Source organism: Capricornis sumatraensis, chromosome 3, assembly GCF_032405125.1.
Source record: "Capricornis sumatraensis isolate serow.1 chromosome 3, serow.2, whole genome shotgun sequence".
Lineage (NCBI taxonomy): Eukaryota > Metazoa > Chordata > Mammalia > Artiodactyla > Bovidae > Capricornis > Capricornis sumatraensis.
This window is the reverse complement of record NC_091071.1, coordinates 28330933-28552942: the sequence shown is the minus strand read 5'-3', so window position 1 is coordinate 28552942 and position 222010 is coordinate 28330933. Positions and strand designations below refer to the sequence as shown.

The following is a 222010-nucleotide window of genomic DNA, read 5'->3' as shown; positions in this document are numbered from 1 at the left end:
AAACAGGAGAGGCAGGGTGCTCCCTGTTTATCACCTGCAGGAGGAACAGGCATGGCAGAGTGAGGGCCACCCTCTCAGAGCAGGCTCAGGTGTCTCAAAATGAGGTGTCTATTTAAAATAAAATACTCAGACCCTTTAATGTAAGAGTTCCATTTCTGCAAATCTCAAGGAATAATAAAAAGGGGGGAGAGGGTAAAGATTGACAAGCATCCTCGTTAACATTAGTAATTGGTAAGAATAGGAAATACTGCCCATGTCAGAAAGCTAGCAGTCTATAAAACAGTATCTAATAATACATGGAAATGAAGTTTTCACAGCTTTTTTTAAAGACACAAAAATGGAAAAAAGCTTGTAAAAGTCATACAGTACAGAGTCTCAATTACATTTTTTTTTTTTAATCGAGTGAGGTTTTTAAACATTTATTGATTCGGCCACACCATGAAACACAGCGGATCTTAATTCCCTGATCAGGCATTGAAGCTACGGCCCCTGCAGTGAAAGCACAGAGTCCTAACCACTGGACCACCAGGGAATTGCCTCAATTACACTTTTAAAGCATTGCTGACAAGACTGATAGGCAGCACACCAAAATGCTAAGTGTGGTTATATTGGACTGTGAGAATTGGAGTGGGTTTTTTTCTTTCTGTATTTCTCTTATTTTCTTTTTTTGCTGTTTAGGTACTATTACACTTTGGTAATCAGGAAATAAATTTTAACTGTTAAAAGTGGAGTGGGATATGGAAAGAAGACTTAAGCTAAAAACTACTAGACTTGAACTTCACAAGTTTGGGCAGTGTGTGGTAGGCTTCTTCATTGCCCAGAATCTGCACACACGGTATGTGTTTGTTCTGACTACCTGTGATCAGGAACAGGTTAGAAGATAAGGCCTAGCCCTTTTTCACAAAGGCTGAATGTCAAAAATGGTATCAAACCCAATACAGTCAGAAGCACAGTTGTGGTTTTATTAAACAGGCATGGGACTTTTGACATTAATCAAACTGGAAACCAAACTGGCTCTAGCCCAAGTTCTGGGACAGGAGAGAAAGCAAACACAAGGGTTGCCGCTTCGACACTTGGCCTCAGCTCCCTTCTGCAAAGAACTGAATGAGGCTGTTGATGAGCAAAAAGGAGTTTTATTTCCTCGTGCAAAAACATTTCAAGTCAGGCTAGTCAGTCACATTCAGGTGAATAGTTCCCACACAAGAAATTGGGATAGAAGAGGTACTTAATGTTGTACTCTGTTCGGGCTAAGCAGTAAGCAAACTCCTGGTCACACTTGCATATGAGTTCTTGGCATTTGTCCTCCGTTGGTTCTGGAAGAAGTGGAGAAACTGAAGTTAGAACAGGGATTTGCAGACCTGAAGATAAACACAAGGGAAGCTAATAAAGCTGGAAACAGGAAGGGTCATAAACTGCATCCGGGAACACTGACAGTTCACCGCAGTGATCCCCCTCATCAGGACAACTCCCAAGGAAGGTGATATTCAGCCCATTTTACAGAAAACAAAGTTGAAGTCACCAGGGTAATATTTTCAGAGGAAAAGTCCAAAGTCCGTACACCCTTTTATAAAGCTGCTCTTCTGTATCAGTATTACACTATTGCACTTGAGGATCCAGTTAGACAAGCAGTAGGTGCCTGGGAACCATCCAGGCTTTTTTTTTTTTTTTTTTGGAGCCCTGCTCTGTGTGAACTTTCTGAGCGAAGTCCTCATTTAAAAGGGGGCACTATCCACTGTGTGGGTTTATTATGAAGTCTGGGTGAGAAAGCATATATAAAGTGCCAGGCAGGGGCTTGGCCCTAGGCATGCACACCATCAATGTTGGTTCCACCTGCACTTCCCTACCTTTTCTCTCCAAGTCTCTTTCAGATGCTCCTTCAAGAAAACAGCTTGTTCCCACAGCCAACATAACAGTGGTGAAAAGCTGAACGACTTCCCACTGAAATCTGGAACAAGACAAGGATGCCCATTCTCACCATTCCTATTCAGCATAGTAGTGGAAGTCCTAGCCATAGCAATCAGATAAGGAAAAGAAATAAAGGGAATCCAAATTGGAAGAGAAAAGGTAAAATTGTCATTATATGCAGATGACATGATACCATATAAAAAAACAGCTTGTTTTAGGTAACAATTGTACATTCCATCTCTCCCTTCCTCTTGGGCCTACGTTATACAGAGATGCAAAGGCTGCCACCCAAAGATAAATCTCCTACCTTGGGAATTTTGCTGCTACAGAAGCAATCCTTTGGGTTGGAAAGATTTTGTGATCTCCAAGTTGTATCCATTAATCTAGAAGCTATAACAGCTCTGGATACGTGGCCTGCCTTTGACTGTGAGTTTTTAATTATTCACAAAATAATTGTGGTGGAGGTGGGTGGGGGTGGGGCAGGGGCCACCCACTATTAAATCCTTCCAAATTTCTTCCAGAGGCACAGCAAAGCATGAGCTTGGAGATAGCCAGCTCAGCCATGGATATAGTTCCTTTGGACACATCACTTCATCCTTCCCAGGCTGCTTCCACAGGGTCCACATGAGGATACTAAAAGTACCTACTTCTAAGGGCTGTTGGGAGAATGCAAAGAGATGGAAGTCAGTAAAATGTAGGGCAAACAGCAGGTGCTTATGAGCTGTAGCTGACCTCCTTAAACTGCCAGCTAATCTTAAAAATCTCTTAAAATGTACAGGTTCCTTAGAGATCCTAGCAAGATGAAGCATGAGAGTCAGAAAATTCAGCTTCTGTCTCAGGGCAACACTCAGAGTGCTTGGCAGCACCTGGCGTGATGAACAGGGGCAGGCTTGGGAGATGTCAAGCAGGAGGCAGGGGGCCTGAGACCCTCTGACCCTGTAATGAGCTGAGTTGATTAAAGGTGTTTATCAGCATGACTGCACACGGGGTTTCCCAAACTCAGGCCCATGGCAGCTTCAAGATGATAGCTTTATGTGTGCTAGTCTCTCAGTCTTGTCTGACCCTTTTGTGACCCCATGGACTGTAGCCCACCAGGCTCCTCTATCCATGAGATTTTCCATGCAAGAATCCTGGAGTGAGTTGCCATTTCCTTCTCCAGGGGATCTTCCCAACCCAAGGTAATAATATTCATGTCTCTTGCATCGCAGGCAGATTCTTTACCACTGAGCCACCAGGGATATCTTTAAATCCCCTTTATTTTTAATAGTAAGTCAATTATTAAATAAATTATTATTTAATTATATTAAATAGTATTAAATTGCATTAAATAAATCGTCACTGCCATAAATGGAAAACCAAAATCTTATACCACAAATATATAAAACTGATTAAAAAAAGCCAGTGAAGATAAAGTTCTAATATCAAAGTCTAGTTAAATGCTGTTACCCACCTGAAGGCTATGAGCCCCCAGAATGGAGTGTCTTAGTTTTAAAAAAGGGAGATTAGCAAGTGGAAGAGAGGTTCACCCTCTCTAGCAGTCAGACCATCATGCAATCGATACTTCCTCCTTGCCTAACTGGAAGAATTAACAAAGGACTGAAAGGGAAAATCCTTCTCACCTAAATTCATTTATTAAGCTTCTCACACTCTGGGAAACTATTGAGAGAGAAGGCAAAACACAAACACCTCCAACTCCAAAAGCCTGTGTTTAAACACTCTGCCTTGGGGATTCACTGGCGGTCCAGGGGTTAGGACTCCAAACTTTCACTGCCATGGGCGTAGATTGGATCCCTGGTCAGGAGACTAATGTCCCAAGCCATGCTGCAAGGCCAAAAAAACAAAACGAAATTTTAAAAACAGAGCAAAAGATCGCCTTGGTTATAATTCAGTAAATGGTAACAGAAAAAGTGGAGAGGACGGAAGCCTGAGTTAACTGTGCAGTTATGTGAAGGGCTGGCTCTGTGGTCCCCATCTCACCCAGTCCTCCCAGGGCAGAGCCACTGGCACTGGAGGCATGCAGGGCCCTCTGAGGCTCCTGGGCAAAAGGCCTTTGTGTCCCTCACTTCTTTGATTATAGGAAACAGCCTTTCTTCAGCCTCCATGAGTTCTCCATGAGTTCCTCCAACTCCTTTCCTGAGTTCCAATAGGCAGAGTCAGTTCAGTTCAGTTCAGTCGCTCAGTCGTGTCCGACTCTTTGCGACCCCATGAATCGCAGCACCCCAGGCCTCCCTGTCCATCACCATCTCCCGGAGTTCACTCAGACTCACGTCCCTCGAGTCGGTGATGCCATCCAGCCATCTCATCCTCTGTCGTCCCCTTCTCCTCCTGCCCCCAATCCCTCCCAGCATCAGAGTCTTTTCCAATGAGTCAGCTCTTCGCATGAGGTGGCCAAAGTGCTGGAGTTAGCTTTAGCATCATTCCTTCCAAGGAACACCCAGGACTGATCTCCTTTAGAATGGATTGGTTGGATCTCCTTGCAGTCCAAGGGACTCTCAAGAGTCTTCTCCAACACCACAGTTCAAAAGCATCAATTCTTCAGCGCTCAGCTTTCTTCACAGTCGTCATTCTAGGAATCAGCGAACTAAAATGGACTGGAATGGGCGAATTTAACTCAGATGAACATTATATCTATTACTGCGGGCAGGAATTCTTTAGAAGAAATGGAATAGCCATCATGGTCAACAAAAGAGTCCAAAATGCAGTACCTGGAGGCAGAGTCAAGCAGTTGTTAACTAGGGAAGGGAGAGGATAGGAGACCAAGGGGAAACAGTCAAGAGCAGCTCTGGGGCAAGGTCCTGTTTTCCTATTAACAGGTCTACACAAGAATGTCTTTGGGATATTTTGCAGATACTGAAAGGCTTCCAGGTGGGAGGAGTTACCAGTAGTATGCTGCCCATAAGCGCATAGACCTCAGGCTAATTGGACTTGAAGGTTGATGATGTTGATTCCCACTTACCTCACCACCAACCCACCAGAACGTCCTCAAGCTGATCACTCCCTCTTTGGACAATTACTATAAAACTTCTCACTATCTTCCCAAGTGGGTTTTGAGGGCATAAGCCTGCTCTGTCCCCCACTTGGCCTGACAAAGCAAAAAACCTATCCTTTTCTACTTTGCCCAAAATTCTGCCTCCAAGGTTTGATTCAGCACTGGTGTACAGAGAAGCTGAGCTTTCGGCATCAGCACCCCAACCTTACAGAAGAAAAATCCAGAGAAGGGGTATAGGGACTGATCCCCACTTCAGCTCTGCCTGATCCCAGCCCTCCTGGCTTGTCTGCCAGAAGGGAACAGACTGTCAACTCAGGGGACTCATCTGCCCTTATAAATCCAAGTTTTAAGACAGGATTTTAAAACCAATCAATAAATCTGTCTGCACCAGGTCTTAGTTGCAACATGTGGAATCTAGTTTTCTGACAAGGAATCGAACTCTCGAAGGCGGGAGGAGAAGAGGACGACAGAGGATGAGATGGTTGGATGGCATCTGCTTGGCAGAGACCAGGGATGTTACTAAACATCTGCAATGCCCAGGATGGCTCCCACACCAGAGATCCAGCCTCCAGTGTCCATAGTGTCAAGATGGAGACACTCTGCCGCAGGTGATTGTCAGACTTTAAAAGAATGAGGCTGGGGCTTCTCCAGTGGCTCAGTGGTAAAGACTCCATCTGCCAATGCAGGAAACATGGGTTTGATCCCTGGTCGGAGAAGATCCCACAAGCCATGCAGCAATTAAGCCCGTGAGCCATAACTATTGAGCCCGAGCTCTAGCGCCCGAGAGCCACGGCTACTGAGCCCACGCACCCTAGAGCCCATGGTCCGCAATAAAAGAAGGCACAGCACTGAGAAGCCTGCACACCGCAACTAGAGAAAGCCCATACACGGCCAAAAATAAGTAAATAAAATAAATATATATTTAAGAATGAGGCCAATCTAGACGTTCCAAGATGTCCAAGACACAATATTAAGTGGAAAAAAAAACAAAAAACGTGATGTATATAATGTGATCCGATTTTTGTTCTTTTTTTAAAGAAAATTATTTTATGTATTTCTGGCTGTGCTGGGTCTTTGTTGCTGTGAGTGGATTTTGGTTGTGACAAGCAGGGGCCACTCTCGAGTTGCAGTGGGCAGGCTTCTGAGTGCGGTGCCTTCTGTTGCGACTCTCGGGCTCCAGAGCACAGGCTTGATAGTTGTGGCACCTGGGTTTAGCTGCTCCAGGGCATATGGGATCTTCCCGGACCAGGGATCGAACCTGCATCCTCTGCATTGCAGGCAGATTCTTAACCACTGGACCACCAGGGAAGTCCTGATATTTGTTCTTGTTTGTCTGTTTACACATGCATAAATCTGGAGAACAACATGCCAAGCAACAGAAGCTAGTTAACGCTGGTGGATGGAGCCTAACTTCTTACATCACAATGATTCAGGGATGTTTTGATTTTCCACAACAAACGTGGAATAGGTTTGAATCCGAAAAGGCGTGTGCATGGATGGACAGACAGATGGATGGACAGATGGACAGATAGATAAAACTAATATGTAAAAATTGGTAAATGAACCAGCTAGTACCAGAGCCAGCACTGTTACCGGTAAAATTTCCACGGGCCATACCCTTGGAACATGACCTGGTGGGCTAGGGACTTCTAAGGAAAGAGCCATTGAAGCTCCAAGGTTGCACTGTTCCCGCAGAGTTGGCCAAAGGACAGCTGTCTAAAGACAGGGGGACTGACACAAACACTCCAGCCATTTCCCCTTCCCTCCCCATCCATGGGAGTCCCCTGGCTCCACCTTCCGCTACCTCCACTGATGTCATCTGTCCAAGGCACTTCTCACCCAGATCCCTGCAACAGCCTCACAGGGGGGCCTAGCTGCCACCCTTGTTCCCTCCAGCTATATTCCTTGCAGCAACCAGAGTGGAAGGTTCCCTGGAGAAGGCAATGGCTACCCATTCCAATATTCTTATCTGGAGAATTCCATGGACAGAGGAGCCTGGCAGGCTGTAGTCCATGAGGTCGCAAAGAGTCGGACATGACTGAGCAGCTGACACTTTCATTTTTCACTTTCATGCATAATACTTCATTGATGTCTTTTCCAACAAGCACTTATAAAAGCAATTGGCATGAACACTATTTCCTGCTCCCTTTTTCGACCACAGAGCCTTGCTCCTCTGTTTTGCCCATCAGGGAGCCTGACACAGAATAGATTCTCAATAATGGTTGTTGGGAGAATATAGAGAAAACATATATCATTTCCAATTCTTGTACAAACCCAGCACCAGAGTTTTGTTACTCCCATTTTACAGAAAAGGAGAGGGATTCAGTAACTTGTCCAAGGCCACAGATCTGGGAAAGAGTATACCAGGATTTCAGCCCAGCATCTCCTGACCCAGTGTCTGTCCCTCCGCTATGCTCCTCATGTCTCCCTGAGTAAGAAAATCCTTTGAAAAACAAGGCTTGGTCTCACTATTCTATGGCCTCAGAAGCCCAACAGATTCATGTTATTCAAGAATAATAAAAAACTGAAAAGGAAACCTAGCTCCCAAGGGTTAAGTTTAAAATAAAGGCCTGCCGGTAAATATTATTATATGCTTAATATTTTTAAAAAATATATTTGCCAAGCCCATAAATGGAAAATGGGCCACACCTGTAATTAAGCAAACAGCTAAGTTCAGAATATCTCCAAACAGAATAAGAGAATATTTTTAGCCAAAAAATGCATAATAGATATTTTGGTTCTCTTCATTCAGTTCAGGGAAAGCAGTTCTGTAAATAGGCACAGCCCCACTAGCTGACACACTAATAAGTATTTCACAAATATCATTTTTATATGGTTGTGTGTGTGTGTGTGTGTGTGTGTGTGTGTGCTCAAGCACTCAGTTGTGTCCGACTCTTTGTGACTTCATGGACTATAGCCCACCAGGCTCCTCTGTCCATGGGATTCTCCAGGCAAGAATACTGGAGTGGATTGCCATTCCCTTCTCCAGGGGATCTTCCCCACCGAGCGATCAATCCCACATCTCTTGCATCTCCTGCATCGGCAGGCGGGTTCTTTACCATTTGTGCCACCTGGGAAGCCCTTTCACATGGTTAGGGGCAGCAGAACATGCAGGTTGAAGGGAGAAGGGAAAGATCTTTAACATATTTTCCACTCAAGGTCCACTTCTCTCCACTCACAATGGAAGGGGGCAGTGTGCGGACAGAGAATATGCCCAGAAGTGGGCTTATCATCACCAGGTTAAGCAAGTCACTTCTTTCCCTGGGCTTCAGTTCCCTGCAGCTCTAAGTGAGATGGTTGGATGAGATGATGTCTGGGACATTTTCAGTCCTCGATTGACTGAATCAAGGACTCCGTATTAATGTCTCCATATTAATTCAGCTTTTCTCTGTGCCAACTCTTAACGTAGACTAAGAAGACACGGCTAAGAGTCTGTGCGTATCTAAGAATATCTTTCTATGTAACCTTTAGTATAGCCTCCTTGCCTCTAGAGCAGACCAAGTCTGCAGAAGCTGGAGTTTCAGTGAAGAATCACACCACACCCTCAGTTCTCTCAGGTGGAGGCAGTGGGGATCAGAGAGAAGTTCAGATAAGAACGAGGGATGGAGGAGAGAGGAGGGAAGAAAGTAGCAGCCTCCATCCAATCTGGATATCACATTATAAACCCTTTTTTTTCATCTTTGCAACATCCATCTTCCAGGTAAGAAAACAGGCTCAGAGATGACACCAATCTAAGGGCCAAGTGATTTTCAACAAAAGTACCAAGACAATTTAATGGGGACAAAAGAGTCTCTTCAACAAATGGTGCTGGAACAACTGAATATCCATATGCCAAAGAATAAATGTGGACTCCTACCACTTACCATAGACAAAAACCAACTCAAAACAGATCAATGACCTAAAGTTAAGAGTTCAGTGAAAAAATATATATAACTGAGTCACGTCACTGTTCAGCAGAAATTAACACAACATTGTAAATCAATACTACTTCAAGAAAATTTAAAAAAATAAAAGAGTTCAAACTATAACACTGTTTGAAGAATATAGGGGTAATCTTCATGACCTTGGATCTGGTGACAAATTCTTAGATAGGATACCAGAAATGCAATCAACAGAAGACAAAATTGGGACTTCCCTAGTGGTGCAGTGGTTAAGAATCTGCCTTCCAAAGCAGGGAGGTGAGCGTGATCCCTGACTGGAGGACTAAGATCCTACATGCTGCAGAGCAACTAAGCCTGCACACCCCAATTAGAGAGACCACGCACTCTGGAGCCCTAACACCACGACGGCTGAGCCTGGGCATTCTGGAGCCCACACACCCCAACTGGAGAAGCCCATGTGCCATAACGGAGACCAGTGCAGCCCCAAAATAAAAAAGACAGAAGTGATAAATCAGGCTTTAGCAAAATTAAACCTTTTGTAAACCAAAGACATTATCAAGAAAAAAAGGCAACAGAATGGTCAGAAATCTTTTGCAAATCACATATATGATAGAGTCCGGTATCCAGAACAAGAAACTCTCACAATTCAACAATAGGACAAACTACTCAATGAGCAGAAGACTTGAATAGATATTTCTCCAAAGAAGATGGAAAAATGACCAACCAGCACATGAAAATATGTTCAACATCATTAGTCATGAGAAAAAGGCAAATCAAAATCACAATGAGATACACTAATTATCTCCACTAAATAATAAATAAAAAAGAAAAATAGCAAATGTTGGCAAGGCTGTGGAGAAATACCCTATACATTGCTAATGAGAAATGTAAAACAGTGCAGCTCCTATAGCAAAAAATTGGTGTGAAAGTGTTAGTCACTCACTCATGTCTGAATCTTTGTGACCCTATGGACGCACCAGGCTCCTCTGTCCATGGAATTCTCCAGGCAAGAATATTGGAGTAGGTAGCCACTCTTTTCTCCAGTGGATCTTCCTGACCAAAGGATCAAACCCAGATCTCCTGCATTGCAGGCAGATTCTTTACCATCTGAGCCACCAGGGAAGGGTTCCTCAAAAAGTAAAATGGAATTACTAGACAATGCAACAATTCCACTCCTATGTATATACCCCCAAAGAAATCAAGACATGTATTCAAACAAATATTTGTTCACAAATGTTCACAGCAGCACTATTCCCAGTAGTTAGAAGGTGGAAATACAACAGGAAGAAAAGGAGCAGGGCACAACTTGTGGAAGAATGACACAGCCCAAGAACACACCATAAACCGATTAGAATCAAATGGGACCCAGATGGCAGACAAGACTAGACCTTAACCCTCAATCAGCAAGTGAAATGACACACCCAGAGGTACCACGAGAGTTCCAAGGCACTGTCAAAAGACCAAGGAGTGGACACTGGACCAAATCCTGGAAATCTCCACCTCTTCCCAAAAATAGCTGGAATAATCCTCCCACTCATTAGCATGTGAAATTACCCAGCCTATAAAAACCAACCACACCACATTTCGCGGCCACACTCACCCTCTGTGATGGCATACACTCTGTCTGTGGAGTGTGCTTCTCTCTGAATCTGAATAAATCCACTGCTCACCTATCACTTTGTCTCTCACTGAGTTCTTTCTGCAATGAGATATCAAGAACCTGAGCTTCATTAGGTCCTGAAACCAGGTACCATGGGTTTTGGCTGGGTTTGAGTTCCAGCCATGTGAGCTCAGTTGGTAAAGAATTCACCTGCAATGCAGGAGATCCTGGTTTGATTCCTGGGTCGGGAAGATCCCCCGGAGAAGGGATAAGGCTACTCACTCCAGTATTCTTGGGCTTCCGTTGTGGCTCAGCTGGTAAAGAATCCACCTGCAATGTGGGAGACCTGGGTTTGATCCCTGGGTTGGGAAGATCCCTTGGAGAAGGGAATGGCTATTCTGGCCTGGAGAATTCCATGGCCTGTCCATGGGGTTGCAAAGAGTTGGACACAACTGAGCAACTTTCACTTCACTTCACTTCATGTGGGTTCAAGTCCCAAACTGGGTTTTGGCTGGGTTCAAGTCCCAGTCTGAGGTAAACAGTTTCAGAAACAATACAATGTCCTACAATGAATGAATGGATACGCAAAATGTAGTATATACATACCTACTGGCAAGTCACTTCAGTCGTGTCCAACTCTGTGTAACCCCATAGAAGGCAGCCCACCAGGCTCCCCTGTCCCTGGGATTCTCCAGGCAAGAGCACTGGAGTGGGTTGCCATTTCCTTCTCCAATGCATGAAAGTGAAAAGTGAAAGTGAAGTCACTCAGTCGTGTCCGACTCTTAGCGACCCCATGGACTGTAGCCTTCCAGGCTCCTCTGTCTATAGGATTTTCCAGGCAAGAGTACTGGAGTGGGGTGCCATTGCCTTCTCTGATACATACCTACAATGGAATATTATTCAGTCATAAAAAGGAATGAAGTTCAGACACATGCTACAACATGAATGAACCTTGAAAACATGAGGCTAAGTGAAAGAAGTCAGACACAAAAGGCTTATTATATGACATCATTTATAGGAAATATCTAGAATAGGTAAATCCATAGAGATCGAAAGCAAATTGGTGGTTGCCAGATGCTGGAAAGAGGAGGAATAGAAACTGAGCACTTGATAGGTGTGTGATTTTGGGGGGATGTTGATGAAAATGTTTTGCGAACCCCTGGTGGTCCAATGGTTAACAATCTGCCTGCCAATTGCAGGGGACACATTACTGGTCCAGGAAGATGCCACATGTCATGGAGCAACAAAGCCCGAGTCAAACAGCTACTGAGCCCACATGGCCTAGAGCCCTGCTTCACAACAAGAAAACCCACTGCAAGGAGAAGCCTGTTCACCACAGCTGGAGAGTAGCCCCCACTTGCTGTAACTAGAGAAAGCGCGCACACGTCAGAGAAGACCCCGCACACGTCAGAGAAGACCCCGCACATCCAAAAATAAAAATAAAATGTTTTGGAAATAGAGGTTATGGTTGGAGGACATTGTGAATGCATTACATATCACTGAAAGGTACACTTTAAAATGGTTAATTTTATGTTATGCTCAGTTAAGAGTAAAAAGAAAAAAAAAGAGTTATGGAGCCTGTTGTCTGTGTGTTTCATTTCAGCTTCTCAGATAACTTGGAATCTCACTGCCCAAATCCCAGCCTTATCTACACAGTGCCTGTACAATTATTCACATCCTGTTTCTTCCCTTGATTCGGCTTTTTAAATTTATGTGAACAGAAACTGTAAATGGAAAACACCATCCATCAGAAGATAATCCTAAAAACAAATACTTCATTCCTTTTCTTACTGGTTTCTTTTGAAAACCAGTAAGATTGCCCTGAGGGACAAAATATTTTAAACCACAAGTTTATTTTTCTTTCAGCTTTATAGGTAGCTAGTCATGTAAAATGTACAGTTGTATCAGGTTATGTTACAATTATCCTCATTAAATACATGCTGCTTGTGGTTAAAGAGAAGTAATAGATAAACAGATAGATGATAGATGGATAGATATGAAGGATTATTTAAAGCCTGAATTAAATTTAAGAATAGAACAGTTTTTGAATAACGTTATAAGCCAGAAATCTACTCTCTCTGTTCAAAAGGATCAGGGAGGGTCCCACAGATGTTTTAGCTAGATTAAAACTGACTTTCTCCTGATTTCACAAAATTAGAAGGATTAAAAGAAAACTGAGAGAGAAATCACTTTCTCTTGGGGGCATTCAGGGTTACTCAGAACTGTGTTCATGTCCTTCCCTAAATCCTGGGCTCCATGAAACTGTGCCTGGTCTTGCTCATCGGAGGTTCTGTGTTGGGTCATTTCTTCAACAGACCATTAACGACACCTATTAGGCATGAAATGCCATGACACTGTCACTTCACCCTCACCACAGGCCAGCTGGATTTCCACTCCCAGTTTACCAGTGAGCAAACTGAGGCCCCAGGAAATCAGGGCTTAGTGACATAACAGAATCTGAATCACAGACCAAGCTGTCAGCTACAGGCCGGGGTCTGCAAACTCAGACATCCCCTGGGGCCGGCAGTGCTAACACAAAGGGGATTCTTTAGACGCAGGCATACTCTTCATTCTGCTAAATAAATGGGCTCGCTCACCACTCTCATTTCTCTCAAATCATTCAGCCTTTGGACCTCCCTTCTGTTTTCCTAGGTTTGACAGAAAAATTCCTTTTTCTTAACAAAATCAACAGCACAGGAGAAATGAACTATGGTAATTGACCCTTGGCCTCAATGTTGGAGAGACAATAGGGCATGGTGGAGACTGGGGCAGATGGGAGAATGGCCCCACCTACAGTGGGAAGCCCCTCTATGTTCCAGCCAATGGCTGTTGCTGGGTGTTATGTTGGGAACTCACCACACTTGACAGTCTGATTGACACAATTCCAGGAGTAGGGCTGCAACTTGGGACTGCAGCCGGAGTTCTCGGCATGTGTATAGCAGCAGTCGTGTGCATGACAGCACCTGTGGGTAGCAGACGGACAGACCAAGCGGTAAGTAAGGGCAAGGGTGGTCCCTTGGCCATCCTCCTGTGCCATAACTTCAGGAGAATGAGGACCCACAGGGGAGAGCATCTTCTGGTCCAGGCTTTGTCCCTGAGAATCCCCGTCCTGGGAATTAATTCCACTGACCCCAGTGTGTCTTGCCCTACCTCTGTCTCTCCGCCATGCTCAAGTCTGGCCCTTGCCTGCCTCAGTCTCTGAGCCTCTGAGCTCCAGCCATGCTGGTCTCTTCCAGCCATACCCTCCCTGCCTCCTGACTTTGCCCCTAATCTGCCTCTGCCTGGGAGAAATTCCTGCCCACTCTTCCTGCCAAGCACCAGCCTCCAACCCCAGGATGGGGGAAGCAGACAAATCTGCAGCTGCAGTGGGCATGGCAAGAAACACTAGGATGCAGGTGACAGGATTCTGGGAGCCAGAGGGGATGCCAGGTCCAGCTAGGCTTCAGAGAAGACTTCCAAGAGGGGTGATGCCTGGGGGAGCTACGTCTGGAAAGATGTGCAGGAACCAGCCAACCAGAGTGTGGGAGGAAGGGCAGGGCCCACGGCAGGAGCCTTGGAGGCACGAGGCTGGATAGAGACCTGTCAGTGACAACTATATCCTCCAAGACCTGGAAGAGACAGTCAACATTTTGCCCCCTAACCACTCTGGGAATGGATGAGTGGCTGTGGGACCCGGTCTGTAAAATAGGGATCCCCATCGGACAGCCATGGCTGTGGTGGCAAATGAGAGGTCGTGGAAGGTCTAAGCCCACAGTCTGGCACAGAACAGGTCCTTCTCACCCAGCAGCAGAAGGCAGTGATCAGGGGCGTGAATCCAGCCAGGCCGCCTGGGCTCAAATCCCAGTCCCCACCCCTCACTCTGTATGTGGCTCTAGACAAGTTGATCTCTCTGGGCCTCAGTTTCCTTATCTCTGAAATGGGGCTGTTGTGAGAACTCAAAGGGGCTCTCAGGACAGTTTTGGTGCATAATAAGTCTGGGTCATTTCATACAGTGATGTATGATTTTTTTTCAGCTAAAGTAATCACCCTGCCAGACTGGGGGCCAGCTGGCACCAAGGTCTGGCCTCATGGGCATGTTGCCCAGGAGACCCTTTGCCTGCAAGGAGCACCATTTGCTGGGGGCTTCGTATCTAAACCCAACCTCAGTTTGGGTATTTCCTCATAAGCCTTAACCACCCCAGGGGGTGGGGACCTTAAGCCCCCAGCATGCACTCACCAGTCTATGGCATCCTGGGGCTGGCCATGGCCCCCCAGACCACAAAAGCAGCCATATTTCACGTAGACCAAGGCAGGGCGAGGGCCAACACAGTCAATAGTCCCGGCCAGTCCTATGAGCCCACGTCGGTGCACATGTGACCTCTGGGGAGCTGGGGGTGGAGGAGGGAGACAAAAGTTAGAGGCTGCAGGTGGGGGCTGTCCTGGCCTGGGGACAGGCACTAGCCTGAAAAGTGTCTGGATGACTTCTTGTTGTTCAGTCCCTCAGTCGTGTCCGACTCTTTGCAACCGCGTGGACTGCAGCACACCAGGCTTCCCTGTCCTTCACTGTCTCCTGGAGCTCTTTCAAACTCATGTTCATTGAGTCAATGATGCTATCCAAACATCTCATCCTCTGGATGACTATCTCAGGGTTGAGTCCTGCTTCTCCTTCTTCCTAGCTGTGTGACCTTGGACCACTCAATCTCTCTGTGCCTTGGTTTCCTCATCTTAAAAGAGAGGAATAAGGGGACCTCACTCCCCAGAATGGAATGAGATCATGCATGTAAATTACCAGCACACAGTGAGCTCTAACTACTATTATCAATATCTTCAAGGCAACCGTGAAGGAAAAACCAGGTCACAGAGCCACGGCATCTGAAAAAAAATCATACCTCTAGGCCCTTGCACTGGCTGGTCCCTCTTCCTGGAATGCCCTCGTTCTCAATCCTTTGCCCATGTCAACTTCAGACACAGTCGGATTGTGGGTTATGTGTCTAATGTCTGTCTAGTTGCCTGTCCTGGGCACTGGACATCAGAGATGAACCAAACAGGTTCCCTGCCATCCTCTACAGGGACCTCCCCCACCCCCTCACCACTGCCTTCCAGATTCTTTGCATCACCTCTTATTTTCACTGCCAGGGCACAGCTTCCTGCCACACAGGGAGGCCCTGTGACCCCATCCCAGCCATTTCTCTGGATCCTCATGTTGCTGTGGTCCATAGCAAAACACAGTTGGTGCAACTGGAACCCCTGCATCTCACATGGGAGAAAGAGGAGGCTCAGATGGGAAGCATGACCCCTACAGTCATGGGGCTGGGGAGGGGGGCCCTTCTGACTCCCAATCCAGTGGTTCCTCCTCACCCAATAGCAGCAGGAGAGGGAGGCCTGGGGTGACAGAGGTAAGGGGCATCGAGGAGTCCATTGCTCGTGGTCAGGGGTGGTCAAACCCACTGCGACTGGGCATCAGAGAATCCCAGAGCCACTCCTCCTTCTGGTGAGGTCCAAGAGTCCACTCTGGTGTTTGGTCAGAAATCACAATCAGGGACTTCCCTGGAGGTCTAGTGGTTAAGACACTGTGCTTCCACTGCAGGGGCAGGGGTTCAGTCACTGGTCAGGGAACTAAGATCTCACATGCTGCACACAGTCAACACGTAGAAAACACACACACACAATCAGCCACAGCGCTGAGAAGCTATCACTTGAACTTCACCTGGCACCAGGCACCGTGTTCCCCAATCCACAGGCAACATCTGTTGTCAATCTCTTTGTCTTATGGGCTGCTAGTCTCCCATTTAGAAGAAGGCAATGGCACCCACTCCAGTACTCTTGCTTGGAAAATCCCATGGACCGAGGAGCCTGGTAGGCTGCGGTCCATGGGGTCGCTAAGAGTCAGACACGACTGAGCGACTTCACTTTCACGCATTGGCGAAGGAAATGGCAACCCACTCCAGTGTTCTTGCCTGGAGAATCCTGGGGACGGGGGAGACTGGTGGGTTGCCGTCTATGGGGTTGCACAGGGTCGGACACGACTGAAGTGACTTAGCAGTAGCAGTAGCAGTCTCCCATTTACAGGTGGAGAGATTGAGGCTAGGAGAGGCAAAAGGACCCATCCTAGGTCCCAGAGTGGGTGAACTGCTGAACAGAAACTTGTTCCCATGTTGGCCTGACCCCTGGGAGCCCACTCTCCACCCACGGCTCCAGGACTGAGAATCCAGAGATTTGCGGATTCCCTTTCACATTTGTAAAATCTAAAGCAAGATTTTATCATGCTGACTCTTCTTTGAAGAATCCAGGCCAAAATTCAAATTCAATGTTTGTTGTTGTTGGGTTGTTGTTGTTGGTGTTGTTGTTTGGTTTTGTTTGGCCGCAAGGCGCAGCATGTGGGATCTTAGTTCCCTGACCAGGAAATGAACCAGATCCACTGCAGTGGAAACTCAGAGTCTTTCTTATCACTGGGAAGCCAGGGAGTCCCCTCAATCTTCTTTTTTCTCAGTGGAAAAAGGAGCATATTCATCTAGGGGATTAGAGATAAACTAAATAGAAACAAAATGTAACAATGAGTCTAGAGTTAAAAGCTTTGCCCTCCTCTCTGGATGACCAGCCCTCACCCTCACAGGACTTGCCCAGGTGCCCATATCTCTGCCTGAAACCTCCCCAGGCTCCCAACCCCCTCCAGGTAAAGCTCAGGGTCCCCACTGAGCCAGAGGCCCTGCAAAAGCCCACCCTCTCCCCGCTCTGGTGCCCTCTCTCAACATGGACCCCACATGGACCCCACTCATCATTTCCTATTCCTCCAATTAAACTTCCCGTCACACTGTCACATACACCCGTGTAACAGATGCCCTGACCCCATTCTCACTTAGCTCACTCATCACCTCCTTCTAGAATCTGCCTCCCTGCCACGTGACCACAGGGGCCCTCGTCACCCTGTGCTACTCTCTGCTCACGGCAATGACCCTCCAGTCTGGACAGACCTCTGCCCTAGGAGCCCCACATCCCCTGGCATGAGTGGGCTTTCAGAAAAGGTCCCTTGACCCCTGGATCCACCAAGCCCCATGGAACACTTCCAGTCTAAGCACATCTGGGGACTTCCCGGTGGTCCAGAGGTTATGATTTTGTGCTCTCACTGCAGGGGGCATGGTCTGATTCCCTGGCTGGGGACTTAAGAATCTGCCAGAAACAAATAAAAACTTAAAAAAAATAACAAGCACATCTGAAAAGACCCCCGTTCCAAACCCATACCCCAAAGCTGTCCCCAGAGGTCCCCCTACCCTGACTCAACCCCAGCTCTGGCGTCTCAGGGTCCAGGGCTCAGCCTTAGGGAGAACCCGAGCATGGGTGGATGCCCAGCGCTGGGTTTGTAAGCAAGGCAAACACTCCCTCTATGCCAACTTAGGTGGGGCAGGTCATTCTGGGGGCTGTTTGCTCTGTCTGCCCACAACAGCCTCTACTGGGAGTGCCAAGGCTGCCCAGGCTTCCTATGGGCCTGAAGGTGTGCATATGTGTGTGTGCATGTGTGTGCTCATGTGATTCTGTGTGTGTGTGTGTGCTCATATGGGGCTGTCTCAGTATCCCTGAGTGCGTGTGTGTGTTCCCCTCTGCGTGTCTTTGCCTGTGTCTGTGTGTGAGCCTGAGGAGGACATGGCAACCCACTCCACTATTGTTGCCTGGAGAATCCCATGGACAGAAGAGCCTGGCAGGCTACGGTCCTTGGAGTCACAAAGAGTCAGACACGACTGAAGTGACTGAGCATGCAGCATGTGTGTGAGGCCATCCGTGAGCCCAACACCTGTGTGCCCAGATGTTGCTGGTGGTGTTCTATGCCTGTGTGTCTCCGAGCTTCTGATGACCACATATTTCCCTGTGGTATCCATGTAAATGGGAGGTTGCCGAGGGGACCTCTCCAAGGGTCATGTCCAGGAGTGGTGAGAAGGAGACATCACCTTCTTCTCTGGCTCCAGGTAGGGTTTGGCCCCTTCTCCCCCTGTTCCTTCCAACCTCTGGTGTCTCCCTGGTGGTCCCACTGCAGACCCCAGGGACAGGCGGAGAGAAGGGTGGGTTCACAGGATCCCAAGTCAGGTGATGAGGAGATCTGATCACTGGAGAGGGTGACAGAGGGGATGTTTGGGGAGGACACAGAGCCCCCCTGGAGAAGGTTTCAGGGTCCCTGGAAGGGGTAAATGAGGCAGGGGCTTTTGGGGAAGTGGTGGAGGTGGGGAGGGGGCGACACACAGGACGTCCAGGAAGCCGGAAGCAATGTGCAGGTGGGCTCCACAAAGGAGAGCCGGGGACTGTAGGGCTCCTGGGTCCCCTGGAAGGGCTGGGGAGTTGGGGTTCTTGCGGATGGGTAGGGAGGCAGGGTTCCAGGAATCCCGGGGAGGACTGAAGGAGTCCCAGGAAGCCCTGGGTCCTCGGATGGGGGCTCGTCCCTTCACTCACCTGCTCTGAGCCCGGGTCCAGATCCCTGGAGCAGCAGCAGAAACAGCCCTACCATCGGGCACAAAGGCAGCGGAGCCATCGGACCCGTCGGCGGGAGGCAAGTGTGGAGCGGTGCGGCGGGCCAGTGCAGTCACCCGGCCGGGGCCGAACCCCCTCCCCACGCCCCGCCCGGCCCCGCCCGGCGCCGCCCCCGGCCTCCCTCTCGGGAGCGCCCGGGCGGAGCCGCAGGAGCCGCAGGGGCCGCAGGGGCCGCAGGGGCCGGGGGAGGCGCCGGCCCGCCGTCGCGACCTCTGCGTCTTGGTCATGGGATGGGCGCCCGGCTCCAGGGAGAATCCGGCCCGGGCTTAGCGGAGAATTACGGAGGAAAGGCGTTTAGCGCGCGTCGGGTCGCGGAGTCCCTAGGTGCTCGGCTGCTGTTATCATTACCTGCGAGCCCCTCCCCTCCCGGAGCTCACCTGGGCGTCCGACGGGAGGAGACGTAGGGGAAGGGGAGAGACTGGAAGGATCTTAAAAACTTTAGATGTCCCGAAAGCTTGGCCTCCCTGCCCTTGTCCCTTGTTCCTGCAATCCACTACCCACCGCCAGTCGGAAACGGAGAGGAGCCGAGACTTGCTCAAGGTTACAGTGTAGCTTCACGTAAAAAAAGAGAAAACAAAAAAGACCAAGGAACAGCGGTGGGAACGGGGAGCCAGGCTGCAGCTGCGTCTCAGCAAGCCCCCCACCCCCGCTCCCTCCCGTCCTCAGGCTCTTCATCTGGCGGAGGGCATCAAGTCCTCCAAGGGGCCTCGCGAGGCCGAAAGAGGTACACAGTAGGTGCTCCGTGTCCAAAATAGATGGCACACATCTGTTCCCCTTTGTTCCCGGTGATAGCCCTACCCGATTAGTCATGACTGATTCGGAGGGCGGAACCCCTCCCCAAGCCCTCCGAAAAATAGTGGCAACTAAGGTGACCTCGCGTCTCACCTGCTAAGTGTACTAAGGACGTCGGGTGCACGATTTTACTTCAGACCCCCGATGTTCTCATTTTCACAAGAAGAAAGTGAAGCTCAGAGAAGCTAAGAACCGTGAACTTGGGGAGCCCAGGCTCACATTTATTTCTACACGGTGCCAAACCCCTGTCTGCCTCCTTCGAGGAAAACCCGAGCCTCCGGGCATCCACCTGCCATACTCTGAGGTCACTCTCCCCTTGCTTTGAGGAGTGAGCTTCTCAAAGCAAAACCAAAGTCTCTCCTCTTGAACACCAACAGGTATCCAGTTAAGCCTTGTCCAAACAGATTATGGGTTTCAGACTCTCCAAAACATGGGATAAAAAACATTTTCTTTCTTCTGAAGGTCTTCATGGGCAATGGGGAATGAAAATATCCCACATAAATTTAGGGAAAAAGACTTCTGCTTTCAAGGAGGTTCGCAATCAATATGCATGGAGGAAAACTCATTTACCCTGTTAAAAGTGTTAGTCGCTCAGTCGTGTTCAACTCTTTCCTATCATATGGACTGTAGCTCGACAGGCTCCTCTGTCCATGGGACTTCCCAAGCATGAGTACTGGAGTGGGTTGCCATTTCCTCCTCCAGGGATCTTTTGGACCCAGGAATGGAACCTGGGTCTCCTGCATTGCAGGCAGGTTCTTTACCATCTATGCTAGGTCCGTTATAATTAAGAAATTAGGGAATCTGCTTTCAATATTGGAACTTTTGCACCTCAGACTCTACTGCTTTAACTGGTTATCCTCAATATCTGCAAAGCTCATTTTGCAAAACAATTTGTTTACAATTATGTTAAATAACTGGAGTATCGAGACCATCACCAAACACGTAAGTGAGTGTACATCGCTCAGTCTAGTCTGACTCTCTGGAGTAGGTAGCCTTTCCCTTCTCCATGGGATCTTCCCAACCCAGGGATCGAACCCAAGTCTTTACCAGCTGAGCTACAAGGGAAGCCCCATCAGCAAATATACTAAAGACCTACTCTCTCCGTAATTAACATATTTAAAGTAACGTAAATTAAAAGACACTTGCTCCTTGGAAGAAAAGCTATGACCAACTTAGACAGCATACTAAAAACTAAAGACATTACTTTGCCAGCAAAGATCCATCTAGTCAAAACTACGGTTTTTCCAGTGGTCATTTATGGGTGTGAGAGTTGGGCTATAAAGAAAGCTGAGCACCGAAGAAATGATGCTTTTGAACTGTGGTGTTGGAGGAGACTCTTGAGAGTCCCTCGGATTGCAAGGAGATCCAACCAGTCCATCCTAAAGGAAATCAGTCCTGAATATTCATTGGAAGGACTGATGCTGAAGCTGAAACTCCAATACTTTGGCCACCTCATTAGAAGAACTGACTCACTAGAAAAGAACCTAATACTGGGAAATATTGAAGGAAGGAGGAGAAGCCATCACCAACTTGACCAGAATTTGAGTAAGCTCCAGGAGTTGGTGATGGACAGGAAAGCCTGGTGTGCTGCCGTCCATGGGGTTGCAAAGAGTCAGACTCAACTGAGCACCTGAACTGAACTGAAATTACAAGTCTGGTCCAGAGGTGCCTCCACTGAACGTGCTGAGTGAGAGGGAATTTGCCACAACGTGAACGGAGCCACATCATCTCATTTCCTAAGGGTGAGTTAAGCACATTAATTAACAGTGATCTAGAGTTGGCCTCAGGCTTCCCTGGTGGCTCACTGCTAAGCAGGAGACAAGGTTCGATCCCTGGGTCAGGAAGATCCCCTGGAGAAGGAAAGGGCAACCCACTCCAGTATTCTTGCCTGGGAAATCCCATGGACAGAGGAGCCTGGTGGGCTACAGTCCATGGTGTTGCAAAGAGTTGGTCACGATTTAGCAACTAAACAACAGAGTTGGTCTCAGTCTAATCTTCAGGTTTCATCCTCATCTATTGACAAAAAATTGCTGCAAATGTTTGGTGAATAAAATGATTTCTTTAGGTGATGTAAGTGAGTGCTCTTCTATGATTAGAAGATAAAATAGGGGGTATAGCTCAGGGGAAGAGAATTTGACTGCAGAAGATAAAATAACTTTATACATACAGGGGAGTGTGAGTCTGTGTACATGCTCCAACTCGTGAAACCACAAATAACAGACCAGTGAATCCTGATACAGATGAGTACATCCTTTGACCCAGAAACCCATTTCTAGGAATAACACTAAGAAAATAAATTTCTCAGACAAGATTTATACACAAAATGGATCCTTAACAACAAAAATCTAGAAACAGCATAAATATACAACAATTAAAACATTATAAGATTTTCATACATATTCATTCTAATAGAGAGTGTTTTGAAGAATATTTGATGGCCATTTAAAAATACTTTAAAAAGCAGGCATTGGCAGTGTGATCCTATCTTTATCATTACAGATCACACAACAGACAGAGAGCCATATATAAACATGTGTGTGTGCTAACTCGCTCCAGTCGTGTCGGACTCTGTGCAACCCCACGGGCTGTAGCCCACCAAATGGGATTTCCCAGGCGAGAATACTGGAGTGGGTTGCCACTATCCTCTAGGGGATCTTCCCGATTCAGGGAGTGAAACTGTGTCTCCTGCGGCTCCTGCATTGCAGGCCGATTCTTTACTGCTGAGCCTCCGGGGAAGCCCAATACATAAATATATCTGTAGCAGAGACATGACTTTGCCAACTAAGGTCCGTCTAGTCAAGGCTATGGTTTTTCCTGTGGTCATGTATGGATGTGAGAGTTGGACTGTGAAGAAGGCTGAGCACCGAAGAATTGATGCTTTTGTGCTGTGGTGTTGGAGAAGACTCTTGAGAGTCCCTTGGACTGCAAGGAGATCCAACCAATCCATTCTGAAGGAGATCAACCCTGGGATTTCTTTGGAAGGAATGATGCTAAAGCTGAAACTCCAGTACTTTGGCCACCTCATGCGAAGAGTTGACTCATTGGAAAAGACTTTGATGCTGGGAGGGATTGGGGACAGGAGGAGAAGGGGACGACAGAGGATGAGATGGCTGGATGGCATCACAGACTCGATGGACGTGAGAATGAGTGAACTCCAGGAGATGGTGATGGACAGGGAGGCCTGGCGTGCTGCAATTCATGGGGTCGCAGAGTCGGACATGACTGAGCGACTGAACTGAACCGAAAATCTTCCAGTTGGTGGTGGCTTGTTAGTTCTGTATTCTTTAGCAAGATCTCCTGTTGTAAAATAACTTATGCAAATGATTACTATGGTGCCTGGCTATGGTGGGCAGTCAGTCAGTGTGTTTCGCCTAACAACTCCCCCTGAGAGACTTCATACTCAAGATACGTTTTGGGGATTGGGGTGGAGGTCTCTTTCTTCTGTGACTTCTTGCTGCTGTGCGCGGGCATAGTCCTGCCTAGCAGAGCAGAAGTCTCTCTCTACCTAATTTAAATCTAGATATGAAAGAAAGAAAAGAAGGTGAAAGTCACTTTGTCATGTCCAACTCTTTGCAACCAGAATTCTCTAGACCAGAATACTGGAGTGGGTAGCCTTTCCCTTCTCCAGGGGACCTTCCCATCCCAGGGATCGAACCCAGGTCTCCCATGTTGCAGACAGATTCTTTACCAATTGAGCTGGGTCTGAAACCAGCATTCACCCTTCTAATAACAGCCATTTAGTGTGAAACCCTGAAACAAACAGGGGCCAAATAGGGCCCCGGGAAGGAAGGCACAATTTGGGGTGAAGGCTGCAAAGTGTGTGACTTTCTTCTGATTGGTTGGTGCGAGGCAACAGGGCAGTGCTCCAGGAATCTTGCGCTCAGCCTGAAGTTACCATCCTCCACCTGGGTGGGGCTCCAGTTCTGCCAAAGAACTCAAAGATATTGTTATGCATATTCCTTGAGTAGGAAACAGGACCCTACCCTAAGGCTGTACCACCATTTGTCTGTTCAGTTCAGTTCAGTTCAGTCCCACTCTTTCCGACCCCATGGACTGCAGCACGCCATGCCTCCCTGTCCATCATCAACTCCCAGAGTTTGCTCAAACTCACTTGACTGTTCCTCTTCTGATTTTGTATCCCACCCCTTCCCTGATCAGCAACTATTTGAATCTGCCCTTTGGAACTCCGGGAATGTCAAAAAGGCTGAATGAAGTGTGTATCCTACAAACAAGAAATAGAAGACACAAAAAAAAAAAAAAGAAATAGAAGACACAGAAAGACCCCAAAACCCCATAGACTCCTGCTCACTTTAATTCAGGGAACTGGGCAACTGTGGCTCCAGTAACTTCCTGTTGAAATGGGGCATAGTGCTGCCTCGGTTTGAAGAACAGACACTGAACTGAAAGTATTTCTGAGTACCAACTCCTGGACCTGAGTCTTCTATGATTAAAACCTCAATCCCTTGGTCTGTCATTTGGGGGCAACAGGCCCAAGCAGAAGTAGTTGGAAGTGACAACTGGAATCTTAATAGACAAAATAAATCTCAATTATTTTCAGAAGAATAGGCCTGAAACCCACTCTGGACCTGGCACTTTGGGGAGACATATAGTCAAGTAGCCAGTTGTCTGGCTTTATAAAAAGTAAGATTGCAGTTACTTGCTGCCGGCAGACACTGTTTTGAGAATGTCTGGTGGCGTCCAAGTCTGACACAAGTCACAAAACTCAAGTTCTTAGCAATGCAAGGACTAGTCTGAAATTACACCTACATGTGTCACCTGGTTATTTCCTTGGATGTCTGAACCATAGCTACTCATAGGCAGGGATGAGTAGGTACAAACTTGTTATTGTTCAGCAACCCAGTCATGTCTGACTCTTTGTAACCCTGTGGACTGCAGTATGCTAGGCCTCCCTATGCTTCACCATCTCCCAAAGTTTGCCCAAGTTCATGTTCATTGCATCAGCGATGCCATCCAAACATCTCATCCTCTGATGCCTTCTTCTCCTTCTGCCCTCAGTCTTTCCCAGCATCAGGGATTTTTCTGATGAGTCACCTGTTCACATCAGATAACCAAAATACTGGATCAGTTCAGTTCAGTCACTCAGTCATGTCCAACTCTTTGCGACCCCATGAATCGCAGCACGCCAGGCCTCCCTGTCCATCACCAACTCCCGGAGTTCACTCAGACTCACGTCCATCGAGTCTGTTATGCCATCCAGCCATCTCATCCTCGGTCATCCCCTTCTCCTCCTGCCCCTAATCCCTCCCAGCATCACAGTCTTTTCCAACGAGTCAACAGTTCGCATGAGGTGGCCAAAGTACTGGAGTTTCAGCTTTAGCATCATTCCTTCCAAAGAAATCCCAGGGCTGATCTCCTTCAGAATGGATTGGTTGGATCTCCTTGCAGTCCAAGGGACTCTCAAGAGTCTTCTCCAACACCACAGTTCAAAAGCATCAATTCTTCAGCGCTCAGCCATCTTCACAGTCCAACTCTCACATCCATACATGACCACAGGAAAAACCATAGCATTGACTAGACGGACTTTTGTTGGCAAAGTAATGTCTCTGCTTTTGAATATGCTATCTAGGTTGGTCATAACTTTTCTTCCAAGGAGTAAACGTCTTTTAATTTCATGGCTGCAATCACCATCTGCAGTGATTTTGGAGACCCCCAAAATAAAGTCTGACACTGTTTCCACTGTTTCCCCATCTATTTCCCATGAAGTGATGGGACCGGATGCCATGGTCTTTGTTTTCTGAATGTTGAGCTGTAAGCCAACTTTTCACTTTCCTCTTTCACTTTCGTCAAGAGGTTCTTTAGTTCCTCTTCACTTTCTGCCATAAGTGTGGTGTCATCTGCATATCTGAGGTTATTGATGTTTCTCCTGGCAATGTTGATTCCAGCTTGTGTTTCTTCCAGCCCAGAGTTTCTCATGATGTACTCTGCATAGAAGTTAAATAAGCAGGGTGACAATATACAGCCTTGATGTACTCCTTTTCCTATCTGGAACCAGTCTGTTGTTCCATGTCCAGTTCTAACTTGCTTCCTGACCTGCATACAGATTTCTCAAGAGGCAGGTCAGGTGGTCTGGTATTCCCATCTCTTTCAGAATTTTCCACAGTTTCTTGTGATCCACACAGTCAAAGGCTTTGACATAGTCAAGAAAGCAGAAATAGATGTTTTTCTGGAACTCTCTTGCTTTTTCCATGATCCAGCGCATGTTGGCAATTTGATCTCTGGTTCCTCTGCCTTTTCTAAAACCAGCTTGAACATCAGGAAGTTCACGGTTCACGTATTGCTGAAGCCTGGCTTGGAGAATTTTGAGCATTACTTTACTAGCATGTGAGATGAGTGTAATTTTGTGGTAGTTTGAGCATTCTTTGGCATTGCCTTTGGGATTGGAATGAAAACTGACCTTTTCCAGTCCTGTGGCCACTGCTGAGTTTTCCAAATTTGCTGGCATCTTGAGTGCAACACTTTCATAGCATCATCTTTCAGGATTTGAAATAGCTCAACTGGAATGCCATCACCTCCACTAGCTTTGTTCATAGTGATGCTTTCTAAGGCCCACTTGACTTCACATTCCAGGATGTCTGGCTCTAGATGAGTGATCACACCATCGTGATTATCTGGGTTGTGAAGATCTTTTTTGTACAGTTCTTCCATGTATTCTTGCCACCTCTTCTTAATATCTTCTGCTTCTGGTAGGTCCATACCATTTCTGTCCTTTATCGAGCCCATCCTTGCATGAAATTCTCCCTTGGTATCTCTAATTTTCTTGAAGAGATCTCTAGTCTTTCTCATTCTGTTCTTTTCCTCTATTTCTTTGCATTGATCACTGAAGAAGGCTTTCTTATCTCTCCTTGCTATTCTTTGGAACTCTGCATTCAGATGCTTGTATCTTTCCTTTTCTCCTTTGCTTTTGCCTCTCTTCTTTTCACAGCTATTTGTAAGGCCTCCCCAGACAGCCATTTTGCTTTTTTGCATTTCTTTTCCATGGGGATGGTCTTGATCCCTGTCTCCTGTACAGTGTCACAAACCTCATTCCATAGTTCATCAGGCACTCTATCTATCAGATCTAGGCCCTTAAATCTATTTCTCACTTCCACTGTATAATCATAAGGGATTTGATTTAGGTCATACCTGAATGGTCTAGCGGTTTTCCCTACTTTCTTCAATTTGAGTCTGAATTTGGCAATAAGGAGTTCATGATCTGAGCCACAGTCAGCTCCTGGTCTTGTTTTTGTTGACTGTATAGAGCTTCTCCATCTTTGGCTGCAAAGAATATAATCAATCTGATTTCAGTGTTGACCATCTGGTGATGTCCATGTGTAGAGTCTTCTCTTGTGTTGTGGGAAGAGGGTGTCTGCTATGACCAGTGCATTTTCTTGGCAAAACTCTATTAGTCTTTGCCCTGCTTCGTTCTGCATTCCAAGGCCAAATTTGCCTGTTACTCCAGGTGTTTCTTGACTTCCTACTTTTGCATTCCAGTCCCCTATAATGAAAAGGACATCTTTTTTGGGTGTTAGTTCTAAAAGGTCTTGTAGGTCTTCATAGAACCGTTCAACTTCAGCTTCTTCAGCATTACTGGTTGGGGCATAGACTTGGATAACTGTGATATTGAATGGTTTGCCTTGGAGATGAACAGAGATCATTCTGTCGTTTTTCAGATTGCATCCATGTACTGCATTTCGGACTCTTTTGTTGACCGTAATGGTTACTCCATTTCTTCTGAGGGCTTCCTGCCCGCAGTAGTAGATATAAGCGTCATCCGAGTTAAATTCACCCATTCCAGTCCATTTTAGTTCGCTGATTCCTAGTCGACGTTCACTCTTGCCATCTCTTGTTTGACCACTTCCTATTTGCCTTGATTCATGGACCTGACGTTCCAGGTTCCTATGCAATATTGCTCTTTACAGCATCGGACCTTGCTTCTATCACTAGTCACATCCACAGCTGGGTATGTTTTTTTGCTTTGGCTTCATCCCTTCATTCTTTCTAGAGTTATTTCTCCACTGATCTCCAGTAGCGTGTTGGGCACCTACGGACCTGGGGAGTTCCTCTTTCAGTATCCTATCATTTTGCCTTTTCATACTGTTCATGGGGTTCTCAAGGCAAGAATACTGAAGTGGTTTGCCATTCCCTTCTCCAGTGGACCACATTCTGTCAGACCTCTCCACCGTGACCTGCCCGTCTTGGGTTGCCCCGTGGGCATCATGGCTTAGTTTCACTGAGTTAGACAAGGCTGTGGTCCTAGTGTGATTAGATTGACTAGTTTTCTGTGAGTATGGTTTCAGTGTGTCTGCCCTCTGATGCCCTCTTGCAACACCTACCATCTTACTTGGGTTTCTCTTACCTTGGGCGTGGGGTATCTCTTCACGGCTGCTCCAGCAAAGCACAGCTACTGCTCCTTACCTTGGACAAACGGTATCTCCTCACTGCCTCCCTTCCTGACCTTCAATGTGGGATAGCTCCTCTAGGCCCTCCTGCGCCCGTGCAGCCACCACTCCTTGGACGTGGGGTTGCTTCTCCTGGCCGCCACCCCTGGCCTCAGGCACGGGTTAGCTCCTCTCGGCCGTTCCTGCACCGTTGCAGCCTGGCATTCTCAGCCGCTGCCTCTGACCTCGGACGTGGGGTAACACCTCTTGGCTGCCACCCTTCGGGCATGGGGTCCTCCCAGCTTCTGCCCCTGACCTTGGACGTGGGGTAACACCTCTTGGCCGCCACCCTTCGGGCATGGGGTCCTCCCAGGTTCTGCCCCTGACCTCAGACGTGGGGTAGCTCCTCTCAGCCGCGCTTAGTGTGCCGGTCACAGCCGCCCGCGCTTAGTGCAAACTACTATATGTAAAATAGATAAACAAGATCCTACTGTAGCTCATAGGGAACTATATTCACTATCTTTTATCTTACTACAATATCAATTATCTTGTAGTGAGCTTAATTGGAAAAAATCTGAAAATTATATATATATTGATTGTATATATTTATCTGAATCACTTTGCTATACCTCAGAAACTAATGCAACACTGTAGATCAACTATACTTCAATTTTTAACAAAGAAATATTAACTTGGTATGATGATATGTCATAAGTAGTGAAACTGAGTAAATGAGATAAGAGCTTCTAAGATGAACTCTTTAGTAATGATGTTTTAGATGTGTGTGTATTTAAAAAAACTGGGGGGCGGGGGGCACATCTCAGGGCTTGTGAGATCTTAGTTCTTAGATTGAACCTTCACCCCCTGCAGTGAAAGTACAGAATCTTAACCACTGGATCATCAGAGAAGTCCTCCTGTTCTTTCTTTTTTTTCAGATGGGTTAGGGAGTCTTTTTCACTTTCTATATTTACTTGTTTTGGGCTGTGCAGGTCTCCATTGCTAGTCAGGCTTTTCTCTAGTTACAGTGAGTAGGGGCTACTCTTTGTTGTGGGGTGTGGCCTTCTCTTTGTGGGGGCTCCACTTGCTGGGGACCACACGCTCAAGGCACGTGGACCTCAGTAGCTGTGGCTCCCAGGCTCTAGAGCGCGGGCTCATTTGTGAGTTGCGGTGCACGGGCTTTGTTGCTCTGAAGCACGTGGGATCTTCCCAGACCAGGGATCGAACCTGTGTCTCCTCCAGTGGAAGTACAGACTCTTAACCACTAGACCATCAGGGATGTTCTTTTTGAAAACAAAGTTGTCCAGGTTTTATTCACCACCCACTCCTCTCTCTTCTCCCTGCCCACTGCTGTGCCCCCTTCAGCATTCCCAGTCAGGGGTGGCCTTCTCTGGTCTCCTCAGCTGTACTCTCCTGGGAATCTAGAGGTCAGAGGGGAGACCTGGCACCCAGTGGTAGGTCTCCCCTGGAGCCCAGCCGATCCAGCCAAGCCAGCCCTTCCTTCAGCAGGTGTTCCAGTACTTGCCTCGCTCGCTCCATCTCCCATTTAAGACTGGCTTTGAAAGAGGGTTCAGCGGTAAAGAATTCTCCTGCCAGTGCAGGAGACAGGGGTTCAATTCCTGGTCTGGGAAGATCCCACATGCTGTGGAGCAACTAAGGCCCTGGGCACCACAACTACTGAGTCTGGGGGCTGCAACAAGAGAAGCCACTACTGAGAAGCCCACGCACCACTCTGCGACTGGAGCATGGCTCCTGCAGCAACAAAGACCAGCATCCCCAAAACAAATCGATAGTTTAAAAATAAAAGACTGATGTCACTGACAGCCGCAGAGCCATTTTCCCTGCCACCTGCAGCACCACAGCATGGTCCATGTTTAGCTCAGTGGGACAGACCACAGGAAACAAGTGCCGCCCCCAGGGGTGCCGCCCCCAGGGATGACACCAAGGCCGGCGCCGAGTGCCTTCAGCGTCCTGATGGCTCCAATTAGGTTGTCTTGGCTGACAGCCTGGGCGAATGTGACCTTTCCTTTTAACACCTGTTGACGTCATGTAGTCCCTCCAGAGTTATCAGGTCTCCATTTCATTGCTTCAGGGCCAGGCACACATGGATGATCTAGACGCCCAGCTTGTAATAGATGTCTCCCACACCTAGCATCTCAGACCAAAATCCTTTCCCAGAGGCCAGAGAATCCACCCCAATAGTAGCACACATGTCCTGGAAATCCATCTGGGACTCAGGATTCTTCCAGATCCCCTGCTTGGGCTTGCTGACATACTCTTTCAGGTTGGTCTTGTACATGTCCAACTGCTTGGACATCCGTCTCAGCCAAGACAGTCCCTCACTCCCTATACTTGGCTGTGCAAGCTTCTTCTTGGGGATGACATCAGTTCCCACCCCGCAGCAGTGCATCCCTGCCCTGCACCATAGCCACCCCGCTGCCAGAAAACTGGATCCACCACTGCTCTGAAATTATTTCCTGTTATATATTGAATGGATAAACACCAAAGTCCTAGTGTGTAGCTCAGGGAACTATACTCAATATCCTGCCATAAATCATAATGGAAATAAAAAGAAATATATACGTAACACACACACACAATGGAGTCAGTTTTCTATACAGCAGAAATTAATACAACATTGTAAGTTAAGTATGTTGTTGTTTTTAGTTGCTCAGTCACATCTGACTTATGCAATCCCATGGATTGTAGCCCAGCAGGCTCCTCTGTCCATGAGATTCCCAGGCAAGAATCCTGGAGTGAGTTGCCATTTCCTTCCCCAGGGGATCTCTGACCCAGGGATGGAAACCAGGTCTCCTGTGTTACCGGTGTCTCCTGTATTGGAGGTGGATTCTTCACCGATTGAATCAACTGCTGTTCAGTTCGCTAAGTCATTGAGATCCTCATGGACTGCAGCATGCCAAGCTTCACTGTCCTTCACTATCTCCTGGAGTTTGTTCAAATTCAAGTCCATTGGGTCAGTGATGCCATCCAACCATCTCATCCTCTTCTCTGCCTTCAATCCTTCCCAGCATCAGGGTCTTTTCCAGTGAGTTGGCTCTTTGAATCACGTGGCCAAAGTATTGGAGCTGCAGCTTCAGCATCAGTCCTTCCAATGAATATTCAGGGTTAATTTCAGATTGACTGGTTTGATCTCCTTGTAGTCCAGGGGACTCTCAAGAGTCTTCTCCAGCACTAGAGTTTGAAAGTATAAACTCTTTGGTGCTCAGCCTTCTTTATGGTCCTGCTCTCACGTTTGTACATGACTACTGGAAAAACCATAGCTTTGATTATACAGACCTTTGTTGACAAAGTTAAGTCTCCGCTTTTTAATACACTATCTAGGTTTGTCATAGCTTTTCTTCCAAGGAGCAAGTATCTTTTAATTTCATGGAATTTGGAGCCCCCAAAATAAAATCTGTCATTGTTTCCATTTTTCCCCCATCTGTTTGCCATGAAATGATGGGACTGGATGCCATGTTCTTAGTTTTTTAAATGTTGAGTTTTTAGCAAGCTTTTTCACTCTCCTCTTTCATTCTCATCAAGAGGTAGTTTAATACCTCTTTGTTTTCTGCCACTAGGGTGATATTATCTGCATATCTGAGGTTGTTGATATTTCTCCTGGTAAACTTGATTCCATCTTGTGTTTCATCCAGCCCAGCATTTCACATGATGTACTCAGCATATAAGTTAAATAAGCAGGGTGACAAAATACAGCCTTGACATACTCCTTTCCCAGATTTCAACCAGTCTGTTGTTTCAAGTTCGGTTTTAACTGTTGCTCCTTGACCTGCATACAGGTTTCTCAGGAAGCAGGTCAGGTGGTCTGGTATTCCCATCTCTTTAAGAATTCTTCAGAGTTTTTTGTGATCCACACAGTCAAAGGCTTTAGTGTAATCAATGAAGCAGAAGTAGATGTTTTCCTGGAATCCTCTTGCATTTTCTATAATCCAATGGATATTGGCAATTTGATTTCTGGTTCCTCTGCCTTTTCTAAGTCCAGCTTGAACGTCTGGAAGTTCTTGGTTCATGTGCTGCTGAAGCCTAGCTTAAAGGATATTGAGCATTACCTTGCTCACATCTGAAATGAGTGCAATTGTACAGTAGTTTGAACATTCTTTGGCATTGGCCTTCTTTGAGACTGGAACGAAAACTGACCTTTTCCAATCCTGTGACCATTGCTGAGTTTTCCAAATTTGCTGGCATATTGAGTGCAGCACTTTAACAGTATCATCTTTTAGGATTTGAAATAGCTCAGCTGGAATTCTATCACCTCCACTAGCTTTGCTCATAGTGATGCTTCCTAAGGCCCACTTGACTTCACGCTCCAGGATGTCTGGCTCTAGGTGAGTGACCACACCATACTGGTTATCCAGGTCATTAAGACCTTTTTTGTACAGTTTTTCTGTGTATTCCTGCCACCCCTTCTTAATTTCTTCTGCTTCTGTTAGGTCTTTGCTGTTTCTGTCTCTATTTTGCCCATCTTTGCATGAAATGTTCCCTTGATATCTCTAATTCTCTTGAGATCTCTAATCTTTCCTGCTCCATTGTTTTCCTCTATTTCTTTGCATTGTTCACTTAAGAAGGTTTATCTCTCCTTGCTATTCTTTGGAATTCAGTCGAGTATATCTTCCCTTTTGTCCTTTGCCTTTAGCTTCTCTTCTTTTCTCAGCTATTTTTAAGGCCTCCTCAAACAACCATTTTGCCTTTTCTCATTTCTTTTTCTTTGGGATGGTTTTGGTCACCGCCTCATGTACAAGGTCATGAACCTTCATCCATAGTTCTTCAGGCAGTCTGTCTATCAGATCAATTTGTCACTTCCCTTGAATCTATTTGTCACTTCCACCGTATAATCATAAGGGATTTCATTTAGGTCATACATCAATGGCCTAGTGGTTTTCCCTATTTTCTTCAATTTAAGTCTGAATTTGGCTATAGAAGAGCTCATGATCTAAGCCACAGTCAGCTCCTGGTCTTGTTTTTGCTGACTGTATAGAGCTTCTCCACCTTTGGCTACAAAGAATATAATCAATCTGATTTCAGTATTGACCATCTGGTGATGTCCATGTATAGAATTTTCTCTTGTGTTATTGTAAAAGGGTGTTTGCTGCAACTAGTATGTTTTCTTGGCAAAACTCTATTAGCCTTGCCCTGCTTCATTTTGTACTCCAAGGTAAAACTTGCCTGTTACTCCAAGTATCTCTTGACTTCCTACTTTTGCATTCCAATCTCCTAAGAATGAAATGACATTTTTTTTTTTTTGGCATTAGTTCTAGAAGGTCTTGTAGGTCTTCATCAGTTCAATTCAGTTCAGTTGCTCAGTCGTGTCAAACTCTTTGCAACCCCATGAATCACAGCACGCCAGGTCTCCCTGTCCATCACCATCTCCTGGAGTTCACTCAGACTCATATCTATCGAGTCAGTGATGCCATCTAGCTATCTCATCCTCTGTCGTCCCCTTCTCCTCCTGCCCCCAATCCCTCCCAGCATCACGGTCTTTTCCAATGAGTCAACTCTTCGCATGAGGTGGCCAAAATATTGGAGTTTCAGCTTCAGCATCAGTCCTTCCAATGAACACCCAGGATTGATCGCCTTTAGGATGGACTGGTTGGATCTCCTTGCAATCCAAGGGACTCTCAAGAGTCTTTACCAACACCATAGTTCAAAAGCATCAATTCTTCAGCACTCAGCTTTCTTCATAGTCCAACTCTCACATCCATACATGACCACTGGAAAAACCATAGCCTTGACTAGATGGAACTTAGTTGGCAAAGTAATGTCTCTGCTTTTGAATATGCTATCTAGGTTGGTCATAACTTTTCTTCCAAGGAGTAAGCGTCTTTTAATTTCATGGCTGAAATCACCATCTGCAGTGATTTTGGAGACCCCCAAAATAAAGTCTGACACTGTTTCCACTGTTTCCCCATCTATTTGCTGTGAAGTGTTGGGACCAGATACCATGATCTTTGTTTTCTGAATGTTGAGCTTTAAGCCAACTTTTCACTCTTCTCTTTCATTTTCATCAAGAGGCTTTTTAGTTCCTCTTTACTTTCTGACATAAGGGTGGTGTCATCTGCGTATCTAAGGTTACTGATATTTCTTCCAGCAATCTTGATTCCAGCTTGTGTTTCTTCCAGCCCAGCGTTTCTCATGATGTACTCTGCATAGAAGTTAAATAAGCAGGGTGACAATATACAGCCTTGACGTACTCCTTTTCCTATTTGGAACCAGTCTGTTGTTCCATGTCCAGTTCTAACTGTTGCTTCCTAACCTGCATATAGGTTTCTCAAGAGGCAGATCAGATGGTCTGGTATTCCTGTCTCTTTCAGAATTTTCCACAGTTTCTTGTGATCCACACAGTCAAAGGCTTTGGCATAGTCAATAAAGCAGAAATAGATGTTTTTCTGAAACTCTCTTGCTTTTTTGATGATCCAGCGGATGTTGGCAATTTGATCTCTGGTTCTTCATAGAACTGTTCAAATTCAGCTTTTTCAGCATTAGTGGTTGGGGCATAAACTTGGATTTCTGTGATACTGAATGGTTTTTCTTAGAAACAAGCAGAGACCATTCTGTCATTTTTGAGACTGCACCAAAGTACTGCATTTTGGACTCTTTTGTTGACTATGAGGGTTACTCTATTTCTTCTAAGGGATTCTTGCCCACAGTAGTTTATATAATGGTCATCTGAATTTAATTTGCCCATTCCCATCATTTTAGTTCACTGATTGCTAAAATGTTGATGTTCATTCTTGCCATCACCTATTTGACTGTATCCGATTTACCTTGATTCATGGACCTGATATTCTAAGTTCCTATGCAACATTGTTTTTTAAGGCACCAGACTTTACTTTCACAACCAGACACATCCACAACTGGGTGTCATTTCCACTTTGGCTCCGTCTCTTCATTCTTTCTGGAATTATTTTTCCACTCTTCCCCAATAGCCTATTGGGCACCTTCCAGCCTGGGGAGTTCATCTTTCAGTGTCACATATTTTTGCCCTTTCATATTGTTCATGGGGTTCTCAAAGCAAAAATACTGAAGTGGTTTGCCAGTGCCTTCTCTAGTGGACATTATGTTGGAACTCTCCACCATGACCCATCCATCCTGGGTGGCCCTGCACAGTATGACTCATGCTTTCACTGAGTTACACAAGGCTATGATCCATGAGATCATTTTGGTTAGTTTTCTGTGATTGTGCGTTTTGTTCTGAAGGCCATGAGACTGAAGTTCTTGCTTCTCTTGTCTGCCCTCTGATGGATGAAGATAATAAGATGCTTGTGCCAGCTTCCTGATGGAAGGGACTGGCTATTGGGAAAACTGGGTCTTGCTCTGGTGGGCAGGGCCATCCTCAGTAAAACTTTAATCCAATTTTCTGTTGATGGGTGAGGCTGTGCTCCCTCCCTGTTAGTTGTTTGGTCTGAGGTGACCTAGTCCTGGAGCCTGCACTCTCTATGGCAACCTCCTCCAAGAGGACATATGCCAACATGCCACACCTCCCAAGACTGCTGCTGGTAATGCCCCTGATCCCTCGGCAGGCCACTGTTGAGCCTCACATCCATAGGAAGCCCCCCTGTACTTGCAGGCAGGTCTGGTTCAGTCTCCTGTGGGGTCACTGCTCCTTTCCCCTGGTCCTGGTGTGCACAAGGTTTTGTTTGTGCTCTCCAAGTGCCTCTGTCTCCCCCAGTCCTCTGGAATTTCTGAAATCAAACCCTGCTGACTCAACTATAAATCAATAATTTTTTTAAGTATATGAAAAAGATTGTAGGTATATGTGTAACTGAATCTCATTGTTATACGGAAGAAATCAACACAACATAATAAATCAGTTTTATTTCAATAACATAAATTTTAAGATAAGCATTTCAAATATTGAGGAGAAAAGCAAACTTTTTTCCTAATATTAAGTTCTCTAAAAAGTGACTCAGGCTTCTCAGGTGGCTCAGTGGTAAAGCATCCACCTGCCAACAGAAGACGTGAGTTCAATCCCTGGATCAGGAAGATCCCCTGGAGAAGGAAATGGCAACCTACTCCAGTATGCTTGCCTGGGAAATCCCATGAACAGAGGAGCCTGGCAGGCTACAATCCATGGGGTCCTAAAGAGCTGGACATTACTGACTGACTAAACAACAACAGTGACTCACAAGGACCTTTGTTTTAAAAGTAATACAGAAAATGTTAAAGTCTCATTAAAACAAACTGATTTCCAACCCCTCCAAAGAAATAGTTTCTCCAGATTTTGTAAGTGGAAACTTTAGACTTAAGTCTCTCTCTTTAAGTGTTAGTTGCTCAGTAGTTTCTGATCTTTGCAACCCCATATATAGCCCACCGGGCTCCTCTGTCCATGGAACTCTCCAGGCAAGAATACTGGAGTAGGTAGACATTCCCTTCTCCTGGGCACCTTTGCATCCAGGGATTGAACCCAAGTCTCCCGCACTGCAGAAGGATTCTTTACCATCTGAGCCACTTTAGAGTTTTGTTAAATTAAGGTAATGATGGAAAAGTCATTGACTATCCAGATCATTTCAAATAAGATATAAAATACTGAAGCATTCATTGCTGAACAAGCATAAGTTTACCTACTTTGTCTTCTTATGAAGAAAAAACTAAAGATGTTGGGTTTATTAGACACATACCTTATACCATATTAAGAAAAAAATTATGCTATGAGAAAATGTACTTTTCAGAAGGTTATAGAATATATATGTTCATAAGTTTTCCAGTCAGGACATGTTGGTATGACAAACAGTTCACAATTGCTTACTCCTTTTTTTTAAATTGAAGTATACTGATTTACTTAAAAAAAATTTAATGCTTACTTCTTAATTTTCACTAGAAAATAAAAATTTTATGACTTGAGAATTCTAATTAATATATGTAATTAAAACTAAAAATTACTAAAAGACATCTTTGAATGCAAGGAAAGAGAAAGCATAAGGAACAGAAATGCATTTTAGTAAGGAAAAAAAAGTAATTTGGCCCTAAAGCTGGTTACTTCTAAATGGGAAAGAAAATAAGGGACAAATTAATAAGAATATAGAAAGTTATAATATACAAAAGGTTAAAAAGAATCTTTAGAAAGGAATTCTATGTGTGGTCGGGACTGTCCATGATTAGAATGAATTTAATCATTTAAACAAATTTTAATATTAAAGGCAGGATGGTGAAAAACCTGAACTTCTTTTCTCTATTAGGAGAACCAAGTTTTTTTTTTTAATATCAAGTTATTTTGATAACAGATTGTAAGCTTTTTAAAAAATCTTTTAAATACTTTAACTTTCTGTCTTTGCTTTGAAATCTTTTATTGTCACTTTTATTAAGTGAATAACTATTGTCTCACTTCCTTCATGGCTCAGACAGTAAAACAATTGCCTACAATGCAGGAGACCTGGGTTTGATCCCTGGGTTGGGAAAATCCCCTGGAGGAGGGCATAGGAAGCCACTCCAGTATTCTTGTCACAAAGAATTGGCAAAGGGACTGAGAACCCCCAGGGAATTTGACAATGAAGGCCAGTGGGACTTGATTAAAGAACTTCCACAGCATTGGGGAAACAGACTCTTGGAGGGCACAAACAAAACCTTGTGTGCACCAAGACATAGGAGAAAGGAGCAGTGACCCCACAAGAGACTGAGCCAGACTTGACTGTGAGTGTCTAGGAGTCTCCGGTGGGGGTGTGGGTCAACAGTGGCCTGCCATGGGGTCAGGGGACTGACTACAACAGCCCTGGGGGCTGCAGCATGCTGGCATAAACCCTTCTGAAGGAAGTCACCGTTACTCCTACCATAGTTTGGCCTCAGGCAAAACTGCAGGGAGGGAAACACAGCACCCCACCCCCATCAACAGAAAATTGGATTAAAGATTTACCGAGCATGGCCTTGCTTACCAGAGCAAGACCCAGTTTTCCCCACAGCCAATCCCTCCCATCAAGAAGCTTGTCCAAGCCTCTTATCCTCATCCATGAGAGGGCAGAAAGAATGAAAACCACAGTCCCAGGAAACTAACCAGACTGATCATGTGCATCACAGCCTGGTCTAACTCAATGAAACTATGAGCCGTGCTGTGCAGGGCCACCCAAGACGGATGGGTCATGGTGGAGAGTGCTGACCAAACATGGTCCACTGGAGAAGGGAATGGCAAACCAGCATGAGAACCCCGTGAACAATATGAGCAGGCAAAAAGATATAAAACTGAAAGACAAACTCCCCAGGTCAGTAGGTGCCCAATATGCTACTGGAGAAGAGTGTAGAAATAGCTCCAGAAAGAATGAAGAGGCTGAGTTAAAGCGGAAAAAAATGCCCAGCTGTGGATGTGTCTGGTTGTGAAAGTAAAGTCTGATGCTGTAAAGAATATTGCATAGGAATCTAGAATAACAGGTCCATGAATCAAGGTAAATTGGATGTGGTCCAACAGGAGATGGCAAGAGTGAACATCAACATTTTAGGAATCCATGAACTGAAATGGATGAGAATGGGTGAATTTTACTCAGACAACCATTATATCTACTACTGTGGGCAAGAATCCCTTAGAAGAAACGGAGTAGCCCTCATAGTTAAAAAAAAGAGCCCCAAATGCAGTACTTGGGGGCAATCTCAAAAACAACAGAATGATTTCTGTTCGTTTCCAAGGCAAACCATTCAACATGGCAATAATCCAAGTCTATGCCCCAACCACTAATGCTGAAGAAGCTGAAGTTGAATGGTTCTGTGAAGACCTACTAAACCTTCTAGAAATAACAGAGCCCCCTCCCCCACCAAAAAAAGATGTCCTTTTCATCATAGGGGAATGGAATGTAAGAGTAGAAAGTCAGGAGAAAATTTTGGCCTTGCAGTTCAAAATGAAGCAGGGCAAAGGCTAACAGAGTTTTGCCGAGAGAACACACTGGTCATAGCAAACACCCTCTTCCAACCACACAAGAGACAACTCTACACATGGACGTCACCAGATGGTCAATACCAAAATCAGATTGATTATATTCTTTGCAGCCAAAGATGGAAAAGCTCTATATAGTCAGCAAAAACATGATGTGGAGCTCACTGTGGCTCAGATCATGAACTCCTTATGAGGAACTCCAAATTCAGGCATAAATTGAAGAAAATAGGGGAAACCACTAGGCCACTGAAGTATGACCTAAATCAAATCCCTTACAATTATACAGTCTAGGTGACGAGTAGATTCAAGGGATTAGACCTGATAGACAGAGAGTCTGAAGAACTATGGATGGAGGTTCGTAATGTTGTAGAGGAGGCAGTGATCAAAATCATCCCAAAGAAAAAGAAATGTAAAAAGGCAAAATGATTGTCTGAGGAGGTCTTACAAATAGCTAAGAAAAGAAGAGAAGCGAAAGGCAAAGAAGAAAAGGAAAGATGTACCTATCTGAATGCAGTGTTCCAAAGAATAACAAGGACAGATAAGGAAACCTTCCTAAGTGAACAATGCAAAGAAATAGAGGAAAACAACAGAATGGGAAAGACTAGAGAGCTCTTCAAGAAAATTAGAGACACCAAGGGAACATTTCATGCAAAGATGGGCACAATAAAGGACAGAGATGATATGGACCTAACAGAAGCAGAAGATATTAAAAAGAGGTGGCAAGAATATACAGAAGAACTATACAAAAAAAGATCTTCATGATCCAGATAACTATGATGGTATGATCACTCATCTAGAGCTAGACATCGTGGAGTGTGAAATCAAATGGGCCCTAAGAAGCATCACTATGAAGAAAGCTAGAGAACATGATGGAATTCCAGCTGAGCTATTTCAAATCCTAAAAAGTGATGCTGTTAAGGTGCTCCACTCAGTATACCAGCAAATTTGGAAAATTCAGCAGTGGTCACAGGACTGGAAAAGGTCAATTTTCATTCCAATCCCAAAGAAAGACAATGCCAAAGAACGTTCAAACAATCACACTCATTTCACATACTAGCAAAGTAATGCTCAAAATACTCCAAGCTAGGCTTCAAAAGTACATGAACCAAGAACTCCCAGATGTTCAAGCTGGATTTAGAAAAGGCAGAGGAACCAGAGAGCAAATTATGAAGATCTGTTTGATCCTAGAAAAATTAAGAGAATTCCAGAAAAACATTTATTTCTGCTTCACTGACTAATCTAAAACCTTTGACTGTGTGGATCATAACAAATTGTGGAAAATTCTTTGAGATGGGAATACCAGACCGCCTTACCTGCCTCCTGAGAAATCTGTATGCAGGTCAAGAAGCAACAGTTAGAACTGGATATGGAACAATGGACTGTTTCCAAATTGGGAAAGGAGTATGTCAAGGCTGGATATTGTCACCCTGCTTGGTTAATGTATATGCAGAGTACATCATGAGAAATGCTGGCCTAGATGAAGCACAAGCTGGACTCAAGATTACTGGTAGAAATGTCAACAACCTTAGATATGCAGATGACACCACCCTCATGGTAGAAAGCAAAGAGGAACTAAAGAACCTCTTGATGAAAGTGAAAGAGGAGAGTGAAAAAGCTGGCTTAAAATTCAGCATTCAAAAACTGAAGATCATGGCATCCAGTCCCAATCACTTCATGGCAAAGAGCTAGGGAAACAATGGAGACAGTAACAAACTTTATTTTCTTGGGCTCCAAAATCACTGCAGATGGTGACTGCAGCCATGAAATTAAAAGATGCTTGCTCCTTGGGAGAAAAGCTATGATAAACCTAGACTGTATATTGAAAAGCAGAGACATTACTTTGTCAACAAAGGTCTGTAGAGTCAAAGGTATGGTTTTTCCAGTAGTCATGTATGGATATGAGAGTTGGACCATAAAGAAGGCTGAGCACTGAAGAATTGATGCCTTTGAACAGCGGTGTTGGAGAAGACTCTTGAGAGTCCCTTCGACTGCAGGGAGATCTAACCAGTCAATCCTAAAGGAAATCAACCCTGAATATTCATTGGAAGGACTGATGCTGAAGCTGAAGCTCTAATACTTTTTGGCCACGTGCTGAGAGGAGCCTACTCATTAGAAAAGATCCTGACACTGGGAAAGATTGAAGGTGGGAGGAGAAGCAGATGACAGAGGATGAGATGGTCGGATGGCATCACCAACCCAATGGACATGAGTTTGAACAAACTCCAGGAGATGGTGAAGGACAGGGAGGCTTGGTGTGCTGCAGTCCATGGTGTTGCAAAGAGTTGAACAGACTGAGCAACTGAACAACAACAAAGCTATTGTCTCACAGTGACCTACGATCCTTTTTGACCAAATGTTTTGAAACTTTTAATATTTTTGACAAATTTCCCAAGAGTTAAAATCTTTTGTTTTTTAATTTATTTTTATTTGGAGAATAACTGCTTGACAATGTTGTGTTGGTTTCTGCCACACAACAATGTGGATCAGCTATAAGTATACATATAACCCCTCCCTCTTAAAACTCCCTCCCCGCATCCCACCTCTTTAGGTTGTCACAGAGCGCCAGGCTGAGCTCCCTGTGTTATGCAGCAACTTCCCATTTTACAGGCTTACTTAGTAGCTCAAATGGTAAAGAATCTGCCTAATGTCTATGTGTCAATGCCACTCTCTCAATTTGTTCCACCCTCTCCTTCCCACACCAACAGTCAAATTTACCTGTAGTTCTTTTGACCTCTAGCTAGCTTTGAGATGCTTCAAAATGTCCCTGTGGTATCCCAGAGACAAAGATTAAGCTGATTAGGATGATTAAGTATGTTAAGTTACACGGGAAACATTGTCAAGTGGTTGGAGATAAACCTTACTGTGTGGGTAAATGGGATTAATATAGATGATCTATAAATTTATATAACATTTCTAAGACTTGAATATGTCTTGGTAGAATTTTTTCAGTCACAATTCTTTTATTATCTTTAAATGTTGTATGTCACCACAGTAACCAAGTTTATTTGCCAATTGCATTGTAATCAGGTGTATAACCATGGCTTTTAAAGTCTTATTATTTATAGATAGTTATTGCTGTACTCTGATGCTTTTGCAGAAAAGTAGTTCATCTCCAAGAAGATTCATAAAAAGGAGTTTTTCATATGTATACAGTTTACTGAAAACTTTCAGGTCATATTGCTGAACTGGGTAAGAAATTAAAAGAACTTTAATGGAAACCCTAAGGGATTAAATGGTTAACAGAAGATCATAACAAGGATTAGTCATGTGGGGCTGAGGGCACTGATGAATGTGGTTATAGTTTTTATGGTTTTTGTCTTCAATATTACTGATTTAATGTGTGTTTTCTATTAGGAAAGCTTTCTCAAGTTAATCATGGCTCATAGTAACAGGGTAATCTATACCTTTGTAAGAGCCATTGAAACATTTCTCTTTTTTCTCTATCAGATTCTTCCAGAATTTTGAAACTCTTACCGAGTATTCTTATGTTATGGAAATATAGTTATTTTTGTATGTTCAATAAGATTGTGTTCTCCTTATAACAGTATGGAATTGTGAACATTGGTCATATTACCATGGCTTTGACTGGAATGGCATATTTGAGAATATGCATAGAATCAAAGGAGTTGGTCAGTACGGTAGAGAATTTGTCTGCAATGCAGGAGACCCTGGTTTGATCCCTAGGTGGGGAAGATCCCCTGGAGAAGGGGATGGCAACCCACTTCAGTTTTCTTGCCTGGAGAATCCCGTGGACAGAGGAGCCTGGCCAGTCACAGTCCATGGGATTGCAAAGAGTCAGACACAGCAACTGAGCGACTAAACGGTACTAGTGTAGAGTTCAGTATAACCAGACAGGACTTCCCTGTTGATCCAGTGGTTAAGTCTCCATGCTCCCAACGTAGGGGGCCTAGATTCAATTCCTGATCAGGGAACTAAATCCCACATACTTCAGCTAAGAGTTCACTTGCAGCAACTAAAGCTCTCACATGCCGCAACGAAGACTGAAGATCCTGCCTGCTGCAAATAAGATCCGGCACAGCCAAATAAATATGCAAATATCATAGCAAATATGACCAGGCAGTTTTACAGAGCTAATGTGGATTTTATGACACCATAAAGTTCTTGGAAAAACAACCCAGTACCCTGCTTAATGGATTCCCAGCAGTCTTACCAGGTAAATACAGACGGCCACCACCTAGTAGATGCAGGAATCTCAGGATACTTTCTTTGGGACTTGGAAAAGAGAGGAATTCACTCAAATCCATAGATATCACAGGTGGAGTCTGATGGTAAGACCTTGGCATGGCTTTCCTAGCCTTGAGAAGCCTTTTTAAAAAAATTGAAGTATAGTTGATTTACAATGTTCTGTTAATTTCAGGCATAGAGCAAAATGATTCAGTTATACACATTTTTTTTCAGATTCTTTTCTCTTATAGGTCATTAAAAAATACTGAGTAAAATTCCCTGTGCTATACAGTAGGTTTTTGGTGGTTATCTATTTTATATATAAGTAGTGTGCTTATGTTAATTCCAACCTCCTAATTTGTCTCTCCCCCTACCCATTCCCCTTTCATAACCATAAGTTTGTTTACTTATGTCTATGGGTTTATTTCTGTTTTGTATAGAAGTTTATTTGTATAATTTTTTAGGTTCCATATATAAGCAATATCATATGATATTTCTGTTTGGTTTATTGCACTTAGCATGATAATCCCTAGGTTGATCCATGTTGCTACAAATGGCTTTATTTCATTCTTTTTGTGGCTGACTAGTAGTCATGTATGGATGTGAGAGTTGGACTGTGAAGAAGGCTGAGCGCTGAAGAATTGATCCTTTTGAACCGTGGTGTTGGAGAAGACTCTTGAGAGTTCCTTGGACTGCAAGGAGATCCAACCAGTCCATTCTGAAGATCAGCCCTGGGATTTCTTTGGAAGGACTGATGCTAAAGCTGAAACTCCAGTACTTTGGCCACCTCATGCGAAGAGTTGACTCATGGAAAAGACTTTGATGTTGGGAGGGATTGGGGGCAGGAGGAGAAGGGGGCGACAGAGGATGAGATGGCTGGATGGCTTCACTGACTCGATGGACGTGAATCTGAGTGAACTCTGGGAGTTGGTGATGGACAGGGAGGCCTGGCATGCTGCAATTCATGGGGTCGCAAAGAGTCGGACGCAAGTGAGCGACTGAACTGAACTGAACTGAATATTCCACTGGATAAATCTACCAAAGTTCAATACAATATGAAATTCCTTATAAAAAGATCCAGCAGAGCTCACTTGAAAGAGCCTATGTGATATTTTTATGCATATGTAAGTAATCAGGCCAAGTTAACTGAAACCAGATTTAGGCTGCAAACAAATTAGTCTTTTGGGTTTTTTTGATACACCATACCACTTGTGGGATCTCAGTTCCCCAACCAGGGATTGAACCCGAGCCTTGGCAGTGAAAGCCACCAGGAAATCCCCCAAAATAGTCTTCATTTAGCTATATTTGTAGAAATGGGGGTAATTTTAGACAGAAAAAGATTATGTTTCAGAGGAAATTAAATTCTAATTTTGTCAGTTGACTCAACTTCCCAGATAGCTATTTGCTGTTATGTTACATTATTGTATAGTTAAACTGAATTATTAAAAGGACTCTCCAGGTTTGTTTCTGAAGCTTATCACAGCAATTTTTCTTTGGATGAGGATCAGATGCCTCATGACCTTTAGCCAGGAGATTGTGCAAACCGGAAAAGCATCAGTTAAAGGGCTGCCTCCAACTTAGATAAAAGGACCCTCTGCAGCTTTTCCTAACCAGCTCATGCACAGTGAAACTGAAAGGAGTTGACTCTTGAATTCATATTTCCCAATTAATAAGGGCCTCTGCATTGAAGACCTGTATAGAAAGACCTGCGGACCCCAAACGACACCCACACCAGGATGAGAAGACAACAGCAGTGATGGGCAACTGACCCAAGAATCCAGACCAGGCAAAACCCATCCTATAATTCAGTTGAACTGTTTACCAAATGTTTGTCTCCCTATCAATATTTAAAGTTATTAGGTTACTTCTGACCAAACTGCTGCCCTCAGCATTCAACACAGAAAGAAAATTCTCGGGTGAAGTTTTCACAGAGTGTAACTACCGGCGTGTATCACTGCTTGTTTTAAGTCTACTGCTAAAAGAACAGGCACAATGTTTGTGTGACAGTTTGGTTTAATTGATAAAATGTATAGTCTGTAAATGGAGGAGGAAATGGCAACCCACTCCAGTATTCTTGCCTGAAAGATCCTATGGATAGAGGAGCCTGGCGGGGTGCAGCTCTTGGGGTAGCAAAGAGTCAGACACAACTGAGCAAGCTCACACAGACGCATAGGCTATAAAATGTTTCCAGATCAGCGTGCCTCTGAGTTTGTTCACTATGTCTGATTATTTTTTCCCTCAAGGTAGATATCTAGGCAAATATATATATAGCATCATGTCCCTCACTAGCACTGGGGGACATGATGGCAGCAACCACCCTGGCATCAGGGGACAGCAATTTTGACCTATCAAAATATTTGCAAACAAAAATCGAAATAAGATTTGTAAATTAGGTCATTATATCAATTTTAATTTCCTGCTTTCAGTAACAAAACTATGGTTAAGTAAGACATTGACAGAGGAAGCTGTGTGACATAAGGTGTACAAGAAATTCTCCATACTCTTTGACGGTTTTGAAACTTATTCCTCCTAAAATCATCTTCCCTTTACTGAGTTTATGATTAATCTCTCAGTCCAAAACGTTATTCCCTTTCTTGTCTCCTCTGACCTCAATCCTGTGCTAACTGAACACTAATCAACTAGAGTCAGGTAACTAATATTGCTGTTGTCGATAACAACATTAACGTACTAAAATTGCCCTCATAGATATCATTATCAACATTGTTTCTCCAGGGTAAGATGAGCTTGCAGACCCAAGAACCACAAAATACTTGGTCAGAGACTCAAAAGCCAGAAACAGCTTGACTCTCGAAACTATGATTAAGAAAAACATCACAAAATGGTGATTAATCTCAACTTCTATTGTTCTTCACCTTTTACAACCCCCAACTCAAAGATTAATTGGAGTGAATCTGATGTCTATCTCCTACTCCCTTGCTTGCTGTGCTGTGAAGTGCATAGGCGCTCAGTCGCGTCCAACTCTCTGCAACCCCAGACTGCAGCACACCAGGTTTCTCTGTCCCTGGGGATTCTCCAGGCAGGAATGCTGGAGTGCATTGCCATGCCCTCCTCCAGGGGATCTTCCCAATCCTGGGACTGAACCCAGGTCTCCAGCATTGCAGGCAGATTCTTTATCATCTGAGCCACCAGGGAAGCCCACTCCCTTGCTTGGTACCCTGCAATGAATGCTATAGTTTCCTTCACAGGGACCTGGTGTTCGTAACTGGCTTTGCTGTGTGACTGGAAAGTGGACATAAGTTTGGTTCAATAAAAAGATAAACCAAAGTGTGTGTTAGTTGCTCAGTCATGCCCGACTCTTTGTGAACCCATGGACTGCAGCCCACTAGGCTCCTCTGTCCATGAGATTTTACAGGCAAGGATACTGGAGTGGGTCACCATTTCCTTCTCCAGGGGATCTTCCCAACCCAGGGATCAAACCCGGGTCTCTTGCACCACAGGCAGATTTTTTACCGACTGAGCTACAAGGGAAGCTAATAAAAATAGTTACCTAGGTTACCTGCAGGAGACTATGAGAATGTATTGAGGAAGGAGTAGATGATATACTTCTCTTAATGTATTTTTTTACAAGTTTTGATTGTGGATTCAAGTACAATTTTACATAATTTAGAAATAAAATTAAATCAAAAGAACAATATCCATAAAAAGATATTTTTAAAGCTGAAACAAATGACTGTCTGTATAAGTAGTTGGTAAATAACCACAAAGAGAGGAAGAGACTTTAAAACACGGTATTTTGGTTTTACATCCTAAAGACAAACACCTACACCAAGAAATCCTAAATTGTTCAAAGGGCTTTTGGTAACAATAATGGTTCAGTTCAGTTCAGTTCAATTCAGTCACTCAGTCATGTTCGACTCTTTGTGACCCTATGGACTGCAGTCTGCCAGACTTCCCTGTCCATCACCAACTCACAAAGTTTACCCAAACTCATGTCCATCACATTGGTGTTGCCATCCAACCATCTCATCGTCTGTTGTCCCCTTCTCCTCCTGCCCTCAATCTTTCCCAGAATCAAGGTCTTTCCCAAGAATTTGGTTCTTTGCATCAGACTGCCAAAATTTTGGAGCATCAGGTTCAGCATCAGTCCTTCCAATGAATATTCAGGACTGATTTCCTTCAGGATTGACTGGTTGGATCTCCTTGCAGTCCAAGGGACTCTCAAGAATCTTCTCCAACACCACAGTTCAAAAGCATCAATTCTTCAGCCCTCAGCTTTCTTTAAAGTCCAACTGTCACATCCATTCATGACTACTGGAAAAACCATAGCTTTGACTAGATGGACCTTTGTTGGTAAAGTAGTGTCTCTGCTTTTTAATATGCTGATAATGGTATAAAGTTTTTAAATAAAATGAATACAGCAAACTAGGAATAGAGGAAATTTCCTCATCTTGATAAAGAAGATCTACAAAAAGTATACAACTAACATCAAACTGAATGATGAGAAACTAGAACCCCCCTGCTAAGATCAAGAGCAAGGCAAAGATGTCACCTCTCATTACTTTTTTAAAAACATACAGGATATCCTAGCTAATTGCTTTGATTAAATGTTTGCATCCCCTCCCAACCCCTCAAATTCATATGTTGAAATCCAACCCGCAATGTTAAGGCTATGGTTTTTCCAGTGGTCATATATGGATGTGAGAGTTGGACTATAAAGATAGCTGAGTGCAGAAGAATTGATGCTTTTGAACTGTGGTGTTGGAGAAGACTCTTGAGAGTTCCTTGGACTGCAAGGAGATCCAACCAGTCCATTCTGAAGGAGATCGGCCCTGGGATTTCTTTAGAAGGACTGATGCTGAAGCTGAAACTCCAATACTTTGGCCACCTGATGCGAAGAGCTGACATTTGAAAAGACCCTGATGCTAGGAAAGATTGAGGGCAGGAGGAGAAGGGGACGACAGTGGATGAGATGGCTGGATGGCATCACCAACTCAATGGACATGAGTTTGAGTAAACTCTGGGAGTTGGTGATGGACAGGGAGGCCTGGCGTGCTGCTATTCATGGGGTCGCAAAGAGTCAGACGCGACTGAGCCACTGAACTGAACTGAACTGAACCTGCAATGTGATAGTATTTGGAGGTGGAGACTTCGGGGGTGAATCCGTCATGAAGGTAGAGCCCTCATCGATGGGATCAGTACCTCTCTAAAAGAGACCATGCAGAGCTCCCTCATCCAGTTCCTCCATTTAAGGACATGACAAGAAGACAGCTGTCTTTGAATCAGGAAGTGGGCCTCGCCAGTTACCAAACCTGCTGTCACCTTGGTCTTAAACTTCCCAGCCTCCGGGACTGTGAGAAATATATTTCTGTTGTATATAAGCCACTCAGTCTACGTTAATTTGTTTTAGCAACCTAAATGGACTAAGACACTAGTAAATAAAATGAGAAAAGGAAATAAAAGGTCTTTGTATACAGATGACATGGTTGTCTATGTAGAAAATCTTTAAACAAGTAAGGAATTATAGCAAGATTGTAGGATCCAAGATTAACTCACAAAAGTTAAAAATTTTCCTGAATACTAGTGATACACAAGTAGACTTTGAAATTGAAAACAATACCATTTACATTAGTACTCCAGAAATTACTTAGTATAAATTTTACAGAATATGTACAGGATCTATGTGATGAAAATTACAAACCTGATGGAACAAAATCCAAGAACTATATGAATGGAGAGATATTCCATGTTCATGCTTAGGAAGACTCACTATTGCCACATTGTTGTTCTTCCCAGTTTTATCCATAAATTCAATGAAGTCTCAGTCAAAACCCCAGCAAGTTGTTTTGTGGATATCAACAAAGTGGTTCTAAAGTTTCTGTGCAGAGGCAAAAGACCCAGAATAGCCGACATGATTTTGAAGAAGAACAAAGTCAGAGAACTGATCCTACCCAACTTCAAGACTTTTGAGTGAAAGCTGTTCAGTCGTGTCTGACTCTTTGTGACCCCATGGACCCATGGAATTCTCCAGGCCAGAATACTGGAATGGGTAGCCTTTCCCTTCTCCAGGGGATTGTCCCAACTCAGGGATCAAGCCCAGATCTCCTGCATTGCAGGCATATTCAAGACTTTAAAAGCTACAATAATCGAAATACTGTGGTGCTGGCAAAGAATACACAAATAGGTCAATAGAAAAAAACCAGAAACCCCAGAAATAGACCAATTAAAAAAATTATAGTCAACTGATCTTTGACAGAAGAGTGAAGTCAATACAGTGGAACAGTCTTTTCAACAAGTGATGCTGGAACAGCTGGACATACATGAGCAAAAAAAAAATCAGATACAGACTTTACATTGATCACAAAAATTAACTGAAATGAATCAGAGGCCTAAATGCAAAATTTAACACTATAAAACCCTAGTAGGTAACACAGAAAATCTAGATGACCTTGGGTATGGTGATGAATTTTTAGATGTAACATGATCCAAGAATTAAATAAATAATAAACTGGACTTAATTAAAACTGAAAACTTTTGCTGTGTGACAGTCTCAGGAGAATGAGAAAATAAGACAGAGTGGGAGAAAGTATTTGCAAAGGCACATCCAATAAAGGACTACTATCCAAAATTTTGGCCCTCCAGGTGACATGGTGGTAAAGAATCCGCCTGCCCATGCAGGAGATGTGGGTTCAATCCTTGGGTGGAGAAGATTCCCTGAAGTAGGAAGTGGCAACCCACTTGCCTGGAAAATTCCGAGGATAGAGGAGCCTGGTTTGCTATAGTCCCTGGGGTATCAAAGAGTTGAACACAACTGAGCAACAGCACACACCTATCCAAAATTTACGAAGAACTCTTATAACTCAACAATGAGAAAACAAGCAACCTAATTAAAAAATGACCCCAGAAGCATAACAAACACTTCACCAGAAAAGATAAACAGATGGTGAAAAAGCATGTGAAAAGATGCACTACATTACATGTCATCAGAAAAATGCAAATAAATACAACAATGCAATACCATTACACACCTATTAGAATGGCCACAAATCTAGAATATTGACAACACCAAATGCTGGTAAGGATATCCCCCAACAGGAATTCTTATACATTGCTAGAAGGAATGCAAAATGGTACTGTCTCTTTGGAAGACAGTTCAGCAATTTCTTACAAAATTAAACATGCTCTTACAGTAAGATCCAGCAATTAAACTCCTTGGAATTTACATAAAGAAGCTGAAAGCTTCCGTGCACACAAGAATTTGCATGTGGTGTTTTGCTGTAATTGCCAAAATTTGTTCTTTAGTTGCTAAGTCATGTCCTACTCTTTGTAGCCCCATGTATCAGAGCTTCAGCTTCAGCATCAGTCCTTCCAGTGAATATTTGGGGTTGATTTCCTTTAGGATTAACTGGTTTGATCTCCTTGCAGTCCAAGAGACTCTCAAGAGCCTTCTCCTGCACCACAATACGAAAGCATCCACTCTTTGGGGCTGAGCCTTCTTTATGATCCAACTCTCACATCCTTACATGACTACTGGAAAATTCATAGCCTTGAATATATGGACCTTTGTCAGCAAAGTGATGTCTCTGCTTTTTAATACACCATCTATTTTTATCATAGCTTTTCTTCCAAGGAGCAAGTGTCTTAATTTCATAACTGTAGTCACCATCTACAGTGATTTTGGAGCCTAAGAAATTAAAACCTGTCACTGTTTCCACTTTTTCCTCTTCTACTTGCCATGAAGTGATGGGACTGGATGCCATGTAGCTTTTCGAACATTGAGTTTTAAGCCAGTTTTTCACTCTCCTTTTTCACCCTCATCAAGAAGCTCTTTAGTTCCTCTTTGCTTTCTGCCATTAGAGTGGTATCATCTGCATATCTGAGGTTGTTGATATTTCTCCCAGCAATCTTGATTCCAGCTTGTGATTCATCCAGCCCAGCTAAAACTTGGAGGCAACCAAATATCTTTCAGTAGGTTAACTGATAAACTGTGGAACATCCAGACAATGGACTATTACTCAGTGCTATCTTTGGAAGGAATGATGCTAAAGCTGAAACTCCAGTACTTTGGCCACCTCATGAGAAGAGTTGACTCATTGGAAAAGACTCTGATGCTGGGAGGGACTGGGGGCAGGAGGAGAAGGGGACAACAGAGGATGAGATGGCTGGATGGCATCACTGACTCGATGGATGTGAGTCTGAGCGAACTCTGGGAGTTGGTGATGGACAGGGAGGCCTGACGTACTTCGATTCATGGGGTCACAAAGAGTCGGACATGACTGAGAGACTGAACTGAACTGAACTGAAAGTGAAACAAGCTATCAAGCCAGGGAAAAAACATGGAGAAACCATAAATAAGTGCTTACTACTAAGTGAAAGGTGCTTCCCAGGTGGCTTAGTGGTAAAGAGTCGCTTCGTCAAGCAGGAGACGTGGGTTTGGTTCCTGGGTCAGGAAAATTCCCTGGAGAAGGAAACAGCAACCCACTTCAGTATTCTTGCCTGGGAAATCCCATGGATAGAGGAGCTGGGCAGACTACAGTGCATGGGATTGCAAAGAGTTGCACACAATTTAGCAACTAAACAGGGCTTCCCTTCTGTATCTGCCTGCAATACAGAAGACCTGGCTTCAATCCCTGGGTTGGGAAGATCCCCTGGAGAAGGGAATGGCAATCCACTCCAGAATTCTTGCCTGAAAAATTCCATGGACAGAGGAACCTAGCGGGCTACAGTCTATGGGATCACAGAGTCAGACAAGACTGAGTGACTAAGACTCTCACTTTCACTTTCACAGTGACTAAAGAGCAGCAGCACTAAGTGAAAGAAGCCGATCTAAGACGGTTACATACCAAATGATTCCAGCTATATGGCATTCTGGAAAAGGCAAAACTGTGGAAACAACAAAATGATCCTTGATTGCAAGGGCGTGATTTCAAGGGTGGGGGAGGGGGCAGAATGAACAGGCAGAGCACAGGGGATTTTTAGGACAGTGAAAATCCTCTATACAATAAATTAAAGCAGAGTCATTTAGATCTTCAAATTTAGTCAGAGGCATATTCAACAATAGGGAGTTAGATTATTATGTAGCCATCCCTATTTGCCCTGCCCTCCTCCAGAGGATCTTTCCAACCCAGGGATCCAACCCGTGTCTCTTATGTCTCCTGCATTGGCAGGTGGGTTCTTAGCCACTGGCGCCACCTGGGAAACTCAACTAAATCCTAAGTCATCAAAATTATATGGGGAAAAAAATGTAATGATTGAAGAAAAGATTCAAATATGTTCTTGGGGCAAGAAACTAGGTTATAAAACACTAAGTGCAGTGATACAGCCCACATTTGTGATATGTCTATGGGGAATTGAGAAAAAGCTACAAAGGTTATGTACAAATTTTGACATTTTCTCCATTGATTGTTATTCTCTGTGTTTTTTCATAATTTTCTAATTTTTCTACAAAGAATAAGTATTACTTTACTAATTAGAAAAAATGTTGTAAGAAAGAAGATAATTCTGTTTTCAAGATCATTATCTTGTTTCTTAGACTAAAGGTTACAGAAGTCTTTTCTAAATACGTTTTTATGTATTTATTTGTGGCTGCACTGGGTCTCCATTCCTGCACCGGGCTTGCTCTAGTTGCAGTGGAAGGGGGCTCCTCTCTAGTTGAGGTGCTGGAGCTTCTCATTGCGGTGGCTTCTCTTGCTGTAGAACGTGGGCTCTAGGGCTTAGTTGCTCCACCGCATGTGGGATCTTCCAGGACCAGGGATCGAACCTGTGTCCCCTGCACTGGCAGGTGGATTCTTCATCACTGGACCACGAAGGAAGTCCTAAATGTGTTTTTAAAATGCCAGGAGACAAGCACCATCCCTCCCACCTGCAAACCATGCCCAGTCGCCTTCTCCCACCTCCCAGCACCATTCCCCACAGAAGTTCTCCAGTGAAAGATGGAGCCTAATCAAAATAGGCATCAGGGGGATACTATCCCCCTATTTCTCTACAGATTTTTGGAATAGGCAATACCTTGGTTTTTCTTTTTAATATTTATTTTAATGCAGTAGAGTTGACTTACAATATTGTGCTAATTTGTTATACAGCAAAGTAATTCTTTTTCCTTCTTTGGGCCACACTTCATAGCATGCAGGATATTAGTTCCCTGAGCAGGGGTTGAACCCTCACCCCCAGGATTGGAAGTATGGAGTCTTAGTCACTGAACTACCAGGAAAGTCCTACTGTACATTTATTTTAATTTTCTTTCCCATCATGGTTTATCACAGGATATTGAATATAATTCCCGTGCTATACAGTAAGACTTTGTTTGCTTGCTTTTTTTTTAAAATCAACTGCAAATATCCTTTTGCATTTGGTTTTACCATCGCTGAAATGGAGATAATTCTTCTCAATAACTCAAAGTGTTCTGAGTTATTCAGAATTCAAGGCTACAAGTAAATAATGTCACTCATGATACTATTCTGCGAATCATAGACATTGTGAACATTTTGGTGTAATTTCCACATTGTGTTTTCAGTGTATGGAATGTTTTCCTTTTGTTTTTTTCTTTCAACTTAGTCATCTTTTTCCATTTTATTTGTGAAATTTTACTTATAAAATTTCATTCTAAAAGAACCCATTCCTCTTGCTTTTACAGGTCTAAAATTAAAAGCAATGTGGGCAAGATTTTTAAAACAGAATTGCCAGATTTAGGAAATAAAGATACAGTGTGTTTTGTTGCTTAGTCACTAAGTGGTATCTGAGTCTGTTGCAGCCCCATGGACTGTAGCCCACCAGGCTCCTCGGTCCTTGGGATTTCATGCCCAGTTAAATATGAATCTCAGATAAGCAAAAAACAATTTTTTAGTATGTCTTAGACAAGTGACGAGCGGTGGCTGCGGGGCACGGGAGCGATGAGCGGCAGAGAGGAGATACCTCACATCCAAGGTATGGAGCAGCCGTGAAGAGATACCCCACGTCCAAGGTAAGAGAAACCCAAGTAAGACGGTAGGCGCTGAGAAAGGGCATCAGAGGGCAGACAGACTGAAACCACAATCACAGACACCTAGCCAATCTGATCACATGGACCACAGCCTTGTCTAACTCAGTGAAACCAGGCCATGCCATGTGGGGCCACCTAAGACGGATGGGTCATGGTAGAGAGGTCTGACAGAATGTGGTCCACTGGAGAAGGGAATGGCAAACCACTTCAGTATTCTTGCCTTGAGAACCCCATGAACAGTATGAAAGGCAAAAAGATAGGATACTGAAAGAGGATCTCCCCAGGTCAGTAGGTGCCCAATATGCTACTGGAGATCAGTGGAGAAATAACTCCAGAAAGAATGAAAGGATGGAGCCAAAGTAAAAACAACACCCAGTTTTGGACGGGACTGGTGATAGATGCAAGATTCAATGCTGTAAAGAGCAATATTGCATAGGAACCTGGAATGTTAGGCCCATGAATCAAGGCAAATTGGAAGTCGTAAAACAGGAGATGGCAAGAGTGTACGTCGACATTCTAGGAATCAGCAAACTAAAATGGACTGGAATGGGTGAATTTAACTCAGATGACGCTTATATCTACTACTGTGGGCAGGAATCCCTTAGAAGAAATGGAGTAGCCATCATGGTCAACAAAAGAGTCCGAAATGCAGTACTTGAGGACAATCACAAAAACGACAGAATGATCTCTGTTCGTTTCCAAGGCAAACCATTCAATATCACAGTTATCCAAGTCTATGCCCCAACCAGTAACACTGAAAAAGCTGAAGTTGAACGGTTCTATGAAGACCCACATGACCTTTTAGAACTAACACCCAAAAAAGATGTCCTTTTCATTATAGGGGACTGGAATGCAAAAGTAGGAAGTCAACAGGAGTAACAGGCAAATTTGGCCTTGTAGTACAGAATGAAGCAGGGCAAAGGCTAATAGAGTTTTGCCAAGAGAACGCACTGGTCATAGCAAACACCCTCTTCCAACAACACAAGAGAAGACTCTACACATGGTCATCACCAGATGGTCAACACCACAATCAGACTAATTATATTCTTTGCAGCCAAAAATGAAGAAGCTCTATACAGTCAACAAAAACAAGACTGGGAGCTGACTGTGGCTGGGAACGTGAACTCCTTATTGCCAAATTCAGACTTAAACTGAAGAAAGTGGGAAAAACCACTAAACCATTCAGATATGACCTAAATCAAATCCCTTATTATTATACAGTGTAAGTGAGAAATAGATTTAAGGGACTAGATCTGATAGACAGAGTGCCTGATGAATTATGGACAGAGGTTTGTGACATTGTACAAGAGACAGGGATCAAGACCATCCCCATGGAAAAGAAATGCAAAAAAGCAAAATGGCTGTCTGAGGAGGCCTTACAAATAGCTGAGAAAAGAAGAGAAGTGAAAAGCAAAGGAGAAAAGGAAAGATATACCCATTTGAATGCAGAATTCCAAACAATAGCAAGGAGAGATAAGAAACCCTTTCTCAGTGATCAATGCAAAGAAATAGAGGAAAACAATAGAATGGGGAAAACTAGAGATCTCTTCAAGAAAATTAGAGATACCAAGGGAACATTTCATGCAAAGATGGGCTCAATAAAGGACAGAAATTGTATGGAACTGACAGAAGCAGAAGATATTAAGAAGAGGTGGTAAGAATACACAGAACTGTAAGAAAAAGATCTTCACAACCCAGTTAATCACGATGGTGTGATCACTCATCTAGAGCCAGACATTCTGGAATGTGAAGTCCAATGGTCCTTAGGAAGCATCACTACAAACAAAGCTAGTGGTGGTGATGGAATCCCAGTTGAGCTATTTCATATCCTAAAAGATGATGCTGTGAAAGTGCTGCACTCAAGATGCCAGCAAATTTGGAAAACTCAGCAGTGGCCACAGGACTGGAAAAGGTCAGTTTTCATTCCAATCCCAAAGAAAGGCAATGCCAAAGAATGCTCAAACTACCGCACAATTGCACTCATCTCACATGCTAGTAAATGCTCAAAATTCTCCAAGCCAGGCTTCAGCAAGCTCGTTTTAGGAAAGGCAGAGGAACCAGAGATCAAATTGCCAACATCCACTGGATCATGGAAAAAGCAAGAGAGTTCCAGAAAAACATCTATTTCTGCTTTATTGACTATGCCAAAGCCTTTGACTGTGTGGATCACAAGAAACTGTGGAAAATTCTGAAAGAGACAGGAATACCAGACCACCTGACTTGCCTCTTGAGAAATCTGTATGCAGGTCAGGAAGCAACAGTTAGAACTGGACATGGAACAACAGACTGGTTCCAAATAGGAAAAGGAGTACGTCAAGGCTGTATATTGTCACCCTGCTTATTTAACTTCTATGCAGAGTACATCATGAGAAACGCTGGGCTGGCTGAAGCACAAGCTGGAATCAAGATTGCCAGGAGATATATCAATAACCTCAGATATGCAGATGACACCACCCTTATGGCAGAAAGTGAAGAGGAACTAAAGAACCTCTTGATGAAAGTGAAAGTGGAGAGTGAAAAGTTGGCTTAAAGCTCAACATTCAGAAAACTAAGATCATGGCATCCAGCCCCATCACTTCATGGCAAATAGATGGGGAAGCAGTGGAAACAGTGTCAGACTTTATTTTGGGGGCTCCAAAATCACTGCAGATGTGACTGCAGCCATGAAATTAAAAGACGCTTACTCCTTGGAGGGAAAGTTATGACCAACGTGGATAGCATATTGAAAAGCAGAGACATTACTTTGCCAACAAAGGTCCATCTAGTCAAGGCTATGGTTTTTCCAATAGTCATGTATGGATATGAGAGTTGGACTATAAAGAAAGCTGAGTGCAGAAAAATTGATGCTTTTGAACTGTAGTGTTGGAGAAGACTCTTGCGAGTCCCTTGGACTGCAAGGAGATCCAACCAGTCCATCCTAAAGAAGATCAGTCCTGAGTGTTCATTGGAAGGACTAATGTTGAAGCTGAAACTCCAATTGTTTGGCCACATGATGCAAAGAGCTGACATTTGAAAAGACCCTGATGCTGGGAAAGATTGAGGGCAGAAGGAGAAGGGGATGACAGAGGATGAAATGGTTGGATGTTATCACCGACCTGGTGAACATGAGTTTGGGTAGGCTCCTGGAGTTGGTGATGGACACGGAGGCCTGGTGTGCTGCGGTTCATGGAGTTCCAAAGAGTTGGACACAACTGAGCAACTGAACTGAACTGACTGAGGCAATATTCAGATAAAAGTGTTTATCTGAAATTCATATTTAACTCAGTGTCCTATATCTAACCTGGCAGCCCTAGATTTAAAGCATTACAATACTCGGTGGTTCTCAAATTTCAGAGTGCATTAAATCTGCTTATTAAAACACTGATTGCTGGGCTCTACCCTCCTGCCTCAGCAAGTCTAGGTAGAGCTTGACAATTTACATTTCTAACAAGTTCCCAGGTAACGCTGTTGCTGCTGGTTGAGAACCAATGCCCTAGCTTAGATGTAGCCTTCATCTGGGCATCCCTGATGGTGCTAGTGGTAAAGAACCCGCCTGCCAATGCAGGAGACACTAGAGAAGCAGGTTTGATCCCTGGGTTGGGAAGATCCCCTGGAGGGCATGGCAGCCCACTCAGTATTCTTGCTTAGAGAATTTCATGGACAGAGGAGCCTGGCAGGATACTGTCCATAGGGTTGCAAAGAGTTGGACACAACTGGAGTTGCTTAGCATGCACGCAGCCTTCATTTAGGAGTAACATTTGTGTCAAATAGCATCAGGTGAAGCCAAATGAGATATTTATGGTTTCTAACTCCAAGAGAAGGTCATATAAAATCAATGTATTAATATTATTTTCTGATTATGTTCAAGTTACATCAGTTTTTTTTTAATGTATTCTTTTTTCAAAAATACTTGTATTTATTTATTTTTGGCTGCATTGGGTCTTTGTTGCTGAGCATGCCTTTTCTAGTTAGAGTGAACCAGGGCTATTCTTTGTTGTGATGCACAGGCTTCCCGTCGTAGTGGCTTCTCTTGTATCAGAGCACAGGCCCTAGCCACACAAGCTTGGTAGTTGCACTGAGGGGGCTCAGCAGTTGTGGCACACAGTCTTAGTTGCTCTGCATCATGTGGAATCCTCCCGGACCAAGGATCAAACCTGTGTCCCCTGCATTAGCAGGAAGATTTTTAACCACTAGACTACCAGTGAAGTCCAAAAAATGTACTCATTTTTAATTGGAGGATAATTGCTTTACAATATTGTGTTGGTCTCCATCACATATCACCATAAATCAGCCATAGGTATACATATGTCCCCTCCCTCTGGAACCTCCCTCCCACCTTCTCTAATGAGCTGGATGAACCTAAAGCCTGTTATACAGAGTGAAATAAGTCAGAAGGAGAAAAAGAAGGATCATATATTAGTGCATATATATGGAATCTAGAAAGATGGTACTGCTGAAACTATTTGCAGGGCAGCAATGGAGACATAGACACTGCAGTAGTTTTTGACCTGGGGTGAGCTTTAAGACAACCGGAGTGCTTTTAATTTCTCCAAATGCAGGATGTTATTCTCATTCAGGTGGTTTGGGGCAGGGCAGGGGTATCTGCTTTTTTAAAAGCCCCTCAGATAGTTGCTTCTTCTGGGCAACAAGGTTGAGAACCACTGCCCTATAGCCACAAGCATTACTCACAGTCCCTGTTATTGTGAACCTTCACTCCTTAAAGAACATCAATGAAACCACAGGCTTAATTGGGAGAGGGAAAAATAGTCCCATAATCTAAGTTGTAAAAGTGCTTCTCTCCAGAAATCCATGTTGTTGTAATTAATGGCAACCCATCCCCAGGATTTGAAAAGGCGAGAGGTGAAGCAAAGGTGAATGTTTCTTCTCTGAAGAAATAGGTTGTCTTGAAGGTTAAAGGAGGTCTTGTCTGTTTCTTAAATTTCTTCTAATTTTTTGTCTATAAGCTGTTAATACTTTTTATAGTTCAGTTCAGTTCAGTTCAGTCGCTCAGTCGTGTCCGACTCTGCGACCCCATGAATCGCAGCACGCCAGGCCTCCCTGTCCATCACCAACTCCCGGAGTTCACTCAGACTCACGTGCATCGAGTCAGTGATGCCATCCAGCCATCTCATCCTCTCTCATCCCCTTCTCCTTCTGCCCCCAATCCCTCCCAGCATCAGAGTCTTTTCCAATGAGTCAACTCTTCGCATGAGGGGGCCAAAGTACTGGAGTTTCAGCTTTAGCATCATTCCTCCCAAAGAAATCCCAGGGCTGATCTCCTTCAGAATGGACTGGTTGGATCTCCTTGCAGTCCAAGGGACTCTCAAGAGTCTTCTCCAACACCACAGCTCAAAAGCATCATTTCTTTGGCGCTCAGCCTTCTTCACAGTCCAACTCTCACATCCATACATGACCACAGGAAAAACCATAGCCTTGACTAGACGGAACTTTGTTGGCAAAATAATGTCTCTGCTTTTCAACATGCTATCTAGGTTGGTCATAACTTTTCTTCCAAGGAGTAAGCATCTTTTAGTTTCATGGCTGCATTCACCATCTGCAGTGATTTTGGAGCCCAGAAAAATAAAGTCTGACACTGTTTCCACTGTTTCTCCATCTATTTGCCATGAAGTGATGGGACCAGATGCCATGATCTTCGTTTTCTGAATGTTGAGCTTTAAGTCAACTTTTTCACTCTCCTCTTTCACTTTCATCAAGAGGCTTTTTAGTTCCTCTTCACTTTCTGCCATAAGGGGTGTCATCTGCATATCTGAGGTTACTGATATTTCTCCCGGCAATCTTGATTCCAGCTTGTGTTTCTTCCAGCCCAGAGTTTCTCATGATGTACTCTGCATAGAAGTTAAATAAGCAGGGTGACAATATATAGAGCCTTGATGTACTCCTTTTCCTATTTGGAACAAGTCTGTTGTTCCATGTCCAGTTCTAACTGTTGCTTCCTGACCTGCATACAGATTTCTCAGGAGGCAGGTCAGGTGGTCTGGTATTCCCGTCTCTTTCAGAATTTTCCACAGTTTATTGTGATCCACACAGTCAAAGGCTTTGGCATAGTCAATCAAGCAGAAATAGATGTTTTTCTGGAACTCTCTTGCTTTTTCCATGATCCAGTGGATGTTGGCAATTTGATCTCTGGTTCCTCTGCCTTTTCTAAAACGAGCTTGAACATCTGGAAGTTCACAGTTCATGTGCTATTGAAGCCTGGCTTAGAGAATTTTAAGCATTACTTTACTAGCGTGTGAGATGAGTGCAATTGTGCAGTAGTTTGAGCATTTTTTGGCATTGCCTTTCTTTGGGATTGGAATGAAAACTGACCTTTTCCAATCCTGTGGGCACTGCTGAGTTTTCCAAATTTGCTGGCATATTGAGTGTAGCACTTTCACAACATCATCTTCCAGGATTCAGTGAAATCAAAATTTCATATAAAATGCTTTGATGTCATGTAGACATTTGTTTGTTTTTACTTTTCTCTTGAAATTAAGATTTCCTTTTTGTGAACTTGAAATTCCTTCTGCTTAGACTTCTAGTTGCCAAGGGGGAGGAGGGTCCAGGAGAGTAGAATTGGGAGTTTGAGATTAGCACATGATAAACAGAATACTTAGAAGAACTATACAAAAAAAGATCTTAATGACCTAGGTAAGCACAATGGTGTGATCACTCACCTACAGACAGACATCCTGGAGTCCAAAGTCAAGTGGGCCTTAGGAAGCATCCCTATGAACAAAGCTAGTGGAGGTGATGGAATTCCAGCTGAGCTACTTCAAGTCCTAGAAGATGATGCTGTAAAAGTGCTGCACTCAGTATACCAGCAAATTTGGAAAACTCAGCAGTGGCCACAGGACTGGAAAAGGTCAGTTTTCATTCTAATTCCAAAGAAAAGCCATGCCAAAGAATGTTCAAACTACTGCACGACTGTACTCATCTCACATGCTAGCAAAGTAATGCTCACAATTCTCCAAGCCAGGCTTCCACAATACATGATCCAAGAACTTCCAGATGTTCAAAGTAGATTTAGAAAGGACAGAAGAACCAGAGAACAAATACCCAACATCTTTCGGATCATTGAAAAAGCAAGAGAGTTCCAGAAAAACATCTACTTATGCTTTATTGACTATGCCAGAGCCTTTGACTGTGTGGATCACAACAAGCTATGGAAAACTCTTCAAGAGATGGGAATACCAGACCACCCGACCTGCCTCCTGAGAAATCTGTATGCAGGTCAGGAAGCAACAGTTAGAACTGGACATGGAACAACAGACTTGTTCCAAATAGGAAAAGGAGTACATCAAGGCTGTATATTGTTACCCTGCTTATTTAACTTCTATGCAGAGTACATCATGAGAAATGCTGGGCTGGCTGAAGCACAAGCTGGAATCAAGATTGCTAGGAAAAATATTAATAACCTCAGATATGCAGATGACACCACCCTTATGCCAGAAAGCAAAGAGGAAAAGAAGAGCCTCTTGATGAAAGTGAAAGAGGAAAGTGAAAAACCTTGCTTAAAACTCAACATTAAAAAAACAAAGATCATGGCATGCAGTCCCATCACTTCATGGCAAACATATGGGGAAACAATGGAAACAGTGAGAGACTTCATTTTGGGGGGCTCCAAAATCACTGCAGATGGTGACTGCAGCGATGAAATTAAAAGATGCTTTCTCCTTGGAAGAAAAGCTATGACCAACCTAGACAGCATATTAAAAAGCAGAGACATTGCTGACAATGGTCCGTCTAGTCAAAGCTATGGTTTTTCCAGTAATCATGTATGGATGTGAGAGTTGGATCATAAAGAAAGCTGAGCAACAAAGAATTTTGGTTTGTGGTGTTGGAGAAGACTCTTGAGAGTCCCTTGGACTGCAAGGAGATCCAGCCAGTCAATCCTGAAGGAAATCAGTCCTGCATATTCATTGGAAGGACTGATGCTGTAGCTGAAGCTCCAATACTTTGGCCACCTGATGCAAAGAACTGACTCATTAGAAAAGACGCTGATGCTGGAAAAGATTGAAGTCAGGGGACGACAGAGGATGAGATGGTTGGATGGCATCACTGACTTGGTGGACATGAGTTTGAGCAAGCTCCAGGAGTTGGTGATGGACAAGGAAGCCTGGTGTGCTGCAGTCTATGGGGTAGCAGGGAGTCAGACACGATTGAGCGATTGGACTGAACTGAGGACTAGCCCAGAATTACACTGAGAAACTCCTCTGGAGAAGCAGGGTTTTCAGCACAGTATTATATCTCTGGAACAAAGAACATTTAACAAGTTAGGGATACATTTCTTCAGGGTCAGAAAAGAATATTCCAGCAAGTACCCAGCAAGGCAACATGAACTTGGCACCTGGGAAGGCAGACTTACTTATCATCAGAGGGGGACCAGCACTGACATACCAGGAAGAGAGGCATTTATTCTCTCTTTTTAATATGGACATTCTGTACTTTTGGTCCATGTGTCCTGTTCTCTAATGATTAAAGTGGATGTACAATTACACCTGTTAGGCCACAAACAGGCTATTTTAATAAGCATAAAATTCAGGTTAAAAAAAAAAATTCAGGTTAACTCATGTATAAGCCAGAATCACTTCCCTATATCCTGATATGTGAAAATTTCTTTTATCAGTAACTCAAGAGAAACAGCTAACATTTGTAGAACACTTGTGATGTTCTGGGTAATACAAACACTCCATGATTACGATTGTTGTCTTCCCCCCTCTATAGATGGAGACACATAAGCAGAGAGATTAAGCAACTTGCTTGAGGTCAGAGAGTAAGAAAGTGGCAGAGGCAGGATTTGAACCCAGGAAGTACAGCTCCAGCACTCAAGCTCTTCATCACTGTCTTCCCATAGAGATCTGCCCAATGCCAAAGATCTTTCACTACAAACTCGGTTGTCCACCTGAATTATAAAATCTTTCATAGCTTCCTCAATTTGGACTAGAGGAAACTGTTGGTCTACCAGATAGGAAAGCTTGCTTTGCATTCTTTTAAGATGCTTGGTATACAAGTACAATCTGATAAAACAGCACATACTCAGTGGAAAGTATTTGGAGTACTCAAACTCAGTTTTTGGCAAAGATGTGTTCCAAGGGGCATGAGTTCTGCATGATTTTAAAAGGTCTTTGGTGGGATGTGGTTCAACATCCAGGTGACCCGGGGGAATACTGGGTTTAATGAGCGACAGTATTCATTGACAAATCTCCCAGAGGACTCTTGTGCATGATGAAACTCCAGGAGTATCTAGCATTTCGCAAACCCATTTGATAAAGAAAATTTCTGTTTGTGAAGCATCTCTCTGGGGATGAGTGTTCCCTGGAACTCCATCAAAAAAAAAAACCAAAAAACTGCAGTGCTGACATTATTAACTGAGTTAGAGGGAACTGAGAGCTTTCTTATTAAGTATAACAGATTAACCAGCTCTAAAAGGTCACAGAGTCCCTCTGACTTGTGCAGGTCTTTCTGCCCTCCCATGCCCAGCTTCTCAATCTTTTTCATTGTTTCCAGCTGACAACTGTACATGGAACTTAAATGAGTGATAGCTTTCTTCATCTAATCATTAGATTTCAACTCTGGTAGCCAAAAATAATTTTCTTCTCTTTCCTGTAGTAGCTGTTCTTTTGTTTCAGAATCATTCTGCTAAAGAAGTATTTGAGGACTTTCTTGGTGGTCCATTGGTTAAGACTCCACCCTTCCAATGCAGGAGGTGTAGGTTCAATCCCTAGTTGGGGAACTAAGATCCCACAAGTACTGTGCATCCCAGGACATGTGGCCCCACAAAAGGAAGAAGTATTTGAGTATTGATATTTGAGAAATATCAATAATCTCATATATGCAGATGACACCACCCTTATGGCAGAAAGCAAAGAGGAACTGAAGAGCCTCTTAACGAAAGTGAAGGAGGCGAGTGAAAAAGCTGGCTTAAAACTCAACATTCAGAAAATGAAGATCATGGCATGAGGTACCATCACTAAATGGCAAATAGATGGGGAAACAGTGGAAACAGTGGAAACAGTAAGAGACTTCATTTCGGGGGGGCTCCAAAATTACTGCAGATGGTGACTGCAGCCATGAAATTAAAAGACGCTTGCTCCTTGGAAGAAAAGCTATGACCAACCTAGACAGCATATTAAAAAGCAGAGACATTGCTTTGCCAACAAAGGCCTGTCTAGTCAAAGCAGTGGTTTTTCCAGTAGTTATGTATGAATGTGAGAGTTATACCATAAAGAAAGCTGAACGCCAAAGAATTGATGCTTTCAAATTGTGGTGCTGGAGGAGATTCTTTGAGAGTCCCCTGGACTGCAAGGAGATCCAACCAGTCAATCCTAAAGGAAATCAGTCCTGAATATTCATTGGAAGGACTGATGCTGTAACTGAAGCTCCAATACTTTGGCCACCTGATGTGAAGAACTGACTCACTGGAAAAGATAGTGATGCTGGGAAAGACTGAAGGCAGGAGGAAAAGGGGACGACAGAGGATGAGATGGTTGGATGGCATCACTGACTCAGTGGACATGAGTTTGAGCAAGCTCCAGGAGTTGGTGATGGACAAGGAAGCCTGCTGTGCTACAGTCCATGGGGTGATGGGGAGTCAGACATGACTGAGCGACTGAACTGAACTGACTAATTTGAGTCACTACGATGTTTATAGGCACTAAAGTTGCAAGAAATAGGCAAGTTCTCTGTTGTCTTGGATGACAGCCAGAAGACCTTCATAGACACCAAGAGATTTAGTAGAGAAGAACCAGCATGGCCCCTTGCCTTGCAGAAGTCATGGGGGTTAAACAACCAGCCAGGGTGCCACCAATTTCTGGACTTGACTCTTTTCTCATTGCTCTCTGAATATTCCTTCAGGGTTATTTCATTTATTCCACAGCATCCACTACTTCCTGGTTGGGGGATGTTTCCCACACCCAGTTATATCTATGTCAGGCTGGAGGTGTTTCCCCTAGACCTGTCTACCTAGATCTTGCCCAAGCAAGAAAATGTAGATACTGTAAGCCTAGTTACTCAAGCCAGCTGATCCCAATTCTATACCCCTCACCCCCCAAATTCCCCCCACACCATCAAGGCTTATTCACTTGTTATCAACACTCCTCTTCACTGAGGTCTTTATATCTCTTTTCTAGACTCCTTGATATTAGCCCCCTCAAATCCATCCTTCTTATGACAAATGTATTAATTCCCAAATGTTAAATGTAAATGTTATTTGCTATCTCTTGGCTGTTGGAGACCCAAGAACATTCTTGGTTTGATATTTCACTAGAAGGGCTCACAGGGTTCAGAATAGCTGTTATACTCATGGTTATGGTTTATTATTGTTAAAGGATACAATCAGCAGAGGAAAAGTTATATAAGGCAGAGTCTAGGACATTCTAGGCCCAAGCTTCCAACTGTCCTCTTCCAGTGGAGTAGCTTTGACAGCACTTAACTCTGCCAGCAGTTCACAAAATGTGTGAAGTACTGTCAACTAAGGAAGCTCACCCATGTCCTGGCGTCCGGGGTTCTTACTGGGGGTCAGTTATGTAGGCAAATGGGCACAGTCTCCAGCCCTTCCCACCAAGTTCAGACTGATGTAGTGTAGCCCAGAGCCCCTAAGCATACAAAACTAGGCACTCACCATAAATCGTATTACTAGCATCCACTGTATGGTGTGGTCCAAAGCCCAGGTATACAAAATACTCTTAGCAGATGGCCTATGCCAAGATCATAGGTTATCTCCAAAGAGTGATCAAGACCAGTCCTGAAGAACTTTGGAATATATATAGTTTGGAGAGCCCAGGCCCACTGAGTTAACAAGTTACTGTACATTTCTTTAAGAGTCATGAGGATTTGTTCCACTCTCGGGATCAAACCTCCGTTGGTGAATTTGTTGTAAAATTCCATATTATGCGGGCTCTGCCTACCTCTTCAGCTTCTTCCTTTCTGGCCTCTCCCCTCTTTATAGAACCCAGCTTCTACTGTGGCCATGCTAAGTTACTTACTCCTCATGTAAAATCCTGCATCAATCCAATCTTCTTTGATGTTTACTACTATTCTGTCTAGCTAGACTATTTCTCCCACTTCTGCCTAGCATATGCCAGCTGTGTCTTGGGATTAAGTTCAATATGTTGCTAGGACCCATTCCTGTTTATTCCCTGTCATCTCTCCATCCATTCTAACCTTGGCACCTGTGTCTGCCTCTACAGTCTCACCAATAAAGCTTTATTGGACAGATTTAATTAAGTAACTGTTGTCTTCTACCAGATTTAGCTGACTGAAGGTAGGGCTTGATGTAGCTGACATGTTTGCATCTTAGTATCCAGGTGTTTTGCAAACTTTGAAGCCCTGTCCTCAGATCTCAAATCTGATGTGCCTCCCACAATTCTAGCCTGCTTTATGAAGTTCTTCTAAACTTCATTACTTTTTAAAATTTTATTTTTGGCTGTGCTGGGTCTAAATCACTTCGTGCAGATTTTCTCTAGTTGCGGCGAGCAAGGGCTTCCCTTGCTGTGGAGCGTGAGCTCTAAGGCACAGGGGGCTTCAGTAGTTGCAACAAGAAGTCTCAACAGTTGCAGCTCTATGGCTCTAGAGCACAGACTCTGGGTGCATGGACTTAGTTGGCCCGGAGCATGTAAAATCTTCCCAGACCAGGGATCAAATGTGTGTCCCCTGCATTGGCAGGTGGATTCTTAACCACTAGACCACCAGGGAAGCCCTGGCCAGAACTTTAAAAGCATCATTGAAAGCATCTGTTAAAAAACACTGTTAAAAATATGTAAAGGGCATCTGCACATTTCTTGGATAAGCATAATGATTTTGTGGAACTTGATGAAATAAGCTTCTCATTGGGTTGGAAGCTCATTGTTGCTTGCATGTACTTCAGCTTTAGAATAAGTTTACCTGTAAGTTGTCACATGAGGCTTCCAACTACTTCCCTGGCACCTGTGACTCAGTGAAGACTCTGACTTGTTCAGAAAATGGTAGATGAGGACAGACCTCACCTATCCACTCAGCTGGCTACAAATTTTGGCTCTATTTTCAGGAGACAGGCCTGAAAAGACTAAATAGACATTAGCTATTATGCCAGGCACTCTTCTAGGCCTGCTAATTTAATGCTTTCAAATGTCAAATGAGGTTGTTACTAGTGAAGAAACTGAGCTTAGAGAGGTAGCTTGTCCAGTGGGATGGGTTTTCTCTGTGTTGTCAAATCCCCATGGCCTGGTGTGTACTGACAGTCTCAAGGAGCCGTTTTCTTGCACTGAAGTTACTAAATACCAAAGCCATCTTGGCTGCCTATCTAATTGTTTAACAGCCAATACCTGCTAACATTGAGCCCTTAGGACATGTCTGTATTTAGAGAAAGTTCAAACCAAGAGAGTCCTACTGTATAGCACAGGAACCATATTCAATATCTTTTAGTGGGAAAAAATCTGAAAATGATAGAGTGTGTGTGTGTGTGTGCGTTAGTGTGCATGTGCTCAGTCATTTCAGTTGTGTCTGACTCTTTGTGACCCCAGGGACTGTGGCCCACCAGGCTTCTCTGTCCATGGGATTCTCCAGGCAAGAATATTGGAATGGGTTGCCATGCCCTCCTGCAGGGGATCTTCCTGACCCAGGGGTCGAACCCGTGTCTCCTGCATTGTAGGTGAATTCTTTACTGACTGAGCCACCAGGGAAGCCCCACATATATATGTATACATAATAAAGAATATAGAAATAAGAATGAAGAAAAAAATATATATATGTCTGAATCATTTTTCTGTACACCCAAAACTGAAACAGCATTGTAAATTGACTACACTTCAATAAAAGTTAAATATAAATAATTTTTAATAAAACATAAAGCTCAGAGTGGCAAATCCTATAGACATTTCACCCACGTAAAGTAATTACAGATCACTATCCAAATACACAATTGAGGCTCAAAATGTTGGTTCTTCGGTTCATATGGATTTTACTTTCTGTTGACCATATATTTGTTTTCTTAAAGTAAAAACAACCTTTTATATAAGTTCACCAAGATTTATTCAATACAGTAAGTCCCCTACATACAAACCTTCAGCTTGCAAACTTTCAAAGATGCAAATGTGTGTCTGGTTCTAGCAAGGAGCCGGAACCTGTGCCATCACCCTCAGGCATGGGTGAAACTGCAGCTTGCCCCTCCCTCTTCTACTGCTGATGACCCTCCAGCTCTATCGTCTCCCACCTCCTCCCTCTCCTCCAGTCTGTAACTCTTCTCGCCCGGTCACTCATGCCAGTCCTTGTATGCCAGCTGCTGCAGTGTGCTGAGTACTGTACTGTAAGATTAAAAATGTTTTCCTTTTTGTTTCTTAGGTTTTTATATATTATTTATATGAAAAGTATTATAAATCTATTACCGTACACTACTATGTAGCTGGTCGTGTGAGTTGGGTACCCAGGCTAACTCTGTTGGACTTATGAACAATTGGACTTATGAACCCCCTCAGAATGGAACTTGTTCGTATGTAGGGGACTTACTGTAACAGACTGCTTCCTGGGGTTGTTTAAAGCCATACAAGCTGGGCATTCTCTTCTCTTGAGCATCTTTCATGGAAGATATTCAAGATGATCCTAGAACATTATCCTCTTGATTGATACCCAAAAACTGGATATGGTAGAACTCGAGTCTGAGCAGTCACGCTCCTTATGCAGTGTGAACTGCATATTGAAAGCAACGTCCTTTCAAAATGAGGAATTCTTCAGTCAACCTTTCAGTGGTAATTCTGGTCATTCTTCCTTTCCTCGTTCTGCCACCACCAAAAAATGTGCTGCAGCTGGCATCCCATGAGCTCCTATTTTAAACACCTTGTTACAAGAGATGCAGCTTAGAAGGCAGTTCTCGATGCTGTTCTTTGAATTCATCCTCCACTTTATATTAGGATATATGCTGTTATCGGTTGGAATGGCTTTGTCAGCTGAAGACTGGATAAGTTTCACCCTTGGGCTGCTGCTTCTCTGGGTTCTGATTCTCAACATGTGAATATCACAGCGCAGCAATGAAGAAAGTGAGTGACAGGCAAGTGGAACATCATGGCATCCACCTGCAGAAGGAACCTCCACCTTCATCTGGGCTGCAAGAGTGAGAATGAGCCCACTATCCACTTCTGTGAGCAGAGTCAGGCCTCAAAAGGATCTCCATTTTATTTATTCTTTTTAAACCTGAAATAAATTTTAGTTTTTAAGATACAGCCACAAACATCTTCCTTCTTATTCTGTTCATTTGTCTTTTCAGAAAATCTTTTCTTAGACACTGTTTGGGGCAGAGGGAAACGTTCTTTACCCTAATAATTCAAAGTTCTCTCCAAATATTAGTGATATAATAAATAATCAACGGAAGAGTTGGGTTGAGGGAGACACTCTTCTGAGCCAGGTCACGAAACCTGTTGTAAATCCTACAATCACTGTTCTCCAGAACAAGGCATTTATAGGGCATCCTATTCCCATTTAATGTCAACTGAGTCATCAGTTAGAAGTTAAAGATGACCCAGTTTTAATAGTCTTGGATGCTTACAGAACACAAGTTAGGCGGGTTCCAGAGAACACAAACAAAACCAGCACCATAATCCCTGTCCACTGAACAGAAGCTTCTTGGGTAGGATAAGTATGTCTTTAGTGCATTCTCAGGATTCTGATATTGAATAATAACAAAACACATGGACTGAAGTCTAAGCTCTTTGCCTCTTTCTCCCACCAGGATATGTCTTCTTCTCTTGCAGCCCCTCCCTATGAAAATGGAAAACAACTGAGCCAGTTTTTTGTTGTTGTTTTTTTAACATTTACTTCTTTGGCTGCATCGGGTCTCAGTTGCAGCACGTGGGATCCTTCACTGCAGGGCACAGACTCTCTAGTTGTAGAGCTCAGGCTCCAGAGCACCGAGGCTTCATTGTTGTGGCATGTGGGCTTAGTTGCTCCAAGGCCTGTGGGATCTTAGTTCCCAGATTAGGGATCGAACCCGTGTCACCTGCACTGCAAAGCAGATTCTTAACCACTGGACCACTAGGGAAGTCCCCCAGCCAGAGAGACATGTTTCAATTCCTCTGCATCAGCGGTTCTCCACTGGGACAGTTTTGTTTCCCAGGAAACACTTGGCAATGACTGGAGTCACTTTCGGTTGTCACAACATGGAGAGGAAGGTGTTACTGGCCTCTCCCTGTGAGTAGGGGCCAGAGGTGCCTGCAAAATGTCCTCCCATATACAAGACAGCCCTCCCGCAGCAAAGAATCATCCAGGGTAGTATTAGTCTGCTCAGGCTGCCGTAACAAAACATCACAGACTGAGGAGTTTAACAACAGAAAATTTCTCTGTTTTGGAGGCTAGACTCCTCATAGAGAGATGCCGGTGGCTTTGGTTTCTGGTGAGGACTTGCTTCCTGGCTTGTAGGTGGCCATCTTATTGCTATGTCCTCAAAGGGGCTCCTCTCTGTTCAGGTGTTCGGAGAAATCTTTGGTGTCCCTTCCCCTTTTATAAGGACCTCAGTCCTATGGACTTAAGGTGTTATCCTATAACCTCACTTAATCTTGATTACCTCCTTACAGACCCTCTCTCTAAACAAAGTCACACTGGGGCTTGAACACATGAATTTTGGCAGCACACAATGTAGTCCACATGTGCTTAGTCACTTCAGCTGTGTCCGACTCTTTGTGACCCTATTGACTGTAGCCCGCCAGGCTCCTCTGTCCATGGGATTCTCCAGGCAAGAATCCTGGAGTAGGTTGCCATTCCCTTCTCCAGGGATCTTCCCTACCCAGAGATTGAACTCGAGTCTCCTGTGCCTCTCTGCAGGAGACTGCACCTTGCAGGTGGATTCTTTACCTCTGAGCCACCGGGGCAAGAAGCAAGTGTCAGCAGTGCCGTGAATAAAGCAAGGATGCACAAAAGAAGAAATGACCCAAATATTCCTAAGTGGATGGGTGAATAAACAAAATGTAGCATATCTAGACAATGGGATATTATTAGCCTTAAAAAGGAAAGAAATTCTGACACATGCTGCAAAATGGAAGGATCTTGAACAACACGGATGCTAACTTAAAAAAGCCAGAGACAATAAGACAAATATTGCATGATTCCTCTTAGGTGAAAGGCACCTAGAATAGTCAAAGTCACAGAGACAGAAAGTAGAACAGAGATTACCAGGTGCTGGGGGAAAGGGATGATGAAGACTTACTAGTTAATAGATACTGACTTTTAATTTGGGAAATTAAGTTCTGGAGGTGAATGGTGGTGATGGTTGCATAGCTGTGAGAACATATGCCACTGAATTATAGGCTTAAAAGTAGTTAAAATGGGATAGGTGATGTCAGGATCACAGTGACACAGACATCCCTTGTTTTTATCCCTTTTCCTAACCAATAACAAAAATCTGGCATCCATCCATGGACAAACGTACCATTGAGGGAGCAGTGGGATCCATAGCCAACAGATGCAGGAGAAGTCTTGCCCACCTGTGCTCAGGTAATAGGCAGACAGACCTTGCTCCCAGCTATACACCCTGCAGTGGCCCATGAACTGGCTCCAGCCTCTCTCTGCTGTGGTCTGGGAGTCCCTAGAATCAACTGTGGGTGAGAGAGCCTTTGTGGAAGTCCAGCTTTCCAGAGGAAAAGATCTAGGACATGAAAGGAGCAAAGAGGGACTTCTTTGCTCCTCTGGTGGTCCAGTCATTAAGAATCCTCCTTGCAATGGAGGGAACACAAGTTTCCATTGCAAGAATCCTCCTTGCAATGGAGGGAACACGGGTCAAGGAACTAAGATCCCGGCAGAGCAACTAGACCCATGTGCCACAACTATGGAGCCCACATGGCACAGCTAGAGTCTGTGTGCCACAGAGAAAGATCTGGCAGGCTGCAACAGAGATCCCGCACGCTGCAACAAAGATCCTGCATGCTGCTACTAAGACTCAACACAGCCAAATAAATATTTTTTAAAAAGAAAAAAAGAGCAAAGAAATACAAGTCGGACACAAAGGAGAGGGTAAGAGGAACCACTTCACTTTCCCCACATCACTCCGCCCCCAAGGCAGCCCAGCTCAAGTAAAAGAGAGGTTTTCTCAGTGGTGATTTCTCCTGCAAGGAAAGGGAGAGCATGGGACTGAGTGCCCAGCCTTCCCAGTTGTGCAGGATGTAGGGGAAGGGGTTCATTCCTCTCTCACCTCACCCACAGTTACTGTATCCTGAGCTCCAGGACGGGAAGATGGGAAGAAGCTGGGTGAGTGGAGATAGGATTCCGAGGGCTTTAAAGGGATGCAGATCCTACTAACTGCATCGGGACTCCATCAGGAAGCCTGCCCATGTGCTGCTGCGAAAGCCTCACTTGCCAACTGACCCACAGGTGCCCTCAGTGCTCCAGGTGCCTCGCCCACGCCACTCCACTCCTCTGCGGCCAGGCCCCCGTGTGTGCTCCTGACAGCAGCGGTGAGAGCAAACTGCGGTGGACAGCTAGTAAGAGCACTCAGGAAGCCAGCCTCAATCTGTGGGCCGGGGACAGACGGCAAGCTTGGCGGTGCTAAAGCTAAAGCCCCATCTTTGGGAAAACAAAAGAGAAACTGTCAGAACTTTGCAGGATCGAGAAGACATAGAAGCTTAAGAATTCTGCCACAAGAGGGAGCAAGCAGCACAGAGTAGGTGTACCCCTATAAGGTCTGAGAGCCTCAGAATCGGTAGCAGAGCCAACAGAAGGCAGTAAAAACTGGAGAAGATGACCGCTACTTTATGTGTGAAATGAACAAAGCAAAACTCCAAGGAACAGAAAAGATCAAGGTAACATCACACCACCAAATGATCACAAGAAACTTCCAATAACCAAATCCAGAGACACGGAGATCTTCAATTCACCCAATAAAGAATTCAAGTAGCTGTTTTAGGAAACTTAGTGAGTAACGAAAGAGAGACCAACACCTCTCAACTAAAAGGTGTTATCATGTAAAAGAAATCTATTATTTCTGAAATTTAAATCCAGGAAGTATCATGTTAGCTACTGGAAAGTTAATAAGCAGTTGCTCATTTTTCTTCTGGTTGATGAACGCCTTCCCAGCCAATAAAGGAATCAACAAGTTCATTAAGTTATTGACTTACTAAAGAAAAAAAATACTAATCTGGGGTGTGAAAATGGCTTTCTCTGAGAAACTATATTGTTACAATTACCTAATCCCTACCTCCTATCAAGGACCCAGCACACCATTGATTTTTAACAATCCACTTCTAAAAGGCTTTGATCTGTGCTCCTGTATAAGAACTACTTTTGACTATCAGGAAGTAAAGCAAACATTTCTTCCATAAAAAAAAAAAAAAACTTAAAAAAATTATTTCCTCAAAAATATCCCGTGGTTTGTAACTTCTCTGGTAGTTCAGTGGTTATGACTTGGTGCTTTCACTGTCAGGGTCTGGGTTCAATCCTTAGTCGGGAAGCTAAGATCCCATAAGCCCCTGGATGCAGCCTGGGGTCGGGTGGGGGTGGGGGAAGATGTTAATGAGTTGATATGTTGAAAAATTGTAAAATGTGGTAATTTTCCATTTAAAACAAGATACACTAAAAAGTGTATTTCAATAGTATTATTGATGTTTGTCATCTATTTCTGCTTTATTGACTATGCCAAAGACTTTGACTGTGTGGATCACAATAAACTGTGGAAAATTCTGAAAGAGATGGGAATACCAGACCACCTAACCTGCCTCTTGAGAAACCTGTATGCAGGTCAGGAAGCAACAGTTAGAACTGGACATGGAACAACAGACTGGTTCCAAATAGGAAAAGGAGTACGTCAAGACTGTATAAGAAACACAAGCTGGAATCAAGATTGCTGGGAGAAATATCAATAACCTCAGATATGCAGATAACACCACCCTTATGGCAGAAAGTGAAGAGGAGCTAAAAAGCCTCTTGATGAAAGTGAAAGAGGAAAGCGAAAAAGTTGGCTTAAAGCTCAACATCCAGAAAACTAAGATCATGGCATCCGGTCCCATCACTTCATGGGAAATAGATGGGGAAACAGTGGAAACAGTGTCACACTTCATTTTTGGGGGCTCCAAAACCACTGCAGATGGTGACTGCAGCCATGAAACTAAAAGACGCTTACTACTTGGAAGGAAAGTTATCACCAACCTAGATAGTATACTCAAAAGCAGAGACATTACTTTGCTGACTAAGGTCCGTCTAGTCAAGGCTATGGTTTTTCCTGTGGTCATGTATGGATGTGAGAGTTGGACTGTGAAGAAGGCTGAGAGCCAAAGAATTGATGCTTTTGAACTGTGGTGTTGGAGAAGACTCTTGAGAGTCCCTTGGACTGCAAAGAGATCCAACCAGTCCATTCTGAAGGAGATCAACCCTGGGATTTCTTTGGAAGGACTGATGCTAAAGCTGAAACTCCAGTACTCTGGCCACCTCATGAGAAGAGCTGACTCACTGGAAAAGACTCTGATGCTGGGAGGGATTGGGGGCAGGAGGAGAAGGGGACGACAGAGGATGAGATAGCTGGATGGCATCACGGACTCGATGGACGTGAGTGTGAGTGAACTCCGGGAGATGGTGATGAACAGGGAGGCCTGGCATGCTGCGATTCATGGGGTCGCAGAGTCGGAGACGACTGAGCGACTGAACTGAACTGAACTGATTGATGCTTGTTTCCATTAAGACCACGAATGTAAAATTGTAACAAATTCTGGTTTTGTTACAAATACTCTACAATAAACTCAAAACAATGTAAATTAAATACACCAATTTTTCAAATTTTTTCAACTCATTTAACACTATAAGGAAAATTAAAATTCCCTTGGTCCACTGGTTAAGACCATGCTTCAGCTGCAGGGGGCAGGGGTTCCATTCTTGGTAAAGGAGCTAAGATCCCACATGCCTCACAGAATGGCCAAAAAAAACACCCCACCGAACTAAAACTGAAAACAAAACTAAAAAAAAAAAAATTGGAAGGAAAATTAAAACAGAAGAAACTGAAAAGACGGGGGAGGGGCGGGGGAATTCACCCCTAGGTCTGCTCTCTAGGCAAGCAAGTAATCGCCCAGTCACTAGGAGGCAAATAGCTAAGATCTGAATTAAATATCTATCAACAGACCCTTCACCAAAACCAGGGAAAGCCTTTACCTCTGAAAGTGGTAGCACCTGACACCAACCTGCCTTCCTAGCTGAGAAAATGGAAGTTACTGACAAGAGTCCTTGCCCTTTGCTCTCCTTCAGGATTTCGCCCCCGTTCTGGAAGGCGGGGGCTCGAAGGAAAGAATGTAGATACGTCTTCCTACGGCGGGGACACCGAGCACGTGAGGTGAACTCTCGGCTCTGCGAAGGTCCCAGGCGGCACACGCACACGCGACTGGAGCACGCGGAGGAAACCGCGCGCGAAGGCGGCCGGGTGCGGGGCGGGGCGATGGGGTACACCGCCTTGGGACAGAGCGCCTTGGGGCAGACTGCGCATGCTCCCGGCCCTGGGTGACGCCTTTTTTTTTTTTCCCCTCTCTCTGCGCAGGTGGGCGGTGCCCGAGCTTTCCGAACTCTCGTCCCGCCTCCTTCTTGGCGCGCCCCCAACGCGTCGCCGTGGCGACCCAGCGGCCCGTGCCGGCCTGTGGCGACGCCGCTTGCCTGGTAGCTTCTGCGGACCCGGCGGCTGCGGCGGCGGCGGCGACAGTCGGAGCTCATGGAGGTTTCGGTTAACCACGCCGCCAAGATCGAGAAGCGGTCGTGCCTGGGCCGCTGCAAGCATTTCTTTTGGCTGGGCGTCACCTTCGACACGGTGGGCGCAGCCATGGTGTTCACCGGGGTCTTCACCCGTGTGCTCTACTATGACATGTTCCTCTACCTGGGTGCCAGCATCATCTTCTTCAGCCTCCTCTGGTGGACTTTCTGGTACAGCGGTAACATCGAACTGTCTCCTGAAGAGGCCTTGAACAGCCCCTACCGCCTGCCCTCCGCCTACACGCTGGAAGTCCTGAGCCAGACCATCAGCAACCGCTTCACTTTCACCATAGGCAGCGTTTCCAACACCTTTATGCGGATACGGCGGCGGCGGCGGCGGCGACAACGCCAGAGGTTCCTGGAAGGGCGGACATCTCTGGATATGACCGTCACGGGCCAGGTCGAAAGCCAGCTAGACCAAGACAAAGACCGGGCGGAAGGGGTCGCGGAGAAGGGCGAGGCTCAGGACTTTGGCAGCAAGGATCTCCCCAAACCCGACGCTGTCAAAATTGTAAAGGAAGCTGGCTCCCAGGTGCCCGATGCTGGTGACCTGGGCCGTGAGGCTAGTCTCCCAAAGTTCGCTAAGGGACCATCGACCAATCTGGTGCAGCCATTCACGCCATCTCCTCTGGACCAGCCTCCAACTCCAGTCATCCTGACTTCTAAGAGCCTGCCCGTAGGCTCCTTGGCCTCTATGAGCCAAAGTGCCCCTATTCTGACTTCGAAGAGCCAGCCTGTAATAGCCTTGGCCTCTACGAGCCAGCCCCTTGCAGTGAATCTTGTCTCTGTGAGCCAGTTTGCAGCCCCTTTGCCCTCTACTAGCCAGCCTCCACCTCTCCTGACTTCTAAAAGCCAGTCTGAAGTTTCCTTGGCTGTAGTTTCCTCTACAAGCCAGCCCCCTGCAGTCACTCTTGCTTCTACAAGACAGCCTGCTGTCCCCCTGACTTCTACTACTCAGCCTCGGGTGCTCTTTGCCTCTAAGAGCCTGCCTGTTGTCTCCTTGTCTTTTACAAGCCAGCCTCTGACCATCCTTACCTCTGAGGGCGACCCCCTGATGCCTGTGACCTCTCAGAGCCCGCTTCCAGTGCCTGTGGCCTCTGAGGGCCACCCCCTGGTACCTGTGGCCTCTCAGAGCCACCCCCTGGTGCCTGTGACCTCTCAAGGCCAGCTCCCAGTGCCTGTGGCCTCTGAGGGCCACCTCCTGGTACCTGTGGCTGCTAAGGGCCAGCCCCTGTTGCCCAGAACCTCTCAGAGCCACCCCCTGGAGCCTAGGATCTCTCAGAGCTACCCCCTGGTGCTTAGGGCCTCTCAGAGCCAGCTTCCGGTGCTTGTGGCCTCTGAGGGCCACCCCCTTGTACCTGTGGCCTCTGAGGGCCACCCCCTGGTGCCTAGGACCTCTCAGAGCCACCCTCTGGTGCCTAGGACCTCTCAGAGCCACACTCTGGTGCCTGTGGCCTCTCAAAGCCAGCTCCCAGTGCCTGTGGCCTCTGAGGGCCACCCCCTGGTGCCTCTGGCCTCTCAGCATCAGCTTCAGAATCTTTTGGAGGTCTGTCAAACTGGACCACCATCTCTTCAGGCCTCCCAGGCCCAGAGTCTGGCCACCATCTCTCTGCTCCAGGTTCTGCCCACCGAGTCTTTGCAGACCCAGCCTGTGGACCTGCAGGTGGCCCAGGCTATTCTGGACCTTCAGGCCACGTATCACACCCAGCAGGCCTCCCAGAGCAGCTCTTTAGTCCAGGAAATTAGACCAAGCCAGCCTCCATCTGCCCAGGAGTTTCACACAGAGCCAGTTGCTCTTGAGACCCCGCCACCAGCGGACCAGGAGCTAAGTCAGAACCGTCCTGACGCTGCGGCCCTGCCTCCTCAGTCTCCAGCTCCAGCTGCTCAAGCCCAGCAATCAGTGCCCTCCAGGAGGACCCCTACCCTGGTCCGAGAGAAGAAGAGTCACTCCATCTAGGACAGAAGCAGACCCCAGCCCTCTGAGTGGCCCTCAGGCCTCTGCCAAGTAAGTGATTTAGGAGGAATACCTGCAGTATTCCTTAATCGTTTCCAGGTCCGTGTTCTGGTGGTTTTCTCAACCGCCTCTGTTCAGACACGTAAAGTTACTGGAGGTGAAGTGACCTGTTCTTTCAGTGATTCGATTATTTGAGCTTAGGTAGGTTTTTGAAACCTAGTGCTCTGAGTGGATGAGTTGTTGTTAAGGCTATATGGCTCTACCAGCCTGAGAGTGTTAATTACCTTCACTCAGGAGTTCTAAGGCTTCAAGGGGTGTGAAGGTGGCGAGATTCTACAATGTTTCTGAAATAAGATGAGTTTAGTGGTACAAAACACAGCACAAATAGCAGTGAGCCTTCCGGTGGGAAAGGTCTTTTCAGTTCTTTTTCAATCTTTTTAATTATATGAAGGAGAATGTCCTTAGTCTGGGGTTACCGATCTCTAACACCTCTCTAATGCTTTGGTAGGCAACACCTCCACCCAGCTAGGACTTAATACCATTCATATTAACAATTATTTTAGTGGATAACTTCTATCTAGGCCCAGTATTATTATTAGTTTCTCTGTTTACGATAGTGATGGTAGCTTTTTGAAATCCATTTACTTATGTAAAATTATTTTACATGCATCAGCATTAAGATTAAAATTAATCGTGGCCTGAAACTTGGAAAGATTCTGAGATTTGGAAAACATTTTGTTATTTGTATTAAATCATATACGCTTATGTACCATAGTACACATGTGGTTATGTGTACTAAATCACAAGACCCTTTATACTGACCTATGAGATGAATGTTATGGTTAAGACAGCTGAGGAGGAGGTTCATTTAACTCCCAACCAACCCCTTGTCAATTAGAACAATAGAAGAGATCATGTGAAGGTCAAAATTGGTGACCCTTAAAACACTGCTTCTCAGTGGTTTAAGTGCTGAGTGTCAGTACACTGGTCTTTCTCTCTGACCCCGTTTGATAAGTTCCTTGGGGGGCAAGGAGGAAGAGTATGGAGCAGAGCAATACTTTGAGATTATGTTAATGCTCCTTGTTTACATGCTACCAACACATTCAAGAAGGTGTTCATCCTTATTTCATATTGACTGGTTTCATCTCTGACATGAAGTACAACTATTAGGTGGAAGTCAAACCCTTAATTTCCTTACAGTTTTCTCCAATTCACCTTTAAGAGAATGTGTAACAGTTTCTAGGTATACACACACATATATATATATTCTATAGATAATCATGGGGGCAAAGCATTTTAGCTCTTGATTTTTGTACAATTTGGACTTGTGGATTCTAAAATGAAATACATTCAGTGATTTAGGTTTCTTTTTTTTAAAGAGCAAAACAGTAACAAATTGTAATAATTCCACAAGTTAAGGATTTAGTGTTATTGAAAAAGATCATTTCCCTGTTAATTCATATGATTGAAATAATTCTCCATATAATTCTTGAAGGAGCGTTTACTAAGTGCCAAGAATAATGGTGACCACAAATAAACACAAAGGTTGCAGACCTTGCCATCAGAAAGCTTAGAGACGGTGTTCTCTAAAGAGAAGAACACTTTAGACAAGGAAGAAGGAGGAGTAGCCTGGTGTCTATGCCTTATTTTTGACAGGAACTGCCATGCAGTGCCTTTCAAATGATTAATTCATTGGCCTGGCATTTGTTGAATTTCCATCAAGTGCCAGGCATTCCATTAGGTGTTAGAGATTCAGAGATAAGGTGCCCCTGTTCTCCAAGCACTCACTGTTTATCAAGGAAGGCAGATCTAGGAATAATTAACACAGTGAAGATCCCCTGGAGGAGGAAACAGCAACCCACTCAGTATTCTTGCCCGGAAAACCCCTTGGACCTCTGAACTGGCAGGCTACAGTCCATGGGGTCGCAAAGAGTCAGACATGACTGAGTGATTGGGCACACACACATACACACAACAAGTGCTTGTAACACAAGTCTACTCGGTCTTCCAGAATACAGGTGTGGGCTGGGTGAGAGATTTTTGATCTAAAGCCTGTGCGTAGCAACGAAGACCCAGAGGTATCCATTGGATGAAGAAGATGGAAAGAACATTCCATGCATGGGGGAAAATCAGCAGAAAGGCTCAGAGGTTTAACAGTCTGTGACCTGCTGGGGACACACTTGGGAAAGGATAATCTGAGGCTGTAGTCAAGAGTGCTTGGGGACTTTCGTTCCTGGTGGTCAGTTGTCAAGGTTAGTAGGCAGTAACTGAGCCAAGAGGCTGCAGAATCTGCTGGTTCTTTGTCAGATTACCCAGAGGACCGTGAGTACTGCTTCACACAGGCAGTCTGAGCATAAGGTTCCAGGGAAACAAAAGCTGTTTCAGGAAGGTAATGTTATTCCAGTGCATCTGAAAGGTGGGATAGCTGATGCCCTCCTGTATAGGGCCACCATGATTCTTAGAGCTGATGGAATGGCATATGCCATATATCAACTGACTATGACTTCATTTCCCAAGAAGCTGGATTGACTTCAGTTTATCCTCCCAACAGTCACTTGGCTCAACTCTGTTCAGCTCACCGTGAACCAGTAATCTGATAAATAATTGAGTTTTTTGGGGGGATCAATATTTATTGATTTGTACTAACTGCCACCAATAAAGCGGTCTTTACCATGAAAAAAAAGAGTGCCTGCGACTCCAAAATTGGGGGGTGAGAAATCTTTGCGGGCCGCCTTTTTTTAAAATTGCTTATTTTTGGTTGTTCTGGGTCTTTGTTGCCCTGCAGGGCTTTCTCTAGTTGCGACAAGCAGGAGCTACCCTTCACTGCAGTGCACAGGCTTCTCATTGCGGTGGCTTGTCTTGTGGCAGAGCACAGGCTGTAGGCGCAAGAGCTTTGGTTGCCCGTGGCTTGTGGGATCTTCCCGCACCAGGGATTGAACCAGTTTCTTCTGCATTGCCAGGTGGATTCTTATCCACCGAACCACCAGGAAGCCCCCTTGCTGGCTTTTTAAGAAGGGTAATTGCGTTCATGATTCTACCTGTGTGCTCTGTTATAAAGTAATGGCAGTAGGCCAATGATTAGTGAATAATTGCTGAATTCTCTCCTGGTTAGTTCGAAGCTGAAAACAGCCCTCTTTGATGTTAGCAACAGTTTCTAACTAGAGTGTAGGCTCCATGGGTATTCATCCTGGAAGACAGTGTTAGGTGTTTATTTACTTGGGCATAACATTTTACTTTGGCTACAAAGATTGTTGCCAGGCCCTTTCTAGCTTCTTGGACAGTACTACCATAGAAATGAGTATCATTTCCCCAAGGAAAGGAAAGCTTAGGCAATAAAAGCTTATATATATAAAATTTATTTACTTATTTTTGTGTGTATTTATATTTTGGCTGTGCTGGGTCTTCGCTGCGGTGTGCAGACTTTTTCTAGCTGCAACAAGCGGGGGTTACTCTCTAGTTGTGCATGGGCTTCTTATTGCAGTGGCTTCTCTTGTTGCAGAGCACAGGCTCTTGGGTGTGGGGGCTTCAGCAATTGTGGCTCACAGGCTTAGTTGCTCCATGTCATGTGGAATCTTCCTGGTCCGGGCATCGAACCTATGTCCCTTGCATTGGCAGGTGGATTCTTATCCACTGTACCACCAGGGAAGTCCCAAGAAAAGCTTTTTATTAAAAGAGATAGCTTGTGCACAAAGGAAAAAGTGGCAAAGAAAAAAACACACAACTACAAAACAAAACTTTCAGCTCCCGGAGTAGAAAGGGTGAGTTGCTTTTATGACAAAAGGGAGGGTTTGTCTGATGGAGCACTGAAGACTTCCAGAAATCATCAACCTTCTTTGATTATTTATCAGCAGGTGGCTCCGTGATGACTATCAGGAATAGGGAGTGCTTCTGTGAGGGGGAAGAAATGCATGAGAATTTTCTGTAAGAAAGCACAGGAACAGATAAGGTTACAATTTATAGTTGAGCTTCTAGTCTTGTGGCAACTAGCTATACTCTTTAGTGTAACAGAGATAAAGTTAATCTTTCATTCCCCCACCCCCACCCCCCGGCCAGGTTTTTTGTCTCTGGGCCCAAGACCCCTGGGGCCTTTGTTCTTAGCTCACAAGGCCTGTTTTTCTCAAGGCCCTTCCCGGTCCTTTTCCAAAATGGCTATGCTCTTGTCTTCCTGTCCCACGATACCATCAGGGAGAATGACACTGTTTTGATACATTTCTCTGTATTGACAGTAGGATGAGTGCTTATCTAATATGGAGCTGAGACTTCCCTGGTGGGCCAGTGGTTAAAGCTCCATGCTTACAATGCAGGGGACCCAGGTTTGATCCCTGGTCAGGGAACTGAGGTCCCAAAAGCCATGCGGTGAAAAATAAATAAAATAAAATGGAGGCTGGCAATTTTTTTTTCTATGAAAGCCCAGATGATAAATATTATAGGCTCGGTGGGTCAAAAGGGAAAATCTGGGCTATTACGTGGCTGCTTATATAACAAGAGAGTAACTGCTCCCGCCCACCCCCACCCCCACCCCCATTCCCACTCACTGGGGGGTGGGTTGCACAGCTGCTTTGACTCCAGTTGCCTCAGCTGGAATCATCCACCTGACCAAGAGCAGCTTCTCAGTTTATATGGCTCATTGCCTCTTTTTTTCTTCTTTAAAAAAAAACAAACCCACAACATTTATTTGGCTGCACTGGATCTCTAGTTGTGGCATGTGAGGTCTAGTTTCCTGACCAGGGATTGATTCTGGGCCCCCTGCTTGAGAACGTGGAGTCTTAGCCTCTCAACACCCAGGGAAGTCCCAGATTCACTACCTCTTAAATATAGTAGTAGCCACTTCTCCACTAGACCATGAGGATCTCATTCACCATTGTTTTATTTATCTTTGTGTTCCCATTTTGTATAATTTGGAATCAACACACACACACAGGGTATTTGTTAATAATAGTAGCTAGCATTTGTTGGGTGTTATCATACATTACCCACTGTACCGAGTAACTTACAGGCTTTATCTCATTTGTCACAATAGAGACAGGCACCACTCTTATCTCTACTTTAAGGAAAGGAGATCTGTTTTTGGAAGGTTATGTAATTCTTTCAATGTCATATAAATTGAGAAGCTGGAATTGATATATAATTAATGTATAATTTGTTATAAGGTGTATACTATACACTTTCCCTGCAAGCAATTGTTATTAATGAGCCTCTTTCTTAACCCTGTTAGTCATAACGAGCTGTAATACCCCGGATCAGTCTGTGGCTTAGTTCTCCGTTTAAAGCTCTACTTCCAGAGAAAATGAAAATCAACAACTCTTTAATTTTTTTGTTCCACTCGCATCTCAAAATTGCTTTTTTATTTTCAGAACCCACCAGTATTCCTTTAGATTTCAACACCAAGTTTATAAAAGCACAAATACTTACCTTAACCTCATTTTGCAAACCTTCACGTGGAGTCCTGACCTATCTCAGACCAGCAAACGTAACCAGACTGCCTCTGCCAAGCATATGTTTCAGGGTTGGGGAGAATATTCCAGCCTCAGATAATAAAGACATTATCAGAATTTTAACCCATAATAAACTGTGCCAGTGAACAGTTTGTTGAACAGCCAAATGAACTTTGGTTTAAAATAAGTTGGTTTTTAAAATAGATTTCTCTTGTGAAAGCATTCCAGCATTCTAAGTGGAAAATAACGTCACACACTTTGGGTAAAGATATAAATACAAATCCCACAGAAATGGACATTGGAAAATGTGGCTTCTATTTTAAGGATACCATGTGGCCTCATCAAGCTATCAGAAAGATTAGTACAATCAACATATTACAATTTATATTTTCATTTTTTTAAATAGCAGGAGTTTCCCTTTTTCCCAAGGATTTAAAATTGCTGATTTGATTGCATATATTAATGATAACTTCCAGATGTTCAAGCTGGTTTTAGAAAAGGCGGAGGAACCAGAGATCAAGTTGGCAACATCCGTTGGATCATGGAAAAAGCAAGAGAGTTCCAGAAAAACATCTATTTCGGCTTTATTTATGCCAAAGCCTTTGACTGTGTGGATCACAATAAACTGTGGAAAATTCTGAAAGAGATGGGAATACCAGACCACCTGACCTGCCTCTTGAGAAACCTGTGTGCAGGTCAGGAAGCAACAGTTAGAACTGGACATGGAACAACAGACTGGTTCCAAATAGGAAAAGGAGTACATCAAGGCTGTATATTGTCACCCTGCTTATTTAACTTATATGCAGAGTTCATCATGAGAAACTCTGGGCTGGAAAAAGCACAAGCTGGAATCAAGATTGCAGGGAGAAATATCAATAACCTCAGATATGCAGATCACACCACCCTTATGGCAGAAAGTGAAGAGGAGCTAAAGTGCCTGTTGATGAAAGAGGAGAGTGAAAAAGTTGGCTTAAAGCTCAACATTCAGAAAACTAAGATCATGGCATCCAGCCCCATCACTTCATGGCAAATAGATGGGGAAACAGTGGAAACAGTGGCTGACTTTATTCTTGGGGGCTCCAAAATCACTGCAGATGGTGATTGCAGCCATGAAATTAAAAGACGCTTACTCCTTGGAGGGAAAGTTATGACCAACCTAGACAGCATATTAAAAAGCAGAGACATCACTTTGCCAACAAAGGGCCATCTAGTCAAGGCTATGGTTTTTCCAGTGGTCATGTATGGATGTGAGAGTTGGACTATAAAGAAAACTGAGCACTGAAAAATTGATGCCTTTGAACTGTGGTATTGGAGAAGACTCTTAAGAGTCCCTGGGACTGCAAGGAGATCCAACCAGTTCATCCTAAAGGAGATCAGTCCTGGGTTTTCACTGAAAGGACTGACGTTGAAGCCGAAACTTTGCCCACCTGATGTGAAGAGCTGACTCATTTGAAAAGACCCTGATGATGGGAAAGACTGAGGGCAGGAGGAGAAGGGGACGACAGGATGAGATGGTTGGATGGCATCACCGACTCAATGGACATGGGTTTGGGTGGATCCCGGGAGTTGGTGATAGACAGGGAGGCCTGGCATGCTGCGGTTCATGGGGTCACAAAGAGTCGGACACAACTGAGCGACTGAACTGAACTGATTAATGATAATCAAAGTTCATGTGGGACTGTTCTCTTTTATGTTCTTCCTTTGTATCATTGGATTATTTGTGCAACAATGCTCTAATATAGGGATAGTTTCTTTTTTTAGATTTCCAATTACAAGCAAAAATACGTGGTATGGTATGTTTTATCAAATCTTCCCAAAATGTTAGTTGTTTTCATAAATCCTCCCATTTTCTGTCCCATGCTTCAGTATTTCTCTGTTCAGAATTTAAAAAAAATTAACTCAAGCTGGAAGCCTTTATGCATTGCAGATACTTGGAAAAAAGAATAATGGCAGGATATTATGCTAAGTGAAATAAGCCAGTTACAACAAGACATATGCTGCTGTGTGAGTCCACCTATATAAGATTTCTCATGTCAGAGAATCAGACTCACAGAGACAGAAAGAAGAGTGATGGTTTCCAGAGTCTGGGGATAGTTGGGGGAATGGGGAGTTGTTTAATGGGTACAGAATTTCAGATGAAAAGGGTTATGGAGATCGATTGTACAGCAGTGTGGATGTACTTAACACTACCGAACTGTACATTTGAAAATGGTTAAGATGGTAGACTTTATGTGTACATGCTTGCCTGCTAAGTCACTTCAGTTGTATCCAACTCTTTGCAACCCCATGGAGTGTAGCCCCCCAGGCTCCTCTTTCCATGGGATTCTCCAGGCAAGAATACTGGAGTGGGCTGCCATGGCCTCCTCCAGAGGATCTTCCTGACCCAGGGATAGAACTCATGTCTCTTACATCTCCTGCATTGGCAGGCAGGTTCTTTACCACTGGCACCACCAAAACTTTCTGTGTATTTGACCACAATCCAAAAAGAATAATTGGATTAAACCAGCAATTTATAAACCATTTAACATTTATAGACTTATTTTTAACTAATAAATATATGCAACTGCTGAGCTTCTATATAGAAAATGCACCAGGTAAGCACAGTTGTCTTGTTGTTGCTGTTTTTAATTTTATTGATTATTTGTTTATTGGGCTGCACCCGGTCTTAGTGGAATCTAGTTCCTTGACCAAGTATCGAACCCAGGCCCCCTGCATTGGGAGTGTGGAATCATAGCCACTGGACCACCAGGGAAATCTTAGCAGAGTTGTTTTAAGAATTGAAGAGCTATAGTTAGGAATTCAGAGAAAAATCAACTTTAATGTAGTGCAGAATAAGGGACCAAGTAAGTGCAAAGGACATTCTTGGAGGACAGAGGGTGTGTACATACGCACATTTCAGGAACCTGCAGAAGAGCCTTTTATCTTGCAGAGGCTAATCAATACTCCTATGATTGGATTTTATCTTGGGTAAATAGAGTTGGTTCTTAAGAATTGTGATTAGTGAACCTCAAGCGTCACCAATGCTGAGCAGCAGATCGTCACCTTGAAAGAAAAATAGAAACAACTTTATAATCATCTTAGTAAATATAGGTACTTAGGTATTTTACAAACACTAGGTCCCCAATTGACTGACTACCTAGAGCAGAGCTGCACCCCCAGCCAGGACTCCACACAGGCCTTGACATGAAGGAAAAATAAATATTAAAAACATAAATGTATGAATCAATAAATATATAATAAAGTAAAAAACACTAGACTCTTCTGGTTTATCTTACCCTCAAATTAAAAGAAGTATTTTTATACTATTCAGCCATTAAAGAAAGAATAAAAATTTGCCATTTGAACAACATGGTTGGACTTGGAGGGCATTATGCTAAGTGAAATAAGTCAGATAGAGAAAAACAAATGCTATATGATATCAGTTGTATGTAGAATCTAAAAAAACACAACAAGCTAGTGAGTATAACAAAGAAGAAACAGACTCACAGATACAGAGAACAAACTAGTGGTAACCAGTGGGGAGAGGCAAGACAAGGGGTAGCGGAGTAAAGAGATACAAACTATTATGTATAAAATAAGCCACGAAGCTATATTGTACAGCACAGGGAATATAGCCAATATTTTATAACAACTCTAGATGGAGTATAACCTTAATTAGGTATTACTATATTATACGCTTGTAACATATAATATCATACATCAACTACAGTTTTTAAAAAGTGACATAGAAATAAAACATTTTATAGGATGAACAAATTTTTAAAGTTTAAATCTTTGACTAGGTAATGTAATTCCATATTGCAAAATCCAAAAAGCATAAAATAGCACATATTAAAGCCTTCAACCTTCATAACATTGCTCCTGATAGACATCAACAATGTTATTAGGGGCTTTCCTCGTGGACCAGTGGTTAAGAATCTGCCTGCCAGTGCAGGGGAGATGAGTTTGATCCCTGGTGCAGGAAGATCCCACATGCCACAGAGCAACTAAGCCCCGTGCCGCAACTCCTGAAGCCCTCAGTCTCTAGGTTCAGTGCTCTACAACAAGAGGAACCGCTGCAGTGAGAAACCGGAGCACTGCCCCTAGAGAAAGCCAGTGCAGCGTCAGTGAATGCTGCTGCTGCTAAGTCGCTTCAGTCGTGTCTGACCCTGTGCGACCCCGTAGAGGCAGCCCACCAGGCTCCCCCGTCCCTGGGATTCTCCAGGCAAGAACACTGGAGTGGGTTGCCATTTCCTTCTCCAGTACATGAAAGTGAAAAGTGAAAGTGAAGTCGCTCAGTCGTGTCCAACCCTCAGCGACCCCATGGACTGCAGCCTACCAGGCTCCTCCGTCTATGGGGTTTTCCAGGCAAGAGTACTGGAGTGGGGTGCCACTGCCTTCTCCAATGAACACAGTGCATCCAAAAATAAATACATAATTGAAAAAAATGTTACTTATTTCTCACAAATCCTTTCATTCAAGCATATATATATAATGATTCATTTATATATAATGATTCATTATATATATATCATTTATATATGCAAAGTGCTTATACATTCTAGTGTTTCTTTATAGGTTTTTTTAAACTTAATATGTATCTCAGAGATCTTTCCATTTTGGGTGTCAAAGAGCTTTCTTTTTTTTTTTTTTATGAACACACAGTATTCCATTGAATAGATGTATCATAATTTCACTTGTTTCCTATTGATGGACATTTTTGTGGTTTCCATTCTAATAAATATTTAAAAGCAATAATAAATTTGGACCTAATAAATACATATTGACCAATCAACCACTAGTGATTGAGCATTGACTTTAACAATTCCAAAGGCTGTTTAGTCCATTCCCTGCCCCCAAACAAACAAAATCGTAAGTGATCTGCCTATACCTAGTTAGTGGCAGAGGCTGGACTAAAATTTGACCTCCCTGAGTATGAGTCCTCCTTCTAGCAAATCAGTATAATTATTTCATTGTGTTGTAGTTTCCTTAAAAAATACATTATCTCAGAGAATGAGATACGGAAATAGTACTAAAAGCTATACAGTGAAAATGAATCTTCCTTCAGCTTTTGAACCCCACCCCCCTGCTCCCCAGTCCTTAATGGCCCTTTCCCAGAAGCAATCATTGTTTTTAGTGTCTGCAACATCTATCCAGAGAGTCTGTGCAAAACCCAGCATATATTTTTATACAAGTCTGTGCATTTTTAAAAAGTGACTAGCAGGATGCTATGCATCTTTTTCAGTACCTTTCCTTTTTCTGTCCCCCTTCCCTTTTAAAGTTTCTCTAAAGTTGTTAACAAAGGTATGTATAATCAAAGCTATGGTTTTTCCAGTAGTCATGTACAGTGTGACAGTTGGGCCATAAAAAAGCCTGAGCACTGAGGAACTGATGCTTTCGAATTGCAGTGCTAGAAAAGACTCTTGAGAGTCCCCTGGACTGCAAGGAGATCCAACCAGTTAATCCTAAAGGAAATCAACACTGAATATTCATTGGAAGGACTGATGCTGAAGCTCCAATACTTTGGCCACCTGATGTGAAGAGCTGACTCACTGGAAAAGACTCTGATACTGGGAAAGATTTAGGGCAGGAGGAGAAGGGGATGGCAGAGGATGAAATGATTATGTAGCATCACTGACTCAATGGACATAGATTTGAGCAAACTCCGGGATTATTTTTTGGTTCATGGGTCCGCCTTCTCCCCAGGATTGCCATCCTCCTCAATAAAGCTGTCTTTCTTTTTACCTGACACTTGTCTCTTGTTATCGCATTCTTGAGTGAGGAGCAGGTGAACCTGAGTTCAGTAACAATATGGACAAGATTTTCCAATACCATTATCAGATTATATTATGGTGAAAGTGAAAGTCACTTAATCATGTCCAACTCTTTGAGACCCCGTGGACTGTCCATGGAATTCTCCAGGCCAGAATACTGGAGTGGGTAGCCTTTCCCTTCTCCGGAGAATCTTCCCAACCCAAGGATCGAACCCAGGTCTCCTGCATTGCAGGTGGATTCTTTACCAGCTGAGCCACAAAGGAAGCCTTATATCATGATGAACTGCTATTAAATAATACATTACTTCTGAAATTTAACATTCACTCAGCTTAGATTTTTGTACTTTGTGTCTTGCATTGCAAAAAGCTAACATATTTGAATATTAAGAAGGGAAAGGAATGCATATTTGCATTACAAAAGTATTCCCAATCATTCATTTATTTCAAGATTCCAATTTTGACTGTTTTCTCAATGGATTGTCTTCTCAACCACCACCACCTTCCTCCAAAGGACTGTTACCTTAACCTTGGACTGTTAAATTCAAATCCTAACTCATATCCTGTATTCTACTCTTGCCATGGGGTCTTGCACACACTTTTCTCCTTGGTTTAAAAGCGCTATCCCCACATAGCCTGTTGACCCTTTCACTCTTAGTGATTTTTAAAATTTTGATTCAATAATCACTTTCTTAGGGAAACTACCCAGAATGCCTCACAGATGTAAAGTATGCACTTTATAGAACCCAACAGCAAGTAGCATGTTGTCCCCTTTAAGGACTTAATAGATTTGTGCTTGTGTGCTAAGTCACTTCAGCCATGTCTGACTCCTTGGGGCCCCATGGACTGTAGCTCACCTGGTATCTCTGTCCATGGGATTTTCCAGGCAAAAATACTGGAAATTACACTCCTGAAATCCTGAAAATACACTCCTGGATTTTCCAGGAGTGGGTTGGGGATCTTCCCAGCCCAGGGATGGAGCCCACATCTTCCAAAGAATATTAAAGGCAAAAATGGAAACTATATGACTGTTTATAATATAATCTTGTATATTGTTTTACCTCTTTGTCCTCCAGTTGTTTCATATATGTTTTGTGTCTTCAATTGGACTAAAAGTTCACCTCGTTGTTGTTCAGTTGCTCAGTCATGTTTGACTCTGTGCGACCCCATGGACTGCAGCACACCAGGTTTCCCTGACCTTCACTATCTCCCTGAGTTTGCTCAGATATATGTCCATTGAGTCGGTGATGCTATCCAACCATCTCATCCTCTGTCAGCCCCCTTCTCCTGCCTTCAATCTTTCCCAGCATTAGGATCTTTTCCAATGAGTCAGTTCTTTGCATCAGGTAGTCAAAGTACTGGATCTTCAGCTTCAGCATCAGTCCTTCCAATATTCAGGGATGATTTCCTTTTGGATTGACTGGTTTGATTGCCTTACTGTCCAAGGGACTCTCAAGAGTCTTCTCCAACACCACAGTTCAAAAGCATCAGTTCTTTGGTGCTCATCCTTCTTTATGGTTCAACTCTCACATCCATACATGATTACTAGAAATACCATAGCTTTCACTATATGGACCTTTGTTGGCAAAGTGATGTCTCTGCTTTTTTTTCCCCCCTTCCAAATTCCTGGTTAAATAAGGACTTGTTTATTTTGAGGGAAAAAAAGGTCCCAAACATCAGGCTGTTCACAAAAATAACCCACAGTATCAACTTTAAAAAACAAACCTTAAGTCTATTACACTAGTTATTTTTCCAGAGGATGCATTTAACATGCCAACTCTCATTCACAAAAATACATTGTTACATTTGTGTTTAACAGCCCTGCATAACACTGTTATGTGGGGTATAACACAGATACCTCTAACTCAAAGCTGCTCTCAGGTTCTACTCAACTAATGAGATTGCCTTTGTAGTTAGCGAAGCAGCTACCGTATGAATGGAAAGAACTGTCCTCCCTCTATAACAAAAGATTATTTTGGAGACAGTTGATACATCCTTTTTATTGTTAAGTCATAAAGACGTATCAAAATTAAAGCAAAAATTACAGGGTAAAGACTTAACGTAACTACTAGGAAGGTCAAAGGAAGTGAAAATGGGTAATATGAATTAATGAACATGGGAAGGACAAGGGTGGGGAGAACAGTGAGCACGTGCTGAAGATACTAGGGGAGAGGATCTGGTGAAAATTTTGATCTTAGACAAGCGCCTAGGTAAAGAAATCATGGGACAAGATTTCTAAACCCTGCTATGTGCTTAAGAGTCATCCTCGCCATTGGTGCTGTCTCTGTTATCCTCTCTGTTTCCTCATCCTTGATCAACTCCAGCTGGTCATCCGCCCGCTCTTCACTATCGTCGTCATCCAGTAGGTCCCCCTCCTCAGCAGAGTCATCTGCACCCCCCGCTCAGACTCCACCTTCACATTACTCTCATCTTGCTCAGGGAGCTGCCGCTCTGTTCCTCTTCTGACTTACCCTTCCTCATCTCCACTCCTTCTTTGCTCTGTTCCTTTTCAATTTTTTCCCCAGGCTTTCCAGTAAAGAACCCACTTTTTGTTCTATCTGGGTTAACTCCTTCTTAATGGTCCGAAGGTCATCTTTCAACTTTCCAGATTTAGAGGAAGATCCCCACTGTCTGCTCTTAGAATTGAAGCCATGTTTGCCCCTTCATGAGGTGTTTCCTGATATCTGCTGGCATTCCGAGGGCACCACAGCCCAAGCAATAGGAGGAGGAGGAACACGTGCTGGGTAACTGTACATCCTGTCATAATAATCCTGTTGAAAGTCACAGTCCAAGTCAAAAGATGGGCTGAGTGGAGGGGATGGAGAAGGGTGTTCTGGTACTGACCTGTAATCTGCGCTGCAGATTGTTTCACACGTGCTTTTCCTCGGTTCACTTCTGGCTCTGCAGCCAGATTAATATCTAAAACCTGGCCAGCAATCATCCTGCCATCCTCTCCTGCCACAGCAGCCCGGGCGTTTCTCTCATTAACACACTGGACGAAGGCAAAGCCCTTATGAGCAGAGCAACCCATGATTTTGCTGTATTTTGAGAAGATTGCCTCCACGTCGGATTTCTTGTCCACAAGGGTATTAAGATTCCCAATGAACACACGACAGTTCATGGAGCAAGGATCCATCTTATTGGTAACATTGCTGGCCATCGTCTTTGGTGATACGGTGCCTCACAAAGCTGAAAAAGGTAGCTGGAGATCAAGAAAAAAGTCACAGGAGGGGGAAGGGAAAAGAGATTCGATTCTGAATCTCCTATCCCCGGTTCTACGTGGAGAAGCCGATTGCTGCCAGAGGTTGGCAACGCGGTCGCAATCACTCAGTCTTCGCCTCTTCACAAAACGTGTCTCTGCTTTTTAATACGCTGTCTAGGTTTCTCAGAGCTTTACTTCCAAGGAGCAAGTGTCTTTTAATTTCGTGGCTACAGTCACCGACTTCAGTGATTTTGGAGTTCAAGAAAACGAAATCTGTCACCGTTTCCACATTTCACCCATCTATTTGCCATGAAGTCATGGGAGCAGACGCCAAGATAGTTTTTTGAATGTTGAGTTTTAAGCCAGCTTTTCCACTCTCCTCTTTTGCCTTCATCAAGAGGCTCTTTGGTTCCCCGTTGCTTTCTGTCGTTAGCTAGTGTGGTGTCATCTGCATATCTGAGGTGGTTGATATTTCTACCGCAATCTCGATTCTAGCTTGTTTACCCAGTCTGGCATTTTGCATGATGTACTCTGCATAGAAATTAAATAAACAGGGTGACGATATACAGCCTTGATGTACTCCTTTCCCAATTTGGAACCAGTCAGTTGTTCCATGTCTGGTTCTAACTGTTGCTTCTTGACCTGCATACAGGTTTCTCATGATGCAGGTAAGGTGGTCTGGTATTTCCATCTCTTTCAGAATTTTCCACAGTTTGTTGTGATCCACACAGTCAAAGGCTTTAGCATAGTCAATGAAGCAGAAGTAGATTTTTTTTTTTTAATTCCCCTGCTTTTTCTGTGATCCACCGGATGTCAGCAATTTGATCTCTGGCTCCTCCGCCTTTTCTAAATCCAGCTGAACATCTGGAATTTTTCGGTTCGCGTTTTGTTGAAGCCTGGCTTGAAGGATTTTGAGCATTACCTTTCTAGGATGTGAAATGAGTACAGTTATGTTCACTAAGATCGTGATTTATCCCAGTGGTTCTTAATTTGGCAATACTGTCTTCCTGGGGCATTTGGCACTGTCTGGAGACCTCTGCTTGTCACAGTGGCACAGAGGGGAATGCTACTACCACTTAGGGGGTGAAGATACCTTGGGGGTGAAGACCGGAGATACTGCTAAACATCCTACAATGCGCAGAACAGCCTCCACCTCTCATAAAGTATTAGCTGGTCTAAAATGTCACCAGTGCCAAGGTTGAGAAACTGCTTTTATTTCTCTGGGACAAGGAAAGCTCTAAATTAATCTTTTTTGGATATACTTATATTATTTAATCAAATATTAAATACATTAATTATATCGTATATAATTTTATATTACATACACATAGTATATGAATATTTATTTACAATTTCATATATAATATGTGAATATGATATATTACTTAGTACATATATATACATTATTAATATTCATTATCTACATGAAAGATATACAGTTGCCATCTTGTATTAATGAATGTTTTTATAAAGATAAGTGACTTATAAAATAACTGTTGACTCTTTGGAAAGGGGAAAGGAACAAATGAGATATTTATTATTGGCTTTGCTATTTAGAATTATTCATTTGGAACGTCCCTGCCATTCAATGATTTGAAAAACATTTCTGGAGCATTGATAGTGACCCTTTCATCTACAGCAAAAATTCACTGGAAGCCATTTGGTACCATATGACCTCATCTCTCTAGACTGGGTTAGAGGAGGGCTTATTGTTGTTATTTAGTCACTAAGTTATGTCCTACTCTTTGCGACCCTATGGACTCTAGCCTGCCAGACTCCTCTGTGCATGAGATTTCCCAGGCAAGAATACAGGAGTGAGTTGCCATTTCCTTCTCCAGGGGATCTGCCCAACCCAGGGATCATATCCATACCTCCTGCATTGGCAGGTGGATTCTTTACCACTGAGCCAACAGAGAAGTCCCTGACTCAAATTTGGCCAGTGAGAAATTCTTTTTTGGTGCTTTAATATATCCTGTAATCTTAGAACAAATTCTTCTTTCCTGCTTAAACTAGCTAAAGATAGCTTCTGTTACTTTCAAGCCACGATTGAGGCTTTGCCCAAAAGAACTACTCTGGGGACAAGTGTAAAATTCATCTCTAGAGGAAGACTGCTCTTTTGAAAAACAGTTTAATGGGTCATCTGGGTACACGAAAGTAAAATTTCACTCTAGAGTGAAGAAGTTCAGAGCAATTATGAACAATGATAATACCCAGTGATACAAAAGGATGACTGCATTGTAGGTGAGGTTGTATCTTTGCAAGCACATGTTCCTATTTGTTTGCTTTCTGTTGTTGCAGTTAGAGAAGGAGGGGTTTTCATTAGTACTGGTACTTTTTGTTTTTAAGAGTTGGAGACAAAAAGCCATGAGAGTCTGAGGGAGGCAAGACTGGATAAAGGAGGCTTTTATCCTGTCACGCTGAGATGGCCCATGAAACAGAGTGAAGTGGCACCCCATTCCAGTACTCTTGCCTGGAAAATCTCATGGACGGAGGAGCCTGGTGGGCTGCAGTCCATGGGGTCGCTAAAAGTCGGATATGACTGAGCGTCTTCACTTTCACTTTTCACTTTCATGCACTGGAGAAGGAAATGGCAACCCACTCCAGTGTTCTTGCCTGGAGAATCCCAGGGATGGGGGAGCCTGGTGGGCTGCTGTCTATGGGGTCGCACAGAGTTGGACACAACTGAAGCGACTTAGCAGCAGCAGCAGTGGAGGATCCACAATGAAGGAGCATGACCTGAGAACTCCCACAGAAGCTTATGCCAGTTTTAGGATTTTTCCTGTATTGTGCTCAGGTGTTATTGAAAAAAAATTTAACACATAAGCTTTGTCTTAACTGTGCTTCATGAAAATAAGGAAGAAGCTGTGTTCAAGCTTATGGACGAAGTATTGCAGGGAGTGGCACAACCACTTAGGAAAGTTCTTTGACTGTGTCTTGTATACCTCCAAGAGCATCTCTACCCTAAGACAAATTCTCGCACCTTTGAATCAGGAGGATGTGTAAGAATAATCATAACAATGTATGTAAGAGTAGGGAGGAGCCGGGAAAGGAAACAATCTAAATATTGGAGACAGGAAAATGGATTGATAAATCATGGTTGTTGCTGTTTAGTTGCTAAGTTTTGTCCAACTCTTTATGACCCCATGGACTGTAGCCCTCCAGGCTCCAGTCTGGGATTTCCCAGGCAACAATACTGGAGTGGGTTGCCATTTGTTTCTCCAGGGGATCTTCCTAATCCAGGGATCAAACCCGCCTCTCCTGCATTGCAGGTGAATTCCTTTTCTCTGAGCCACCAGGGAAGCCCATGCTATATGGTAGGAGAAACATAATTATACACAACAGGATTGGATTCTAAAAGCAAAATGTTGATTGAAAAGAAACAGCAGTATGATGCCACATTGAAGTAATTTTATCATTGAAAGACAAGAGAAAGGTTGAAACGATTTTTTAAAAACTCAGGATAGTGGTTACCTTGAGAGGAAGCAGGCAGATGGTGGGGGTCTGGAAGGAGCATATAGGAAGCATCAATAATACAAGCTGTTTCATAAGTTGGTTGTACATTCACAAGTCTTCACTTTGCTATGTTTAATAACTTACATTAATATATATTCTTCAATACATATCAGACTTTTTACAAGTGAAGGAATAAAGTAACTGTCAAATTCCTTGACAGTACAGTTAAACTTCTACTGGCTGAGAGTGCAAAGAATTGTGATTTTTTTTTTCTTTTTAGCTCTGCTTTGTGGATATAGGGGAAGAGATTCCCACTTAAACAGCTATCTTGAACATCTTTGTGAGCTACCACGCAATTTCCTTGGTTCCTGGGACATGGATGATTTCTGCCCAGCATTCCGCAGGAACTCTGAAGCAGTGAGGCAAAAATGGTGTGCCCGTATGGAGGCAGCAGCAGGACAATAACTGATTTTACACCATTGCCAAAACAGAACAATGCTTTATATTTTAAGTTGCTGTACCTAGTTTATGCCCTTTTGATATAGTTCTATACAGTTTCCAAAGGTTGCAACAATTCCCCCTTCTTAGAAAGTGAGGGGAGGGACATCCCCTTTTCCCCTCTGCCTCCTTCCCACCCACCCTGCCTTGGCACCTGTTGTTCCCTGTTTGGAAGACCCTTCCCTGCTTTGCTGGTCTGGCTGACTTGGTACATCTTTAAACATTGTAAGTTTAAGGGTTAAAGCCTTTTGAAAACTGCCTTCTCTCACTCTTTGATGTCTAATCCCAGAATTATCACAGCTCTGAGATTTTTGGATGTGTCATCAACCCCGTTTCCAGGAGGGTAAGATTAGCTTGGGTGTTTGTGAGAATAGCCCAGTAGGTAGGAAAAAGCAGGTTTCTGGGTCAGGCCGACTTGTTCAAATCCTGACCCACCCCATCTTTCTGTGGGTTTAGATTAATCACAGGACTTCCAGTTCTTCATTTTTATTTTTGCTTTTTATTGGAGTGTAGTTGCTTTACAATTTTGTTATTTTCTACTGTACAGCAAAGTGAATCAGCGATATGTATACATATACCCACTCTTTTGCAGATTTCCTTCCCATTTAGGTCACCACAGAACTCTGAGTAGCATTCTCTACGCTGTTCAGTAGGTTCTCATTAGTTATCTGTTTTATGAGTGCCTGCATGCTAAATTGCTTCCGTTGTGTCCAATTCTCTGCGACCCTATGTACCTTAGCCCTCTAGGCTTGGGTTCTTCAATTTGATTGAGGGAGGCTCTGACTCCAAAAAGTTAAAAGTCGACAGACCAAGCCACTGATTGGCCCCTCCCGCTGTCCCCGCCCCTTCTCTGGGAAACTCAGGGCTGGACAGACACCTCCCAGGCAGCTCTCCGGTCTCATTACAGTTGTTGTTCAGTCGCTCATTCATGTCCTACTCCTTGTGACCCCATGGACTACAGCATGCCAGGCTTCCCTGTCTTTCACCCTCTCCCGGAGCTTGCTCAAACTTAAGTCCATTGAGTCAGTGATACCATCCAACCATCTCATCCTCTGTCGTCCCCTTCTCCTCCTGCCCTCATTCTTTCCCAGCATCAGGGTCTTTTTCTAATGAGTCAGCTCTTCACATTAGGTGGCCAAAGTACTGGAGTTTCAGCTTCAGCATCAGTCCTTCCAATGAATATTCAGGACTGATTTCCTTTAGGATTTACTGGTTTGAGCTCCTTGCTGTCCAAGGGACTCTCAAGAGTCTTCTGCAACACCACAGTTCGCCTTCTCTATAGTCCAACTTTCACATCCCTACATGACTACTGGAAAAACCATAGCTTTGACTAGACGGACCTTTGTTGGTCCAACTCTGAGTCAAAGTTGGCTCAATACAGTGCACTGGCTAAATCGCTTCAGCCGTGCATTCTTTGCGACCCCATGGACTATAGCCCTCCAGGCTCCTCTGTCCATGGGATTCTCCAAGCAAGAACACTGGAGTAGGTAGCCATGCCCTCCTCCACCCGACCTTCCCGACTCAGGGATCGGACCCAAGTCTCCTGCATTGGCAGGCGGATTCTTTACCGCTGAGCCACCAGCAGAGGCCACAGCAGCCACCAGCAGTTAGCTTGGCGGGGAAAATCCTTCAAGCGGAAGAAGGGGCCTGATTCACGGCAGGGATTACGCCTTGGCGGCACTCTAGCCTGGACCGGGGTAACTCAGCTCTCCCTGCCTGGGGCTCCTGATTGGCTGAAGCCCGTTGCTCTCACGCGAGTCTTCCGGGACGGAGGCGGGCCTAGAGGGAGAAAGACTTCCGGCACAAGCCGCAGTCGTCGCGTTTGTGCGGCCGGATGGCGGCTCCTCTGCTTCACACGCGGTTGCCCGGAGATGCGGCCGCTTCGGCCTCTGCTGTCAAGAGGTTGGGCTCGTCGAGGACCGGGTAAGAATCCAGGACGCTTCCTTCTGCGCGTCCGGGACCAGAGCACTGGACCGGGATTAGGAGAGCGGAGCTGAAGGGTCTGGGCCAGAGCTCATAGACTGGGTGGGAACCGAGGGAAGAGGGTCACTTTAGGTCGTCAGGAGTGAGCCCGTGACCCTTAGATGGGTAATAAAGGTGGGAGCGGGGCTGGGGAAAGGAACCTCCTCGGTTCCAGAGTCCCCTTTTCTCCCCGCTGGGCTCCCTCATTTTTCCAGGCCTGGGTACTACCTTATACTACTTTACCCTTCTTCCCTCCTGCTTCTTCGACTAGATTCAAACAGAGATACTTGGGCTATTTGGATTATTAACCAAATGATGTCACTGATGGCAGATTGTGTCTTTAAGTTTTTTGCTTGAAGGTTATTTTGATGCACGTTTGCTTAACAGTGTTTTATATGTAGCTCAACTTTTAAAACCCGTAACTCCCATAAAACACTTTGGGGTTTAACTTTGAGAGTCTTTCAGTTCAGTTCAGTTGCACAGTCGTGTCCGACTCTTTGCGACTCCATGAACCGCTGCAGGCCAGGCCTCCCTGTCCATCACCAACTGCCAGAGTCTACCCAAACCCATCTCCATTGAGTCGGTGATGCCATCCAGCCATCTCATCCTCTGTGGTCCCCTTCTCCTGCCCTCAATCTTTCCCAGCATCAGGTTCTTTTCAAATGAGTCATCTTTTCGCATCAGGTGGCCAAAGTATTGGAGTTTCAGCTTCAACATCAGTCCTTCCAACGAACACTCAGGACTGATCTCCTTTAGGATGGACTGGTTGGATCTCCTTGCAGTCCAAGGGACTCTCAAGAATCTTCTCCAACACCACAGTTAAAAAGCATCAATTCTTTGGCGTTCAGCTTTCTTTACAACTCTCACGTTCATACATGACTACTGAAAAAACCATAGCCTTGACTAGACTGCCCTTTGTTGGCAAAGTAATGTCTCTGCTTTTTAATATGCTGTCTAGATTGGTCATAACTTTTCTTCCATGAGAGTCTTTAGCAGGATGCTATGTTTTTTTCATTGACTTGTTTAAAAGAAACAGACTTTGTGGAACTCTTGGCATAATATCATAATTTTTTTTTTTAAGTACCTACTTTGGATGTTAGAGTTGGGGACAGTATATCAAAAGAGACAATGTCCGTGCTCTCAACCAAGTTTAAAGTCTAAGGAGGGAAAGAGTAAATCAACAATAATTTCAGATAGTGGTAGCTACTGTGAAGAAATAAAACAGTGTAGCAGTAGGGAAGAGGGAGAGGATGGGTACTTAAGATTTCTGATACGGAAGGTCTCTCTGACATTTAAGCTTCAACTTGAAAGAAGACAAGGGTCCAACCGTGTATACATCTGGAGAATGAGTGTTTCTGACAGAGGGAATAGTAAGTTATATGGGAATCTGACTGGTGAACTTGAATAGCAGAAAGGACTCTGACTGCAGTATGTAAGGGTTGGAGGTGAGGTCAGAGAGATAGGTAGGGGCTAGATTAATGTAGGACCTTAACGATAAGGAGTTTAGGTTTTTTTATTTTAAGTAAAGTAGGAAACCTTTGGAGAATTTAAGCAGAAGAGTAGCATGATCTTTTTTAAGTTTAAAAAAAAATAAAAAATACTGGGTTGCTGTGAGCTTTCTCTAGTTGCAGCAAACAGGAGCTGCTTTCGTTGTGGTGTGCAGGCTTTGCACTGTGGTGGCTTCTCTTGTTGCAGAACACAGGCTCGGGGGTGCCCAGGCTTCAGTAGTTGTGGCGGCTTATTTAGTTGCCCTTCAACGTGTGGGATCTTCCCGGACCAGGAGTCAAATCTGTGTCCCCTGCATTGGCAGGCAGATTCTTAACCACTGGACCACCAGGGAAGCCTGTCTTTAGTTTTTGAAAGATTTTTAGATCCCTGAATGAAGAATCCATTGATGGGGGATTCAAGTGGGAGGAGGGAGGCCAGTTAGGGGGCTTTAGCAGTAGTCTCACTGAAGGATGAGATTGTTCCTTGTCATGCACCTAATGGCTTGATACTTTTGGTTCTGTAGGCTTTCAGACATGCTCGCATTAGAGAATGATTTCTTCAATTCTCCCCCAAGAAAAACTGTTCGGTTTGGTGGAACTGTGACAGAAGTGTTACTGAAGTACAAAAAGGTAAGAGGGGATAGTGTGAGGTTTGGTGGGTTTGTCCCTCAGATTTATTGAAATATAATTGATGTATTGAGGTTTGATTTTTGGTGGTCAGAATACAATTATAGCTATTATACTAAAGACCAATAGGCAAATAAGATGGATTTTAGATATCAATATTGAAGTCAAATCAGTTTAACAATAGCATGGTGCTGTCTGCTCACAATTAGAATAGTAACCCCTTTTCTGTGGTTTTATACCTTCAGATGCTTTATTTAAAGCTTTATTTACGCTTTATTTCGTGTCCTTTAAAATCTTTAGCAAGTGGTATAATCTTAAAAAACCCATTAGATCAAAGCATTTTATTTCTTAAGTAGTTACATAAGCATTGCTTTGGGATAATAAACCAGCTCTATTAATGGGCTTTGTTTCCATGTCAGTTTAGAAGTGATTCTACTGTGTCTCAGTGATGGTGGAAAAATGTGTGTCTCAGTGATGGTGGGAAAATGTGCATTCTGTGTACTTTCATGTGTGACCTGCGTTTAATTCCATATATATGCATGGATACTGTCATGGTCAGATGTCAGTACACAGGTGTACACAAGTGTACCCAAACACCCCAGAACTGAGATGTCAGTGTTAAAGTTTTCTTTTTTTAATAGTTTAAAGTCCTGCTGTTGGTCTTTAAAAGGAAAACCCAAGCAAGCAAAAATTCATTGTTTTCCCTTCTTCTTAAGGGGGAAACAAATGACTTTGAGTTGTTGAAGAACCAGCTGTCAGATCCAGAGATAAAGGTAACTAATTTTGTGTTTGATTATTAGCAAAGTTGTTACCACTTTGTTAATGTTATTAACAAAGATGTCAATTTGCACTTTTTGTCCTGTTCCATTCTCTAGAACTTACTTGGTGATCCTGCTTTAACGGTTCTCAACCAGGGGCATTTTCACCCCTGAGGGAACTTAGTGATGAATTGGGGACATTTTTGATAAGGGAACAGTGGTACTACCATCCAGTGAGTGGGTGATAGGGGTGCTGCTGAAAAGCAAACAACACACACAGCAGCCCTTCACAACAATGCACAATCTGGCCCGAATCCCAGCGGTCCTGAGGCTGGGAAACCCTGCTTTAATTTGCCGTTTTAGAACCCGTCTTCTATGCTGCATGCAACGCTCATGGCTCTCCAGTGCCAAAACAGCAAAATGAAACCAATAAACGATGACTTGTATTTCAACCTACTACCCTGTTTCAGTGTTTTTGGAAATGGTTCGAGATATGTACCCATCAAGTAAGTGTTATTCCCCGTTTCTTCCTTGACTGCCCAGTTGTGGGAAGAATAGTCTGTTATTGTAGGCAGTGGTGGTCAGATTGCCTGGAATAGAATCCCAGCTCCATTGTTTCCCAGTGTGTGATCTTGGGCACATTCTTTAATCTCTCTGCCTCTGTTTCCCTTCTTGTAAAACCAGAGAAATAAGTTCTTTAAGCGTAGAGGTCTTTCGAGGATCCAGTGAGAGCAGTGTCTGACTCAGAGGACTTTGTAATTGTTCATGCTGACAGACTGCACTTTCTCATTCGTGTTTAAATCCACTGTGAAGTTCACTGCTGTATGTACTGTGACAAAGGTTGCTGATGATTTCCTGCATTCTGATTTCATGGACTTTCTCTTTCAGCCCCATAGTAATTTCTTGTAGCAATTTGTACAGTTGACTGCCCATTTCTTAAAACCTTTCCTTCAGTTTCTTTGATCTTCCTGTCTTCTTACTGCTTATCTCATCTCTCTGGACAGGTTCTTCAGAAATTTGGTATTGATTGGATTTCCTAACTTACCCGTCCTCACTTTACAGATTCTTCCTGTGTGATTGCCCTATGTTCTCGTGGCTTTGGGATATATCTGTGTCCTCATAATAGAGCTATTTGCATTTATAGATCAGATTGCTCTTGTGGACTTCAGACTTTGTTCTTTCTTTTTTAATTTTAATATCACTAATTTTTTTTATCAAAGTATAATTGAATTACAACGTTGTGCGGACTTGTTTCTTAACCGCAAACCCACAGGTGTTACAGGTGCCCTGGATTTAGCGTTTTCTCTCTTTCAAATCCAGTTCTATACAGGCTTTATGTGCTTAAGTGATTTATTGCTTGTCTGTCTCACGTACACGTCCTCTCCATCCCTTATATCTTAACAGTGCATCTGAGTCATCTCTGAAGCACATTCTAGAAATGCCATTGCCCTGCTTCATGCCCACCGAGGAATAGAGGACCAGCCCCTTAGCATGGCCTGCAGCAGGCTTGGAGTGTTCCGTCTCACTAGAGACTCTGTTTCTTGAATTTGCCACTTTACGGCTTTGATGTGCCTTTTCTTTCTGCCTGTGAGAGGTTCTTGGATCCACTTTGCTTGGTGCCTGTTTGAGCATGGGCTCTGGTTACATCACCTCCCTCTCTTACCAGCTTTGTGATTGAGGGCAAATTACTGCGTTTCAGTGCCTAGGTGTCCCCAGCTATGAACCAATGGTAGTTCTGTCTATCTCATGGAATGTTAAAAGTCTTAGAATAGTGCCTTGCACCTAGTCTTATATTAGTGTTTTTTATTATTATTACTGTAATTATAAGACTATTCCTTGAGACCCAACTGAAATGTCATCTTCACTAATGAACTTGCCCAGATATTGTCTAAGCACATGACTGTGCCTTCATTGAGACCATGCCCCACATTACCAGCAGATCTCTAATTAGAAATCTGGCTTACAGGGACTTCAGTGATATATCTGGTCCCTCATTGCTCCAGATTTATCTGTTGGCTTGCTTGCTCACAGTATACTCCAGCCAGACTAAACTGCTCTTGGTTTTCTGAAGACATGCTTTCTCCTTTGTAAAGTGTAGAGCCCTTGAGAGTACTCAGTCTGTTTAAAGACAGTGGAAGCATCACTTCGTCTCTAAAGCTTTCTCTGACCTGTGCCTTCTTCCCCGGGTGCACATTCTTTGTGTTCTACTGTATTTCATATCAGCACATCTCCAGGGAATTTTTACAGACCCAAGAATCACATCAGTTATGTTTATGTTAGTTCAGAGGAGTGTTGAAATAATTTGTTTCTAATAATTGTTCAGTACCATAGTCCCTGACTGGTTTACTTGAAAACTGGAGCATTAAATGTCCTTATGATTCTGTTGGACTTGTTTTAGTGGAAAAGTGACAGACTAGAGCTAACTGTGTGTGTAACTTAGCTTGACCTCTCTGCTTCAGGTCTTGTTACCCTTAATGAATGTGGACATTATGAAGTTAAACTGCAAGTGAGTTGTGACTTTATTTTCCTGCCAGGTTAGTTAGGGTTTCATCTGCAAATAGTGTCATGGAGGTTTGTCACATAGATAATGCATAGGAAGCTCTCACTGGTTGAGTGGAAGGTGGGGAGCTCCACTGTGTGGGGCAAGGCACTGTGGGGGAGTGGGCGGGGCATCGATCTAGGCAGATGGGTTTGAACCTAGTCTTTCACTGGTGAAAGTGAAGTTGCTCAGTTGTGTTCAACTCTGTGACCCCATGGACTGTAGCCTACACGCTCCTCCATCCATGGGATTTTCCAGGCAAGAATACTGAAGTGGGTTGCCTTTTCCTTCTCCAGGAGATCTTCCTGACCCAGGGATTGAACCCGGGTCTCCTGCATTGTAGGCAGATGCTTTACCGTCTGAGCCACCAGGGAAGTCCTTTTTTACTGATGTGATGGGCAAATTAATCTTATTAATCTTTCTTAGCCTCAGTTTTTTCATCTATAAAATGAGAATAACAGTAATCCCTTCGCAGCATGTTGAGGATTAGGGAAAGGTATATATGTATGGTGCTAAGCACTGTGCCTGGCGCATGGCGTGTACTTCCTATACGTAGTCTAGGGCTGTAGGTCCAGCCCTGTCTGTCAGTAGTTTATCACTGGGGGTTCAACATGGTCTGTAGTCTGTTGCTAAAGGTGCAACACGGTATTATTTTTGTTTCTTTATTTCTCTTTTCCCCTACTGAATCTTTATCAGCATTAACCATTTTCTTTAAAAAACTAGGGGCTTTTTTTTTTTGGCCATACTGTGCAGCTTGTGGGATCCTAGTTCCCTAACCAGGGAGTGAATCTGCCCCCTTGGCAGTGAAAGCAAAGTCTGGACCACCAGGAAGTTCCCCAGAATTAGGGGCTTTAATTTTTTTCTTGCACATGTGTGTTGTGTATATGCTTCAATGCAAGCAATATCTATTAAGTATCACTGATACCTTATTCTCTACATGGCCTCTTTTTTGAACTTCGCAGGTTTTCCTGTGTCATGGAAAGTATTATGAATAGTAATTTTATTGTCTGAAAAATATTTAATGGAGTAGTAGACCCATCATTTATATAGAACACATTTTGATTCTTTTAGACACATTTGCATGTTGGGTTAAAAAAAGTTACATTTATTGATGACTCTGGTTAATCAGCTTAGACTGAATATTATCCACATGCTTGCAGGTCATCATGAGTATAGAGGCAGTAGAGGTGCCTCTTGGTCTTTGTGGCCTTAGAATATTTGATCTGTTAGAATTCTTCACTTTAAAAAAATCCCAGGTGTCAACATTTACCATATTACTTCTTCTTCTTTGTTTTTAGAAAAAAGGAAAATTTATTGTAACATCTTTTTTTATTTTGATAAAAACTAAGAAATCTTCATCCCAACTTTGGCTTAAGTCCCAAGTTTGTGACTTTTCCCCCTAATTTAAATGTTGCTGATAGATGACCAATGCCAGGTAATATAATTTCTCTGTTATTTTAGAGGACTTGTGATTTTGAAAGTACTTTTCTTTTTTTAACTTAAGGATGACCAGATCATTAACTGGCTGCTTGAATTCCGTTCTTCCATCATGTACTTAACGAAAGACTTTGAGCAGCTTATTAATATTCTGTTGGTAAGTTCACTGTTTATTTCAATGACTTATATGTAATTCAGTACTTTGAAAATAGTATCTGTTGAAAATAGTGTATATTGTATATGTTGAAAATAGGATGTGTTGTATCAGTAAAATGTTTCTTTTGTCTTTCCCTCCCATCTCTAGAGATTGCAGTGGTTGAACAGAAGTCAGACAGTGGTGGAGGAGTATTTATCCTTCCTTGGTAATCTTGTATCAGCACAGACTGTCTTCCTCAGACCATGTCTCAGCATGATTGCTTCTCATTTTGTACCTCGTAAGTCATTGCTCTTTTCTTGCTTCAAGTTTTCTTTTTAAAAATTTATCTCTGTTAAAAAGGCTGCCTTCCCACTGTATTTTGGAGATTATGCCACCATGGGAGAGGCCAGGATACTTACTGGGGCAGCAGTAGTTCTGGTACTTGTCTGTTCCCTGTAATGACCTCCCTGGAAGTGTCTGGATTTATTTGTTGCTGTGATTTTTATGGATTTAATTCGCTTTAGTGAGCTTCTGGTGAAGTCTTGGAACTCAGGGATTTTTAGCTGCTTAAGCTTCATGCCCACATTGTAAATTTTATTGTATTAAGTTTGGATAACAGAAAAATTGCTTTTTTTATGTAGCTGTTCCTTGTTCAGATCGTTAGAAGTATAACATTTTCTTTTTTTCCTCAAAAGCCCGAGTGGTTATTAAAGAAGGTGACGTAGATGTTTCGGATTCTGATGATGAGGATGAAAGTAAGTACAAAGAGGATTAGACGAAGGCCACCTCTTGTGTCTGAGTGAATGTGTGCTGACCGCTCAGGTATCCTGGTTCCTCTAGGACTTAGTCTCACAGGTAGACGGTAACAAAGGGCAACCTTTGATGGGGTCTTTTTGTTATATATCTAACAAAAAGAATCTCAGTTATATTTAACTGATTACTATGCAATCAGTTGCCATTACTGGCATTATTTATAGTATTCATTGATAGTCATGGAGAAAAGTCTTGAGATTATTATTTTGCTGACATGTGATTATTTAGCTGACAGATGATTCCGTTTTGGTCAGCAGATGATTTTAGCCTTAAGTAGGTAATTTTTCAGTTTTCAGTCTTATCTTAATGCTCATGCTCTCCCTTTTCACCTGTAGATCTTCCTGCAAATTTTGACACCTGTCATAGAGCCTTACAGATAATAGCAAAATATGTCCCATCGTGAGTATACTTCAGTTACTTATTTTGTATTGTGTTTAAGTCTCAAGAAAATTACAATCAGTTAGTAGAAAATTATAAAATGTTCATAGCATCAAACCTGAAGTTGTATGCAGCATGTTTTTGTATCTCATGGCTGTCATATCACAGTTTAGAAAACATGGCATTTCAGTTCTCTATTCATTGTCTTCAATTTCTTTTCAAAACCTGTATGCCAAGTCTACCCTCCAGCTTTCTATGGTGGTTGGACTTTTGCTTTTAACTTCAACAGACAAAATACCCAAAATTTTTCAGTGAGGACCGCCTATGTGTTTGTGTATTGTCTTACGAATAGAAATTAGCTCTATATGTAGGTTTCTTTTGGAGGGGTGAACTTCAAATTCCCCCAGTAAGCTTAGCACATAAGCTAACTTTAAAAAGGCCAAGTTGGTAATTTTTTCTCCTTTTAAAAATAACATGTGTAGTGGGAAGTGTTTAGATTTTAAACTGAAGCTCTTTGTTAAAACTTTTGTAGAAAAAAAAGAATCCTCCTTTAATATGCTGATGATATTAAACTCAGCAGAAGCTTATTTTTCCCTAAGTTGTTACAGATTTTCTCTGAGGTGTTTTCACTTCCAGTTGCTTGAGGTAGGAGTTGCCTTTTGCCACTTGTATCCATATTTGCTCTTAGAATGGAAATGTTACCTTCTGAGAAAGTCTTGTTATCATGGATTTATTGAATTTTTTTTTTTAATAGCACACCATGGTTTCTTATGCCAATACTGGTGGAAAAATTTCCATTTGTTCGAAAATCAGAGAGAACATTGGTAAGAAATCTTTTCATGGGGGAAATAATGGACAAGTTGTTTTGTGTGGTTTAGTTTTAGGTGAATTTGGGTCTTTTTCTTCAAAGTTTTATCTGCTGAATTTTAAACTCAAGACTAAGAATTTGACTCATTCCTTTCTTAGCAAGCCACTGACTGAGGATTCTTAGTGCCTTTTCTCTTACTCCTGTGTACGTGTCAAAGGCAGAGTCCATTTCAGAAATATCTAGATAGAACTTAATGTTAACTCAGGTAGGAATTGCTGGAAGATAATAGCTCATTTATTACCAGCTGTAAACATGCCTTATTTGAAGGCAGAGCCTTCTGTTAATGAAGTCGTGGAAGTCTTCTGCATAATACTTAGATCATCTGTGTAGCGTTCAGTAACTAACAGTGGTTTCCTTCTAAATACAGAATATTTTTTCTAAATAATATATTATAGGTATTAAATAAAGAGTTAATAACTTTTGTTGATATTTGTGAGAGTGTGCTTCAACTGGAATGTTACAAATTCTGTATCTCTTACGAGCATAGATGCTAAAATTCTCAGCAAAATACTGGGAAACTGAGCCTAACAACATACAAAAAAGAATTATACACTGAAATTTATCCTAGGGATGCAAAGTTGATTTAATACTCCCAAAGCAATTAGTATAACAGACTGTATCAGTAGAATAAATGGTAAATACCACATGATCATTTTAGTAGATGAAAAACGCCAAAACCATTTTGTGACAAAAACAGAAGAGAACTTCCTCAGCCTGATGAAGGGCATCTGTGAAAAAAATCTATGAAAAATTCAAAACTTGTCTTTATACTCAGCAGTGAAAGATTGAAGGCTTTCCCCCACAATAAGGAACAGAACAGGGATGTCCACTTTTGCCACTTCTGGTCAGTATTATTCTAGAGTTTCTAGCCAGGGCAGTTAGGCAAGAAAAAGAAAGGCGCCCAGGTTGGAAAGGAAGAAGTAAAACTGTCTCTTTTTGCAGATGACATGATCTTATATACAGAAAAATCCTAAGGAATTCACAAGAACACTAGTGGTAATTGAGTTCAGTATAGTCACGGGATGCCAGATCAATGTATAGTGATCGGTTGTGTAGGACAGTGGGGAAGAGAATAAATAGTCTTTTCAACAGTTGATTCTGGGACAGGAGTACGTTCATATGCCAAGAATGAAATAGGACTTCTCTTCACATTTTATACAAAATTGAACTCAAATTGGATAAAACTGTTAGAAAAAATGTGGGTGAAAATATTTGTGATCTTAGACAACAATTTCTAGATATACCACAAGAAACCACAGCAAAGACAGTTGAATTGCATCAAAATTAAAACCTGTTGTGCTTCATAGTCTTGAAGAAAATGAAAAGACAAATAATGGAAAAATATTTGCAAATCATATATTGGATGAAGGACTTGTATCTAGAATATTTAAAGAACTCTTATTGAACCTAATTTAAAAATGTACAAAGAGTCTAAAGGGATATTTCTCCACAATAGATACACAGATGGCTAAGGAGCACGTGAAAAACTAAACATTTTTAGTCATTAGGAGAATGCAAGGCAAAACCACAGTGAGATACTGCCTCCTACCTACTAGGATGGCTGTACTCAGAACGATAGATAGTAACAAGTGTTGGCAAAGATGTGGAGAAACCAGAACCCCCCATGCTCTGGTGGGGATGTAAATGGTAAATGGTACAGCTGCTTTGGAAAACAGCCTTACAGTTCCTCATAAAAGGTAGAATTGCCATATGAACCAGCATTTCCACTGCTCCCAAGGGAAGTAAAAATATGTGTCCACCTAAAAAACTTTTGCACAAATGTTCAAAGCAGCTTTACTCGTAGTAGCCACAATATGGAAGCCAAGTGTTCAGCAGCTTATGAATAAATGGAACATGCTATCCCTGCAGATTGGAATATCAGTCAACAATAAACGTGGTTTACTTGCTGCAACATGAATGAACTTTGAAAACATTACGCTAAAACACCACATGTTGTAATATTCTTACGTGAAATATCTATGCTAGGCAAATTCATAGAGAAAGAAAGTAGACCAGTGGTTACTTAGGGCTGGGAGGAGGTACCTTACTGGAAGATACAAGGATTTTTTTTTTAGGGTGATGAAAATGTTCTGAAATTGATTATGGTGATGGTTGCACAACTCTGAATAGTTGAGAACTATTGAATTGTACACTTAAAGTGGGTAAATTGTGTATCAACAAACTTGTTTTAAAAATACTGTAGGAGTATATAAATCACAATTATGCTGATATTGTGTATATAAACAGTGTAGTTTCTGTGTTGCTTGATAGTCATTTTTTCTATCTTTTTATGTTTTAGGAATGTTATGTTCATAACTTACTCAGGATTAGTGTGTATTTTCCGACCTTGAGGCATGAAATTCTGGAGCTTGTTGTTGAAAAGCTACTCAAGTTGGACGTAAGTATTAGATAATCTGTTTTCTCTTCAGTTTTCTTTTTCCAAATATTATGTTATAGTATTTGTTATAATAATTGAAACAATAGTAGCAACAATAGAAGAGAATCTGCAGTTCCACCTTTGATTCATTGAACATTTCTTAAACATTTCCCTTGAACATTGGTGTGTTATTGTTTATAGACAGTCCTATCTCTCATGGTGGGGGAACAAGGCATTAATTAGAAAGTCATAAAAGTGGAAAAGTATTGTGATAAATGCTGTGGATGGAACACATGCATTATGAGCTAGAAAACCTGTTGTAGTCAGAAGTTGGGAAGACATTCCTAGGAAGTGACCTGCAATAAGTTGCAGAGGGAATGAGAAAGTGGTGGATTCTGGTGACACGTGGAGGAAAGGGCCTTGACTGGATTGGAAGTAGAGGAGTGGAGGGGTAAGGGAAAGGAATCCCTCAAAGGTAGCTCCCTGTGGAACGAAAGCCTGGTGTTGCCATAACAGTATTAAAAAGCGTCAGGAGGAAGTTGCAGGGTGATGAGTTCCTCTTTGGATGGGTTGAGGTGCGGGTGAGGGAACGGGGTGGAGGACAGTCAGCCGGCAGTTGAAGCTGCAGGTCAAGGACTGAGGGCAAACCCGACAGGAGAGAGAAAGTGAGATTGGAAGTGGGAGGAAAAGCAAGAGCCTGGGCACCCAGGGAGGATCAGGCTTCTCTCAGCAGCATGAGATGTTGCTGGCCTTCTTTAGGAGGTTGAGGAAAGCAGAGTCCGTGGGTCTGGGGTTTCGGAGGCAGTCTGTTGCTGCGGAGAGTGTGGCTGCTTAGGAAGTGGGGCTGCTAGAGACCCGCTGAGGGTTTGCGGTGTGGAGAGAAGATGAAGCAGGGATGAGAGGCATGTTTCAGGGTTGGGGAGAGGAGGTTTGTGGACTAAGGAGATAGGGGCTGATGGAAAGCACGCTGATCCTGTAGTGGGGAGGGAGTTCCAGGAAAGACCAGAGGTTGGGTGGGCTTGTGCATTGTTCACTTGGAGTTAAACCTCTCTGATCACCTGCATCCGTAATCTTTATAAAGTCCTTCTCTGATGTATGCTTATGGAACATTTTAGAGTACATTTAGGAAGAAGGTCATGTATATAGACATGTTAAAAAGGCATATTTGGATGGTATGTTAAGCTATCTGGAGGGTTATATGCTAAAATAAATTTTCAGTAATTCAAAATTGACTTGGAATTAATAATTTTTCTCCATTGATTGATCGTACGCTGTTATACTCCATGCATGTGCCTTGTGCCTAGTAAGTGTTGGGATAAATGTTGAATTTTGAAGCGGTCTGATATAGACCAACATAGCACAGTTCGTATTGATTTTTATGAAAATATGTAGTACAGGCTGCTTGATTTACAATCTTGTCAATTCTTTCTTGACCGAGTTTCATTTATAGGTTTGTGCCATAATTGTGTATTGAGTTACAGTGCTGTATAGGGTGCTAGTGTGGATATCTTTAGAACATGCACATTAGGTGAGTTTCCAGTTGCTGAATACTGTGGTTGTATTTTAAATGTTTTTATTCTTTTTTTTTTTTTCTGTGTTATGATGTAGGTGAATGCATCCCGGCAGGATATTGAGGATGCTGAGGAAACAGCAGCTCAAACTGGTGGTGGAGCCGACGCCACAGAAGCCGTATTTAATATGGTCAGCATTTGTGAACGTAGTCAGACATGTACAGCTCACAGTCCCAGAGGGTGGCAAGAGACAGCTGATGGCTCCTCACCTTTGTCAAGGCTTTGGGTTAAAGCAGTAGTTCAGCAAGCTTGAAAATGGTTCTTTAAATGGGTAGTTTGCTGCCTTGTTGTTTATCGACTAGTAGAGTTCGTTTCCAAGGCTTTGAATTTGGTTTTGGTGAAGTCTGTTTCCCTTTCACTCTTCCGTCTGTTCCTTAAGTTTGTCTCTGTACACCACATATTGTTTGTTGAGGAGTGATACATAGAAAAGCACGTCAGTGTGATTCCTGTGTGCTACAAATTGTGTACCTTCACGCAGTGCCTCTCTGCTCGGAGCTGTGTCTTAACTTGGGTTCACTGGGAGGAGCCTGAGATGGGGATGCAGGTGCCCTTGGGACACAGGGTGTGGGGAAGCAGGAAGGGCAGGGGGAGGAAGGAAGGGAGAGTTGGGTTTCGATTGGAAGTCACTGCAGCCTGATCCCCCCCAGGAGCTCTGGAGCATGAGTTACAGGACAGGGTTAGTCCTACCTTGAGTCTGGGGGGAAATGGCCTCTTCTGACCTCATGTCAGTTACTAGGTCTGATTAGGAGGGTTGGGAGGAGCCAAGGCAGTTCTCCGGAGAACGGGGCAGCTGAGAGCTGGCAGCCAGTGCTTATAGCAGCTGAGGGGGTGGGTGCCCCGTCCCAGGAAAGGAAACCCGGCACCAACAGTTTGTGCCAGAAACTGGGGGAAATCTGTGGTGTTTGCACGGTCACACTGTAGGTGGCTCTTCTACATGAGAGTCAGAGGCTGGATCTGTGCTTTCATGTTGAATTCCAAGGGTGATTCTGATTCATGCCTCTGGTTGACAGCCTCTGGCTGGCAAGACTTCTGGGTTTTCTCTTTATCTTTTAAAGGAAACAGTTACCTCAGAGTTTTCTCCCTAAACTACTTTTACTGAGTTTTTATAACGTCAGTTTTTACTTTACCTTCAAAGGATGAAGATGAGGAAGCTGACCACAAAACTGAGGCTGATCCGGGAAGGCTCGATCAGATGGTCCATCCCATGGCTGAGCGCCTGGACATCCTCCTGTCTTTACTCTTGTCCTACATTAAGGACGTCTGCTACGTGGACGGTAACAGCCTGCAGTAGCCACAGCTGGGATGCACTGTGCTGGGCATACTGATCGAAAATCACGATAAAAATCTTTGTTTTGAGTATGAGGAAAAGAAAGTTTAGAGAGATTGTTTGCCAACGTGACATAGCTTGAGAATAGTGGGACTGGGACCCAGACTCAGTTGTGTTTGTCTTCAAAGGCCTTGGTGATCTTTTCACTGCCTACTGTATTAAAAGATTATGTATGGAGTTTGGACAGTTTAAAGTGGACTTCAAGTTGGAGACATTTAAGAATGGTATAGTAGATATTTTGGAGGAAGGAAATGGCAACCCAGCCCGGTATTGGACAGAGGAGCCTGGTGGGCTACAGTCCATGAGATTGGAAAGAGTTGGATATGACCAAGCATACGTACACGTAGTAGATATTTGGGGCTTTTCGGGTGGCGCTTGTGGTGAAGAATGTCTGCCAGTGCAGGACATGTTAAGAGGATGCGGGTTTGATCCCTGGGTCTGGAAGATCCCCTGGAGGAAGGCATGGCAACCTACTCCGGTATTCTTGCCTAGAGAATCCCATGGACAGAGGAACCTGGCAGGCTACAGTCCATGTGATTGCAAAGAGTCAGACATGACTGAAGCGACTTAGCATGCATGCATGCATACACTTGGTGTTATGTTTGAAATTTAGAGTCTGGGTACTTTTGGTTGTTCCAAGTGTTGGTGGACAAATTGATATGTTTCTTGCCCTTAATGGAATTTTTAGATTTTTAGTCTAGACACTTTGCCTTGAAAAAAGCAGTTTTTTTTCTATTTGTATTTCTCAGATTAAGAATGAAACTCAACCATTCAGAATAACAGGGCTTGAATCTGAGTTGAGTATGTTATTACTTTAACTTTTTTGCTGCTATAAAAGTAATACATGTTGGTTAGAGAAGATTTGGAAAATACAGGAAAGGGTTTTTTTTAAAAGACAGTTTATATGGTCACACACTCCTATTTGGAGAACCATTATTAGCATTTTTTTATTTTTTTCTGTTCTATTTGCATGGGTGTATGTGTTTTTCTCAACGGATTTGGGGAATCACACTGCTGCTGCTGCTGCTAAGTCACTTCAGTCGTGTCCGACTCTGTGCGACCCCATATATGGAAGCCCACCAGGTTCCCCTGTCCCTGGGATTCTCCAGGCAAGAACACTGGAGTGGGTTGCCATTTCCTTCTCCAATGCATGAAAGTGAAAAGTGAAAGTGAAGTTGCTCAGTCGTGTCCGACTCTTAGCGACCCCATGGACTGCAGCCTACCAGGCTCCTCTGTCCATGGGATTTTCCAGGCAAGAGTACTGGAGTGGGGTGCCATTGCCTTCTCTGGGGGAATCACACTATATGTAGTATTTTATAATCTTCCCCTTTTACCTGTTAAGAACATTTTCTCATACAATTCACGGTTCTTCTAAAATAGTTATTAATCATATGGGTTTAACTGGTTCCTTATTTTTTTCCTCCCCCTGCTTTATTTGCCATTATAAGTAACAGTGTAATGAACATACTTATATCTATATTGTCACTTGTTTGCTTGTGATAAATTCCTAGCAGTAGAACTTGTAAATGATGATTTTCCAATGTGTGGAATTACAGTGGTGTGTGTGAGATGAGGGCCCACTTCCTTACCAGTCCTGGATTTTTACAATTGAAATGGAAACTCTGTGCCAGATAAAGATGGCGTCCTATGCCCCCACCCCTGACCCCCCATTAGCTTCATGGATGAAGTATTTCTTAACGGTTTTGTTTGCTTTTTTAAAATGTAAATGAAACTCGTGGCTTGAAAATAATGTATAGAACTGAAATGCCAAATTTTCTTCACAGGTAAGATTGATAACAACAAAACAAAAGATTTATATCGAGATCTCATAACCATCTTTGACAAGCTCCTGTTGCCCACCCATGCCTCTTGCCATGTGCAATTTTTCATGTTTTACCTCTGTAGCTTTAAATTGGTGAGTATGTCATTTGCGTTATCATAGCTTTTGTTATTCTTGCCCCAAGTTTTCCTTAAAAAATGAGGGGTGGAGGGAAATGTTGAAGAGGGACCATGAATCGAGCATTTCTTTGTCTGGAGCTCATTTTACTTAGTGCCTCTAGTCAAATAGAAAGCCCTTCTCAACCTATGGAAGGAGGGGAGGGCGTTGCTGCCCATCAGCTGAAGCTGTGCTCTGAAAACGTCGTCCTGCGTTTGGTCCACTAGGTGGTGTCCTTCCCTTTAATTCACGCCTTCACTAAAATCTCATATGGACACAGTTGTAAAGCAATTATATTCCAATTTTTAAAAACCTCATATACAGTATGTAACTTTATTTTCTTAAATTCTGTTTCAGTTGATATTAACTAGCCCAAACTAAAGTTTTAATCCAGGATTTTAAAACTCGGAAGAGTTTGTGTTTCTGTTTTGAGAATAAAGCAAAAGAACACAGGACTCTTCTTTGCGCTATTTCGTAGCTTCCTAGTCCTAGTCTAGGAGAGTACTGTTCATGGGTAGGAAGGTTAAACTCTATCTGCCCCAAAGCATATATTAGTAGCTTTTGAAAAGAGCTGTTTGAGAGAAGTTGGAGGTTGCATTCTTTGTTGAAAAGAAGTGAATTGGTCAGTATTTTCCCTACAGTTAGCATAATCAGTCAGATATCAACTGTACTTTAATCCTCGTTTCTGTTTCTGGTTGAGTTTGTTATGTGCAGTCTGGAGGGTATGGCAAAAGGGATTCCCATGTGAGTGTGGATAAGCACTGCTTTCTAGTTACGGCTAAATATCAGCGTCCTAGAGCTTTACTTACTTGTTTATGTTTTGGCTGCACCCTGGCAGTGAGAACACTGCGTCCTAACCCCCGGGCCGCCAGAGAATTCTCACTTAACAGAGCTTTTACAGACTGTTGGATCCCAGCGTCCTGTCAGGGGTGTGTGGGGTTCTAGAGCCCTAAGTCTGATGCTCACCTGGCTTGGGCATCCATTGAATTGTTTAAAGCTGGGGAATGCCTTTTGTTTTTGATAGTATTATCTCAGAGTGTTTTCAAAATAAGAACCATGATGACCCTATTCATTATTTAGCAGTATAACTGAAATACTGGAGCTTTTCCATGTTGGTGAGTTAAAAATCTTAGAATTCTGCTAGCTAGAATATCTGAAGCATTAGAAAAAGAGGAGACCAACACCTTCTCTTTTTATAGGGATTTGCAGAAGCATTTTTGGAACATCTCTGGAAAAAATTGCAGGATCCAAATAATCCTGCTATCATCAGGCAAGCTGCTGCAAATTATATTGGGAGCTTTTTGGCAAGAGCTAAATTTGTTCCTCTTATGTAAGTAACCTGATTTTCCAAGTGCTTTTCTTATCATGCTTTAAAAAAGAATATAGTATTGTCTCAAGTCAGAGAAATAACTGCCTTATTTTTGTGGCCTGTCTTTAAAGTGGAAAATTTGTTTCTCCACTCTATGCAAGATGTTTATATTTCCAAGAGGCAATTTCAGCATAAAATGTCTCATTTTTAAACTGTAAAACCTCACATGCAAAGCTTCTGTCATCTGTATCGTTGCACTTGAACATGAAGACCCATTTGTCTTCATGGATGGGTACAGTGTTGTATACTGTTTTGATTCTTTTTATAGGTTTGTGATTTTTCATTTGCATTCCGAATCAATTGTATCTGTTAAAGCTGAAGAAAAAAAATCCCCTTTGGAGGTAATGGATCTGTTTAGGAGGCCGGTGCTGGGCCTGTTTCTTCCAGTGGTCCATGAAGATATCCTTGAGCCAGAGCGTTATTAAAAGCCCTTCCCTGACAACCAAAAGCTGTCTAGGTATTCTGTCCTGAATTGTTGACCACAGGACTTCATCAGAACCCCCAGGGAATGGTGAAGTCAGCCAGGTTGTTTTTCTCTTCTGAGATGTGGGTAGACCTGCCTCTTCTCTGACCATTTTCCCTCAAGAGGACTGGGAGGCCATCGGAAGAGCCCTTCTGAGTTGACCAGGAGAAACTGTTCTCCAACTCTTGACCCTGTAGGCTGCCTTAGGGGCCTTCCTGTTGTTCATGGAAGGCCCACATTCTTGACTTTGTAATGGAATGCTGCCTTTCCACCTGCCCATCCTTACCTTTGCTTGCTTCTCCTCTGTGCCCATGGCTAATAGATAAAGAAGCCAATGGACAGACTTTTCTTAGTTTGCAATGAGAGGCAATTATGTGTTTTTGTGTCACTCTAGTGTGTTATGAAGCAAGTGAAGTTGACTTGAATTTCTCTTTTCTCTAGTACTGTAAAATCATGCCTAGATCTTCTGGTTAACTGGCTACACGTATACCTTAATAACCAGGATTCAGGAACAAAGGCATTTTGTGACGTTGCTCTCCACGGACCATTTTATTCAGCCTGCCAAGCTGTATTCTACACGGTTGTTTTTAGACACAAGCAGCTTTTAAGTGGAAACCTGAAGGAAGGTCAGTGATGTGGGGTTGATGGATATGAAACTGGATTTTCCTATGTACTAGTTACCCTTCAGGATGAAGATTTATTACTTTTTTTGACAAAAATTGTTTGTTAGAAAACTTCCTGTGCACTCAAGCTTTTACAGATAATTTCTAGCAGCTTGTGGGCCCCTAAAAGTCCCGTAAGCCTTCTTTTTAACAGTCGATGGATTTGTGATTGAGAAGCTCCACTCTAGAAGGTGGCAGCAGGAGTCGTTGTCAGATGTGAGGTGTGGCTCAGCGCTTGTGCTGTGGCCACACCGGGCTCGGCACTTTTGATCCTCAGCCCCCGCCCCCATGCTGCCCCCATCCCGTCCCATCCCATCCCATCCCATCCCATCCCTGCAATGGCCCAGTGAACTGTGGACGTCATCCCTGCTTTACAGATGAGACCAAACCCCAGGGAAGTAACTTATTGGCAGGATGAGAGATTGAAACCAGATGAGAGTGACCCTGAAGCTTGAGGTTGTTCCAGGTATGCTCCTGGACCCAAAGACTTGAGTTAATCTCCTGGTTTTCAGTTTTGCTAATTTCTAAGAGTTAAAATTTGAGTCTACTAGATGAAGGTTGTTTCTTGGGTTAGTGTATTACAGTTGAAGGCAGTCCCCAAGAACAGCATCAGTTAAGTCAGTTTAAATTGTTTCATTTTCATGAATAATGCAAATGGTTTAATATGCTGTTTGCTCTAAGCCAGAGTTTCTCAGACTCTGCACTGCTGATACCTTAGGCTGGATAATCCTTTGTTGTGGGGGCTGTCCTGTGTATAATAGGGTGACCAGCAGCATCTCGCACTCTCTACCCGCTCGATGCCAGTACTAGCCCTGCTCGTCCTCTGTTGTGACAACTAAAACTATCTTCCAGACACTACCAGATGTTCTCTTGAGGGCACTGTGGCCTTTGGTTGAGAATCACAGCTCTAAGCTGAAGCTTGTACGTGTTGCATCACATGCACTTTCTTATATCATGACTACTACTAAAAAGATGGGGGCTTAAAAATAGGTGTATGAACAGTAGTAGGACAAGATTTTATCACAAGGTAAGTAAAATCAGTGCTCTTCTCTGTGAAAATAAATGCTAAGAGTCTTAGTTAAAGAGGATCTATTTCTTTTCTTTTTTTTCTATTACAACATCATGATTTATTAAAGCACAGCATTCTGTACAACAAAGGGCCTTAACAGTTGTCTATTCTCAGCCAAACTTCTCTATGTTAGCTTTCCTTAATAAAAAACATGTTATACTTTAAGTTAGTAATTTAACTGATGAGGAAGTTACCATAATACCTGTTTTAACATTGAACAAATCTAACCACCTATTGGACATTAATGTAAATGCCTGACATAGAATTTGATTTAAAAATTCTCAAAATAAATTCATTAAAACAGGTTCCCTGTGAAAATATGTAAGAATGAAAGCTAGTATAATAGCAGGTGTAGTCTTTACATTTTATTAACCATAAAAGATACTTTTCTAAAGAGTCTAATAGAGACATTAACTGTGCAAAAGCTGATGAGATTTACAGTCTTAAATACAAGCACCAACACAGAAAGGATATTGTGTCAGTTCAGTTCAGTTCAGTCGCTCAGTCGTGTCTGACTGTTTGGGACCCCATGAATCACAGCACGCCAGGCCTCCCTGTCCATCACCAACTCCCGGAGTTCACCCAAACTCATGTCCATTGAGTCGGTGATGCCATCCGGCCATCTCATTCTCTGTTGTCCTCTTCTCCTCCTGCCCCCAATCCCTCCCAGCATCAGAGTCTTCCAGTGAGTCAACTCTTCTCATGAGGTGGACAGAGTACTGGAGTTTCAGCTTTAGCATCAGTCCTTCCAAAGAAATCCCAGGGCTGATCTCCTTTAGAATGGACTGGTTGAATCTCCTTGCAGTCCAAGGGACTCTCAAGAGTCTTCTCCAACACCACAGCTCGAAAGCATCAATTCTTCGGCACTCAGCTTTCTTCACAGTCCAACTTTAATATCCATACATGACCTCTGGAAAAACCATAGCCTTGACTAAATGGACCTTTGTTGGCAAAGTAATGTCTTTGCTTTTCAATATGCTATCTAGGTTGGTCATAACTTTCCTTCCAAGGAGTAAGCATCTTAATTTCATGGCTGCAGTCACCATCTGTAGTGATTTTGGAGCCCCCCAAAATAAAGTCTGACACTGTTTCCACTGTTTCCCCATCTATTTCCCATGAAGTGATGGGACCAGATGCCATGATCTTAGTTTTCTGAATGGTGAGCTTTAAGCCAACTTTTTCACTCTCCTCTTTTACTTTCATCAAGAGGCTTTTTAGTTCCTCTTCACTTCTGCCATAAGGGTGGTGTCATCCACATATCTAAACGTCCATTAATTCTACACTTAAGAGGATCACTTCTTTATGTAAGCACAATCTCATTTATGAGTTACACATGATATGTAGTTTAGGATCCATCTACATTATGCTTATAACTGCATGCTGCTGCTGCTGCTGCTGCTGCTGCTGCTGCTGCTGCTGCTGCTGCTGCTGCTGCTGCTGCTGCTGCTGCTGCTGCTAAGTCGCTTCAGTTGTGTCCGACTCTGTGCGACCCCGTGGACTGCAGCTTACCAGGCTCCTCCGTCCATGGGATTTTCCAGGCAGGAGTACTGGAGTGGATCTATTTCTTGTGAGCCTTTACATTATTGCATTTTTAGTCACTTTTATCAAAATATATACATCAAAGGATCTCCTAACAAAAATATACTTAGGCACAAGTTGGTTTGCTCACCTCTTAGAATAAGTGTGGTGTTCTTTTTATATAGGAGAGAAGTATAGTCATTGATTCCAAGACAGTAGTACGTACCCAGTTTTTCCTTCTACCTCCATAGTTTTGTTACAAAAAAACAAAAAACCCCCGAAATACAGTGAATGCACACTTGAAAAATAGGCTCAACTTTAATGATAATTTGAGTTTTGTAAGGCTTGCTGTTGGCTTTGTTAACTGTCATATTAGTGTGTGCATATATACATATGGAGTTCAGGAAGGAGAAATTCCATACTGTACAGTCATTACCTTGAGGGAATGGGGAATTCCCTGTGCTCCCCAACTGCTTAATGAGTCCATGATTGTTAGCAGAAGTCAGATCACATGTTCTGTGTTTCCCGTGCTGCAGTCAGCATGTGCTGAGCTTGCATGTATCTGAGTTCCAAATTGTCTTATAAGCTCGTAGCCCACTAGGAATGTATCTTTACTTTCCTAGATCTTTAAAAGAGTAAACTCTTTTCTTTAGAAAAGTTGGTTTGGTTGTAAATACGTGTGGTTAAGATAAACTATGTTCTTTGGGCTTTGCACTATGTGAATATCTACATGAACCTTCAAAACATTTGTGCAAATACCCTTAAAAAAATCTTTTTTAATATATAGAATAATGAGTACTGCTTAGACTGTTGTGTTTGTACCTTTTAAAAAATATTTTTTTTGTTGTTTTTTAATCAAAAGGTTTGAGGTACCTTCAGAGTCTAAATTTTGAACGGATAGTGATGAGTCAGCTGAATCCTCTGAAGATTTGCCTGCCCTCAGTTGTTAACTTTTTTGCCGCAATCACAAAGTAAGTTCTTTCTGCTTTATTTCTGGAAGTTACTTAAAAAGTAAACTTATGTTAGTTTTGTAAAATTCCATTAAATTTCTGTAATATTACTTAACAAAATTCCTAACAAAAAGACATTTAAAAACCAGTAACCCAGTGCCTGCAGAAAACACTGCATCGAAGGCGTTGTTTTTGTACTTTTGGTGGCATTGCAAATTGCTACTGCTTTTTAGTCTAAAGAGGATCATTCAGCAGAAGCTCAGGCACTTTAAAGTAAGTTCGCAAGCCAAGAGGTACAAACCACAGATGTTTATTAGAATGACTCCTATAGTAGTAATAAAAATAGACTGGACACGAGATAAACATCCAACAAATAGGAAGATGATTCAGTGGAGGCCTGTGGCCGCAGCTGACGCATGGCGTTTGCTGTGTGCCCAGCATGGTCCCAGTAAGCACTCTACACAGACCTCACCTATTCCTCGCACTGTCCTATGACTGTGTTACTAACCGCTGTTTATAAATGACAAGGTGGGGTCACAGAGAGATTGAATGACTTGGGAGAAGTCACGGGTAGACTGTGGCAGAGCTAAGGTTTGAATGCCGACAGGCTGGCTCCTTTGTCAGCATTCACTGAACTATCCTGCTTTGTGTAGAAAATGAATTGGAGACCTTGGGCCTCTAATTAGGATATTGAGGACAGAAAGAAGTGTTAGTCACTCAGTTGTGTCCAACACCTCTCGACCCCATGGACTGTAGATCGTAGATTAAAATGCTCAACAGATGGTGCTATTAGAAGACAAGGATAATTTCTGCTCCCCTAGACATCAGCATCCTCATTTTTCCTTCACTGGGTATCTAGTCTAAGGATTTCTCTCTCTCCTGAGATCTCAAAAATGATAGTGAAAAAATAAGAAACCAACCAGCAATAGTGCCCAGTGGGTGGACATTTTTAGCATGTTGCAGGAAGATAGCCTCTGGAAGAATAAGGATGGATGGAGCAAGGCAGAGGCTGCTGCCTGTAGATTGTGTGTGGGTAGGAGTAGGGGCTGCAGCTGAGGGGCAGGCTGGTCATAGAGGCTCGAGATTTGGGGCTGGGATTAGCGGTGGAGGTGAGGAGTAAGATGGGAGTCTGTAAGCAAGAGGTGGAAATAAAGGTTTGTGTCAAGGATCTTAAGTAGTATTCTGTAGCTGCTGCTTCTGCATACTTATTGAGTTAACCATGTGGACCCATATGGCTGTCTTTTGATGTTGACTGCTGTGTAATGTTCTCGTAATTTAAAAAAATCGATTCTTTGTTGGGATTTAAGGAGAAGGCAATGGCACCCCACTCCAGTACTCTTGCCTGGAAAATCCCATGGGCGGAGGAGCCTGGTAGGCTGCAGTTCATGGGGTCACAAAGAGTCGGACACGACTGAGCGACTTCACTTTGACTTTTCACTTTCATGCATTGGAGAAGGAAATGGCAACCCACTCCAGTGTTCTTGCCTGGAGAATCCCAAGGATGGGGGAGCTTGGTGGGCTGCCATCTGTGGGGTCGCGCAGAGTCGGACATGACTGAAGTGACTTAGCAGCAGTAGCAGCAGCAAGCTGCCTTAGTTTTCCAATGTTGGGAACATGGTTGTATGTGTGTCCTGGCGCACAGGCATAGACTCCTCTCACCCAGAAGTGCAGTTGCTGGGCGGTAGAAGTATACACCTTCCGTTTTACCAGATATTGGAAAGTGCAGTTTTGCCATACTACTTTCCCACCAAGAGTCAAATGTGATCCTTGGCTAATGGAACCGAAACAGCCATACTTAAGATTGCAGTAATGAGCTGAGAGCCTGAGAACAGATGCCTGAACGAGTACCGTGGGAGGGAAGCGGGGAGCCGGGGGAGTTAGCAGAAGTGAGCTAAGTCCTCATCGCAAAGAAGCAGCCTAGTGAATGATCTTGAATTGCTGAGTCCCGTGGGTTTTTATTGCAAGGTCTTCTGTCCACTTAACTGTTTTCACTCTCTATTCCTTTCTTTACCATTTTCTGAGGTTGTGATTCAGTAAACCCCATGTCTCTCCCTTAGGACCCGTCTTAATTTCTTCAGTAGCCAAGTCTCTCCATCAACAATGCGTGTTTTCTCTCAGTGGAACCCAAAGCCCTTTTTTCCACCAACCCACTAATTCTCTTACAAACAGTAAAAATAAGTAGACAGCTACATAATTTTGTGAATTATAACAATTACCGTGAACACATTCGTTTTCAGTGAGTGGTGCCTATTAATAATCTAAGCCCACTCTCATATTCTTAAAGTGATAGTAATTTTCTTCTTCCTTTACCAATTGTAAATAGTAGGCCCAGAGGACTGTTCCCAAAAAGGATTACTTTATGCTGTTTTTTCTTGTAGTTGTTACGTTCAGTAAGGTCTGTGTGTTGGGGTGGCTGTCACACAGAAATGGGCGTGTCCATAGAGTAACTGTGGCATGCTAATGCTTCTGTCGGTGTTGGTTTTGTTCCACAGCAAATACCAGCTTGTCTTCTGCTACACTCTCATTGAGAGGAACAACCGCCAGATGCTGCCCGTTATCAGAAACACTGCTGGAGGGGACTCGGTGCAGACCTGCACGAACCCACTGGACACCTTCTTCCCCTTTGATCCTTGTGTGCTGAAGAGGTGGGTGTTACACAGTCGCCCTTTCGGTGGTGAATTTAAATGTGGTGTGTATATGCCTTTCCCAGGATCAGCACTTAGGGTTTCTTTGTCATGCGTGGCTCTCCTAGCCTTTGACAGGGTCTCCTGGTCTCCTTGTGTGTATTCCAGGCCCAGTGTGGAAAAGCCAGTTTGAGGCTGCTGAGGGTCTACCTCAGTAGGAGCCCAGATGATACCAAGGGGTTTTTGTCATCCTTGAAACTTGTTGGTTTGAACATAGAAGAGGCTGGAGAAGGAGGATGCTGCCTTTTCTTTGCTCATAAATTTCTCCCAAATGACTCGTTCCTTCCTCTAGAGACCACATCCCATAGTCTTGTACGATTAAGCAAATGCCAAGTGATTTATCTGGATGGGTAATTATAGAAAACCTCAGGCCAGTCTTAACTTCACACATATATAAGGAAGCAGAATTTCTGTTAAGACAGTCTGTAACTAACAGCAAAGGAAGTTCTAGAATAATAGTTTCACCTTCACTTTGAACATACTATAACTCACTGTCAATCTTCGCACAGTCGAAGTAGTTTTCACTTGAAAAAATGAGAAACAGTAGGTGTAATACTCCATCTGTGTGAGTGGATGTGCTCTTACGAAGGAGCCACGTTAGCAGATACTGCGTAGGGTATTTTTGGACACTGTTGTTTGAGTTATAGTTTTTACTTTTTCATTTTGGGTCTTGTGAGAAAAGAGGTAATAAATATATGACTTTCGCTGTTAGTGTTTATTTAATTTGATTTTGAAATGTGATCTTTTTGACAGGTCAAAGAAATTCATCGATCCTCTTTATCAGATATGGGAAGACATGAGTGCGGAAGAGCTTCAGGAGTTTAAGAAACCCATTAAAAAGGTAAATAAAGTTGTGATTTCAGTACACGTTCTGGGAATCTCCTATGTGGCTACAGATCACAGTAAAAGAGTCAAAGGCAGTGTTACATTTGAATACTACATTTGTTCATTCAGCCATTACGGAACACCACACTGAGGTTATGTTCTTATGAGAAGAGTGTTTGCCTTTTGTTTGTTTGTTAAAGATTTATATATTTATTTTTGGCGGTGCTGGGTCTTTGTTGCTGTGTGGGTTTTCTGTCGTTGGGATGTGCAGGGGCTACTCTGTTGTGGGGTGTGGGTTTCTCACTGTAGTGATCTCTCTTGCTGTGGAGCATGTGCTCAGGTGCGCGAGCTTCCGTGGATGTGGCGCGAGAGCTTAGTTGCTCCGCAGCAGTGGGATCTTCCCAGACCAGAGGTTGGACCTGTGTCTCCTGCATTGGCAAGTGGATTCTTAACCACTCGACCACAAGGGAAGTCCTGCTTGCTTTTTAATGAATTGTTCAAACCAGATATCTCACATGCTGACTCTGGGACGTGAAGGATAATTAAAAATCAGCTTAACAAATTTAGATCTTTACCACTTGATAGTTACCACCAAGAAACAGTCTCAGATTTGCTTATTGCTGAAACATCCCCAGAAGTTCACACTAATTTTGTAGGTCTTCATGAATAGGTGGTGAAGATAGGAATGTCACCATCTGTTTCTTTGTGGCACATTCATTTCTTCATTAAAAATCAGATTTAATATGCCTTTCTTTTTTCATAAGTTATCATTGGAATGCTTTTTATTTTTATTTTTTCTTTAAATTTTGCATTTGAGGAAGGTGGTTATTCATTCCATGTTATGTTAGATTGAGCAAGAGTGATATATGATGTTACCTGTCCTCCTTGAACTTAAAATCTGTTTTAAAAAAAATCAGATTTTAAAGAGATGTTCACAATGTGTCATGAGCAATTGTGTGAGTGGTTTGTAACAAAGAAGTATGCATCAGAGGAAGCCTTCAAAATGAAGATTTTTTTTTTCTTCACTTTTTTTTTTCTCCAGAAGTAGCACATTCCTGAGGAAAGGAATTCTTGAAAGCATTTCAAACCGCTGCTTGCAATCTTGTTTGTAATCTCTGTTTTTGTGCAGGAGGTGGTAGAAGATGAGGAAGACGATTTTTTGAAAGGTGAAGTTGGAATTACACCGAGCTCCTTTGACGCACATTTCCGCAGCCCTTCAAGTAGTGTGGGCTCCCCACCTGTCTTATACCTGCCGGACCAGTCCCCCCTGGTCACAAGGATTTGTGACTGAGGCTGACACTCCTCCCGTAGTGCCCTTCAGTATTGGGTTTCATCCTGTTTGAGTGTCTCTTTGAACTTGAGCGAGTACATGCTTCAGGCATCTTACTTTCAAGTTAGACTTACTCTGGTGTCTGAACAGATGTGGTTGGGTTTTTTGTTTTCTTCTTTTTTTTTCTTTTCTGTTTTGTTCCTGTAGAGACTAAAGGAAAAGACAGAGTACCATGTGCAATATTTTATAGTGGAGTTGGTGATAAATGTTGAAAGCTTGGCTCATACTTACAAGAGTTTGCTGACATGATATCTTTTCACTGAAAAGTCCTCTAGGACACTCTTTAAAATCTTCAGAATGAGTTTAACTATTTTGGATACACTGTGTACCCTCTGCCTAATTGCATTTGTGTTCTGGAGTTTCAGTGGGGTGCAGGGAACATAGGAGGACAGATGAGGGAGGCAGCCAGGGCTGGTCCTGGATGCTGCAGGTTGGAGCTGGCACTAAAGGAGATCTCCAAGGACTTCAGAAACCAATAGACGCGTGGAGGGAGAGAGAGAGGATTTAGAGAAGCAGAATCAGACAGATCATACATTTGTGAGTGTAAAAATGGATTTAAGAGGAAAAAAGGAGTTCTGGGTTAATGTAATTCACATTGACTAAGAGAGGGGTTGAACTTTTATAAAACACAGTATTTTATCTTGAGGCTCCCAAGAGTGCAGTTAGAACTGGAACTACTTGTTCATAGTGGAATGTTATGTTGGTAACTAAGAATTCCTTTGTCCAAAAGTGGGGGAAGAGAGGGGATTTTAGGTTATTTGGTGGAATGGTTTTGCTAGCAACAAGAGGCCAGGGTTACAACGCAGTCCCTGTCTACTGGCTATTCATTGTATCATGAATTCCAGCTCACTGAAATCCTCCTCTCTTGAGTCTCTTTTTGTATTTTTATAACCAAACACTGAGAGAGAGGAGTCTAAACAACATTGCTGTATAACAGACTTATGCAAGCGCTGCTAGAGTCATTTTGAAGCTCCTGCATATTTTAGCTTCGTTTGTTATCTGTGTACTTTTTTGTTATTTGTGAAAATGGACATCTTTATATATATTTATTTTTCTGTCACTTTTCCTATTCTTTATTTAAAGTTAAGCGATATTTTCTTGATCACAAATATTTTGTAATGAAATACTTTTCTCTTTCCTAGGGCTTTGTATGCTCTTGTATATTACATTGATGGCAATGTAGAATTTGGAGCTTCAGTCTGTAAATACGTTTTTGAAAAACATTTTTATTGTTTTAAAAAGTTTTGGATATTGGTGATTTTCTTTTGGTGACTTGGTGGAAGGTCCTTTGAGAGCCTTTAGGTTCTCTTTTTAACTGCAGACAAAAAGATGGGATTTTTGTATAGTGCATAAAATGAGTGATTGAAAATGTGTCTATAGAAATTAATGGTGAGTGGAGTCTCTGTGAGTTGGGAAATAGCTTTAATGTAGAAGGATATATGTACATAGAAGTCTAAAATTTCAAAGGAGTTGGAAAAAAATATCTATTGTGAGGATAAAACAGTGACATGGTTAACTTGGAACTTATGTTCTTACACTCTCTGAGCTCCACTTTGAAAATAAAAGTGGAAATTAATAACTACTTGTGAGGATTTGATGAACGTTCACGTAAAGTCGGTTGTTTCACCACCTTGGGTAAAGGGAGATACCCCGATAAAGAGGCTTGTCACACTAACATTCTTTTGATTTCTGTGTTTTTTTTCTCCTTAATTGATCTACTGTATTAAAGCACCATTTTGCAATAGAAAACTGAAATTGAGACTTTACTAAACTGAGACTTTATTAAAGAGGCAAAAATAATGTCAGTGTGTTTGCAAGTTGTTGTTTAGTCACTAAGTTGTGTCTGACTTTTGCAACCCCATGGACTATAGCCCACCAGGCTTCTCTGTCCATAAGGTTTCCCAGGCAAGAATACTGGAGTGGATTGCTGTTTCCTACTGGAGGGGATCTTCCCAACCCAGGGATCAAACCCACGTTTTCTGCATTGGCAGGTGGATTCTTTACCACTGGGGCACCAGGGGAGGCCAGGTTGCAAGTACTCAGAAATAGTTGCATATTGGTGATGAGGATCACTTCCAGGTGCGTCTAGAGGGCATCCCACCCAACTGGTCCAAGGAGAACAAACACTTCCAGAAAGTTACAGGGTTTTAAGGAACATCTGTGAAAAAAAAAAGTTTAATCTTTGGAATTATGTGAAAACAGGATTTTTCTATCCCTCGTACTCAAAAGCAGGCTTTCAATGGAGTAGGAGTCCCAGGGTCCATCATTTTGTCTGCCAGCTACGGGTGGGCCTTCTTTAATGAGAAGTGGCTAATTCTTACAGATGTGAAAGGACTTACAAAGTGTCGAGGGTGTCAGACCTGTCTTCTTTCTGAGGTGTGACCCTGAGCAAGTTACCTAGTCTCTCTGAGCTCCACTTTGAAAATAAAAGTGGAAATTACTAATAACTATTTCATGGTTGTGAGGATTTGATGAATGTTCATGTAAAGTCAGTTGTTTCACCACCTTGGGAGAAAGTTATGCAGGAAGCATGGAAAAGTCTTTTCAAGGCAAAGATAACTTCCATTTCTCCCATGTTTACCTATTTGGTACCAACTTAAACTCAACTGGAGGAGAAGGGTCTGAAGGCTCTGCCTGCCAGGCAGTGCTTACTGCAGCATCCTAGAGACAGTCTAATAATTTTTGCTCTGTGTGAAGTGCGTCCCCCTTGATCATCTCACCGTTATGACTTTTCTAAAATTGTTTTGTTCATTGTGGAGTCGGGATCTATTTGAATAGTATTGGCTCCAAGGTGAGAAGCCTCACACCAGTGTACCTATCCTCAGTAGGGTCTGTAGGGCATTTTGCTGATCTTTACTCCCAGGGTTCTTAGCCCATCTCTTCAGTTCAGTTCAGTTCAGTTCAGTCGCTCAGTCGTGTCCGACTCTTTGCAACCCCATGAATCGCAGCACGCCAGGCCTCCCTGTCCATCACCAACTCCCGGAGTTCACTCAGACTCATGTCCATCGAGTCCATGATGCCATCCAGCCATCTCATCTTCGGTCATCCCCTTCTCCTCCTGCCCCCAATCCCTCCCAGCATCAGAGTCTTTTCCAATGAGTCAACTCTTCACATGAGGTGGCCAAAGTACTGGAGCTTCCAGCTTTAGCATCATTCCTTCCAAGAAATCCCAGGGTTGATCTCCTTCAGAATGGACTGGTTGGATCTCCTTGCAGTCCCAGGGACTCTCAGGAGTCTTCTCCAACACCACAGTTCAAAAGCGTCAATTCTTCGGCATTCAGCCTTCTTCACAGTCCAACTCTCACATCCATACACGACCACAGGAAAAACCATAGCCTTGACTAGACGGACCTTAGTCGGCAAAGTAATGTCTCTGCTTTTGAATATACTATCTAGGTTGGTCATAACTTTTCTTCCAAGGAGTAAGCGTCTTAATTTCATGGCTGCAGTCACCATCTGCAGTGATTTTGGAGCCCCAAAAAATAAAGTCTGACACTGTTTCCACTGTTTCCCCATCTATTTCCCATGAAGTGATGGGACCGGATGCAGCCCATCTCTTAGTGCCTATTTAATGTCAAGCATCAAGCATTATTGTGCCTACTTGTGGCCTAAGTCTCTTCAGTCGCATCTGAGTCTACAGACCCTATGGACTGTAGCCCACCAGGCTCTCTGTCCATTGAATTCCCCAGGCAGGAGTCATGGAGTGGGTTGCTCTTTCCTCTGCCAGGAGGTCTTCCCAACCCAGGGATCGAACTCGCAGCTTTTTAGTCTCCTGCGTTAGCAGGCAGGCTCTTTTACCACCTGTGCCACCTGGGAAGCCATGATCTGAAAGAGATCATTATTAGCGATCTCTAAATGTGTGGGGCTAGCAAACTTCAGGGTCCATTTTTTCATCTTTAAACAGTTTATGTTAATCATTAAATACAGCCCTTTGAAGCAACACGCAGGTTTGCAGACTTTCTCTAGTTCACTATGATGAACTTAGGCGACCCCAGTGCCCAAACTCAGGCCAGGTTGGCTGAATTGTGAGCCTGGCTGCCGCTGCTGCTGCTGCTAAGTTGCTTCAGTAGTGTCCAACTCTGTGCGACCCCATAGACGGCAGCCCACCAGGCTCCCCCGTCCCTGGGATTCTCCAGGCAAGAACACTGGAGTGGGTTGCCATTTCCTTCTCCAACGTGTGAAAGTGAAAAGTGAAAGTGAAGTCGCTCAGTCGTGTCCGACTCTTAGCGACCCCATGGACTGTAGCCTACCAGGCTCCTCCGTCCTTGGGATTTTCCAGACAAGAGTACTGGAGTGGGGTGTCATTGCCTTTTCCTGTGAGCCTGGAGCTGAGCGCAAAGGCCCTCTGGAGAAGCTCGGCTCCTCCCCATCCTGCGTGTCTTTCCACGCTTTCAGGACTACATTTCCCAGCGCCCCTTGCGGAGGAGGGGGCTCCCTCCGTTTTGTACTACGTTTCCCATGGGGCCCTGCGACCCCGCTCTAGGTTTCCTTAGCCTCTGGGGACTGCGCCTCCGTCGGACTCCATTTCCCGGAGGCACGCGCGGCGCGGCGGGCCGGGGCGGGGCTGCCCGAGGCTGGGGGCGGAGGGGGGCCCCGGGGTGGGGAGGCCGCTGCCTCCCTGGGCCTGCCCGGGCGGCCGCCTCCGCGATGCCGCTGCTCGTGGACGGGCGGCGAGTGCGGCTGCCGCAGTCCGCCGGGGACCTGGTCCGAGCTCACCCGCTTCTGGAGGTGAGCAGGGCCCGGGCGGGGGGCTACGAGGCGGGACCGAGGGAACCCGCAGGCGGGCCAGAGCCGTCCTCAGCCCGCCGCCGCCGGCACCACCAGCTCTCCCCGGAGTCAGGCTCGAAACTTGGCGCAGCTGAGGTGCTGTCGGCACATCCGGAGCGCGGGCTTGAGGCGTCTGTGGGGCTTTTACCTTCTTTGGACCTTACAGGGCATCTGCGGAGGCCCCCCTCTTTTTCCAGAGGAGGGGACGGGGGCCCAGAGAGGTTAGGTGACTTGCCCAAGGTCGCCCAGCACCGCGGCTGGAGGACACGCCGGGTCCCCCTCTCACATATAGGGCGGTCCCAGCCCCCCAGTCCGGATTTTGACCCGTTTAGGCGAATCTGGGCAGCGCCCTGGGTCGCTCCCTCGCCGCGCATTCCCACCCGCGGTGAGTGTACCACCCTCCTGGGGGTTTCAGGAAGCTAGAGGCTGTTCCGGATGTGGGCAGGGGCATCCCGGCGGGTCCCCTGGACTTCTAGCCCCGCGGTGTGGGGCTCCCGGGTATTTTTAGACGGAAGGAAGGGCCCTCGGTGTTTTCGCCCCGCTGGGCTGTGTTGAGGACCACACCCTATGGAAGGTTTTTTTGTTTTGTTTCCTGCTTTTGTCCTTAGATAGACCTCTGAACCCTTATTCCATGCATAAGCAGAGACTGGAAAACGATTTTTACTGTAAAAAAAAAAATCGGAACCAAACCTCCCACTTGCCTCAGATCCAGTTCAACCCATTTCATGGATTTAAGAGATGCCCACTGAGCCCCTCATGGCCCCTATGGCCCCTATGGCCTTTGCCTCTTTCCTCACAGTCAGGGTATGTATGGGGTGGGGATGGTTTTTATGTTTTTTAGCCACAGAGTGGCTCAAACACCATTAACTGTTAATTAAGTGCCGTACAGGGGAGAATGCCCCTTTTCACTCTGCAAAGTGAAGCTCAGGAATCTGGCCAAGTCTGTGGGCTTAGGAAAGATATTCTTGAGGTTTCTTCTGTACCAGTTGGGCGGTGTGTAATGATCTTGTCCAGCAGGCTTGTTTTATTTTCCCTTGATCTCCGCCTCCCCTTGCGAGAACTTAAGCTTCCTGAAGGCAGAGTATGCATCTTCCCTTTGTATCCTCAGAGCCTAGGGCAGACCCTGGCCATGAATCTGTGCTTTGTAAATATGTGTTACACAAACAAGTGAGCAGAATGACCCCTGAAAGATGAGGCGATGTTACTGACAAGGGAAGAGGGGACAACTCTGATTCTCAACTTACATTTCGAGAAAGCCGTAGTAATATCAGCCAGCACGTACTGGGCACCCAGCGGACACTAGTCATCATGTTAAGCACTTTCCTTCCTTGTGCTGTGTCACTTAACTGCTGAAGTTGGGACTGGGACTCAAAGGGGAAGAAGTTGCAGCTGCCTAAAGAATGTAGTGACACTCTATTTTTATGTCTGTTAGAAAGTTTCTATGAAAAAGTTAGTCCAAGGCAGCACCCTAAGTGTGGAGAGAAGGGGAATGAGGTGGGATACCAGGAACCTCTAGAAGGGAGGTTTGGCCTCTGGGGAGACTCGGCCTAGAAAGGCTGTGGAGTGGGGACCAGTTTGCCTTACAGGAGTGTGGCTGGGGTGGGCGGCCGCTTCCACATGCGGCGGCCTAAAGGGAGAGGGGAGGCATTCTCACTGGGCCAACTGGACTGTGCCCCCTGGCCCCTGGGAAGGGCAGGAGGGGTTCCGAGGGCGGGTGAACTGGCTGGTTTCCCTGGCACAGAGGGCAGGAGGGCCTGGCACAGAGGGCAGGAGGGCAGAATGGGAGGCAAGCTGGGAGAGGTCAGTCATACGTAGGTTGCAGAGGTTTAGATGGGTCGTTCAGCTGACACACAGTGTAGAGAAAGGAAAGGTTTAATTATTATTTGTTTAATAGCAAGTAGTATCCCTTTGGTAAGAAAATAGAAGTCTCAAAAAGAAGGAAAAGGAATCTGTGACCACAGCTATGCTTCACACTTTGGTGAATATCCTTACAGAGGTTTTTCGTTGTATATGACGTACTTTTTTACATGATAGTGTACTGTGTGTTCTGTTCCATAAGGTGTCTTTTTTCCTGTGACAGTAGGTTGTGAGTATGCAGTAGCAGCAGTTACTAGCCCGTCTATAGCTATGTTTAGCGTAGGATAATAATAACAGCAGCAACAGTAATAGCAGTGCTGTGGAGCTCGCCAAGCATCCCAGCCCTAGGAGGCAGGTACTAATACTGTTCCCATTTTACAGCTGGGGACTCTGAGGCACGGAGGGTGGAGTAAGTTGCCCAAGGTTTTGCATGCTGCGAGAGGTGAACCCTGGCGGGTTGGCCTTTGCCTCTGGAGCAGCGCTGCTCAGTACCGTAGCCATTGGCCACAGGTGGCAGTTTACATTTAGTTAAAATTCATGGGAAATAGCAACCTACTCCAGTGTTCTTGCCTGGAGAATCCCAAGGACGGGGGAGCCTGGTGGCCTGTTGTCTCTGGGGTCGCACAGAGTCGGACACGACTGAAGTGACTTAGCAACAAAATTCGATAAAATTAAAAAATCAGCTCCTCAGTCACACTGCGCTTCCCAAGTGGCTCAGTGGTTAAGGAATCCACCTGCAGTGCAGGAGACGCAGGAGATGCGGGTTCTGTTGTGGGGTCGGGAAGATCCCCTGGAGGAGGGCAGGGCAACCCACTCCAGTATCCTTCCCTGGAGAATCCCGCGGACAGAGGAGCCTGGCGGGCTACAGTCCATGGGGTCGCAAAGAGTCAGACACGACTGAAGCATCGTGAGCACACACACAGTCACACTAGCCATGTTTCTAGTGCTCGACAGTCATGAGTGACAGCGGCTACAAGATGAGACAGCAGATGCAGATGCCGCCGTCCCCGCAGAGAGCACCCTCGGATGGTGCGGTCCAGAGCCTCCACTCTTATCCAGCCTCTGGATGCTCAGAATCCGGTCCCGCAGCGTCTTGAGACTTAACGGTCCCATGGAATTCCACATAATGTAGTTCCTGCTTTTAAGCATGCGAGACATTTCTGCTCTTTCCCCTTTAGAAACATTCACAGAGCTGAATCTTTATAAATCCCTGTAATTATCCCATTGAAGGGCTTTTTGAGCACAAAAACCCTGTAACAGAACCAGTGTTTTGAAGCAAGGATGCAGGCAGCCATCCCAAGGATAGAGTGGGTATGGGAGACCTCGGGGTCAGGACCGGGGAGCAGAGGTGGGGAGTAGGGACAGCCACTCCCCGCAGGCCTGCTCCCAGTTAATCCTCCCGCACCCTAAGCAGTGGCCTCGTTTCCCAGAGGACGGGATGAAGCACAGGGGCTCAGGCTCTGCCCAGGTCAGTCACTCCAGGAGTGAGTGGTGGGCGCCCCCGCCCCCCTGCATTGTCATGCCTTGTACTTTTCGCTGGGGGCATGAGTTGCAGGAATTGAGGTGAGAGGCGCATGGGGTTCAGTGGAAGAATTCTCACCTCCCACACAGGAGGCCCCGGGCCCTGTTCTCGGCCAGAGTGCCATCGTGCTCCCATTTCTTGGGCTTCTCAGGTGGCTCAGCAGTAAAGGAGCCACCTGCCAATGCAGGAGACACAGGTTCGATCCCTGGCTCAGGAAGATCCCCTGGAGGAGGAAATGGCAGCCCACTGCAGTAATCTTTCCTGGGAACTCCCATGGACAGAGAAGCCTGGTGGGCTACAGGCCATGGGGTCACAAAGAGGGTCAGACATGACCGAGAGACTACACAGCTACAACAGCAGGTGTGAGATGGGGTAGGGCCCTGTGGGGGGAAGAAGGCTCAGTCCCGAGGGCTGGGCTGGGCTGGGCGGTGCTTTCATACTTGCTTTCCCGTTTTTGAAGGAAGAAAGACAGAGTCTGGCAGAGGGGTGAGGGGTACTTAGTTGTCCTCTGGGGTTGCACCCCAGCGATGGGTGAACCCAGGGACAGTCAGCTACAGCCACGGGCCGCTTTCTGTTGGTGGATGACCCACCAGCCCAGAGTGGTTTCTACAGTTTTAAACGATGAGGGGAAAGAAAAGAATGCTTCCTGATATGTGAAATATGAAGTCACTTCGTGACACATGAAGTCTCATGAAATTCAGTGTTCATTGTCACCCATAAATATTTTCTGGGGACACGACCATTTGTCACGTGTCCTCTGTTGATTTCACACTGAGAAGCTGAAACTGCACGGTCTGCTAAGCCCCAAATATTTACCGTCTGGCCCTTTTCTGAAACAAGTGCACTGACCCTGGGGATAAGAGGACAGTGCCCTCAGATAGGAATTGAGAAGTGAGGATGAGCAGTAGCAAGAGAGACTGAGGGAAAAGGTTTTGGGGAGGGGTGTGGTGTGTGTCTGTGTGTGTGTCTGTGTGTGTGTGTGAATCTGAGCGTTCAGAACATTAAAAAAACCTGGGCTGCTTTTATTTCAGAAGGGATACGAGTTTATATAGTAGGGCTGTGTGTTTTTGCTTAGAGGAGAACTTGAGCTAATCTTTTCCTTTTTGAAAGTGACAGACCAACGTCGCTGTTTTCCCTTTCAGGCCGTCCTCTCTCCCAATCAGCGCGCTTCTGTTTCTCTGGGAAACAGTAGGCACTGTAGATCAGAGACGTTGTGATTTGGGGTTCTTAGGTAAACAAGTGATAATTCATTTCTCAGAAATAGCTTTGCTTTTGGGTGGTGACCCAGTTGTGAAAAGGAGCGGTAAAAATTTGCCTTGACTCCTCCCTCCCTCTCCCCGAAACAACCAAAGGAGGTGAGTATTAAAGGAATGATTAAAAAAAAGAAATTCTGCGTCCTCCTTTATCTTACCTTGAATTGAGGTGAGAAGTGGTCTGAAAAGGAAGAGCGCTCACTGCTCTGAGGTGTGAGTTTTTGCACCATCGGCTGCATTTCTTTCTCTTTGACTCCAGGCCTCGGATCGCACACTGTGCTTCATTCAGTCCTTGCTCCTTTCTTTTTAGAAAAGTATTTTAAATTGAAGTATAGTTAATTTGCGATGTGTTAATTTCTGCTGTATAGCAGTGATTCAGTTTTATGTATTTATCTTCTTTCTCATGTTCTTCTCCATTGTCATTTATTACAGGACACTGACTGGCTCCCTGTGCTACGTACAGTTAGGGCCTTATTGTTTATCCGTTCTGTATGTCATAGTTTGCACCTGCTAGTCCCCAATTTAATTCCTTTCTGAAGTGGTTCCTCACTATTTCTCACTGTACTTCCTCACTGTAACTGCTGCCTTGCTTCTAATTAGTGGAAGTTTATTAGAAGAGAACTTTTTATAACTCATCCAGTGGATTGTCATGTTCTCTTCTATCTCTTGTATTTTGTCTGGTAAGCCAGCACTAACCGAAATCAGCCCCAGCTGTGAGGAATGGCCAGCAGCCAGTGTAAGTCTATAAAAATGTTCCCTGGTCTAGACAAGTACCTACACGCTCTGTATTTGCACACGTGGTTAGGAAATTGTTTCTTGAGGAGTTGATTTGTTGTAAGTAAGAAGGAAATAAGGATACATTTTAGTGATGCATCAATTTGACATTTTTGAAAAAAAAAATCTAATTCTCATTAAAGAATTAATTGGGCTTCCCTGGTGGCTCAGACAGTAAAGAATCTGCCTGCAATGCAGGCGATCCAGGTTTGATCTCTGGGTCAGGAAGACCCCCTGGAGAAGGGAATGGCAACCCACTCCAGTATTTTTGCCTGGGAAATCCCATGGACAGAGGAGCCTGGTGGGCTACATTCCGGGATTGCAAAGTCAGACACAACTGAGCGACTGGGCGAAGAGCTAACTGGCCACCTGAGTTTTCCCCACTCCAGATTTACTGCATAAGAATTTATACAGACACTCAGTGGACACCTAATGTTACCCTACCTTTTCGTTAATTTGCTTATTTATGAGTTCTCCTGTTTGGTTCTCTGCTGTAGCCTTTTTTTTTTTTTTTTGGGCCATGCCATGTGGCATGTTCCCTAACCAGGGATCCAACCCCTGCCCCCAGCATGGGATGCTCAGCGTCTTAACACTGGACCACCAGGGAAATCCCCTGGTTTTCTACTTTAATAACATAATTACCTCACAGGGCATTTGGAGAATAGAGGAACGACAGCTGGGACAGTTAAATGACGTGCGTTGGCCTTGTTCCAACGCCATCATGGTTATATCGGTGGCTTTCCTTCCAGTATTTTCCCCTATATGTAGTAACGTTTTCAGCATTGTCGCACTAATAGCATATTTACAGCTTAAATTTCTTTTCCCACTCTTGTGTCTTGCTCTTCAGTTTTCCATTTCTCAAAGCTCCTTTCCCGTGGTCTTCATTGTTTGTGACTGCGGGGTTAACAGCTGTGAGCCGGTTCTGCATAATTTGCTTACCTTTCGGTTGTCGTCCCCAGCTTCGTGCCGTTCCCAGTAACACAGGGATAAGCGCATTGGTATTTGGGGTTATTCCCACAGTACAGGTTTCCAGAGGGGGGATTACTAGGTTGGGGCATAGGGAAGGCTTGGAGCCATCCTCATTTTTAAAGAAAGTGAAGAAGGGCTGTAATTTCTGAACCACTCACTCCACTAGTCCATCTGATCTGATTCTCTTTATAATTGCAAAGAATTGTAGAAAAGGATCTTTGCATCTTATTTCATAGGTTTTAGAATGTTGTTCTCTAGGGTGAAAAAAACCCAGAACTTCCTTGCTTTCTTCACTGTTCCACATGGTAGTGTTTTTATTTATCCCACTGCGTTTTTATTTTAGCCTTTCTGTCAGATAATACACACACCTCAGACCTCACGAGGGTCTGTTTCCACCTAGGGCGCACTTTGGCTCTCTCCATCTATCTATCTAGTTACTCAATCCTCACTAATTTCCATCACTATTTTATTTTTTTTTTTTAATTAAACAGGAAAGAGCCAGACTTCTCAGAGGTCAGTCTGTTCAACAAGTGGGACCCCAGGGCCTTCTGTATGTTCAGCAAAGAGAGCTTGCAGTGACCTCCCCAAAGGATGGTAGGTTAGGAACCAGTGATTTGGGCCTTCTCCCCAAAGGCTAGTGGATGTTTTATTTTATTTCTTTTTTAAACAGGCTCCATCTCCATTCTGGGTTCTGATGATGCCACCACTTGTCACATTGTGGTCCTGAGGCACACAGGTATGACGAGAGACACGCAGGAAACTGTTCCTTACCTGGACCCACCGCGTGGGACCATGAGCGTCTCAATTTGCGTTTCCTGGCTCCGCTCACCTCTCCTCCGTCTGCATGGCCCCTCCCCGAGGCCCTGGTCAGATGGGTTGGCTGGGCAGCCCAGACGTCTCTGTTTTTCCTTCTTGCAGGCCGTTGAAAGATGAGGTGGTCCGAATGGACAGGCGTAGACCTGGGCTGCACCCCGAGTTCTCATCGGGAATAACATGAGTCGTTTCACCCTTGTTCTTCAGGTAATGGGGCTACCTGCTTGACACACTGTGACGGAAGTGACACCAAAGCTGAGGTCCCCTTGATCATGAACGCCATAAAATCCTTTTCTGACCACACCCAATGTGGAAGGTGAGCGCCCCGCTCTTGCGTTGCGTCATGTGGGGAACTTGGCCCCGTCGTGTAGAGGAAGCTGCTGGGGTGCCCGCCCTAGCCTCAGCAGCTGCTCAGGGCAGAGTGGGCGATGGGACTCGGGGCTGGTCCCGGAAGGAGGGTCTGACTTTGAACCTGCAGTTGTGTTCTCAGTGGCGCTTTCGTGGCCTCTGTGTGTCCGCCGATGCCTTGTGGCACCCCAGCAGTGGAATCTCTCCCTTTCTTCAGGAGGTGTTTGTTGAGTGTTTCCTGTGAACTGGAACTGCTCATAGGTGCCAGGGGCCTCACAGTGAATGGAGGAGACAAAACCCTGCCCCCGGGGCTCACAGTCCATGGGGAGGAAGACGCCAGCAAAGCAGGATGTTAAGTAGTGGTCGGGCTGCGAGGAAAAGGAAGGTGGGGAAGGGGGTCAGTGTTGCAGACTGTGTGCAAGAGCTGGCGCCCGCCTGGGCGCCCAGCACAGCGCTCGCCTGCTCACCAGTGACAGACTGCTTCCCACATGCGGCCCCCAGGGTGGGCCCTCAGGAGCCACGTGGCTACTTAAGGGAGCCGCGACCCCAGCCCGGCTGTCTGGCTGGTGCTCACTGTCGCTTCCCTTTTCTCTCTCATCGCCAGGCCTGGCAGGCATGGCTCTCATCTTATCTGAAGTCTGGGGCAGCAGTTCACTGGAATGAACTAGTCTAGTCATACACACGTTCTCCAAATCCCAGGGATTTAAGGAAGGCCTCCTCGCTGTCACAGTTTCCCTAGTGGAACAGAGATCTGTGTTTAAGTTTAACTCTCCCCTTGCCGGGTCTGTGATCGGCTGGGCTGGCCTCAACCTTGTGTCCTGTCAGACACTGAGCCCGGCAGTATATATAGCTGGACTGGGCTCCAGGCCCAGGACCATGGTTCTCAGCACATGGTTGTGAGAGAGAGGATTCGAGGCCACCAGATGCTTCACACTGAGCTGCTGACGTGGAAGATTCTGGGGCCTTCCTTGGGAGGGTTCTGTCGGTTGAAGGGAGTGTGAAAGGTGGCTGCACTCTCTTGAGCTCGGGTCCCCAGGTCGTCACAGGCAGAGGACTGGAGTTAGCAGAGAAGTGAGCTTGGGAAACGCAGGGTTAACAGAGTTGATGTGGGTTTTCCAGCTGTAGGTCTTCCCAGAGCTGTACTGTGCTGCTGTGCTCTGCTGTGTGCCTGGTGGCTGCCCTGGGGGCGGGCAAGGCCTCCCAAGCTTATTGAACCCTGAGAATGCTTTTCTGTCTCATGCGGCCAGTGCTCAGGGGGACGCACTGAGGAAAAAGCTGCTGTCATAGATAAGCATGTGCATCAGACGCTGAACCAGTTTCCTTCTCTGTAAAACGGAGATGAGACCCCTGTCTCTCCAAGACGCTGGCCTTCTGGTGGCAGGGATGCCCCCATGCAGGGCCGGGTCAGTCTCGTCCCTCCCCGACCCTGCACCAGGCCGAGACTTTTAAGAGGTTTCTGAAGCGTCCCGCTCAGGGCGGGTGAGTAGTGTGATGTAATCGTCATCTTCCAGACCAGCCTTTCTTACTTTTGCCTCCCGGTGGCATCATATTTGAGACATGGCACCCCTGGGCCCCCGGGCGTGAACAGGGCCGGGAACCAGGAGCTGAGGCTCAGGGCAGACCCAGGCCTGCCAGGCCAAGCCATCCCGCCTCTGAGCACCCACTCTCGTCTCTTTATCAGGCTGGAAGTACACCTCGTGGGAGGCTTCAATGACGATAGGCAGTTGTCACAGAAACTGACTCATCAGCTCCTTAGTAAGTTCACTTTTCCCCTCAAATCTGATAAAAATGTGTACCTATTTTTGCTTAGATGAAAATCTCAATTAGTACAGAACCTACGAGGGGTGCACCTGCTGGGAGCCACCCAAACTGCTCAGCTTGAAATCTTCCATAAACACTGGAGAGCAAAGAGCTAAATGTTTAGAGCTCACGGGATGGGGACATAGTTTGCCTTCAAAACAGCAGGTGATGCCTCACAGTAAGCCTGTGAATTGTGTGGGGAAAAAAACACCACCCTCCTGCAGAAATGTTCTTGTTAATCTGCAGAAAGTTAAAATAACCCTGATAATACTATTTTTTCTTGGTTAAATTAGCAAATACTACCATGAGAAAAAACAACATTCTGTGATTAACCATGAAGCAGCGAGGTGGGCATACTTCCACCCTGCAGTACTTTGGTGGAACCTGAACCTGGAAAGCCTTTTGGCATCCTGGTCCATCACAGACCCAGTAATTTCTCTTTTGAGAATCTTTTCTAAGAAAATTAATCTGAAGTGTGCATAGAGATTTACACCTGAAGGTGGGCAAAAGATTATCTACAGCAAGAAATCTACTGTCCACTAGTAGAGGCATAGGTATACGTGCCATTAAAAGATATTTAACGAAGAGGCTTGCACTGCATGGGAAAATAGCATGTACAAACAATAACATGTACAGTCAGTGCCTGCACGGTGTCTGAGCTCAGCTGTGCACGGACAAACACGGCAGGAAGTACACTGTTAAGTGCTAAGATTATTGGCAGGAAAAGCCCATTCGCTTACACCTTCAAAAGCCACAGACTCCTTATACTCTCCTATACTTTCCAAATGTTTCATAACAGTCAGATTTTATGACCCATCAGGAAAAAACGTTCTTCAGGGAAAGATTAAAATCTTAATGACTATTTGTCCCGCCAGCCTCTCAGAATAGGGAGAAGAAATGAAAGTCTCTGTGGGAGTTTTCTCTGGGCCCGATGCTGGGCGCGCGTCTGACCCTTGGCAGGCAGGGTGCTGGGCATCCGCCCAGGGGTATCCGCCTCCGATGGACAGGCCGGGCTGTGGTCTAAGGGTGGTGGATCCCACCCTCCACCCCCCTCTTGACTTGTTCAGCGTATGCTCTGCTGCTTAAAGGAACTTTTTTGACATGAGTTTTAAAATTCTCGTCGTAGGTGAATTCGACAGACAAGAAGATGACATTCATCTGGTGACGTTGTGTGTGACAGGTGAGCTCCGCCACTCCTCCCAGAGCAAAGCTGCAGCTTTGGGGGATGTTTTGCCCTCGCCCTGAAGGCAGGACCCTGCGTCTGTGCCTCAGTTGCAGACGGCACCACGTGTCGTTGGATTGCTGCCCTCTTCTGGCTTTCCCCATATCTGCTGGCATGGCCCTCCCTGCCCTCCCTCATCCAGATCCCGCGCAGCCTCTGCTGAGATCCTGACCCCCCACCCCCTGAGGGCTCTCCTCTGAGGGATTCTCAGCAGCCTCTTCCGTTTTCTAGGAAGGGTTGGGGCCGGTCCCACGAGGAGCTGCCGCCACGTGTGTGGGTGACCGGAGACTCAGACTGGAGGGGCAGTTTGTTCCAATAACCTGACCGCCCCGGGCTTGGCTGGGAAACAGGACACGGGCCCTTTCATGTTCTGATCCCCCCCTTTGCAGGCGGGGGCCTCCTTCTTGGCCTCTGTTTATAGAAAATGAAAGCAATTATTTTGTATTTCTTTAAAATTAGATCTTAAAATTCCTTTTTTTTTTAATGTGTTAGAATTAAATGACCGGGAAGAAAATGAAAGCCACTTTCCAATAATTTACGGCATTGGTAAGTAGCATGTTGGGCGGAGGGTCTATGATCTCACACTGGTTAAAGGCAGATTTTGCAGCTGGTGGGCCCACAGCTGTCAATGTGGCAGAGCCTTGGGCCCGGGTCCTGACTCCTCTCTGGATCTGCTGGGCGAGCCTGGGCAAGGAGCTTACCTTCTCTGACCTTATATCTACGGGAGAAACAATGTCCACGTCCTAGACTGTGAAGGGAAACAGGTAGTGAATAGAAAGCCTGGGCCTCGCCGGGTTAGAGGACAGCTTGTCAGTGGGCTCTGCTCCCCCAAGAGGCCCCTCTGCTTTTCTCTAGCCAGAACTCTGGGGGCTGAAATGGGGCAATTTGAATCTTCTTATACTCAGGGAACTAATTAAGGTTTTGATGGAGAACAAAGAGCTTACAAAGCAAAGTGAAACCATCAGGCTAAAGATGGTTAGCCTGAAAGAAAGCCAGAGTGTCCCTTCCTCCTGTGACAGCCCCTGGGACTCCTGAGGCTTTAACAGGCTGGGACTGGCTGTCTTTATTTATTTACTTTAAGTATTTATTTGGGTGCATTGGGCTTAGTTGTGGCACGTAGGATTTTTTCTTGTGGTGCCTGGGCTTCTCTCTAGTTGAGGCACCTGAGCTCAGTAGTTCAGGTGAAGGCTTAACTGCCCTGCTGCATGTGGGATCTTGGTTCCCTGACCAAGGATTGAACCTGAGTCTCCTGCATTGGAAAGCAGATTTTGAACCACTGTACCACCAGGGAAGTCCTGAGACTGGCTGTCTCTACAGAGGGCTTCTGCCATATCCCTAACATTTGGTTTATTTGGCAGGGTGTTCACTGCTTTATTCTATTCTATCCTTTGTATGTCAGAAACAGTCTTAACCAACACACACCACCAGCCCTGGCGCCGATCCCAGGCCACGTCCGCAGCCGTGTCTTGTCAAGGCTTGTCTTCCTTGTCACAGGGCTGAGCAGGGAGGCCTTGCCACAGGCTGCCTGAAGAGATGGCGCGTCTCCCGGGTGGGGGCGGCCCTTGGTCTGGAACCAGGTCTTACTGGGTCCAGCTCGGGCCAGCACTTCTCAGTGAGATGCCTGGCCAAAGCATTGCATTCTCCCTTCCCAGCAAGGGAGAGACTACCAACATGTAACTTTGCTCAGTCCTATCACGGGCAATGGTATGAGTGTGAGACTTACCAGGTCCTTTTGCCAATTGGAGTCATCCTGTCGTCCTCACAGCTGTCAACATCAAAACCGCGGAAATCTACAGAGCCTCCTTCCAAGACCGAGGTCCAGAGGAGGAGCTGCGGGCCGCCCGAGCTTTAACAGGAGGACCAGTGAGTCCGACAGCACCTTGTCTTAACAGGGTGAAGGGAAGGGGGGGCGGTGCATCAAACTCCAAAGCCTTGAGCTTTATCCACTTTGGAAATGAAAAGTTTCTGACAGCTTCTGGAAAGCTGCCCATGATCAGGAACCACCACACACTCATAGCACGCAGAGAAGAAAGAATGTTTTAGGTTAGAAGCGCAAGACCCCAGTTCTGTGCCCTGAAGATGTTGGGGATATATGTGACTCTCCCTGCATCCAGATCCAAACAAAATGAACCCCTTGTACTTTGTAAGAGCTTTACCAGTGAAGTTACTGCAAAGAAAGGAGAGCTAAGTGGGGAGAAGAGGCTTTGCTTTTCTCTACTGCAGGTCATGCTGTCCCCAGACGAGGTCACTGGAAAGCAGTTTGCTGGGATGAATTGATGACCCCAAAGAATAATCAGATCAGTTTAAAAGTCTGATTGCCTTTGGGTCTTTTTAGTTAACTAACACCTTCATTTTAAAAGTTAGAAAAAAAATAAGACTGACATGCTGTTTGAGGAACGAGTGAAAAAATCCTTTAAAAACACATAACGTGAAAAAAACAGAAATCGCATCAGAGCAACCAAAAGAAGTCTGCTTGCTTAGGAAAAGCTTTCATTTTCACTGGAAACGTCTGGACCCAGTGGTCTGTTCTGCCAACCCTTTGACATTGTTAGGTTTCCTTTCTCGGTCTCTCAGGGAGCAGAACAGTCTTGATTTAGCTAAGATTCAGAACATATTTGGAGAAGGCAATGGCACCCCACTCCAGTACTCTTGCCTGGAAAATCCCATGGACGGAGGAGCCTGGTGGGCTATAGTCCATGGAGTCGCTAAAAGTCGGAGACGACTGAGCGACTCCACTTTGACTTTTCACTTTCATGCACTGGAGAAGGAAATGGCAACCCACTCCGGTGTTCTTGCCTGGAGAATCCCAGGGACTGGGGAGCCTGGTGGGCTGCCGTCTGTGGGTTCGCACAGAGTCGGACACGACTGAAGCGACTTAGTAGTGGCAGCAGGACATAGTCTCAGTAACCAAAATTGAACATTGCTGGTTAAGCTGGAAACTACCACTGGCAACATTTGAGAATTCAAGGAATTGATCATTTGGCAAATTTTTATGAGTTGGCTTTTCCCTTCTCTTGAGGCAACAGGCATGTGTGGTTTTAAATCTCCAAGATGACTTAGGGGTGTGAACAAGGAGGCAGCGAGGGTCAGACACACGGGGTCTGCAGCCCAGCCCTGACACTTACAGACACATGACTTTGGCAGCAGGCCCATCTCTGAGGCTCAGGTCTGCAACCAAAATGGAAAAAACACCACCTTCCTGCAGGACTGTTGTCAGAACTAAACAAAATGATGTCTGTTGCCCACCAAGTGCAGTACTAGACTGGTGGGAAGTAGTTAAGCGGCAGCTTGTTGCAGTGAGACAAAACTTGAAAGAAGCTTCTCTACCAGATAAATGCCTCAAGTTCAAGACGACACGGGAGCTTGCAGTAAAGGCAGCATTTCTGCCGATAACACTCCTTAAATTCTGCCCCTGAAATGTTCTTTTTTTAGATGATTAGCATTTACGATGCAAAGACAGAGCAACTTCGTATAGGACCGTATTCCTGGACGCCATTTCCCCATGTGGATTTCTGGTTGCAGCAAGATGATAAGCAGATACTAGAGGTGAGCATCTACAGGCTGGGCACCTCTCTGGCCCCTGGTTTCCTCATCTGTCGAAGAAGAGAGTGTAGACGAGACCACAGCAGCTTTCCCTTCGGTGTCTGTGGAGGGCACCATTCGCAGACCCTGCTGAGCTGCTCCTAATGTTAGTCGGGGGTGAGTGGATCCTGGGTAGATGTCTACGCAGCAGAGCAACAGGCAGCCATCTGCTTTGTTCTCGTTAACCCAGCACACCTGTTTCTTATGTAACTTTACAAATTATATATATTTATACAGTGATCCGAGAACAGCCTGATGAATGTGTAAGGAGCACAGAGACACTCTTGACAGCTTTATCAAAGTAGGGAACAGAGCCGGTTCTCCTCTCACACCCCAAATCTTGTTTTTCCAGAACCTTTCCACGTCACCTCTGGCTGAGCCCCCCCACTTTGTTGAACATATCAGATCTACCTTGATGTTTTTAAAGAAACACCCTTCTCCAGCTAACACACTGTTTCCTGGGAACAAGGCTCTACTCTACCAAAAAAATGAAGATGGCTTATGGGAAAAGATCTCTTCCCCAGGAAGCTAAAAATAGGAATTACCAAAGAAAGCACCTCTCTGACACAGCAAAAGACCCCTGGCGGGGGCAGGGAAGAGTGTGAACTTGGAATCTTCCTCCATTCAGTCTGAGGTCTCTCTCCTTACTCCTTACCTGTTTTTCAGATGACTTTAAAATAAAATCTTATTTTGGCAAAGGCATTTGTTTAGGTTTTCTTCTTGGTTAGTATTAAGAGGCCAGAGGAGAAGCTGGCTTTCTCACTATTCCATAAGCACCTATTTCAGATACTTGGGTAAGTCTGGGTAAGTCTTCCTAATTCTGCTAAATTAGTGAATAAAGGAAAAATTGTCGTTTAGTTTGTTTAAAATGCAGCGGCGAGAATTTATACATCTCAGATTTTTTTTAACCTCAAAATACTTTAGAAGCATCAGATTCAAACCTGATATTATGTATTTTTAGAAACGTTTATTCTTTTGAAGTTGCTATCCAAAAGGAAGTCACCGTGCCCAATTAATGCTAAGATTTATGAAGTGAAGAACTGGGAACAATTTCAAGAACCTTTATTGAAACCAACATTCAAATAGTATCTCAAGGGTGAAATTGTTTCAGCAAAACCAATTTAACAATTTCAAATATATATAAAAACATTTAAAAATTAATCTTGTAAAGGTAATAATTTCCCCTTCCCCCATTTTATCTGCTCTACTTCATTGCACCAAAGAAACAGGGAAGACTTGTTAATCATTTGCACCAGGAAGAAAAGAAAACTGCATTTTGACAAGTGCCAAATGTCAGAAATCACATCAAATCAGAGTGTAATTATAGGCTTAATATGGTATAACTAAGGCTTTCAATTCGACAGTCCCCAAACCCCATGTGAATTGCCATCATTTAAGGTCTCCCATAGCTTGACTGCTGGACTGAAAGGCACAGGGGCCGCTGCCGACGGTAAAGGAAGTGACGCAGGACTTAGAAACGGGCCGTAGTCAAGGGTTTACTTCAGTTATTTCAGCAGTCATCTGGCTCTGGATCTTGTTTCTGAGTTGGGCCCAAAGGGCTGAGCTGCTGTGAACAGACACTCCAGAAGTTCCCGTGAGAACAGGTCAGAGGTGGACTTAAATTTAGAATTTCAACATAACGAGGTGCTACACAGCATATTTAATACGAGGCTCTTAAGAGCAGCATCTGTTGAGTTTTCAGATATTAAACATAGAAATGAGTACAGTCTGTACTTCTGTGCCAATTTAAAAGTTTTACCAGTATTTAAAAATATACATATATAATATGGTTGAGAAGAGTCTGTACAGTTACTCTGAATAGAGGAGTTTTAATTTGTTTACAAATAGCATATAAAGGGAGACACAGGCTGGCGGCAGAGCGGAGCCAGAAGCAGTGCCGGGTCCAGCCTGACCTGCCGCCGCTCAGCGGACACGGCCCTGACTGACGTCTCGGGGCAGCAGCAGCAGGGGTGCGGGAGAGGGCTTTTGACGCTCCTGTTAAACCCCATCATGCCCACTCCTTCAAGCCAGACAGTCCAGTTGCATATTGCGACCTGATCCAACTGAATACCAAGTAAGACAGATGGCAGAGATCGCCGTCTGTCTGTGCAGCAGGGCCCCAGGGAACCCGGAGAGTTCTAGAAAGCTGTCTCACCAAGAACGTACTATGTGCAACCTATAACATCTTCCATGTGTCTGTTTAGAAAGAGAAGCGCAAGTATTTCAAGTGGCAGGCACTGGAAATTCTCATGTTTTTTGTGAATAAAAAGTGTTTATGGTAACGGGGGGGGAAATGGTGTTACTACAGTTGGGTAGACAGAAACAGCAGTTGTTGGTTGTTCTACAACACCCACAAAATCAGACATGTCAACTGCCCGCCTGGGCCTGGCTCTCAGGCACACATTTGTGCAACCATCCCAGTTAAGCACAAATAACAGTAATTTCTCTCAGCATGTGGCACGGTTCACATTTTCAGAATAACTTCATTTCCCTGAAACAATATTCAGTACAGTCTCCAAGCAAACACTGAGTTTTATCTTAAGCTCTCTGGCTCTTCTACCTGCAGGTGGTCATCTTGCAGGCCCTGGGCCTCGTCTTGGAGGGCTCCAGGCGGCTCGGCTTCCAGAGGGGTAGGCGCCGCTCGGTGCCGCTCAGGGCTGTTAGCTTCTGAGGCCTCTTGCCCACCTGACAGCTGCTCCACCTTCTCCAAGTCTTCGATGTGACTGACTGAGCTGGTCTCGCTGATGGCATCCGAACCACGCAGGGACCTTTTAAAAGGCTTCTGGCCTAGAGGAAAAGATCAATGAACAGCACTGACGGTTCAGTAAAGGGTGCCCCTGCGGCAGAAGCCAGCTGTGCTCTAAGCGATCTGTATTTAATCACAGCAGAAATCCCAGGGATCCCTGGCTCTGAAGCATTGAGTGATGAGGCGAGAAATGAGAGCTGATGGGACACTAACGTGCCCCCAGCGCCAGGGACCGTGAGGGAGCCCCAGCTGGGAGAAGCTCAGAGGAGTGGACACGGTAAACGTGACGCTCCGCAGGTGGCTCCCCAAGGCTCAGAGATGGCTGAAGGGGCAGAGACGTGCATGTGGGCCCAGTCGCTTCAGTCGTGTCTGACTCAGCCACCCCAGGCTCCTCTATCCTTGGAAATTCCCAGGCTAGAATGCTGGAGTGGGTTGCCATGCCCTCCTCCAGGGGGTCTTCCTGACCCAGGGATTGAACCCCTGTCTCTTAAGTCTCCTGCATTGGCAGGTGGGTTCTTAGCACTAGCGCCACCTGGGAAGCCCCGGGGCAGGGACCACTGTTCTTAGGTGAAGAGAAATAGAACTTCGGGTTGAAGAACCAAGAAGACAGGAATGCAGGTCATAGAGGCGTTATGTGAGGCCAAGGTCTTTTCCCCAGGGAAATATGAACAACGTTCTTCAGTATCAGTGAGCTCAGGCATGGGGACTGACGTACCTGGAAGCCTCTGTTTAACGCGAGTGCCTGTGGGGGTCTGAGGCGGTGTGACCCCTGAGCCTTGCACTTTGTAGACGTACGTGTGTTCCGTGGACTCCAGGGAGCCTGTGGGAAGGGGGCAGGGAGGTGTGGGGTAGGCGCCCAGTGCAGGGGGCCCTGCGGAGGCCCGTCAGCTTCGTTCCCCATGAGCTTCCTGCCAAGGCTCCAGCTCCCCTGAGCCAGGTGCTGGCCCCGAGGGGGTGTTCCAGCCTTGACTCCCCAGCCAGCCTGTATAGCCAGCCTGCAGTGTGGCCCAAGCGTGCCTGGAGAGCCAGGCCCTGGTGGGAAATGTCTTTTAGCAACAAGGAGTGGACGCCTCTAGGCTAAAGGCTGAGGCCTGGTGGGGAGAATCAGATTATCCCCTGCTGCCCTGTGACCGTGTAGTCATCATTTCCTGGGGAAGGGCCCAGGTTCGGGGAGCCTACTCCATGGCAGAACAGCAACTGGGAATACTCGCTGTTTGAACTAAAAGGGCTACAGACTACAGCCTTTCACTTGCCCGGTGCAAAAGCAGCCCTTGACTGGGGCAAAACATTCAGGAGAACTGCAAGAATATTAACACTGATCCGAACGGACAGCTGCGTGGGCTTGGACCCCAGGAAGGGGAGTCTGCTGGGGGCACGGGCACCTGCCCCCGCGCTGTTGCAACCGTCCGGATAGGCGAGAAGGATGAGAGTCCAGGCAGACAAACCTCGCCTCCTCTCAGGTCCTGCCCCAGTGCCTGGTGTGAAGCCTGGGACGCAGACACGGCTCCTCATCCCAGGACACCTGGCCAGACAATCCAGATGCAAGAAAGTGGGAGGAAGGTAGTCCTACCTGCCGTCAGGTTGAACGTCCTTCCTTTTTGTGATGCTTGTACTGGAGAAAACCAGTTCAGCACGGATCCGACCACAGGGATCTGCCGTAACACCCCCTGCAAAACACAACTGTTGCTCAAGGCTGTCGTCCGGAGGCCAGCTCCCAGCCTGAGTCCAGCCAGGGGCCCAGCCTGGAGCCTCACCTCTTCCAGAAGCCGCTCCTCATTTGCCTTCTGCAGCTGAACCTGAGCTTCCTGGATTCCTTTCCGAACCACTTCTGTCATGTTTTCCAGAAGCTGTGTTAAGACCAAGAAAGGCATTATCTGTCCAAGCTGCTTCCCGGGGTTCTAGAACTGTAAACACAGCACTGGGGATATTTTTCAAAAGTGTGTTAGGAAATGGTACTTTAACATGTCAGTGTGAAAATACAGCAGAAAATCAAATAGAAGAGATCAAGATGCTAAAGGAGGCCTAGTGTTAGGTGCCACGGTGACCAGCCTCATTTGCCAGAAAGAGAAAGAACTGCCCCTATGATCTGAACGTCCTACCAACAGGAAACAGACACAACAGGGACTTCTCTGGTGGTCCAGTGGTTAAGAATCTGCCTCCAATGCAGGGGACATGAGTTCCATCCCTGGTCTGGGAACTAAGACCCCACACGTCTTGGGGCAACTAAACCTGCACGTCACAGCTGGAGAGTCTGCACTGCAGGAGGACCCAGTGCAGGCAGAAGGGAAAAACTAAGACACAGTGCTCAACATTCACGGAAACGGAGGCAGAAGTGATACAGGCGGGGTCCAAAGGAACTAAGATGCCCACCCAAGAAAGCTGGCTCCTGGGCTCCATTTCAAACCCCTTTTCTTCTGCACCCCTCCTACCAAACGTGAGTTGCACGACACAGGCGTCTGTCTCCTCTCAGGCCAGCCTTGCACTGGTCACTTTTCCCTCCCTTTGAGGGATTCCTAATGACTCATATCTGGTGTGGAGAGCGTCCTGTAAGCCTGTCAGCCTGGTCCTCTGTGCCAACTGGCCAAGAGCAGCAGATCTATTACGGGCGGGAAGTTCTGTTACCCGAAGCACCATCCCATCCAGCCCCAGGACCAGCTCTGACCAGCTCTCCCCTGGCCTTGTGGGGCAGAGATGATGTGAACACATCTTCCCAAACGTGCATGCACCACCTCACTTGCTCATTCACGTCTTTCCCAGGCTGGCTAATGAGTTCACCGAGGGCAGGGACTGCCGTGGTACCTGCTCAACGCCTGGCTCACAGGTGGCCTTTACACACCTGGGCAAAGAATGAATGGACAGACATCGCCGAGGGAAGCTTCTTCCTCTGTGACTCCAGCTAATTGCCCAGGGAAAACCCAAAAAAGGAATGAGGCACAGATTACTCTTACAGACCCTTGAGTTCTCCTCGATTTCTCGGGCTGTGACTGCGATGGTCTCCACTAGTTCGGAAACGTCGATGTCATCACTCGCCATGCCAATGTAAATACAGCTCTTCATGCTTTTATACTCAGGGCCTGTGGGCAGAAACAACAGACCAACTTGGTTCCCAAGTCTGCTGTCACGAGTCATACACAGGCCATTCTGTGCACACCACGCAGCCAGGCATAGGGCAGCCTCCCCTAGGGGCTGAGGGCATGGATCTACTGCGGATTCAGGACCCAGCGAGGCTGTGGCAGGGGCAGGAAGCTCTCTCATGCTATGAAGTGTTACACCACTTAAGACAGCCCAACTCCCTTTAGGCCAGTTAGAAAACGGCTTCCAAAGTCCACAGCTGACTTATAGGAGTAATTACCCATTTTAAATGTAAGGTCAGATTCCAGTTCATTTAACTTTTTCAGGAGCCCAGCATGGATTTTTTCCCCTTCTGGATCCAATTTCAAACTGCTCTTATCATCATTAGCGTGTTCATACCTATAAACAATATCACATAACAGCACTTCAGTAATCTAAAATAAGTGTCCCTCTAGACACAGGATGACAGGTGGAGGAGAAGCTGCTGGAAGTTACCAAGGGTGTGGAAGGAGACACAGGGCAAAGGAGCCGCTCACAGGGTCTCAAGAGCGAACCTTAAGAATGTCCCAGGGGAGCCCAAGTCTCCAGGTGCATGAAATGTACAAGGAGGGGCGTGGCCAGGAAGCCCCATCACTCCTAAGACCAGCTGGAGGCTTCCCTCATCCCGAGAGGGGACAAAGGGCCTCAAGACGCCCACTGAGTCAGAGGCTGGAGGGTCTGCCCCCACTGGGAAGTGGTTCTCCGGGGTGAGCTGTAGCTCTCTGTTCATGTCAGTGGTGCGCTAGTAACTTTCAAGCTGGAGCAGAAAGAACACAGCAACTCCTGCTTCCCTGAGTGCGTGCTGTGCCGCTTGCCAGCTGTGCTCTTTTAAATGCCCAGGTCTGGGTGAACCTGCATCAGACCCGAGTGCTGTGACTACACAAATTCATTTTAGATTTCTAAGCTGGTTCACAAAATGATCCGCCCATGGTCTTACCATACCTGACAACTCCTATTCCAGGCCAGTTGGGGTCGTCAACGTACAAGAGGCCTGCCGTTGCCTCCACCTCCTGCTTGAACTCCTCTCGCAGCTGCAGTGTGCAGGTCAGGACCGGCAGCTTGCTCTGGATGCAGGCCACCAGCTGATCCACATCCTCTCCCCGCGTCCCTAAAACTGGACACATGCGCAGAATGTCAGGGAAGCGCTTAAGGAATGGCTGGAAATGAGGGAGCTGTGCTCTCACTTCCACCATAAGAACATGAGCAGTTCTCAGTACAGCCAATCAGTTGCAGAAGAGCAGTCAAAAAAAAAAAAAAAAAAAAAAAACCACTAAACCCAGATACGTGAGGATATGAGATATTTATGGATGTGAGAGTTGGACCATAAAGAAGGCTAAGTGCCAAAGAATTGACGCTTTTGAACTGTGGTGTTGGAGAAGACTCTTAAGAGGCCCTTGGACTGCACGGAGATCCAACCAGTCCATCTTAAAGGAAATCAACCCTGAATATTCATTGGTAGGACTGATGCTGAAGCTCCAATACTTTGGCCACCTGATGTAAAGAGCTGACTCACTGCAAAAGACCCTGATGCTGGGAAAGATTGAGGGCAAAAAGAGAAGCGGATGACAGAGGATAAGACGGTTGGGTGGCATCATCGACTCAATGGACATGAATTTGAGCAAACTTGGGAGATAGTGAAGGACAGGGAACCCTGGTGTGCTGCAGTTAATGGGGTCACAAAGAGTCAGACACAACTGAACTACAAACCCAGATATGGAAGAAGCAGGTGTTAAAAATTCACATAGCTGACGGCCTAGGTGTAGACACATTTTGTTCTTACACAGAAGATAGTATTCAGTTCAGTTCAGTCGCTCAGTCGTGTCCGACTCTTTGCAACCTATTGAATTGCACCACGCCAAGCTTCCCTGTCCATCACCAACTCCCAGAGTTCACTCAGACTCACGTCCATCGAGTCGGTGATGCCATCCAGCCATCTCATCCTCTGTCGTCCCCTTCTCCTCCTGCCCTCAATCCCTCCCAGCATCAGTCTTTTCCAATGAGTCAATTCTTCACATGAGGTGGCCAAAGTACTGGAGTTTCAGCTTTAGCATCATTCATTCCAAAGAACACCCAGGGCTGATTTCTTTTAGAATGGACTGGTTGGATCTCCTTGCAGTCCAAGGGACTCTCAAGAGTCTTCTCCAACACCACAGTTCAAAAGCATCAATTCTTCAGCGCTCAGCTTTCTGGTCCCATCACTTCATGGGAAATAGATGGGGAAACAGTAGAAACAGTGTCAGAGTTTATTTTTTGGGGCTCCAAAATCACTGCAGATGGTGACTGCAGCCATGAAATTAAAAGACACTTACTCCTTGGAAGGAAAGTTATGACCAACCTAGATAGCCTATTAAAAAGCAGAGACATTACTTTGCCAACAAAGGTCTGTCTAGTCAAGGCTATGGCTCTTCCAGTGGTCATGTATGGATGTGAGAGTTGGACTGTGATTAGCCCCTCGGATTTACCACACAGTGAAATCCTACCATAGAAATCAGATTCTTCTTGAAGAAAGACTCTGCTTAAGCCAGGTGATAAACGTTGTATCAGGCTGGAAACAAGAAGACAGCCACGCAGTTCTCACTCTATTAACATGGAGGGGGGAGGTTTTAGGGGGTGGGGGAGGGGTGGCAGGGCAGGGTGATGATGGTGACAGTACCAAGTGCTTCTGAAGGTCAGAGCCTGAGAGTCTCAAGGTTCACTGCACCCTCGCTTCCACTGATTCAAAAGCCTGTGTGATCTCAGCCTCAATACGTGCAGCATGGGGTGTCCACAGTTATTTTTTCCAGTTCCAGACGCCCTGCTCAGCAGGACTGAAGGCTCCCAGAATGTCCCGAGGCCTCTGGCCACAGTCACGACACGCGGGACAGGTGCCTGCACTTCCCTACTCTGAAGTCTGTGGGAAAAATACCTTTCCAAAAATGCCGAAAACACCTCATGAAAAACCATCAAGCATTCTCTGAACATAGATCATCTCAGAAAAAAGCACAATCAGATTTCTGATGCATCTCTATACAGCTTATTTTTAAGTGCCTACTATAAAATATGCCAAGCACTACCCAAGCCACTGCACGTTCACAATCTCACAGTTTGATCTTCACATCACCACTGTGAGGTGGTGGGGAACAGGTATGGAGACAAGAAATTCACTCCAGGTCCTACAGGTATGAAGTGGCTGAAGAGGGACAAGAACCCCCAGGACTTTCTGTCATCAAAGTCCACGTGCTTTCAGCTCTGTTGCTCTCTAAGAGGTCTACGACAGTGATCTCGACCTTCACCGGCCTGTTTGGTGCCCAGGCTCCATTCCGAGTACACTCAGTCAACCAGAATCTCTGCAGGTGGGGCTGGCCACTGGGGGTTTTCAGAGTTCTGCAGGGATTCTAAAGTTACTCTGGACTGAGAACCACTGAACAGAAAACAAAAGGTCAGAGGACATCAAGACACAGGAATTCGAGTGACTTCACAGATCTCTCTTTGTGAGGAGGTACCCTGGAAAGGGGCTTGTCTACCTAAACTCAGCCAAATGAAAAGTAAAAGCCTCCCCAGGGAGAGAAGATAGACTCATAGGGGAAAGCGATCAGTCTATAGCCCAGACTCTGACAACGGCACCGGTGCCCTCAGAACAACACCGAGGGTGCCCCACAGAGATAGCTTACCTGCTGCCGTCATCAGAGGGCTGAACCGCACGCACGTGCCCTCAACCTCCAGATCCATGACCGTGAGGCCGCTCACGGGCACCAACTGCTTCAGCTGTTCTCCCAGCTGCAGGGAAAGGGGCAGAATGAACGCACTCCAGCAAGGAGGGCACCCGTGTCTCCTCGTCCACTCAGCCCAGACCCAAGAGGGTCCTGGAGGTGAGTTTCCTTTCATCTGTGATTTTCTTTGAATACTTATGGCACCTTCATTTTAAAAATCGTAAATTTTACATTTTTTCTTACTACAAAAATGTTTGCTATAGAAAAATCTAGGCAATACAGGTAGACCAAACCAAACAAAAACTTACCCACAATACACCACTGAGAAACACCTACTGACTGTTGACATATGGTATAACCCTCCCCCATCTTCTGTGCATGTGAGTCTGTTTCTTCTGTTGCTGCTGTGAAACAGGATATACTACATGCTGCGTAGTAAGCTGCATTTTCCCATGCAATTCACAGTGACCATTTCCCTTCTGCCATGAACACGCAGCTACACGGTTTATACTGGCTGTTCCGAACTTCACTGCATGGGTGTACCTTATTCACCCAAACACCTAGGTTAGGCATGTCCAGGTATTTTTTTTAGGCTACACTTTGCAGCATGCAGGATCTTAGCTCCCCATCCAGGGACTGAACCTGGGCCCCATGCAGTGGAAGCTCTTGAGTCCTAACCACTGGGGGCATGTCCAAGGTTTTGCTAGGGTTGGTGCTGCTCTGGTGAACACCTTTACGTTGTTTAGAATATTCTTTATACTGATCATGCCATGATTTCAGTGTCAAAAGACAGCCAAAGCAAAGAGCCCCTCCACTGAAGGCATGCAGGGGAGGGTTCACGTGCCTTCTGCGATCAGCAGAGCTCCACAGTGCCGGGACTGCAGGCCATGCTTGGCTTGTTGTCATTCAGCCTTACAGGGCAGGAGAGAAACGGTTCTGTGAAGAACCTGCAGGAACAGTGCTGAGAGGACCTGCCGGAACTCGTGTAGCCTCTGGGGCCATGGTTTTTGCTTAAGAAGCCCAGGACAAAGCCCACGCTTCACAGGGCTCCCCGGTGAGTTTCTGCCTTCCTAGAGGTGACCATGCATTATCCCAACCATCCAGACGCAGCAGGAAGGGCACGTGACAGCATTCTTACCCAGCGGTTCAGGGCATCACAGGAGTGCCTCTCCCGGCCAACAGCTGAGGGGGCAGCGCTGGGCGTTGGGATGGCATTAAGTCCTGGATCTGACACAAAACACAGAGAGGTTTGCCTCCCAGAAACAGAGCCAACTACAGCAACCCCTCCAACCCGTCTCACTTAAGTGCCCAACGTGAACCTGAGAGAAAAGTCTCAAACTTTATGAAGATCAATACGCTTACATCTATTGATACAAATGCAATTCTTAATTAAAACATTTTCTCTCTCAAGGAATTCTGAGCAGAAATCAAAGCATAAAAATTATAAGTCACCAACTAGTCCACAAGCACCGAGCCCTGGGCAGGGGGTCGGCCCAGCAGCACGCCAGGCCTCACAGTGCAACCGGCCTCCCGCGATTAACCGTCAAGGTGCCAGCTCGTGCCAGGCGCTGTGCTGGGCCTGGGGTTAGGATATGAGGCAGACAAGGTTTTTGTCAGGCTGGCGCTTATGTTCTATGGGAGAAACAGCATAAAGAAATGAAATCACTAAATACTGTTGTCAGGGCCTTGATAGAAGGTGAGGCTCTGAAATGATATGAAGGAGTCGGTCACCTCAGACAGGACAGGCATGGAAGGCTCCATGAGGGGGTGGGCACTGCAGGGACCCGAAGGCGGGCAGGTGCCAGGAGGATGAGGGGGGCAGTGGTGCCTCAGAGGAGACCAGTCTGACTGAAGCACAGCGAGCAAGAAGAGGAAGGCGGGGGGAAGGGGAGGGCTTGGACCCGCAGGCCGCGTGAGGCCTGGTCCAGAGCCTGGACCTCATCCATCGGGCACGGGAAGACACGCAGGCTACGCAGGGCAAGGGGGTGACAGGATGTGGAGGACGGTCTGGAATGGGGTCCACGGCTGTTGAGTGAAACATGAGAGAGCCCTGGACTAAGCAGGGCACCTTTGGGACAGTATTTACAAATAGAGATTCTTGAATCCGCTTACTGAATCAAAACACTTAGGAAGAAGGGCCCCAAATTCTGTTTTCAAGGGACTCTCTCATTCATTCCAGCAGTAGTCCAGGGACTGGTGTTTGGAAACCACTGGTTTAATCACGGCAAACTGTCAGTAAAGTGCTAAGGCAAATAGGCCTGGAATTCTTGTGAACGTTATTACGTTTTTTTGCAATGATGACAAGATTTTAGCAATCAAAATATTTTGGATTACCTAGTTAACATGAAGTGGTTTAACACTCAAAGCCCTTACACACAGAAAAATAACCCTCATTTAAAAATCACCTACCAGAGCCTGGTAGTTCCTGGAAAAATCTGAATACGACCACTGGGGAACTGAGCTCATCTTCCACCTGAAACATGGAATCCAGTTATTACCAAGTGACAGTAAATTCCAAACACCTACAAAGTCAAACAGCGAGCCTGGAAACTAGGCTGCAGGTGTTGCCCTTAGTAAGCACACACAGAGAATCCTCTGGTGGCCCAGTGGTTAGGGCTCTGTGCTCCCACTGCCAGGGCCTGGTTCAGTCTCTGATCAGGGAACTAAGATACCACAAGCTGCGCAGCAGGAAAAAAACCAAAACACCAAAACCAAGAAAACAAACCAACCAAAAACCCAACCACCACCACCACCACCACTGCTGCCACAGCAAAAAAACCACATCAAGTTCAAAGGTTAATTTCAGTTGCTGGAGAAACAAAAATCAAAGGTTTAATAAAATTCTTAGAAATAATTATAAGCCAGTACTGAGAATACATTATAATATGTGACACTGGTACCCTGAGAAGCAGAAGGAAATTTTTGATAGTTCTGGATAAACATGGGTCCAACACGGAAGATCAAGAAAGGCAAGAAAACAGTGGCACTGGAATCAGCGTTGAGAGTCCAGGCTTTCAAGAATCCAGAAGTGAGGCCCCTGCAGCCAGGACTGACTGGAGCCTTTCCTACTCATCCTCCACTCATCGTGTGAAACTCGCTGGGCAGAAGGCAAGTCCTGCTGGCGTGTGCATAACCACAGTCTAGAACTGAGGCTGTGTTTCTCTAAATTACCGAAGCAGCACTCACGTTCAGGACAGGCATCAGACAACCATCTTCACTAACAGATTTCCTAACAGATGAAGACGGCCACTGCATTAAGACTGCCCAGCCCGAGGTTCCCTGTTCTCCACTGAACAAATGTACAGTCAGCCATCAGCTTCCCCTTGGGGTCAGGACACAGAGGGAGTGTCAATGCCCTCGACAGACGGTGGTGCTGGAGAAGGAGGTGGGGGTAGAGGGAGAGGGGCTCTCCAAGCATTCAACAACTCCAGCACTACAATTCTAGTCTTGAAACCTATTTCCCACGGCACTGGTAGGGCCACACCAGGATATGCCAACTGGGGAGACAGGCCCAAGATCTTTCCCACTAAGCTGTTCAAAGGAACAAATGTGTGTGAGTCTGATTAAGCAACAGGTGGATTTGAATCTGCCAGTTATTTATGGAGTCAATTCTTGTGCTTTCGTATCTACTATCTCTTTTAATTTTCACGTAAATAAATCTATTAGTTATCTTTAAAGTCAGAGTGGTTTAATATATAGAATGGAGTAAGCATATAAAGTAAATGGTAACAAAGTGACAAGACTCTACATTCCTATTTTCAGAACAAGGTAGAATTTGAGTGCCAAGACTTCTACAGTCTTCTGTTTCTTACTTTTTTGAGCCCTGTGGTCTCAATGTCAGTGTGCATAAGAAATACTGTACAGGGCTATATATGTAGAATTCTGGTTCTGGCCACATGCTAGAACAAGCTAATGCTGAAGTCATCAATTCTAAATACCTGAAATGCTTGATTAAATGTAATCAATAACCAAAAAAGGTTCAAAGCATTGTTAGGCTCACAAAAAAGGTGAACCCAGAAAGAAGAGAAAACAGAAAGAATACTGTAAGCTGAGCTGCAGGGTCTGGGGGAGGGGAGCACACATGGGGCCTGGAACTTTGCATTAACATCTAAGGTTGTGGGTTTTTAAGCCCATGTGAGGGGAAGTGCTTAGTTTACATAAAGCCAGGACCCTTGAAAAATGCTCTTTACGAAAAGAGAGAAAAACTTCACCCACTGATCAGTAAGAAAGCTTCACTCTACCTAAGGCTCTGCAGAGAGAGACAAATTCTTTCATGAGAAGAAAACATCAGCTGTGTTCTGCACCTGTGTGTGACGTCCTCTGTGGGACTCCTAAAGCTGGGAAACCAACATAAATAAATGGACCCTGGCAAGTCATACAAGAGAAAAAAATCTCACTTATAACAGAAAAATTATGTAACACAGGAAGCAAGAGTCAGCAGACATAACTGAGAGGACGATTTGTGGCCCCCAAAACTGAGACTGAAACAACCTCGGAAACACATGGCGATCACTGTGTTTAAACAGACAGACAAAGGACCAGAAATCCTTGCTTTAAAAAGATGATTATAAAACAGAATAACTTGAAAAAGAACTGAAGAGAATATCGCAGAATGAACGAGGTCACTGGAAGTAAAAAGCTCAGTGAATGGGTTAAACAGCAGATGAGATGCTACTCAAGAACAAATGACTGAACTCAAAGAAGGATCTGAAGAGAGGCTCTAGAAGGCAGCAGAAAGAGATGGAGGCGTCCAAGAAATTGATGGAGGGCGGAATGACAGGTTCAGTATGCAGCTCGCTGGTATTCTTGAAGGGATGACATATCTGAAAAAATTAACTTTATAGGATTAACAAAAAAAAAAAAGAAGAATCCTCATGTTAAATCAGCACAAGTCCCAAACAGGACTGAAAAAAAAATCCTCACTTAGATGTACCATGGTCAAAGTGGCAGAACAACAAGGACATAAACGTGAAGCCATGCTCAGTGTCCCACGGAGGCATTCTGGAGTTCTCGGGTGTAATGGTGACAGTGTTAGAGCTTCCCCTCACAGGCCGACTTTAGAATCCACTCGAAATGCTTGGTAAGAGTCCAGTAAAACAGCAGCCTTATCAGAACGCAGTTGCTGAGGAGACTGAACTGGCACCCTGCGAAAGCGGGTCACAGGTGCCACCCCGGGCCCTGGCACTGGAGGTGCTGAGCTGGGGAAGTGGGTCCTTGTTTCTGCAATGGGAGAGGCTCCTGAAGGGCCCTCCAGATGGGAAGGAAGAAGGTCACGGGCGCTGGGAGAAGGGAGCGGCTATGCAGCAGGGAAGCTTTTCTGAGATACCCTGGGGTCAATTCCTGGCTTTGCCACATACTAGTTCTGGGACTCTGGACACACAGCTCACCTGAGCCACAGAAACGGAGACGCTGCCACTCGACCCCAGAGGCTTACTGTGAGGGTTCACAAGTCAGTACCTATGAAAGCACCAGACAAAGGCTGGAGCAAGGAGCAAAAGGCAATCAATAATCACCTCCACTTTATGGTGCCTGACGGCCTCCATTCTGCCTTCCCACACATTAGCTGACGCGCCCCTCCCGACGAGCCACCGAGGCAGACGGATCCATTCTCGTCTAACTACCCTGAGACAGAGGGTCCACTGGCAGAGCACAAGGCTTTGAGAGTGCATCCCAGTTCTACGCTGCCTCAGCACTGCCTTATCCTGTCTGTGCCTTAGCGTCCTCCTCACTTAAAAAAAAGGAATAACCACTGTGTCCAACTCACAGAGTCTGTGTATCTATTCACACTTGAACACCTACTGTATGCCAGGTACCACACTGGGTGTAGGATATAAAGTCACGAACAGACAAAAGTCTTTGCCTTTACAAGGCTTTTCCAGACAAAAACAGACAAGGGACAAATACAGCCCACAATTTCAGGCAGTGACAATGATGAAGGAAAAACCCAGAGCGCAGAGAGTGATGGAGGGTGGTGGGTGTTACTCTGGTGGGGTGGGGGCTCAGGGAAGGCCTCTCTGAAGAGGTGATATGTGGGAGCTAAGATCTGAAGGATAAGAAGCTGGTAATGAGAAGAATTAAGGGGAACAGTGTTTCCAGGTATGGGGAACAGCATGTACAAAGGAGATGTGTGATGGTTAAATGAAACAGGCATGGAAGGGGGACTTAGTATGACGCGTGCTACCCAGCAAGCATGTCACGAATAGCAGCTGCAGTGGCGATGGTGACGATGATGATGGTGGGTTACTGACAGGAAGATGATGATGGCGGCGTGGATGGATTACTGCCAGGCCACAGTGCCTCATGGTGTTTACCAGTGACTGTCCCCTCTATTGAGTAAAGCAGCCATTGGAAGGAGGGAAGGAGCAGGGTTATGCCTGGGCTGTATGTGGCCTTACAATGAAGTCCAAACCAGCTGGCGATTAGTGAGCAACATCAGCTCCTCTTGGTTTGCAGGAGAATGAGGACGGAGGAGTGAGAAGGAGCCCAAGAGGGCTCAGCAAAGGAGCGACAGGAAATACACAGGCCCAGCACTGCCTGCACCCCACCAGCGTGCTCATTCCAGTCCATAATTTAGTCTCTCTGTTTGCAATCAAGAGTGTCCCACCAACATACCTTCACCGACAGCTGAGCTCACTAACAGAATGAGTCAGTGTCACAGGGGCCCCGTGGCACAGCTGAAATTGGAACCCAAGTCTCCTGACTTACACTGATCCTCTGCTTCTCCGGTGGGGCCGCTGTCCCCTTCCAAGCTAGGAGTGGAGTCACCTCAGGTCAAGTGAGTAGCTCCCAGCTCCTACTCAGAAGGCGGTAAGGGAAGCAGCCCCTGATCAGGCACTTAAACCGAACCATGTACTAAAGTGGACACAAACTGCACTCACTTGAACCCCAAATAAACTCAAATGTTAGTTTTAAAGTTAACTATATCCTGTAGAATTGTCAAAGAAACACCCCTTCATGCAAATGCTCTCTGGGATCAGAGGGCTTCACAAAGAGTGGCCCAAAGCACTCTGAGAGACAAAACAATTTTCCACTTGAGGAAGATGGGTGTTCTAAAAATCCCTGGAAAGGTGAAATCCATGGTGCTTATTACATCTTTGTGCAATTTTAGAATAAAAACTGTGAATGGATTATTTGAAAAGCACTGTAGGTGTTCAAACAGTGTATGGGGCAAATTTCTAGGCTTTCTGCTAACTGCAGAATTAGGTCATCAGGACATGTATGACTTTCCCAAAGAATGGTGGTTAACTGGAGCTGCTGCAATTCCATGGACATGCACCAAATCTGGAGAAAATCATGCTAAGTCACTGAAGGTAAAAGTTACTGACTGTAAGAGACCAAATTATATACTGTACCAAGATTTTGATGTGGTTCACTTTCTTCAAGCTTTCTTGCAATCGTTGACTCTGCAAATGACAAAAGAACAATTTCATGTAATTTCATATTAAGAAGTAGTTTTCCTAAGGGTCTTTGCAAGTCTGCAAACAAGGATCTTGGGCAGATAAAGCCATCTGCGACTTGATGATTTCTAAATTTGGCTGCCAATTTTTGCATGTCAACATCTGCAAATATTCCCCAATATGCCAGTTACAATTACATTTAGTGATTCCAGAAAAGCTTTTTCTAATTAGATATATGTGAATTTGTCATGTTAGCAATATAGAGGTCTTTCATTCATTCAAAAAATACTGAGTGCAAGGCAACAAAAACAAAATTAAACAAGCAGACTACATCAGACTAAAAAGCTTCTGCACAGAAAGGAAGCCATCAACAAATGAAAAGGCAACCTATGGCACGGGAGAAAATATTTGCAAATCATTTACTTAATAAGGCGTTAAAATCCAAAGTATATGAAGAACTCATACAACTCAATAGCAAAAACCCAAACAATCCCAATTGAAAAATGGACAGAAGATCTGAATAGACATTTTCCCAGACAACAGGCACATGGAAAGATAAAGATGCTCAACACTGCGAATCATCAGGGAAATGCAAATCAAAACCACAATGCGATGTCGCTGCACACCTGGGAGCATGGCTGTCAGCAAAACAGCAAGAAATGACAAGTGTTCACAAGAATGCGGAGAAAAAGGAACCCTTGTGCACCCTTGGTTGGAATGTAAATTGGTGCAGCCACTGTGGAAAACATATGGAGCTTCCACAAAAAATGAAAAATAGAACCACCATATGATCCAGCAATTCCACGTGGGTTATCGGCACTGAAGAACAGGAAAATACTAATTTGTCGAGGTATGTTCACTTCAGAATTATTTACAATAGCCAAGATACGTAAACAACCTAAGCGTCCATCAAAGGATGAATGAGTTAAGACGTTAGGGCATATAATAATACACACACACGCACACAATGGGAAATAATCGGCCATAAAAAAAGAACAAAAGCTTGTCATTTGCAACAACATGGGTGGGCCTGAGGGCTTCCCAGCTGGTGCTAGGGATAAAGGACCCACCTGCTAATGCAGGAGACAGAAAGACAAGCGTTCAGTCCCTGAGCTGGAAAGATCCCCTGGAGGAGGGCATGGCAACCCACTGCCGCATTCTTGCCTGGAGAATTCCCATGGACAGAGGAGCCTGAAGGGCTATAGTCCATAGGGTCACAAAGAGTCGGACACAACTGAGCATCTTAGCATGCACACATGGGTGGGCCTGAAGGGCATTACTCCAAGTGAAATAATTCAAACAAAGACAAATACCATATGATCTCACATGTGAAATCTAAAACAAAACATAGCTGACAGTTACAGAGAAGACTGGTCTCTGCTAGAGGTGGCGGCTGGGGGAGGTCGGTGAAGGGACTCAAAAGGTAAAAAGCACAAACTTGCAATTATTAAAAAATAAGTAACGGGGAATATAGTCAATATTACTGTAGTAACTTTTTTTTTTTTTTTGGCCATGCTGAGTGGCATGCAGGATCTTAGTTCCCTGACCAGGGATCGAAACTGAGGCCCCCTGCAATGGAAGTGCAGAATCTTAACCACCAGACCGCTAGGGAAGTCCTGGAAACTAATTCTTAATATGTTATCACTGGACCTTATACTTTGGGGGAGCTGCAGAGACCAAATGAGAGCCTGCATCCATTGGTGCCCCATGGTGCCGCACAGTGCTTGGCACTGAGTGTAAACGCTCTGGAACTGCTTCCCAAGAGGAGAAAAAGGAAGAAAAAGAGGACACTGATTTTTGCTCAGGGAACGTGAGGCCTGGTGTGGACTACAAGGCAGGACGGGACATGGAAGACCACACCTGCTGAACCTCTGTGGGCTTTTCACATGTGCTTTTAGCAGCGTGAATCAGCAGCGGAGGCCAGGCCTCAGGAGGGTTTGCGATCCACTGTGGTGTCTGCTGGCAGGTAGATGCCAGAGCGCAGGGACCTCAGGTGTCTGGTGGCTAATCTCATCATTATTCTCTTGTACTCTGTAAACCAAAGGGAGCTGCACAGCTCTCCCTGGAGTGCCCCAACCTTCCCCAAACTAAGTTACCATGGCAATGAAGCCTTCTCCTTCCGAAGAACCAAACCTCAAGATGAGGGCCAAGAGCCCCATGAGAAAATGTTTTTAAAAATGTGCTTCTGTAAACATAATGAGCATGAATCTTAATAAAACTTAATGTAAAAATGAAACTACTTAATTTAGAATGTTTATATTTCATTAGAAACTCATGTTAAAATATCCTGTTATAACAAGACCCCCTATTACAGTAATATGAAAATACTAATTTTTCTTAAATATAAAAAGGACACAAGGATGTTCGCATTCCAGTAATACATTTAAAACAAAGATTTATTTTTTCTTGTTTTTGGCTGCACCCATGCAGCATGCAGGATCTTAGCTCCTCAACCAGGGAAAACAAAGAATTATTTTTAAAACTATGTGCATACCTTACCATATGATTAGGCCCTACTGTGACAGCTTTACATGTACGAACTCACTAAGTCCTCATGACAATCTTTCATTACATCATCACTTCTATTTTACAGGTGGGAAATCAGAAGGACAGAAAGGTGACATCATGCTATAGACTTAGGTAGAACTCAGCTCTCAAAAACTGCATACATAAGGCATTTTTTGTTTTCTGAACTACAACATAATTATATAGCTTTCACAATTAGAACACCTCAAACAGAGAATTAGAATTGTTCCAAAAGCTTTGCAATTTGGGAGCCCAAGCCAGTGGGTGTTAAAAATATCCATGCCAGCCTTACTCCCCCCAGCCATCATATTCTTTTACCCTCAAGAGTCGGTCAGTCAAGTGGAACGCTTATCCCGGCCTCCGCATCCTCCTCCACTCCTTGGCCGTCCCCGTGACTTCTTTTCTCCCCCATGCTGACACCGACATTCATTTTAATCTGATTTCATTTGGACACAAATGCTGGGACAGCCCCAGCAGTCTCTCCCAGAACTTTGAACAAGAAACCTATATATGCAGGGCAATTAGTCTGCTTGCTTATGAGAAGGGAAACCCAGACAATGAGGTATGGAAGGCAGGGTAAATCAGTGAAGGATCTTTCTGTCTGTTTCTGCCATGGAGCATCTGTGACTTGTGCGAACTTCAGGTTTCCACTCACCAGCTGACAGGCATGCTTGATCCTCTCCACAATCCCATCAAGCCCCAAGTACTGTAAAGACAACCACAGTGGCAGGGCACGGAGCTTGTCTGCTGGCTTATTTGATGTAAGACCGGAAACTAAAGTCTAAAAAAGTCAATATAGGTTTATTACTTAAAGCCAGTGAAATCACATAGCAGAACTAACCACTTTCCATTTCCTATGCACTTAGTTTGTGTCAGATGCTGTGCAGGCACTTGGCTTGCATTATTTATTTGATCATCAAGCAACTCCACGAGCAAAGTATTCTAGGCAACTTGGCTCAGAGACCTTGCTTTTTCCAAGGGTTCGTAGCTAACATGTGGCAAAGCGGGATGAGAATCCAGACAGGTTCATCCCAGAGCAGAAGCTCTTAGCCACTCAAGAGGTAGCCCCTTCCAAGGCTGTTCTGAGCATCCTCAAATACTTGGCCAGAAACACATGAGCTTAACTGTTTAAGAATCACTGAAAACTTATTCTGCAGTTGCCTATCACTAAGTGGTTCACTAACAAGAACCATCACTACGCTTTTAAGAATTACATCATTTTGTAACTTTTTAGACAATGTGGAAGATCAAGAGCCTTAAAATAATCTTAATTATTAATTCCACTGTGGGAATCCAGTCTAAGGAGTAATTTGAAACACAAGTGATACTCATTATTTCAGTAACAAAAACGTGAAAACAGCCTAAAAGTTCATAAATGGAGGATGACTGTGGTACTTAAATGATGGAATATTATACAGTGATAAAAGTTTTTCATACACATGGGTAAGTATGGGGAGAATAAATAGAAAAAAAATACATGGCATAGTTTTCCTTATGTAAAAAAAAGATTTTTTTTAATGAAAAATCACAGATGTAGCATTAAGGAAAAGATGTACTTTTTCCTTTTTCTGTATTTTGCCCCCAGACTCAATGATTACTAGCCACTCCCTCCTCCCTCCCAGCGAGAGGAAGTTTACCAAGGCAGGATCGTCATGCTTATAGAGGGTCACGGCAGGAACAGCTGGCAAACCCAGCCATGGGCCCGGAGTCAGCGTCATGCTGTCACATTTGGTTGCAGCCTACCACAGAGAGAACAGCTTCCTGTTAGACTATCAGGATCCAGTCAACCCAGCACCCTCTTCATTCATAAAAACCATCAGGGATTAAGTGATTTTAAATTCCTTCTTAAAAACACAGTATCTAGTAAATCAACAACATACCAGCACTGAAGAGGAGACATAACCTAGAGCCAAGGTTGCCAGATTCACACTGCAAGAAAAAACACAGACCTGAGAACTAGTTATTTACTGCTGCTTATTTGCTAAGTATGTACTCACCCCCCCAAAAAGAAAAACAAAACGGCTGTGCTGTTCCACGCTGACGTTTACACGTCTTTCAGCTGTGTTGATAGCATTTGCAACAGCAACATAAAGTGTGGTACATATATTATACAAATTTCAGGAAAACCTGGAAAATGCATTTTAATTAAAATGTTTCAGGGGATGGCTTCTACTTATCTAGTGTAGTAAGTGTCGTACTTTCTATCTTGGTAAGTATTATATCCAAGTCATCACGCTTCCCAGAGGGACAATATTAAGATGCAGCACACCCTGTATGTATGACATGCTGGAAGTGGACCCCCAGGGCTGCCCCACATCCTCCTCGCCTTTTGTCTTTGCAGCACTCCAGTGGCCTTCTGGGAATCCACCCCCACCTCCTCTGTGAGACCTCAGCCTCGAAATCACCTGAACTATCAGAGAATTACATTTCCCTGGCCACAGTGACTGGCTCAGCATGCGACTCCTGGCAGGATCTCTGACCCTCTGGACACAAAGCTGGAAAGGCGGCTGGAGTTGCTGCAGCCACTCTGCACCAGAACAGGAAAGGCTATCTACCTCCAGCCGGAGCCACCACAGAGGAAGTTCAGCCAAGTGACTTGGTGACGTGGTGCCTACTGCCTATCCTAACACTGGTCTGAGTTACGGGAGCCAATAAGATCTCTTTATTATCTGCAACCCAGAGAGTCCTTGGGCTTCCCTGGTGGCTCAGCTGGTAAAGAATCTGCCTGCAAGGTGGGAGACCTGCGTTCAATCTCTGGGTTGGGAAGATCCCCCGAGAAGGGAACGGCCACCCACTAGAGTATTCTGGCCTGGAGAATTCCATGGGCTATATAGACCATGGGATCACAAAGAGTAGAACATGATTGAGCGACTTGCACCTTCACTATCACTTCACCAGAGTCCTTAGAGATAAATGTGATGACAGAGTGAGCTCTTCCCAGGCACTCTGCAGGCCCACTGTGGACCCACACTCCCCTCCACTCACCCCTCCACGTGGAGCCATATCCCGTATTGCTCACAGAGCTCTTTCAAACGCCCAATCTTATCTGTGTGCCCCACTGCTGCAGTTCCTAGGATAAAACACACAAGAAAGGACACAAATTTTTCTGAGTCTTTACAGCATGATAAAAGCTTCTATATACTTTATCTCCCTTTGAGAGAAGTAATATATCTGTTGAGATTTTCCTTGTAAACTGGCTTAAAATCAACCACTGCAAGCTGATTATTCAAGGATTATTCAAGTTTTAAAAAATAAAAAATCAAGCTTGCTGTCAATTTAAATCCTCTCTCTATATATCTGTATACACTAATTTTCTATGTACTTGATCTGTTGTTTCAGAATATATTCAAGTTTCCCACCAAGAGTGTGGGTTTTTCAATTTATACCAGTATTCTGTCAACTTTTCCTTTATATATTTCAGTTATATTCATAAGCATTTATACATATCTCTGAGAAGATGCCATGAATTATTACTATGAAGTCTATTTTATCTCACAGCAACCCTGCTATAGTACTTTTGTTCTCTCAGCATTTGCCCAAGATGTGTGTGTGTGCTCGGTCATGTCTGATTCTTTGTGACCCAAAGGACTGTAGCCCGCCAGGCTCCTCTCTGTTCACGGGATTCTCCAGGCAAGAATCCTGGAGTGGGTTGCCATTTCCTCCTCCAGGGCATCTTCCCAACTCAGGGACTGAACACTCATCTCTTGTGTCTCCTGCACTGGCTGGCAGATTCTTTACCACTACACCAGCTGGAAAGCCCTCGCCCGAGATATCCCTTACTTTTGGTCACTTTCTGGGTTATTTTTATTTAGATGTGTCCTCTATAAAAAATAGAGGGAGACCTCGGTTTGATCCCTAGGTTGGGAAGATCCTCTGGAGAAGGGAATGGCAACCCACTCCAGTATTCTTGCCTGGAGAATTTCATGGACAAAGGAGCCTGGCAGGCTACAGTCCATGGGGTAGCAAAGAGTTGGACACGACTGAGGAACTTTCACTTTCTATAAAAAATAATATAATTTTTTTAACCCAATGTGAGGGGTTCTTTGTTTAAATTTAGAAAGCATTCTGAAGTCAGCTTGAATACATTACACACGTTGACCCAACCCCTTGGTGACATTTACATGGCAGGCTTTGCTGGGAAGACCCTCTTTACAGAACATGAATAAAATGAAGTGTCGGCATGCTCCCAATTGTCCTAAATTTCCAGTTAGCAGAAGCCATCTAGTAAGATTTCAGATCTTCACCAACGGATTCAATGAACACAACTAAGACAAGTGCTTCTCTTGCAGAGGCTATGCCAGGGAAAAGGCGGAAAACTCCACCTCCCAAACCCAAACCCATCTCAAATTAAAAAAAAAAAAAATCTTAAATGACACATTAAGTTTAGCTAGAACAAAATCAAAGGCCAAGGCATGGGTTGGGTCACATGAGCCATCAAAATATAAAGCACAATGCTGTGTTTAAGCAACTGGAGGCCACACTCACATTCTCTTCATCTTGTGGCAGTGTCACCTGTCTGAGCACTGGGACGCAGGGTCTGGGGAACGCAGTGTGGTCACACTGGTAAGTCACGCAACCAACCGCGTGTAAACTGAAGCCCCTCCCATTTGTTAAGTGATTGATAGTACATTGGTTCTGTTTCTATTTAAATATATATACACTAAATCAGGCAGAAGAGACAGTTTTTCTGGTGGCAACAAGGTGGATGGATGCTTTTTCTGTTTATTATTGTTTTTTAATAGTTAACTTTACTGAATGAAGTATAATTTATGTACAATAAAATCCACTCATGTATGTGTGTGCGGCGTGCTGAGTTGCTTCAGTCGATTCAGTGAATTTTGACAAACGTATACGGCATGTAACCAGCATAGCATGACCCCAAAAGTTCCCTCATCTCCCCCTGACGTTTCACTCTTCACTCCTCACTGGCCCCAGGCAACTGTGATCTGTTTTCTTTGCTGTCATTTTATCTTCTTAGAATTTCATTTAAAGGGATCATAGACTATGTAACTTCTTTTATGTCTGGATTTTGGCACTTAATTAGCATGCTTCTGAAATTCATCCATGTGGATATGTATATCAGTAATTATTTTCATTTACTGCTTAGTAACCCATGACTTGTTTATCCTACAATTTATTCATTCACCAGGGGAGGGGAATCTGGGTTGTTTTCAGGCAAGAACACTGCATCTCTACAGCAGCCTAAGAGTTTCACTTATTCTGCATTCTCACTAGTGTTTGGCACTGTATTTTTTTATATTCTCTATTCTAACAGATGTATAGTAGTAGCTTATTGTGGTTTTACTTTGCATTTCTCTAATGACTAATGATATTAAGCATTTTTTCGGTGCTTATACATTCATGTATCTCTTTGGTGAAGTGTCTACTCAAATCTCTTGTTCACTTTAAACACGGTATTATTTATATCTGTAATACTGAATTATAAAAACTCCTTGTATGTTTTGGATAGAGTCCTTTGTCAGGAAAATGTTTTGCCAATATTTTCTCCTAGTCTGTTACTTGCCTTTCCATTTTTTTTTAAAACATGGTTTTCTGGATAGCAAAAGCTTTTTTTTTTTCCTTAATTAAACTGTAGTTGATTTACAATGTTGTGTTAGTTTCAGGTATTGTTGTTGTTCAGCCGCTAAGTCATATCCGACTCTTTTGTGACCCTATGGACTGCAGCCCGCCAGGTTCCTCTGTCCGTGGGATTTTGCAGGCAAGAATACTGGAGTGGGTTGCCATTTCCTTCTCCAGGGGATCTTCCTGACCCAGGGATCGCACCTATCTCCTGCTTGGCATTCTTTGCCACTCAGCTACCTGACAGCAAAGTCATTCTTTTTCAGATTCTTCCATTAAGGTTATTACAAGATATTGAATATAGTTCCCTGGGCAGCAAAGCTTTTAATTTTTGATAAAGCCCAATTTATGGTTCCGCCTCTTGTGTCCCCAGAAATCTGTCCTCAGTCAAGGTCATAAAGATCTTCTACATGTTCTTCTAGAAATTTTACTGCTTTGGCTTTTATGTTCAGGCTTACGAACTATTTACAATTAACATCTGCATGTAGAGTGAGGTAAAGATTGAGGTTCAAGTTTTCCTATATTGATATCCAATTGTTCCAAAACCACTGATGGAAAAAGACTATCCTTTTCCCTTTAAATTACCTTTGGCATCTTTGTTAAAAAAAAACCTAAGTGACCATATTTCTATAGGTGAGTCTATTTCTGAACTCTCTTTTCTTTGGTTAAGCTCACACTCTTATCTTGCAGCTGTATAGTAACTCTCAAAGTCAGACAAGGTAGGTCTTCCAATGCTGCTCTTTTTCACAATGATTTTCACTCATCTTAGACCATTTTATGTCCATATAAATTTTAGGATCAGCTTATCCATTTCTATCAGCAAGGAGATCCAACCGGTCCATCCTAAAGGAAATCAGTCCTGAATATTCATTGGAAGGACTGATGCTGAAGCTGAAACTCCAATACTTTGGCCACCTGATGTGAAGAACTGATTCATTTGAAAAGACTCTGATGCTGGGAAAGATTGAAGGTGGGAGGAGAAGAAGACTACAGAGGATGAGATGGTTGGATGGCATCACTGACTCAACGGACACGAGTTTGAGCAAGCTCCAGGAGTTGGTGATGGACAGGGAAGCCTGGCATACTGCAGTTCACGGGGTCGCAAAGAGTTGGACACGACTGAGTGACTAAACTGAATTGATCCATTTCTATAAGAAATTGGAAGTCTGCTAAGATTTTGATATGGATTGAGTTGAATATATAAATTAATTTGGGAGAGATATGACAATAATATCAAGCCATTCAACCCATGTTTATGGCACACTGTTCCATTTATTTGGGTCTTCCTGAATTTCTCTCAGCAACATTTTATAGTTTTCAGTGTATACATCTTGCATTATTTTATTACATTTATCCATGAAGGGTTTTTTGATGCTATTATAAATGGCCTTTAAAATTCAATTTCAATTGTTCATTGCAGCCTTGATAGATTTGCTTATTAGTTCCAACGGCTGTTCTTTGTGGTTACCTTAGGACTTTCTATCTTACAATCATGCCATCTATAAATAAAGACAGTTTATTTCTCCTCTCTAATCTGTCATGTAACTATTTTTGTCATGTCATGTATGTGTCATGTAATTATTTTTCTTGCCTTACTGCACTGTCCAGAGCTTCAAGTACAATGCTGAATACAATTTGGTGAGCATAGCAGAAAGCGGTAGTTGACTTGCTATCTCAAATGGGGAGATTTAAGTGTGACATTTAAAAATTCAATTTAGAAAGGAAGCACATGATGGAGTAAAAAAGCACTTACATCCTAAATGAAAAAGTATATACACACAAATAAGAACTCCCAAAACAAACCAATATTTTACTATTATAATTCTCACCATGGTACTGATTCTGTCTACCTCACATTCTTAAGACTTGATCTCTTTTAGGCTAAGTACCAATCTTCTTTTTTTTTTTCCAATCTTCTACCTTGTATGTCCAAAATGGAAGATTCAGGTTCATGACACCTACCAGCATTTGCAACAAGAAGCAAGGGCAGTTTTCCTCGCTCTATGTCATCTTTAATCAGTTTCTCCAGGAAGGCAACATCCTGGGATTGAAAGACAAACCACAAAAACATGAGACAACCAACATAAAAGCTATACAAGGAAAAATGATAACTTCTGAATGAAGTAGATACTCTCAAAATTTACCAATTCTTTTCTAGACAATTTTCCTTTTTATCCCTCTAATTATAGATGAGAAAACAAAATCATTTCACTTGAAGATTAACTAAAAAACTCAGTTAAATGAGATTAAAGTTAGAAACTACATACACAAAACCAACATTTCTCTACTTTAAAACATTTATGATTTTAAAAATTCTCCTAAACTGTCCCCCTTGTCGTCACAAAAACAGCCAAAAATGTATCTCTAATGTTATGCCAACATAGGTCCGTCTAGTCAAAGCTATGATTTTTCCAGTAGTTGTGCATGGATGTGAGAGTTGGACCATGAAGAAAGCTGAGTGCCGAAGAATTGATGCTTTTGAACTGTGGTGTTGAAGAAGACTTTTTTTTTTGCAACTCTTCTTTTTCCCCCCCTCTACAACTTTTTATTTTCTTTCCTACAGCACGTGGTGGCAGTCTTGGTTAAAGCACGTGTTGTTTTTTTTTTAGCTGCAGCATGTGGGATCTAGTTCCCTGACCAGGGATTGAACCCAGGCCACCTGCATTGGAAACATGAAGTCTTAGGCACTGGACCACCAGGGAAGTCCCCTAGAGAAGACTCTTGAGAGTTCCATGGACTGTAAGGAGATCAAACCAGTCCATCCTAAAGGAAATCAGTCCTGAATATTCATTGGAAGGGCTGATGCTGAAGCTGAAACTAATACTCTGGCCACCTGATGCAAAGAACTGACTCATTGGAAAAGACCCTGATGCTGGGAAAGATTGAAGGTGGGAGAAGGGGATGACAGAGGATGAGATGGTTGGATGGCATCACCGACTCGATGAACATGAGTTTGAGCAAGCTCCAGGAGTTGGTGATGGACAGGGAAGCCTGGTGTGCTGCAGTCCATGGGATTACAAAGCGTCGGACACGACTACGACTGAGTGACTGAACTGAACTGAATGTTTTTCAATGATGTATCTAAACCAGAAAACCTAACTACCTTGAAAAAGAAATGCAGAATCCTAAAACCTATCCCTTCTGCTTCTGACTTCAGTATGGAAAGCCTCACCACTTGTATGTCTGAACATAAGCAGAATCCAATCCCAAGGATTATGATAAACAACCTTACTTTCAAAATCTGCCCATTCATAAATCCAGGTTAACAGTGATAACCATTTGAAAGAATGGTTTAGAAGGAATTTCTGATGCTTAATTGAACTCCATGTTTCTACTTAAAGCAGGTGATACAGTGATTATAAGACTCCTTAAGAGCCAGGTGCTGCTCACCTTTCTGCCAGTCAACCTGTGTGGACATTCAAACCTGGAAGCATGTATTAGGCAATGGGAAGATCTAAGCACCCCGTGAATAAGCTAATAATTATCTGGAAGCCAGCGAACAGAGCCACAGTTGAAAGGAAGATACAGTTTCAAAACACAATTCTTTCTTATTTTATAAACTTACCATCAGAGCTTACCAGTGTATTTTACCATTATAAACTTCACCATCAGAGCTTACCATCTGATGCTGGGATCCAAACACAGTGTTACAGGGCACCCGACACAAGCAGGGAAAGGGCAGGCCAAGCTGTGGGGAGAAGCATGCAATTTCACAAGAAGGATCTTTGTCTCCATCCCCTTACATCCCTGAAAGACTGTGGTTCTAAGTCACAATTATTCTTTTAATGGCATTCTATCATGTATACTACCATGTAAGAATTGAATCGCCAGTCCATGTCTGACGCAGGATACAGCATGCTTGGGGTTGGTGCATGGGGATGACCCAGAGAGATGTTATGGGGAGGGAGGTGGGAGGGGGGTTCATGTTTGGGAACACATGTAAGAATTAAAGATTTTAAAATTAAAAATAAATAAATAAATAAGTTAAATAAATTAAAAAAAATAAATAAAACAATCCCTTCCTTAGGAATACTTAATATAAATATATAGATGTTAAAGTATATCTAGAGAGTCAAGCCAAAAAAATCAAGTGGTGGAGGAGGGTGGGGTGGTAAATTTCCAGGAGCTGTCTTCTAAGAGGATACAGACAATGTAAAATTTTCTAAATGAGTCAATTTAATGAGTAACTATCAACTCATCTTCTAAATGAGTACCTATTCTTTGCTGTATTTTAGAACATGCCAAAAAAACACAAAAAACTTTTCCAGATGGAGAAACAAGCTGAGCCTTTAGCATTTTTGGGGGTAATTTAGGATCTTCCCTCCAAGGATTAGTGGTAAATAACACCACCTAAAGGTATTCAAGGAACAAAATGTCCCACCCGTTCTTAAAAAACAATAAATATGGAGCAACAGATGTACATATCTCAAGAGAAATGAAGTGTTATAAAGACAGTAATTGTCAAATAAATTTTATATTCTTCATTTTTAGCTTCCAAATCCTTAAGGAGATTATGTTTTAGGAATTTTTTAACATTTGAGCATATTGCTCTATATAACTAAGACTTGTAAGCCTTATAGACCAAAAATTTAACAAGCATTTTATTCACATTTTTTTCCTGTAAAGAATCTTTGCTCTAAATTATGAAAGTGAAACCCAAGTAAAACACACAATAAATAATTACAGAAATTAAAAGTGAAAATGTCGTCCCATTCCCCCCACCCCTCAGACCCCCCAGTTAAGCCACAATTTGTCACTGTTGGGCTTCCCTGATGGCTCAGACAGGAAAGAATCCACCTGCAATGCAGGAGACCCAGGGTTGATCTCTGGGTTGGGATGATCCCCTGGAGAAGGGAATGGCAACCCACTCCAGGATCCTTTCCTGGAGAATCCCATGGACAGAGGAGCCTGGCAGGCTACAGTCCACAGAGTCATAGAGTTGGACACAACTGAGTGATTAACATTACCCCTGTTAATAGGTTAGCATAGAACTTTCCAGATATTTTCTAGGCAAAAATATAATGTATTTATATTTTTTTCCAGGTATAAAAAAATATGCACATTAGCATGTACATACTTTTAAAACATGAACACCTGCCACCTGCCTTCCCCACTTAACATCCTCACATATTTTTTGAAGACTCGATTGCTGTTCCAAAACAGCTTTGAGCCCGTAAGAGCCTGGCTCACAGCAAGTACCCAATAAGTAATTTGTTTCATGTTTCTACAGAGGTATTATAAAATTCCTCATTTTGTATATCCTTAAGAAGAGGGCATGATTTCATTTTGATGTGAAAACGGGTAAAAATACTCTGTATTGCCGACCTGATTTAGTCCACTTAGGTTAATATTTGTTGTTGCTGATTAGTCACCAAGTCGTGTCTAACTCTTTTTCAACCCCATGGACTATACCCCGTCAGGCTCCTCTGTCGATGGGATTCTCCAGGCAAGAATACTTCTCCTCCTCCAGAGAAGAAGAGGACACAATTTCTTGCCACCAGTGACCAAGGCTCAGAAATAACTCAACTCCAGAGTCTCTCCTCTGTTTCTCCCGGGGACTTCTCCATCTTACAGAAGACAATCCCTCCAATCCTATGGGTTTTGCTTTAAAATGTTCTTGGCCAAGAGGCTTAACAGGTTCTTGACTCAAGGTAGCACCCTAATCAAGCTTTCCTAAACTCCAGAAAAGGATAATGCTCTTTGATCTAATAATTCTAGACTGGCTCTGAAAATCCATCTGAGGAATATAACCCAAAGTATAGAAAAAGCTTTATGCACAAAGATGTCCATAACAGCACTATACAAAGAAAATTTCCCAAAAATGGTCATAAAAAGCCAAAGAATAAAAACACTAACTGTCCAAAAAGAAAAAAAAATTTTTTTAAATACTATACACTCACTTGAAGGAATGTCATGAAGGCATTAAAAATATACTTTACTTTGAAGAACTGATAAAACATGATATGCGCCTGTTAACAACAGTAAGTGAAAAAAGCCATGTATAGCCATGTAAAAACATACATGCCCTCTGACTGATCAAAGTCTGAAAAGAAATAAAGTAAAATGTTGACTACAGTTGCCTTTGGGCAACTAAAAAAGACATACATATCTCTCTAAACTTATTAATACACATTTACATCTAAAAATGATAGACGCATGTAAGAAAATCATCTTCCTTTTCGCTTGAAAAAAAAGCGGCTAAAGAAATAGGTCAACACACTTCAGAAACTTCCAGGACAGAATAAAGCATCGTTTCCTTAAACGATCGCCCTTATACCACATTACCTGATTACAGAGGTACTGGCCCAGGCCAGGCCTAGCAGCAGCACTTAGATAGATCACAGGCTTCCTGTTATATAACACGTTGAACCCATCCACTACGAAGTCTTCATAACGGGAATGGATGGCAAGCCTACAGATCTTTGCGAGCCCTTCTCTTTCTTCTTCGTGGAAATAAGCACAGCCATTTTCATACCTGTTGAGAGACTCACATGTCAGTACGCTCTTACCTCTGAGTTTATAAGTCCCAGTCTTATAACCATGGAAGTAAATCTTTTCTCAATCTAGAAACTGTCACCCAGATCACAGGAGATAGGAATCACCCTCGTCTCAGAAGGCTGAAAAAGCACGGCAGCTGGAGGTTATAAAGAACAAAGGCAATGACCCTTTATCCACACTGAGCTCCTGGAAGAGTAGGAACTAAGAAAACCAGTAGGAAATAGGAATGCCTCCGATATAAAAAGGCTGAAGATCATGGATTGGCTTACTATACCAGAAAATCAGCACTGGGTAATGTAGGCATGGTTTTTTGCAGTGTCAGCCCTAAAACATCCAAAGTTAAGTAAAACTGTCAGTAATGCTAGTCAGGCTAAGTTTTGCTTTCACTATTATCTGCTTGGAAACTTTTATTCTTCTCCATCTCTAAAGAGAAAGAGAGAGAATTACAATTACAGGTGTTGGATTTTTATTAGAAGAAAATTTCTCCTTTGCCACACAGGCAAACTCGTACTCTCGCCAGGCCATGCTCCTTCCCACCATCTGAAAATGAGTCTCCCAAGTTATTAAACGTTCCAACGTTAGGTAAACATTCCTTTTCCATAAAAGTAACAGTATAAATAAACACAAAATACCACTGGTCTTTATCTTCTACTGATTCCTTACTCGGCTAGAATTCCTTAATAATGACAGTATTTACCACTGTATAAAGCAAATTTCAATTTCCCAACACATACTCATCTTCCTTATGACAGCATTTCCCTTCTACTAAAACACAGCTAATACTTTAAATAGAAATACTCGAATCCAGGGACCTCCCTGTTGGTCTAGTAGTTAAGACTGGGGGCATGGGTTCAATCCCTGCTTGAGGAACTAAGATCCAGCATGCCACACAGCATGGCAAAAAAAAAGAGAAAAACTCCCCCAAACTTGCCTCCATTTCACTGCTACATCTTCTATCAACATGTGCCAACTAGGAATCTTCTTTCTCTTTCCTTATTTTTTTTAAATCATGGGTATGATTGACACATTTACAGGAGACTTAGAAAATACAGAGCGAGATCACATATAGTTCTGTTATATACAGTGACAAATGAGAAACTGTGGACATTGTTCAACAGTGCAGGCTCATGTTCTCAGATCCTCCACGTATTACTTCATTGGTTCATTTAATCCTCACAACAATGCCATCAAATGGATATTAAGTCTATCTCTGCTGCACAGATAGGGAGACTGAAGCACGCAGAGTGGTTGAGCAACTCTTCCGAAAGGGAAGAGGCAGATCTGACTCTAGGTAGCACAGCTCCAGAAAAGAGACTTCTCACAGTCTAGATCCAACTCATAAATGCCTTTACCAGAAACTAAAAACTTATTACCTGAAAATTCTGCAGAGCCATAAGGTAGTGTCTGAAAGTATCCTAGTAGTGAGTTTCCTCAGCTTCTCTTTATCCAGAGTTGAAATGTAAGCTCCCAGACTATGCCCCAACAAAGATATATGACCTTGTTCTCCAATATTCTGAATTCTGTTAATCAAAAATATTAGATTTTTAAAAAGGTATCAGTCTAAGCATAAATAAATAAAACTTAGAGACACAGTATTCCACAAAAATTTCTGTCACATTTGAAATCCACTTAATGGCCTAGAAGGCAGAAACTGAGATAAATTTAGAAAATTCAATGTGTAATAAGGTATTCATAGCTTAGGGGGAAATTTTCTTTCTGAATTCAAGTGCTAGGAGATAAATATCCTTTGTATTGAATACCAACTAAATACACAAACTATTTTTAAATAATTTTCTCCAAATAAGTTTTTTAAATTAAATACTAGCTGTAAGAACTATAGAGAGTAGAGCTGAGATAAAATGTGCAGAAAACAATTCAAGAATTAATAGACGAAGATCAATTCCCTGCATTAAACAGCTACGTATAACAATTCAGCAAATTCAAGGGGAACTAGGTATTGCTTTACATATAATTAAAGTGGATGGACTAATTTCCCTTATAAAGAATAAATGTAATAATGAAAATGACAAAGAATCAACAGGATTCTGCGCAAAGACAGTTCATAGAAAAGGGAATATAAATGGGCCTTGAAACATACAAAAAAGACACTTAACCTGATTTCTTAAGAAAAATGCAAACTAAAACCATGCTGAAATATCATTTCTTACCTATCAGACTGGCAACAATCCATAAGTTTGCTAATACCCTTGTAGGCAAGCATGTGGGGAAAAAGGTCCTCACACACATAGAGTGGGAATGTGAACAGGCACAAGTCCATGCAGGGAAATTTGGCAATATCTGTCAAATTTATAAATATACAAACTTACTCAGTCTAGCAATCTCACTTCTAGGACTCTAATCTCCAGAAACACTACTTTGAGGAAATGACACATGTACACAGTTACTAGCTGCAGGAATGTTTGTAAGAGTAAAACATGAATCGGAGACTAGTTAAATAAAATATGGCTCATCCATTAACACTGTGTGCATGTTTGGTCATTTCCAACTCTTTGCGACCCCAAGGACCGTAGCCCACCAGCCTCCTCTGTCCATGGGACTTTCCAGGCAAGACTACTGGAGGAGGCTGCCACTTTCTCCTGCAGAGGATCTTCCCAACCCAGGGATCAAACCCACGTACCCTGCACTGCAGGTGGATTCTTTACTGCTGAGCTACCAGGGAATACCCAGAGCCACATCAAACAGCTCTTAAAAGGAGAAAGTGCCTTGTGTACTGCTATTCCAGGAATTTCAAGACATAAATGGAAAAAGGAAGACACAGAACAACGTGCAGAGAATTTAGGTCCTGGAAGCAGTAAGCATAAACATCTGGCTTGGGTGTACGTATACATGAAGTATCTCTGAAGAATACACCAGACACTGGCAGCTTATCTCTAGGAAGAACAAGCTAGGGAGACAGAGATAAGAAGGAATACTGCCTTTGCATATATAACTTTTCTATCTTTTGAAATCTGAACCAGAAGAATGCATTACTTATTCTAAAAAACACTGTATTTAAAACAATTTAAGAGAAAACTAGATAAATTGCTTGATAGATGCATAAATGGAAATAAGATAAGCAGATGATTCACAGATGGCGTGGCTTGCCACCAATGAATCCAGCTGCAGTACTTCTCAGCAATCAAAAGCCCAGGAACAGCAACAGCCAGAAACAGAGGCACACAGCAGCTACCCTCTGGCCCCTGCGCCAGCCCCTCCCTAAGGCACAAGACCATAAAAATGACAAGGTTTTAGTAAATGATTTCCTTTTATAAAATACATTATCTAAAACATGTCAACGTCTCCCTGAAGGAAGTGAATGTTGTTGTAACTTCATATATAATCTGGAATGAAATAAGGCTTATCATTGCAGCAACCTGTATGAATGCAATCATTATCAAACCCAAGAACACAGATACTCTCAAAGAGAAGCTGCCAACCGTTCTCCATTACCGGGTGCTCTGGGGCTCCTCGTCTTCGTCTCCGTGCATCAGATTCTGAACTAACTGGAGGATGCTCACCATGTCTTGTCCACTGTGGAACAGAAGAACAGTTGATAGACGGGGAAATAGCACACGCCACTCCCTCCCCTCACCACCAGTCTCTCACTATTTCTCTTGTCTCAACTAGCTTTGATGTCTTTCTGTTACAACAGAAATAATGTGTTTTGAGATATAGTATACACCATCTTGTTTTTTAAAAATAAACCATAAGTTATCAACTGAATTCTGAATATAACCATACATATATTAAAGTATTAGTTGCTTAGTTGTGTCTGACTCTTTGCAACCCCATGGACTGCAGCCCGCCAGGCTCCTCTGTCCATGGAATTCTCCATGCAGGAATCCTGGAGTGGGTAGCCATTCCTTTCTCCAGAAGATCTTCCCCACCTGGGGCTTGAACCTGGGTCCACTGCACTGCAGGCAGATTCTTGATCATCTGAGCCACCACGGAAGCCCCTTACTTGTGATTAATTAAATCTTCTACCTGAGTGTAAATTTGATTTTTAAAAACTTCACTAGCTTTAGCAGTATTTCTCTACCAGTTCATTTGAGTCTTGGAGACTACTTAGTAAGCATATTATAAGGGTCAAAATAGTCCTTATAAGCTGCTGGAAGATCACAAAAGCAGCAAGAATACTATAATACCACTGGGTGTATCTAAGTTTCCTTCCATGTGGGATTCTTGTCTGTTTGTTTTAACAGAGTTAAAACATGAAATGCAGGCATCGCTTATTACCACCTCTTCCCCAAACTGGAGAAACTGGAGACTTGGTTAGAGTATAAACAGACTTACTTCTGTCCAAGATATGTTTTTAAATGCTCATTACGTGAGGTGGAAACATACGAGAAGAATGTGAGCGGGGTGTTCGTTAGCAATGGCAAGGTGACTTGCAAAGCATGTGATGTCAACACACTACCACTCTATTAAGGAGAAGGTGACATAAAAAGTTCTCCCTTTTGAAAAGCAATGTCTGCAAACCCATCTTCCTCAAGGTGCTGACCTTCACATGTGAAGGACTCTGGTCCTTGGACTCTACACAGAAATGAAGCGAGGTGACCTTCAGGAAACCCTATGTTACAGAGCTGTGAGGACGCCATTAGTCCATGAAAAGCACTGAACTCTGCGCCTGGGAAGTGGGATCTAGGATGCAGCTATCAGCATTATTAGTGTGAACACCCTGGACTGGCGTCATTAATGCATTCCCACTCTGAATTACAGATGCTCCTGGCAGTATCTCTTCTAGGGCAACCTCTGCAGGATGAGTAGAACCCTATAATTCCCTTCAGCAGGCCGGGGTGAGGAGACTTAGAAGATCTGGTTCCTGTTCTCAGCTGGGAAATGAACTTCACCCATAGAGGACTTCCTCCATCCACTGGGATCCTTCCTCTGTTCTTTTGCAACCCTGAACGTATTTATATTCGGGTCAAAGGACGGCTTAAGGGAGTTGCACTATTTACCTATGCACGATTTCCTGGTTATAAAAAAAATAATAAGTTTGTCCGAAGGAAACTGGGCCAGGACTTAAAATCCATATTAAGTGCTGCTGCTGCTGCTAAGTCATTTCAGTCGTGTCCGACTCTGTGCGACCCCATAGATGGCAGCCCTCCAGGTTCCGCTGTCCCTGGGATTCTCCAGGCAAGAACACTGGAGTGGGTTGCCATTTCCTTCTACAACGCATGAAAGTGAAAAGTGAAAGTGAAGTCACTGAGTCGTGTCCAACTCTCAGCGACCCCATGGACTGCAGCCTACCAGGCTCCTCCACCCATGGGATTTTCCAGGCAAGAGTACTGGAGTGGGGTGCCATTGCCTTCTCCAAACATCCTGTAAAAACTCTTGGCTGAACATCTACTTATTTTCCTGATATTTTCCCTGCTACTTCAAACCACAAATATTAGACAGATTTCCTTTAGTTGCCAAAAAATAAATCACTCTACTAATAAATGAGCTGATGCTTTCCTTTCATTTTATTTTCCTTACTATACAATACAATGGTAAATCTTATTAAGTTAACTCTCACAATAAAGCTCAATCTACCAGATTGCTGGTTTCAAGGATGAAACAAGTACAATAGCTGAGTTATATTATGAGTCTTATATGCCTCTAAGAGGCTGTGTTAAACTCGGAACCAGGAAGGGGGAGAAACAGTAGGTATAGCAGCATCACCAACCAGCCAACAGCATTTCACTTTTCTGATGTTACACTGCACAGAACTCTCAATTTGCTTTGTGTTCATTAAAACTGTAAATCAGTGATGGTAAAATCTTGCTTTAAAGAAAATGTATACCTCAAGCTGGAGTACAGCTGATTAACAATGTCGTGATAACTTCAGGTGGACAGCAAAGGGGCTGAGCCATACATATACACGTATCCATTCTGCCCAAACTCCCTTCCCATAACATTGAGCAACTGTGCTAAACAGTAGGAAAAAGTGGTTCTCTTCCTTGCCACCTACCTGCCTTGCAGTGGCCCTGGAATATCCCCTGATAGGGGCTTCTTTCCATTTTCCTCCTCTGTTCTTCTAATTTAAAGGAAATAAAAAATTATTATATTTCTAACATTGGAGCATGAACAATGTGATAATATTGCTCATAAACTCTAGTAACTGATGTGGGATTTGAAACACATATTCCCCCACCCCTACCCCATCCCAGCCCCCCAGGCTGGGCTATAGTTTAATTTCAGGAAAAGAATACTAAAAAAAAATAATAATACTTCAACCCATTTCTTGTTTACTTGACGTACTATACGACCTGAATATATAGTAAGAAGTATTTCTAGAGTCAAGTTAATATATTAAGTAAATTTTAACAGGCAGAAGTGAAAATTATAAGTCCTGCCCCTCAATTTCAAAATCCTTTAATGATAAAGCACCTTCCACTCAAGACAAACACCAATTTTAAAGTCAGCTGCAGCTAAGCATGACGTTCTGAAAGCAAGAGGTGTCTTCAACAGCAGGAAACCAGTGCCACCAGTTTCGCAGCAGGCTGAGCGCGTTTAATGGGGTCACGTCTGTTCCGCAGGCTCACCTCTGACTGTCCTCGAGCATCTTCATGGCCTCCTTCAAGTTTTTTCCCATTTCAGCTAGAGTAGGGTCTGCTATCTGGAAAAAAATTTTTCGAAAGGTTAAATGTTAACAACCTTCTAATACTTCCACAACAGAGTTCATCAAGAAAAAAACTAAATGTTAAGTCCATCTTCTTCTGGATTTATTATAACATACTTGGGTTATGAAGCACATGCTTGATGTCAGAATTCCAACAATACAAAGTCCCAGCCCCGGGGAGGCCGCTTTTGGCATGTGCCTCTCCAAGCTTCCCTCTCCTCACGTGCGCTTCTCCACACTGCTTTTTTCCTGCTTTACAGTGAGTACCGTTCCACATCAGTAGGTCCGCTTCATTCTCTTTAGCAGTTACACCTTTTTGTATCTGATGGATGTATTATAGTTTAACAGTCCTGAATTAATGGATCTTTTAGGTTACTCGAGTTTTTCACTATTAGAAGAAAGTCCAGAGAAGTATGAATAGCATCCTATTTGTTTTACGGCTGTAGCAAGCTGAAAAATGGGGCTTCCCTGGTGGCCTAGTGGTAACAATCTGCTTGCAATGCAGGAGATGTGGGTTCAATTCCTGGGTTGGGAAGATCCCCTGGAGAAGGAAATGGCAACCTACGCCAAGTGTTCCTGCCTGGAAATCCCATGGACAGAGGAGCCTGGAGGGCTATAGTCCATGGGGTCGCAAGGATCGGATACTGCTCAGCGGCTAAATCACCACCACCAAGCTGAAAACTAGCCCCCCAAAAGACGTTCATATCCTAATCCCTAGAACTTGTGAATGTGTCCCTCATGTGACAAAGTCTCTGCAGATGTGATTAAACTGTGGTCATCCAGGTGAGCCCTGAGTGCCCTAGCATGAACCAACATGAGAGAACTGGGAGGAGACCACACACAACAGAGAGCAGGTGCTGTGTCCCAGAGCAGAAAGAGATCTGAAGATGCTGCCCTTAGAACTGCCACCAATAAAGGCAGGGTGGCTGGCAAGCAACAAGCTGGAACAAGAAAGCAAGGGACACCCCAGAGCCTCTGGAGGGAGTGCGCCCTGCCATCCCTTGATGTCAGTTCACTGACAATGATTTCAAACTTCTGGCCTCCAGAACTGACAGAGAATACATTTCTGTTGATCTGAGCTACCCAGTTCATGTTAACAGGTTACAGCAATCACATGAAACTCCTACATTCAAGAATTTGCAAGTGCTTCTAAAACCTCCGGACACTTATACAAACTTGTAATACTGACGTCTCCAAAGAATTTATCATTCATATCCTTTTGGATTTTAGTACCAAGTGTACATCTACCTCCCATTCAAAACACAGATGAAACTAAATTTTTTAAATTCTCACAGAATTAAAACATTCACTCTTTATTCTTATATCTCCGTAACAATTTTTAGGGAGACAGCCTTGTTGCCATGAATCTCTAGGTAGCATGAGTTGAGTTATAAACAATTATAGAAGCTCTCTTTTGTTCCCCTCTTAAGTGTACTTCAAGTGTATTTATCTGCATTTTCCTCCTGTTGTCTACTGTACCTGGTAATAGCTTATCTTATGTGGATGTGCAATCAGTATTACCTTTAGCGTGGCATTACCTCCTCAAAATTGTGTTCTTTTTCTTAAAGAAATTCTACTGTTTACCAGTGTGAGAATACCAGGGTGGGTAGTCATTCTTCTCCAGGGGGTTTTTCCAATCCACGGATCAAACTTGCGTCTCTCACATCGCAGGCGGATTCCTTACCGTCTGAGGCACCAGGGAAATCCCAGTGTAAGTATCAGAAAATGTTAAATCAAGAAGGGACCTTAGGGGTCTAGTCTAGGAATTGCCAACCTGAGTTCTTTTGAGCCTTAAGACTCTTGGGAAGAACTTTAGGGAGAAGGGGCTTGGCAGCCACCTGGAGCTTCCAGCTCCGCTCCCCTTTAAGGAGATCAGCTCTGTTTTTAACAACAGGGTTTTGAGTCAAGTTTCCAAAAGAGGAAAAGTATAGCATGAAAGCCTCTGTTTCCAGTCTAACATTTTAATTATTTATAACTTACTTATTTTTGCCTGCACTGCACGGCAAGTGGGGTCTTAGTTCCCAACCAAGGATCGAACCAGTGCCCCCTGCAGGGGAAGTGCAGAGTCCTAACTACTGGACCGCCAGGCCAGGGAAGTCCTGATGTCACATTTCCGAGAGGAAACTAAGACTTCGAGAAGGACAGTGACTTGCCTAGGCTCATGGAACTAATCAAAGACAGAGAGCTGCCAGAACCCTGGTTTCCTGATCTGTTTCTGCCTCTATTACACCACACTGATTCTACAAGGGGTTAGAAAAGAATCACGTAGCCATATCCGACCTGATTTTTTACAAAAGATAGAAAAATCACTTAAAAAACAACAGGTGTTTCCAATAAAAATCACAATTTAAATGTAACCACAAGGTGAGTGAGAGAGCAATTTAAAAGGGTCTCCTTGTTCTTCCTTAACAATTCTGAGTAGGAGGAGGAACAAGATAATGGTCAAGAGAAGTGATCTTGCTCCCCAGTCTGCTGGTCAAGGTCCTTACCACCCACATCTCCTGTGACACTCCAATCTTTGAGCATCTGGCCAAATGCAAAGACAAACAGTTTGCTTGATCAATTACTCTTCCCTGTTTCGTGCTTATAACATCTGTCCTGTCTGAAATGTCCCTGTGCCTTTTATCTACCGCTAACCACCTATTAAATCAGGATCCACTACTTTCAAGAAACCCTTATGGATAAAATCACTTTCACTTTTTCACATCCCCTCTAATGATATCGATATCATTTTTTCCTAAATCAAACATCTGGACTCACTGCCTGACAAATGACTGTACTGATATTCACGGGGACAGCAGGATGGAAGGCTTGAACCCGAGGCCATTCTAATATGTATCTGCCCAATTTCTCACATCCCTCACTGTGAACTGTGTTACAGGTGGCCTTCCCAGTACAGGCATTCTCCCCAGTAAGATCATATGCTTCTTGAAGGCAGCCATTCAGACTTCCACTGATTCTGCCTTCTCTTATAGGCCTCAAGGGCTTCCCTGGTGGCTCACTGGTAAAGAATCTGTCTGCAAGGCAGGAGATGCAGATTTTATCCTAGGGTCAGGAAGATCCCTCGGAGAAGGAAATGGCAACCCACTCCAGTATTCTTGCCTGGAGAATCCCATGGATGGGGGAGCCTGGAGGGCTAAAGTCCATGAGGTCGCAAGAGTCAGACACAACTGAGCAGCTAAACAACAGGCCTAAAATGTCTAAAGTCAGCCTGAGTCTTGGATTGCCTGCCATATTGCCTCTGAAACCCCTCAGGAAGGCACAGCATACTGGATATCAACATATTGGCTCTAAGTTCAACACAACTAACTTTTCCTATAAGATTGAACAGATTTTTCAGTTAAGAATAGACAAAGTAGTCGACTTAAGAAGCTGCTTCACATGATATTACTTATTTTTAAACACCAGAATCACATGTGATGACAAGACGCTGACACTGAAACAGGCAGGAGGGAAGTGCAGCTTCGTATTTCCCCATCTGAGTCTCTCTCTCTCTCAAGAACACACACTCATTGAGTGGAAAGACTGACATTTAAATTGTTCTTGCTCCTACTCTCTTTTAGGGAGTGAAGTGGGGGCAGGGGGTGGGGTAGCAGATGGGTAAGGAAAATAGCATGTTTAGTTAAATGTGAATAGAATGTGACTCCAGTGCTATAGACCCACATGGGCCTGTTCTGTTAACAGGATAATCCAAAATATAAAATGTTACCCAGCTGCAGGATATCAGGCCTTAAGTCAAAGAATGCTCTAAGAAAAATATTTATCAATTGGTTACTTAAAACTAAAAGCCATGCCTCCATACACGTCTACTGAGGACAGTGACTCCTTTCTTCTTCACATTTCCCAACCTCAATACCTGTTACAGGGCCAGACAAAGGACTTGTGTGATAAATGTTAAAAAGCAATAGCAGGGCAACAGCCAGACACAAACCAAAATGAGCAAAGAATTAACTTGAATAAAGATGTCCATCATTCAGTATTTAGAAGAAGACTGTTTTACACTATTCAGGGAAGAAAAAAAATAGTATTCTATGCCAGGTTCCTGGGAAAAATGTCATATTTTTCAAACCTTAGCACCTAACACAGGGTCTGGAGCAGAAAAAGGACTCAATGAGATTTGCGATCCTTAATTTACTGTGATCCCTCATTACTAACACTTACTGAATTGCTCTCTATATTCCAGGCATCATCTAATTAACACCTTTATATACATTGTTGTTTATTCGCTAAGTCAGTTTGACTCTTTGTGACCCAATAAACTGCAGCATGCCAAGCTTTTGTGTACTTCACTATCTCCCAGAGTTTGCTCAAACTCACGTCCATTGAATCGGTGATGCCATCCAACCATCTCATCCTCTGTTGTGCCCTCTTCCTCCTGCCCTCAGTCTTTCCCAGCATCAGGGTCTTTTCCAATGAGTCGGCTCTTCGCATCAGGTGGCCAAAGTATTGGAGCTTCAGCATCAGTCCTTCCAATGAATATTCAGAGTTGATTTCTTTTAGGATTGACTAGTTTGATCTCCTTGCTGTCCAAGGGACTCTCAAGAGTCTTCTCCAGCACCACAGTTCAGAAGCGTCAGTTCTTCAGCACTCAGTCTTCTTTACGGTCCACACATGGTCCTGACATCCATATATGACTACTGGGAAAACCATTTATCATCGACTATACGGACCTTCATTAGCAAAGGGATGTCTCTGCTTTTCAATACACAGTCTAGGTTTGTCATAGCTTTCCTTCCAAGAAGCAAGCATCTTTTAATTTCATGGCTGAAGTTATCATATGCGGTGACTTTGGAGCCCAGGAAATTAAAATCTGTCACTGCTTCCATTTCTTCTCCATCGATTTGCCATGAAGTGATTACATACATTACTTCCTAGCAAACTCAAAGTTACAGAGTTAGCAGGCTTCAGAGCCAGAATTTAGAACAAGGTCTGAGGATTTCCCTGGCACTCCAGTGGTTAAGACTCCAAGCTTCCAATGCAGGAGGTGCAGATTTGATCCCTGGTCAGGGAACTAAGATCCCACATGCCTTGAGGTGTGGCCAAAAAAAAAATTTTTTTTTTGAATAAAATAAGATCTGAATTACTCTAGAACCAGTGCTCTTAACCACTAGGCAATACTGCCCCTCAATTTCATCAAATAAGAAAACAAAGCAACTTACACTTTGAAAAAGCTCTTGTCTCAAAATCATAATTAGAGCTAAGGTCTCATTTTAAACGTAATCCTTGTTTGACTGATGTTTTCACCTAGATAGTTAATCAGAAGACTCTCCCTATGGGTAAAATTTCTATTCTACAACAGCCTCAACTAGATGATCATAAACTTATTACCCAAACCAGAGCATATTTAAGAGTCAAGGCAGTACTATTAATAATTAAGCCAGGACAGCAGGTACAAATTGGGACAGTCCTGGGCAAAGCAGGATGTACAGTTACCCCAGCTTTCACTACAGTGTTTACTTCCTATCTTAAATCAGTATTCCACCGAGTGAAGGCCGGGCAAATGTTTGCAGTGCTGGCTGTTCATGAGTTATAAGGTAAAACCAAAGACAACATATAATTCAAAAGGAGTGCACTGCAGTGCAGGTACTGCCCATGGCACTTTTCTCAGTGCTCAAGACCACACAGTATTGTTACGAGAGACATCTTTTCCTCCCTATAAACAATATATTTTCTCTCATTTAAATCTTGAGTACAGGGGCCTGATTAAAAACTGGGGGCTAACTAGAAACAATTCCTGAAAAAAGGCCCCTTTATGAACAAAAAAAGCAACAGAGTCTAACCATCCCCCGCCCCCTTTTTTTTACACAAAGGGGCTGCTTCCTCCAAAAGTTTATTACGTAGATGAATTTCCTGGACAAGATAGGGATATCTTGTCTCTAAGACAGAGTTCAGGATGAAGGAGGTTAGTAGGCAAGAAGACACTTGAGGTTTTTTAGACTCCTTATTGTTGTTGTTCAGTCGCTCAGTCATGTCCAACTCTTTGCGACCCCACGGACTGCAGCACACCAGGCTTCCCTGTCCTTCACTCTCTCAAACTCATGTGTTTGCTCAAACTCATGACCATCAAATCAGTGATGCCACCCAACCATCTCATCCTCCATCGTCGCCTTCTCTTCCTGCCTTCAATCTTATCCAACCATCAGGGTTTTTTTCCAATGAGTCAGCTCTTCACATCAGGTGGCCAAATTATTGGAGCTTCAGCATCAGTACTTCCAAACAATATTCAGGGTTGATTTCCCTTAGGATTGACTGGTTTGATATCTTTGATGTCCAAGGGACTCTCAAGAGTCTTATGGTAGCAGTCGCTAAGTTGTGTCCAACTCTTGCGACCCCATGGACTGTAGCCTGCCAGGTTCCTCTGTCCATGGGGATTCTCCAGGCAAAATACTGAAGTGGGTTGCCATCTCCTTCTCCAGGGCAAGAGTCTTATACAGCACCACAATTCCAAAGAACCAATTCTTTGGGGATCAGCTTTCTTTACAGTCCAACTCTCACATCCATACATGAAAGTGAAAGTGAAGTCTCTCAGTCGTGTCCAACTCTTTGTGATCCCACGGACTATCTAACCATCCCTTTTGAAGTCAGTTGGCGTTTAGTCTGTTTCCCTTCCATCATCTTTTCTGCTGTCTTGAAGCAAGCCGACCCAGGCTGAACATGAATGTGGTGTTTCAAGATGCTTTTCTAGGAAAGGGCCCTGCAGCCAACACACTCTTCTGCGTTGGACTCCTAGGGTCTCCACTCAACTGGGGTCCTTCAGCCCTCAAGAGGCTTGGAGCAATTATACTGTTTAAAAACAGAGCCCAAATGTGCAACAAAGCATATACAGAGTGTGTATATCCACTGGCTCACTTTCTAATTACAAAACCACATGTACACTACTGAAAATTCAGAATCCGTTATTAAACTGTTAGTCATTAGACTGCAAATTTGTAATTATATTTCAGCTACGGCTGATTCTGTGTAATGAAGTGGATTCCATATTTTTGCTCCAATTATGTCTAACAGAGATGTATGGCATGGCTTAATGCAATTTCAAAGCTCCTAAGGAGAACCATTTAATTGCTCATATGGTAATGTCAGAGAACCAGACAGCTCAATTTGTAAAACAAGCCCTGCCATTCATTCTTTCATAAGCATTTTTTAACAATGACTTTTATACTAGTGGATTTACATCACTTTCATGTGGGATATTAAAATAGTCTGCCACTATCAAAAGAAGAAATAGTATATATGTAATGTTAAAATATCACTAACATTCCCACAACATAAATGTTAGAGGAAAAAAAACTGAAAGTCAAATGCAAGATAACATAGTAAAGGAGGTCTGGAAGTAACTCTCAACTTTTCAAAGTTGTAGGAAACTAAATTTATTTGGAAGAAAAATTATTTGAATTAATGGGGGAAAAATACTTATTTTTGCCTTTGGCTAGAATTATATCAACTCAGTTACGAGGTAATACTCCTATTATTTGGATTATGTTATATTTATCATTTTATTCTATTTCATTTTTCTGAAAAACTGCTGGTCATGATCTGCCTAATTGATCTGACATCTCATATATAGGATGTAACCTGCAGTTTAGGGGATGGGGACTCACACCATTTTAATGGATGTCACTGAAAATTCATACCCAGTAATCAGTAACAGAATAAACAATAATTTGTTAATAGACATATTTTATTAACTGAGAAGTTGTTTGTAATAACCTTTCATAAATGGACACTACAGCAGAAGAATAAAATCCCAGGGCCAAAGATTCGGGAACCACTGCTCTCCAGGGCTTCCCTGACGGCTCAGACGTTAAAGAATCTGCCTGCAATGTGGGAGACATGGGTTTGATCCCTGGGTTGGGAAGATCCCCTGGAGGAGGGCATGGCAACCCACTCCAGTATTCTTGCCTGGAGAATCTCCATGGACAGAGGAGCCTGGTGGGCTACAGTCCATGGAGTTGCAAAGAGTCAGACACGACTGAGGAACTAAGCACAGCACAGCTCTACATACACTTAAAATTTTTTCAGCTTTCAAGGTGTTTAATTGAGCCCTTGAACACATTTTGTTCAATTAAACCAGCCCACCAAAGTGTGACCCAAAATTATATTATTCACTTTCACATGAAGGACAGAAATAAAGGACAGAAATGATATGGACTTAACAGAAGCAGAAGAATACACAGAAGAACTATACAAAAAAGATCTTAATGACCCAGATAACCATGATGGTGTGATTACTCACCTAGAGCCAGATATCCTGGTGTCTGAAGTCAAGTGGGCCTTAGGAAGCATCACTACGAACAAAGCTAGTGAAGGTGATCGAATTCCAGTAGAGCTATTTCAAATCCTAAAACATGATGCTGTGAAAGTGCTGCACTCATATGCCAGCAAATTTGGAAAACTCAGCAATGGCCATAGGGATTAAATGTCAGTTTTCATTCCAATCCCAAAGAAAAGCAATGCCAAAGAATGTTCAAACTACTGCACAACTGCACTCATCTCACATGCTAACAAAGTAATGCTCAAAATTCTCCAAGCCAGGCTTCAACAGTATATGAACCGTGAACTTCCAGATGTTCAAACTGGATTTAGAAAGGCAGAGGAACCAGAGATCAAATCGCAAACATCTGGTGGATCATTGAAAAAGTGAGAGAATTCCAGAAAAACATCTATTCTGCCTTACTGACTATGCCAAAGCCTTTGACTGTGTGGATCACAACAAACTGTGGAAAATTCTGAAAGAAATGGGAATACCAGACCACCTGACCTGCCTCCTGAGAAATCTGTATGCAAGTCAAGAAGCAACAGTTAGAACTGGACATGGAACAGTAGACTGGTACCAAATCAGGAAAAGAGTATGTGAAGGCTGTATATCATCACCCTGTTTATTTAACTTATATGCAGAGTACATCATGTGAAATGCCAGGCTGGATGAAGCACAAGCTGGAATCAAGATTTCTGGGAGAAATATCAATAACCTCAGATATGCAGATGACACCACCGTTATGGCAGAAAGCAAAGAAGTAAAGAGCCTCTTAATGAAAGTGAAAGAGAAGAGTGAAAAAGTTGGCTTAAAACTCAACATTCAGAAAAGTAAGATCATGGCATGCGGTCCTATCACTTCAAACAGATGGGGAAACAGTGGAAACAGTGTCAGACTTTATTTTCTTGGGCTCCAAGATCACTGCAGATGGTGATTGCAGCCATGAAATTAAAAGATGCCTGCTCCTTGGAAGAAACACTATGATCAACCTAGATGGCATATTAAAAAGCAGAGACATTACTTTGCCGACAAAGTTCCAGCTAGTCAAAGTTAGTTTTTCCAGTAGTCATGTTTGGATGTGAGAGTTGGACCATAAAGAAGGCTGAGAGCCGAAGAATTGATGCTTTTGAACTGTGGTGTTGGAGGAGACTTTTGAGAGTCCCTTGGACTGCAAGGAGATCCAACAAGTCCATCCTAAAGGAAATCAGTCCTGAATATTCATTGGAAGGACTGATGTTGAAGCTGAAACTCCAATACTTTGTCCACCTGATGTGAAGAACTGACTCATTTGAAAAGACCCTGATACAGGGAAAGATTGAAGGCAGGAGGAGAAGGGGATGACAGAAGATAAGATGGCTGGATGGCATCACCGACTCAATGGACATGATGAGCAAGCTCCGGGAGTTGGTGATGGACAGGGTGGCCTGGCGTGCTGCAGTCCATGGGGTTGCAAAGAATCAGACATGACTGCATGACTGAACTGAACTGATGTGACTATACACAACTGCCAAAACTCAAACTGTGTGTTTTTAGTGCATATAAATCGTTCCTTAATTTTTAAAAAAGGAGGGCAAATTGATTGAGTTGACTGAAAAGAGATATTCAGCAAATAACAATACAAGTGGTAACAAAGTTCACAAACGGTATATGAATAATGGCTATTTTAAAAATGCAGACCTAAACTTTCAACATTTGCATTAGACATAAAAAAGTCACTACACAGACATTATCACAACATCATAAGTCAAGTATGGTGGTGGTGGTTTAGTCCCTCAGTCATGTCCAACTCTTGCAATCCCACGGACTGTAGCCTGCCAGGCTCCTCTGTCCGTGAAATTCTCCAGGCAAGAATACTGGAGTGGATCCTCAATCCCTTCTCCAGAGGATCTTCTTGACCCAGGGATCAAACCTGGGTCTCATGTATGCAGGCTGATTCTTTATTGCTGAGCCACCAGGGAAGCCCAAATCTACTATACTTCAATTAAAAACAAACAAACAAACAAATCACTACCTTTCTTCACTACTCTTCAAGGCGATCAATAAAGCTCTGAATTGATGTTTTTAACATTCCACCTACTCTTCAGCTTTCCACAGCTTTCTAAGCAGGTTTAATCCTGGATAGTGATAATCATGCAAGTATCAACTCTCCAAACACCATACATTTTCCTCCCAGGTGAAAACATAGCAGAAAACATAAAGAATGCCTGCCGTCTAGCACTAAACAAGTACCCCAAATACTACGCATCTCTGAGAAGCAGAGTTTCTCAGCAGCAGCAGCTGCTCCATGAACACAGCTGTTCCTTTCGGGTTAACCATGAGAGATGACAGGGACCCTCCAGCCGACATAGCACCTTGCAAACCTGACTTTCTCACTGGGGCCTCAGTTTCTACATGTCTAAATACTTTTATGTAGTGCCAACAGAAAAGAATTTAATTAAGAACCAGGCACTCTCATCTGTTTGTCTTTTAAAAATTGGACACTCTTGGAAAATCTTTTATTTTTAACTATCATAGACTATGCGTGAGTGTTTGAGAACATGAAGACATCCTGTACTTACTGGCTTATTAAGCAAAATATTTTAGTTGAAAAGGGATATACAAATGTGGCATAAGGTGTTAGTATGTAACCTTACAAATCCCTCAAGAAAAGAGGCAGAAAAGAACAGATAGGAAAAAGAAGGGGCAAAAATACACAAATAAGAGGGGGAAAATCTGGTATCAGTAGGGATGAAACACAGTTAGTGACACCAGATCAAATCTGGCATCACAAGGAAAAAGGGCCATCAATTCACTGCCATAAGATACATGCTGGGCAGGCTTCCCTGATAGTTCAATGGTAAAGAATCTCCCAGCAAATACAGAAGACACCGGTTCGATTCCTGGTCTGAGAAGATCCCACATGCCACAGAGCAACTAAGCCCGTGAGCCACTGCTGAAGCCTGTGCACCAAGGGCCGGGCTCTGCAACAAAAGCCACTGAGATAAGAAGTCGCACAGCACAGCTAGAGAGCAGCCCCCTATCGGCGCAACTAGACAAAAGCCCGCTCAGCAAGAAGACCCAGCACAGCCAAAAATAAATACATAACTTAACAAAAAAAATTGTTTTAAGATACATGCTGGGAAGACCAGGGATCCAAAAATTTCAAAAACTGTATATTCCAAGAGACAACTACTTCTGGAGAATCAATTCACTTAGACATTTTATCATGAGTGCCAATAACTACAAGGAAGGAAAAATACCACAACAAGCAAGCTCTAGTTCTAAAATGTTTACTAGTTTATTTGGAATCACATAGAACCACATACTTAACTCTGGAACAAAAAAGAAAACCGCCTAAAGAAAAGCATGCTATAGTCACTGGAAAAAATAAGTCACTGAGACATGCTTCTTTAAGAAGGTGTTTCCTAGGACTTGGAGGGCGGATCAATTCAGAAAGATAAAGATATCCATTGCCCTTATCAATACAATTACTTCCAAAACTGAATTGGAATTATGCAGATTTAATGTTGTCAACCTTATCTTAATAAGAATTCTCAGGAAAGGAAACCGTCAATTCTTGAAGCCTCTATGTATCTTTAGGCCTTTACTGAGTAAAACTGTGACTCTGCTAATATTCAGCTATTTCCAGGGGCCAAAACCAGCAGTTTCATAGGACCCCACCCAATACAATGCTCAGTCTAATAAGCAATTCAGTCTCACTAGGTTACTGAAAGCCTTATAGCAGCAACATGCTCAGTGTCACTGAGTTGCACCTTCAAATTGAAGACTTTATTTTGCTGTTTCTACTTTTTATGCATACAGAAAAAAGATCTTAGAAAAGTTTACTGCCCCTCAGTCATGCCTTTTCCATGGGCATTAGAAAGTAGACAGGGCCCTAGGCTGGACTCAAGAACTATCTAACATTAAGGCAACTAAACACTTAACATTTGCCACAAAGGAAACAACAAAAACAAAAACTACTGTGATAGTAACAGAAATTAAACAAATATTAAACTCAGAATAATTTTATAGCCCTTAAATATTGTTTGGAGAGAATGGATTCGATTTTAGCTAGATAAATTTCTGAAAGGAAGTTCTGGATACTTTCAATGTGATTGGAGGCATATAAATATACATATCTTTTAATATCTGATTTAACATCAAGAGACAAAATGGCTTCTTTTCTCTTAATTTATATTCTAACAGCAGTAACACTGGGAGCTTCCCTGGTAAAGAATCTGCCTGCAAAGCAGGAGACCCGGGTTCAATCCCTAGTAAGGAAGATCCCCTGGAGAAGGGAATGGCAACCCACTCCAGTATTCTTGCCTGGAGAATTCCATGGACAGAGTCTGGCCGACTACAGTCTGTGGGACGGCAAAGAGTCGGACGCAACTGAGTGACTAACACACACTTAAGCAGTAACATTAGGCACAAATATAAAGCAAAATGCATTATATTTACATTTAGAACAAACCTAGAAAAGTTGTGATTCTGAACTAAGTATTCTACCTAAAGAATCTCTTCCACATAAACTTTCCGACCACTCACTCAATGCCCTTTGTTTCTTAATTCCTGTGCTTCTTTTCATCCCTCTTCACTATACAAAGTGCTTCCCTGATAAATCAGTTGGTAAAGAATCCGCTTGCAACGCAGGAGACCCCGGTTTGATTTCTGGGTCAGGAAGATCCCCTGGAGAAGGGATAGGCTACCCACTCCAGGATCCTTGGGCTTCCCTTATGGCTCAGCTGGTAAAGAATCCGCCTGCAATGCGGGAGACATGGGTTCGATCCTTGGGTTGGGAAGATCCCCTGGAGAAGGGAAAGGATATCCACTCCAGTATTCTGGCCTGGAGAATTCCATGGACTGTACAGTCCATGGGGTCACAAAGAGTCAGACATGACTGAGCGAACTTTGACTTGCTATACAAGGCTTTGCCTAAACTTGTATGCCCCCTACTGTAACCTCTTTCAGAGATCGTATCTTATGCATCTTGTGTTTCTTTCTGAACTCAGCACAGGGCTTTGACTGTAGATGACCAGCAATAAAAAACCTGAAGTCAAAGTGCTCTGGGTGAAAACAGATGACGTTAAGCTCAAGCAACTGCTATCTATAATTATAACTCAAAATCCTAGGTAAGATGGAATACCCAGGCCTGGGGAACACCAATAGCTCTACTGTTAACTATTGCATATCTTGAATAAATTGCATCTAAAATCTTGAATAAACCAAGAACCACAGATGTCACAAATGTTTGGGATCAGAAACTTTGCCATGTTTCCCTGACACCCAGCATTTAAGAATCACTTACTGCCCTAGGCACCATGCACCTACACGCAAAACCCTCCATCACAATAATGCAGAGGTCAGCTTTAAATGAACATTATAGGTGTTCATCTCCTCACGGAAGTCTTCCTTTTCTCTATAAGAGTGGGATCCACAAAGGCATATCACAGAAACTACTCATTTCAAGTTTGGCTCATGGGGGCTCTTTCTGTAAGCATTTAAGTAAAGAGCAGGGATAAAAATTCTGATAGTTCTTATCAGTAATGGTCAGCAATGTTTCCACCATGCAGCTCCTGCTGCTCCTCATAAACAGTGAGGTGGGAACAGAATTTTCCAAAATCAAGTCCAAGGGATAGGGGACACTTAGCTCTGGATGAGCACAACGATCAAAAATGGGCTTGGTAGTAACTATTTAGGTTAGAAACAGGCTCCAAGTTGCCTCTCTTAGAACCAAGAGTTAGATATACCATAAATAAATTGGCCCCGCTCTACACCACTGTCCAACAGAACTTCTGTGGCGATGGACATGTGCTATTGTCTGTGCTGCACTACAAACCACGTTGTGACTGCTGAACACTTGAAATGTGGCTCCTGTGACTGAAGAACTGAATTTTAAACTTACTCAATTTTAATTAATTAGATTTAAATTTAAACTGCCAAATACGGCTGATGGATGGTGCAGCTCTAGATTCTCTAAGTCAGTGGTTCTCAACCAGAGGGGATCCTCTCACCGCAGGGGACAACTGCCTCAATTTGAGATGTTTTTGGTTGTCACACTGTCGGGGAGGAGATGCTACTGGCATTGAGCGGGTGGAGGTCAGGAATGCAGCTAAACACCCCACGGCGCATAGGATGGCCTCCACGGCAGAGAACGACCCAGCCCAATGTCAGGGGTGTCAAGGAGGAGACATCTGCTCTAAGTTTACTCAAGGCTGGAATTAAAGTAAATGCAAAACAAACTGCAATACACCTTGTCTAAACATAATACCCAGGAAGAATGAGATTTTTTTCCCAAGCAACAGGAAAAGGTCTGGGCTGTTCTACAAGTTTAAAGTAGCAGGTTTTTACTAACAGGTGTATGTAGGTGTGCTGAATACCTCATTAAGATCTTCAGCACCAGTGTTATTACTTCCTGTGGCATTTTTTAAACTTGGATCAACATTTTACTTAAACATAAGTAAACACTGTGACACTCGTTCCTTATGAGTTGGACATACAGTATTGATGGTTTGAGGCTCCTACTCTTCTAGTTTGAATTTCTTGCCCCTTGAATTACACTGGGCTTCCCTTGTGGCTCGGGCTTCCTTTTGCTCAGACAGTAAAGCATCTGTCTACAATGCGGGAGACCTAGGTTTGATCCCTGGGTCGGGAAGATCCCCTGGAGAAGGAAATGGCAATCCACTCCAGTACTATTGCCTGGAAAATCCCAAGGAAAGAGGAGCTTGCTAGGCTACAGTCCATGGGGTCGCAAAGAGTCAGACACGACTGAGCAATTTCACTTTCCCTTTCCCTTGTGGCTCAGCTGGTAAAGAATCCGCCTGCAATGTGGGAGACCTGGGTTTGATCTTGGGTTGGGAAGATCCCCTGGAGAAGGGAAAGGCTACCCACTCCAGTATTCTGGCCTGGAGAATTCCATGGACCATACAGTCCATGGGGTCGCAAAGAGTTGGACATGACTAAGCGGCTTTCACTTTCACTTTAATTACCCTATCTCTAGTTTTTCCGGATAATAATTTCGAATACAAAAAGACAACTGATATATTGTGAAAGAAAAATCAAGGCAAGGAAAAGGCTCTGTCATCACAGGTTTGCAGTCTGAATATTACTTAAAGAAAAAGCAAGGGTACAAAATGACATTTGGACCAAAGGAAATGTACTGAGTGATCCTATTAAACAGCGATGGCACAGTACAGTGTAGAGTGAGAGAGATTACTTGAAATTTTAGAGGATGGGTATTAAATAACATTGTGGTTTCTGTAGCTAGTATTAATCATGCAGGGATCAGTTTAAAGGGGATCATTCAGAACTGCTCAAAAAGTTCTTAAATTTACACATACTAGCAATGTAGAATTTAACACAGAATTGTCTGTTTCTCAAAGAAACCAGAATAATGGGCACAATGCAATGTTTTACTTTGATGCAAACTATTTTTCAGAACACAAAATCCTCAACATTCATATTACAGCAATGCTTTTTCTTTTCTGCCCACTTAGCACCAAGAGAAACTGTTCATTACAAGGAAAGCCCTCTATCGCTTCAAGGAATATAAAAATAAGACACAGTACTAGTTCTGAAAAACTTACATTCAAAGTTTCCACACTGGCCAAAGGCAGAGACTTCCAGCCCACACGTTCTGAATTCCTAAAAGATCACTGTAATTGTGAATGCGCCAGGCTTAAGCATGTCGGAGTTTCAGTACCTCTTCAGATCTTCATTTGAAGAGTTTAGATCTTTTATTATCAATTAACCCTTAGGGACCAAACACTGCGATATACTGATCAAATACCAAAAAAGTAGTATGTAAAGCAGGATTCCAACTCACTCTTTCCTAGATTTGCCTGTAATGAACTATTCCTGGAGGAAAACACTCCAGTTCTTTCAGTTTCTAACGGAAATGACACAAAACTGCTCCCATCTTCTTTATGAAATTGGAAAGGAAACAACACTGAGGGGAAATTGTTAGCATCATTTGGTATTCAACCACTGGTCCACATGCACTGTAGACCTGGGGTTCTGGGTCTCGGCACTACTGATAATCTCTGGCATGGTGTCTGTCCGGAGCAATGTCGCATGTTAGCGGAATCCCTGGCCTCTACTTACTAGGAACCAGAGGCCCCTCCCTAATTCCTGGTTGTGACAACCAAAATATGTATCCAAACGTTGACCAAATATCCCCCGGGGTGGGAAAAACTGCCTGGTGGTTGAGAAACACTGATTTAGACTGAAAACTCCAAAAAAAGATAGACACTGTGTTCATCAAAAGCCTGGGAAGGCTGTTCCTAGCCAGAAACATTCACCACAGAGGCAGTGGAATAAAAACATATTATCTTTGCCCTTTCTTGATTCCTTCCACCCAATTTATGAGAAATAACCAACGTGTAGGCTAAATCGCATGTGAAGACCTCTGGCTCAACTTGTAGTTAACTCCCTTCAACTCGCCAGTGACAAGTGAATAAATCTATAGCAGCTGCTGCACTGAAAAAAATGACCAAATATTTGCCAGTTCAAAATTAAAATAAAGCAGTCTTAAAACACTACCATCGCTCCTGAACCCCACATAACTGAAAAACCCGGTCTGGACAAGCAGACTCCCAAGGAAGGACTCCGGAGGCGGGCAGAAAGTCAAGGTCTGAAGGTAGGGATCCGTGAAGAAACCTAACCTCTGCTTCTCGTTTACCCGCCCTAAATCCGGGACAATTAGAATCCATTTCACATGCCAGAGCGGTCAGCTAGGTACACCACGCTGCTGTTCTCCCAAGAGGAGACCAGAGGAAAACGCTCTTTCCAGTGGTTTTCCGACTGACCCCAGGGTCTCCCTTGGCCACAAAAAGGGGGAGCCAGAAAGTTGCGCGGCAGCAGCATCGCCCCAAACGAAAGTCACCATCTGCAGAAGCCCCGCCCCATTCTGGACCTCAGGGGTCTTTACCGCATCAGAATCACGTGGGGACCTTGTTTAACCCCCAAATCCCAGTCTCGCCCCCCTGAGGTTCGGACTTCGAGGCTGAAAATCTGGATATTTTTTCCTTAACCAAGGGCCCCAGGTGACTCCAAGGCACGCTAAAGAAAGCAAACTCCGAGACCGCAGACAACCTACAGGTTTGCAGTTGGCTTCGAAACAGCTGGGGCTTCATTCCAGGCGCTTCTGGGGCCGCAGACTGCTGGCTCTGTCATTCGAGAGGGCGAGCCGAGCGGAGGCAGGCGCCACGGTCGGCCCCGAGGCCCCCGACTGGGCTCCGGGTCGCTCGCAGCCCCCGCACAGAACCCGGCCCCGAAGACCCCTCCCGGTCCACGGGGACCCTAGAGACCCCCGGGCCCCGTGACGTGACCAGGGCCCAGCCGCGAGGGCCGAGACGGACGCCCTCGCAGCCAGACCACCTCAGGCGGGCCCGTTAGCCCCCGGTCCCCTCCCGGGTCACAATGGCAGCTCCCGAGCGGCAAACAGTCGCCCCGGAGGAGGGGGGTTTCGGGTCGCCGCGCCGCGTCCATCCCCAAGCTACGGACCTTCTTCTCCAGGGACGCGTCCATGGCTGAGGCGGCCGGTGGAGCCAGAAGGAGGCTCGGCAGTACCAGGCGCTACTTCCGCCTCCCGCGCCCCGCCGCCGTTTCCACGCTGGCAGCGCTGACGTCCAGCGGGCCCGCGGCGGGCAGGGCCGAGATGAGGTGGAGCTGCCCAACAGCGCCGCTGGGAGGGGAATGCGGGTCTCGGGGTGCAGAGGTGGGGGCGGGGGCGGGGCGCGGCGAAGTGGGGCGGGGCCTGTGGGGCGGGGCGCGGGGCGGAGGGGCGGAGCCCGCGTGGAGGCGGGGCGCGGCTTGAAAGGGCGGGGCTGCGTGGGGGCGGGGCCCTCCAGGCTTCTGTTCCTGGCCGTCTCGCCGGCTAGCCCAAATGGTCCCAGGTGAGAGACTGTGGCGCCGTTCCAAACGCTCCTCAAAAAGCCTGTCGCGGGCGTCAGGGTAGAAGTGTGATAATTACAAGATATCAGTCATGTAGTAAAATGGTGGAGATGCTAGTAAACTCACCGGCACTTCCGGGCTTAGTCTCCCAAGCTCCCCCACTATCAACATCCCTCAGGAATGGAACAGGCCATTCCACCACAGAATGGCGCAGCATCGGTGGTTTCCTAGGTGCTAAGGGCTTCCGCGGGTTTCAAGTATCGGACTCCATCGAGAGTACCGGCTGCTCTGAAAAGGCCCTGGTCAGAGCTGTGGTGGGCTGCCGTTTATGGGGTCGCACAGAGTCGGACACGACTGAAGTTACTTAGCAGCAGAGCTGTGGAATTTGTCTCAGATCTTCCCGCAGAATTTTAGACGTTCTGAGACAACCGGCACAGTCTCTTTCTTCATGTCGGGGCACAATTATGACTTGTTAGATAATAATGATAATAATAGATCAGTGGCTGCTCTTCCATTTTATGCTACAGCAGCCCTGTGATGTAGAGATCATCATTATCCCGGTTTCACAGTGCCAATCTAGGTAGGATCCCAGCGCCTGTATGCTACACGTACTGCCTCTATAACCACTCCCATCCCTGCTGTATAATCATAAGGTATTTCCAGGGAATGAGGGAGGACATAAATGTCCTTATTTTTCCCTGTAAACGAGAGAAACTGAAATGAACTAGTCTATTGCTGTTGCAGTCCGTAAAACTATTCGCTAGAACACCGATGATACTACGACCACAGAAACATTCATTTTCTCTCGTTTTGTGCACCTCTTCTGAAACATGCGTAAATGACTGGGTTGCATTTCAGTGTAGTAGTTACATTGTTTGAGCTCTCTAACTTGCATCAGATAAATTGGCCAGTTATGTTAATAAAATTATATTCTACCAAAAGAAGCCTTGTGTGTGTAGATTTAGAGTGTACAGTGGGAACCATTAAGGTTCTCTAGACAGCTCTGCAAACAAAAAAATGATAGATTTCTGTAAGAGTTAAAAGTGGAATGTACCTCTGCTTGAGCTAAACAACTCTCCTTTTCAAACGTGTTATCAAACAGAAAAGTTGTTATACCATGAACACCTATATGCCTATTCTGCAGTGAACATTTACCTATATTTGCTTTAATATTGTATTTACATCAGTATCCATCTATCTGGGACTTCTCCAGTGCCTCAGTGGTAAAGAATCTGCCTGCAGTGTTGGAGACACAGGAGATGGGAGTGATCCCTGGGTTGGGAAGTTCCCCTGGAGGAGAGCATGGCAACCCACTCCAGTATTCTTGCCTGGAGAATCCCATGGACAGATGAGCCTGGCTGGCCTCGGTCTCAAGTAGTCTGAAGTAAGCAAACAGACTGAGTAAGCAATCCATCTTTCTATCCATCAGTATACCTTATGTTTTGGTTTTTTTTTTTCACTGTTTCTTACTTTATTTTATTTTGCAATACTGTATTGGTTTTGCCATACATTGACATGAATCCACCACGGGTGTACATGTGAATACCTTATGTTTTGATACATTCCAAAGTTGCAGACCTCAATATATTTCACCCTTTAACACCTCATCCTTTGGATATCATTAAAAACTCCTAATTTTTAAAGCCACCTCCAAGTATCTGGATTATATTAAAAAGTAGAGTCTACAAAACAAATAATAGAGATGTGAAATTTATTGATACATTATCTGTTTTAAAAGTAGACTTTAAAACTCAACATGAAAAAGTGAGAATAACTGGTTCATTCAGTATTCACCCAAATACTTATTGATTACCATCTTGGACAGTCAGGGGCTAGACATACAAGAATAAGGCAAGATCCTGCTGTTAAGAAAATACTAAGGCAGAGATTTTTACTTTGGGACCTAGGAGGAGGTCTGAAACTCCTGAAACTATGCCCCAAATTTTGCACGAGTGCATTTTTCTGGAGAGAATAAGCATAGCTTTCATTTTACACACACACACACACACACACACACACACCTGGAAAAACAAAACCATTAGCCTATAGATAGACAGCTAAATTATAATACAGCATTCTATGGGCCAGTATGAAGAGAGGGTCCAATGAGAAAAATATTGTAGGAAGTCAGAACATGAAACCACTCACTGTGTGGAAAACTGGGCTTATACATTCTGATATAGACTTTTCCTGATTAATAGACAAAAAGCAAACCAAATAAAGGAAGTTTGTGGTTATTTTTCCCTTTGGGTTTTTGTTATACCCTGAATAATATTTACATACCTACAACATGGGCTTCCCTGGTGGCTCAGATGGTAAAGAATCTGCCTGCAACACAGGAGACCTGGGTTCAGTCCCTGGGTTGGGAAGATCCCCTGGGAAGGGAATGGCAACCCACTCCAGTATTATTACCTGGAGAATTCCATGGACAGAAGAGCCTGACAGGTCCATGACTGTCAATAAAGTCCATGACTATTTGCAAAGGGTTGCAAATAGTCAGAAACGACCGAGCAACTAACACATATACATTATACTGTAGTTTTTAAGTCTTTAAGTTTTAAAATCAACCAAGTTTCATATATGGAATATATATTTATTATTCATCATTGTTCAGTTGCTCAGTCATGTCTGACTCTTTGTGACCCCATGGACTGCAGCACTCCAAACTTCCCTGTCCTTCACCATCTCCTGGAGTTTGCTCAAACTCATGTCCATTGAGTCATTGATGGCATCCAACCATATCATCCTCTGTCACCCCCTTCTTCTTCTGCCCTCAGTCTTGCCCAGCATCAGGGTCTTTTCCAGTGAGTTGGCTTTTTGCATCAGGTGTCCAAAGTATTGGAGCTTCAGCTTCAGCATCAGTCCTTCCAATAAACATTCAGGGTTGATTTTGTTTAGGATTGACTGGTTTGGTCTCCTTGCAATCCAAATATTGCAATCCAAGGGACTCTCAAGAGTCTTCTCCAGTACCACATTTTGAAAGCATCAATTCTTCAGAGCTTAGCCTTCTTTATGGTCCAACTTTCACATCCATATATGACTACTGGAAAAACCATAGCTTTGACTATGTCAAAAGTCATAGACCTTTGGTCTATAGACTTTGTCTTTGGACCTTTGTTGGAAAAATGACATCTCTGCTTTTTAACATGCTGTCTAGGTTGGTCATAGCTTTTCTTCCAAGGAGTAAGCGTCTTTTAATTTCATGGCTGCAGTCACCATCTGCAGTGATTTTGGAGCCCAAAAAAATAAAGTCTGACACTGTTTCCACTGTTTTCCCATCTATTTCCCATGAAGTGATGGGACCGGATGCCATGATCTTTGTTTTCTGCATGTTGAGTTTTAAGCCAACTTTTTCACTCTCCTCTTTCACCTTCATCAAGAGGCTCTTTAGTTTCTCTTTGCTTTCTGCCATTAGGGTGGTGTCATCTGCATATCTGAGGTTATTGATATTTCTCCTGGCAATCTTGATTCCAGCTGTGCTTCATCCAGCCTGGCATTTTGCATGATGTACTCTGCATATAAGTTAAATAATCAGGGTGACAATATACAGCCTTGACGGACTCCTTTCCCAGTTTGGAACCAGTCTGTTGTTCCATATCCAGTTCCAACTGTTGCTTTTTGACCTGCATACAGGTTTCTCAGGAGGCAGGTAAGATGGTCTGGTGTTCCCATCTCTTTCAGAATTTTCCACAGCTTATTGTGATCCACAGTCAAAGGCTTTAGTCTAGGCAATGAAACAGAAGTAGATGTTTTTCTGGATTTCCCTTGCTTTTTCTATGATCCAGTGGATGTTGGCAATTTGATCTCTGGTTCCTTTGCCTTTTCTAAAACCAGCTTGTACATCTGGAAGTTCTCAGTTGACGTACGGTTGAAGCCTAGCTTGAAGGATCTTGAGCATTACCTTTCTAGCATATGAAATGAGTGCAATTTTATAGTAATTTGAACATTCTTTGGCATTGTCCTTCTTTGGGATTGAAATGAAAACTGATCTTTTCCTTTGGCCACTGCTAAGTTTTCCAAATTTGCTGGCATATTGAGTGCAGCACTTTAACAGCAGCATCTTTTAAGATTTGAAAGCTCAGCTGGAATTCCATCACCTCCACTAGCTTTGTTCATAGAGATGCTTCCTAAGGCCCACTTGACTTTATACTCTAGGGTGTCTGGCTCTAGGTGACTGATCACACCATCATGGTTATTCAGGTCATTAAGACCTTTTTTGTATAGTTCTTCTGTGTATTCTTGTTACCTCTTAATATCTTCTGCTTCTGTTAGGTCCATATGGTTTCTATCCTTTATTGTGCCCATCTTTGCATGAAATATTCCCTTGGTATCTCTAATTTTCTCGAAGAGATCTCTAGTCTTTTCTATGCTATTGTCTTCCTCTACTTCTTTTGCACTGTTCACTTATGAAGACTTTCTTATCTCTCGTTATTCTTTGGAACTCTGCATTCCGATGAGTATATCTTTCCTTTTCTCCTTTTCCTTTAGCTTCTCTTATTTTCTCAGCTATTTGTGAGGCCTCCTCAGACAACCATTTTGCCTTGTTGCATTTTTTTTTCTTGGGGATGGTTTTGGTCACTGCCTCCTATACATGTTACAAACCTCCATCCATAGTTCTTTAGGCATTCTGTCTTTCAGATCTAATCCCTTGAATCTATTTGTCACTTCCAATGTATAATCATAAGGGATTTGATTTAGGTCATAACTGAATGGCCTAGGAATTGAAGGCAGGAGGAGAAGGGGACGACAGAGGGTGAGAGATGGTTGGATGGCACCAGCGACTTGATGGACATGAGTTTGAGTAGGCTCCAGGAGTTGGTGATGGACAGGGAAGCCCAGCATGTGGCAATCCATGGGGTCGCAGAGTCAGAGACGACTGAGTGACTGAACTGAACTGAACTGAAATTGCCTGTAAAAAAATAGATTCGAATCATTTTTACTACTTTAAAAATTTGAGAGAGAAGTCTGCAGTCCCTAAAGGCGACTTGAGTTGGCGACCCTAAGACTATTTGATTCCTAACTTACTTCGTTGGTTACATCAAGTTCACTAAGAAAGTTTTTCTTTAAAAAATCTTATTGTTAAAATATAGAAAACAACTTAAAAGAAGTGGATTGTCATTGACTAATACCCTGTAAGCTTCACCCCCAATGAAAGGAGCCTTCTCAGACACCCTATAAACAATCGCACTTTCTCAAACAATCCTAGTTCCCTCCTAAGAAAAAATAGCCATTTCCCATATTTATAGTAATCATTCAGTTACATTTTCTTTGCAGTTTTATCACCCAAAGATGCACCCCTAACCATTACAGTTTAGCTTCATCTTTAAAAACAAAAACAAAAAACACCTATTCATATCTGTATCTTTTAATCTCTTTTAATCTACAGGTTTTCCTATATATTTTTCCTCCTTTGCAATTTAATTGTTGAAGACACCAGATTATTGTTCCAGATTTTCCTTAGTCTGGATTTTCCTCTGTTTGGTATATTTCCTGCAGCTTGGCTGTTGAATCTACATTTAATCAGGTTCAGATTTGAAGTCTGCAGAAAAGAATTCAAAGATGGTGTTGTTCTCTTCACCAAGAGGCACTCAGTATCTGGTTTTCTGTCTTTTTGTGTTGTTAGAAGGCAGTAAGTAGTCCAGTCTCTCAGTCATGTCCAACTCTTTGCTACCCAATGGACTGTAGCCTTTGAGGCTCCTCCATCCATGGAATTTTCCAGGCAAGAGTATTGGAATGGGTTGCCATTTCCTTCTCCAGGGGATCGTCCTGACCCAGAGATCAAACCTGGATCTCCTGCATTGCAGGCAGATGCTTTTACCAGCTGATCCACCATTCTTTAACTTATATTAACTCTAACCTCAATGGAAGAGCTATGAATTTTTAAAATACCATATACATTTTTACATCTGAGGAAGGTTTTTCAAGAGTATAAATCCAAGCTATGATTTCATGTCACCGTACTTTCCATTTTTAAGATTCTTGTGTTTTTGTTTTATTTTTAAATTTTATTTAAGTTTTTGGCTGCACTGGGTCTTCATTGCTGCATGTGGGCTTTCTGTAGTTGCGGCAAACTGGGGCTACTCTAGTTGTTGGGTGAGGACTTGCTTGCTGGAGGACTTCTCCAGCTCTAGAGTGCAGGCTCAGGACTTGTGATGCCCAAGTTTAGTTGCCCTGAGAAATGTGGGATCTTCCTGGACCAGGGATCAAACCTGTGTCCCCTGCATTGGCAGGTGAATTCTTAACCTCTGGACCACCAGGGAAGTCTGTCATGTTTGTTTTAACATAACTTCAGACTTATGTACAAGAAAAGTACAAGGAATTTTTGAAAACTCTTCACCCAAATTCCTCAAATGTTAACATTTTACCATACTTGCTTCATTGTTCTCTCTTTCTTAAATAAACCCACACATTTTTTTTTCCTGAATTGTTTCATAATCAGTTGCAGATGGTACCCTTGGTTTCTCAACAATTTAACATATATTTGTGAAGGACATCCTCCTTCACAACCACAATACAAGCACCAAAATTATGAAATTAACATTGATACTACAATATTTTCTAATCAGTAAACTCTATTCAGATCTTGACAATTGTCCCAGTAAAGTCCAGGAAGGCAGAAGTCTAGAATAATGAATTCTAGAATAGTTCCTCCGACTTTGTGTTTCACAACAGCGAAGGGTACAGGCAAGATACTTTGCAGAACGTCCATCAATGTGAGATTTCCATCTACTTTTAGAAGGTCCTTATGTTGATATTTCAAATGCGTAGTGACTTTCTTCATACAAATGTCCAGAGCCTCACCTGATATAAAAATAGATTAATGTCTTATTGTTCACAAATCTCAGGTAGTGAATAATCATGTTTTCTTCCCCAGAAGCTTGCAAAAGATTACAAACTATTCTTTCAATGGTAGACTTTTAAATCAAAGGTGTAAATATTGACTTATGCCCAGACCAGCTTTTCCTTGATTAGTTCTGTAGCATATTTTCACAGCTCAGATTCTAGACCCAAGTCAGTCTGGGGTCTTAAAGCTGTGCAAGTGAAAGCTCCTTGGACAAGTTGCTTAAGCTCATGATGTTTGGTTTACTGATCTGTAAAATCCAGGTTATACTTAACCTTTCGGTGTGCTTTAGCATAAGTTTGTATGCTTTTTTTTTTTTTTCAGCTGAGAAGCACGTCAATAAGAACTTCTCCTTGGACCCCCTTCCCTTCCAGTTACTCTCATGGTCTGAGTTTTCGTGACACAAGCACCACCAACTCATTTCGTTTCTTGTTTGTTTGTTTGTTTGTTTTTGGCTGCATGGAGTCTCATGTTGCTGCGTGAGGGCCTTAGTCGCAGTGCGTGGGCTTCTCCTGTTGGGGCTTGTGGGCTCTAGAGCGTGGACTCGATAGTTGTGGCCCGCGGGCTTACTTGCCCTGCAGTGTGTGGAGTCTTCCTGCACCAGGACTGGAACGCATGCCACCTGCATTGGCAGGTGGATTCTTAAACACTGGACTACCAGGGAGGTCCAGCCAACTCCTTTCAGTCTAGTTGCAGCTGCCTTCCCCCAAGCGAATCTCATCCACCCATAGAATCTTCTCAATCCATTTTACCTCATGTCTCAGCTACACCGGATCCAGATAATCACCCTCCTTTGGCAACTGAGACTTTTCTTGCTTCCTAAAGTATCAGACTCTCTTGGTTGTCCTCTCCTCTCCGCCCTTTCTCAGTCCTTCTTCCTCTACCTAACATATAACCACTGGATTTCCTCAGCACTCATCCCTAAAGTCCTTTTCTTACTCTATACATTCTCAGTCTCCATTATTCACTTAACATCTCAACCTCTTGTTTTTCAAACCGAGAGTCACCTCATTAATGGGTTGTGAAATCAGTTTACTGGGTCATATCTAGCAATTTTTAAAAAAATCAAATGGAATAAAAAACATCAGAACCACATGGTATATGGAATAAGAATATTAAGGAGAAACACCAAATGTCCATCAACAGAAATAAATTGTGGTTTGGCCATACAATGGAGTGGAATATTATACAACAGTAAAAAGGAATAAAGCACTGATATATGGAATAGCACAAAGTAGGGATTAGCAAACTTTTCTGTCAAGTGCCAGACAGAAAGTTTTTAGGCTTTGTGGACCATTTGTCTCTGTTGCAGCTGCTCAACTCTGTGTAGCATGAATGTAGCCATAGATAATACATAAAGAAATGAGTCATGACAGTGTCCCAATAGAACTTTATTTATAGGCACTGAATTTTGAATTTAATTATTCTGATTTGTTAAAGTTGATTGAAAATATAAAGCCATTCTTAGCTCTTGGGTCTTTAAATAAACAGGCAGTAGGCAAGATTTGGCCCATAGGCTAGAGTTTACTGATCACTGCCATAGATGAATCTCAAAAACATGAAGCTGAGTGAAAGAAGCCAAACCCAAATTAATACAGATACTAAATATGTCCTTTGTGATTTCATTTATATGAAATTCTAGACGATGCAAACTCATCTATAATGACAGAAAGCCTGGGGCCAGGGGTCAAAGGGTTTCCCCAGTGGCTCAGGGGTAAAAGAATCTGCCTGCCAGTGCAGGAGACTCAGCTTTGATCCCTGGATCAGGAATATCCTCTGGAGAAGGAAATGGCAACTCACTCCAGTATTCTTGCCTGGGAAATCCCATGGACAGAGGAACCTGGGGGGTTAAGTCCATGGGTCACAAAAGAGTCAGACATGACTGAGCAACTGAATAACAACAAGGGGTCAAAGGGAATTGAATGTATGGGGGTATTAGGGGACTTTTGAGGGTGATAGAAATGTTCTATATTTTTTAAAAATTTATTTATTTGGCTGTGCTAGGTCTTAGTTGCAGCACTCCAAATATTTTCACTTGCCTCATGCTGAATATTTTTACTTGCAGCTTGCAGGATCGTTAGTGTGGCATTCAGGATCTAGTTCTCTGACCAGAGATCAAACCCTGGGCCCCTGCATTGGTAGTGAGGCGTCTTAGCCTATGGGCCACCAGGGAAGTCCTCCGTTTGCATTTAAAAAGGCTTTACTGAGGGATTTTCCTGTTGGTCTAGTGGTTAGGACTCCACACTTTCACTGCTGAGGGCCAGGGTTCAGTCCTTGATCTGGAAACTTAAGATCCTGCAAGCTGAATGGTGTTGGATGGGGTGGGGTGGGGTGGATGGGGTAGGTGAGGGGGGTGAGGGGAATAGGGGTGGGGGCTTCCCTGAACCCTTTGGGGAACTCAGGTTTTGAGGGAGGACATGAGCCCCCCTGTCTCCAAGCTTGGCCCTGCAATAGACTTTTCTCTGATCTAAACTCTGAAGTTGATGTTTGTTTGGCCTCACTGTACAGCAGATACTCAAACTTGCCATCAATAAAAAGTTCTCTGTTAACAATTCTGTTCTCTGTTAAACAAGAGAAACTGGATCCTCTGCTTATAAGCCTTCCTTGCTGCTAGAATAAAGTGTATGTCCTTCACATGGCCCAAAGGTGTGGTATTACCCTTTTCAACCTCTTTGGTCTCAGCTGTCATTCTTTGGGCAATGTCATCAGTACTTATAGGCACCTATGTGTCTCCTTCAATGTACTTAGCATAACTGTAATTAACTAGTTATTTAATGCCTGTCTCCCCTGATAGACTACGAATGCAATTTCTGTAAAGATGGAGTCTGTCAATCTTATTTTGTCCTTAAGGACTAGCAGGTAAGCTCTAAAAAAAGTTGTGTAATGAATGGATGAATGAATAATCTATATGGCATGATGTGTGGATTTTATTTCTAGACATTTCCATTATTTTCAATCTGGTTTTAATGGGTTTATTTATTGCTCTGTTTCTAAGTTGTGTCCGACTCTTTGTACCCCATGGACTGCAGCTTGCCAGGCTTCCCTGTCTTTCACTGTCCCCTGGAGCTTAAAGACACTTCATCTTCCAAGAGACGATTTTTACCTCCCAAGTCTGGGCAGGCCAATGTCTAGGATGGAGTGGGTGTTCAATGAGTAGTTACTGAATGCCTTGATTCAACACATATTTTCTTAGAGTCCACTATATGCCAGGCAGTATTCCAGGAATCAGGAATACAATGATTGAAGGAGATTTTTTAAAATATATTTATTTATTTTTGGTTGCACTCGGTCTTCATTGCTGTGAGTGGGCTTTCTCTAGTTGCAGCAAGAGGGGGCCTCTCTTGTGGAGCACAGGCTGCAGGCACAGGGGCTTCAGTTGTTGCAACTCTTGGGCTTTGTAGTTGTGGAGCACGGGTGTAGTTGTTCTGGGGCATGTGGAATCTTCCTAGACCAGGGATCAAACCTGTGTCCCCTGCATTGGTGGGTAGATTCTTATCCACTGTACCACCAGGAAGTCCTTAAAAGAGATTCAGTTCAGATCAGTTCAGTTCAGTCGCTCAGTCGTGTCTGACTCTTTGCGACCCCATGAATTGCAGCACGCCAGGCCTCCCTGTCCATCACCAACTCCTGGAGTTTACTCAGACTCATGTCCATCGAGTTGGTGATGCCATCCAGCCATCTCATCCTGTCATTCCCTTCTCCTCCTGCCCCCAATCCCTCCCAGCATCAGAGTCTTTTCCAATGAATCGACTCTTCGCATGAAGGGGCCAAAGTACTGGAGTTTCAGCTTTAGCATCATTCCTTCCAGAGAACACCCAGGGTTGATCTCCTTCAGAATGGACTGGTTGGATCTCCTTGCAGTCCAAGGGATTAAGCCTCTGCATTTGTGGATCTTAACATTCTTTAGGAATGGGATAGTAACAAATGGCTCTATAATATATTTGTTTTAGGTATCATAAAAGAAAGTAAATTATGAATGAATTCATGCCTCAGGCTGTAAATTTGAAATCTTTGTTCTAAAACATTGGAAATATCTATTCGGTGATAACTAGCTGGAAATAGAAGAAAATTAAGCAAAACCAACTTATTACTACCAACAGTTTACTGATAGTTAAGACCGTGAGGAAGACATTTCCAAGTATTTCTGTTACTTAAAGGACTTTTATTTGATGTTTGATCATCTCTGGAAATTCACATTTGACCATCAGCTAATTATCACTGGAGAAGCATTGGGCATGAAGTCTTAGAAAATTTGAAGCAGATATTTTAACATAGATGCAGCCATACGAAAAAAAAAATTACTAACATTGTATTTAATCTTTTTTAAAAAATACTTATTTATTTATTTTGACTATGCTGGGTCTTGATTGCAGCACTTGGGATATTCAGTTGCAGCATACAAACTCTTTAATTGCAGCATATGGGGTCTAGTTCCCTGATCAGGGATCCAACCTGGGTCCCCTGCATTGGGAGCATGGAATTTTAGCCACTGGACCACCAGGGAAGTCCCTTTACTAAGATTTTAAACTACGTTAAAAGAACATTTAAGATGTTCTTTTCTTTTTGTTTAAGATGTTCTAAGCAGGATTTTAGAGTATATTGAAGTTTTAGGTGACATTGTAAAAAGGTGAAATAGTATAAAATGGTAATTTTACCTTTCATGTGTCTCAGATTTATATTTTATGAAAGAATTCGGTCTTCTCTAACATTTGTTATTGTTGTTCAGTCACTAAGTCATGTCCGACTCTTTCGTTGTATACCCCAAAAGAATAATGAACAACGACATTAACAGACAATATAAAAAAAGAAAAACATGTGTAGATGTTGATACACATGAAAAAGTGTCAACATTACTAGTGATTAAAAAGTGCAAAAATCAAGTGAGATTTTTGCCTGTCAAACTAACTGGGTTTTTTTTTTGCTAATAATGTTAATCTGCTGTTACTTAGAGTAGAAGAAATAATCTCATGCATTGCTGCTTGAATTTCAAATTGTTATGACACCTTTTATAGATTTCAGTTACATTCAACTGAGTGCAGTTTGCAATTCAGTAATAACAACAGAAAAACCTAAAATATACATATCTTTTGTCCCCCAAATTCTGCTCCCAGAAATTTAAACTAAAAAATCATTAAGTTAAAGGTTTAGCTATAAGAATGTCATATCAGCATTGTTTATAATGATGAAGTATTTTAAACAATCTATATATTCCATAATATAATGAAAAATTGGTCATTATGGTAAACTTGGTCGAAACACACCTTTCCAAACAATGATGTAGATAACCTACTTATTGACATGGAGAGATGATATGTTGCCTCAAAAAGATATCTAAGAAAATATCATGTATATTATAAACCTATTTTTTTAAGGAAAAGTATGTGAATACATGGGGTTCCCTGGTGGCTCAGTGGTAAAAAACCCACTTGCCAATGCAGGAGACGTAAGAGATGTGGGTTTGATCCCTGGGTTGTGCAGATCCCCAGGGAGAAGGAAATGGCAACCCACTCTAGGATTCTTGCCTGGGAAATCCCATGGACAAAGGAGCCTGGTGGTCTACAGTCCATGGGGTTGAAAAAGACTTGGACACGACTTAGCAACTAAACAACAGCAGCAACATATGAATACATGGAAAAGGTTATTAAAATTAATTAAAATCGGAAACTGCTTAGCTGTAGAATGTTAATTTTCTTAATTTGATTTGTTTTCCACACATGTAGAGTCACTTAAAAGGAGAACATTAAATAGTACTTGTGGTGGTGGTGGTGGTTTAGTCGCTAAGTTGTGTCTGACTCTTTCGTTCTCATGGACTGTAGCCCGCCAGGCTCCTCTGTCCATGGAATTCTTCAGGCAAGACTACAGGATTGGGTTGCCATTTCCTTCTCCAGAGGATCTTCCCGACCCAGGAATCAAACCCTGGTCTCCTGCATTGAAGGCAGATTCCTTACCCACTGAGCTATGAGGGAAGCCCAGATATTTGTGCTCTTTGTTAATTTATAATCTCCTTGCTCCAAATCCATTCATTTTGCCCGGTTTGCAAAGATGGATCTGGGCCCTGTACAAATATGTCTTCTTTGACAGCTTGGCACAAAGTTATATTACATTTTGTCAGTAGAGGGCGCTGGAAAGACATCACAGGAGGAAAGAGTTTTGCTTCTAGGTTCTTACTGGTGGCCTCTCTAATGCTAGGAGCAGGTTTCCTTAGATGTAGGGAAAAACTCACTCCTATGTCTCCTCTACTCTCGACACTTTACTGTTGATACAACACGACTCCACTTCTACCAGATGTAAGGGTTTGCCACTCACCTAGCGGTTCTGTGACATCAGCTGGGTGTGATGTCCAATAATTTAATTCTGACACTACCTGTCGAGTATCAGATCCCGTAGATTAAGGCCTCAGTCCCACAAGACTTCCTCCCACTTCAGACGCCAACCACGAATGCAGATTGTTTCCCTATGTTCCTGACCAACCGGATATAAATCGGAGTTTCTCACAACCTCCTCCTTGGATCTGATTAATTTGCTAGAGTGACTTATAGAACTCAGAGAAACATTTTACTTACTAGGTTACCAGTTTATTATAAAAGGATATAATTCAGGAATCAGTTCAGTTCAGTCGCTCAGTCGCATCCAACTCTTTGCGACCCCACGGACTGCAACATGTCAGGCTTCCCTGTCCATCACCATTTCCTGGAGCCTACTCAAATTCATGTCCACCGAGTCGGTGATGTCATCCAACCATCTTATCCTGTGTCATCCCCTTCTCCACCTGCCTTCAGTTTTGCCCAGCGTCAGGGTCTTTTCCAATGAGTCAGTTCTTTGCGGCAGGTGGACAAAGGATTGGAGCTTCAGCTTCAGCCTCAGTCCTTCCAATGAATATTCAGGGTGGATTTCCTTTAGGATTGACTGGTTGGATCTCCTTACTGTCCAAGGGACTCTCAAGAGTCTTCTCCAACACCACAGTTCAAAAGCATCAATTCTTCAGTGCTCAGCTTTCTTTATGGTCCAACTCTCACATCCATACATGACTACTGGAAAAACCATAGCTTTGAGTAGATGGACCTTGGTCGGCAAAGTAATGTCTCTGCTTTCTAATATGCCATCTAGGTTTGTCATAGCTCAGGAATAGCCAGATGGAAAAGGTTCATAGGGCAGGGTATGTGGGACGGAGCTTGAAGCTTCCATGCCCTGGGAGGGGAGGCCCTCTTCCCTAGATCGCCACATGTCCACCAACCCAAAAGCTCTCTGAATCCCATCCTCTCGGGGTTTTATGGAAGCATCATTACAAAGGCACAGTTGATTAAATCACTGGTGATTGCTTCAATCTCCAGTCCTCAGCCCCCCTCCCTGGAGGTGAGAGCAGTCCATAGGGTCGCAAAGAGTCAGGCACGACTGAGTGACTAACACTTAAACTTATTGCAAATAACTAGACACTCCTCCTTTCAGTTTGAGGACTCGGAAGCTATTTCAGGCAGAGTACAAAACTGTAGACCAAATATTATAACAAAGTGATGCTCCCATTGCTCTTATCGCTCAGAAAATCCAAGCATTTTAGGAGCTCTGTGCCAGAAATGGGACACAGAGCAAATAAATATTTCTTATTATAAATCACTGTATCATTGGGACTTCCCTGGAGGTCTGTGGTTAAGACGCCACTCATCCAATGAAGGGGGTGGGGTTCAATCTCTGGTTGGGGAACTAAGATCCCATATGCTGCACAGCCAAATTACATAAATAACTTTTTTTAATGCTCAGCCCACTCCAGAGTTCTTACCTGGAGAATCCCAGGGACGGAGGAGCCTGACAGGCTGCCGTCTATGGGGTCGCACAGAGTCGGACACGACTGAAGTGAATTAGCAGTAGCAAGAAAATCACTGTATCACACCCTGGTACTCACTCTGGTGGTTTTCCTAGTGGCTCAATAGTAAAGAATCTGCCTGCAATGCAGGAGACATGGGTTCCATCCCTGGGTCAGGAAGATCCTCTGGAGAAGGGAAATGGCAACCCACTCCAATATTCTCGCCTGGAAAATTCCATGGACAGAGGAGCCTGGCAGTCTACAGTCCATGGGGTTGCAAAGATTCAGACAAAGCAGCTAAACAACAAACCTCCAGTGAGGTCCCACAACAGTTTACCCTAGAAGGCAGATCTCCAGCAAATTCCACTGGCTGGCAGGTCCTTAGAGCAGCTGACTTCTCTGCCATGTGCCCTCCCAATAAGATCAGGATTTCAGCCCTAAAGGGTAGGGAGGGTTCTTCTTGGGTGTTTTATCTCAGCCCTAGGAGTAGTGGCTGGTCCTTATATCTGCTATTTCTGTATTCTTTAGGGTTCTCTTGTATTCAATCCCTCATCATTTGAATTTACCATTAACAATTCTTTATACAGTCGATAGTCATTATTTGGTGATTCTATATTTGCAAATTCACCTACTTGCTAAAATTTGTTTGGAAGCCCCACAACCAATACTCTTAATGCTTTTGCTATCATTTGAAGACATGCATGTGCTCAGAGAAGCAAAAGCTTTGAATCTTCTAAATTGCATGTTCCCAGCTACAGTCAAACAAGGCGATGCTTGACCTTTTGGTTGTCTCTCCTACTGTAAGTGTCCTTTTCACAGTGATTCCTACATTTTTATGCTTTTTGTTAGGAATTTCACTGTTTTAAATGGCTGAGCTTACTTCTACAGTGCTGTCTAGTATTCCTAAATGCAAAAAGGCCGTGATGTGCCCTCTGTAGAGAATACCTAGTTTTGTTCAGGCAGGAGTTATAAGGCTGTTGGGTTGAGAGTTCAGTGTTAACACATCCACAATGCATATTCAATAAAGTGTCCTTTGTGTTTCAACAGAAACACAAAGCAAGGCTTTGTATTGATCAATTGATGAAATGTGACCAGAGGCTGAAAGGAACCTAATCCTATAATTCCTCTAGGAGGAAGGGTTAGCATTTGCTGGTTTAGTGCTTATAGCAACTTTATAGACTGTAACTAATTCAAGTAATAAAAATCGACTGTATCAAAGTTTCCCTGTTCTAATTACAGTGTGATTTCTCTCTCCTGATTGGATCATTCAGAACACTAACATCATCTTTAAACCATTATTCTGCTAATTAATTATTTCTTTCACATATTAGTAGAGTCATACCTCTTTTTGAAAGTAATTGAAGTTTCAGAGGTTCAAAAAAAGCATAATTGGAGAAGAGAACTCTCTGAAATGAATTCCACCTTTTATATGAAAATTCTTAATTGCATATTTGAATATGCACTATCATTAAAGCTGCCTCTAGTGTTAGATTTTTCATAATTTCAGATTTTTAAAAATCTCTTCTTGACATATTTTAGGAGAACTAAAAAGGTATTTCTTTCTCCAAAGCTTAAAAATGAAAAATTAATGATATAAATTTAATTGGCTGCCCTATTATTCCACACCAATGTGGGCAGAATAGTCACTGAAAACAAAGCTGGTGAAAACAGTTCCTGTGCCAGAGAAACCCTCTATTTCAAATATTTCTTTCAAATAGCACAAAGTACCAAGTCTCAGGTGAACTTTCTGATGTCCACCATCCCTATTAAGAAATCCATGGCCCCATTTTCGTATTCTCTTGAGGGCAGGATGGAAAGTGGAAAGTATTCCAAACTTCTCAACAAGAGCAAGGGATGGATACAACTCTCACCTTAGCACTTTGTTTTACTTCCAGCCCAAACTAAGCCACCAGCTTCCCTGGTGGCTCAGTGGTAAAGAATCCCCCTGCCAATGCAGGAGACATGGGTTCGATTCCTGGGTCAGGATGATTCCCTGGAGAAGGAAATGGCAACCCACTCTAGTATTCTTGTGTGGAGAAGTCTATGGACAGAGGAGCCTGGCAGGCTACCATCCATGGGGATGCAAAAGAGTTAGACACGACCAAGCACCTGAACAACAACAACAACAACGTTCAGTTCAGTCACTCAGTCGTGTCTGACTCTTTGCAACCCCACGGGCTGCAGCACACCAGGCCTCCCTGTCCATCACCAACTCCTGGAGTTTACTCAAACTCGTGTCCATTGAGTTGGTGATGTCATCCAACCATCTCATCCTCTGTTCTCCTCCTGCCTTCAGTCTTTCCCAGCATCAGGGTCTTTTCAAATGAGTCAGTTCTTCACATGAGGTAGCCAAAGTATTGGAGCTTCAGCTTCAGCATCCATCCTTCCAATGAATATTCAGGATTGATTTCCTTTAGAATGGACTGGCTGGATCTCCTTGCAATCCAAGGGACTCTCAAGAGCCTTCTCCAACACCACAGTTCAAAAGCATCAATTCTTAGGCACTCACTTTTCTTTATAGTCCAACTCTCATATCCATCCATACAACAACGTTAAGAGGGTCTGAAAACGATCGTATGGAACCCAGCACTTTCAGATAACTGGTGCCAATGTCAAGGGAGTAAGAGTGGCCTAGTTCGGTCATAAAGACGGAATTCTTTTTATGCATATATGAATTTATTTATTTTTGGCCATTTTGGGTCTTCATTGCTGCATATGGGGTTTCTCTAGTTGCGGCAAGCAGGGACAACTCTCCTTTGCAGTACATGGGCTTCTCATTGCAGTGGCCTCTCTTGTTGTGGGGCATAGACTTTAGAATGCATGGGTTTCAGTAGTTGTAGTGCATGGGCTCAGTAGTTGTGGAGCACTGGGCTTAGTTGCCCCGAGGCATGTGGAATTTTCCCAGACCAGGTATTGAACCCACATCCCCTGCATTGGTAGGTGGATTCTTAACCCCCGGACCACCAGGGAAGTCCGAAACAGATTTCTTAGGTGTGGTTTTTCCACATTAGAGCTGACATGCAACGATTTCATGATGGGATTGCTTCATATCATTTCTGCTAAGAGGAGAAATTAAGGCTCCGGTTGGAACTAGGCTTGTATTTTCTTCCTTCTAACCTCCTCTCTGGAACTTTTTCAGCTAGAGTACCCATTCTTTCTCTCCTATGGACATTCATGTAGTGAAACAGAACAGGACTCTATGATCCTTGCTCCTCACCATGTCTTTTGTCCGCCTTTTGCCTGTAGAAAACTTGAGTCAAAGAACAAGTTTAATCCGAGAAGTGAGAAATGGTGAAACAAAAACAGTCAAAGGAGACTAAGTAATAACAGTGTTGTCATTAAGTATCGTCAAGGACCTTCAGTTCTTTCTCAAGGGCTATAGATAATATTCTGAGCCATATCCTGTGAGCTGTCTTATAGATACGAGAACACCAGGTGGAGAAGGTAACTACGTGATGACCAGACTGTACCCAGGACTTGAGCTGCACAATTCTGAGAGCTGGCCAAAAAGAAATGGGAACAAGTGCACCCTGAAACTGACGATTAACTGTACCTAAAGCAACCAAGATGATGCTAGTCAGGCCACTGTGCTGTTTCTGCATATAACCTCCGCCCCACCCATCAAATCTGTCTATGAAAGCTCTTACCCTCTGCTTGTGGGGGTTGCGGGGGGAATCAGCCTTTGGACATATGTCTGCCACCCTCCCCCTCCTCCTCCCCCACCCCAATTGCCAGCATCTGAAATAGAACAAAATTTCCTTTCCATCAACCTGGCCTGTTTACTGGCTTTTGAGCAGTCAGCAACCAGACCCCCATGCATACCTTTCGGTAATAGTAGGGTATCAGCAGTGGTGGTACCTCCTACCCCCACCTCCATCATTTCATCCCCACCCACTGGAACCCATCCAAAGAAAAGTAATTTTTAGAAAAGAAAATGATATTAACATTTACATAAAGCATAGCTCTTTTTATTAATCTGTAACCACACTAAACAAAAACCTTGTGTTTACTGAGCATACCTAGCTTCAAATCAAAGCACCCCCTCCCATTCAGATCAAGGCTGGAGAAATTCCATTAAGAAAGAAGGCCTCTGGGGGTACTTCCCTGGTGGTCCCGTGGCTAAGACTCTGTGCTCCCAATGCAGGGGGCCTGGGTTCAATGCCTGGTTGGGGAACTAGACCCTACATGCCTCAGCTAAAAGATCCCGTGCGACACAAGGAAGACTTATGATCCCGTGTGCTGCAACTAAGACTTGTTGCAGTCAAATAAATAAAGAAAGAAAAATAAAGAAAAAAGAATGGACTTCTCTGGTGGTTCAGTAGTTAAGAACTTACCTGCCAATGTAGGGGACATGGGCTCCATCCCTGATCTGGGGAGATGACACGTGCCTCTGGCAACTAACCCCTTGAGCCACGACTGCTGAAGCCCACCCACCCTAGACCCCTTGCACTGCAGCAAAAGTCACCGCAAGGAGAAGAGCATGGCAACTAGAGCATAGCCCCTGCTTGCCACGACTGGAGAAAGCCTGAAGCAATGAAGACCCAGTGCAGCCAGAAATAGATAAATAATAATTTTTAAGAATGAAGGGGGGAAAAAAAAGAAAGAAAAAAAAAAGAATGAAGGGGTCTGGGCTGAAGGGGTGGGTGGGGGATAAAATGTTGCGAGAAAGAGGATTATATTGGAGCTTTTGTTGCCAACCTCATTTCAGGTGACAAGGAGTCGGGTCTCTGGGTTAGTACCCACACCCTCAGAAACAAGAGGTCTCAGAGGTGATATTGAAGGGACAGGAGGAACTTCCATGACCTTTTCTGAAGGTCATGGGTTGTTTTTTTTTTTTGAAGCTGATTGCTTCCTTCGTTCGTTGGAAAACAGACCTGTTGGTCTTGGAGCCTATTCAGCACAGTAAACTTTTGTCAGTAGAAATTTCCAGATTAGCGAAAGAAGACAGAAGATTTTAGACATTTCAGCCCACATGATGGTTCTTATTAAGTCCCCATTCATTTAAATAAAATGAAATAATAATGGTTACAATAAGCTTCCGTGTAATCATCTTAATGTGTGTTTAATGTGATCCTTAGCTGTAAATTGAAGCTCAGTTCCCACATTAGTACTTTACTCCCTGCTGAAAGAACTCCTAACTTAACTCTTTTCCATTTTAACTCAGCACTACATTCCCTGGTTATCCTCCATTGTTCAGGGATATTAATGTCCTGTAAAACTGTTAATTCCTTATTGCCAGAGGGCTCGAAATCACAGCTTGCGCAAATGATGAAGCATCAATGGAATGAATTAATTTATCTCACAGCATCTCTTCTCCTTTGAAGACCAGGCAGGTTCTTTAGCATTTTTACTGAGTTAGATTGTTTTTAACTGCTGCATTTTTTTTTATTGCTTTTAAGAAGAGACAAGTATATACCACTCTACATAAAACTATCTCAACTTTCAAAATATTAATTGCTCTTCCTTTCAACTCCCATTAAGTAAATATGTTGAGCTCCTTCATAAACATCACCATAGATTTTGGAGGATATTTGCCCCTATATAGGTTGTTACCAATCCTCAGCCTCACTGGCTTTCTGTGAGGAGAAAAAGAATTCATGTATTAAAGTGGTTAGTAGAAAACTGCCACATGCAGCGCGCTCACCAAGAATGTCAATCCCAAGAGTTGTATTTTAAAAATACAGGATGCCTGGACTTCCCTGCTGATCCGATGGCTAAGACTCTGCACTCCCAGTGCAGGGGGCCCACATTCAGTCCCTTGTCAGGGAACTGGATCCCACATACCACGACTAAGCACAGTCAAATAAATAAATAAATGTTTAAAAAACCAAAGCAGGATGCCCTTGAGAGTTCCCTGGAGGTCCAGTGGTTAGGACTCAGCACTTTCACTTTCCAGGCCTGGGTTCAATCCCTGGACAGGGAACTAAGATCCCATAAGCGACAGGGTGTGGCCAAAAATTAAAAATAAAGGTACAGGCTACTCAATTCACTTCAAATTTCAGATGAACAGTTAAAATTTTTTAGTGTAAGCATGCTTAAATACTGCACCAGGGTATACGTACACTAAAAATTATTCATTGTTCATATGAAATTCAAAATTAAATGGGCATCCTACACAGAAGAACTGTACAAAAAAAGATCTTCACGACCAAGATAATTATGGTGGTGTGATCACTCACCTAGGATATCATTCCAGATATCCTGGAATATGAAGTCAAGTGGGCCTTAGAAAGCATCACTACAAACAAAGCTAGTGGAGGTGATGGAATTCCAGTTGAGTTATTTCAAATCCTGAAAGATGATGCTGTGAAAGTGCTGCACTCAATATGCCAGCAAATTTGGAAAACTCAGCAGTGGCCACAGGACTGGAAAAGGTCAGTTTTCATTCCAATCCCAAAAAAAGGCAATGCCAAAGAATGCTCAAACTACCACACAATTGCACTCATCTCACACGCTAGTAAAGTAATGCTCAAAATTCTCCAAACCAGGCTTCAGCAATACGTGAACTGTGAAATTCCAGATGTTCAAGCTGGTTTTAGAAAAGGCAGAGGAACCAGAGATCAAATTGCCAACATCCACTGGATCATGGAAAAAGCAAGAGAGTTCCAGAAAAACATCTATTTCTGCTTGATTGACTATGCCAAAGCCTTTAACTATGTGGATCACAATAAACTGTGGAAAATTCTGAAAGAGATGGGAATACCAGGCCACCTGACCTGCCTCTTGAGAAACCTATATGCAGGTCAGGAAGCAACAGTTAGAACTGGATATGGAACAACAGACTGGTTCCAAATAGGAAAAGGAGTACGTCAAGGCTGTATATTGTCACCCTGCTTATTTAACTTATATGCAGAGTGCATCATGAGAAATGCTGGGCTGGAAGAAGCACAAGCTGGAATCAAGATTGCCAGGAGAAATATCAGTAACCTCAGGTATGCAGATGACACCACCCTTATGGCAGAAAGTGAAGAGGAACTCAGAAGCCTCTTGAAAGTGAAAGAGGAGAGTGAAAAAGTTGGCTTAAAGCTCAACATTCAGAAAACGAAGATCATGGCATCTGGTCCCATCACTTCATGGGAAACAGTGGAAACAGTGATCACTGTTAATGGTGACCACAGCCGTGAACTTAAA

The 222010-nt window shown here is 43.8% G+C and overlaps 4 protein-coding genes and 2 pseudogenes across 8 annotated transcripts; 2 read left to right on the top strand and 4 right to left on the bottom strand.

The window, feature by feature from the left end:
* Positions 1–1170: 1170 nt before the first annotated feature.
* On the bottom strand, positions 1171–19095 carry LOC138076177 (group 10 secretory phospholipase A2-like). Its single transcript, XM_068968396.1, has 4 exons — positions 18843–19095; positions 14592–14742; positions 13232–13338; positions 1171–1313 (listed from the first exon to the last, which is right to left on the bottom strand). Exons 1-4 carry the CDS (start codon positions 19093–19095, stop codon positions 1171–1173), a joined length of 654 nt encoding a protein of 217 aa, XP_068824497.1.
* Positions 19096–29409: 10314 nt separating this feature from the next.
* On the bottom strand, positions 29410–30445 carry LOC138077010 (vacuolar-sorting protein SNF8-like; annotated as a pseudogene).
* Positions 30446–91069: 60624 nt separating this feature from the next.
* Positions 91070–91976, bottom strand: LOC138076043 (heterogeneous nuclear ribonucleoprotein C-like; annotated as a pseudogene).
* A 5821-nt stretch (positions 91977–97797) lies between these two features.
* On the top strand, positions 97798–126824 carry RRN3 (RRN3 homolog, RNA polymerase I transcription factor). Of its 2 annotated transcripts, XM_068967846.1 has the most exons (18): positions 97798–97892; positions 99943–100048; positions 100762–100818; positions 104847–104936; positions 105084–105213; positions 105611–105670; positions 106064–106127; positions 106861–106930; positions 109274–109372; positions 110960–111052; positions 112058–112196; positions 114034–114164; positions 115385–115515; positions 116459–116643; positions 120129–120237; positions 122709–122861; positions 123654–123741; positions 124855–126824. In XM_068967846.1, the coding sequence occupies exons 1-18, from the start codon at positions 97804–97806 to the stop codon at positions 125014–125016; spliced, it is 1956 nt and encodes a 651-aa protein (XP_068823947.1). In that variant the 5' UTR covers positions 97798–97803; the 3' UTR covers positions 125017–126824. The 2 variants fall into 2 exon arrangements, with proteins under 2 accessions (XP_068823947.1, XP_068823949.1); XM_068967848.1 differs by lacking the exon at positions 104847–104936.
* A 2839-nt stretch (positions 126825–129663) lies between these two features.
* On the top strand, positions 129664–144642 carry NTAN1 (N-terminal asparagine amidase). 3 transcript variants are annotated; one of them, XM_068968288.1, is made up of 10 exons: positions 129664–129783; positions 136689–136791; positions 136868–136933; positions 137218–137326; positions 139040–139113; positions 140285–140338; positions 140873–140926; positions 142146–142243; positions 143813–143926; positions 144315–144642. In XM_068968288.1, exons 1-10 carry the CDS (start codon positions 129703–129705, stop codon positions 144492–144494), a joined length of 933 nt encoding a protein of 310 aa, XP_068824389.1. In that variant the 5' UTR covers positions 129664–129702; the 3' UTR covers positions 144495–144642. The 3 variants fall into 3 exon arrangements, with proteins under 3 accessions (XP_068824389.1, XP_068824390.1, XP_068824391.1); XM_068968290.1 differs by lacking the exon at positions 136689–136791 and having other exon boundaries at positions 129684–129783; XM_068968289.1 differs by lacking the exons at positions 136689–136791; positions 136868–136933.
* A 508-nt stretch (positions 144643–145150) lies between these two features.
* On the bottom strand, positions 145151–199948 carry PDXDC1 (pyridoxal dependent decarboxylase domain containing 1). Of its 2 annotated transcripts, none has more exons than XM_068967147.1 (23): positions 199851–199948; positions 182037–182110; positions 181463–181528; positions 178960–179040; positions 176883–177029; positions 175297–175486; positions 172631–172699; positions 170974–171052; positions 166417–166501; positions 165312–165360; positions 165069–165170; positions 164087–164212; positions 160861–160911; positions 155918–155981; positions 154647–154735; positions 153470–153575; positions 150762–150933; positions 150061–150179; positions 149661–149782; positions 148463–148555; positions 148279–148375; positions 147424–147528; positions 145151–146749 (listed from the first exon to the last, which is right to left on the bottom strand). In XM_068967147.1, the coding sequence occupies exons 1-23, from the start codon at positions 199872–199874 to the stop codon at positions 146496–146498; spliced, it is 2364 nt and encodes a 787-aa protein (XP_068823248.1). In that variant the 5' UTR covers positions 199875–199948; the 3' UTR covers positions 145151–146495. The 2 variants fall into 2 exon arrangements, with proteins under 2 accessions (XP_068823248.1, XP_068823249.1); XM_068967148.1 differs by having other exon boundaries at positions 181463–181525.
* Between the last annotated feature and the right edge of the window lie 22062 nt (positions 199949–222010).

Coding starts and splice junctions, on each gene's coding strand:
- RRN3 (XM_068967846.1), top strand. CDS start 97,804: ATGGCGGCTCCTCTGCTTCACACGCGGTTGCCCGGAGATGCGGCCGCT. Junction 105,671..106,063: donor TTCTGATGATGAGGATGAAA/GTAAGTACAAAG, acceptor TTTCACCTGTAG/ATCTTCCTGCAAATTTTGAC. Junction 122,862..123,653: donor GATCCTTGTGTGCTGAAGAG/GTGGGTGTTACA, acceptor TCTTTTTGACAG/GTCAAAGAAATTCATCGATC.
- LOC138076177 (XM_068968396.1), bottom strand. CDS start 19,095: ATGACCAAGACGCAGAGGTCGCGACGGCGGGCCGGCGCCTCCCCCGGC. Junction 14,743..18,842: donor CGCTGCCTTTGTGCCCGATG/GTAGGGCTGTTT, acceptor CTCCACCCCCAG/CTCCCCAGAGGTCACATGTG. Junction 1,314..13,231: donor CAATCAGACTGTCAAGTGTG/GTGAGTTCCCAA, acceptor CACTTCTTCCAG/AACCAACGGAGGACAAATGC.
- NTAN1 (XM_068968288.1), top strand. CDS start 129,703: ATGCCGCTGCTCGTGGACGGGCGGCGAGTGCGGCTGCCGCAGTCCGCC. Junction 129,784..136,688: donor GAGCTCACCCGCTTCTGGAG/GTGAGCAGGGCC, acceptor TTAATTAAACAG/GAAAGAGCCAGACTTCTCAG. Junction 140,339..140,872: donor GGTGACGTTGTGTGTGACAG/GTGAGCTCCGCC, acceptor TTAATGTGTTAG/AATTAAATGACCGGGAAGAA.
- PDXDC1 (XM_068967147.1), bottom strand. CDS start 199,874: ATGGACGCGTCCCTGGAGAAGAAG. Junction 164,213..165,068: donor AGCATGACGATCCTGCCTTG/GTAAACTTCCTC, acceptor TGACTTTTTTAG/ACTTTAGTTTCCGGTCTTAC. Junction 146,750..147,423: donor CGTTAAACAGAGGCTTCCAG/GTACGTCAGTCC, acceptor CTTTTCCTCTAG/GCCAGAAGCCTTTTAAAAGG.